Source organism: Heterodontus francisci, chromosome 17 (genome assembly GCF_036365525.1).
Source record: "Heterodontus francisci isolate sHetFra1 chromosome 17, sHetFra1.hap1, whole genome shotgun sequence".
In the NCBI taxonomy this organism is placed as follows: Eukaryota; Metazoa; Chordata; class Chondrichthyes; order Heterodontiformes; family Heterodontidae; genus Heterodontus; species Heterodontus francisci.
Window position 1 is genome coordinate 1,754,024 of NC_090387.1, and position 269,148 is coordinate 2,023,171.

The window sequence follows — 269,148 nt, forward strand, 5'->3', positions numbered from 1 at the left end:
CAGTCTCGCTGTGCTATCTCTCTCTCTCTCTCAGGCTTTCTCCTGTATACTGCCACCAGTCTCACTGTGCTGTCTCTCAGGCCCGCTCCTGTATACTGCCACCAGTCTCTGTGCTGTCTCTCAGGCCCGCTCCTGTATACTGCCGCCAGTCTCACTGTGCTCTCTCTCTCTCTCTCTCAGGCCTGCTCCTTTATACTGCCACCAGTCTCACTGTGCTCTCTCTCTGTCTCTCAGGACTGCTCCTTTATACTGCCGCCAGTCTCACTGTGCTGTCTCTCAGGCCCGCTCCTGTATACTGCCACCAGTCTCACTGTGCTGTCTCTCAGGCCCGCTCCTGTATACTGCTACCAGTCTCACTGTGCTCTCTCTCAGGCCCGCCCCTATATACTGCCGCCAGTCTCGCTGTGCTCTCTCTCAGGCCCGCTCCTGTATACTGCCACCAGTCTCTCTGTGCTCTCTCTCTCTCTGTCTCTCAGGGCTGCTCCTTTATAGTGCCGCCAGTCTCGCTGTGCTATCTCTCTCTCTCTCTCTCAGGTTTTCTCCTGTATACTGCCACCAGTCTCACTGTGCTGTCTCTCAGGCCCGCTCCGGTATACTGCCGCCAGTCTCACTGTGCTCTCTCTCTGGCCCACTCCTGTATACTGCCTCCAGTCTCGCTGTGCTCTCTCTCTCTCAGGGCCGCTCCTTATAAACTGCCACCAGTGTAATATCTACGTTTAATATCTAATTTGCCTTTCCTAATCTCTACTTTTGTGACTTTGTGTCAAATTTTGTCTGATAAATGAAAAACCTTGGGACGATTTACTGTGTTAAAGGTGCCATATAAATGCAAATTATCATTGTTGTATCCTTCTGATCTCTGTAAACTTGTAAAGCTGAAGTGCATAACCTGGGTCACATTCGTCTATTGGCTCAGTCTCGAGTCCTGCTGCAGTGTCTCACATTGTATCTGACCTGGCTTCACTCTGCTGCTGAAACCATCTGCTTGTCACCACCTGGACTCAATTTCTCCAACACACTGTTCATTCGCCTCCCATCCTCTATAAGGTGGGACTGTTTTCCTTGGAGAGGAGAAGGCTGAGAGATGATTTGATAGAGGTATTCAAAATCATCAGGGAGTCTGGATAGATTAGATAGAGAGAAACTGTTCCCACTCGTGAGAGGATCAAGAATGAGAGGGTAGAACATGAAAATAATTGTCAAAAACGCAAAAGCAACATGAAGAAATTTTTTTTCCCGTAGCAAGTGGTTAAGGTCTGGAATGCGCTGAGTGAATGTGGTGGAGGCAAGTTCAATTGAAGCATTCAAAAGAGAATTAGACTGTTGTATGAGAAGGAAGAATGTTCAGGGTTAAGGAAAGAAGGCAGAGGAATAGAACAAAGTGAAATGCTCATTAGGAGAACCGATGCAGACACGATGGGCCAAATGGCCACCTTCTGTGCTGTAATGATTCTGTGAAGGTGCAATTTGTGCGAAATCTTCTGTCCATATCCTGTTCCACATTCAGGTCTGCTCACCAGTTAGACCACATCCTCACCAAATTGCATTGACTCCCAACCTCTCAATACGTTCAATTTCAGATCATTGTCTTCAAATCTTTCTGCAGTCTCACCCGCCTGAGCTGGTAACCTCCTGGTGGCTTTTATTTTCTCTCACATTGCTCACTTCTTCCATGCAGCCTGTTTCCCTTCAGCCCCTGATTGGGAGCAGAGCATTCAGCTCTGGAAGGTTATAAATTTCCTCTGCCTTTCTGCAGCTCTCTACAGCTTCAACAAAAGACTTTCTCAAATCAATCATTTTGACCAGACTTTAGCTTACCCTTCCTAATCTTTCTCACTATGGCCCTGTGCCAGTTCATTTAGCTGTTAAATTGTTTTCCAATTTTCCTCTCTCTGAAGTGTCTTGGATTGTTCTCCATGTTAAATGTAATGAATCAATGTAAGTTGTTGTCTATTTATTTTTGTGGGGGAGCAGGAAACTTGTTTCTTTGGGAATGATCCCTGTGGGTTGCTTGACTCAGCTGCACAGTAGCAGTTCGCAGAGGGTTAATGTGCTGGCATTCGTTTGTTTTTGAGGCCGTTGGTTGACATGGGGCTGAGGGCTGCCATGTGTTGAGAGCGGGGACTCTTTCCATGGTTACTGGCTCTCAATGTCAAAATGAAGGGTAGGAACAGCTGTGCATTAACTGTTACTCATCACACTGGTGCCCTGCTCCATCTGCTTCCTCTTCACAGTTCCTCGTTACAGAGACCACACCCCAGCAGCCAGAGACTACAGTTTCTCCTGAGAAAACCACTGCAATCCTCCAAATATTTCTCTCTCCAGCCAGACAACATTAGCTGCAATACAGCTAAAAATGACAGTAAAACCCATTACAATTTAATTTTGTATTTCCATCTTTTTTTTTTAGTTCTCTGTTATATACAGAGTAAAGCTGTCTCGACACTGTCCCATCAAACACTCCCAGGACAGGTACAGCACTGGGATTGGCTGGGCAATTTGGGAAGCACTTGCTGCCTGCAATCAGGGAGAGCAGCTCCACCTGTGTTGCTGCAACTGCAACTGGAGTGGAGTAACTGGAGAGGAGACAGCAGAGTGGAGTAACTAAAGAGGTGACTGTAGAGTGGAGTAACTAAAGAGGTGACTGTAGAGTGGAGACAGCTGCATTTATTGTGGAACTTTTGCAAGACTAAGAAGACCTTCAAGTCATTTTGGAGAGGTGGGTGTTGGAGCATCGGAGAACTGAGGAGGACACAAATAACCTCCCACAAATGTTAGGGAACCAAGGGGCTAATGAGAGGGAGGAACTGAAGAAAATCGATATTAGTGAAAAAAAAGTGCTAGGGAAATTAATGGAGTTAAAGGTTGACAAATCCCCAGGGCCTGATAATCTACATCCCAGAGTACTAAAGGAAGTGGCCCTGGAAATAGTGGATGCATTGGTGGTCATCTTCCAAAATTCTATAGACTCTGGAGCAGTTCCTACAGATTGGAGGGTGGCAAATGTAACCCCACTATTTAAAAAAGGAGGGAGAGAAAAAACAGGGAATTACAGACCAGTTAGCCTTACATCAGTAGTGGGGAAAATGCTAGAGTCTGTTCTAAAGGATGTGATAGCAGAACACCCGGAAAGCATAAACGGGACTGGACAAAGTCCGTATGGGTTTACGAAAGGGAAATCATGCCTAATAAATCTACTGGAGTTTTTTGAGTATGTAACTAGTAGAGTAGATAAGGGAGAACCAGTGGATGGGGTGTATTTGGATTTTCAGAAGGCTTTTGATAAGGTCCCACATAAGAGGTTAGTGTGCAAAATTAAAGCACATGGGATTGGGGGTAATATACTGGCATGGATTGAGAATTGGTTGACAGACAGGAAACAGAGAGTAGGAATAAACGGCTCTTTTTCCAGGTGGCAGGCAGTGATTAGTGGGTACCGCAACGATCAGTGCTTGGGCCCCAGATTTTCACTGGCCAATTTACCTATCAACCTGCAAATCTTTTGGCATGTGGGAGGAAACTGGAGCACCCGGAGGAAAACCACGCCGACACAGGGAGAACTTGCAAACTCCACACAGGCAGTACCCAGAATTGAACCCGGGTCGCTGGAGCTGTGAGGCTGCGGTGCTAACCACTGCGCCACTGTGCCGCCCTAGAGTGACAGACTCTTCCACAGGCGCTGCAGATAAAATTGGTTGTTGGGGCTGTTACACATTTGGCTCTCTCCTTGCACTTCTGTCTTTTTTCCTGCCAACTGCTAAGTCTCTTCGACTCGCCACACTTTAGCCCTGCCTTTACGCCTATCCACCAGCTCTGGCGATCACTGGCAACTGACTCCCACGACTTGTGGTCAATGTCACAGGACTTCATGTCGTGTTTGCAGATGTCTTTAAAGTGGAGACATGGACGGCCGTTGGGTCTGATACCAGTGACGAGCTTGCTGTACAATGCATCCTTGGAGATCCTGCCATCTTCCATGCGGCTCACGTGGCCAAGCCATCTAAAGTGCCGCTGGCTCAGTAGGGTGTATATGCTGGGGATGTTGGCTGCCTTGAGGACTTCTGCGTTGGAAATACGGTCCTGCCACCTGATGCCAAGGATTCTCCAGAGACAGCGAAGATGGAATGAATTGAGGCGTCGCTGTTGGCTGACATACTTTGTCCAGGCCTCACTGCCATAGAGCAAGGTACTGAGGACACAGGCTTGAAACACTTGGACTTTTGTGTTCCGTGTCAGTGCGCCATTTTCCCACACTCTCTTGGCCAGTCTGGACATAGCATTGGAAGCCTTTCCCATGCGCTTGTTGATTTCTGCATCGAGAGACAGGTTACTGGTGATAGTTGAGCCTAGGTAGGTGAACTCTTGAACCACTTCCAGAGTGTGGTCGCTGATATTGATGGATGGAGCATTTCTGACGTCCTGTCCCATGATGTTCATTTTCTTGAAGCTGATGGTTAGGTCAAATTCGTTGCAGGCAGCTGCAATCCTGTCGATGAGTCTGTGCAGACACTCTTCAGTGTGAGATGTTAATGCAGCATTGTCAGCAAAGAGAAGTTCCCTGATAAGGACTTTCCGTACTTTGGTCTTCGCTCTTAGACTGGCAAGGTTGAACAACCTGCCATCTGATCTTGTGTGGAGGAAAATTCATTCTTCTGAAGACTTGAACGCATGTGAGAGCAGCAGGGAGAAGAATATCCCAAACAGTGTAGGTGCGAGAACACAGCCCTGTTTCACGCCACTCAGGATGGGAAAGGGGTCTGATGAGGTGCCGCTATGCTGAATTGTGCCTTTCATATTGTCATGGAATGAGGTGATGATACTTAACAACTTTGGTGGACATCCGATCTTTGCTAGTCGTCTGAAGAGACCACGTCTGCTGACGAGGTCAAAGGCTTTGGTGAGATCTATGAAAGCAACGTAGAGGGGCATCTGTTCGCGGCATTTCTGCTGTAGCTGGCGAAGGGAGAACAGCATGTCAATGGTGGATCTCTCTGCTCGGAAGCCACACGATGTCCCAGGGTAGACACGCTCAGCCAGCTTCTGGAGTCTGTTCAAAACAACTCGAGCAGAGGCTTTCCCCACTATGCTGAGCAGGGAGATTCCACGGTAGTTGCTGCAGTAACCTTGTTCTTATGGTGGATGATGATATTGGCATTGCGCATGTCCTGTGGTACTGCTCCCTCGTCCCAGCACAGGCAAAGCAGTTCATGGAGTGCTGAGAGTATAGCAGGCTTGGCACACTTGGTTATTTCAGGGGTAATGCCGTCCTTTCCAGGGGCTTTTCCACTGTCTAGAGAATCAAAATGAGTTCCGATTTTGTTGGCTGTTCGTCCAGCTTATCCATGACTGGCAGAGACTGGGCTACATTGAGGGCGGTATCAGTGACATAATTTTCCCTGGAGTACAGTGCTAGGTAGTGCTGCACCCAGCGGTCCATTTGCTTGCATTGTTCAGTGATCGTGTCCCCTGATTTAGATTTGAGAGGGGCGATCTTCTTGATGGTTGGCCCAAAAGCTCTCTTAATGCCATCATACATTCCTCTGATGTTTCCAGTGTCGGAGGCCAGCTGAATACGACTTTTTAGGTGTTGCCAGTAGTGATTTGCGCAGCGCCTGGCTGTTCTTTGCGCGGTGCTTCTGGCGGCTTTAAGTGCTACGGATGTTAGCTCGCTGAGGGCTTTCTTGTCGTTCAACAGTGCAATGCGCTTAGCGGCTATGACAGGCTCCAGCTCTTCAAAGTGAAATTGAAACCAGTCTGCATTCTGCTTCTCACGTTTGCCATAGGTGGTCATTGCTGAGTCATAGATGGCGCCTGGCGCCTCTGATGTGGGCCCACTTGGTCTCTGCATTTCCTGCAGGAGTGTTTTGAAGGGCTTTTCCAAGCGAATTAAGAAACTTATGTGATAGCTGTAGGTAGAAATATCTGCTCGTGTTGATGTGCGGGCGGCCCTTCGGCTTGGAGTGATGTAGCTTCTTTGGTTTGAGTCTAACTTTGCTGCACACCAGGGAGTGGTCGATGTCGCAGTCCGCACTGTGGAAGCTGCGTGTGATTTGGACACTGTTTAAGGAGGCTCGCCTTGTTACGATGAGGTCCAGCTGGTGCCATTGACGTGATCTTGGGTGCCTCCATGAAACCTGGTGACAGGGTTTAGTGTGAAGAAACGAGTTGGTGATGCAGAGGTTGTGATAGGTACACAACTCCAGCAGTCTCTGTCCATCCTCATTCATCCTTCCATTGCCATAGTGCCCGAGGCTGTAGGGCGATGAGTCATGGTCGGCCCCAACCCTGGCGTTAAAGTTCCCCAGCAGGACCAAATGTTCAGTAATAGGAATGCTACTAATGATATTATGGAGTTCCTCGTAGAACTGGTCTTTAACTTCAGGTGGGGAGCAGAGTGTTGGAGCATAGATGCTGAGTAGGTGTACCGGTCCAGAGGCGGTGAGCAGTCGGATGGACGGTATGCACTCCGAGCCATTTGAAGGTGGCTCGATAATGCTGAGCAAAGAGTTTCTGATGGCGAAGCCCACTCCATGCTGTCTTGGTTCTTCTGGATCCCTACCCTACCAGAAGAAAGTGTAGTCTTGCTCTCTTAGAGATCCGCTCGCAGGGAGGCGTGTCTCCTGAAGTGCTGCAATGTCCACATTGAGTCTACTCAGCTCGTTGTTAATGATGGTGGTCTCCCGAGAGTCGTCGATTTGTGTAAGGTCTTCCGACAGGCCAGGACACACAGTTCTGATGTTTCAGCTTGCAAAACGAAGGGCTGGTACCTTCTTTCCTTTTTTAGTCGTGCTGTTTGGTGCGGTGTTACAGTCCACTTGTCGGGCAATGACCCTGAGCTCCAAGCACCCATTGAAGCAGGTGGACTGTGGCGGGACAGAACCTTTTTGACCAGGGGCTGCCGTTTGAGGCGGGCGGTATCTGTCCAGTGAGATGTGATGACCTCTCCGACCGACAAAGGCAACCCGCAGCGCCCAATCTCTACGCCAATTGAGCTGGGGTTAAAACCCGTAACTGCTGCCTTCCATGTTGTTCGGTCGCTGTGAGGCAACTGTGGAGTGACCTCTCCATGGCGCATGCCTCGGTGGAATGTATGGAGGTTGTGAGTTGCCCAAGCGTGAAACCCCCCTCTTGGCCTTCCTGGTGAGGTCCAAAGGAGTGCAGAGCACGATGTTTGGCACCAGTATGGCTGCAGGAACTGCCGGAAACATGCCAAAGGTGACACAGGACTGTCTTAGGGGTTCCGCTCTGGATTTTCTGTTAGGGTTTACTCCCTTAGCCTTAATCTCTCCCGAAGCGGGAAGGCAGTGTGAGGAGGGGTGGGTTGGGGGGAAGGGGGTGTGAGGGAGGGGAAGGGTTTGGGGGGTGGAGGGGGTGGGGGAGGACCAATCTGTATGTAGATTAAAGTCACCCATGATTACAGTTGTACTCTTATTGCATGCGTCTCAAATTTCCTGTTTAATGCCATTCCTTACATCTCCACTACTGTTTGGGGGCCTATAGACAACACCTTGGTGTTTCTTAGCTCCACCCATACAGATTCCACATCATGATTTTCCGAGCCAATATCCTTCCTCACTATTGCATTGATTTCCTCCTTTGCTAACAACGCTACCCCACCTCCTTTCCCTTTTTGCCTGTCCTTCCTAAATATTGAATATCCCTGGTTATTCAGTTCCCATCCTTGGTCACCCTGCAGCCATGTCTCTGTAATCGCAGCTATATGATAACCTTTATATCTATTTGCGTTTTAATTCATCTACCTTATTGCGAACGCTCCGCGCATTACGACACAATGCCTTTAGACTTGTCTTTTTAACATGTAGTCACCTTAGCTTTATTTTGCACTATGGCCCTATTTGTTTCTCACCTTTGTTTTCTCTGCCTTCCACTTTTTCTTCTTACTTTTCTGCCTTTCATTTCTATCCTTGTTTCTCCCTCCTGTCTCCCTGCTCAGATTCCCATCCCCCTGCCATTTGAGTTTAAACCCTCCCTGACAGCACTAGCAAGCACCCCCCACCGAGGAAATTAGTCCCGGTCCTGTCCAGATGAAACCTGCCCAGCTTGTACTGGTCCCACCTTCCCCAGAATCGGTCCCAATGTCCCAGGAGTCTGAATCCCTCCCCCCTACCCCATTTCTCCAGCCACGTATTCATCTAATATATCCTGCTGTTTCTGCTCTCGCTGGCACATGGCACTGGTAGTAATCCTGAGATTACTATCTTTGAGGTCCTACTTTTTAATTTACGTCCTAACTCCCTATATTCACCTTTTAGGACCTCACCCCTTTTTTTAAACCTGTGTCGTTGGTACCGATATGTACCACGGCAACTGGCTGCTCGCCCTCCCCCCTCAGAATGCCCTACAGCCGCTCAGAGACTTCCTTGACCCTAGCACCAGGGAGGCAACATGCCATCCTGGAGTCTCTTTTGCGGTCATAGAAACGTCTGTCTGTTCCCTTTACGATTGAATCCCCTATCACTATAGCCTTGCCACTCTTCTTCCTCCCCTCCTGTGCAGCAGAGCCATCCGTGGTGCATGAACTTGGCTCCTGCTGCTTTCCCCTGAGCCATCTCGCCCAACAATATCCAAAGCGGTATATCTGTTTGATGGGGGGATGGCCACAAGGGACTCCTGCACTACCTGCCTTCCTCTACTCTGCCTGAGATCTGAAGTGCATTTAGGGATGGGAAATAAATGCTGGCCCTGCCAGCATTGCCCACATCTGTGAGTGAATAAACAAAAGATTACATGCTCCCACAGCTTTCTGATTCTATCCTGAAATGTTAATTCTGAGAGTATTACCAATTGAGCCAAGCTGGTCTGAGCAGCAGGATGCAGGTTAATGGCTGCAGTTTCTCTCCCCTTCAGTTCTTACTGTTTTCTGGTGAGAACAGCTAAAGTGAGGCCAGTCTGAGCACAGTGATAGAAAATCTGGGAGAGAAGATACCCCAGTTAAACCCAAGAAATAATACCCATTAGTATCAGCAGAGGGCAACAGTACATTGCATTCACACCTCTGCCTCTCAATGCAGTACTTACTGCAGTGCATAATGTGATTGGCCCATCTCCCTGTAATAATTTGAACAAAATATATGGATACGCTTGATGTATGGTCCCCTGGAAGTGATGAGGGCAAGGGGTGGGGTGTGGTCCTGAGGTGAGAGGGTCCCAGGGGCAATGACTGTTCAAGGCTGAAGCTCTGCTTCCGTACTCCAGATAATGGGACAATGTTTTGGACCGCGCAAGACCATGGGACATGTTCAAAGAAAGCATCGATAGACAGCCGTGGGCAATCCAATACTAACTTTGTATGTGTGTGTTTATTTAATAAAACAGCTCAGAATTCAAGTGCAACAAAGAGCGACACTTGTATGTTTATGCAGAGTTGCACTGGGACTGCCTGGTGTCTCTCTCAACTGCACTAAACTCATTGCTTCTTCATCCCGCACCCTGACACAAGAGCAATTGAACACTTCCCCTCAGGACTCTAGCAACTGGGATTAATCAATAGCTCCCAGTAAGCATGTCTCTGCTTTTCGGATCGATATTGCCTTCTCACCATGTCCCTCAGTCCCCTCTCTCCTGATGCTATTAATTACTGAGCTTGCTTATACTGCCCACGTGCACTTCCAGGGAAACTGTCGTGTGGGGGTAACGGGGAATGAAGCTTGGGAGTCAGGGGCGGACCTGAGGTGCAGGGTCTCGTCTCTCTACCAGCTCTTGGGTCTGGTTCTGTTTCATTCTGGTGTTTCCACTTTAGTGGTTTGGAGCTCATTTAGTAATTTGAAAGACTTCACAGGCAGTGTGTTCTGCAAGTGCTGATAATTGACCTTTTCTCCGCAGTATCACTGTTTACATGGGTGAACGTATCTGTGAAGCGCCGATACTGAAATCAGACGAGTACACATTTACTCTGCCTCGCGCACAAATCCGCCAATGCAGCCAGCAGTTCCTTCTGATAAGAAGTTCTTATGTGTTGGGTCAGGGCTATGTTGAGAACAGCCAGTGATGCCAGCCTGTAATCTCTGTCATTAAGTACCAGTGCTATTCTGACATGATGGACATTCTGAAAGTAGTCAGATAATGATGCATTCTCAGGCTGTTTGGATATTTTGTCTGTGTGTCTCTGTTGCTCAATCTTTTTCCCCTTTTTTTCTATCATTCTCTCCCTTTTTCTCTTTTGTCTCTTTCTGTCTCCCTTACTCATTTTTGCTCTCAGAACTGTTATAGCACAGAAGGAGGCCATTTGGCTTGTTAAGCCTGTGCCAGTTCTCTGCAAGAGCAATTTAGCTAGTCCCATTCTCCTGCCCCTTTCCCCATAGCCCTGTAAATTTTTCCCTTCCGGTGCTTATCCAATTCCCTTTTGAAGGCCCTGATTGCATCTGCCTCCACCACAGTCTCGGGGAGTGCATTCCAGATCCGTACCACTTGCTACTCAACAAACGTTTTTCTTCATATTGCCTTTGGTTCTTTTGTGATTCATCTTAAATCTGTGTCCTTTGGTTCTCAACCCTTCTGCCAATGGGAACAGTTTTTCCACAACCACCCTGTTCAGACCCCTCATGATTTTGAATACCTCTATCAAATCTCCTCTCAACCTTCTTTGTTCTAAGGAGAACAACGATGGGGTGAAGGGCCTGTTTCTGTGCTGTATAACTCTAACAACCCCAACTTCTACAGCCTTACCTTGTAGCTAAATTCCCTCATCCCTGGAACCATTCTGGTAAATCTCCTCTGGACACTCACATGCTTCATAAAGTGTGGTGACCAGAACTGGACACAGTACTCTAGTTGTGGCCTAACCAGAGCTTTGTAAAGGGTCAGCATAACTTCCCTGCTTTTGTACTCATTTATGAAGCTCAAGATCCCATATGCTTTGTTAATTACTCTCACAGTACGTCTTGTCACCTTCAAAGATCAATGCACATGCAACCCCAGGTCCCTCTGTCCCTGCACATTCTTTAGAACTGTGCCATTAAGTACATGTTGCATCTCCCTATCCCTTCTGCCAAAATGAATCACCTCACACTGTTCTGTATTAAATTCCGTCTGCCACTTCTCTGCCCGGTCTGCTAACCTATCTGTGTCCTGTTGCAGTTGATTGGTATCATCCTCACTGCCATATCTCCAAGTTTGGTATCATTGGCAAATTTTGAAATTTTACTCTGTATTCCAATATCCAAGTCATTTATATATGTCAAAAAAAGCAGTGGTCCTAGCACTGACCTTTGGGGAACACCACTGCCGACCACCCTCCAGTCTGAAAAATAACCATTTACCATGACTTGCTGTTTTCTGTCCTTAAGCCAATTTTTTACCCAAGCTGACTCTGACTCTCCTATTCCATGAGCCTCAATCTTGTTAACCAGCCTTTTATGTTGTACTTTGTCAAACGCTTTCTTAAAATCCATATCGACAGAATCCACCGCATTCCCATCATCAGCTATCTCTGTCACCTCAGGAAACAATTCAATTAGATTAGTCAAGCATTATTGCCATTTACAAATCTGAACTGGATCTTTAACTCAAATCTCTCTAAGTGCCTATTGATTTTTTTCCCTCTGATTATTGTTTCTAAAACCTTATCCACCACTGATGTTAAACTAACTGGCCTGTTGTTACTAGGAATAAAGGTGTCACATTTGTCACTCTCCAATCCTCTGGTACCTCCCCCCATATCCAGGGAAGATTGGAAGATCATGGCTAGCCCTTCTGCTATCTCCACCCCTTCTCCCTTCAGCAACCTGGGATGCAAACCATCCGGACCACGAGACTTATCCACTCTAAGCATAGTCAGCCTTTCCAGTACATCCTGCCTATTAATTTTCACCTCATCCATTACTTCTACCATCTCCCTTTCTACCAATATTTTATCAGCATCTTCTTCCTTAGTAATCACTGATGCAAAGTGCTTGTTCAGTACTCTAGTCTTGCCCTGCCTCTCTAAGCATATATCACTCTCTTTGTCCCTAATAAGCCCCACCCTGCCTCCTGCTACCCACTTAGTATTTACATGCCAGTAGAAGATTTTTGGGTTCCCTTTTATGTTTACTGCCATATTGTTATTTTATTCTCTCTTTGTAGTGAGGTCAGGGATAAGGTTACAAGGACGCAAGAGGGCACTGGCAAGCAAGAACCTGGTTTAAAGTGTGTCTACTTCAACGCCAGGAGCATCCGGAATAAGGTGGGTGAGCTTGCAGCATGGATTGGTACCTGGGATCTCGATGTAGTGGCCATTTCGGAGACATGGGTAGAGCAGGGGCAGGAATGGATGTTGCAGGTTCCGGGATTTAGATGTTTCAGTAAGAACAGAGAAGATGGTAAAAGAGGGGGGGGGTGTGGCATTGTTAATCAAGGAGAGTATTACAGCGACAGAAAGGACGTTTGAGGACTCGTCTACTGAGGTAGTATGGGCCGAGGTTAGAAACAGGAGAGGTGAGGTCACCCTGTTGGGAGTCTTTTATAGACCTCCAAATAGTTCCAGAGATGTAGAGGAAAGGATAGCGAAGATGATTCTCAACAGGGGCGAGAGTAACAGGGTAGTTGTTATGGGGGACTTTAACTTTCCAAATATCGACTGGAAATACTATAGTTCGAGTACTTTAGATGGGTCAGTTTTTGTCCAGTGTGTGCAGGAGGGTTTTCTGACACAGTATGTAGACAGGCCAACCAGGGGCGATGCCACATTGGATTTGGTACTGGGTAATGAACCCGGCCAGGTGTTAGATTTAGATGTAGGTGAGCACTTTGGTGATAGTGATCACAATTCGGTTAGGTTTACCTTAGCGATGGGCAGGGACAGGTATATACAGCAGGGCAAGAATTATAGCTGGGGGAAAGGAAATTATGATGCGATTAGGCAAGATTTAGGATGCGTAGGATGGGGAAGGAAACTGCAGGGGATGGGGACAATCGAAATGTGGAGCTTATTCAAGGAGCAGCTACTGCGTGTCCTTGATAAGTATGTACCTGTGAGGCAGGGAGGAAGTTGTCGAGCGAGGGAGCCGTGGTTTACGAAAGAAGTTGAAGCGCTTGTCAAGAGAAAGAAGAAGGCTTATGTTAGGATGAGACGTGAAGGCTCAGTTAGGGCGCTTGAGAGTTACAAGCTAGCCAGGAAGGATCTAAAGGGAGAGCTAAGAAGAGCAAGGAGAGGACACGAGAAGTCATTGGCGGATAGGATCAGGGAAAACCCTAAGGCTTTCTATAGGTATATCAGGAATAAAAGAATGACTAGAGTTAGATTAGGGCCAATCAAGGATAGTAGTGGGAAGTTGTGTGTGGAATCAGAGGAGGTAGGGGAAGTGTTAAATGAATATTTTGCGTCAGTATTTACAGTGGAGAAAGAAAATGTTGTCGAGGAGAATACTGAGATTCAGGCTACTAGGCTAGATGGGATTGAGGTTCACAAGGAGGAGGTGTTAGCAATTTTGCAAAGTGTGAAAATAGATAAGTCCCCTGGGTCAGATGGGATTTATCCTAGGATTCTCTGGGAAGCCAGGGAGGAGATTGCAGAGCCTTTGTCCTTGATCTTTATGTCGTCATTGTCAACAAGAATAGTGCCGGAAGACTGGAGGATAGCAAATGTTGTCCCCTTGTTCAAGAAGGGGAGTAGAGACAGCCCTGGTAATTATAGACCTGTGAGCCTTACTTCGGTTGTGGGTAAAATGTTGGAAAAGGTTATAAGAGACAGGATTTATAATCATCTTGAAAAGAATAAGTTCATTAGCGATAGTCAGCACGGTTTTGTGAAGAGTAGGTCGTGCCTCACAAACCTTATTGAGTTTTTCGAGAAGGTGACCAAACAGGTGGATGAGGGTAAAGCAGTGGATGTGGTGTATATGGATTTCAGTAAGGCGTTTGATAAGGTTCCCCATGGTAGGCTATTGCAGAAAATACGGAAGTATGGGGTTGAAGGTGATTTAGAGCTTTGGATCAGAAATTGGCTAGCTGAAAGAAGACAGAGGGTGGTGGTTGATGGCAAATGTTCATCCTGGAGTTTAGTTACTAGTGGTGTACTGCAAGGATCTGTTTTGGGGCCACTGCTGTTTGTCATTTTTATAAATGACCTGGAAGAGGGTGTAGAAGGGTGGGTTAGTAAATTTGCGGATGACACCAAGGTCGGTGGAGTTGTGGTAGTGCCGAAGGATGTTGTAGGGTTCAGAGGGACATAGATAGGCTGCAGAGCTGGGCTGAGAGATGGCAAATGGAGTTTAATGCGGGAAAGTGTGAGGTGATTCACTTTGGAAGGAGTAACAGGAATGCAGAGTACTGGGCTAATGGGAAGATTCTTGGTAGTGCAGATGAACAGAGAGATCTTGGTGTCCAGGTGCATAAATCCCTGAAGGTTGCTACCCAGGTTAATAGGGCTGTTAAGAAGGCATATGGTGTGTTAGCTTTTATTAGTAGGGGGATAGAGTTTCGGAGCCACGAGGTCATGCTGCAGCTGTACAAAACTCTGGTGAGACCGCACCTGGAGTATTGCGTGCAGTTCTGGTCACCGCATTATAGGAAGGATGTGGAAGCTATGGAAAGGGTGCAGAGGAGATTTACTAGGATGTTGCCTGGTATGGAGGGAAGGTCTTACGAGGAAAGGCTGATGGACTTGAGGTTGTTTTCGTTGGAGAGAAGGAGGAGGAGAGGTGACTTAATAGAGACATATAAGATAATCAGAGGGTTAGATAGGGTGGATAGTGAGAGTCTTTTTCCTCGGATGATGATGGCAAACACGAGGGGACATAGCTTTAAGTTGAGGGGTGATAGATATAGGACAGATGTCAGAGGTAGTTTGTTTACTCAGAGAGTAGTAGGGGCGTGGAACGCCCTGCCTGCAACAGTAGTAGACTCGCCAACTTTAAGGGCATTTAAGTGGTCATTGGATAGACATATGGATGAAAATGGAATAGTGTAGGTCAGATGGTTTCACAGGTCGGTGCAACATCGAGGGCCGAAGGGCCTGTACTGCGCTGTAATGTTCTAATTGCCAGTCTTATTTTCCTCCACTTCCCCTCGCAACATATTGTATTTGGCCTGATTCTTGCTTGAAGAATTCATCTGACATGCATCATCCACCCTCTTTCTTTTTTGTTTCTTCATATTCTCTATCTCTTTCATCAAGAAAGCCTGCACCTGAAACATCTCCTCCTGAAAGATTGTTTTGTTACAGCTTTTCCTATCAATCTTTGGTTCCATTTAACTTGGCTAGATCCCCTTTCATCCCATTGAAGTTAGCCCTCTTCCAAATTTCGAAGTTCTACTTCAGATTGTTCCTTGCTCTTCTCCATTGTTAGTCTAAACCTTATGATACAATGATCACTCTTATCGAGTGTTCCTCCACAGACACTTGGCCTACCAGATCCAGAAAAGTCTCCTTCCTAGTTGGACCAAGAACATACTGGTCAAGGAAGTTCTCCTGAACACATTTCAGAAATTCCTCCCCCTTTCCTTTTACTCTCACATTATTGAATCGATATTTGGGTAATTAAAGTTCCCCAATATCATCACTCTATTATTACACATCAGTGATTTCCCTGCAAATCTGCTCCTCTGTCTTTCTCTCACTGCTTGGATGCCTATAGATTAGACCAAGTAGTGTGATCATACCTTTCTTGCTTCTCAACTGTATGGATTCTGTCCTTGCTCCTTCAAGGGCATCCTCTCTTTCCAACACTACAATGTCGTCCCTAATCAGTACTGCCACCCCACCTCCCTTTTTCCTTCCCTATCTTTTCATAGAGTCATTGAAAGTTTACGGCACAAAAAGAGTGCACTTGGCCCATTGTGATTGTGCCGGCCGAAAAAAACCCCAGCCTAATCCCACTTTCCAGCATTTAGTTCATAGCCCTGCAGGTTACAGCACTTCAGGTGCACATCCGGGCACCTTTTAAATGAGATGAGGTTTTCTGCCTCTACCTTCAGGAAGTGAGTTCCAGACCCCCCCACTACCCTCTAGGTGAAAAAAATGTTCTTCATCTCCCCTGTAATCCTTTTACCAATCACTTTAAATCTATGCTCCCTTGTCACCGACCCCTCTGCTCAGGTAAATAGGTCCTTCACCTTCACTCTATCCAGGCCCTCACAGTTTTGTAAATTTCAATCAGATCTCCCCTCAGCTTTCTCTGTTCCAAGGAGAACAACCCCAGCCTATTCAATCTTTCCTCATAGCTACATTTTTTCAGTCCTGGCAACATCCTCATAAATCTCCTCTGTACCCTCTCTAGTGCAATTACATCCTTTCTGTAATGAGTGACCAGAACTGCACACAGTACTCAAGTTGTGGCCTAACCAATGTTTTATATCGTTCCAGCATAACCTCTCTGCTCTTATATTCTATACCTCGGCTAATAAAGGAAAGGATTCCTTTTCTGAACACTTTGTATCCTTGAATATTAAGCATCCAATCTGCACCATTTTTAAGCCATGTTTCCATTATTGCTGCTCATCATATTCCCACCCAGCTATTTGTGCTTGTAGCTCACCAACCTTATTCACCACACTTTCTTTGTTTACATACATGCATTCTAAGCCTGCATTTGTATTCCTTGTAGTCATTCTTAGTCTGCTCCTACTTAATATGGAACTCCTTCCTTCTCCAGTACTATCCAACACTCTCAATTTGTGCATTTTATTCCTATTTTCTATTTCTATATCCTGGTGCCCACCCACCTGCCAGTTTAGTTTAACTTCCTGCGAGGACTTGGGGTCCAAGCCCTGTTGAGGTGTGACCCGTCCCTTTTGAATCGGGCCCTCCTGTCCCAGAACTGGTCCCAATGCCCCAAGAGTTTAAAGCCCTTCCTCCTGCACCATGCCTCAAGCCATGCATTGATCCTCTCTATCTTCCTATTTCTACTCTTTCTATAGAATGTGGCACTGGCAGTAATCCAGAGATTACAGCCTTGGAGGCCCTACTTTTTAACTTCCTTCTGTAGTTCCTGAAAATCTGACCATAGGACCTCGGTACTTGCTCTCTCTATGTCGTTGGTACCAACGTGTACCACAAATTCTGGCTCACTCCCTTCCCCCAGCAGAATGGTCTGCGTGGTGTCCTTTATCCTGGCATCAGGGAGGCAACACATCATGTGGGAATGATGATGGTTACAGAAATGCCTATCTGCCCCCCCCGTTAACGATGGAATCTGTTAGGACGACTGCATTTCTAATCTTTGTTGTTCCCTCCTATGCCGTCCCTTGCCCATTGGTGCCATGGTCTGGACTGCACTCCTTCAAGGTGCCTTCACTCCCAGCAGTCTCCAATGCTGATTACTGGTTTGAGAGTGGAACACACCCCGAAGATTCTTGCCTCTTCCTACTCTTCTGGGTGGCCGTCCATCTATTATTCTGAGTTCTCACTGCCTGTGGGGTGATCACCTCCTAGACCGTCCGTTCCTGCAAACTCTCCTGCTCCCTGCTGTCTGCAATGACTCCAGCTACCCCTCAAGCTTGGAAATCCTGAGCTCAAGTAGCTGGAGACACTTCCTCAACATGTGGTCGCCCAAGATACATGAGTCCTGAAGTTCCCACATGGTGCTGGAATTGCAAACAGCAGGGCTTAGCTGCCCATTCAGGAGCTAAAAGATCTCTGTCCCCTCTTTTAGAATCTAGTTAGTACCTTGTTTAAACTATCAATGTTAATTAATGCTTCTAGACCTGCTCTGATCTAATACTCTTATTAATTTGTTTACTGTTATACTGACCCTGCTCATGCTGACAATACTTTTAGTTTTTTGTTATCTTGCTCCCTGACGCTCACACACTCTCCCTCACCTCGGCGCTCTCCAAACAACGAATCATTTACCCTTGTCCTGTGATGTCACTATGATTTTAGGTTGAGAAATGGTTCCATTCTCTGCTGTATAACACCATTGACCTTGCGACGGAGCAGTCTTTTCACAGTCTACTTCAGAAATGTCAAAATTTCTCTCAGATTTCACCAGTTAATTGAACACAAAATTGTCCCATGACAAGCTCAATCAGCTTTGTCCTCATATGTCTAAATGAAAAGTATTTTCAACAAAGTCAACAATTTGCATTTCTGTAACACCTTTAATGTTGTAAATGTCCCACCGTTCTGCACAGAAGCTTATTGGTCAAAATTCAAGGAGAATTTGGTCAAAGAGGTAGATTTTAAGGAGCATCTTAAAGGTAGAGAGCAAAGTAGAGAGGCGGAAAGATTTAAGGGAGTTAGTTCCAGAGTTCATGGCTTCGGCAGATGACAATAGGCTGCCAGTGGTGGAGACATGAAAATTGAGTTGTGCAAGAGGCCAGAATTGAAGGAGTGCAGAGATTTCGACGGGTTCCAGGTCATAGAGTTATACAGCACAGAAACAGGCCGTTCGGCCCACCGTGTCTGCACTGGCCATCAAGCACCTATCTATTCTAATCCCATTTTCCAGCATTTGGCCCGTAGCCTTGTATGCTTTGGCATTTCAAGTGCTCATCTGAATACTTAATGTTGTGAGGGTTCCTGCCTCTACCAGCCCCTCAGGCAGTGCATTCCAGATTCCAGCCACCCTCTGGGTGGAATTTTTTTCCCTCAAATCCCCTCTAAACCTCCTGCCCCTTACCTTAAATCTATGCCTCCTGGTTATTGACACCTCCTCTAAGGGAAAAGTTTCTTCCTATCTACCCTATCTATACCCCTCATAATTTTGTATGCCTCAATCAGGTCCCCCCTCAGCCTTCTCTGCTGTAACGTAAACAACCCTAGCCTATCCAGTCTCTCTTCATAGCTGAAATGCTCCAGCCCAGGCAACATCCTGGTGAATCTCCTCTGCACCCTCTCCAGTGCAATCACATCCTTCCTATAGTGTGGTGACCAGAACTGTAACAGTACTCCAGCTGTGGTCTAACTAGCGTTTTATACAGCTCCATCATAACCTCCCTGCTCTTATATTCTGTGCCTTGGCTAATAAAGGCAAGTATCCCATATACCTTCCTAACCACATTATCTACCTGTGCTGCTGCTTTCAGTGATCTATGGACGAGTACACCAAGGTCCCTCTGACCCGCTGTACTTCCTTGGGTCCTACTCGCAAAAACAACCCTCGACCATCGCCTCCTGCCACTAAGCCAATTTTGGATCCAATTTGCCCAATTGCCCTGGATCCCATGGGCTCTTACCTTCTTGACCAATCTTCCATGCGGGACCTTATTAAAAGCCTTACTGAAATCCATGTAGACTACATCTACTTCTTTACCCTCATCTACACACAATAGTTTCCCAACCACTGATGTTAGTATAATGCCACCTTCTCTTTTACGCCACCCTCCCCCCACCCCATCACGCCTGAAGATTATATACCCTGGAATATTGAGCTGTCAGTCCTGTCCTTCTCTCAACCATGTCTCTCTAATAGCAATAATATCATATTCCCATGTGCTAATCAACGCCCTCAATTCATCTGCCTTATTTGTAAGACTCCTTGCATTGAAATAGATGCAGTCCAACCCTGCAGTATTCGCTTGTGCCTTAACAGGTCTTTATTTGCTCTGCCTTCCAGACTGCATTAGTTTCTCTTCTATATTTGGCTGTGCAGCACCCCCTACTGTACCTCCAGTATCCTATCCCCCTGCCAAATTAGTTTAAACCCCCCCCCCACCCCCCCTCAACAACACTAGCAAACTTCCCTGCAAGGATGTTGATCCCGTTCCAGTTCAGGTGCAACCGATGTGTACAGGTGCCACCTTCATCAGAAACAGACCCAGTGATCCAGGACACCAAAGCCCTCCCTCCTGCACCATCTCTTCAGCCACGCATTCATCTGCTCTATCCTCCTATTCCTATACTCACTAGCACGTGGCACAGGGAGTAATCCAGAGATTACAACCTTCGAGGTCCTGCTTTTTAATCTGCTACCTAGCTCCCTAAATTCTTGTTGCAGGACCTCATCCCTCTTTCTATCTATGTCGTTGGTACCAATGTGTACCACGACCTCTGACTGTTGACTCTCCCCCTTCAGAATGTCCTGCAGCCGCTCCGTGACATCCTTGACCCTAGCACCAGGGAGACAACATCCTGGAGTCACGTTTGCAGCCACAGAAACGCCTGTCTGTACCCCTTATGATAGGGGATTCTATCTCTATAGCTCTCCCACTCCTTTTTCCTGCCCTCCTGTGCAGCTGAGCCACCCGTGGTGCCACAGACCTTTCAAAGATAGGGAGGGGTGAGGCCATGGAGGGATTTCAACACAAGGATGAGAATTTGAATTCTGAGGTATTGCTGGACCGAGAGCCAATGTAGGTCAGTGAGAGCTTGCGAATTGGGATATGGGCAGCAGAGTTCCTGGCTCAGTAGTAACAATGAACAAGATGGTCTTGCGACTAACTTGACCAGTGGAGATCTGACCGATCAAGAGCTTATCTTCCATTTACTTCTCCCTTTTATTTGCACTGTAAAGGGAAGTACCCTGTCTTGTGATTGACATCTGCTTTTATCTTGCTTATTTTCTCACCAATGATTTGAGGGATGAATCAAACAAGTCTTTAATTGAATTCAATCTGTTCTCCCAACCCTATTCAATAATAATCCTCCAAGACTGACAGCTTTGGTTTCTGACTGTTTGCACTGGATCTCCGCCTGGGATCCTGGGCAGGTACCCCAGCACTGACACTAGTTTCTGTCGAGAGGGAAGTTGTGGGAAACTGTTGCCGGAATTACAGGAGGGGAAGAAACGATGGGTTTGGTCACAGCTGGTTCCTGGCTGGGAAACTGCTGCCGTGCTTCAGAGCTTTATCACTCAGCACAGGCCTGCCGCTTCCCTTGTGACATAAAGTACATTTCCACCCAAAGCACACCCGTCACCTCCCTCAGCAAAAGACTTGACCAGAATCTGAGCCTTCTCTAGGCATAAACTGCTGTGGGAAGAGTGTCAGAAATGAGTTAAACAGCTGGTCCACTGAAAGGAGTGAGATTTACTCAAACTTTGGTATTGCAAATTCATTTCTTTTTGGCAGTTTTTATTTAGTTTCTGTTGTAAAATTCCTAACCTGACCCTGTAAGGACTGATAAGCCTCCTGACAGAGTAAAGGCAGGGACTGCCAACTGTATGTCACTGTATAAAGAGGCCAGGAATGATTCCACCAGCGGATGCTGAGTAACGTTTTTGGGTGAGTCCACAATGGTACACTCCATGTAGTCAGTATATACTGAATATACAAACTTTCCTATTTACTGTGAAGTTACGTGGTCATCAGGGAGAAATACCAGTGCTGGGGAGCTCCCCTTAACTTAGTGGGTAAAAGTGACACCAGAATGGTACTGAGCCTTACAGATCAGGAGGGTCCCTGGGTCAGTGCTGTTGGTTAATCCCAGCCTGAAGCAAAGAAATTGGCACCTGGATGAGTCCTGCGATGTTCCCCTGATCTTCCTGGTGGCCTAGCCTCTTGGGAACAACATACAGTTGTACACACAGTCATGCACAATCCTGCATGTTCATATGCATATACTTGCATATTCTTACACATGCAGATATTCTCACAGTCCCATGCATGCCCCCTCACTGAGATACTGTTCTGTCTCCCTTTCCGGTAGGACTTGATAACATAGAGCTGTAAATGAGGCTGAATATTTTTATGGCTAATGTCCATAATAGGATGAGGTGCAGGGATTGATCCCACGGGATTTCCCAGAATCGCCCAAGTCGCAGTATTTAGAGTCTTACAGAGTGAGTGCATGGTATCCAATTACTGTACCTGTGCCCATCCCTCTCCCACAATGACTAATCCCCCATAATGTGATACTAGAGCAGCGTACATGTACTCCCCATAGAATGGCCCTTCCTAGCTCCCCACCATCAGCCCTCTGAGTAAGTGACTGTTGTCAGCGCCCCACTAAAAGCACAACCCCAGTCAGTGCCTTTGCACTATGGATATGTTGGCCTTTATCACAGGAGGATTTGAGTACAGGAGCAAAGAAGTCTTGCTTCAGTTGTATAGAGCATTGGTGAGGCTGCACCTGGAATATTGCCTGCAGTTCAGGTCCCTTTGCCTGAGCAAGGATATACTTGCCATAGAGGGAGTGCAGTCGAGGTTCACCCGACTGATTGCTGAGATAGTGAGATTGTCCTATGAGGAGAGATTGAGGAGACTGGACCTGTATTCTCAGGAGTTTAGAAGAGTGAGCGGCGATCTCCTACAAACTTACAAAATTCTTAAAGGGATAGACAGGGTAGATGCAGAAAGGATTTTTCCCCTGGCTGTGAGGTCTAGAACCAGGGGACACAAACTCAGAATAAAGGACAAGCCATTTAGGACTGAGATGAGGAGAAACATCTTCACTCAGAGGGCGGTGAATCTTTGGAATTTTCTGCCCCAGTGGGCTGTCGAAGCTCAGTCATCAATAGATTACTAGTTGCCAATGACATCAAGCGATATGGGGATGGTGCAGGAATATGGCATTGAGGAAGACGATCAGCCATGATCTAGAATGGCAGAGCAGGCTCGAAGGGCTGAATGGCCTACTCCTGCTCCTATGTTCCTATGTTCAATCTGTGTATTGCTCCAGTAGCAAGGCATCTGAAATAAATCCTAGAATCATAGAGTTATACAGCACAGAAACTGGCCCTTCAGCCCATCATGTCGGTGCTGGCCATCAAGCACCTAACTACTCTAATCCCATTTTCCAGCACTTGGCCTGTAGCCTTGTATGCTATGGCATTTCAAGTGCTCATTTAAATACTACTTAAATGTTGTGAAGGTTCCTGCCTCTACCAGCTCTTCAGGCAGTGTTTTTCAGATTCCAACCACCCTCTGGGTGAAAATTTTTTTCCTCAAATCCCCTCTAAACCTGCTGCCCCTTACCTTAAACCTATGCCCCCTGGTTATTGACCCCTCCGCTAAGGGAAAAAGGTTCTATTTAACCTATCAATGCCCCTCATAATTTTGTATACCTCAATCAGGTCCCGCCTCAGCCTTCTCTGCTCTAAGGAAAACAACTCCAGCTTTTCAGTCTCTCTTCATAGCTGAAATGCTCCCGTCCAGGCAACATCCTGGTGAATCTCCTCTGTACCCTCTCCAGTGCAATCACATCCTTCCTATAGTGTGGTGTCCAGAACTGTACACAGTACTCCAGCTGTGGCCTAACTAGCGTTTTATACAGCTCCCTGCTGTTATATTCTATGCCTCGGCTAATAAAGGCAAGTATCCCATATGCCTTCTTAACCACCTTATCTACCCGTGCTGCTGCCTTCAGTGATCTATGGACAAGTACACCAAGGTCCCTCTGACCCTACTTCCTCGGATCCTACCATCCATTGTATATTCCCTTGCCTTGTTAGTCCTCCCAAAATGCATCACCTTACACTTCTCAGGATTAAATTCCATTTGCCATAGCTCCGCCCATCTTTCCAGCCCATCTATATCGTCCTGTAATCTAAGACTTTCCTCCTCACTATTTACGACACCAACAATTTTCGTGTCATCTGAGAACTTACTGATCATACTTCCTGTATTCACGTCTAAATCATTAATGTACACTACAAACAGCAAGGGTCTCAGCACCGATCCCTGTAGTACACCACTGGTCACCGGCTTCCACTCGCAAAAACAACCCTCGACCATTACCCTCTGCCTCCTGCCACTAAGCCAATTTTGGATCCAAATTGCCAAATTGCCCTGGATCCAATGGGCTCTTACCTTCTTAACGAATCTCCCATGCGGGACCTTATCAAAAGCCTTACTGAAGTCCATGTAGACTACATCTACTGCTTTACCCTCATCTACGCATCTAGTCACCGCCTCGAAAAATTCAATCAAGTTAGACACGATCTCCCCCTGACAAAGTCATGCTGACTATCCCTGATTAATCCCTGCCTCTCCAAGTAGAGATTAATCCTGTCCCTCAGAATTTTTTCCGATAGTTTCCCAACCACTGATGTTAGACTCACCGGCCTGTAATTACCTGGTTTATCCTTACTACCCTTCTTGAATAATGGCACCACATTCGCTGTCCTCCAATCCTCTGGCACCTCTCCTGTGGCCAGAGAAGATTTAAAAATTTGTGTCAGAGCCCCTGCTATCTCCTCCCTTGCCTCACATAACAGCCTGTGATACATCTCATCTGAGCCTGGGGATTTATCCACTTTTAAGCCCGCTAAAACAGTGTATACCTCCTCCCGTTCAATGCTAATATGTTCAAGTATATCACAATCCTGCTCCCTGATCTCTACACCTACATCGTCCTTCTCCATAGTGAACACAGATGAAAAGTAGTCATTTAAAACCTCACCTATGTCCTCCAGCTCCACACACAGATTGCCACTTTGGCCCCTAATGGGCCCTACTCTCTCCCTGGTTATCCTCTTGCCCTTAATATACTTATAAAACGCCTGAGGATGATCTTTTATCTTGCCTGCCATTGTTTTTTCATGTCCCCTCTTTGCTCTCCTAATTACTTTATTAAGTACCCCCTTACACTTTCTATACTCCTCTAGTGCCTCTGCTGTTTTCAGCCCTCTGAATCTGCCATAAGCCTCCTTTTTTTTCCTTTTCCAATCCTCTATATCCCTTGACATCCAGGGTTCCATGGGCCTGTTAGTCCTACCCTTCACCATAACGGCTACATGTTGGCTCTGAACTCTCACTATTTCCTCTTTGAATGACTCCCACTGGTCTGATGTAGACTTTCCTACAAGTAGCTGCTCCCAGTTCACTTTGGCCAGATCCTGTTTTATCATATTGAAATCGGCCTTCCCCCAATTCAGTACCTTTGTTTCTGGTCCATCTTTGTCCTTTTCCATAACTACCTTAAATCTTACAGTTATGGTCACAATCTGCGAAATGCTCCCCCACTGACACTTCTACCACTTGTCCGGCTTCATTTCCGAGGATTAGCTCCAGTACTGCCCCTTTTCTTGTAGGATTTTCTACATACTGGCTCAAAAAGCTCTCCTGTATGCATTTTTAGAATTCCGCCCCCTTTAAGCCTTTTGCACTAAGACTATCCCAGTTGATATTGGGGAAGTTGAAATCCCCTATTATTATTTTTACACCTGTCTGAGATTTGCTTACATATCTGCTCCTCTATCCCTCCCTCTTTGGAGGCATGTGGTACACCTTTTTGTTTTTAAGTTCTAGCCATATGGCCTCATTTGATGAACCTTTAGAAATCCTGCACTTTTGGAACTTTAGTTGTCATTTTAGCATTGATTCACATTCACATGGATTGGCAGAATTATTGGATATCAGGTGCTTCAGACACCTGGGGCTATTGACCCTTGGATAGGTGGGGTTTCTGCTAGGAGTATTAATCCAGACAGGCGAGGCCTCTGCTGGGAGTATTGATCCAATGACTGGGGTCTCTGCTGGGAGTATTGATCCTCAGACCGGTAAGGCTCTGTTGGGAGTATTGATCCACAGATCGGTGGGGTCTCTGCTGGGAGTATTAATCCAGACAGGCGAGGCCTCTGCTGGGAGTATTGATCTACAGACAGGTGAGGCGTCTGCTGGGAGTATTGATCCAATGACTGGGGTCTCTGCTGGGAGTATTGATCTACAGACAGGTGAAGCGTCTGCTGGGAGTAATGATCCAATGACTGGTGGGGTCTCTGCTGGGAGTATTGATCCACAGACAGGTGGGGTCTCTGCTGGGAGTATTGATCCACAGACAGGTGTGGTCTCTGCTGGGAGTATTCATCCAATGACTGGTGGGGTCTCTGCTGGGAGTATTGATCCACAGACAGGTGTGGTCTCTGCTGGGAGTATTGATCCACAGACAGGTGTGGTCTCTGCTGGGAGTATTGATCCAATGACTGGTGGGGTCTCTGCTGGGAGTATTGATCCACAGACAGGTGTGGTCTCTGCTGGGAGTATTGATCCACAGACAGGTGTGGTCTCTGCTGGGAGTATTGATCCACAGACAGGTGTGGTCTCTGCTGGGAGTATTGATCCACAGACAGGTGTGGTCTCTGCTGGGAGTATTGATCCAATGACTGGTGAGGTCTCTGCTGGGAGTATTGATCCACAGACAGGTGTGGTCTCTGCTGGGAGTATTGATCCACAGACAGGTGTGGTCTCTGCTGGGAGTATTGATCCACAGACCTGGTGAGGTCTCTGCATTAATAAGAGGTTCTACGAATATATAAAAAGGAAGAGAGTAACTAAAGTAAATATTTGCCGCTTGCAGTGTGAGACTGGGGAATTAATGAGAAACAAGGAAATAGCAGAGATTTTGAACAGGTATTTTGTATCTGTCTTCATGGGAGAAGATACTAAAAGCAACCCAAAAATAGTAGAAAATTAGGGGGCAAAAGGGAGGAACTTGGGACAATCACTATCACCAGACAAAAACTACTAGAAAACTGTTGGGACTAAAGGCTGGCTGGTCCCCTGGCCCTGATAGCCTTCATCCGAGGATCTTGAAAGAAATGGCTGCAGAGACAGTAGATGCATTGGTTGTAATCTTCCAAAATTTCTTAGATTCTGGAAAAGTCCCAGTGGATTGGAAAACGGTAAATGTAACACCTCTATTCAAGAAAGATAGAGACAGAAAGCAGGAAACTATTGGCCAGTTAGCCGAATAGCGTTGAGGTAGAAGATCAGCCATGATCTAGTTGAATGGCGAAGCAGGCTTGAGGGGCCGAATGGCCTCCTCCTGCTCCTATTTGCTATGTTCCAAACATCTGTCATTGGGAAAATGCTGGATACATTATTAATGTAGTAGTAGCAGGACATTTAGAAAATCATAATACAATCAAGCAGAGTCAACATGGTTTTATGAAAGGGAAATTGTGTTCGACAGATTTATTAGAGTTAATAAGCAGGTTAGATAAGGAACCAGTAGATATAGTGTATTTGAATTTCCAAAATGCACACGACAAGATGTTACATAAAAGATTACGAGAGGAGATAAGAATTCATGGTGTTGGGGGTTATATATGAGCATGGTTAGAGGATTGGCTAACCAACAGGAGAGAGACTCAGGATAAATGGATTATTTTCAGGTTGGCAAACTAACTAGTGGGGTGCCACAGGGATCAGTACTGGGGTCTCAACCACTTACAAACTATATGAAAAATTTGGATGAAGGGACTTGTAATCAAATTTGCTGATGATTCAAAGATAGATAGGAAAGCAAGTTGTGAGGAAGACACGGTCTGCAAAAGGATACAAATAGGTTAAGTGAGTGGGCAAAAATTTGGCAGATGGCGTATAACGTGGGAAAATGTGAGGTTATCCACTTTGGCAGGAAGAATAGAAAAACAGAAGATTATTTAACTGGAGAGAGACTGCAGAATGCTGCGGTACAGTGGGATCTGGGTGTCCTTGTACATGAATCACAAAAAGTTAGCATGCAGGAACGGCAAGTAATTAGGAAGGCAAATGCTGGCATTTATTGCAAGGGGGATGGAGTATAAAACTAGGGAAATCTTGCTACAACTGTATAGGACATTGGTGAGACCAGACCTAGAGTACTGTGTACAGTTTTGGTCTCCTTATTTAAGGAGGGATATACTTGCATTGGAAGCAGGTCAGAGAAGGTTCACTAGGCTGATTACTCGGATGAAGGGGTTTGTTTTATGAGGAAAGGTTGAGCAGGTTGGGCTTATACTCATTAGACTTTAAAAGATCGTGAGGGGGCTTGAGAGAATATTTCCCGTCTTGGACACAGTTTCAGAATAAGGGGTCTCCCATTTAAGACGGAGATGAGAAGGAATTTCTTCTCTGAGAGTCATTAATCTTTGGAATTCTCTATCCCAGAGAACAGTGGAGGCTGTGTCATTGAATATATTCAAGGCTGAGTTAGACAGATTTTTGATTTACAAGGGAGTCAAGGGAACAGGCAGGAAAGTGGAGTTGAGGCCATGATCAGGTCAGCCATGATCTTATTGAATGGTGGAGCAGGCTTGAGGGGCCGAATGGCCTACTCCCCCTATTTCTTATGCTCAGGGTATTGACCCATGGAGGTGGGATCTTTGGGAGAATTTACGTACTGCTGTGAGGTAGTAACCATTAATGACCTTTATTCTTAACCTACTTGTTTCACAGCACTTTGTTAAATCAGACAGTAGTGTAGTGGTAATGTTCATGGATTAGTCATCCAGAGGCTCAGTCTATTGCTCCAGAGACACGGATCATATCCCACCACGGCAGCTGGCGGAATTTAAAATGAATGAATTAATAAATCTGGCAGAAAAAGCTAGTCTGAGTAATGGTGACCGTGAAGCTACTGTGTTGTTGTACAAACCCATCTGGTTCACGAAAGACCTTTAGGGATGGAACTCTGCTGTTCTTACCCAGTCTGGCCTATATTTGACTCCGGACCCACAGCGATCTGTTTGACTCTTAACTGCCCTCTGAACTGGCCGAGCAAGCCACTCAGTTGTATCAAACTGTTAGAGAAATGTAAAAAAACCTGATGGACCACCCTTCATTGCCTAAGCAACGGAAATGACAAAGGCACACACTGCCCAGTCGACCCTATAGAATTCTCCTCACTAACAGCTGGGTACTTGTGACAAAATTGGGAGAGCTGTCCCACAGACGAGTCAAGCAACAGCCTGACACAGTTATACTCACTGAATCATATCTTACAGACAATGTCCCAAACGCCTCCATCACCATTCCTGGAATTGTCCTGTCTCACCAGCAGGACAGACCCACCAGTGGTACTGGGACAGAGTTGCCCGAGAGTCCTCAACTTTGTGGACCCCATGAAGGCTCATGGCATCAGGTCAACCATGGGCAAGGAAACCTCCTACTGATTACCACCTAACGATCTCCCTCAGCTGATGAATCAGTACTCCTCCATGTTGAACACCACTTGGAAGAAGCACTGAGGGTGGCAAGGGCATGGAATGTACTCTGGGTTGGGGACTTCAATGCCCATCACCAAGAGTGGCATGGTAGCACCACGACTGGCTGGCTGGCTGAGTTCGAAAGGACGTAGCTTCCAGACTGGGTCTGCGGTAAGTTGAGATTAAAAACCTATTTGACCTCGTCCTCGCCAATCTACCTGTTGCAGTTTCATCTGTCCATGATAGTACTGGTAGGAGTGACCACCACACAGTCCTTGTGAAGATGAAGTCCCATCTTCACACAGAGACTACCTTCCATTGTGTTGTGTAACAGGGCAGCGCAGTGGTTAGCACCGCAGCCTCACAGCTCCAGCGACCCGGGTTCAATTCTGGGTACTGCCTGTGTGGAGTTTGCAAGTTCTCCCTGTGTCTGTGTGGGTTTCCTCCGGGTGCTCCGGTTTCCTCCCACATGCCAAAGACTTGCAGGTTGATAGGTAAATTGGCCATTATATAAATTGCCCCTAGTATAGGTAGGTGGTAGGGAAATATAGGGACAGGTGGGGATGTGGTAGGATTATGGAATTAGTGTAGGATTAGTATAAATGGGTGGTTGATGGTCGGCACAGACTCGGTGGGCCAAAGGGCCTGTTTCAGTGCTGTATCTCTAAATAAATTTTTTTTTAAAGTACCACTGTGCAAAATGGGATAGATTCAGAACAGCTCCAGCACCTGAAAATTGGGCATCCATGAGGCACTGTGGGCCATCAGCAGCAGTACCATTGTATTCAACCACAATCTGTAACTTCATGGCCTGGCATATCCCTCACTCTACTATCACCATCAAGCCAGGGGATCAACCCTGATTCAATGAGTAGTGCAGAACAGCGTGCCAGGGGCAGCACCAGGCATACCTAAAAATGAGGTGCCAACCTGGTGAAGCTACAACACGGGACTACTTGCATGCTGAACAGTGGAAGCAGTATAGAATCATAGAAAGTTAAAGGCACAGAAAGAGGCCACTTGGCCCATCATGTCTGTGCCGGCCAAAAAGTGATCCACCCATTCTTATCCCACCTTCCAGCATTTGGTCCGTAACCCTGCAGATTACGGCACTTGAGGTGCCTATCCAGACTCCTTTTGAATGAACAAAGAACAAAGAGAACAAAGAACAGTACAGCACAGGAACAGGCCATTCGGCCCTCCAAGCCTGCGCCGATCTTGATGCCTGCCTAAACTAACACCTTCTGCACTTCCGGGGACCGTATCCCTCTATTCCCATCCTATTCATGAATTTGTCAAGATGCCTCTTAAACGTCGCTATCGTACCTGCTTCCACCACCTCCCCCGGCAGCACGTTCCAAGCACTCACCACCCTCTGTGTAAAAAACTTGCCTCGCACATCCCCTCTAAACTTTGCCCCTTGCACCTTAAACCTATGTCCCCTAGTAACTGACTCTTCCACCCTGGGAAAAAGCTTCTGACTATCCACTCTGTCCATGCCGCTCATAACTTTGTAAACCTCTATCATGTCGCCCTCCACCTCCGTCATTCCAGTGAAAACAATCTGAGTTTTTCCAACCTCTCCTCATAGCTAATGCCCTCCAGACCAGGCAACATCCTGGTAAACCTCTTCTGTACCCTCTCCAAAGCCTCCACGTCCTTCTGGTAGTGTGGCGACCAGAATTGCACGCAATATTCCAAGTGTGGCCTAACTAAGGTTCTGTACAGCTGCAACATGACTTGCCAATTTTTATACTCCATGCCCCAACCGATGAAGGCAAGCATGCCGTATGCCTTCTTGACTACCTTATCCACCTGCGTTGCCACTTTCAGTGATCTGTGGACCTGTACGCCCAGATCTCTCTGCCTGTCAATACTCCTAAGGGTTCTGCCATTTACTGAATACTTCCCACCTCCATCAGACCTTCCAAAATGCATTACCTCACATCTTTCTGGATTAAACTCCATCTGCCATTTCTCCGCCCAAGTCTGCAACCGATCTATATCCTGCTGTATCCTCTGACAATCCTCATCACTATCCGCAACTCCACCAACCTTTGTGTCGTCCGCAAACTTACTAATCAGACCACCAGCTACATTTTCCTCCAAATCATTTATATATACTACAAAGAGCAAAGGTCCCAGCACTGATCCCTGCGGAACACCACTAGTCACATCCCTCCATTCAGAAAAGCACCCTTCCACTGCTACCCTCTGTCTTCTATGACCGAGCCAGTTCTGTATCCATCTTGCCAGCTCACCTCTGATCCCATGTGACTTCACCTTTTGTACCAGTCTGCCATGAGGGACCTTGTCAAAGGCTTTATTAAAATCCATATAGACAACATCCACTGCCCTTCCTTCATCAATCATCTTTGTCACTTCCTCAAAAAACTCAATCAAATTTGTGAGACACAACCTCCCCTTCACAAAACCATGCTGCCTCTCGCTAATACGTTCGTTTGTTTCCAAATAGGAGTAAATCCTGTACCGAAGAATCCTCTCTAATAATTTCCCTACCACTGACGTAAGGCTGACCGGCCTATAATTTCCTGGATTATCCTTGCTACCCTTCTTAAACAAAGGAACAACATTGGCTATTCTCCAGTCCTCTGGGACATCACCTGTAGCCAAAGAGGATGCAAAGATTTCTGTCAAGGCCCCAGCAATTTCTTCCCTTGCCTCCCTCAGTATTCTGGGGTAGATCCCATCAGGCCCTGGGGACTTATCTACCTTAATGCTTTGCAAGACACCCAACACCACCTCCTTTTCGATAATGAGATGACTGAGACTATCTGCACTCCCTTCCCTAGGCTCATCATCCACCAAGTCCTTCTCTTTGGTGAATACTGATGCAAAGTTCTCATTTAGTACCTCGCCCATTTCCTCTGGCTCCACACTTAGATTCCCTTCTCTGTCCTTGAGTGAGCCAACCCTTTCCCTGGTTACCCTCTTGCTCTTTATATACGTATAAAAAGCCTTGAGATTTTCCTTAATCCTGTTTGCCAATGACTTTTCATGACCCCTTTTAGCCCTCCTGACGCCTTGCTTAAGTTCCTTCCTACTGTCTTTATATTCCTCAAGGGATTCGTCTGTTCCTAGCCTTCCAGCCCTTACGAATGCTTCCTTTTTCTTTTTGACGAGGCTCACAATATCCCGCGTTACGCAAGGTTCCCGAAACTTGCCAAACTTATCCTTCTTCCTCACCGGAACATGCTGGTCCTGGATTCTAATCAACTGACGTTTGAAAGACTCCCACATGTCAGATGTTGATTTACCCTCAAACAGCCGCCCCCAATCTAAATTCTTCAGTTCGTGCCTAATATTGTTATAATTAGCCTTCCCCCAATTTAGCACCTTCACCCGAGGACTACTCTTATCTTTATCCACAAGTACCTTGAAACCTATGGAATTATGTTCCTGAAATGCTCCCCTACTGAAACTTCGACCACCTGGCCGGGCTCATTCCCCAATACCAGGTCCAGTACGGCCCCATCCCCAGTTGGACTATCTACATATTGTTTCAAGAAGCCCTCCTGGATGCTCCTTACAAATTCTGCCCCATCCAAGCCCCTAGCAGTAAGTGAGTCCCAGTCAATATAGGGGAAGTTAGATTAGATTAGATTAGATTAGGGATACAGCATTGAAACAGGCCCTTCGGCCCACCGAGTCTGTGCCGAACATCAACCACCCATTTATACTAATCCTACACTAATCCCATATTCCTACCAAACATCCCCACCTGTCCCTATATTTCCCTACCACCTACCTATACTAGTGACAATTTATAATGGCCAATTTACCTGTCAACCTGCAAGTCTTTTGGCTTGTGGGAGGAAACCGGAGCACCCGGAGAAAACCCACGCAGACACAGGGAGAACTTGCAAACTCCACACAGGCAGTACCCGGAATCGAACCCGGTTCCCTGCTGTGAGGCTGCGGTGCTAACCACTGCGCCACTGTGCCGCCCACCACTATAACCCTGTTACCTTTACATCTTTCCAAAATCTGTCTACATATCTGCTCCTCTACCTCCCGCTGGCTGTTGGGAGGCCTGTAGAAAACCCCCAACATCGTGACTGCACCCTTCCTATTCCTGAGCTCCACCCATATTGCCTCGCTGCACGACCCATCCGAGGTGTCCTCCTGCAGTACAGCTGTGATATTCTCCTTAACAAGTAATGCAACTCCCCCACCCCTTTTACATCCCCCTCTATCCCCCCTGAAGCTTCTAAATCCTGGAACATTTAGCTGCCAATCTTCTCCTTCCCTCAACCACGTCTCTGTAAGAGCAACAACATCATAGTTCCAAGTACTAATCCAAGCTCTAAGTTCATCTGCCTTACCTGTTATACTTCTCGCATTGAAACAAATGCACTTCAGACCACCAGTCCCGCTGTGCTCCGCAACATCTCCCTGCGTGCTCTTCCTCTTAGTCTTACTGGCCTTATTTACTAGTTCCCCCTCATTTATTTCACTTGCTGTCCTACTGCTCTGGTTCCCACCTCCCTGCCACACTAGTTTAAACCCTCCCGAGTGACGCTAGCAAACCTCGCAGCCAGGATATTTGTGCCCCTCCAGTTTAGATGCAACCCGTCCTTCTTGTACAGGTCCCATCTGTCGCTGAAGAGATCCCAATGGTCCAGATATCTGAAACCCGCCCTCCTACACCAGCTGTTCAGCCATGTGTTTAGCTGCACTATCTTCCTATTTCTATCCTCATTGGCACATGGCACAGGGAGTAATCCCGAGATTACAACCCTAGAGGTCCTGTCTTTTAACTTTCTACCTAACTCCCTAAACTCTGCCTGCAGGACCTCGTCACTCTTCCTGCCTATGTCATTGGTACCAATGTGTACCACAACCTCTGGCTGTTCACCCTCCCCCTTCAGAATGCCCCCTGTCCGTTCAGAGACATCCTTGACCCTGGCACCAAGGAGGCAACATACCATCCTGGAGTCTCTTTCACGTCCACAGAAGCGCCTATCTGTGCCCCTGACTATAGAGTCCCCTATAACTATTGCTCTTCTGCGCTTTGTCCCTCCCTGCTGAACAACAGTGTCAGCCGTGGTGCCACTGCTCTGGCTGCTGCTGTTTTCCCCTGATAGGCCATCCCCCCCAACAGTATCCAAAACGGTATACTTGTTAGAGAGGGGGATAGCCACAGGGGATTGCTGCACTGACTGCCTGCCCCTTCTAGCTGTCACCCATCTATCTGCCTGCACCTTGGGTGTAACCACTTCTCTAAAACTCCTGTCTATGACGCTTTCTGCCACCTGCATGCTCCTAAGTGCATCCAGTTGCCGCTCCAACTGATCCATGCTGTCTGTGAGGAGCTGCAACTGGGTACACTTCCTGCAGATGTAGTCGTCCGGAACGCTGGAAGCGTCACGGACCTCCCACATCTCACAGGTGAAGCACTTTACCCCTCTAACTGACATTTGTAGCACTAATTAATAAATTAATTTAAGATAAATAAATACTTATTAAATCCTTACTAAATTGTTATAATAACTATATGGTCCCTGGTGCTCGATTCCTACTATAAATATTAAATGCTAACTAATTACAGTAATCTGCTCCCTCTGGTTTAGTTACTCTACTTATTAATTAGTTAATTAGGGTTTTAATCAATTTTTATCAATGTTTTATTTTCAAATTCAGTAAAAATTCCCTACCAGCCAATCAGGTCACAGCTTTCCTGTGACGTCACTTTCAGTTTTTTTACCAGAGGTAAGTTTTTTATATTTACCGGTCCGGAACTCTGCCGTCCGAGTCTTCTCCCAGTCAGCTGTGCTCTTTGGAAGCTCTCGGCTCCCCTCACTCTGAGGATAGGTAAGAAATGAAAGGAGCTCCTCACTCCCTCCTTACCGAACTTCCTCAGTTACCACGTCCACTGTAGCACTCTAATGCAACCCAAGTCAGCACTCCAGTGAGTTGAGGGTTTCTGCCTCAACTACTCTTTCAGACAGTGAGTTCCAGACCATCATCACCCTCTGGGTGAAAACGTTTTTCTTCATCTCCCCCTCTATTTTTTCTGCCAATCACTTTAAATCTATGGCCCCTGGTCACTGACCTCTCTGCTAAGGTGAATAGACCCTTCACCTCCACTCTATCCAGGACCCTCGAAATGTTGTACATTTCAATCAGCTTTCCCCTCAACCTTCCAAGGAAAACAACCCAAGTCGCGCATGAAATAGAGCTAAACAATCCCACACAGCAATGGAATAGAACAAAGCTTTGCAGTCCTGCCACATCCATGATGGTGGTGGACAATTAAAACAACTAATTGGAGGAAGAGGCTGCACAAGCATCCCATCCTCAATGATGGGGGAGCCCAGCACGTCAGTGCAAAAGAAAAGGCTGAAGCATCAACCCTCAAACTCAGCCGAGTGGATGATTCATTTCAGCCTCCTCCTGAGGTCCCCAGCATCACGGATGCCACCACGGATATCAAGAAATGGCTGAAGGCACTGGATACAGCAAAGACTATGGGTCTTGACAACATCCCACCTGTGGTACAGAATACTTCTGCTCCAGAATTAGCTGCATCTTCAGCCAAATGTTCCAGTACAGCTACAACACTGGCATCTACCCAACAATGTGGAAAATTACCCAGGTTATGTCCTGTCGACAAAAAGCAGAACAAATCCAATCTGGCCAGTTACTGCCCCATCAGTCTACTCTCAATCACCAGCAAAGTTTTATGCAAGGAGTCATTGGCAGTGCTATCAAGTGGCACTTAGCAATAACCTACTCACTGATACTCAGTTTGGATTCTGCCAGGGGCACTCGGCTCCAGACACATTGCAGCCTTTGTCCAAACATGGACAAAGAGCTGAAATCAAGTGGTGAGGTGAGAGTGTTTGCCCTTGATATCAAGGCAGCATTTGAGTGAGCGTTGCATCAAGGAGCCCGAACCAAATGGAAGTCAGTGGGAATTGGGGAAAACTCTCCAATGGTTGGAATCATACCGAGCACAAAGGAAAATGGTTGTGGTTGTTGGAGGACAATCATCTCAGCCACAGGACATTACTGAGGAGTTCCTCAGGGCCCTAGGCCCAACCATCTTCAGCTGCTTCATCAATGACCTTCCCTCCATTATGAGGTCAGAAGTGGGGATGTTCACTGTACAATGTTCAGTACCAGTCACAACTCCTCAGATACTGAAGCAGTCCGTGTCCATATGAAGCAAGATCTGGACAACATTCAGGCTTGGGCTGATAAGTGGCAACTAACATTTGCGCCACACATGTACTGGGCAATGACAGTCTCCAATAAGAGAGAATCTAACCATCTCTCGACATTCAATGGCATTGCCATTGCTGAATCCCCCCACTATCAACATCCTGAAGTAACCTTGACCAGGAACTCAACTGGACCAGCCATATAAATACTGTGGCTATGAGAGCAGGTCAGAGGCTGGGAATTCTTTGGCGACCAACTCACCTCCTGACTCCCAAAGCTTGTTTGCCATCTACAAGGTACAAGTCAGGAATGAGATGGAATACTCTCCACGTGTCTGGATGAGTGCAGCCTGAGTGTGACATTCATTTAGATATTTCTGTGTTATGACCGAGGCGAGAGGAGTGCACTGTTTGTTCTTGTCCCATGTCTCCACAGGTCACAACATATATTTAAATTTTCCCACTTACCAATAGGCTCAATCGTATACTCTATTTTTCCCGGAATAAAACACACCAACCAGGTTTCTTTAATAAATAACTAAATTATTGGTATATTATAAAACAAGTCTTAACCAGTAATGAAGTAAAGCATAAACACACAGATTGAAATATTACAGTTCCCTTTTTACCTTAGCCCCTCACACTCACATACATATACAGGTTAATTGGTAAAATAAAGGTATTTTGTTTTTAGAGCTCGATTACAGACAAAAAAAGGCTAAATACTGTAAAGGGCAGTAATACTAACACTTCATCCCCTGGTTGAAATGTTCGGGTTTTAGCATGCTTGTCTGCCCATTTCTTCATGTTTGTTTGGGAAGCTTTAAGGTGTTCCTGAGCCACTTTGCAGGCTCTCGTGAGCTGTTTCCAAAACACGGATACGTAATCTAGTACAGAAAATTTGTCCCTCTGTTCTGAAATTAGTTTTAGAGGACCTCTTATCTCATGCCCATAAACTATTTCGAAAGTACTAAAACTGCTGGACACATTACATGAATCCCAAGTGGCAAACAAAAGAAATGCTAGCCCTTTATCCTAGTCGTGGGGATATTCATGACAGTATGCCCTGATCATCGTTTTAAGGGTCTGATGATACCTTTCTAAAGCCCCTTGTGTCTGTGGGTGGTATGCTGAAGACTTTAACTGTGTTATACCTAAATTACCCATAACTTCTTGAAATATTTTTGACATAAAATTGGAACCTTGATCCGAATGAATCCTAATCGGTCATCCATATCTAGTGTAGAACTGAGTTAACTTCCCTATCACTACCTTAGCAGAAATTGTTCTCAAGGGAATGGCCTCTGGGAATCGAGTAGCCATATCCATGTTAGTGAGTATATATTGGTGTCCCGCTTTTGTTTTCGGTAAAGGTCCTACACAGTCTACCAACACCCTGCTAAATGGTTCCTCAAAAACTGGTATGGAAATTAGAGGTGCAGGTTTTATGGCAGGTTGCGATTTTCCCACAATCTGGCACGTATGGCATGTTTTACAAAACTGCACCATGTCCTTGGAAAGACCTGGCCAGTGAAAATGTTGACTTATACGTGATTTGGTCTTCCGGATCCCAACATGTCCCGCTGTAGGAATTTCGTGTGCTATCATTAATAGTTCCCAGCAATACTTTGGCGGTATCACTATCTGATGAACTACTGTCCATTCTTCATCCGCAGGTCTGTGAGGAGGTCTGCACTTCCTCATCAGAATCCCATTTTTAATATAGTATGCTTCTGGAACTCCTTTTGCCTCAGCTTCTGTCAGAGCTGATTGTGCCACTTTATTTAACTCTGGATCAGCTTGCTGAGCCATGATCAGAGAAGACTTATTAAACATTTCCTTCAGATTATCCAAATCCCCAAATAAAATTTCAGATATTCGACTGTCTGTGATGCCAATTTTACCTCCGACAATGGAACATGTTTAGCCATTGCTCGGGTTACTACACATGAAGGAAAAATTCCCGGAACCTTTTCCTGCAACTTTCTGTCTCTTTAACTTCACTTGATTTTTCTGTAACTATGGGAGAAGCTACTACTTTCGCTCAGGCCAAATCATTTCCCAGGAGTATGTCAACTCCGTCTACTGACAAACTTTGGACAACTCCTGCAGTTACCATTCCAGACATTAGGTCACACTCTAGATGCACCCGATACAAATGTACAGGTATATACTCCCCACCGATACCATTCACTAAAACCTTGGCATTCAGTGAGCTCTCAGGTGGAAAAGTTATGTCTTTTCCCAGCAAAAGAGTTTGGGTTGCTCCTGTCTCCCTAAGTATAACTATCGGTTTACCTGCCTCACTTGAGGAATAAAGAGTTACTTTTCCTTTTGACAAGAATTCCCTATAACTCTCAGGTATCTTGTTCACGTCCCTCATACTCACAGTGGTTTTTGTACTTGGCCTTACAGCTGCAGTCAGAGCTACAGCCTGATCTGTCGTACTCACGGTCAGGGCCCCTTCCTCCGTATTGGCTTTGTGTACCCCAATAAGTCCCATGCGTTTACCCCAAAACTTCCAGCATTCTGTACGAAGATGTCCCGCCTTATGACAGTGGTAACATTGTTTGCGGACCTCCCCTCCATCCTCAGCATCTTCCTTTCTGGCCTGAGGAGGAGATCCTGGGGCGTTTCCAGCTGTCCCTTCTTGTCCCCGGCTAATTGCCTTCCTTTCACCCTCCCATGTTCTATCCTTCTTGGGTTTCTGCGGGTGACGGACAAAGGGTTTGGGCTTATACACAAACTCAAAATCAGCAATTTCTGCTGTCTGTCTGGCTGTTGAAACCTTCTGGTTCTCTACATGGATTCTTACTAACGGAGGGAGTGAATTTTTAAATTCTTCCAGGGGAATTAGTTCCCTAAGGTTCTCATATGTGGCCTCCATCTTTAATGCCAATATCCAATGATCAAAATTAATTTGGTTTACCCTCTCAAATTCTATATAAGTCTGCCCAGACAATCTCCAGAGGTGCCAAAATTTCTGCATGTACCCTTCAGGGACTAACTCATACGCAGCGATAATAGCCTTTTTTGCCATTTCATAATCTGCAGAAGCTTCTTCAGAAAGCATGACATAACTGTGTACAGTTCTGGTCATCACACTATAGGAAGGAAGTGATTGCACTGGAGAGGGTGCAGAGGAGATTCACCAGGATGCTTTCTGGGCTGGAGTGTTTCAGCTATGAAGAGAGACTGGAAAGGATACGGTTGTTTTCCTGAGAGCAGAGAAGGCTGAGGGGGGACCTGATTGAGGTATACAAAAATTATGAGGGGCATTGAGAGGATAGATAGGAAGAAACTTTTTCCCTTAGTGGAGGGGTCAATAACCAGGGGGCATAGGTTTAACGTAAGGGGCAGGAGGTTTAGAGGGGATTTGAGGAATTCTTTTTTCACCCAGAGGGTGGTTGGAATCTGGAATACACTGCCTGAAGAGGTGGTTGAGGCAGGAACTCTCACAACATTGAAGAAGTATTTAGATGAGCACTTGAAACACCATAGCATGCAAGGCTGCGGGCCAAGTGCTGGAAAATGGGATTAGAATAGATTGGTGCTTGATGGCCGGCACAGACACGATGGGACGCAGGGCCTGTTTCTGTGCTGTTTGACTCTATGACTCTATAAATTTCATAAACTCTGCCCATAAACCTGTTTTGCATAAGCAGTGTCCAGTTTTCCTTGGCCCATCTGTTTGGCTATCTTGTCAAAAGAAATGAAAAATGCCTCTACATCCCTTTCCTCAAATGTGGGGAGGGCTTATACAAATTTAAACAGCTCTCCACTGGGTCCTGGGATGGAGTCAGATCTTTCCTCACCAGAACTTTCCTTGAAGTCAAGGCCACCCTGTTGTCTTAGTTCCAGCTTTTTAACTTTGAATTCCCTTTCTTCTCTTTCTCTTTATCTTTCTCTTTGAAATTCCAGCTCAAATTCTTTTATTGTCACTTCTTTTTCTTGTTTAAGTTTTCTCATTCCTATTTTTCTTTGTCAAGTTCAAGTTGCCTCATTTGTAACCGAAATTTGTTGAAAGGTTTGTTTTCTTCCTCTAATTTCGAATGGTGTACTATTACTTCAATTATGTCTGCTTTCCTAGCTCCTGGTTTTAACTTGACACCAACAGTTCTGCCAAATCCTTTAGTTTAACCTTGGTTAAGTGTCTCAAATCACTCAGGAATACATCCTCCCCGAAAAGTTGCAGCAACTGTTAGAGATTCCGGTGGTGTAAACTTTACTCTATTACACAAGAAACCTGGTTCTTTTTATTTTTCCTTTTTCAATTATTATTACCCGACTCACAATTGTACGTCGTCGGCGTTGGATTTATCCCGCAATGAGCCCCCAATTGTATGTTATGACCGAGGCGGGAGGGGTGCACTGTTTGTTCTAGTCCCACAGGTCATAATGTATATTTAATTTTTTCCACTTACCGATGGGGTCAATCATATACTCCATTTTTCCCAGCATAAAACACACCAACTAGGTTTCTTTATTAAATGACAATATTATTGGTTTATTATAAAATACGTCTTAACCAGTAATAAAGTGAAGCATAAACACACAGATTGAAATCTTACAGTTCATTTTTTCCTTAGCCCCTCACACTTGTATGCATACACACACACACATATACACTGGTTAACTGGAAAAATAAAGGGATTTTTGTTTTTAGAGCTCTATTACAGACAAAAAAACACTTGGGCTGAATACTTGCTCCTTCTTGAAGAAACAGTAGATGAGATATGTTGTGTTTCAAAACTGGCATATAGTCTGCCTCCGAGTACAAAGAACAAAGAAAATTACAGCACAGGAACAGGCCCTTCGGCCCTCCAAGCCTGCGCCGATCCAGATCCTCTATCTAAACATGTCGCCTATTTTCTAAGGGTCTGTATTTCTTTGCTTCCTGCCCATTCATGTATCTGTCTAGATACATCTTAAAAGACGCTATCGTGCCCGCGTCTACCACCTCCGCTGGCAACGCGTTCCAGGCACCCACCACCCTCTGCATAAAGAACTTTCCACGCATATCCCCCCTAAACTTTTCCCCTCTCACTTTGAACTCGTGATCCCTAGTAATTGAATCCCCCACTCTGGGAAAAAGTTTCTTGCTATCCACCCTGTCTATACCTCTCATGATTTTGTACACCTCAATCAGGTCCCCCCTCAACCTCCGTCTTTCTAATGAAAATAATCCTAATCTGCTCAATGTCTCTTCATAGCTAGCGCCCTCCATACCAGGCAACATCCTGGTGGCACAGTGGCGCAGTGGTTAGCACCGCAGCCTCACAGCTCCAGGGACCCGGGTTCGATTCCAGGTACTGCCTGTGTGGAGTTTGCAAGTTCTCCCTGTGTCTGCGTGGGTTTTCACCGGGTGCTCCGGTTTCCTCCCACAAGCCAAAAGACTTGCAGGTTGATAGGTAAATTGGCCATTATAAATTGTCACTAGTGTAGGTAGGTGGTAGGGAAATATAGGGACAGGTGGGGATGTTTGGTAGCAATATGGGATTAGTGTAGTATTAGTATAAACGGGTGGTTGATGTTCGGCACAGACTCGGTGGGCCGAAGGGCCTGTTTTTCTCTTTCCGCAGGCTTTTTATAGAGCTGGAACAGGCTGTGCTGAGCTGGGGTTCTATCGTACAGTTTTACTTTTTAAAACTCCAACCCTTGTTCAACAGTTCATTCCCAGCTGCAAACAATTCAAAAGTCAAACAGGAAACAGAAAGACCACCTTCTGACCTGTCACTTCTCTGCACACATCTTTCCCAGTTACCAGGGTTTCTGTTCTATTTTTAACTCAAGTCATGTGACAACCAGTAAATGATGTTGTCAAACAAGTCCTCTTGATGACCCTCTTGGAAAAAAAGCTGGTCCAAAATTTCTTCAGTTTGACAATGAATTCCTCAAAAAAATATTAAAAAAGAAGCACTTTCTTAAGTGTGTTCACATCAAAGCTTCACCTGACAGCTAGAAAAATGTCCAGCGTATTCAGCACCCAAGGCAATTGTGGGGATTGTTTGAAAGTTCCAGCCCATGATTCCTGATACTGCCCGGTTGAGGTATCATGATGTTGTATAAGTGGAAAGCAGTTGCTGTGTGCCATTTCAATTGGGAAGGCCGCATTCCCAAACCACTGCTGCCCAATCTAGCTTGCACCCTCAGAGGTTGCTGTGAGCTGGCAGAGATTGTCCTTGAACCCTACTTTGAAGCTGATTCGGGCACCTCATGTGACAGCTTCAAGTGAAAAAATTAGCTGAGATCTGATTCCAATGGGCGAGAAGCTGTCCTGGTTGATGTGGGCTGCAACATTGTAATTTCAGTGGTTGTAGTGAAATTGTGAACATTAACAAGCACAGTAATGCTACTTTATTTGTCTTTACTTGATCGTGCCAGAAATATTTGTGAACAATGGACATTAACCTCATAACGGGATGTACACATGATTGTGCAGTGAATGTGAACTGTGTAATGTGTACATCAGGCAGTGTCATGTGATGTGTGAGATACAGTGTAATGTGCAAAATGTAAATGGTGCAGTGCCGTTTAATATGTAGCAGGATTGACCACAATATGTGGAGTGCATTGCAATAAATGTAACGTGTGCAGTGCATTCTGATAGCGGAGCGTATGCAGTGTGACAGGCCAGATTTTGCTGTTGCAGCGTATTTAACTGCATCTGCCATTAGTTAAAATCGCCCCTGCATCCTTCAGCTCAAAATATTGTTGCCCACAAAGTTTCTAAAGCGAGAGCTGATATCGGCGCAGTGAAGGAAACAGGGTATCAAGGACTTCAGTGGACAGGGAATTCAATGGGTTATCTCCTTAAATCATAAGGTTTAAGGATTGGGAAATAAACAGTGGCAGGACTGAGGAGAAGGGTGACTAAAGGGGGTGAATTCAATGTCAAATCAAGTACAGAAAGAGAAAAAGAGAGGGATAGAAAGATGGAATTATGAAAGAGAAAGGAAAACAAAGAAAAAAAATCTGAATTTAAAATGACATTTTTACAATCTCCCTGAAAAACTAAAAGTCTGAAGGAATGAGAGTCCACACTTTTAATGCACAAGAACACGCGAAATAAGAGCAGGAGTAGACCATGTGGCCCATCAAGCCTGCTCCGCCATTCAGTACAATCATAGTTGATCTTAGGATTCAACTCCATTTTCCCACCCGCTTGTCATATCCCTTGATTCCCTGAGAGACCAAAATTCTGTCAGTCCTGGCCTAAATGTGTTCAACAATAGAATATCCACAACTCTGGGGTAGAGAATTCCAAAGATTCACAACCTTTTGAGTGAAGTAATTTCTCCTCATCTCACTCCTAAATGATCAGCCCCTTATCCTGTTGTACCTAATTTAACTCGGGATGGGAAGATTGACCCCTTTTCCAATTATCTCAAACTCCCAGGCACCAGACACCAGACTACAAACATATGACAAGGAGAAGTTTAGTGCGACAGTTTTATTTAGACACCAAATAAGTACAAGTCTCACTTCTTGTACAAGAAACTACCCGTCAACGCAGAGGTGATCAGTCTCTTGTCACGATTGGTTACTGAACCTCCGGACTCAGGGTCCTGCCTTGGAGAGTTGTTCCTAGGTTCCCGCCGAGGATATACTCAAGCATTAACTCTTATATGTTCTTTAAAGGCTCACTGCTCAACCCATGACTCACATGATCGTGTCTTGCATGGTCTTTAAGATAAAGCTTCAAACATTAGCTCATATAATAAAAGCAAAATACTGCGGGTGCTGGAGATCCGAACATTAGCTCATCTTTGATTAGCAAGCATTAATGGTTTAGCTGCCTAAGCAGATGTCCAGACTTGTTTGCGACACCCATTGTTTGTTCCCCTTAATCTGCTCCCCTTTATCCGCACCGTTCAACAGTCACTTATTTGTTCCCCTTTGTCTGCACCGTTCAACAGTCACGTACCCTTAACCATAAGTTTCGACATGTCCGTAAGCTTACTTCAGCAAGTTCTGCACCTATCTTAGCTGCCTTAGAGCATGCTGGGTATAAATAATACTTGACCAATTTTTCAAGGCCTACAATCCTGAGACTGTGCCCCCATGTTTTAGATTCCTCGACCAGCGGAAATAATTTCTGTGTCTCCCCTATCCATCCCCTTTAGAATCTTACTTGTTCAATGAGATCACCTCTTATTCTTCCAAACTCCAGAGAATACAGGCCCAATTTACTCAGACTCTCACCATAGAACAGCCCCCTCATTCCAGGAACCAATCTAGCGAACCTTTGCTGCACTGTTTCTAATGCAAGTATATCCTTTCTTAAATGTGGAGACCAAAACTGCATACAGTACTCAGATGTGGTCTTACCAAAACCCTGTACAATTGTAGCAAGACTTCCTTATTCCTGTACTCCAATCCCCTTGCAATAATGGCCAACATGCCATTTGCCTTCCTAATTGCTTGCTGTGCCTGCATGTTAAGTTTAGTTTAGTTTAGAGATACAGCACTGAAACAGGCCCTTCGGCCCACCGAGTCTGTGCCGACCATCAACCACCCATTTATACTAATCCTACACTAATTCCATATTCCTACCACATCCCCACCTTCCCTATATTTCCCTACCACCTACCTATACTAGGGGCAATTTATAATGGCCAATTAACCTATCAACCAGCAAGTCTTTGGCATGTGGGAGGAAACCGGAGGACCCGGAGGAAACCCACGCAGACACAGGGAGAACTTGCAAACTCCACACAGGCAGTACCCAGAATTGAACCCGGGTCGCTGGAGCTGTGAGGCTGCGGTGCTAACCACTGCGCCGCCCCTAACTTTGTGCTTTCCTTGTACAAGCACACCCAAGTCTCTTTGAACGTCAAAACTTACAAGTTTCACACCTTTTAAAAAAATATTCTGCTTTTCTATTCTTATGACCAACGTGCATAACTTCACACTCCCCTACATTCTACTCCATCTGCCATCCTGTTGCCCATCTCTTAACCTGTCTACATCTCTTTGCGTTTGTGTCCTCCCCACAGCTTACCTTTTCACCTAGCTTTGTATCATCAGCAAACTTTGATATGTTACTCTCTGTCTCTTCATCTAAGTCATTAATATAGAGTGTAAATAGCTGAGGCCCCAGCACTGATCCTTGTGGCACACCACTATTTACTGCCTGCCATTTTGAAAATGCTCCGTTTGTGCCCACTCATTGCTGCCTGTCCATTAACCAATCATCTATCCATGCTAATATATTGCCCCCAACTCCATGAGCCCTTATCTTGCCTATTAACCTTTTGGTGTGGCACCTTATCGAATGCCTTTTGGAAATCTACTCGTTCCCCTTTATCTACCCTACTAGTTACATCCTCAAAAAACTCTAATAAATTGATCAAACAGGATTTCCCTCTAGTAAAACCATGTTGACTTGTTCTAATCATACTGTGCTTTTCTAACTGCATTGTTAAAACTTCCTTAATAATAGATTCTCCCCTTATGCTTTGTTTAAGTTTAAGATTCTTGTTTGTGATTGGAGTATGTCCCTTTCAAACTTAACATGGAATTCAATGGTATTATGATCACTGTTTCCCAGTGGCTCTCTTACGATGCCATTGCTAATTAACCCTGCTTCATTACACAATACTAGATCTAAGATAGCTTTTTCCCAGTTGGCTTCACAACATATTGCTCCAAGAAACTGTCCTGAAAACATTCTACAAACTCATCTTTGAGACCACTCCTGCCAATTTCATTGCCCCAGTCTATATGAAGATTAAATTTCCCCACAATGATTACGATGCTTTTGTTACAAGCTCCAATAATTTCTTGCTTAATGCTCTGTCTAATGGTGTAACTACGGTGGGGGGGGGGGGGGGGGGGGGGGTGGCTATAAACTACTCCCGCCAGTGTTTTCTGATTCTTGCTATTCCTTTATTCCACCCATACTGATTCTACTACATGATCATCTGAGGCCACATCCTTTCTCACTAATGTAAAAGCAAAATACTGCGGATGCTGGAAATCTGAAACAAAAACAAGAAATGCTGGAATCACTCAGCAGGTCTGGCAGCATCTGTGGAAAGAGAAGCAGAGTTAACGTTTCGGGTCAGTGACCCTTCTTCGGAACACTGACCCGAAACGTTAACTCTGCTTCTCTTTCCACAGATGCTGCCAGACCTGCTGAGTGATTCCAGCATTTCTTGTTTTTCTTTCTCACTAATGCCCTTGTATCATCCTTCACAATCAGTGCTACCCCTCCGCCTTTGCTATTCAGTCTGTCTTTCCGAAATATTGTGTACCCTGGAAAAACAACAAACTCCAGAAATCGCAGTGGTGACTTCAGGCTGTGTTGTGCCTAAATTTTGGGTTGTAAATCCTTCCACGACAACATGCACTGCACTGTACAGTTTGATGGTGCCATTTCTGACAGTTTCGGAGTGAATAATGGAGTGAAACAGGATTGTGTCCTAGTCCCCCCTCTGTTTGGCATCTTCTTCTCTGTGCTCCTGACCTTTGCCTTCTCTGCAGATATGGAAGGAGTCTACTTGCACAGTAGGTCAGACAGCAAGCTCTACAATCTATCAAGGCTGAAAGCGAAGACAAAAAACAAATCACATCCTGATCAGAGAACTCCTCTACACGGATGATGCTGTGTGTAGTCACTCACACGGAAACTTAGCTACAAAGACTCATAGACTGTCTCTCCCATGCCTGTAACTTGTTCTCCTTGACTATAAGCATTAAGAAAACAGTGGTCATGGGACAAGGTGTTGCATTTCCGCCCCTGATCACACTAAATAACACCCCACTGCAAGTGGTTAGTAAATTCTGCTACCTTGGGTCCACGGTGACAGACAATCTGTCCTTTGATGTAGAGCTCGATACACACATAAGTGAAATCAGTTACCACATTTGGCCGACTTGCGAAACATGCATAGGATAACACCAAGCTGACCCTTAGGACCAAGCTGACGGTTTATAAGGTCTGAACACCTTGCTGTATGGCTGTGAAACATGTGTGACTTACAGCTACCAGGAAAAGAAGCTCAATAATTTTCATATTCACTGTCTGCGGCGTATTTTGGGTATATCTGGCAGGACAAAATAACAAATGCGGCAGTCCTCTCAAAAGCAGATCTCCCACGTGAATTGGCACTCATCAAACAGAGGTGGCTTTGATGGATTGGACACATCTGTAGGAGGGAAGACAGTCATAGTGGCGCAGTGGTTAGCACTGCAGCCTCACAGCTCCAGCGACCCGGGTTCAGTTCTGGGAACTGCCTGTGTGGAGTTTGCAAGTTCTCCCTGTGTCTGCGTGGGTTTCCTCCGGGTGCTCCGGTTTCCTCCCACAAGCCAAAAGACTTGCTGGTTGATAGGTTAATTGGCCATTATGAATTGCCACTAGTATAGGTAGGTGGTAGGGAAATATAGGGAAGGTGGGGATGTGGTAGGAATATGGAATTAGTGTAGGATTAGTATGAATGGGTGGTTGATGGTCGGCACAGACTCGGTGGGCCGAAGGGCCTGTTTCAGTGCTGTATCTCTAAACTAAACTAAACTAAACATACCCAATGATCTTCTGTATGGTGAGATATCGGGTGTCAGACGACCAGTAGGGCACCCAAAGCTCCGCTTCAGGGTTGCTTGCAAGCATGACGTGAAGGCCCTAAATGTCGACTATTGCACCTGGGAGTCACAAGCTGGCAAAAAAGGGAAATGCCGACACATCCTGTGGACTGGCGTGCAAGACCACAGTGGCCAGTCACTGTAACAGGTTGGCAACAGGCGCCAGTGCCGAAACCAGCAACTCACAGCATCACTTGGCAGCTTCACATACAGCACATGTGGCAAAACCTGCCTCTCAAGGATTGGCCTTCACAGTCATCAGCAAAGGTGCACCAAGAGAAGACACCCCACCTAAATGGATTGTTTGCTGCATGTCCATCATTTAACATAGTTGGAAGGATGACAACCAAAATAGATGGCAGCACATTACTTGCGTAAATGAAGGAGTATGCTGAATTGGAGTGGAGTTTTGTAAATGAGTGGACATATTTTGGAAGTGGTGCAAATGATTAAAGAAATTCCTGTGTAGAATGTTTCGGCATAAAATTGCTGCAAATCAGTTATCCATGAATATCTGAGGCTAGGCAGGGCGGGGGCTAGTGAAAAACGGTTCAGTTGTGACAGGACTTTGCAGGAAACCCTAGGCTCATATAATCGATATACAAAGACATGTAATAGAAGGAGAGGTTCCAATTTAGACCCAGGGAAGCAAGTCTGTAATGAATCAGAGGCTGCTTGTCTTGTACAATGGGAAGTGTTTAACAGACTCCTTTCATTAAACAGCTTGCATGGTCACAGTGATGAAGGAAGACAAGTGTGGAGACAGGACCAAAAAGTACTGAGAATCTTTCTTTATTAATGAGCACTCAAGCTTTTAACCCACGATTATAGCAGTAAAGGACTTCCTGCTTCACAGATGTCCCAAGTGCGGACACAGCTGCACTCCCTGATAAACACAGAAGTCACTACTTTCTGTCGCTTCTCTATCTCGCAATGTGGGTTTTATCAGTTTGCAACACACCAGAGACTTTCAGGAGGTGAAAACGAGAAGCAGTAACTAGTCACTTAATGTCTGCTCGATCAGATGGCGGCTGTTTCATTACTCAACTCTTGATACTGTCTTAAATCCTAAATATTTGGCCATCAACCACCAGCCCATATTGGCATCCATTTGCTCAAATCCAGTCTTAGCTAGATAATTTCCAGCAATGGCTTCTCTTCTCGCCCTACAGTGTTCTCTTTAATATTCCCCCAAGAATCAGTCTTGGTCCTATCCTCTTTCACATCTCAATGTTGCCCCTTGGTGGCGTTATTTGAATGAATTCAGCCAATTCGATTCACTACATGTGTTGTCAAGAAACGACTGAAGGCACTGGATACTACAAAGGTTATGGGCCCTGACAACATTCTGGAAATAGTACTGAAGACCTGTGCTCCAGAGCTTGCCGCGCCCCTAGCTAAGCTTTTCCAGTACAGCTACAACACTGGCATCTACCCTGCAATGTGGAAAATTGCCCAGGTATGTCCTGTACACAAAAAGCAGGACAAATCTAACCCAGCCAATTACTGCCCCATCAGTCTACTCTCGATCATCAGTAAAGTGATGGAAGGTGTCATCAACAGTGCCATCAAGCGACACTTGCTTAGCAATAACCTGCTCAGTGACGCTCAGTTTGGGTTCCGCCAGGGCCACTCAGCTCCTGACCTCATTACAGCCTTCATTCAAACATGGACAAAAGAGCTGAACTCAAGAGGTGAGGTGAGAGTGACTGCCCTTGACATCAAGGCAGCATTTGACCGAGTATGGCATCAAGGAGCCCTAGCAAAACTGGAGTCAATGGGAATCAGGGGGAAAACTCTCCGCTGGTTGGAGTCGTAACTAACACAAAGGAAGATAGCTGTGGTTGTTGGAGGTCAATCATTTCAACTCCAGGACATCACTGCAGGAGTTCCTCAGGGTAGTGTCCTAGGCCCAACCATCTTCAGCTGCTTCATCAATGACCTTCCCTCTATCATAAGGTCAGAAGTGGGGATGTTCGCTGATGACTGCACAATGTTCAGCACCATTCGTGACTCCTCAAATACTGAAGCAGTCCGTACAGAAATGCAGCAAGACCTGTGCAATATCCAGGCTTGGGCTGATAAGTGGCAAATAACATTCATGCCACACAAGTGCCAGGCAATGACCATCTCCAGATAGAGAATCTAACCATCTCCCCTTGACATTCAATGGCATTGCGATCGCTGAATCCCCCACTTCTATCCTAGGGGTTACCATTGACCAGAACCTGAACTGGAGTAGCCATATAAATACCGTGGCTACAAGAGCAGGTCAGAGGCTAGGAATCCTGCGGCGAGTAACTCAAAGCCTCCCCAAAGCCTGTCCACCATCTACAAGGCACAAGTCAGGAGTGTGATGGAATACTCTCCACTTGCCTTGATGGGTGCAGCTCCAACAACACTCAAGAAGCTCGACACCATCCAGGACAAAGCAATCTGTTTGATTGGAACCCCATTCACAAACATTCACTCCCTCCACCAGCAACGCACAGTGGCAGCAGTGTGTACCATCTACAAGATGCACTGCAACCATGCACCTTGCTACTTTGCAACCATGCTACTCAGGCAGCACCTTCCAAACCAGCAACCTCTACCAACTAGAAGGACAAGGGCAGCAAATGCATGGGAACACCACCACCTGCAAGTTCCCCTCCAAGCCACACACCATCCTGACTTGGAACTATATCATCTTTCCTTCACTGTCGCTGGGTCAAAATCCTGGAACTCCCTTCCTATCAGCACTGTAGGTGTACCTACACCACATGGATTGCAGTGGTTCAAGAAGGCAGCTCACCACCAACTGCGGATGGGCAATAAATGCTGGCCTGGCCAGCGATGCCTACATCCCATGAAGCAAATAATAAAAAAAAGACATGGGGTCAACTTCCACATGTACGCTGATGACACTCTGCTCTAACTCTCCACAGCCACTGTCACCTCGCCACTGCCTCTGCTGTTAGACAGCTTGTACGATAGCCAGTCTTGGATGAGCTGCAGTTTCCTCTCGTTAAACATTGGGAAGACCAAAGGCATTATCTTCAGTCCTTGATGCAAACTCTGTTGCCTTTGCACTGGTTCTATCCCTGCCTGGTCATTGCTTCAGATTGAAACTGTCCACAACTGTGGCATTCTATTTAACCCGAGTTAAGCATCTGGTGCCATAACTTCTTCATCACAAAGACCTTCGCTTAGCTGGTTCCAGACTCCTTCATTGCCATCCTTAGGTATGTCCTATCCCACTGGCAGGACAGACCTGCGATTGGTTTAGAGTCAGGGTGTGGCCTAGGGGTCCTCAACGTTGACTCTGGACCCCATGAAATCTCATGGCATCAGGTCAAACATGGGCAAGGAAACCTGCTGATTGCCACCTACTGCATCCCCTCAGCTGATGAATCAGTGCTCTACTGAACACTACAAGAAGCATTGAGAGCAGCAAGGGCGCAGAAGGGTGGGGAACATCAATTTCCATCATCAAGAGTGGATCTGTAGCACCACTACTGACCAAGCTGGCCGAGTCCTGAAAGACATAACTGCCAGCCTGGGCCTGGGGCAGGTGGTGAGAGAATCAACACAAGGAAAAACTTACTTGACCTTGTCCTCACCAATCTACTTGTCGTAGATGGATCTATCCATGACCACTGCACATTCCTTGTGGAGACAAAGTCATATCTTCTCAATCAGGGCACTACCACTGTTTTAAATGGGATAGATTCAGAACAGATCTAGCAGCAGAAAACTGGGCATCCATAAGGCAGTGTGGGCCATCAGCAGCAACGCTCTGTCATCTTATGGCCTGGCCAATTTTATGATCTTATGACCCGGCTAATTACTGCTCTATCAGTCTACTCTCAATCATCAGCAAAGTGATGGAAGGTGTCGTCGACAGTGCTATCAAGCGGCACTTGCTTAGCAATAATCTGCTCAGTGACGCTCAGTTTGGGTTCCGCCAGGGCCACTCAGCTCCTGAACTCATTACAGCCTTGGTTCAAACATGGACAGCAGAGCTGAACTCAAGAGGTGAGGTGAAAGTGACTGCCCTTGACATCAAGGCAGCATTTGACCGAGTATGGCATCAAGGAGCCCTAGAAAAACTGGAGTCAATGGGAATCGGGGGGAAAATTCTGAGAATGGGTACTAAATGCTGCCATTACTCTGTGTCACAGTGCAGCATTACCTTTCTTTCTGCAGGCTAAGGGTTACTCACTGTAACAGTGCAGTTAGTATTCACTCTTCAGGGCATAGTTTGCTTGATGTATTTGGCAGGAAAGTAAGAGACTTGGACTGATCAGTGTAAGGCACTTTCAATCATTGTTATCGTAAAGCAGTTCTTGTGTACCACAGGACTTGGTACATCCACCCTTTCTCCTCATCCCAAATTGCCAGAAACCTGCACTGGTTGTTGTCTTCTTCCTGAATTTCACTCTGTATCTTTATTGAAAGTGATTTTCAATAGAATGGCCTGTATTCTGACCAGTCAGATCAGTGAAGAAGAAATGCCAATGTTTAAATGTTGGTGCAACCTTAAGTCAAAGAAGCCAATTAGTAAACTTGCTATTGGTGCTGAGCGTTGCAGGTGTTAGGAAGTTAAAACCCTGCTTACTGCTTGTAGCAGTGAGGTTGCAGATGTCCGTGGAGTAGCTGTGTACACACTCACAGCTGCAAACACAAACTCCTATTAATAACTCGTACTTCCTGCTCATGCCAGCCATATGACACAAGGGGGAGGACTGTCTGACATCAGTCGCATCCCCACAGAGATTGCAGTAGCAGTTTGGGACCATATTACTCTGGCAGCCCCAGCAGATGTGAATTGAAACGGGTGAGTACGCAATCATTTATTCAATGTGTGTTTAATTTTTTTCAATCTCCCCAAGACTTAGTTTTTCTACATAACTCCTTACCCTGCCATTGTGAGTCAGTCAGGAGCATGGTGTAGTCTTCTGGCACTAGTGTCTGGGCAGTGATGGGGTTATCTGGTGAATCCTTGCATTCACACAGTGGACAGTAAGGGCTTTCTAAATCTCCTTGCCCTGGCAGAGCACGGAGATACACAAGTCACAGTGGAAGGTAAGAGCAGGTTAAGGGTCTGTGCATTTTTTGCAAGAGCCAACCAACTAGCACTGGCTTGTCATCTTCTCCCCTTACCCCAAAATAATTGTTTACTCAACACTGCAGTTAGGATAAGCACAAAAGGTGGGTTTAATGAGCGTATATAGAAATAAGGACTCATGGATTAAGACACAAGACATTTTAAATTGTGTTAAGCCAGTAAAACAGCAGTGAGAAGCCAACGAAAACAGGTTGAAAGTAATTCGTGTAAAATTCTAAAATACATTGGTGTGCAAGTCAGAGGACACTTCAGTTCCCAGAGGCCGATTGTGTGAAAAGATGACAGAGTGAATTTTAACTGAGAGAAGGTGAGAGAGGAAGTTTGGTGCTGAGAAGGAGAAAGCCTGAAGCTAGGACTAGGGCAGGTATGCAAGAAAATGAATCCCAAAGCTTGAGGGTATAGACATGGGGCCAGGAGCTGGTCTAGTCGTGTGTGTGTGTGTGATGGGGATTATCTTGGATCTGTACATTACCCTATACAATTGCACAAAGTGTCAGAGTTCAGCTGTTCAAGCATTGGGATGTTGAGCTGGGGGAACGAGCTGGTTGAGCTCCCCTAAACACTTGGACAGAACAGCATTCTGGAAGATTCATTCCCGAAAGATCACCCCACAGATAGGGTAATTGGTGAAACAGAGGGGGAACTGTGTGATTGCCCTTGGGGGAACCACCATAGGAAAACCCTTAAGAACCTGGAATCATCTGTTGGATCACTATCTTGAGAGCTGTGATGAGGACATGGGTGAAGGCACAGAGTGACACCACAACACTGGGGAGCAAGGTGTTACCCATGGGGAAAACAGAGATGTTATTCACAGGAACAGATGTGTATTAGGGGGTTTCCATAACAAGACGAATAGACTTGCTTGTTTGCAGCCATGACCAAGAGTGCATAAGCTAATGGAGCACATAGGAGGAAATTCAGATAGAATTCATGATCCATACAGCAATCAATAATGTAGGAAAGGGTGGGGTGGAGGTTTGGTAGGGGGTTAGCTTCCAGATTAGAGGCACAAACTCATGGGTATTTCAGAGTTACTCCCACTGCCTTGTGCTGAAACAGTCAGATCGAAACAGATTTGAAACATCAACTCATGATTCACTTAAATTGAACCAGTGCCAGCCTTCTTGTAGAGGGTAGATAGATAGGGGAGTAGTAGGGGAGGATTTAAACTAGTAAAGTTGGAGGGGAGATTTAACCATTCTGTTCGCAATCTTGGTGTTATATTTGACCCCGAGATGAGCTTCTGACAATATATTTGCGCCAACATTAAGACTGCCTATTTTCACCTTTGGAATACTACCCAACTTCACCCTGTCTCAGCTCATCTGCTGCTGAAACCCTCATTCATGTCTTTGTTACCTCAAGACTTGACCATTTCAACGCATTCCTGGCTGGTCACCCACATTCTAGCCTATGGAAACATGAGGTCATCCAGAACTCTGCTGCCCCATGTCTTAACTCGCACCAAGTCCTGTCCCCCGTTACTCCCGTGCTTGCTGATCTACATTGGCTCCCCGTCAAGCAACATCTTGATCTTAAAATTCTCATCCTTGTTTTCAAATCCCTCCATGGTCTCATCTCTCCCTATCTCTGTAACTTCCTCCAGCCCCACAACCCTCTGCGATATCTGCGCTCAACCAATTCTGGGGTCTTGTGCGTCCCCAATTTTAATCACTCCACAATTGGCTGCCGTGCATTCTGCTTAGGGCCTAAGTTTTGGAATTCCCTTGCTTCACCTCTCCGCCTCTCCACATCACATTCCTCCTTTAAGACACCCCTTAAAACTGACCTCTTTGACCAAGCTTTCTGGTCATCTGACCTAATAGATCCTTATGTAGCTCGGTGTCATATTTTGTTTTATAATGCTCCTGTGAAGCACCTTGGGACATTTTATAGCGTGAAAGGCACTATATAAATAAAAGCTGTTCATAAAATCTTAGAATGGTTAAAGCACAGAAGGAGGCCATTTGGCCCATCGTGTCTCTGCTGACTCTCTGTAAGAGTAACTCACCTAGTCCCACTCTCCTGCCTTTTCCCTGCAGCCATGCAGATTTTTTCTTTTCAGATAATTATCCAATTCTCTTTTGAAGGCCTCGATTGAATCTGCCTCCACCACACGGGGGAGATGGTGGCATAGTGGTAATGTCACTGGATTAGTAATAGAGAGGCCCAGGCTAACTTAATGTATCTAAGTTTGCTGATGATACAAAGCTCAGTGGAAAAGTAAGCTGCAGGGAGGATGTAGAGAGGCTGCAAAGAGATATAGACAGGTTAGGTGAGTGGGTAACAAGATGACAAATGGAGTATAATGTAGGGAAGTGTGAAGTTGTTCACTTTGGTCCTAAAAATAGAAAAACAGAATATTTTTTAAAAGATGTGAAACTGTTAAGTGTTGGTGTTCAGAGAGACTTGGGGGAACTCGTACAAGGAATGTACAAAGTTAACATGCAGATGCAGCAGGCTATTAGGAAGGCAAATGGCATGTTAGCCTTTATTGCAAGGGGATTGGAGTACAGGAATAAAGAAGTCTTACTAAAATTGTTTAGGACTTTGGTGAGACTGCACCCAGAATACTGTGTGCAGTTTTGGTCTCCATATTTAAGAAAGGATATACTTGCACTGGAGGCAGTGCAGCGAAGATTTACTAAGTTGGTCTCAGGGTTGTGAAAGGGTTGTCCAATGATGAGGCTGAGTAAATAAGGACTATATCCTCTGGAGTTTAGAAGAATGAGAGATAATTTAATTGAGACATACAAGATTCTGAAAGGGTTTGATAGGGTAGAAGCTCAGAGATTATTTCCACTGGTCAGGGAATCTAGAACACGGGGACACAGTCTCAGGATAAGGGGCCAATCATTCAGGACTGAGATGAGGAGAAATTACTTCACTCAAAGGGTTGTGAATCTTTGGAATTCTCTACCCCAGAGGGTTGTGGATTTTCTATCATTGAATATATTTAAGGCTGGGATAGATAGATTTTTGATCTCTCAGGGAATCAAGGGATATGGGGAGCGGGCAAGAAAGTGGAATTGAAGCTCAAGATCAGCCATGATCGTATTGAATGGTGGAGCAGACTCGATGGGCCATATGGTCTACTTCTACTCCTATTTCTTGTATTCTTGTGTTCTAATGCCTTGGGGACATGGGTTCAAACCCACCAGGGCAGCTGGTGGAATTTAAATTCAATTAATTAAAAATCTTGAATTGAAAGCTGCTCTCAATAATGCTGCCATGAAACTATCATTGATTGTTGTAAAAACCTATCTGGTTCACTAATGTCCTTTAGGGAAGGAAATCTGCTGTCGTTACCTGGTTTGGCCTACATGTGACTCCAGACCCACAGCAATCTGGTTGACTCTTAACTGCCCTCTGAAATGGTCTAGCAAGCCTGTCAAGGGTAATTAGGGATGGGCAACAACTGCTGGCCTTGTCAGCGATGCCCACATGCCCATGTCAGGCAGTACATGCCAGATCCTAACCACTTGCTGTGTAAAACTGTTTTCCTCATATTGGCGTTGCTTCTTTTGCTAATCACCTTAAATCGGTGTCCTCTTGTTCTGGATCTTTCTGCCAATGGGTGGGATCAGTTTCTCCCTATCTACTCTGTCCAGACCCCTCATGATTTTGAACACCTTTATCAAATCTCCTCTTAATCTTCTCTTTTCCAAGGAGAACAGCCCCAGCTTCTCCAACCTGTTCAATCAACTGAAGCTCCTCATCTCTGGAACCATTCTCGTGAATCTTTTCTGCACCCTCTCTAATGACTTAACATCCTTCCTAAATTGTGGTGCCCAGAACTGGACGATATTCCAGTTGAGGTCAAACCAGTGTCTTATACAGGTTTATTATCTCCTTGTCCTTGTACTCTATTCCCCTATTTATACAGCCCAGGATCCTGTATGCTTTATTAACTGCTTTCTTCAATGCTTTGTGCACATATACCCCCAGGTCATGCTGCTCCTTCACCTACTTTAGAATTGTATTCTTTATAGTTGTTTAGTAGTACAGAACTTGACTATTGCTGAAAATAGAGATATGTTGTTGAAGCTTTGTATCTTGTACTCATCAGGACAATTCGCAAGAATAACCAATGTAAGGGAACACAACTTATCCTGCATGAGCAGAGAGTGCTGATTGGTTGGCAAGTGAACTCTACATATATTAATACACAGGGCCCTGTTCTTTGCAGATGAAAAGAATATGTACAAACATTGCGCCAGTTTCAGCAGAACAAAATAAGTGGCAGTCATTCGCCGGTTCATTCTTCAGGGCAATGCCTTGACCAATCAGAGTCAAGCTGCCTGGTTTAAATTTCAAACAAAGGTTGACAGTTAACCGAGGTTAAACTGACTGGCCTATAGCTGCTGGCCTGTGTACAAGGGTGTAACATTTGAAATTCTCCAGTCCTCTGGCACCATCCCTGTATCTAAAGAAGATTGGAAAATTATGGCCAGTGCCTGTGTAATTTTCAATCTTGCATTCCTCAGTATCCTTGGATACATCTCATCTGGTCCTGGTGACTTATCAACTTTTAAGTACAGCCAGCCTATCTAATACCTCATCCTATCAACCTTTAGCCCATCCAGTTTCTCAACTACCTTCTCTTTTACTATGACTTTGACAGCATCTTCCTTGATAAGGACAGATGCAAAGTACTCATTTATTATCTCAGCCATGCCCCCGCCTCCATGCATAAATCCCCTTTTAGGTCCCTAATTGGCCCCGCTCCTCCTTTTACCATTCTTTTACTATTTATGGACCTATTGAAGACTTTTAGATTCCCTTTTATCTTAGCTGCCATTTTCATCTCATACTCTCTCTTTGCTTCTCTTATTTACTTTTTCACTTCCCTTCGGAACCTTCTGTATTCAGCCAGGTTCTCGGTTGTATTATCCACCTGAGATCTGTCATATGCATCATTTTTCTGTTTCTACTTGCTCTCTATCGTCATCCCGGAAGCTCTGGATCTGTTTGCCCTACCTTTCCTCTCGTGGGAATGTACCTTGACTGCACTGTTGTCATCAGACAATAAAATAGAGATCAGATTTATTTATTATTTATTTAGAGATACAGCACTGAAACAGGCCCTTCGGCCCACCGAGTCTGTGCCGACCATCAACCACCCATTTATACTTAATCCTACACTAATCCCATATTCGTACCACATCCCCTATATTCCCCAACCACCTACCTATACTAGGGACAATTTATAATGGCCAATTTACCTATCAACCTGCAAGTCTTTGGCTGTGGGAGGAAACCGGAGCACCCGGAGGAAACCCACTACAAAGGGATGCTGTGAAGGGTAGGTTTAGGTGGGTAGGTGAGAATGCTGGAAGATACTGAACTCGAGGCTATTGTGGTATTTGGGAAGTATGATGTAATAGGGATCATGAGCATTATTAATCCCCATGATGGAAAGGAGTGCAACATGCAAAAAAGGACAGACTAGACAGGAAAGGAGGCTATTGTTCTGTGTCAGGAAGGGAAAGAACCCATTGGTACAAGCTAAGCCAATGAGGTAGTCATAGATTCATAGAGCTATACAGCACAGAAACAGGCCCTTTGGCCCATCGTGTCTGTACCGACCATCAAGCACCTAGTGTTGCCAGAATTACATAGTGCGAAGGGAGCAGAGTTAATTCTAGGCATTTGTTTAAACCATTGGGTCGGAAAAAAAGATTGTGGATAGGAATATAGGATTTCAACAGTGACAATGTAAGGACCCCCAACACTATTGACACAAGGACCGTGTCATAATGACAGTGGAGGGGCTCCCATCACCAACATTCCCTCGAAGATCTTGGCTGCACAGTAATCAGGAGTGTGCTGTGCAGGGGACTAACAGGGCACACGCAAGCAGCGGTCCCTTTAAGATGTGCACATATTCTTCTGTGTGGCAATCTTAACGGGAATGCCCAAAATGGCTGCGAACAGGGAAGAGGCATTAAAGAGAACACTGCCCATCACTAACGACACAAATATAAGGACCCCCATTACTGACAACTCAGTACAAGGACCCCACCACTGAAGACGCAGTATAAGGACCCCATTGTTAATTGCATATTAATTGTGTTTAATTGTATGCAGGTGGTGGGCATTAACTGGGGATTTGCTTGAGCCCCTATAAATAGACACAGACTGAGACTGTAGTTGTTGGATTTGGAGGTGTATTCTTGCAGTGTGTAACTAAATAAATGATTACAAAATTATTAAGGTTGGCTCTAGTTCTATCCTTCACCAACTGCATTTCTGGAATATAACATCCATCACTCACACAATATGGATGAAAATGGAATAGTGTAGGTCAGATGGTTTCACAGGTCGGCGCAACATCGAGGGCCGAAGGGCCTGTACTGCGCTGTAATGTTCTAATTCTAATTCTAATACGAGGACCCATATCACTAATGACACGATATAAGGACCCCTATCACTGACGCAATATATGGGCTGCCATTATTGACACAATATGAGAACAGCCATCACTAACAACATAGTGCAGGACATCATCACTAACCATACACTATAAAGACTTCCATCATTCATAATACAATATAAGGACTCCCATTACTTCTTTGGCCTCCTTGTCTTGAGAGACAATGGATAAGCGCCTGGAGGTGGTCAGTGGTTTGTGAAGCAGCGCCTGGAATGGCTATAAAGGCCAATTCTAGAGTGACAGACTCTTCCACAGGTGCTGTAGATAAAATTGGTTGACAGGGCTGTTACACAGTTGGCTCTCTCCTTGCGCTTCTGTCTTTTTTCCTGCCAACTGCTAAGTCTCTTCGACTCGCCACACTTTAGCCCCGCCTTTATGGCTGCCCGTCAGCTCTCAAGATCGCTGGCAACTGACTCCCACGACTTGTGATCAATGTCACAGGACTTCATGTCACGTTTGCAGACGTCTTTAAAGCGGAGACAAGGACGGCCGGTGGGTCTGATACCAGTGACGAGCTCGCTGTACAATGTGTCCTTGGGGATCCTGCCAACTTCCACGCGGCTCACATGGCCAAGCTTTGTAGGGTGTATATGCTGGGGATGTTGGCCGCCTCGAGGACTTCAGTGTTGGAGATATGGTCCTGCCACCTGATGCCAAGGATTCTCCGGAGGCAGCGAAGATGGAATGAATTGAGACGTCGCTCTTGGCTGACGTACGTTGTCCAGGCCTCGCTGCCGTAGAGCAAGGTACTGAGGACACAGGCTTGATACACTTGGACTTTTGTGTTCTGTGTTAGTGCGCCATTTTCCCGCACTCTCTTGGCCAGTCTGGACATAGCAGTGGAAGCCTTTCCCGTGCGCTTGTTGATTTCTGCATCGAGAGACAGGTTACTGGTGATAGCTGAGCCTAGGTAGGTGAACTCTTGAACCACTTCCAGAGTGTGGTCGCTGATATTTATGGATGGGGCATTTGTGACGTCCTGTCCCATGATGTTCGTTTTCTTGAGGCTGATGGTTAGGCCAAATTCGTTGCAGGCAGCTGCAAACCTGTCGATGAGTTTCTGCAGCCACTCTTCAGTGTGAGATGTTAATGCAGCATCATCAGCAAAGAGGAGTTCCCTGATGAGGACTTTCCGTACTTTGGACTTCGCTCTTAGACGGGCAAGGTTGAACAACCTGCCACCTGATCTTGCGTGGAGGAAAATTCCTTCTGAAGACTTGAACGCATGTGAGAGCAGCAGGGAGAAGATCCCAAAGACTGTAGGTGCGAGAACACAGCCCTGTTTCACGCCACTCAGGATAGGAAAGGGGTCTGATGAGGCGCCGCTACGCTGAATTGTGCCTTTCATATTGTCATTGGGATCATGTTTACAAGAGGCTACAAAGGCTCTGCTGTATCCACATGGCCACATGAATAGGTGCTTCACCAATACCATCACTGCCATTCAGACTACAACACTGCTGTTGTACAACATTACTATTGGTGCAATTAAAGTTTGCTGGTGCTATCAGGCTAAGCGTCTTGAAGTGAATCGGTGGAGCTTTGGAAAATGTTTGATTTTTTAGAATATTTTAGGCTGGTGAGGTGGACTGAATAATCTTTTATGTTCTCAGGTTGTGTGCGACTACTTTTTACAGCAGTGTTGTAGTCTGAATGGCAGTGATGGTATTGGTGAAGCGCCTATTCATGTGGCCATGTGGATACAGCAGAGCCTTTGTAGTCTCTTGTAAACATGGTCCTAATGGCAAGTGCCTCGCTGACACTGATGGTGGGATGCAGCCCTTTGTTTATCCCCCAGTGTCATGCCAGGGGCAGTATCTGCAGCAACAGCACTTCTCCACTTCCCTCCCTTGGCCCAGCCACATGACATATGCAGTGCGCTGTTATCTGTGTTCCTGCTACTCAGATATCCGGAGTCTGCAAGTTGCTCCTTTCCTGCCAGCTTGCTATCTCCACTATAAGGAGGTTCCTCTTACTTGGACAGCTTGCTTTAGACATGGGAGCTGCCCTCCTATCCAAACTTGGATGGGATGTATTGGTTTCCCGGGACCACATTACCCAGTGTCCCACTGCCTCGCTGCTGGTCCAATTGTATTTACTATCTGGGCTATTTCTAGAACTATCTGTTAGCAACAACTCAGAGCCAGTAGGAAGTGTGAGAACCTGTAATTCCAGTAGTTTCTAACATAAATGGTTCAGGTTGTGGATGTAGATTTTTTAAAAATTGATTGTTCTGTTGCTTTCACTGATGGATATCTCATATCCAGAGATGGATATCTCTGCTCATGGGAGTTGCACAGTTCCTTACTGAACTGGCAAAGATCAACATAATTAATGAAGAGCAGGATGGTGGGCAGTAGACCAGAGTTCACGGTGTCTGTGTAGTTCCTTTCACCCAGTCTTGTCTCTCTTACCCCCCCCCCCCCCCACCATCACCTCCAGCCCCAACCTGCCTCAATGTTGGACCTTGTAAAACCAGGCAAGAAGCAGCATCCCTCATCCCAACATATCCCAGATGAGCACCTCTGTCACTACTTCTGTCTCACTGTATCTGTCTAAGAGGTAATGAGTTTGAGAGTTCAGCTCCCATCATTTCCAATTCCCTCTCGAAACATGAGCACCTTAACATCCCACACTCTCATTACTCAACCTAATGGATTATTTTTGCAGTCAATTAAGTGTTTTGTTATGCAGATGACAGAGTGAGTAAATATCACTGCCGTAATTAACGCCCAGAAATGCCGGCTGTATTTCCTCTCAGCTGCTCACAGCATCTGTATATTTGTTTCACCTGATACATGCGAGACATGCAGGACAAATTTTTCACCCTTGTTTAGAAATTCAATCTTCTACCTGAGCTTGTACTATTGGTGTTGATCTCCCTTCCTGACCAGTGAGATGCTGTTAGCGACACTGTTAATACTGTAATGCTGCTGAGAGAGACAGGAAGAGAGTGGCAGAGAGATGTTCAAACAATCTAAGGCATGAAACTCAGCATCAAGATCAGGCACCAGCCCAGAGGTTGGTAACTTTACTAACAAGAGCTATTTTTAAAATTTAGTCAAAAATGCAATACCTTAAGAGCCAGAATGCTGTTACTCAAATGCCAACAATAATGAAAAACAGGACTGACACATTTCAACAAAATTTTAAAATAGTTGTGAATTGAATAATACTTCCAAACAAGTACAATGGTAATAAAAGTTTATTGGTCATAAAGTCAGAAGTGGGGATATCTGCTGATGATTGTATGATGTTCTGTACCATTCACGACTCCTCAGAGACTGAAGCAGTCCATGTCGATATGCAGCAAGACCTGGATAACATTCAGGCTTGGGCTGATAAATGGCAAGTAACATTTGCGCCACACAAGTGCCAGGCAATGACGATCTCAAACAATAAAGAATCTAACCAAAATAAAAGCACAATGCTGCAGATGCTGGAAATCTGAAATAAAAACAAGAAATGCTGGAAATACTCAACAGGTCTGGCAGCATCTGTGGAAAAAGAAGCAGAGTTAACGTTTCAGGTCAGTGACCCTTCATCAGAATCTAACCATCTCCCCATGACATTCAACAGCATTACCTTTGCTGAATCCCTCACTATTACTTTTTTTGAAGAATTAACAAGGAAAGTAGATGAGGGTAGTGCAGTTGATGTGGTCTACATGGATTTTAGCAAGGCTTTTGACAAGGTGCCACATGGCGGACTGGTTAAAAAAAATAAAATCATATGGGATACAAGGAACATCCCAGTGTTAGCTGTAAGTCAGGGAATGGAAGGGAGGGAGGAACTCAAGAAAATTGCAATCAGCAGAAAAGTGGTACTGAACAAATAGTTGGAGCTGCAGGCCGGGTCCTGATGGACTTCATCCTAGGGTATTAAAAGAAGTGGCTAGTGAGATAGTTGATGCATTAGTTTTAATTTTCCAAAATTCCCTAGATTCGGGGAAGGTTCCATTAGATTGGAAAGTAGCAAATGTTACTCCTTTGTTCAAAAAGGGAGGGAGACAGAAAGCAGGAAACTACAGGCCAGTTAGCTTAACATCTGTCTTAGGGAAAATGTTAGAAGCTATTATTCAAAACGTTATAGCAGGGCATTTAGAAAAATTCAAGGTAATCAGACAAGGTCAACATGGCTTTGTGAAAGGGAAATCATGTTTAACCAATTTATTGGAGTTCTTTGAGGGAGTTACATGTGCTTTGGATAAAGGGGAACCGGTGGATGTATTGTACTTAGATTTCCAGAAGGCATTTGATACGGTGCCACATCAAAGGTTACTGCAGAAAATAAAAGCTCATGGTGTAGGGGGTAACATTATTGGCATGGATAGAAGATTGGCTAGCTAACAGGAAACAGAGAGTAGGTATTAATGGGTCATTTTCTGCTTGGCAAGATGTAACAAGTGGTGTGCCACAGGGATCAGTGCTGGGGCCTCCACTTTTTACAATTTATAAAAATGAATTAGATGAAGGGACCGAAGGTGTAGTTGCTAAATTTGCTGATGACACAAAGATAGGTAGGAAAGTAACTTGTGAAGAGGACATAAGGAGGCTACAAAGGGATATGGATAGGTTAAGTGAGTGGGCAAAGATCTGGCAAATGGAGTATAATGTGGGAAAGTGGGAAATTGTCCACTTTGGCAGGAAGAATAAAAAAGACTATCTAAATGGTGAGAGATTGCAGAGTTCTGAGATGTAAAGGGATCTGGGTGTTCTAGTGCATGAACCGCAGGTACAGCACTTAATTACGAAAGCTAATAGAATGTTATCGTTTATCGCGAGGGGAATTGAATACAAAAGTAGGGAGCAAAATACTGCGGATGCTGGAAATCTGAAACAAAAACAAGAAATGCTGGATTCACTCAGCAGGTCTGGCAGCATCTGTGGAAAGAGAAGCAGAGTTAACGTTTCGGGTCAGTGACCTGTGTTCCGAAGAAGGGTCACTGACCCGAAACGTTAACTCTGCTTCTCTTTCCACAGATGCTGCCAGACCTGCTGAGTGAATCCAGCATTTCTTGTTTTTGTTACAAAAGTAGGGAGGTTGTGCTTCAGCTATACAGAGCAAAGGTGAGACCACATCTGGAGTACTGTGTACAGTACTGGTCTCCTTATTTAAGGAAGGATATAAATGTGTTGGAGGCAGTATAGAGAAGGTTTATTAGACTAATACCTGGAATGGGCGGGCTGTCTTATGAGGAAAGATTGGACAGGCTAGGCTTGTATCCGCTGGAATTTAGAAGAGTAAGAGATGACATGATTGAAACATATAAGATCCTGAGCGGTCGTGACAGGGTGGATGTAGAAAGGATGTTTCCCCATGTGGGAGAATCCAGAACTGGGGTCACTGTTTAAAATAAGGGGTCGCCCATTTAAGACAGAGATGAGGAGAAATTCTTTCTCTCAGAGGGTCATGAGTCTTTGGAATTCTCTTCTTCAAAAGGCAGTGGAAGCAGAGTCTTTGAATATTTTTAAGGCAGAGGGAGATAGATTCTTAATAAGCAAGTGGGTGGAAGGTTATCGGGGGTAGGTGGAAATGTGGAGAAATGAATTCAGTCATGAACTTATTGAATGGCGGAGCAGGCTCGAAGGGCTGAGTTGCCTATTCCAGCTCCTAATTCATGTATTTGTATGCTCCAGGGAAATGCAGTAAGGTGGATACAAATTGGCTCAGTGGCAGGAAACAAAGGGTAATTGTTGACGGGTGTTTAAGCGACTGGAGGGCTGTTTCCAGTGGCGTTCTGCAGGGCTCTGTACTGGATCCCCTGCTTTGTGTGGCATATATTAACGATTTGGATGTAAATGTAGGGGGCATGATCAAGAAGTTTCAGACAACACAAAGATTGGCCGTGTGGTAGGCTGCAGGAAGATATTGATGGTCTGGTCACATGGGCAGAAAAGTGGCAAATGGAATTCAGCTTGGAGAACTGTGAGGTGATGCATTTGTGGAGGTCAAACAAGGCAAAGGAGTACATGATTAATGGGAAAGTACTGAGAAGTGTAGAGGAAGTGAGTGACCGTGGAGTGAATGTCCACAGATCCCTGAAGGTAGCAGGACAGGTCAATAAGGTGGTTAAGAAGGCATATGGAATCCTTTCCTTTATTAGCCGAGGTATAGAATACAAGATCAGGGAGGTTATGTTGGAACTGTATAACTCATTGGTTAGGCCACAACTTGAGTACTGTGTGCAGTTCTGGTCACCTCATTACAGAAAGGATGTAATTGCACTAGAGAGGGTACAGAGGAGATTTACGAGTCTCAGTAGGAATCTAGTACTAGGGACTATATAGTTAAGTGTATCATAATTTAGTAAGGATTTAATAAGTATTTATTTATCTTAAATTAATTTATTAATTAGTGCTAGAAATGTCAGTTAGAGGGGTGAAGTGCTTCACCTGTGAGATGTGGGAGGTCCGTGACGCTTCCAGCGTTCCGGGCGACTACATCTGCAGGAAGTGTACCCAGTTGCAGCTCCTCACAGACCGCATGGATCGGTTGGAGCAGCAACTGGATGCACTTAGGAGCATGCAGGTGGTGGAAAGCGTCATAGACAGGAGTTTTAGAGAAGTGGTTACACCCAAGGTGCAGGCAGATAGATGGGTGACAGCTAGAAGGGGCAGGCAGACAGTGCAGGAATCCCCTGTGGCTATCCCCCTCTCTAACAAGTATACCGTTTTGGATACTGTTGGGGGGGATGGCCTATCAGGGGAAAAAAGCAGCAGCCAGAGCAGTGGCACCACGGCTGGCACTGTTGTTCAGCAGGGAGGGACAAAGCGCAGAAGAGCAATAGTTATAGGGGACTCTATAGTCAGGGGCACAGATAGGAGCTTCTGTGGACGTGAAAGAGACTCCAGGATGGTATGTTGCCTCCCTGGTGCCAGGGGCAAGAATGTCTCTGAACGGACGGGGGGCATTCTGAAGGGGGAGGGTGAACAGCCAGAGGTTGTGGTACACATCGGTACCAACGACATAGGCAGGAAGAGTGACGAGGTCCTGCAGGGGGGGTTTAGGGAGTTAGGTAGTAAGTTAAAAGACAGGACCTCTAGGGTTGTAATCACGGGATTACTCCCTGTGCCACGTGCCAGTGAGGCTAGGAATAGGAAGATAGTGCAGCTAAACACGTGGCTGAACAGCTGGTGTAGAAGGGAGGGTTTCAGATATCTGGATCATTGGGATCTCTTCAGGGACAGATGGGACCTGTACAAGAAGGACGGGTTGCATCTAAACTGGAAGGGCACTAATATCCTGGCTACAAGGTTTGCTAGCGTCACTCGGGAGGGTTTAAACTAGTGTGGCAGGGGGGTGGGAACCAGAGCAGTAGGACAGCGAGTGAAATAAATGAGGAGGACATAGTAAATAAGGCCAGTAAGACTAAGAGGAAGAGTAGGCAGGGAAATGTTGCTGAGCACAGCGGGACTGGTGGTCTGAAGTGCATTTGTTTCAATGCGAGTAGAACAGGTAAGGCAGATGAACTTAGAGCTTGGATTAGTACTTGGAAATATGATGTTGTTGCTGTTACAGAGACTTGCTTGAGGGAAGGGCAGGATTGGCAGCTAAATGTTCCAGGATTTAGAAGCTTCAGGCGGGATAGAGGGGGATGTAAAAGGGGTGGGGAGTTGCATTACTGGTTAAGGAGAATATCACAGCTGTACTGCGGGAGGACACCTCAGAGGGGTCATGCAGCGAGGCAATATGGGTGGAGCTCAGGAATAGGAAGGGTGCAGTCACGATGTTGGGGATTTACTACAGGCCTCCCAACAACCAGTGGGAGGTAGAGGAGCAGATATGTAGACAGATTTTGGAAAGATGTAAAGGTAACAGGGTTGTGGTGGTGGGTGATTTTAACTTCCCCTATATTGACTGGGACTCACTTAGTGCTAGGGGTTGGATGGGGCAGAATTTGTGAGGAGCATCCAGGAGGGCTTCTTGAAACAATATGTAGATAGTCCAACTAGGGATGTGGCCATTCTGGACCTGGTATTGGGGAATGAGCCCGGCCAGGTGGTCGAAGTTTCAGGGGGGAGCATTTCGGGAACAGTGACCATAATTCCATAAGTTTTAAGGTACTTGTGGATAAGGATAAGAGTAGTCCTCGGGTGAAGGTGCTAAATTGGGGGAAGGCTAATTATAACAATATTAGGCACGAACTGAAGAATTTAGATTGGGGGCGGCTGTTTGAGGGTAAATCAACATCTGACATGTGGGAGTCTTTCAAACGTCAGTTGATTAGAATCCAGGACCAGCATGTTCCTGTGAGGAAGAAGGACAAGTTTGGCAAGTTTCGGGAAGCTTGGATAACACGGGATATTGTGAGACCCGTCAAAAAGAAAAAGGAAGCATTTGTAAGGGCTGGAAGGCTAGGAACAGACGAATCCCTTGAGGAATATAAAGACAGTAGGAAGGAGCTTAAGCAAGGAGTTAGGAGGGCTAAAAGGGGTCATGAAAAGTCATTGACAAACAGGATTGAGGAAAATCCCAAGGCTTTTTATACGTATATAAAGAGCAAAAGGGTAACCAGGGAAAGGGTTGGCCCACTCAAGGACAGAGATGGGAATCTATGCGTGGAGCCAGAGGAAATGGGCGAGGTGCTAAATGAGTACTTTGCATCAGTATTCACCAAAGAGAAGGACTTGGTGGATGATGAGCCGAGGGAAGGGAGTGGAGATAGTCTCAGTCATCTCATTATCAAAAAGGAGGAGTTGTTGGGTGTCTTGCAAAGCATTAAGGTAGATAAGTCTCCAGGGCCTGATGGGATCTACCCTAGAATACTGAGGGAGACAAGGGAAGAAATTGCTGGGGCCTTAACAGAAATCTTTGCATCCTCATTGGCCACAGGTGAGGTCCCAGAGGACTGGAGAATAGCCAATGTTGTTCCTTTGTTTAAGAAGGGTAGCAAGGATAACCCAGGAAATTATCAGCCGGTGAGCCTTACGTCAGCGGTAGGGAAATTATTAGAGAGGATTCTTCGGGACAGGATTTACTCCAATTTGGAAACAAACGAACTTATTAGCGAGAGGCAGCATGGTTTTGTGAAGGGGAGGTCGTGTCTTACTAATTTGATTGAGTTTTTTGAGGAAGTGACAAAGATGATTGATGAAGGAAGGGCAGTGGATGTTATCTATATGGACTTCAGTAAAGCCTTTGACAAGGTCCCTCATGGCAGACTGGTACAAAAGGTGAAGTCACGCGGGATCAGAGGTGAGCTGGCAAGATGGATACAGAACTGGCTCGGTCATAGAAGACAGAGGGTATCAGTGGAAGGGTGTTTTTCTGAATGGGATGTGACTTGTGGTGTTCCGCAGGGATCAGTGCTGGGACCTTTGGTCTTTGTAGTATATATAAATGATTTGGAGGAAAATGTAGCTGGTCTGATTAGTAAGTTTGCGGACGACACAAAGGTTGGTGGAGTTCCGGATAATGATGAGGATTGTCAGAGGATACAGCAGGATATAGATCGGTTGGAGACTTGGGCGGAGAAATGGCAGATGGAGTTTAATCTGGACAAATGTGAGGTAATGCATTTTGGAAGGTCTAATGCAGGTGGGAGGTATACAGTAAATGGCAGAACCCTTAGGAGTATTGACAGGCAGAGAGATCTGGGCGTACAGGTCCACATGTCACTGAAAGTGGCAACGCAGGTGGATAAGGTAGTCAAGAAGGCATACAGCATGCTTGCCTTCATCGGTCGGGGCATAGAGTATAAAAATTGGCAAGTCATGTTGCAGCTGTACAGAACCTTAGTTAGGCCACACTTAGAATATTGTGTGCAATTCTGGTCGCCACACTACCAGAAGGACGTGGAGGCTTTGGAGAGGGTACAGAAGAGGTTTACCAGGATGTTGCCTGGTCTGGAGGGCATTAGCTATGACGAGAGGTTGGAAAAACTCGGATTGTTTTCACTGGAACGACGGAGGTGGAGGGGCGACATGATAGAGGTTTACAAAGTTATGAGCGGCATGGACAGAGTGGATAGTCAGAAGCTTTTTCCCAGGGTGGAAGAGTCAGTTACTAGGGGACATAGGTTTAAGGTGAGAGGGGCAAAGTTTAGAGGGGATGTGCGAGGCAAGTTCTTTACACAGAGGGTGGTGAGTGCCTGGTCCTTGCTGCCAGGGGAGGTGGTGGAAGCAGGTACGATAGCGACGTTTAAGAGACATCTTGACAAATACATGAATAGGAAGGGAATAGAGGGATATGGGCCCCGGAAGTGCAGAAGGTGTTAGTTTAGGCAGGCATCAAGATCGGCGCAGGCTTGGTGGGCTGAATGGCCTGTTCCTGTGCTGTACTGTTCTTTGTACAAGGATGTTGCCAGGACTGAAAAATGCAGCTATGAGGAAAGATTGGATCGGCTGGGGTTGTCCTCCTTGGAACAGAGAAGGCTGAGGGGAGATCTGATTGAAATGTACAAAATTGTGAGGGGCCTGGATAGAGTGGAGATGAAGGGTCTATTCACCTTAGCAGAGAGGTCAGTAATGAGGGGGCATAGATTTAACAAAGTGATTCCTGACAATGCAGCTGGCCACTGATGTCATCAGGCTGCGCCTAGGCGCACATGCGCAGACGGGCTCCTGCTCTCTGCGCGTGCGCTGTGTTCCGACTTACCAGGACTGGTTAGCGCATGCGCCCCACGACGTCATCGCGTGACGTGTGTATCTTCGGGCAACGCGCCTGGTCGGCCTCTGTGCATGCGCTTTACGCACAGCAATGCAACACTAACCCATGTGTAAAGCTCTGCTCCCCCCACCCCCCTCGCTGCTCTCTCCGGCTTCTCCGCTCCCCCCACCCCCCTTGTCCACGGCCCGCTCACTCGCCCCCTCCGCTCGCCCCCTCACTGCTCTCTCCGGCCACTTACCCCCCCCCCCCCCCCCGTCCATGGCCGGCTCTGCTGCACTCCTGCCCCCCGGTCCTCGGCCCGCTCCGCACCCCTCACCCTCCCCCCTCCGGCCCTCGCTCCGCTCCACTCACCCCCGTCCCACTCGGCTCGCCCCCCACCAGTCGCGCCCACTCTCTCTCTCTCTCTCGCCATTGTGTGCTGCCTTGTGTTTCGGTAAGGTTGCCTTCCTGTGATTATTTGAGCAGCGCCATCTTTAGTCCTGGCAGCTGCCTGACGTCACAGACTGTGACGTTTTAGTGACAGGCTGCCTTTGTGCATGTGCCACCGCAGTGCCACCTAGTGGTAGCGTTGTCAGCAAACGTAGCCGAGATTTAAAGTGATTGGTAGAAAAATCAGAGGGGAGATGAGGAAAAACTTTTTCACCCAGAGGATGGTGGGGTTCTGGACTTCACTGCCTGAAAGGGTAGTTGAGGCACATGATGCGTTACATCTTGCCAACCAGAAAATGACCCATTTATGCCTATTCTCTGTTCCTGTTAGCTAGCCAATCTTCTGTCATTCAAAAGGAGTCTGGAGATGCACCTCAAGTGCCGTAATCTGTAGGGCTACAGACCAAATGCTGGAAGGTGGGATTAGAATCGGTGGATCGTTTTTCGGCTGGCACAGACACGATGGGCCAAGTGGCCTCTTTCTGTGCCTTAAACTTTCTATGATTCTATCAACATCATGGGGGTTACCATTGACCAGAAACTGAACTGGAACAGCCACATAAATACTGAGGCGACAAGAGCAGGTCAGAGGCTGGGAAGTCTGCAGCAAGTAACTCATCTCCTGACTCCCCAAAGCCTGTCCACCATCTACAAGGCATAAGTCAGGAGTGTGATGGAATACTCTCCACTTGCCTGGATGACTGCAGCACCAACAACACTCAGGAATCTTGACACCATCCAGGACAAAGCAGACTACCTTAAACATTCACTCCTTCCAGTACTGATGCAAATTGGCAGAAGTGTGTACCATCTACAAGATGCACTGCAGCTACTCACTACACCTCCTTCAACAGCACCTTCCAAACCCATGATCGCCTCCACCTAGAAGGACAAGGACAGCAGACACGTGGGAACACCACTATCTGGCAAGTTCCCCTCCAAGCCACACGCCATCCTGACTTGGAACTATATCGCTCTTCCTTCACTGTTGCTGGGTCAAAATCCTGGAACAGAATCACAGAATAATACCATGCAGAAGAAGCCCTTTGGCCCATCAAGTCTGCAACGTTGCATTAAAACACCTGACCTGTCTACTTAATCCCATTTGCCAGCACTTGGCCCATAGCCTTGAATGTTATGACATGCCAAGTGCTCATCCAGGTACTTTTTAAAGGATGTGAGGCAACCCACCTCTACCACCCTCCCAGGCAGGGCATTCCAGACCATCACCACCCTCTGGGTAAAAACGTTCTTCCTCAAATTCCCCTTAAACTTCCTGCCCCTCACCTTAAACTTGTGTCCCCTCGTAACTGACCCTTCAACTAAGGGGAACAGCTGCTCCCTATCCACCCTGTCCATGCCCCTCATACTCTTGTACACCTCGATCAGGTCACCCCCTCAGTCTTCTCTGCTCCAGTGAAAACAACCCAAGCCTATCCAATCTCTCTTCATAGCTTAAATGTTCCATCTCAGGCAACATCCTGGTGAATTGCCTCGGCACTCCCTCCAGTGCAATCACATCCTTCCTATAATGTGGTGACCAGAATTGCACACAGTACTCCAGCTGTGGCCTTCCCAAAGTTCTGTACAACTTCAACATGACCTCCCTGCTTTTGTAATCTATGCCTCGATTGATAAAGGCAAGTGTCCCATATGCCTTTTTCACCACCCTATTAACCTGCCCTTCTGCCTTCAGAGATCTATGGACAAACACACCATGGTCCCTTTGTTCCTCGGAACTTCCCAGTGTCAGGCCATTCATTGAATACTTCCATGTCACATTACTCCTTCCAAAGTGTATCACCTCACACTTTTCAGCGTTAAATTCCATCTGTCACTTTTCTGCCTATTTGACCATTCCGTCTATATCTTCCTGTAACCCAAGACACTCCACCTCACTGTTAACCACTCGGCCAATCTTTGTGTCATCCGCGAACTTACTGATCCTACCCCCCACATAGTCATCTCTGTCGTTTATATAAATGACAAACAATAGGGGACCCAGCACAGATCCCTGTGGTACACCACTGGACACTGGCTTCCAGTCACTAAAACAGCCGTCTGTCATCATTCTCTGTCTCCTACAGCTAAGCCAATTTTGAATCCACCTTATCAAGTTACCTTGTATCCCATGTGCATTTGTTTTCTTGATAAGTCTCCCATGTGGGACCTTGTCAAAGGCTTTGCTGAAATCCATATAAACTACATCAACTGCACTCCCCTCATCTACACACCTGGTCACATGCTCAAAAAATTCAATCAAATTTGTTAGGCATGACCTCCCTCTGACAAAGCCATGCTGACTATTCCTAATCAAATTTAGCCTCTTCAAGTGGTGATTGATTCTCTCCTTCAGAATTTTCTCCAATAGTTTCCCGACCACTGACGTGAGACTCACTGGTCTGTAGTTCCCTGGCTTATCACTACAACCTTTCTTAAATAGTGGGACCACATTAGCTTTTCTCCAGTCCTCTGGCACCTCCCGCGTGGCCAGAGAGGAATTAAAAATTAGGGTCAGAGCCCCTGCAATCTCCATCCTCGTCTCCCACAGCATCCTGGGACACAAATCGTCCGGACCTGGAGATTTGTCCACTTTTAAGCCTTCCAAAACCTCCAATACCTTGTCACTCCCTATGACAATTTGCTCAAGAACCTCACAGTCTCTCTCTGAGTTCCATATCTACATCCTCATTCTCTTGGGTGAAGACAGATGTGAAGTATTCGTTCAGCACCCTACCAGTGTCCTCTGGCTCCACCCACAGATTTCCCCCTTGGTCCCTAATGGGTCCTACTCTTTCCCTGGTTATCCTCTTCCCATTGATATACTTATAGAATATCTTGGGATTTTCCCTACTTTTACCAGCCAGAGCTTTCTCATATCCCCTCTTTGCTCTCCTAATTGCTTTATTAAGCTCCATCCTACACTTTCTGTACTCCACTAATGCTTCCGTTGATTTGCTCTCCTTGTATTTGCTAAAAGCCTCTCTTTTCCTCCTCATCGTACCCTGAATGTTTCGGGTCATCCATGGTTCTCTGGGCTTGTTGCTCCTACCTATTATCCTAGAGGGAACATGTTGGGCCTGTACCCTCTCCATTTCCTTTTTGAATGCCCCCCACTGCTCTTCTGTAGATTTCCCGACAAGTAACTATTTCCAGTCTACCTTGGCCAGATCCTGCCTTATTTTACTAAAATTCACTCTCCCCCAATCCAAAACCTTTTTTTGCAACTTGTCTATTTCTTTCTCCATAACAAGATTAAATTGTACCATGTTGTGGTCACTATCACCAAAATGCACCCCCACCAACACATCAACCACCTGTCCAGCTTCATTCCCCAGAATTAGGTCCAGCACTGCACCCTCCCTTGTTGGATCCTCTACAAATTGAGCTAAAAAGATCTCCTGTATACATTTTAAGAACTCCACTCCATCTAAGCCCTTAACACGATGACTATCCCAGTTAATGTTGGGAAAGTTGAAATCACCTAATATAATTACCCTATTATTATTTTTACACACCTCTGTGAATTGCGCACATATTTGCTCCTCAGTTTCCCGCTGACTATCTGACGGTCTATAATGAACACCTGGCTGTCCCTTTTTTATTCCTAAACTCGACCTATAAAGCTTCATTTGATGCCCCCTCCAAGATATCATCTCTCCTTACTGCAGTAACTGACTCCTTAACTAATATTGCAATGCCCCCTCCTCTTTTACCCCTTCCTCTGTCTCGCCTGAAGATTCTATATCCCGGGATATTGAGCTGCCAATCCTGTCCCTCCCTCAACCATGTCTCCATGATGGCTACTATATCACAATTCCACGTGTCAATCCTTGCCCTTAACTCATCCGTTTTACAACTCACTCCCTAACTGCACTCTGGATGTACCTGCACCAGATGGACTGCAGAAGTTCAAGAAGGCAGCTCACCACCACCTTCTCAAGGGCAATTAGGGATGGGCAATAAATGCTGGCCCTGCCAGTGACACCCACATCCCATGAAACAACTCAATAAATACATTTAAACCCCATAAATTAAACATAAATTGACAGACAAATTGTATTCAATATATATGTTACAAATTACACATTAACTATCAGATACAACAAAGATAGATCTCTGGGATTTACTGGGCACTCCACTCAGCATTTATGGCACCAATTACAACCACAAAGTTCTTCAAAGCTCTGAACATCCTCAGGTAGATCTCCAGCTCCTTTCTTCCAAGGTACGGCCACCAATTCTCATCTGACAACATGAGTTCCGAAGAAGGGTCACTGACCCAAAACGTTAACTCTGCTTCTCTTTCCACAGATGCTGCCAGACCTGCTGAGTGGTTCCAGCATTTCTTGTTTTTATTTCAGATTTCCAGCATCCATAGTATTTTGCTTTTATTACTCATCTGACAACAGTTCCCTTCGGCCTGAACTCCATGTGTTTGGTCTTCACCACAACCGCTCACTTCTCCAGAGCCACCTCAGCTCTGCTCACAGTCTTGATGGCATGGATCCACCAGTATTACCTTTATCCGATCCTTTCAATTCCAGCCCTGTGCACTTTATGGCTGTGCCTGGTTTAATCAATTCCCTTAACTAACAGTAAACATCTGCAGCAACTTGTATTTGCCTATGGCCAGTTCCTGGATCCAGCCTCCGCTTTCTTCTGCCTGCCTGCACTTCACCTCTGTGTGATCAGGACTTGGATGGTTCTGTCTTTTAATCTGGTTCCAACCAGTTTCTGATTCTCCAGAAACCTGATGTTTTAGTTTCAGTTTCAGTTCGGGTCTGCCTCCAAAAAAACAAGCTTTGAAACTAGGGTCTGTGCACCTAACAGAATATTCGACAAGTCATCTGCTCAGACAACAACTCGCACACACTCCTCCACTGGTCCTGCAAACTGCGGATTACATCACAAATGTTAGAGTTGGAGTCTGAGGCTGGTGATGTGTTCAGTCAGGAATGCTCTTTGTCCCAGCTTATTTTACAATTACACACCCACTGGAGCTGAATCGGCAGTCCATTATTTTTCCACGCTCTTAATTTCTGCCTAATTTTTAACACATGAAGGAGAAATATGAGGTAATCTGGGAGGGAGGTGTTGGTGGGGCCTGTGTTTCTATGAGTATTGAGAGGAACTGCAAGTCCTGGTCTTTGTGTGTTGCCTTGTTACTTCTCAGTCAGCAGGGGCAGGACAGCAGCATTGAACTGCTGCAACTTTGTGAAGCAGCAATAGAGAGAGGCTGCGCTTGACATCGGAGGCTTGATGCCAGAGATCTACCATTAACCTGCTCCTGCCTGCAATGGTTTCAGATACCAATTGGAAAATGACAGCAAATGCTGACAAGTTTGTGTGTTCGGTGCCCCCTCCCCAATAAATGCTTTATCCTCATCTTTGTCAGCTCAAAAACAATTTTGAGGGAAGAAAATGCGATTCACACTATCTGAAGAATTATTTATGTCTTTTCAGATGCAATTACCCCAGTCGTTTGTAGCTGCGTTAAACATTGGGGCAAGCCTGTTCCTCCAGGCCCCTGTAAGTGAGCAGGGTGCTGGCACAGGTTAGTGACTAACTCCTGTAACTGGATAGGTGCTGCTGTATGTGTCTTTGGGTGCATGTGTGTGTGTACTGTTACGAGGGTTTCCATTTTTTGTTAAAACTTGAGAATCTATATTTTTAAAACTGAAAAGGGATTCCATGAATGTTGGAATCTTGAAGAAGCTGAACTTTGGGTGTTTTTCTTAAAAGAAGTTACCAGAAGGTTTGGAGTCTATGTAAACAAGTTTTACTGGAAGGCACATATTTGCAAAGAACCCAGGAGGGGGTTGTGTTCTAACCTGAAGGGACAGATGTTTACAAGGAAATGACAGACCATGATTTATAGCTATCACAGGATTGCTGCTAAACAGTTTTAGTTTCATTTGAACTGTTAAAAAGTCAGTTGGTTTGGCTACAAATAAGTAGTTGGAGTTTTCTTATTGACCTGCCAGGAGAACAGAAGCAAATCCAGACAGCTGATGTCTTTCTCTCTTTGAAGAATCCCTGTATCTTGAAAAGCAAATCCTGTGTCGTGTGTTTCCTGTTGCCTCCTGTATTTGAAGAAATCCTGCACGTTTGCAGAAACCTCACATCTTTGAAGGAACTTTGCATCGAATGTGTGAGATTTGAAATCTTTGTTGCTGCACACCTGATGTGCGACCCATGTGAAGCCTTCTGTGCTGAATCTCTTTGAAAGTCTACCCAAACGGACCATCAACATCGCCCGCAAAGAACAGTTCTCGGACGATTCCTAGTGGCAGCCACCTATTCACTTTTGGGACACCTCGCCAAAACAAAGGACTTCCTTCCATACCTTCTTTTAAGCCTAAGTGCTTTTTTTAATTCCTTTTATTTCTTTGTAACAGCTGGAAACAAAAATCCCTTTTTTTCCAGTTAACCGGTTTTGTATGTGTGTGTGTGCTTGAGGACTAAGAGAAAATAAGGGGCTTTCATATTTCAATTTGTACGTATGTTTACTTCATTATTGGTTAAGACTTGGTTTATAATAGGTAATTTTTGTTGTTTATTAAAGAAACCTGGTTAGTGTGCTTTATTCTGCAGAAAAGTAGAGTACCTGATTGTTTTGGTAAGCGGGAAAATTTAAATGTATAGAGTCATAGAGATATACAGCACAGAAACAGGCCCTTTAGCACATCGTGTCTGTGCCGGCCATCAAGCACCAATCTGTTCTAATCCCATTTTTCAGCACTTGGCCCGTAGCCTTGTATGCTATGGCATTTCAAGTGCTCATCTAAATATTGTGAAGGTTCCTGTCTCTACCACCTCTTCAGGTAGTGTGTTCCAGATTCCAACCACCCTCTGGGTGAAAAAAAATTTCCTCAAATCCCCTCTAAACCAGGAGGTTTACCCTAAATCTATGCCCCCGGTTATTGACCCCTCCGCTAAGGGAAAAGTCTCTTCCTATCTACCCTATCTATGCCCCTCATAATCTTGTACACCTCAATCGGGTCCCCCCTCAGCCTCTCTGCTCTAAGGAGAACAACCCTAGCCTATCCAGTTTCTCTTCATAGCTGAAATGCTCCAGCCCAGGCAACATCCTGGTGAATCTCCTCTGCACCCTCTCCAGTACAATCACATCCTTCCTACAGTGTGGTGTCCAGAACTGTACACAGTACTCCAGCTGTGGCCGAACTAGCGTTTTATACAGCTCCATCATAACCTCCCTGCTCTTATATTCTATGCCTCAGCTAATAAAGGCAAGTATCCCATATGCCCTCCTAACCACCTTATCTACCTGTGCTGCTGCCTTCAGTGATCTATGGACAAATACACCAAGGTCCCTCTGACCCTCTGTACTTCCTAGGGTCCTACCATCCATTGTATATTCCCTTGCCTTGTTAGTCCTCCCAAAATGCATCACCTCACACTTTTCAGGATTAAGTTCCATTTGCCACTGCTCTGCCCATCTTTCCAGCCCATCTATATTGTTCTGTATTCTAAGGCTTTCCTCCTCACTATTTACGACACCACCAATTTTCGTGTCATCTGCGAACTTACTGATCATACCTCCTATATTCACGTCTAAATCATTAATGTACGCTACAAACAGCAAGAGTCCCAGCACTGATCCCTGCGGTACACCACTGATACTGAAGCAGTCCGTGTAGAAATGCAGCAAGACCTGGACAATATCCAGGCTTGGGCTGATAAGTGGCAAGTAACATTCGCGCCACACAAGTGCCAGGCAATGACCATCTCCAACAAGAGAGAATCTAACCATCTCCCCTTGACATTCAACAGCATTACTATCGCTGAATCCCCCACTGTCAACATCCTAGGGGCTACCATTGACCAGAAACTGAACTGGAGTAGCCAGATAAATGTCGTGGCTACAAGAGCAGGTCAGAGGCTAGGAATCCTGAGGCGAGTAACTCACCTCCTGACTCCCCAAAACCTGTCCACCATCTCCAAGGCACAAGTCAGCAGTGTGATGGAATACTCTCCCCTTGCCTGGATGGGTGCAGCTCCAACAACACTCAAGAAGCTCGACACCATCCAGGACAAAGCAGCCTGCTTGATTGGCACCCCATCTACAAACATTCACTGCCTCCACCACCGATGCACAGTGGCAGCAGTGTGTACCATCTACAAGATGCACTGCAGCAATGTACCAAGGCTCCTTAGACAGCACCTTCCAAATCCGCAACCTCTACCAACTAGAAGGACAAGGGCAGCAAATACATGGGAACACCACCACCTGCAAGTTCCCCTCCAAGTCACACATCATCCTGACCTGGAACTATATCGCCGTTCCTTCACTGTCGCTGGGTCAAAATCCTGGAACTCCCTTCCTAACAGCACTGTGGGTATACCTACCCCAAATGGACTGCAGCGGTTCAAGAAGGCAGCTCACTGCCACCTTGTCAAGGGCAATTAGGGATGGGCAATAAATGCTGGCCTGGCCAGTGATGCCCACATCCCATGAATGAATTAAAAAAACACTGGTCCCAGCTTCCAATCGCAAAAACAACCCTTGACCATTACCCTCTGCCTCCTGCCACTAAGCCAATTTTGGATCCAATTTGCCAATTTACCCTGGATCCCATGGGCTCATACCTTCCTAACCAATCTCCCATGCGGGACCTTATCAAAAGCCTTACTGAAGTCCATGTAGACTACATCAACTGCTTTACACTCCTTCACACATCTCGTCACCTCCTCAAAAAATTCATACAAGTTTGTTAGACATTTAAGAAGTATTTAGATGAGCACTTGAAACGCCATCGCATACAAGGCTACAGGCCAAGTGCTGGAAAATGGGATCAGAATAATTAGGTGCTTGATGGCCAGCATGGACACGATGGGCCGAAGGGCCTGTTTCTGTGCTGCATAACTCTATGACATGGGGAACAGGGATGGGATAGTGTCGAGCAGATTGTAAATCCTGTACAATATTCTGTAACTCTGGATTTGGAGAGGTGAGGAAGAGTAGAGAGCAGAGCCAGAATTAATCTGACGCAAACAATCCCATGCAATTGGAGACTCATGAAACCATTTTGGCCAAAGCAGTTTGCTGAGCTGCGGGTGGAAAGTCAGCAGTCGCTGAGTGTTTGTACAGAGCAGTGTGTAAAACAGTCCCATACTCACAGGGTGAAGGAGCACTGAAACACACTATTGACAATATATACTAATGATAGAGATGAGAGAATTGAATGTAACATATCCAAGTTTGTAGATGACACAAAGCTGGGTGGGAGTGTGAGCTGTGAGGAGGATGCAGAGAAGCTCCAGTGTGATTTGGACAGGTTGAGTGAGTGGGCAAATACATGGCAGATGCAGTATAATGTGGATAAATGTGAGGTTATCCACTTTGGTGGTAAAAACAGAAAGGCAGATTATCTGAACTGCGATAGATTGGGAAAGGGGGAGGTGCAGCGAGACCTGGGTGTCCTTGTGCACCAGTCGATGAAAGTAAGCATGCAGGTTCAACAGGTGGTAAAAAAGGCAAATGGTATGTTTTCCTTCATAGCGAGAGGATTCAAGTACAGGAGCAGGGATGTCTTGCTGCAATTATACAAGGCCTTGGTGAGACCACAACTGGAGTATTGTGTGCAGTTTTGGTCTCCTTATCTGAGGAAGAATGTTCTTGCTATGGCGGGAGTGCAGCGAAGGTTCACCAGACTGATTCCTGGGATGGCAGGACTGACGTATGAGGAGAGATTGGGTCAATTAGGCTTGTATTTGCTAGAGTTTAGAAGAATGAGAGAGGATCTCATAGAAACCTACAAAATTCTAACAGGACTGGACAGACTCGATGCAGGAAGGATGTTCCCAATGGCGGGGGAGTCCAGGACCAGGGGGTCACAATCTAAGGATAAGGGGTAAGCCATTTAGGACTGAGATGAGGAGGGATTTCTTCACCCAATGAGTGGTGAACCTGTGGAATTCTCTACCACAGAAAGCAGTTGAAGCCAAATCACTAAATATATTCAAGAAAGAGTTAGATATAGTTCTTTGGGCTAAAGGGATCAAGGGATACGGGGAGAAAGCAGGAACAGGGTACTGATTTTGGCGATCAGCCATGATTGTATTGAACGGCGGTGCAGGCTCGAAGGGCCGAATGGCCTACTCCTGCTCCTATTTTCTATGTTTCTACATCAGCCTCCTCCGCCTCATCACATGCGTCAAACAGTCATGTTGGTGTTTGGACAGAATATGGTGAAGTGCTCTGTAAGGGTCAGAGCTTCTTTTGGTATGTGGGTGCTGTACAGGAACAATGTAGAAAATGTGTGGCCTAGGGGGTGTTTTAAGGGAGCATGGTGCAAAAACTAATGATCCTGTGGATGCTGTGTGATTGTGGGCGCTGTGGGTGGATGGGTGGAGTGAGCACAGTGGGTTCAGTCTGTGGGCGCAGTGGGTGCACTGTGGGCGCAGTGGGTGGGCTCAGTGGGTGCAGTGTGTGGGAGCATTGTCTGGGTGACGTGGGCGCAGTGTGTGGGTGGAGTGTTTGGGTGCACTGAGCACAGTGTGTGGGAGCAGTGGGCAGAGTGTGTGGGTATGGTGGGCACAGTGGGTACAGTAGGCACAATGTGTGAGTGCAGTGTGTGGGTGCAGTGTGTGGGCGCAGTGTGGGTGCAGTGTGTACAGTGTGTGGATGCAGTGAGTACAGTGTTTGGGCGCAGTGTGGGTGCAGTGGGTACAGTGTTTGGGCGCAGTGTCTGGGCTCGGTAGGCGTAGTGTGTGGGTGCAGTGGGCACAGTATGTGGGCAGAGTGTGTGGCTGCAGTGGGCACAGTGTGTGGGTGCTGTGGGCGCAGTGGGCGGGTGCAGTGGGCGCAGTATGTGGGTGGAGTGTGTGGCTGCAGTGGGCACAGTGTGTGGGTGCTGGTGGGTGCAGTGTGTGGGCTCAGTGGGTCCAGTGTATGGGTGCAGTGTGTGGGCGCAGTAGGTGCAGTGTGTGGGTGCAGTGGGTGCAGTATGTGGGCTCAGGTGCAGTGTGCGGGTGCAGTGGGTCCAGTGTGTGGGCTCAGTGGATGCAGTCTTTGGGTGCAGTGGGTGGGCTCAGTGGGCACAGTATGTGGGCGGAGTGTGTGGGTGCATTGGGTGCAGTGTGTGGGTGCAGTCAGTGGGCCTAATGAGCACAGTGTGTGGGTGATGTACGTGCAGTGTGTGGACTCAGTGGACGCAGTGTTTGGGTCCAGTGTATGGGCTCAGAGTGTGGGCACAGCGTGTGGGTGCAGTGTGTGGACTCAGTGGGTGCTGTGTTTGGGCGCAGTGGGTGCAATGTGTGGGCTTGGTGGGTGCAGTGTTTGGGTGAAGTGTGTGGGCTAAATGGGTGCCGTGTATGGGCGCAATATGTGAGCTCAGTGGATGCAGTGTGTGGGCGCAGTGTGTGGGTGCAGTGCGTGGCTGCAGTCTGCGGGCGCAGTGGGTGCAGTGTGTGGGCACAGTGTTTGGGCTCAGTGGGTGCGCAGTGGGTGCAGTGTGGGTCAGTGGGCGCAGTGTGTGGGTGCAGTGTGTGGACTCAGTGGGTGCTGTGTTTGGGCACATTGGGTGCAATGTGTGGGCTTGGTGGGTGCAGTGTTTGGTTGCAGTGTGTGGGCTCAATGGGTGCAGTGTGTGGGTGCAGTGGATGCAGTATGTGGGTGCAGTGTGTGGGCGCAGTGGGCGCAATGGATGCAGTGTGTGGGTGCAGTGTGTGGGCGCAGTGGGTGCAATGGGTGCAGTGTGTGGGCGCAGTGGGTGGGCGCAGTGGGCGCAATGGGTGCAGTGTGTGGGCACAGTGGGTGCATTGTGTGGGCGCAGTGTGGGGTGCAGTGGGTGATCCCAGTGGGTGCAGTGTATGAGTGCAATGGGTGCAGTGTGTGGGCGGAGTGTGGGCGTAGTGTGTGGGTTCAGTGTGTGGGTGCAGTGTCTGGGCTCAGTGGATGCAGTGTGTGGGCGCAGTGGGTGCAGTGTGTGGGCGCGGTTTGTGGGCTCATTGGGGGCAGTGTGTGGGCACAGTGGGTTCAGTGGGTGCAGTGTGTGGGTGCAGTGTGTGGGCACAGTGGGTGCATTGTGTGGGCGTAGTGGGTGAACCCAGTGGGTGCAGTGTATGAGTGCAGTGGGTGCAGTATGTGGGTGCAGTGGGCACTGTGTGTGGGTGCAATGTGTGGGCGCAGTGGGTGGGCACAGTGGGTTCCCCGCATTCCTCACCCTCTCCTAGCGTTCCCTCCCCCCCCCCCCAGTGTTCCCTCCCGTCCACCCCCAGCGTTCTCTCACCTCCAGCATTCATTCCCCTCCCCCCCACGTTCCCTCCCTCCTCTGCCCCCCACAGCTTTCCCTCCCCTTCCCTCCAGCATTCTTTCACCTCCCCTGCGTTCCTTCCCCTCCCCCCCAGCGTTCCTTCCCCTGCCCCCGCATTCCTTCCCCTACCCCCGGATTCCCTCCCTTCTGCCGCCGACTGTTCCCTCCCTCCTCCTCCTCCCCCACCATTCCCTCCCTCCTCCTACCCCAGCATTTCCTCCCTCCTCCTACCCCAGCATTTCCTCCCTCCTCCTCCTCCCCCAGTGTTCCCTCCCTCCCCTCATAGCTTTCCCTCTGCTCTCTCCCAGCATTCCCTCATCAAAATTTAGGAGAATGATGGTGTGAGGGGGAGCTATATACAGAAAGAGAGAACAAGTGAGAGTGATAGTGTGAGAGAGCCATGCTTCAAGTTGCCTTGTTTGGTTTGAGATGTGTAATCTGTGCAAACACTCGGTGGAGGAGGATGAGTGATGGGTCCAGATGCCGGTCCAGTTGGTCCGAATCGTCAAGCTGTAGCAGCAGTTCCAGCCTGCAGTGAGAGGAACAAGGCACCAGGTGCATACAGTGGAGACGCTGCCCTCTGGCTCTTTACCTTATCCCCTGCTTTCTCCTGCTCGCTTTATTTGTGGAAATTCTCTTTATTCCGGGAGGGAGATCACCCTGTGAACCCTGGCGATGTGCTCTGTGTGGTCGGAATGGCAATTTTTTGGGGGCAGTCCACGTTCCTGACAGCTTCGCTGAGATACCCCCTCAGCTGCTCTCCACAAGTGCTGGTGGCATCATCTCAGTTGCCTGAATGCTACAGTTTGTAACTCGATGGGACCTAAACCTGTGAAAGCTATTAGTAGACACGCAGCTGGGGGGTTGCAGATCAGAGAGGGTGATTCCTCATGGTGACTGTCTGTTGAAAACTGTGAGCAGGATCCAGGATAAAGTGATCTGAGGCCACCTCTCTGCAGCAGTTCTCTGTGTTTAATACTGGGGGCTACAACTGGATTTCTTCCTGTTTTTTCAGCATTTGCTGCCAATGATCGACTTTCAAATTGGAATCTTCTAAAGGGGAAATCTGCAAGGTGAGTGGAAGCTGTTGTTTATCCACAGCCTCCATTAAATGGAAAGTGGTTGAACGCACCTGTACTTAGCCTATGATCCAGCTGTTTGCAGGCATAGTCTGTGACATGAGTACAGCAGGAAACACTATCAGGGTCAATTGCAAATTTGGTTTTTTTGTTTGCACTGGAGTGCTGACTTGGGTTGTATTAGAGTGCGACAGTGGAAGTTTGGTAACTGAGGTTAATTAAGGGTTAATTTTTATCTTAAATCTAATCTGTCTTTTATTTAGCAGAGTAACTTAACAGTTGCTGTTAGGGTTGGAGAAGGTGAGTTTTAGACCAGCTTTAAACAGGGTTCACTCAGGCTCTGCTTGCAGCTGCACCTTGTTAATTAGAGAATTGGCTGAAACCAGTTTTCAGGGGGCTAGAGTGAGTCAGTATAAAAGTGAGCCATCTGACAGTGCTGTCTTTGTTTGCACTGAAGTGCAGACTTGGGTTGCATTAGAGTGCTACAGTGGAGGTTTGGTAACTGAGGAAGTTCGGTAAGGAGGGAGCGAGGAGCTCCTTTCATTTCCCACATGTCCTCAGAGTGAGGGGAGCCAAGAGCTTCCAAAGAGCACAGCTGACTGGGAGAAGACTCGGAGGGCGGAGTTCCCGACCGGTAAGGATAAAAAACTTACCTCTGGTAAAAAAAAACTGAAAGTGACGTCACAGGAAAGCTGTGACCTGATTGGCTGGTAGGGAATTTTTTTTACTGAACTTGAAAGTAAAACATTGATAAAAATTGATTAAAACCCTAATTAATTAATAAGTAGAGTAACTAAACCAGAGGGAGGAGATTACTGTATTTCGTTAGCATTTAATATTTATACTAGGAATCTAGTACTAGGGACCATAAAGTTAATTATAACAATTTAGTAAGGATTTAATAAGTATTTATTTATTTTAAATTAATTTATTAATTAGTGATAGAAATGTCAGTTCGAGGGGTGAAGTGCTTCACCTGTGAGATGTGGGAGGTCCGTGACGCTTCCAGCGTTCCGGACGACTACATCTGCAGGAAGTGTACCCAGTTGCAGCTCCTCACAGACCACATGGATCGGTTGGAGCGGCAACTGGATGCGCTTAGGAGCACGCAGGTGGCAGAAAGTGTCATAGACAGGAGTTTTAGAGAAGTGGTTACATCCAAGGTGCAGGCAGATAGATGGATGACCGCTAGAAGGGGCAGGAAGTCAGTGCAGGAATCCCCTGTGGCTATCCCCCTCTCTAACAAGTATACCGTTTTGGATACTGTTGGGGGGGATGGCCGATCAGGGGAAAACAGCAGCAGCCAGAGTAGTGGCACCACGGCTGGCACTGTTGTTCAGCAGGGAGGGACAAAGCGCAGAAGAGCAATAGTTATAGGGGACTCCAGGATGGTATGTTGCCTCCCTGGTGCCAGGGTCAAGGATGTCTCTGAACGGACAGGGGGCATTCTGAAGGGGGAGGGTGAACAGCCAGAGGTTGTGGTACACATTGGTACCAACGACATAGGCAGGAAGAGTGATGAGGTCCTGCAGGGGGAGTTTAGGGAGTTAGGTAGAAAGTTAAAAGACAGGACCTGTAGGGTGGTGGTCTGAGGTGCATTTGTTTTAATGCAAGAAGTGTAGTAGGTAAGGCAGATGAACTTAGGGCTTGGATTAGTACCTGGGAGTATGATGTTATTGCTATAACTGAGACTTGGTTGAGGGAAGGGCATGATTGGCAACTAAATATCCCAGGATATCGATGCTTCAGGCGGGATAGAGAGGGAGGTAAAAGGGGTGGAGGAGTTGCATTACTGGTCAAAGAGGATATCACAGCTGTGCTGAAGGAAGGCACTATGGAGGACTCGAGCTGTGAGGCAATATGGGCAGAACTCAGAAATAGGAAGGGTGCGGTAACAATGTTGGGGCTGTACTACAGGCCTCCAAACAGCGAGCGTGAGATAGAGGTACAAATATGTAAACAGATTATGGAAAGATGTAGGAGCAACAGGGTGGTGGTGATAGGAGATTTTAATTTTCCCAACATTGACTGGGATTCACTTAGTGTTAGAGGTCTAGATGGAGCAGAATTTGTAAGGAGCATCCAGGAGGGTTTTCTAGAGCAGTATGTAAATAGTCCAACTCGGGAAGGGGCCATACTGGACCTGGTGTTGGGGAATGAGCCCGGCCAGGTGGTTGAAGTTTCAGTAGGGGACTACTTTGGGAACAGTGATCACAATTCCGTAAGCTTTAAAATACTCATGGACAAAGACGAGAGTGGTCCTAAAGGAAGGGTGCTAAATTGGGGGAAGAGAACTATACCAAAATTCGGCAGGAGCTGGGGAATGTAGATTGGGAGCAGCTGTTTGAAGGTAAATCCACATGTGATATTTGGGAGGCTTTTAAAGAGAGGTTGATTAGCGTGCAGGAGAGACATGTTCCTGTGAAAATGAGGGATAGAAATGGCAAGATTAGGGAACCATGGATGACAGGTGAAATTGTGAGACTAGCTAAGAGGAAAAAGGAAGCATACATAAGGTCTAGGCGGCTGAAGAAAGACGAAGCTTTGAAAGAATATCGGGAATGTAGGACCAATCTGAAACGAGGAATTAAGAGGGCTAAAGGGGTCATGAAATATCTTTAGCAAACAGGGTTAAGGAAAATCCCAAAGCCTTTTATTCATATATAAGGAGCAAGAGGGTAACTAGAGAAAGGATTGGCCCACTCAAGGACAAAGGAGGAAAGTTATGCGTGGAGTCAGAGAAAATGGGTGAGATTCTAAACGAGTACTTTGCATCGGTATTCACCGAGGAGAGGGACATGACGGATGTTGAGGTTAGTAACAGATGTTTGATTACTCTAGGTCAAGTCGGCATAAGGAGGGAGGAAGTGTTGGGTATTCTAAAAGGCATTAAGGTGGACAAGTCCCCAGGTCTGGATGGGATCTATCCCAGGTTACTGTGGGAAGCGAGAGAGGAAATAGTTGGGGCCTTAACAGATATCTTTGCAGCATCCTTAAACACGGGTGAGGTCCCGGAGGACTGGAGAATTGCTAATGTTGTCCCCTTGTTTAAGAAGGGTAGCAGGGATAATCCAGGTAATTATAGACTGGTGAGCCTGACGTCAGTAGTAGGGAAGCTGCTGGAGAAGATACTGAGGGATAGGATCTATTCCCATTTGGAAGAAAATGGGCTTATCAGTGATAGGCAACATGGTTTTGTGCAGGGAAGGTCATGTCTTACCAACTTAATAGAATTCTTTGACGAAGTGACAAAATTGATTGATGAGGGAAGGGCTGGAGATGTCATATACATGGACTTCAGTAAGGCGTTTGATAAGGTTCCCCATGGTAGGCTGATGGAGAAAGTGAAGGCGCATGGGGTCCAAGGTGTACTAGCTAGATGGATAAAGAACTGGCTGGGCAACAGGAGACAGAGAGTAGCAGTGGAAGGGAGTTTCTCAAAATGGAGACGTGTGACCAGTGGTGTTCCACAGGGATCCGTGCTGGGACCACTGTTGTTTGTGATATACATAAATGATTTGGAGGAAAGTATAGGTGGTCTGATTAGCAAGTTTGCAGACGACACTAAGATTGGTGGAGTAGCAGATACTGAAGGGGACTGTCAGAGAATACAGCAGAATATAGATAGACTGGAGAGTTGGGCAGAGAAATGGCAGATGGAGCTCAATCAGGGCAAATGCGAGGTGATGCATTTTGGAAGATCCAATTCAAGAGTGAACTATACAGTAAATGGAAAAGTCCTGGGGAAAATTGATGTACAGAGAGATTTGGTTGTTCAGGTCCATTGTTCCCTGAAGGTGGCAACGCAGGTCAATAGAGTGGTCAAGAAGGCATACGGCATGCTTTCCTTCATCGGACGGGGTATTGAGTACAAGAGTTGGCAGGTCATGTTACAGTTGTATAGGACTTTGGTTCGGCCACATTTGGAATACTGCGTGCAGTTCTGGTCGCCACATTACCAAAAGGATGTGGATGCTTTGGAGAGGGTGCAGAGGAGGTTCACCAGGATGTTGCCTGGTATGGAGGGCGCTAGCTATGAAGAGACGTTGAGCAGATTAGGATTATTATCATTAGAAAGATGGAGGTTGAGGGGGTACCTGATTGAGGTGTACAAAATCATGAGAGGTATAGACAGGTTGGATAGCAAGAAGCTTTTTCCCAGAGTGGGGGATTCAATTACTAGGGATCACGAGTTCAAAGTGAAAGGGGAAAGGTTTAGGGGGGATATGCGTGGAAAGTTCTTTACGCAGAGGGTGGTGGGTGCCTGGAACGTGTTGCCAGCGGAGGTGGTAGACGCGGGCACGATAGCGTCTTTTAAGATGTATCTAGACAGATACATGAATGGGCAGGAAGCGAAGAGATACAGACCCTTAGAAAATAAGCGTCATGTTTAGATAGAGGATCTGGATCGGCGCAGGCTTGGAGGGCCGAAGGGCCTGTTCCTGTGCTGTAATTTTCTTTGTTCTTTTCTTTGTTATAATCTCGGGATTACGCCATGTGCCAGTGAGGCTAGAATAGGAAGATAGTGCAGCTAAACATGTGGCTGAACAGCTGGTGTAGAAGGGAGGGTTTCATATATCTGGATCATTGGGATCTCTTCAGGGACAGATGGGACCTGTACAAGAAGGACGGGTTGCATCTAAACTGGAGAGGCACAAATGTCCTGGCTGCGAGGTTTGCCAGCGTCACTCGGGAGGGTTTAAACTAGCGTGGCAGGGGGGTGGGAACCAGAGCAGTAGGACAGCAAGTGAAATAAATGAGGGGGAACTAGTAAATAAGGCCAGTAAGACTAAGAGGAAGAGCAGGCAGGGAGATGCTGCGGACCACAGCGGGACTGGTGGTCTGAAGTGCATTTGTTTCAATGCGAGAAGTATAACAGGTAAGGCAGATGAATTTAGAGCTTGGATTAGTACTTGGAACTATGATGTTGTTGCTCTTACAGAGACTTGGTTGAGGGAAGGACAGGATTGGCAGCTAAATGTTCCAGGATTTAGAAGCTTCAGGCGGGATAGAGGGGGATGTAAAAGGGGTGGGGGAGTTGCATTACTGGTTAAGGAGAATATCACAGCTGTACTGCGGGAGGACACCTCGAAGGGGTCGTGCAGCGAAGCAATATGGGTGGAGCTCAGGAATAGGAAGGGTGCAGACACGATGTTGGGGGTTTTCTACAGGCCTCCCAACAGCCAGCGGATATGTAGACAGATTTTGGAAAGATGTAAAGGTAACAGGGTTGTGGTGGTGGGTGATTTTAACTTCCCCTATATTGACTGGGACTCACTTAGTGCTACGGGTTTGGATGGGGCAGAATTTGTAAGGAGCATCCAGGAGGGCCTCTTGAAACAATACGTAGATAGTCCAACTAGGGATGGGACCGTACTGGACCTGGTATTGGGGAATGAGCCCGGCCAGGTGGTCGAAGTTTCAGTAGGGGAGCATTTCGGGAGCAGTGACCATAATTCCATATGTTTTAAGGTACTTGTGGATAAGGATAAGAGTAGTCCTCGGGTGAAGGTGCTAAATTGGGGGAAGGCTAATTATAACAATATTAGGCAGGAACTGAAGAATTTAGATTGGGGGCGGCTGTTTGAGGGTAAATCAGCATCTGATTTTTCAGGTTTTTTTCAGGTTGTTTTTCTTCAGGTTTGCACTTGCTGCTGTTCAATATTCAGTGTATTCACACCTAATCTGTACTAATGCTTTGTCTTTCAACACACCATTAACATATTGTTTGCCTTTGCTCCGTGACCTTTTGGTCAGCTATGTGGCCTGGTCCAATCTGCACCTTCTCCTTTGTTATCTCTTGCACCACCCCCACCTCACTTGTTTATAATCTGTGACTTTTCTAATATTTGTCAGTTCCGAAGTAGGGTCACTGACCCGAAACGTTAACTCTGCTTCTCTTTCCACAGATGCTGCCAGACCTGCTGAGTGATTCCAGCATTTCTTGTTTTTGTTTCTGATATGTGGGAGTTGATTAGAATCCAGGACCAGCATGTTCTTGTGAGAAAGAAGGATAAGTTTGGCAAGTTTCGGGAACCTTGGATAACGCGGGATATTGTGTGCCTAGTCAAAAAGAAAAAGGAAGCATTTGTAAGGGCTGGAAGGCTAGGAACAGACGAATCCCTTGAGGAAAATAAAGACAGTAGGAAGGAACTTTAGCAAGGAGTCAGGAAGGCTAAAAGGGGTCATGAAAATTCATTGGCAAACAGGATTAAGGAAAATCTCAAGGCTTTTTATGCGTATATAAAGAGCAAGAGGGTAACCATGGAAAGGGTTGGCCCACTCAAGGACAGAGAAGGGAATCTATGTGTGGAGCCAGAGGAAATGGGCGAGGTACTAAATGAGTACTTTGCATCAGTATTCACCAAAGAGAAGGACTTGGTGGATGATGAGCCTTGGGAAGGGAGTGTAGATAGTCTCAGTCATCTCATAATCAAAAAGGAGGTGGTGTTGGGTGTCTTGCAAAGCATTAAGGTAGATAAGTCCCCAGGGCCTGATGGGATCTACCCCAGAATACTGAGGGAGGCAAGGGAAGAAATTGCTGGGGCCTTGACAGAAATCTTTGCATCCTCATTGGCTACCGTTGAGGTCCCAGAGGACTGGAGAATAGCCAGTGTTGTTCCTTTGTTTAAGAAGGGTAGCAAGGATAATCCAGGAAATTATAGGCCGGTGAACCTTACGTCAGTGGTAGGGGAATTATTAGAGAGGATTCTTCGGGACAGGATTTACTCCCATTTGGAAACAAATGGACTTATTAGCAAGAGGCAGCATGGTTTTGTGAAGGGGAGGTCGTGTCTCACTAATTTGATTGAGCTTTTTGAGGAAGTGACAAAGATGATTGATGAAGGAAGGGCAGTGGATTTTATCTATATGGACTTCAGTAAAGCCTTTGACAAGGTCCCTCATGGCAGACTGGTACAAAAGGTGAAGTCACATGGGATCAGAGGTGAGCTGGCAAGATGGATACAGAACTGGCTCGGTCACAGAAGACAGAGGGTAGCAGTGGAAGGGTGCTTTTCTGAATGGAGGGATGTGACTAGTGGTGTTCCGCAGGGATCAGTGCTGGGACCTTTGCTGTTTGTAGTATATATAAATGATTTGGAGGAAAATGTAGCTGGTCTGATTAGTAAGTTTGCGGACGACACAAAGGTTGGTGGAGTTGCGGATAATGATGAGGATTGTCAGAGGATACAGCAGGATATAGATCGGTTGGAGACTTGGGCGGAGAAATGGCAGATGGAGTTTAATCCGGACAAATGTGAGGTAATGCATTTTGGAAGGTCTAATGCAGGTGGGAGGTATACAGTAAATGGCAGAACCCTTAGGAGTATTGACAGGCAGAGAGATCTGGGCGTACAGGTCCACAGGTCACTGAAAGTGGCAACGCAGGTGGATAAGGTAGTCAAGAAGGCATACGGCATGCTTGCCTTCATCGGTCGGGGCATAGAGTATAAAAATTGGCAAGTCATTCTGCAGCTGTCCAGAACTTTTGTTCGGCCACACTTAGAATATTGTGTGCAATTCTGGTCGCCACACTACCAGTAGGACGTGGAGGCTTTGGAGAGGGTACAGAAGAGGTTTACCAGGATGTTGCCTGGTCTGGAGGGCATTAGCTATGAGGAGAGGTTGGATAAACTCGGATTGTTTTCACTGGAACGACGGAGGTGGAGGGGCGACATGATAGAGGTTTACAAAGTTATAAGCGGCATGGACAGAGTGGATAGTCAGAAGCTTTTTCCCAGGGTGGAAGAGTCAGTTACTAGGGGAGATAGGTTTAAGGTGACAGGGGCAAAGTTTAGAGGGGATGTGCGAGGCAAGTTCTTTACACAGAGGGTGGTGAGTGCCTGGAACCTGCTGCCGGGGGAGGTGGTGGAAGCAGATACGATAGCGACGTTTAAGAGACATCTTGACAAATACATGAATAGGATGGGAATAGAGGGATATGGGCCCCGGAAGTGCAGAAGGTGTGAGTTTAGGCAGGCATCAAGATCAGCGCAGGCTTGGAGGGCCGAATGGCCTGTTCCTGTGCTGTACTGTTCTTTGTTCTTTGGTGAACAGACTAAATGTGTAAGGTTGCAGTTACATAACGACTAACCTGCCAGACAAGCTGAACTCAGGCTGCAACTGTCTAGCACTTTGGGCGATGCAGGGTGTCACTGGCTGTTCTGAACACGCTGTTTGGTGCAGCTTACAGCTAGCCACTGCCTAGTACCTCTTGATTTGTGAAGCTAGACTGTGACAGCCAGCAGTCGATTCAATCATAGTGGACATCACAGGCAAACCTAACCTCACCCTCGCCCAATCCCCACAGGCATGTACGTTTCTCTAGTAGAATAGATGGATGGGGACGACGGATGAGAGTGAAGTCCTGCAGAGTCTGTTGTGGTCTTTAGTCTAACATAGAATTGGATTTGCTGCTTTAATCCATAATAATAATAATAAACAATTTTAGTCAATCCATGCTGTTTTTATTTGTCAGTTTAAAAGTTGCATCTGTTAATGGGTTTATTTGGTGGGTGGTGTGTTTAGTTTTCGGTGCCATTTTCGACTGGGACGGAGGGGAGGAGCGGAAAATAAACCCAAATTTGTCAACATGTTTCACGTGGATGCTCGCTACAATTTTTACAACTCTTCACTGTAGTTTGTGGAACCTTGCTGTGCATAAAACGGTCGCCTCTTGATTGCACAGAACTGCACCAGTTAATTAATTAAATGCGAGATGCTTTGGGACATTCAAAAGACACGCAAGTGCTGACTAGAAGCAAATCTTTTTGTGTCTTTAGGGAGAGTCATTAACAGTGTAAACTACAGGGGATTAATGGCCTTTTCTTGTTACATATATTGTCATAGAGTTATACAGCACAGAAACAGGCCTTTCAGCCCACCGTATCCACGCTGGCCATCAAGCACCTATCTATTCTAATCCTAAGGAGAAGGTACTGACTGGCCAGCTGAGTGCAAAAGCTGTAGAATTACTTCAGAGTAATGCGTTAAACTGATGCAGGTGAAAAATGTTGTTTTGGTGAAATGGTTGCTAACTGCAGTTTTAAAATTGCAATTTTTAAAAACCAATTCTGTTAATCGCATTCATTTAAACTTTGAGACATGTGAGCATTGTCCACGTGGGGTGCGTTTTTAGTGTCATTTCAAACTCAATGTTTTTACTCATGCATATCTTTTTATGTCGCTTTTACCAGGGTCAGAAGTTCTGATCCTGTTAAAGTCTTTGCTAAAGGAATAACCAGAAATCCTGTATTTAAAGAATTTTTGTTGCAATATACTAATTTCACGGCAAATGTTTTGTGGGTCTCTGCTAGTAGAATCCTATTCTGCAGCACAGAAGGAGACTCATCACACTTGTATGTCTCTCTAAAATAGCTACTACATATCCCTTCCCTTTCCCCATTCAACATGTCTATTCTGTTTTCCACAAAATGTACTACTTCCTGTTTGTCTGGATCAAACTGTACACAACTTCAGAGTCCTGTTCAATCCCGAGATGAACTTCTGACTCTATATCCTCTCCAACAAATACCACCCATATCCATGGACTGCTCTATTTTGGGTAGTGTCGTCGTTGTGGTTGCACCTATCCTGGCAAGTGGTGAATATTCTATCCCACTCCTTTAGATGCAGAGGTTAAGGAGTTAGGTGGTGAACTACTTTTCACAGAATGCAGTTTGATATGGTTATGCCAGGAATCCAGGGGATATCTGAATTAATCAGGGTTTAATAATATCACCCTGCCTCAGCCCATCAGCCACTGAATCCCTCAATTTTGCCTTTGTCACCTCCAAACTCAACCATTCGAATGCTCTCCTGGCTGGTCGTCCATTCTCCACTCTCCATAACCTTCATTCAAAACTATGCTGACCATATCCTAACTTGCAACAAGTCCCATTCTCCATCACTCCTGCACTCACATTGACACCTGGTACACCAACACCTCAAATATAAAACTTTCATCGGTGTGTTTACAATCCTTCATGACATATACATAAATGCAAGTTGTTCTTGAAATGCATCTCCTACTCCATTAGCCTGTCTGCACCTTTCTGCAATCTACTGTCTTTCCCCTCACAGACTTAGCTCAGTGGGTAGCACTGTCATCAGCGTCACAAGGTCTTGAGTTCAAGTTCCACTCCAGACTTGATCACATAATGCAGGCTGACACTCCAGTGCAGTACTGAGGGCGTGCTGCACTGTTGGTGATGACGTCTTAGTGCATGAATCGCAAAAGGTTAGTATGCAGGTACAGCAAGTAATTAGGAAAGCTAATAGTATGTGATTGTTTATTGCTAGGGGAATTGAATAAAAAGGGAGGTTATGCTTCAGTTATACAGGGCATTGGTGAGACCACATCTGGAGTACTGTGTACAGTACTGGTCTCCTTATTTAAGGAAGGTTGTAAATGCTTTGGAAGCAGTTCAGAGAAGATTTGTTAGACTAATGGGCGGGTTGTCTTATGTGCAAAGGTGGGACAGGCTCGGCTTGTTTCCAGTTCCAGTACAGCTGTAACACTGGCATCTACCTGGCAATGTGAAAAATTGCCCAGGTATGTCCTGTACACAAAAACAAGACAAGTCCAACCTGGCCAATTACTGCCCCATCAGTCTACTCTCAATCATCAGTTAGGTGATGGAAGGTGTCAACAGTGCTATCAAGTGGCACTTGCTTAGCAATAACCTGTTCATTCAAAACTATGCTGACCATATCCTATAATATGAATGAAGTTTGGGTTCCACCAGGGACACTCAGCTCCTGACCTTGTTACAGTTTTGGTTCAAACATGGATAAAAGAGCTGAACTCAAGAGGTGAGGTGAGAGTGACTGCCCTTGACATCAAGGCAGCATTTGACTGAGTATGGCATCAAGGAGCCCTCGCAAAACTGAAGTAAGTGGGAATCAGAGAGAAAACTCTCCTCTGGTTGGAGTCGTACCTAGCGCATAGGAAGATGGTTGTGGTTGTTGGAGGTGAATAATCTCAGTCCCAAGACATCACTGCAGGAGTTCCTCAGGGTAGTGTCCTAGGCCAACTATCTTCAGCTGCTTCATCAATGACCTTCCATCAATCATAAGGTCAGAAGTGGGGATGTTCGCTGATGATTGCACAATGTTCAGCACCATTCGTGACTCCTCAGATACTGAAGCAGTCCGTGTAGAAATGCAGCAAGACCTGGACAATATCCAGGCTTGGGCTGATAAGTGGCAAGTAACATTCGCGCCACACAAGTGCCAGGCAATGACCATCTCCAACAAGAGAGAATATAACCATCTCCCCTTGACATTCAATGGCATTACGGTCGCTGAATCCCCCACTGTCAACATCCTGGAATAACATTGACCAGAAACTGAACTGGAGTAGCCATATAAATACCGTGGCTACAAGAGCAGGTCAGAGGCTCAGAATTCTGCGGCGTGTAACTCACCACCTGACTCCCCAAAGCCTGTCCACCATCTACAAGGCACAGGTCAGGAGTGTGATAGAATACTTTGTACTTGCCTGGATGGGTGCAGCTCCAACAACACTAAGGAAGCTCGACACATCCAGGACAAAGCAACCCGCTTGATTGGCACCCCATCTACAATCATTCACTCCCTCCACCACCGACGCACACTGGCAGCAGTGTGTATCATCTACAAGATGCACTGCAGCAACGCACCAAGGCTCCTTAGACAGCACTTTCCAAACCCGCGGCCCCTACCACCTCGAAGGACAAGGGCAGCAGATGCATGGGAACACCATCAAGTTCCCATCAAAGTCACACACCATCCTGACTTGGAATATCGAGGGGCTGAGGGGCCTATTCCTGCTCCTAATTTGTATGGTTGTGTGTCTTTCAGGTGAGATATTAAACCGAGACTCTGTCTACTGTCTCAGCTGGACATAGAAGATCTCGTGACACTATCTGATCATTAACTTATTGCTGTTTGTGGGAGCTTGCTGTGTGGAAATTGGCTCCAGTTTTTCCATAACAAGATTGACCATACTTCAATTGCTCTAAAGCGCTTTGGGATGTTCTGAGATTGTGCAAGGTGCTATAGAAGTGCAGGTTCTTTCCTATGCACCTTAATTTGGTGTCCAAAAATATTCCCCAGAACAAGACAGTTCCAGTTCTGGAGTTATTTTGAATGTGTGTTTGGGATGTAGGTGACACTGATTTTTATTGTCTCTCCCTACGCTGATCAACTGGGTAGTGGTGGACCTTCACCGTGGGCCACTGTGCATTTTGTGGTGAAGATGCTTCCACAACTATTTTGGGTAGGAAATTCCAGAATAGTGATCTGGCACTGAAGAAGGAGTGGCAGTGATGTATGTGACTTGGACAGGGACTTGGAGGTGACTGTATTCCCATGATATCATTGTGCTTAATTTTCAGAATGGCAGAGGTTAGGAGTTACTCCATTGCATCTGCTGGATTGCAGCCACAGTGTGCTTGACGTGGAGGGAGGGTATTAATGAAGTGGGGTGCTCGGTCCTGGATGGCGATGGCTTTGCTGTTACACCTATCCAGACAAGTGGTGAATATTCTATCCCACTCCTTTAGATGGAGAGGCTTTGGTTGGTCAATGGAAATGAGTTCCTGACTGGGCAGTGTGTACACGGTCAGTGGGAATGAGTCCCTGACTGGGCAGTGTGTACACGGTCAATGGGAATGAGTCCCTGACTGGGCAGTGTGTACACGGTCAATGGGAATGAGTCCCTGACTGGGCAGTGTGTACACGGTCAGTGGGAATGAGTCCCTGACTGGGCAGTGTGTACACGGTCAGTGGGAATGAGTCCCTGACTGGGCAGTGTGTACACGGTCAGTGGGAATGAGTTCCTGACTGGGCAGTGTGTACACGGTCAGTGGGAATGAGTCCCTGACTGGGCAGTGTGTACACGGTCAGTGGGAATGAGTCCCTGACTGGGCAGTGTGTACACGGTCAATGGGAATGAGTCCCTGACTGGGCAGTGTGTACACGGTCAATGGGAATGAGTCCCTGACTGGGCAGTGTGTACACGGTCAGTGGGAATGAGTTCCTGACTGGGCAGTGTGTACACGGTCAATGGGAATGAGTCCCTGACTGGGCAGTGTGTACACGGTCAGTGGGAATGAGTCCCTGACTGGGCAGTGTGTACACGGTCAGTGGGAATGAGTCCCTGACTGGGCAGTGTGTACACGGTCAATGGGAATGAGTTCCTGACTGGGCAGTGTGTACACGGTCAGTGGGAATGAGTTCCTGACTGGGCAGTGTGTACACGGTCAGTGGGAATGAGTCCCTGACTGGGCAGTGTGTACACGGTCAGTGGGAATGAGTCCCTGACTGGGCAGTGTGTACACGGTCAGTGGGAATGAGTCCCTGACTGGGCAGTGTGTACACGGTCAATGGGAATGAGTCCCTGACTGGGCAGTGTGTACACGGTCAATGGGAATGAGTTCCTGACTGGGCAGTGTGTACACGGTCAGTGGGAATGAGTCCCTGACTGGGCAGTGTGTACACGGTCAGTGGGAATGAGTTCCTGACTGGGCAGTGTGTACACGGTCAGTGGGAATGAGTCCCTGACTGGGCAGTGTGTACACGGTCAGTGGGAATGAGTCCCTGACTGGGCAGTGTGTACACGGTCAGTGGGAATGAGTCCCTGACTGGGCAGTGTGTACACGGTCAATGGGAATGAGTCCCTGACTGGGCAGTGTGTACACGGTCAGTGGGAATGAGTCCCTGACTGGGCAGTGTGTACACAGTCTGTGGGAATGAGTCCCTGACTGGGCAGTGTGTACACAGTCTGTGGGAAGATGTGGTGATGATGGGGAAAGCAGCATTTCTTGTACTTGATTATTTTAGTGTGTGCTTTCTGCCTTCCTCCCCTTCCCCTCTCTCCTCCCTCAGCCCCTCTGCCAGTTTGCTTCTCTCTCCCTCTTCCCCTCCATCTTGGTGTATTAGATCATTCTATAAATGATTGATGAGAGCAACGTTCAGTGTGCCATGTTCTTGTTCCCACAGGCAGTGCTGGAACAAAACTTGGAACAATGCCAGATTCGCCGGCTGATGCTCGAGTTCAGTCTCGATCGAACCCCCCAACGATGCCGCCGCCACCTCCCACCATTACACAAGGACCCGCTCGAAATGCTTCCTTTACTTCGGCAAGCAGTGAGTAAGACCCATGATTATTGGATCTGCCCAAAATGCAAACAATGTGTGCCTGTACACTATCCGACCCACACCAGCATCACAGGGCTTTATTTGAATCCATTCTTAAATCTATTTCAACCCATTGAGAATAAGTTCTATAATTTGCAGGGATAAACAAATCAGGCCGCAGATGGAGAACTGATGGGAAAAGCATCCTGTGCCCCTGTGCTTGATGTTGCTCCTGGGCTCCTGAACTTACTATTCTGGCGCTCTGTAATTTATTTTTATTCAATCATGAGATGTGGGCATTGCTGGCAAAACCAACATTTATTGCCCATCCCAAATTGCCCTTGAGAAGGTGGTGAGCCATTGCCTTGAACCATTGCAGTCCAAGTGGTGTAAGTACACCCACAGTGCTGATAGGAAGGAAGTTCCAGGATTTTGGTGGTGTTCCCATGCATCTGCTGCCCTTGTCCTTCTTTGTGGTAGAGCTCGTGAGTTTAGGTGGTTCTATTGAGGAAACCTTGGCAAGTTACTGTAGTGCATCTTGTAGATGGTACACACTGCTGCCGCTGTGCGTCGGTGGTGGAGGGAGTGAATGTTTGTGGATGGGGTGCCAGTCAAGCGGGCTGCTTTATCCTAGATGGTGTCGAGCTTCTTACAGTCATAGAGTCATACAGCATAGAAACAGGCCCTTCGGCCCAGCGCGTCCATGCCGACCATAATGCCTATCGATACTAATCCCACCTCCCTGCATTAATTCCATATCCTTCGATGCCTTGCTCATTCAAGTACCTGTCCAGATGCCTCTTAAATGTTGCTACTGTTCCTGCCTCCACCACCTCCTCAGGCAGCTCATTCCAGATACCCACAATTCTTTGTGTGAAAAATTTACCCCTTTGATCCCCTTTAAACCTCCTCCCTCTCACCTTAAACCCCTCTAGTTTTAGTCACCCCTACCATGGGAAACAGACTCTGGCTATCTACCCTATCTATGCCTCTCATAATTTTATATACCTCTATCATGTCCCCTCTCAGCCTCCTTCGCTCCAGGGAAAACAGACCTAGCCTATCCAATCTCTCTTTATAACTCAAGCCCTCCAAACCAGGCAACATCCTTGTGGATCATTTCTGCACCCTCTCTAGCTTAATCACATCTTTCCTGTAGTGCGGCGACCAGAACTGCACACAGTATGCCAAATGCAGCCTAACCAATGTTGTGTACAACTGTAACATGACGTCCCAACTCTTGTATTCAGTGCCTCGGCTGATGAAGACAAGCATGCCATACGCCTTCTTCACCACCCTGTCTACCTGTGTTGCCACTTTCAGGGAACTATGTACTTGCACCTCAAGGTCTCTCTGCTCAACAACACTCCCCAGGGCCCTGCCATTCACTGTATATGTCCTGCTCTGGTTTCTTCTTTGGCCTCCTTATCTCGAGAGACAATGGGTAAGCGCCTGGAGGTGTTCAGTGGTGTGTGGAGCAGCGCCTGGAGTGGCTATAAAGGCCAATTCTAGAGTGACAGGCTCTTCCACAGGTGCTGCAGAAAACTTTTTTTGTCGGGGCTGTTGCACAGTTGGCTCTCCCCTTGCACTTTTGTCTTTTTTCCTGCCAACTGCTAAGTCTCTTCGACTCGCCGCACTTTAGCCTCGCCTTTATGGCTGCCCGCCAGCTCTGGCGAACGCTGGCAACTGACTCCCACGACTTGTGATCAATGTCACAGGACTTCATGTCGCGTTTGCAGACGTCTTTAAAGCGGAGACATGGACAGTCGGTGGGTCTGATACCAGTGGCGAGCTTGCTGTACATGTGTCTTTGGGGATCCTGCCAACTTCCATGCGGCTCACATGGCCAAGCCATCTCAAGTGCCGCTGGTTTAACTTCCCAAAATGCATCACTTCACACTTGTCTGTGTTAAATTTCATTTGCCACTCCCTTGCCCACTTTCCAAGTTGATCTGTATCCTGTTGTAACCTTAGACAACCTTCTTCACTGTCCACTATACCACCAATTTTGGTGTCATCTGCAAACTTACTAATTATGCCCCTTACATTCACATCCAGGTCATTAATATATATGACAAACAACAGAGGGTTCAGCACCGATCCCTGCGGCACACCACTGGTCACCGGCCTCCAATCTGAAAAACAACCCTCCACTACCACCCTCTGCCTCCTATCACCAAGCCAATTTTGTATCCAATTTGCTAGCTCACCCTACATCCCATATGTTCGAACCTTCTGAACCAGCCTACCATGCGGGACCTTGTCAAAGGCCTTGCTAAAGTCCATGTAGACAACGTCCATCGCCCTGCCCTCGTCAATCCTCTTGGTCACCTCTTCAAAAAACTCAATCAAATTCGTGAAACATGATTTCCCACACACAAAGCCATGCTGACTATCCCTAATCAGACCATGCCTTTCCAGATGCATATAAATCCTGTCTCTCAGAATCCCTTCCAATAACTTTCCCACCACTGATGTAAGGCTCACTGGCCTGTAGTTCCCTGGCTTATCCCTGCTGCCCTTCTTAAATAAAGGCACAACATTAGCTATCCTCCAGTCTTCCGGTACCTCACCCGTGGCTAACGATGATACAAAAATCTCTGCCAGGGCCCCAGCAATCTCCTCCCTTGCTTCCCATAGCATCCTAGGATACACCTGGTCAGGCCCTGGGGATTTATCCACCTTAATGCACTTCAAATACTCCAACACCTCCTCCTTTGTAATGTTGATATGCTCCAGGATATCGGTGTTCCCTCCCTTGACCTCACTAGCTTCCATGACCTTCTCCACGGTAAATACAGACAAGAAATATTCATTTAAGACCTCTCCCATTTCCTGTGGCTCCACACATAGATTACCACACTGATCCTTAAGGGGACCTACTCTCTCCCTAGCTATCCTTTTACTCTTAATATACTTATCGAATCTTTTCGGATTCTCCTTTATCTTATCTGCCAGGGAAATCTCATGGCCCCTTTTCGCCCTCCTAATTTCCTTCTTAAGTGTACTCCTACATCCCCTATACTCCTCGAGGGACTCGCTCGATCCCAGCTGCCTATACCTGACATATGCCTCCTTCTTTGTCCTGACCAGACCCTCAATATCCCTCATCAACCAAGGTTCCTTAAACTTGCCAGCCTTGCCCTTCCATCTAACAGGAACATGCCTGCCCTGAGCTCTTCCTATCTCCCTTTTAAAAGCCTCCCACTTGCCAGATGTCCCTTACCTGTAAACAGCCTCTCCCATTCAACTTTTGAGAGTTCCTGTCTGATGCCATCGAAATTAGCCTTCCCCCAATTTAGGACTTCAACCTGAGGACCAGTCCTATCCTTTTCCATAACGGTCTTGAAGCTAATAGAGTTATGGTCACTGGTCCCAAAGTGCTCCCCCACTGACACATCAACCACCTGCCCATCCTCATTTCCTAAGAGGAGGTCAAGTGTAGCCCCTTCTCTAGTAGGGCCATCCACATACTGCTTCAGAAAACTATCCTGGATACACTGAACAAATTCTTCCCCATCTGATCCCTTCGCACTAAGGCAGTCCCAGTCAATAAGTTAAAATCACCTACTATTACAACCCTGTAATTCCTACACCTATCTGTGATTTCCCTACAAATTTACTCCTCCACTTCCCTCTGACTATTGGGGGGCCTATAGTATAATCCCATCAAAGTGATCACCCCTTTCTTATTTCTAAGTTCTACCCATATGGCCTCGCTGGACATTCCCCCCGGGATATCCTCTCTAAGTACTGCCGTGATGTCCTCCCTAATCAACAGTGCCACTCCCCCTCCTCTCTTACCTCCACCTCTGTCACGCCGGAAAGATCGGTACCCCAGAACTTTGAGCTGCCAGTCCTGCCCATCCCTCAACCACGTTTCCGTAATAGCTATAATATCACAATCCCATGTACCGATCCATGCTCTGAGTTCATCACCCTTACCTGTAAGGCTTCTTGCTTTAAAGTAAATGCAGTTTAGCCTACCAGACCTTCCACGCTCCCTGTCCTGCCCCTGCCCGGCCTGCCTACTGGACTTGCTTGTTTTAACCTCTACATTTGCCTCAACTATCTCATCGGAGAGACTACTACTTTGGGTCCCACCTGCAAGACTAGTTTAAACCCTCCCAAGTAGTACTAGCAAACCTCCCCGCAAGGATATTGGTCCCCCTCCAGTTTAGATGCAACCCGTCCTTCTTGTACAGGTCACCTCTGCACCAGAAGAGATCCCAATGATCCAAGTAGCTGAAGCCCTCCCGCCAACACCAGCTCTTCAGCCACGCATTCACTTGCCCAATCCTCCTATTCCTACCCTCACTAGCACGTGGCACAGGGAGTAATCCTGAGATTACAACCTTAGAGGTCCTGCTTTTTAACCTTCTGCCTAACTCCCTATATTCACTTTGCAGGACCTCATCTCTCTTCCTGCCTATGTCGTTAGTATCAATATGGACCACAACCTGTGGCTGTTCACCCTCCCCTTTCAGAATGTCCTGCAGCCGCTCCGAGACATCCTTGACCCTGGTACCAGGGAGGCAACATACCATCCTGGAGTCTCGTTTGTGGCCACAGGAACACCTATCTGCACCCCTTACGATAGAATCCCCTATCACTGTAGTTCTTCCAACCTTTTTCATCCCCTGCTGTGCAGCAGAGCCCTCCGTGGTGCCACAAACTTGGCAGTTGCTGCTTTCCTCTGGGAGGTCATTTTCCACCCCCCCCCCCCCCGCCCCCCAACAGTATCCAAAGCAGTATATCTGTTTGAGAGGGGGATGGCCACAGGGGACTCCTGCACTACCTGCCGATGCCTACTACTCCGTCTGGTGGTCACCCATCTCTTTTCTGCCTGTGCAGCCATTACCTGCGGTGCGACCACCTCACTAAACGTGCTATCCACGACTTCCTCAGCATTGCGCAGGAATCCACCTGCAGCTCCAGCTCCGTAATGCGGGTAGTCAGTAGCTGCAGATGGATACACTTCCTGCACGCATAGTCGTCGGGGACACTGGAAGCGTCCCTGATTTCCCACATAGCGCAGGAGGAGCATATCACGGGACTGAGCTCTCCTGCCGTGACTTACCCTTAGATTAATTAGTTACTCCCTTAATTAAAAAATACTAATTATACTAGGGGCAATTGTTCTAACCACTTCAATCTAAAATTCCTAAAAAAAAAAAACACTTTCGTAGTACTCACCTTATCACCAGAGATTTTTTTTCCGACAAAAAAAACAACTTTCCCCTTATTTTTTTTAAGATATTCTAACAGCTGCTACTCACCAACCAATCAACTTGCAGCTCTCCTCTGACGTCACTGTTTGCCTTTTTTTTTCAAAACTTCTTGAGTGTTGTTCGAGCCGCACTCATCCAGGCAAGTGGAGAGTATTCCATCACACTCTTGACTTGTGCCTTGTAGATGGTGGACAGGCTTTGGGGAGACAGGAGGTGAGTTACTCACCTCAGAATTCCCAGCCTCTGACCTGCTCTTGCCACAGTATTTATATGACTACTTCAGTTCAGTTTCTGGTCAATGGTAACCCCCAGGATGTTGATAGTGGGGGATTCAATGATGGTAATGCCGTTGAATGTCAAGGGGAGATAGTTAGATTCTCTCTTGTTGGAGATAGCCATTGCCTTGCACTTGTGTGGCGCGAATTCACTGGGCTATGGAAAGAACAGGTGAGTGGGACTAATTGTTTACCTCTTTCAAAGAACTGGCACAGGCACGATGACCAAATGGCCTCTTACTGTGCTGTATGATTCTGGAGGGGGTAGCAGCAGCATAAGATAGAGAGAAGTTATTGTGAGGAGGGAGACAAATAATGCTGAGGCATAATTCCAAGTGATATTGCTAATTTGAGACTGGAACATGAGCAGGATTGTAATCGGGGGCACCTGTTCTCTATGTGAAAGTGTTGCTGTTTATAGCAAGGCTTTAGCTCACTGCTGAAATGCTGCAGGCTTACCCAGCAGTGGGAAGAGGAGGCTTTCATGGGAATGATGGTGAAAGAACTCCTAGAAGTTCCCTATGAGGTACACCTCATGTGAGCACTTTAGGACATTATAATATATTAAAGGCACGATGTAAATGAAAGTTTTTGTTGCAGTTACAGCGAATCGTTGGGGAAAGCAAGGTGCTGGAGTCTGCTGAAGCAAATTCTCCCAAGCCTTCCCCTTCCATTTAAATATACGTCTCAGTTGCTGCAGGATCTAATCTTCCACAAGTGCTTTGTAGTTAAAAGGGGCAAAGGAAGCTTTGGGTGAGGACATATTCGGAATTTACACCCAGTATTTACAGGGGGTCCCCAGGAGTGTGTTGGTAATTACAGGGGGTCCCCAGGATTGTGTTGGTAATTACAGGGGGTCCCCAGCAGTGTGTCAGTAATTACAGGGGATCCCAGGAGTGTGTCAGTAATTACAGGGGGTCCCCAGGAGTGTGTCAGTAATTACAGGGGATCCCCAGCAGTGTGTCAGTAATTACAGGGGATCCCAGGAGTGTGTCAGTAATTACAGGGGATCCCCAGGATTGTGTTGGTAATTACAGGGGATCCCCAGCAGTGTGTCAGTAATTACAGGGGATCCCCAGCAGTGTGTCAGTAATTACAGGGGGTCCCCAGGAGTGTGTCAGTAATTACAGGGGATCCCCAGCAGTGTGTCAGTAATTACAGGGGATCCCAGGAGTGTGTCAGTAATTACAGCGGGTCCCCAGGAGTGTGTCAGTAATTACAGCGGGTCCCCAGGAGTGTGTCAGTAATTACAGCGGGTCCCCAGGAGTGTGTCAGTAATTACAGGGGATCCCCAGCAGTGTGTCAGTAATTACAGGGGATCCCAGGAGTGTGTCAGTAATTACAGGGGATCCCCAGGATTGTGTTGGTAATTACAGGGGATCCCCAGCAGTGTGTCAGTAATTACAGGGGATCCCCAGCAGTGTGTCAGTAATTACAGGGGATCCCAGGAGTGTGTCAGTAATTACAGGGGTCCCCGGGAGTGTGTTGGTAATTACAGGGGATCCCCAGCAGTGTGTCAGTAATTACAGGGGATCCCAGGAGTGTGTCAGTAATTACAGGGGATCCCCAGGATTGTGTTGGTAATTACTGGGGATCCCAGGAGTGTGTCAGTAATTACTGGGGATCCCAGGAGTGTGTCAGTAATTACTGGGGATCCCAGGAGTGTGTCAGTAATTACTGGGGATCCCAGGAGTGTGTCAGTAATTACAGGGGATCCCCAGGAGTGTGTCAGTAATTACAGGGGATCCCCAGGAGTGTGTCAGTAATTACAGGGGATCCCCAGGAGTGTGTCAGTAATTACAGGGGATCCCCAGGATTGTGTTGGTAATTACAGGGGGTCCCCGGGAGTGCGTCAGTAATTACAGGGGATCCCCAGCAGTGTGTCAGTAATTACAGGGGATCCCAGGAGTGTTTCATTAATTACAGGGGATCCCCAGGAGTGTGTCAATAATTATAGGGGGTCTCCAGGAGTGTGTCAGTAATTACAGGGGATCCCCGGGAGCGTGTCAGTAATTACAGGGGGTTTCCGGGAGTGTATTGGTATTTACAAGGGGTCCCCAGGAGTGTGTCAATAATCATAGGCGATCCCCAGGAGTGTGTCAGTAATTACAGGGCATCCCCGGGAGCGTGTCAGTAATTACAGGGGGTCTCCGGGAGTGTGTTGGTAATTACAAGGGGTCCCCGGAAGTGTGTCAATAATCATAGGGGGTCCCCGGGAGTGTGTCAGTAATTACAGGGGATTGCCAGGAGTATGTCTGTAATTATAGGGGTCCTCAGAAGTGTGTCAGTAATTACAGGGTTTCCCTGGGAGTGTTTCAGTAATTTTAGGGGGTCCCCGGGACTGTGTCAGTAATTACAGGGGATCCCCAGGAGTGTGTCAGTAATTACAGGGGATCCCCAGGATTGTGTCAGTAATTACAGGGCATCCCCGGGAGTGTGTCAGTAATTACAGGGGGTTTCCGGGAGTGTGTCGGTATTTACAAGGGGTCCCCAAGAGTGTGTCAGTAATTACAGGGGATCCCCAGCAGTGTGTCAATAATCATAGGGGATCCCCAGGAGTGTGTCAGTAATTACAGGGCATCCCCGGGAGTGTGTCAGTAATTACAGGGGATCCCCAGCAGTGTGTCAGTAATTACAGGGGATCCCAGGAGTGTGTCAGTAATTACAGGGGATCCCCAGGAGTGTGTCAATAATTACAGGGGGTCTCCGGGAGTGTGTCAGTAATTACAGGGCATCCCCGGGAGTGTGTCAGTAATTACAGGGGGTTTCCGGGAGTGTGTCGGTATTTACAAGGGGTCCCCAAGAGTGTGTCAGTAATTACAGGGGATTGCCAGCAGTATGTCTGTAATTATAGGGGGTCCTCAGAAGTGTGTCAGTAATTACAGGGTTTCCCTGGGAGTGTTTCAGTAATTTTAGGGGGTCCCCGGGACTGTGTCAGTAATTACAGGGTTTCTCCAGGAGTGTTTCAGTAATTACAGGGGGTCCCTGAGACTGTGTCAGTAAATACAGGGGCTCCCCAGGAGTGTGTCAGTATTTACAGTGGGTCCCCGGGAGTGTGTCAGTAATTACAGGGGATCCCCGGGACTGTGTCAGTATTTACAGGGGATCCCTGGGACTGTGTCAGTATTTACAGGGGATCCCTGGGACTGTCAGTATTTACAGGGGATCCCTGGGACTGTGTCAGTATTTACAGGGGATCTCCGGGAGTGTCAGTATTTACAGGAGGGTCCCTTGAGGGGCTCAAGACCTACTCCTGTTCCTCATCTGTAACAACCATTCACAGCAACGAGAGTCCTCGAATACATCATTAGTGTAACAATGTGATGTCATCAGTATCAGGGTGTGAAGTCATCAGTATCAGGGTGTGATGTCTTCAGTGTTGGGGTGTGACATCATCAGTGTCAGGGTGAATGGTTGGCGTACCACCAGGCATTCCCAGACTCATCCTGAGCTGACACTAAGCCTAGCTCTTTATGTTTCTCTTCACAGTGATGAATGGGAACAGTCAATCGTCGACTGCAATCAGAGGAGCTCCATCCACCCCCAACGGGGTCAGCAATGGTCCCATCACCTCAGCCACCGCATCTCTCACCAATCAGCAGTTGCCTTCCACCTGTGGAACCAGACAACTCTGCAAACTGAAGCGCTTCTTGAGCACACTGCAGCAGTTCGCCAATGATATATCCCCAGAGATCGGCGAGCGTGTGAGGAGCTTGGTTTTGGGATTGGTGGTAGGTAGTTCCCCGGTCTATTTGAATGATCCTCTGCAGATCTTCAGCTAATTGGGCCCTTCCTTAATTCTCTGAGGGCAGCAGTGACACAGACCCAGTGATAACTGGAATACTGGAATCAGTTCCTGCTTTACTCATGATTTATTGAAACTGAAGAATTATTCCAGGCAGCTTGTACAGGTCTGCATTGTGGAACTGGTTCCGTAATGTCATTTAGGGAAGGAAACCTGCAGCACTTCTCAGTCTGGGCCTATATGTGACTCCAGTCTCACAATAATATGATTGATTCTTAACAGGCCTCTAGTTAAGCTTTGCAAGCCACCCAGTTATACTAAACTGCTACTGGTTCAAGAAGTTGACAAATGATCTTGACCCCTCCACTATCTCGAAATTATCAGACTGCTTATCTGATGTCCAGTACTGGATGAGCAGAAATTTCCTCCAACTCAATATTGGGAAGACTGAAGCCATTGTCTTTGGCCCCTCTACAAGCTCCCTTTCCTAGTTACCAACTCCATCTCTCTTCCTGGAAATTGTCTGAGGTGGAACCAGACTGTTTGCAACTTTGATGTTGTATTTGACCCTGAGATGAGCTTCCAAACACATACCAGTGCCATCGCTAAGACTGTCTATTTCCATCTGCATAGCATTGCCTTATTCCGCCCCGCTTCATCTACAGAAATCCTTGTCCTTGCTTTCGTTATCTCTGGGCTTAACTATTCCAATGCCGGCCTCCCATCTCCTACCCTCCATAAATTGGAGGTCATCCAAAACTCTCTGCTGGCCATGTCCTTACTCATACCAAGTCCCATTCGCCCATCACCCCTGTGTTCGCTGGCCTACATAGGCTCCCGGTTAAACAACACATCGATTTTAAAATTCTCATCCTTATTTTCAAATCTCTCCATGGACTCACCCCTTCCTATCTCTCTAACCTCCTTCAGCCACACAACCCTCCAAGATCACAGTGCTCCTCCATTTCTGGCCTCTTGATTTTCATCCTATAGCTGCCTTGTCATTTTGTTTCTCAGTGCCTGGCTATGTTTGGTATCTTCACATGTTAGAATGATTGTGCGTTGTTGGTGTAGTGCATCAGTGTGCGGCCGCTTTTGGTGATCTGGGCTGATCACGTTATTTTTGTGTGTTGCAGAATTCCACTCGGACCATTGAGGAGTTTCATTCAAAGCTGCAGGAGGCAACCAACTTCCCCCTGAGACCTTTCGTCATTCCTTTCCTGAAGGTAGGAGCAGCATTACTCAGAAAGCTGCCTCACTGTATCCTCTTTCCTAGGTAAGGCGCTGGTCTCAAAGTATGATCTTTGTAAAGGAATTCTAGTCTTGGGAGCATCAGAATTCTGAGTTCAAGCTGACGAGTATAAGTCATAAAGGTGAAGTTTAGATTTATACTGAATCCCTGCTTTCTCCTTCTCTAGCACTCACTTTCTCTTCTCCTCACCCCACCCTCGCTTTCTCCTCCCCCTACCTGACCCCTACTTTAAGATAAGAAATAGGAGCTGGACTAGGCCATTTAGCTCTTCAAGACTGCTCCGCCATTCAATAAGATCATGGCTGATCTACCTCACCTCCATTTTCCTGCACTATCCCCATATCCTCTAGTTCCCTTAGTACCAAAACAGCAATCGACCTCTCTTGAACATACTCAATGACTGAGCATCCACAGATCTTTTGAGTCAAGAATTTCAAGCTTTTCCCACTCTCTCCTGTCCCCCACTTTCTCTCTCCCAGTCTCCCGCTTTCTCAATCCCAGACACCAGCTCTCTCTCTCCCGGTCCCTCCGCTCTCTCTCTCCCTGTCCCCCGTTGTCTCTCTCTCAGTGCCCTGCTGCCTGTCTCCTGTCTCCCGCTTCCCACTCTGTATTCATGGTTGAGCTGAATATTGCACGGCATCTGATTCCCGTGTGGTAATGCATTAAAATTCCAGTGTCTGCCTGCATTTATTTTTATTTTATTTTTATTTTATTTAGAGATACAGCACTGAAACAGGCCCTTCAGCCCACCGAGTCTGTGCCGACCATCAACCACCCATTTATACTAATCCTACACTAATTCCATATTCCTACCACATCCCCACCTGCCCCTATATTTTCCCTACCACCTACCTATACTAGGGGCAATTTACAATGGCCAATTAACCTATCAACCTGCAAGTCTTTGGCATGTGGGAGGAAACCGGAGCACCCGGAGGAAACCCACGCAGACACAGGGAGAACTTGCATACTCCGCACAGGCAGTACCCAGAATTGAACCCGGGTCGCTGGAGCTGTGAGGCTGCGGTGCTAACCACTGCGCCACTGTGCCGTCCATTTCCTGTCATATCTTACAATTATAAATTCCTGTTCATTTCTAGATGGAAACTGCCTTTGCAAATCTACCATCCCATAATTAGGTACTCTGCCCAATGGTAGCGCTGCGGTGCCATCACTGATAGGAGGATATAACTACAACGTGACAAGTTTACATAGATAGGCTGAATATAGAAGGTTCAGAGGGGAAGTGAAAAAGCAAACAAGAGAAGCAAAGAGAGAGTATGAAAAGAGACTGGCAGTTAGCATTAAAAGAAATCCCAAATCCCTATTTATTTATATAAATAGTAAAAGGGTGGTAAAACGAGGAGTAGGGCCGATTAGGAATCAGAAAGGGGATTTACACATGGAGGCAGAGGGCATAGCTGAGGTATTAAATGAATACTTTGCATCTGTTTTTACCAAGGAAGAAGATGCAACACAAGCAATGTTGAAAGAGGAGGTAATTCAGACACTACAAGGGTTTAAAATTGATCAGGATTATCAGATTATTAGTAGCAGATAAGATGTCTTTATTTAAAGTGGATAAAGCACCAGGGCCGGATGAAATGCATCCAAGGATACTGAGGGAAGTGAGGGTAGAAATCGCAGAGGCACTGGCCATAATTTATCAGTCTTCCTTAAACTCTGGGGTGGTGCCAGAGGACTGGAGAATTGCAAACGTTAGAAGTGGTGAAGGCAGGAACCCTCACAACATTTAAGAAGTATTTGGAAGTATTTAGATGACCACTTGAAATGCCATAGCATACAGGACTACGGGCCAAGTGCAGGAATATGGGATTAGAATAGTTGGGTGCTGTATGGCCAGCACAGACACGATGGGCCGAAGGGCCTGTTTCTGTGCTGTATAACTCTATGACTTGTTCAAAAACGATAAGTTTAGCAATTACAGGCCAGTCAGTTTAACTTCAGTGGTGGGGAAACTTCTAGAAAAAAAATTCAGGACAAAATCAGTAGTCACATGGGCAAAAGTGAGTTAATTAAGGAAAGCCAGCGTGGATTTCTTAAGGGAAAATCATGTTTAACTAACTTGCTGGAGTTTTTTGAGGAGGTATCAAAGTGTTGATGAGGGCAATGCTGTTGATGTGGTGTACATGAACTTTCAAAAGGTGTTTGATACAGTGCCACACGACAGACTTGTGAGCAAACTTGTAGCTCATGAAATAAAAGGGATGTTAGCAACACGGATATGAAATTGGCTGAATGACAGGAAATAAAGAGTAGTGGTTAATGGATGTTTTTCGGGCTGGAGGAAGGTTTGTAGTGGAGTTCCCCAGGGATCGGTGTTGGGACCCTTGCTTTTCCTGATGTATATTAATGACCTAGACCTTGGTGTACAGGGCACAATTTCAAAGTTTGCAGATGATACAAAACTTGAAAGCATTGTGAACTGTGAGGAGGATAGTGTCGAACTTCAAAAGGATACAGACAAGTTGGTGGAATGGACAGACGGGTGGCAGATGAAGTTCAATGCAGAGAAATGTGAAGTGATTCATTTTGGTAGGAAGAACATGGAAAGACAATATAAAATAAAGGATACAATTCTAAAAGGGGTGCAGGAGCAGAGGGACCTGGGTGTATATGTGCATAAGTCATTGAAGGTGGCAGGACAGGTTGAGAGAGCGGTTAATAAAGCATACAGTATCCTGGGCTTTATTAATAGGGGCATAGATTACAAGAGCAAGGAAGTTATGTTGAACTTAAGACACTAGTTCGGCTTCAGCTGGAGTACTCCATTCTGTTCTGCGCCCCGCACTTTAGGAAAGATGTGAGGGCATTGGAGGGAGTACAGAAAAGATTCATAAGAATGGTTCCAGGGATGAGGAATTTCAGTTATGAAGATAGATTGGAGAAGATGGGACTGTTTTCCTTGGAGAAGAGAAGGCTGAGAGGTGATTTGACAGAGGTATTCAAAATCATGAGGGGTCTGGACAGAGTAAACAGAGAGAAACTGTTCCCACTCGTGAAAGGATCGAGAACGAGAGGGCAAAGATTTAAAGTAATGGGTAAGAGAAGCAAAAGTGACATGAGGAAAAACTTTTTCACACAGCGAGTGGTTAAGGTCTGGAATGCGCTGCCTGAGAACGTGGTGGAGGCAGATTCAATTGAAGCATTCAAAAGGGAATTAGACAGTTATATGAAAAGGAAGACTGTGCAGGGTTATGGGGAGAAGGCAGGGGAATGGTACTGAGTGAATTACTCTTTCAGAGAGCCGGTGTAGACACGATGGGCCGAATAGCCTCCTTCTGCACTGTTACAATTCTGTGATAGTTTCTATTCAGAATGTTGGCTAGGGAGTTATGGTAGAAACCTGGAGGGCATGCACAAGTGTATGATTCACACCCTCAAGTGAGATTTTTCTGTGTAGGATAGTGGATGTGGAACATCACCTTCAGAGAAGGTTACTTGACACCTTGAAAAGAAACAGAATCAATATCTGTTGCAAAAATAGATTGAGGGTGAGTGAGCATTTAACGGCACGATTGGATAATTCAGGGCTTGTTGGCGAAGGAAAAGCTGGACATGGGTGGGTGGTGAGAAAGTCTTTGATGAGCTGGGACTGATGGGCCAAAATGGCTTTTTCTCACTCTGGACTTTGTTTTAATTCTGTTTAATTTCAGGCCAATCTACCACTGTTACAACGGGAACTTCTCTACTGTGCTGGGCTAGCAAAGCAAACACCAGCTCAGTACTTGGCCCAGCACGAACAGTTGCTTCTCGATGCCAATAGCACCTCGTCCATTGACTCCTCGGAAATCCTGCTGGAAGTGAATGAAAATGCTAAACGAAGGACCCCTGACAGGTGGGTGTGGCATCACCTAATTGAGGCCTTGACCATTCTCCAGCCACTGCACCTTCCATTCAGTCATCTCCTAGGGCAGAGCTGAAAGCTGGTGCTTGCAGACTGTCCAGCAGTATTACACTGTCACGCCATGTACGTTGTTAGCTGTACCTCTGCGTTTTTATAGGCCCATTGTGTAATGCCCTTTGTTGAGTTAGGTTCAATCACAGACATTCGGACACCTTGCAATTTAAGTAAATAGAAACTTGATTTCTGACAATACGCGATTAAACATTCAGCGAGATGACAGGACCAGGAGGAGGCCATTTGACTGCCCCTCCAGCCTGTTCCGCCTTTTAATTCAATTGTGAATGATCTGTACCTTAACTACTTCTACCGCTTTAGTTCAATATCCCGTAAAAACCCTCACCCAACAAAAATCTATCAACCCCAGTTTTGAAATTTAACCTGCACCCTCAACAGCTTTTTTGGAAAGAGAGTTCCCGTTTTCCACTACCCTTTGTGTGAAGAAGTGCTTCCTGAACTCATGCCTGGAATGTAGGCCATAGGAACAGGAGTAGGCCATTCAGTCCTTCGAGCCTGCTCTGCTATTCAGTAAGATCATGGCTGATCTGGTTGTGGTCTCAACTCCACTTTACTGTCTGCCCCCAATAACCCTTGACTCCCTTGTCTATCACAAATCTGTGTAACTCAGCCTTGAAAAAATTCAATGACACAGCCTCCACTGCTCTCTGGGGAAGCATATTCCACAGACTAACAACCCTCTGAGAGAAGAAATTTCTCCTCATCTCCAACTTTAAAAGGGAGACCTCATTCTTAAACTGTGTCCCCTAGTTCTAGTTTCCCCTGCAAGAGGAAACATCCACTCTATCAAGTCCCCTCAGAATCTTATATGTTTCAATAAGATCACCTCTCATTTTCTGTGAACTCCACTGGGTATAGGCCCAACCGCTTCAGCCTTTCTTCATAAGATAACCTCTTCATCCCCGGAATTAGTCGAGTGAACCTTCTCTGAACTGCTTCTAACGCAATTATATCCTTTTTCAAATAAGGAGACCAAAACTGTACACAGCACTCCAGATGTGGTCTCACCAAGGTCCTGTACAGCTGCAGTAAACCTTCCCTACTTTTATAATAACAAGAAATGCTGGAAATACTCAGCAGGTCTGGCAGCATCTGTGGAGCGAGAAGGAGAGTTAGCGTTTCAGATCAGTGACCCTTCTTCAGAGTATTTCCAGAATTTCTTGTTTTTATTTCAGATTTCCAGCATCTGCAGTATTTTGCTTTTATTTCCCTACTTTTGTACTCGATTCCCCTTGCAATAAACACCAACATTCCATTTGCCTTCCTAATCACTTGCTGTACCTGCATACTAACCTTTTGTGATCCATATACCAAGACACCCAGATCCCTCTGTACCGTAGAGTTCTGCAATCTATCTCTATTTAAATAATATACAGCTTTTCTATTCTTCCTGTCAAAGTGGACAAGTTCACATTCCATCTGCCAAATTTTTGCCCACTCACTTAACCTATTTAAATCCCTTTGTAGACGCTTCACATCCTCTTGACAACTTACTTTCCTTCCTATGTTGGTGTCATCAGCAAATTTAGTTACCGTACATTCGGTCCCTTCATCCAAGTCATTAATATAGATTGTAAATAATTGAGGCCCCAGCACTGATCCCTGTGGCAGTCCACTAGTAATGACTTGCCAACCCAAAAAAGACCCATTTATCCCGATTCTCTGTTTCCTGTTAGCTAACCAGTCATTTATCCGTGCTAATGTGTTAACCCTGACACCATGTGCTCTTATCTTGTGTAGTGTTACGACCAAGGCGGGAGGAGTGCGCTTTTAATTCTAGTCCCACGTCTCCACAGGTCACAACATATATTTACATTTTCCCACTTACTGATCCAGTCAACCATATACTCTATTTTTCCCAGAATAAAACACACCAACCGGGTTTCTTTAAAAAAACAACATTATCAGTTTATTATTAAATGCATCTTAACCAATAATGAAGTAAAACATACAGACATGAATTGAAATATTAAAGCCCCTTATTTATCTTAGCCCCTCACACACACATGCATACCCCGGTTAACCGGAAAAAATAAAAGGCATTTTTGTTTATAGCACTGTTACGAAGCAAACAAAAAAAACCACTTAGGTGGCATACTTGTCCTTGGTTTTGGTTTGGCATCCCAAATGCGTATAGACGGCTGTCACTGAGATCTTCCTAGAACTGTTCTTTCCAGGCGATGTTGAAGATCAGTTTAGGTAGGCTTTCCAAGAAATGCAGCTAAAGAGGCTTCAGATAGGTCTTACAGCAGAAATGTGACAACAAGGTTTCAGTTCCCACACACTTGATATGCAGGGTTTCTTCAAATACAGTTGGAACTAGGAAACTGACACACTGGAAATGCAAGATTTCTTTTCAAGGGAGGGAGATGAGCTGGGTCTTCCTTGGCAGGCAAAAAACAACTGTTTGTCACAATTCAAAGTGAAACTAAAAACATTCCAGAGGTCAAGCCTACTGAACTCTATAAATCTTGGCCTGTCACTTCTTTGTAAACATCTCCCAAATCAAAAACAACCCCTGCTGGGTGATTATCCACAGACTTCCAGTTAGACTTGTTTACAAGCCAAGTCCAGGAACCTTCTGGTGACTTAAAAAAAAAACACAATGTTCAGCATCTCTTCAAGATTCCAGATGAATCAATGTCCCTAATTCAACTATAAGTCCTTAAGACATATTGTACAAAAAAAAAGAAGCATTCTTGTAACACCTCCACCCTTGGAGAAATGAGAAGCTATTTTTAAATGCGTTTCATTACCAAATGTAAAAAACAGAAGATGAAACATTTTAAAATACATTTTCGCACTCATCCCCATTCACTCTTTCCCTGTAGTTAATACAATTTTGCTTTGTACCATCTTCACACTCATATTAACTCCATAAAAAGTTAGATCACGATAAAGCATCTGCAATAACATTATTTTTGCCAGCAATGTGGATATTCTTTAAGTGATAGTGCTGTAATAGTAAACTCCATTGGAACAGCCTGGCATTCTGGTATTTAAATTTTTCCACAAAGTTTTATCACCAAATCAGTCGGCTGCAGCCTTCCAGACAGAGCCCCGCAGTTGGTCCAAGTGGTCCTTCCAAGTGTCACTGTCGACAAGCACATCATCAAGGTAAACCACACAATTAGGAATAAAAGCAAAATACTGCAGATGCTGGAAATCTGAAATAAAAGCTGGAAATACTCAGCAGGTCTAGTAGCATCTTTGGAGAGTGAAGCAGAGTTAATGTTTCAGGTCAGTGACCCTTCATCAGAACTGGCAAATGTCAGAAATGTAATAGGTTTTAAGCAAATAAAGCGGGGGTGGGGCAAGAGATAACAAAGGACAAGGTGTTGACAGGATAGAGGGTCACAGAGAATAACTGACCAGAAAGTCATGGAGCAAAGACAAACAGTATGTTAATAGTGTGCTGAAAGAGAGGGTGCAGAGGAGATTCACCAGGATGTTGCCTGGGCTGGAGCATTTCAGCTATCAAGAGAGACTGAAAAGGCTGGGGTTGTTTTCCTTCAAGCAGAGAAGGCTGAGGGGAGACATGATTGAGGTATACAAAATTATGAGGGGCATTGATAGATTAGATAGGAAGAAACTTTTTCCCTTAGTGGAGGGGTCACTAATCAGGGGGCATAGATTTAAGGTAAGGTGCAGGAGGTTTAGAGGGGATTTGAGGAAAAAAAATTTCACCCAGAGGGTGTTTGGAATCTGGAACACACTGCCTGAAGAGGTGGTAGAGGCAGGAACACTCACAACATTTAAGAAGTATTTAGATGAGCACTTGAAACGCCATAGCAGACAAGGCTGCAGGCCAAGTGGTGAAAAATGGGATTAGAATAGTTAGGTGCTTGATGGCCGGCACAGACACAATGGGTCGAAGGGCCTGTTTCTGTGCTGTATAACTCTATGACAAAGCGTTAGTGCAGAGAGGATGTTAATAGACAGAAAAATGAATAGGCCTGGCCCAAAGCACAAAGAACAGTAGGTAGGCACATGGTAAAAAAATGAATGATGAAACAAACTAAAATAAAGTAAACAAATAAAAATACATTATAAAAAAGAAAAAAATAACTCAAAATAAAAAGGGGGGCCCGTCATGCTCTGGAAATTATTGAACTCAATGTTCAGTCCAGTAGGCTGTAGTGTGCCTAATCAGTAAATGAGATGCTGTTCCTCGAGCTTGTGTTGATGTTCACTGGAACACTGCAGCAATCCCAGGACGGAGATGTGAGCATGAGAGCAGGGGAGTGTGTTGAAATGGCAAGCAACCAGAAGCTCGGGGTCATGCTTTCAGACTGAGTGGAGGTGTTCCGCAAAGCAGTCACCCAATCTGCGTTTTGTCTCCCCAGTGTAGAAGAGACCACATTGTGAGCAGCGAATACAGTATACTAAATTGAAAGAAGTACAAATAAATCGCTGCTTCACCTGAAAGGAGTGTTTGGGGCTGGGATAGTGAGGAGAGAGGAGGTAAATGGACAGGTATTACACCTGCGATTGCATGGGAAGGGGATGAGGTGGTGGGGATAATGGAGTGGACCAGGGTGTCACGGAGGGAATGATCCCTTCGGAATGCTGACTGGGAAAATGCGTTTGGTAGTGGCATCATGCTGGACGTGGCGGAATGGCGGAGGATGATCCTTTGGATGTGGAGGCTGATGGGGTGAAAAGTGAGGACAAGGGGAACCCTGTTCTGGGAGGGAGGGGTGAGGGCAAAGGTGCGGGAAATGGGCCGGACACGGTTGAGGGCCCTGTCAACCACAGTGGGAGGGAATCCTCGTTTGAGGAAAAAGGAAGACATATCGGAAGCACTGTCATGGAAGGTTGCATCATCAGAGCAGATGCGTTGGAGATGGAGAAACTGGGAGAATGGAATGGAGTCCTTACAGGAGGCAGGGTGTGAAGAAGTGTAGTTGAGGTAGCTGTGGGAGTCGGTGGGCTTATAATGGATATTAGTAGACAGCCTATCCCCAGAGATGGAGACAGAGAAATCGAGGAAGGGAAGGGAAGTGTCGGAGATGGACCATGTGAAGGTGAGAGAAGGATGGAAATTGGAAGCAAAGTTGATAAAAATTTTCCAGTTTGGGGCGGGAGCAGGAAGTGGCACCGATACAGTCATCAATGTACTGGAAAAAGAGTTGGGGGAGGGGGCCTGAGTAGGACTGGAACAATGAATGTTGAACATATCCCACAAAAAGACAGGCATAACTGGGACCCATGTGGGTCCCCATAGTAACACCTTTTACTTGAAGAAATTGAGTGGAGTTGAAGAGAAGTTGTTCAATATGAGAACAAGTTCAGCCAGGCGGAGGAGGGTGGCGGTGGATGGGGATTGGTTGGGCCTCTGTTCAAGGAAGAAGTGGAGAGCCCTCAGACCGTCCTGGTGGGGGATGGAGGTGTAGAGAGACAATAGAGAAACACAGTTAGGAACACTGGCTACCACTTGGTTCACTCGTCTCTGAAAAGTGGCTGAGGCATCATCTAGCCTGTAAGAAGGATGCTTTCAGGGCCTTTTCCCAAACTGATGTTGTTTGAGTTTTCTGACAACTGTAAACATTTTTTATTTAAAGATGTCTTTCCATTAATCTTTACATTCCAAATGCCTTCTTGTGAGGTGTGGTGTTACTTCTGTAGGCTTCATTGCTTCCTGTGATAAAATTTGTAATTTGTGGCCATTCATCACTGCAATAAATGCAAATTCTGTATTTTTCTGTAGTGGTTTGACACAACTGAGTGTCTTGCTAGGCCATTTGAGAGGACAATTAAGAGTCAAATACATTGCTGTGAGGCTGGAGTTATATGTAGGCCAGACCAGGTAAGGACGGTAGATTTCCTTCCCTAAAGAACATGAGTGAACCAGATGGGTATTTACGAGAATCCAGTAGTTTCACAATTATCATAACTGAGACTAGGTTTTTACTCCAAATTTATTAAAGAATTGAATTTAAATTTCTCCAGCTGCCGTGGTGGGATTTGAACTCATGTTTCCAGAGCAAGAGTCCAGTCATCTGAATTACTTGCCTGGTAACATTACCGTTACGCTACCATCACCATGTAACTCTCTTCATATTTTCAGTTGTTAATTTGTTTCTTGCTATTGGTGTCAACACTGCTAATGGCTTCAGCTGAGGTACTTGCAATGGCAGTATGAGATTGTTTAAAATACTTTTCTATTTTTAAGTAATTTACTCTCGCTATCATTATTCATGAAGCGACTGAGCACTGTGAAGTCCTGGCCAAGAGCTTCCCATGGAAGGCTTATCTTTCTTCCCTTTACAGTTGACCAGATGCTATTGATGCCGCTTATTTTGCAGATCCCCAGTATCGTGGGGACCTTAGTTTGAGAACCACTGGTTCTGTGCAACCTGTTCTCACAATTTAACCCATAAGCATTGTTGAATGATATCCAGATGCATGATTTCTGCTGTTAATTCATGGCTTCATTACCTCAAAGCTTGTCTTCTGCAGTGCTCTAAATTCCCAGTCTCAACCCATCATAACCTCAACACATGCAAAACATTGCAGTCCATGTTCTCACCCATGCTCCCATCACCCACCTGTGCTCAGTCCCGTACTCCCATCTTCACCCAGACTCCGTCCCAGGCAAGTATCAGCTGATCAGAGTCAGCTTGGATTTGTGAAGAGCAAGTGCTGTCTGACTAATCTGGTTGAATTTTTGGAGGACGTCACTAGTTCATGGTAGATATGGGAGTGACTATGGATGTTCTCTATATGGACTTCCAGAGCCATTTAAGATTCCACACGAGCTTATTAGCAAAAAATAAACTTTGTGATAGGTTAGTATGTCCTTTGGAGGCAGGAAGTAGAGAGTGAGAATAGAGAGATCGTTCTCTGATTGAGGTAAGAAGTGGTAATCCCCAGGAATCTGTACTGGGGACTCAGCTTTTCATCATATTTATAAATGATTTGTGAAGGAATAGCGAGTTGTATATCTAAGTTTGCAAATGACACTAAGTTAGGAGGGATCGTAAGTAATGTAGATAGGAGCAGCAAGTTACAAAGGCAGGTGGATAAAGTGAGTGGGCAAAGCTGTAACAGATGGAATTCACAGTGCGGTGGCCATTTACACAGGGTCACCTCATGAGTAAATTTAACTTTTCCAAAAAAAACTTTGGAAACTAGTGATGAGACTCTGGGTTCTCAAGTTGACGCTAGACTTTGTCTCTGCTTCCTTTGCAGGACCAAAGAGAACGGGTTAGCTCATGACCCACTACAAGCAGAACACCTCAGTAAAAGGCCGTGCACACTCAACCGTGGGCAATGTTTCAGTCCCAGCAATGGGCTCAACCACCAACCCAATGGACTGCCACACCAGGCATCACCACAACCACAGCACTACCGGCTAGACGACATGGCACTGGCCCATCACTACAGAGACACTTACAGGCACCCAGAACACAGGGACCTCAGGGATCGTCACCAGCCTGCAGGTCAGTTCATTAATCTAATACCCACCAGTCGGTCAGTGACTACCCACACACCGACACCAGACTGTCGGTCAGTGACTGCCCACACTCCGACAACAGCCTGTCGGTCAGTGACTGCCCACACTCCGACGCCAGCCTGTCGGTCAGTGACTGCCCACACTCCGACGCCAGCCTGTCGGTCAGTGACTGCCCACACTCCGACGCCAGCCTGTCGGTCAGTGACTGCCCACACTCCGACGCCAGCCTGTCGGTCAGTGACTGCCCACACTCCGACGCCAGCCTGTCGGTCAGTGACTGCCCACGCTCCGACGCCAGCCTGTCGGTCAGTGACTGCCCACGCTCCGACGCCAGCCTGTCGGTCAGTGACTGCCCACGCTCCGACGCCAGCCTGTCGGTCAGTGACTGCCCACACTCCGACGCCAGCCTGTCGGTCAGTGACTGCCCACACTCCGACGCCAGCCTGTCGGTCAGTGACTGCCCACACTCCGACGCCAGCCTGTCGGTCAGTGACTGCCCACACTCCGACGCCAGCCTGTCGGTCAGTGACTGCCCACACTCCGACGCCAGCCTGTCGGTCAGTGACTGCCCACACTCCGACGCCAGCCTGTCGGTCAGTGACTGCCCACACTCCGACGCCAGCCTGTCGGTCAGTGACAGTCCACACTCCCCAACACCAGCCTGTCGGTCAGTGACTACCCACACTCCCCAACACCAGCCTGTCGGTCAGTGACTACCCACGCTCCGACACCAGCCTGTCGGTCAGTGACTGCCCACACTCCGAGACCAGACTGTTGGTCAGTGACTGCACACACTCCAACACCAACCTGCCGGTCAGTGACTGCCCACACTCCGTCACCAGCCTCTCAGTCGGTGACTGCCCACACTCCGACACCAGCCTGTCAGTCGGTGACTGCCCACACTCCGTCACCAGTCCCTCAGTCTGTTCTCTAGCCACCGACTCTAGCCCTCTTTGTGACCACTTATCAGGCTGAACCAAACTGTGCACAACGTCGATGCCCTATTTGACCCTGAGCTGTGCTTAGAACTCCTCTACATTACAAATTGGCCACACATTACAATACCAGTCTGTTGGTCACTAACTGCCCACATTCTGGTATCAGGCTAGATGTGGGTATAGACAGAATACCTGGAGTTACAGAATCTGAACTTTGTCTATGGTAGTTACCATGTCTGATCTCAGTTTGTGGTGTACCAGTCTGGGCTACGTTTTATGATCACGTGCTGATTTTGGTATTTTTTGTCATTCCAGCTCCAGGAATACACGGAACCCGACAGGAAGAAGTCATTGATCATCGCTTAACGGATAGGGAGTGGGCAGAGGAATGGAAGCACCTGGATAATGTAGGTTTGGGGAGTTGACACGTACTGTGGGGTTAAGGATCATGTGACAGCTTGTGGTGGGCATGCTGCACAATGAGCAGAAGCAGAGAGCTGGTTGTTTTAACTGCTTTTATTTTCCTCACCATCTCTCCTGAAGGAGCTGATTCAGGCTGAGAATGGTTTCATGGGCACTGGGTATGGTGTCATGGATGCTGGCTGACCTCTGGCACCTCACTCAAATGCTCCTTCTAAAGATATGAGCCTAGACCGTGACAATGAAGATGTTGCATCCGTAATCAACCCTGTTAATAACCAGCTGTACCTCACAACCTCTCTCAACCACTGCACTGTCTCTGATTTGTCAGACTGCTTGTCTGGGATCCAGTTATGCATGAGGCAATTTCTTACAAGCTAGAGAGGGTGCAGAAAAGATTCACAAGGATGTTGCCTGGTTTGGAGGGCTTGAGTTACAAAGAGAGATTGGATAGGCTGGGTCTGTTTTCCCTGGAGCGAAGGAAGCTGAGAGGGGACATGATAGAAGTATATAAAATTATGAGAGGCATAGACAGGGTAGATAGCCAGAGTCTATCCGTGAGGCGCAGGAGCATGTGGATAGCACATTTAGGGAGGTGGTTGGTCACACCACAGGTTAGGACTTACTTGGGAGCAGAACGGAGCGGCGGCTGGCGGACCTGCGTGGAAGCTGATCCGGAGTGGCGGCAGACTCCGTGTGTCTCAGCGCGCGCTGAGACTCGAAAAATAGGAAAAAAAACTTAGTGACATTACAGGAATTCTGCATGGTGATTGGTTGGGTAAGTAACAGCTGTTAGTGCATTTAAATTGCTTAAAAAAGGCGAAAGTTTTTTTTGAAAAAAAATCCTCAAGTGATAAGGTTGAGGTTCATGGAGAAGACTCGGAGGGCGGAGTTCCAGACCGGTAAGAATAAAAAACTTACCTCTGGTAAAAAAAAACTGAAAAGTGACGTCACAGGAAAGCTGTGACCTGATTGGCTGGTAGGGAATTTGTACTGAATTTGAAAATAAAACATTGATAAAAATTGATTAAAACACTAATTAACTAATTAATAAGTAGAGTAACTAAACCAGAGGGAGGAAATTACTGTATTTAGATAGCATTTAATATTTATAGTAGGAATCTAGCACCAGGGACCACATCGTTAATTATAACAATTTAGTAAGGATTTATTAAGTATTTCTTTTTATTTATTAAATAGTGCTAGAAATGTCAGTTAGAGGGGTGAAGTGCTTCACCTGTGAGATGTGGGAGGTCCGTGACGCTTCCAGCGTTCCGGACGACTACATCTGCAGGAAGTGTACCCAGTTGCAGCTCCTCACAGACCGCATGGATCGGTTGGAGCGGCAACTGGATGCACTTAGGAGCATGCAGGTGGCGGAAAGCGTCATAGACAGGAGTTTTAGAGAAGTGGTTACATCCAAGGTGCAGGCAGATAGATGGGTGACCGCTAGAAGGGGCAGACAGTCAGTGCAGGAATCCCCTGTGGCTATCCCCCTCTCTAACAAGTATACCGTTTTGGATACTGTTGGGGGGCATGGCCTATCAGGGGAAAACAGCAGCAGCCAGAGCAGTGGCACCACGGCTGGCACTGTTGTTCAGCAGGGAGGGACAAATCGCAGAAGAGCAATAGTTATAGGGGACTCTATTGTCAGGGGCACAGATAGGCGCTTCTGCGGACGTGAAAAAGACTCCAGGATGGTATGTTGCCTCCCTGGTGCCAGGGTCAAGGATGTCTCTGAACGGACAGGGGGCATTCTGAAGGGGGAGGGTGAACAGCCAGAGGTTGTGGTACACATCGGTACCAACGACATAGGCAGGAAGAGTGACGAGGTCCTGCAGGGGGAGTTTAGGGAGTTAGGTAGAAAGTTAAGAGACAGGACCTCAGGGTTGTAATCTCAGGATTACTCCCTGTGCCACGTGCCAGTGAGGCTAGAAATAGGAAGATAGTGCAGCTAAACACGTGGCTGAACAGCTGGTGTAGAAGGGAGGGTTTCAGATATCTGGACCATTGGGATCTCTTCAGGGACAGATGGGACCTGTACAAGAAGGATGGGTTGTATCTAAACTGGAGGAGCACAAATATCCTGGCTGCGAGGTTTGCTAGCATCACTCGGGAGGGTTTAAACTAGTGTGGCAGGGGGGTGGGAACCAGAGCAGTAGGACAGCAAGTGAAATAAATGAGGGGGAACTAGTAAATAAGGCCAGTAGGACTAAGAGGAAGAGCAGGGCAGGGAGATGTTGCGGAGCACAGCGGGACTGGTGGTCTGAAGTGCATTTGTTTCAATGCGAGAAGTATAACAGGTAAGGCAGATGAACTTAGAGCTTGGATTAGTACTTGGAACTATGATGTTGTTGCTATTACAGAGACTTGGTTGAGGGAAGGACAGGATTGGCAGCTAAATGTTCCAGGATTTAGAAGCTTCAGGCGGGATAGAGGGAGATGTAAAAGGGGTGGGGAGTTGCATTACTGGTTAAGGAGAATATCACAGCTGTACTGCGGGAGGACACCTCAGAGGGGTCATGCAGCGAGGCAATATGGGTGGAGCTCAGGAATAGGAAGGGTGCAGTCACGACGTTGGGGGTTTACTACAGGCCTCCCAGCGGGAGGTAGAGGAGCAGATATGTAGACAGATTTTGGAAAGATGTAAAGGTAACAGGGTTGTAGTGGTGGGTGATTTTAACTTCCCCTATATTGACTGGGACTCACTTAGTGCTAGGGGCTTTAATGGGGCAGAATTTGTAAGGAGCATCCAGGAAGGCATCTTGAAACAATACGTAGATAGTCCAACTAGGGATGGGGCCGTACTGGACCTGGTATTGCGGAATGAGCCCGGCCAGGTGGTCGAAGTTTCAGTAGGGGAGCATTTCGGGAACAGTGACCATAATTCCATAAGTTTTAAGATACTTGTGGATAAGGATAAGAGTAGTCCTCGGGTGAAGGTGCTAAATTGGGGGAAGGCTAATTATAACAATATTAGGCAGGAACTGAAGAATTTAGATTGGGGGCGGCTGTTTGAGGGTAAATCAACATCTGACATGTGGGAGTCTTTCAAACGCCAGCTGATTAGAATCCAGGACCAGCATGTTCCTGTGAGGAAGAAGGATAAGTTTGGCAAGTTTCGGGAATCTTGGATATCGCGGGATATTGTGAGACCCGTCAAAAAGAAAAAGGAAGCATTCGTAAGGGCTGGAAGGCTAGGAACAGACGAATCCCTTGAGGAATATAAAGACAGTAGGAAGGAACTTAAGCAAGGAGTTAGGAGGGCTAAAAGGGGTCATGAAAAGTCATTGGTAAACAGGATTAAGGAAAATCCCAGGGCTTTTTATACGTATATAAAGAACAAGAGGGTAACCAGGGAAAGGGTTGGCCCACTCAAGGACAGAGAAGGGAATCTATGTGTGGAGCCAGAGGAAATGGGCGAGGTATTAAATGAGTACTTTGCATCAGTATTCACCAAGGAGAAGGACTTGGTGGATGATGAGCTAGGGAAGTCTCAGTCATCTCATTATCAAAAAGGAGAAGGTGTTGGGTGTCTTGCAAAGCATTAAGGTAGATAAGTCCCCAGGGCCTGATGGGATCTACCCCAGAATACTGAGGGAGGCAAGGGAGGAAATTGCTGGGGCCTTGACAGAAATCTTTGCATCCTCATTGGCCACAGTTGAGGTCCCAGAGGACTGGAGAATAGCCAATGTTGTTCCTTTGTTTAAGAAGGGTAGCAAGGATAATCCAGGAAATTATAGGCCGGTGAGCCTTAAGTCAGTGGTAGGGAAATTATTAGAGAGGATTCTTCGAGACAGTATTTACTCCTATTTGGAAACAAATGGACTTATTAGCAAGAGGCAGCATGGTTTTGTGAAGGGGAGGTTGTGTCTCACTAATTTGATTGAGTTTTTTGAGGAAGTGACTAAGATGATTGATGAAGGAAGGGCAGTGGATGTTATCTGTATGGACTTCAGTAAAGCCTTTGACAAGGTCCCTCATGGCAAACTGGTACAAAAGGTGAAGTCACACGGGATCAGAGGTGAGCTGGCAAGAGCCGTTGTTGTTGATCTTTATGTCGTCATTGTCAACAGGAGTAGTGCCGGAGGACTGGAGGATAGCACATGTTGTCCCCTTGTTCAAGAAGGGGAGTAGAGACAGCCCTGGTAATTATAGACCTGTGAGCCTTACTTCGGTTGTGGGTAAAATGTTGGAAAGGGTTACAAGAGATAGGATTTATAATCATCTTGAAAAGAATAAGTTCATTTGCGATAGTCAGCACGGTTTTGTGAAAGGTAGGTCGTGCCTCACAAACCTTATTGAGTTTTTCGAGAAGGTGACCAAACAGGTGGATGAGGGTAAAGCCGTGGATGTGGTGTATATGGATTTCAGTAAGGCGTTTGATAAGGTTCCCCACGGTAGGCTATTGCAGAAAATACGGAAGTATGGGGTTGAAGGTGATTTAGAGCTTTGGATCAGAAATTGGCTAGCTGAAAGAAGACAGAGGGTGGTGGTTGATGGCAAATGTTCATCCTGGAGTTTAGTTACTAGTGGTGTACCGCAAGGTTCTGTTTTGGGGCCACTGCTGTTTGTCATTTTTATAAATGACCTGGATGAGGGTGTAGAAGGGTGGGTTAGTAAATTTGCGGATGACACGAAGGTCGGTGGAGTTGTGGATAGTGTCGAAGGGTGTTGTAGGGTACAGAGGGACATAGATAGGCTGCAGAGCTGGGCTGAGAGATGGCAAATGGAGTTTAATGCGGAGAAGTGTGAGGTGATTCACTTTGGAAGGAGTAACAGCAATGCAGAGTACTGGGCTAATGGGAAGATTCTTGGTAGTGTAGATGAGCAGAGAGATCTTGGTGTCCAGGTACATAAATCCCTGAAAGTTGCTACCCAGGTTAATAGGGCTGTTAAGAAGGGATATGGTGTGTTAGCTTTTATTAGTAGGGGGATCGAGTTTCGGAGCCACGAGGTCATGATGCAGCTGTACAAAACTCTGGTGAGGTCGCACCTTGAGTATTGCGTGCAGTTCTGGTCACCGCATTATAGGAAGGATGTGGAAGCTTTGGAAAGGGTGCAGAGGAGATTTACTAGGATGTTGCCTGGTATGGAAGGAAGGTCTTACGAGGAAAGGCTGAGGGACTTGGGGTTGTTTTCGTTAGAGAGAAGGAGGAGGAGAGGTGACTTAATAGAGACATACAAGATAATCAGAGGGTTAGATAGGGTGGATAGTGAGAGTCTTTTTCCTCGGATGATGATGGCAAACACGAGGGGACATAGCTTTAAGTTGAGGGGTGAAAGATATAGGACAGATGTCAGAGGTAGTTTCTTTACGCAGAGAGTAGTAGGGGCGTGGAACGCCCTGCCTGCAACAGTAGTAGACTCGCCAACTTTAAGGGCATTTAAGTGGTCATTGGATAGACATATGGATGAAAATGGAATAGTGTAGGTCAGATGGTCGGCGCAACATCGAGGGCCGAAGGGCCTGTACTGCGCTGTAATGTTCTAATCTAATCTAATAATGGATACAGAACTGGCTCGGTCATAGAAGACAGAGAGGGTAGCAGTGGAAGGGTGCTTTTCTGAATGGAGGGCTGTGGCTAGTGGTGTTCCGCAGGGATCAGTGCTGGGACCTTTGCTCTTTGTAGTATATATAAATGATTTGGAGGAAAATGTAGCTGGTTTGATTAGTAAGTTTGCGGACGACACAAAGGTTGGTGGAGTTGCGGATAGTGATGAGGATTGTCAGAGGATACAGCAGGATATAGATCGGTTGGAAACTTGGGCGGAGAAATGGCAAATGGAGTTTAATCCAGACAAATGTGAGGTAATGCATTTTGGAAGATCTAATGCAGGTGGGAAGTATACAGTAAATGACAGAACCCTTAGGAGTATTGACAGGCAGAGAGATCTGGGCGTACAGGTCCACAGGTCACTGAAAGTGGCAACGCAGGTGGATAAGGTAGTCAAGAAGGCATACGGCATGCTTGCCTTCATCGTTCGGGGCATAGAGTATAAAAATTGGCAAGTCTTGCTGCAGCTGTACAGAACTTTAGTTAGGTCACACTTAGAATATTGCGTGCAATTCTGGTCGCCACACTACCAGAAGGACGTGGAGGCTTTGGAGAGGGTACAGAAGAGGTTTACCAGGATGTTGCCTGGTCTGTAGGGCATTAGCTATGAGGAGAGGTTGGATAAACTCGGATTGTTTTCACTGGAACGACGGAGGTGGAGGGGCGACATGATAGAGGTTTACAAAGTTATAAGCGGCATGGACAGAGTGGATAGTCAGAAGCTTTTTCCCAGGGTGGAAGAGTCAGTTACTAGGGGACATAGGTTTAAGGTGACAGGGGCAAAGTTTAGAGGGGATGTGCGAGGCAAGTTCTTTACACAGAGGGTGGTGAGTGCCTGGAACTTGCTGCCGGGGGAGGTGGTGGAAGCAGGTACCCTAGAGACGTTTAAGAGGCATCTTGACAAATTCATGAATAGGATGGGAATAGAGGGATACGGTCCCCGGAAGTGCAGAAGGTTTTAGTTTAGGCAGGCATCAAGATCGTCGTAGGCTTGGAGGGCCGAATGGCCTGTTCCTGTGCTGTACTGTTCTTTGTTCTTTGATAAGGTGAGTAGTACGACTTAAATTAGAGTAATTTATGAAGGACTTTCAATTGTTCTGGGTAGTGTTTGGAGTAGAACAAGACCTCTAGTGTAATTAGTACTTTTGACAGGGAGTAACTAAATTGATCTAAAGGTAAGTCATGGCAGGAGAGCTCAGCCCGGTGGTCTGCTCCTCCTGCGCTTTGTTGGAAATCAGGATGCTTCCAGTGTCCCTGATGACCATGTGTGTAGGAAGTGTATCCATCTGCATCTACTGACTACCCGCATTATGGAGCTAGAACTGCGGGTGTATTCACTGTGGAGCATCCGCGATGCTGAGGACGTCGTGGATAGCATGTTTAGTGAGGTGGTCACACTGCAGGTAATTGCAGTATAGGCAGAAAAGGGATGGGTGACCACCTGATGGAGTAGTAGGTGCAGGCAGGTAGTGCAGGAGTGCCCTGTGGCCATCCCCTCTCAAACAGATATACCGCTTTTGATACTGTTGGGGGGGATGAACTCCCAGGGGAAAGCAGCAACAGCCAGGTCCATGGCACCAAGGATGGCTCTGCTGCACAGCAGGGGAGAAAAAGAAGAGGAAGAGCTATAGTGATAGGGGATTCTATCGTAAGGGGTACATATAGGCGTTTCTGTGGCCGCAAACGTGACTCCAGGATGGTATGTTGCCTCCCTGCTGCTAGGGTCAAGGATGTCACAGAGCGGCTGCATGACATTCTGAAGGGGGAGGGTGAGCAGCCAGAGGTCGTGGTCCATATTGGTACCAATGACATAGGTAGAAAAAGGGATGAGGTCCTGCAACAAGAATTTAGGGAGCTAGGTAGCAGATTAAAAAGCAGGACCTCGAAGGTTGTAATCTCTGGATTACTCCTGGTGCCACGTGGTAGTGAGTTTAGAAATAGGAGGATAGAGCAGATGAATGCATGGCTGAGGAGATGGTGCAAGAGGGAGGGCTTTAGTTTCCTGGATCACTGGGTCTGTTTCTGGCAAAGGTGGGACCTGTTGGACGGGTTGCACCTGAACCGGAATGGGACAAGCATCCTTGCTGGGAGATTTGCTAGTCCTGTTGGGGGGGGGTTAAACTAATTTGTCAGGGGGATGGGATACAGAGTGGAGGTACAGCAGGAGGTAATATAGAATAGAAAGTGAGTCTGCCTGGAAGGCAGCGCAAATATAGACCTGGTAAGGCACAAGGGAAAAATGCAAGGTTGGATTGCATCAAGATCGGTGCAGGCTTGGAGGGCCGAATGGCCTGTTCCTGTGCTGTACTGTTCTTTGTTCTTTGTTCTTATTTCCATGCAAGGAGTCTTACTAGTAAGGCAGATGAATTGAGGGTGTTGATTAGCACATGGGATTATGATATTATTGCTATCACAGAGACATGGTTGAGGGAGGGGCAGGACTGGCAACTTAATATTCCAGGATATAGCATCTTCAGGCGCGACAGGGGAGGGGATAAAAGAGGAGGTGGCATTGCACTGTTGATCAAGGAGTCAATTACTGCAGTAAGGAGGGATGACATCTTAGAAGGTTCCTCAAATTAGGCCATTTAGGTAGAACTTAAAAACAAAAAGGGGGCAATCACTTGGCTGGGAGTGTACTACAGGCCTCCAAACAGTCAGGAAGAGATAGAGGAGCAGATATGTAGGCAAATCTCTGAGAAGTGTAAAAATAATAGGGTAATAATAGTAGGTGATTTCAACTTCCCCAATAGTAACTGGGATAATCTTAGTGCAAAAGGCTTAAAAGGGGCAGAATTCTTAAAATGCATCCAGGAGAGCTTTTGAGCCAGTATGTAGAAAGTCCTGTTAACGTTTCGGGTCAGAGACCCTTCTTCGGTTCTGACCAGAAACGTTAACTCTGCTTCTCTTTCCACAGATGCTGCCAGACCTGCTGAGTGGTTCCAGTATTTCTTGTTTTTATTTCAGATTTCCAGCATCTGTAGTATTTTGCTTTTATATTATTATGTAGAAAGTCCTACAAGGGAAGGGGCAGTACTGGACCTAATCCTAGGGAATGAAGCCAGTCAAGTGTTAGACGTGTCAGTGGGGGAGCATTTCGGGGATAGTGACCATAACTCTGTAAGATTTAAGGTAGATATGGAAAAGGACAAAGATGGACCAGAAATAAAGGTACTGAATTGGGGGAAGGCCGATTTCAATTTGATAAACAGGATCTGGCCAAAGTGGACTGGGAGCAGCTACTTGTAGGAAAGTCTACATCACATCAGTGGGAGGCATTCAAAGAGGAAATAGTGTGAGAATTCAGAGCCAACATGTTCCCGTTAAGGTGAAGGGTAGGACTAACGGGCCCAGGGAACCCTGGATGACAAGGGATATAGAGGATTGGATCAGGAAAAAAAAGGAGGCTTACAGCAGATACCAAGCGCTGAAAACAGCGGAGGCGCTAGAGGAGTATAGAAAGTGTAGGGTGGCACTTAAAGTAATTAGGAGAGCGAAGAGAGGACATGAAAAAAAAACTGGCGGGCAAGATAAAGGAAAATCCCAAGGTGTTTTATGAGTATATTCAGGGTAAGAGGATAACCAGGGAAAGAGTAAGGCCCATTAGGGACCAAAGTGGCAATCAGTGTGTGGAGCCAGAGGATATAGGTGAGGTTTTAAATGATTACTTTTCATCGCTGTTCACTATGGAGAAGGCCGATATAGGTGTAGAGATCAGGGAGAGGGATTGTGATATATTTGAACAAATTAGCATTTAAAGGGAGGAAATATTAACTGTTTTAGCGGGTTTAAAAGTGGATAAATCCCCAGGCCCAGATGAGATGCATCCCAGGCTGTTATGTGAGGCAAGGGAGGAGATAGCAGGGGCTTTGACACAAATTTTGAAATCCTCTCTGGCCACAGGAGAGGTATCAGAGGACTGGAAGACAGTGAATTTGGTGCCATTATTCAAGAAGGGTAGCAGGGATAAACCAGGTAATTACAGTCCGGTGAGTCTAACATCAGTGGTTGGGAAAATATTGGAAAAAATTCTGAGGGACAGGATTAATCTCCACTTGGAGAAGCAGGGATTAATCAGTGATAGTCAGCATGGCTTTGTCAGGGGGAGATCGTGTCTAACAAACTTGATTGAATTTCTCGAGGAGGTGACGAGATGTGTCGATGAGGGTAAAGCAGTAGATGTATTATACATGGATTTCAGTAAGGCTTTTGATAAGGTCCCACATGGGAGATTAGTTAAGAAAGTCAGAGCCCATGGGATCCAGGGCAATTTGGCAAATTGGATCCAAAATTGGCTCAGTGGCAGGAGGCAGAGGGTGATGGTCGAGGGCTGATTTTGCGATTGGAAGCCTGTGACCAGTGGTGTACCACAGGGATCGGTGCTGTGACCCTTGCTGTTTGTAGTGTACATTAATGATTTAGACGTGAATATAGGAGGTATGATCAGTAAGTTCGCAGATGACACGAAAATTGGTGGTGTTGTAAATATTGAGGAGGAAATCCTTAGATTACAGGGAGATACGGATTGGTTGCTAAGATGGGCGGAGCTGTGGAAAATGGAATTTAATCCTGAAAAGTGTGAGGTAATACATTTTGGGAGGACTAACAAGGCAAGGGAATATACAATGGGTGATAGGACCCTAGGAAGTACCGAAGGTTAGAAGGACCTTGGTGTACATGTCCATAGATCACTGAAGGCAGCAGCACAGGTAGATAAGGTGGATAGGAAGGCATATGGGATACTTGCCTTTATTAGCCGAGGCATAGAATATAAGAGCAGGGAGGTTATGATGGAGCTATATAAAATGCTAGTTAGGCCACAGCTGGAGTACTGTGTACAGTTCTGATCACCACACTGTAGGAAGGATGTGATTGCACTGGAGAGAGTGCAGAGGAGATTCACCAGGATGTTGCCTGGGCTGGAGCATTTCAGCTATTAAGAGAGACTGAAAAGGCTAGGGTTGTTTTCCTTAGAGCAGAGAAGGCAGAGGGGGGACATGTTTGAGATGTACAAGATTATGAGGGGCATTGATAGGTTAGATAGGAAGAAACTTTTTCCCTTAGCGGAGGTGTCAATAACCAGGGGGCATAGATTTAGGGTAAGGGGCAGGAGGTTTAGAGGGGATTTGAGGAATCTGGAACGCACTGCCTGAAGATGTGGTAGAGGCAGAAACCCTCACAACATTTAAGAAGTATTTAGATGAGCACTTGAAATGCCATAGCATACAGGCTACGGGCCAAGTGCAGGAATATGGGATTAGAATAGTTGGGTGCTGTATGGCCAACACAGACACGATGGGCCAAAGGGCCTGTTTCTTGCTGTATAACTCTATGACTCGATGACTCTATGTTCGGAGCATGCAGGCAGATAGGGAATTGGTGACCACCAGGCAGTCTAAGAACCAGGCAGGTAGTGCAGGAGTTGCCTGATATGATCTCACTCGCTATTTGGTTCTCCGTTTTGGATACTGATGAGGGTGATGGTTCCTCAGAGGAGTGCAGTCAGAGCCAACTTTGTGGCACCACAGTTGGCTCAGCTGCACAGGAGAGGAGGAAGCGGAGTGGAAGAGCTGTAGTGATAGGGGATTCGTTAGTTAGGGGAACAGACAGGCATTTCTGCAGCAGTAAACATGACTCCAGGATGGTGTGTTGTCGCCCTGGTGTCAAGGTCAAGGATGTCACGGAGAGGCTGCAGGACATTCTTCTGGGGGAGGGTAAACAGCCAGAGGTCGTGGTCCATATTGGTACCAATGACATTGGTAGGAAGAGGGAGAGGTCCTGAAAGCAGATTTTATGGAGCTAGGAAGGGGATTAAAAAGCAGGACCTCAAAAGCAGTACTCTCAGGATTACTCCCAGTCCCACGTGCAAGTGAGCATAAGAATAGAAGAATTGAGCGATTGAACACGTGGCTGGAGAACTGGTGTAGGAGGGAGGGCATCAGATTTCTGACATATTGGGACTGGTTCTGGGGCAGGTGGGACCTGTACAAGATGGACGGATTGCATCTTAGCAGGACTGGGTTGATTATGCTAACAGGGAGATTTGCTAGTGCTGTTGGGGAGGGTTTAAACTAAATTGTCAGGGAGATGGGAACCTGAGAGGGAGCTCAAATTGGAGGGAAGCAAAACTGGTAACTTGTCAGGGGTGTGGGAACCAGGAACAAGTATCAGAGAGGAATACCAAGGAGCACAGAATACCGGGGGAGATAGATAGCACTCGAGTAGGGAATATTACGTAATTAGGTGGGGTCAGAGTAATGGAGAAAGTAATAAAGTCTGAACCAGGGTTAATGTGCATGTATGTGAATGCACAAAGTGTGGTTAATAAGATGGTGAGGTACAAGCGCAGATTGCCCTGTGGAAATACGGTGTTGCGGCTATAACAGAGACCTGGCTCAAAGAAGGTCAGGACTAGGTGTTAAATATTCCTGGATACAAGGTGTTCCGGAAAGATAGGAAAGGGAAAAAAGGGGGAGGAGTGGCAGTATTGATTAAGGAGAGCATTGCAGTGCTGGAGAAAAAGGATGTCACAGAGGGGTCGAGGACAGAATCAATTTGGCTAGACAGTATGTTTCTAGTCCAATGAGAAAGGAGGCACTGCTAGACCTGGTTCTTGGGAATGAGGTGGACAAGTGGATCAAGTATCAGTAGGAGAGCATTTAGGGGATAGTGATCATTGTATCATAAGGTTTAGGCTGACTACAGAAAAGAACATAGAGCAATCCAGGGTAAGATTAATTAACTGGGGAAAGGCCAAGTTCAATGGGGTAAGAATGGAGCTGGGGCGAATAAATTGGAGTTAAAAGCTGGCAGGAAAACCAGTAGCTGAACAATGGGCTACCTTCAAAGAGGAGCTAGTTCGGGCACAGTCAAGGTATGTTCCCTCGAAGGGGAAAAGTAGAGCAAACAACTCCAGAGCTCCCTAGATGACAAAAGATGTGGAGATTAATTTAAAGAAGAAAAACAAAAGAAATACAAGAAATAGGAGCAGAAATAGACCATATGGCCCATCGAGACTGCTTTCCATTTGTCAGATGCCAGGTAGAAAATACGATTAAGAACCAGGCTGAATATAGAAGGTCCAGAGGGGAAGTGAAGAAGCAAAGAGAGAGCATGAAAAGAGACTGGCAACTAGCAATAACGGAAATCCCAAAGTTTTCTATAGGCATATAAATAGTAAAAGGATGGTAAAAGGAGGAGTGGGGTTGATTAGGGACCAGAAAGTGGATTTACACATGGAAGCAGAGGGCATAGCTGAGGTATTAAATGAATACTTTGCATCTGTCTTTACCAAGGAAGAAAATGCAACCCAGGCAATGTTGAAAGAGGAGATAAGTCAGACACTAGAGGGGTTTAAATTTGATAAAGAGAAAGTATTAGATAGGCTCTCTGAACTTAAAGTGGATAAAGCACCAGGGCCAGATGAGATGCATCCAAGGATACTGAGGGAAGTGAAGGTGGAAATAGCAAAGGCACTGAACATAGTTTTTCAGTCTTCCATAGACTCTGGGGTTGTGCCAGAGAACTGGAGAATTGCAAATGTTATACCCTTGTTCAAAAAAGGGTGTACAGATAAGTCCAGCAACTACAGACCAGTCAGTTTAACTTCGGTGGTGGGAAAACTTCTAGAAAAAATAATTTGGGACAAAATCAATAGTCACGTGGTCAAAAGTGGGTTAATTAAGGAAAGCCAGCATGGATTTCTTAAGGGAAAATCATGTTTAACTAACTTGCTGAAGTTTTTTGAGGATGTAACAGAGTGTGGATGAGAACAATGCGATTGATGTGCTGTACGTGGACTTTCAAAAGGCGTTTGATACTGTGCCACACAAGAGACTTGTGAGCAAAGATATAGCTCGTGGAATACAAGGGACAGTAGCAACATGGATACAAAATTGGCTAAGTGACAGGAAACAAAGAGTAACATAGAAACATAGAAAATAGGAGCAGGAGTAGGCCATTCGGCCCTTCGAGCCTGCTCCACCATTCATTATGATCATGGCCGATCATCCAACTCAGTAACCAGTTCCCGCTTTCCCCCCATATTCTTTGATCCCTTTCACCACAAGAGCTATATCTAACTCCTTCTTGAAAACATACAATGTTTTGGCCTCAACTGCTTTCTGTGGCAGCGAATTCCACAGGCTCACCACTCTCTGGGTGAAGAAATTTCTCCTCATCTCAATCCTGAAAGGTTTACCCTGTATCCTTAGACTACGACCCCTGGTTCTGGACTGCCCCACCATCGGGAACATCCTTCCTGCATCTATCCTGTCAAGTCCTGTTAGAATTTTATAGGTTTCTATGAGATCCCCCTCACTCTTCTGAACTCCAGCGAATATAATTCCAGCCGACTCAATCTCTCCTCATACGTCCGTCCCGCCATCCCAGGAATCAGTCTGGTAAACCTTCGCTGCATTCCCTCCATAGCAAGAACATCCTTCGTCAGATAAGGAGACCAAAACTCCACACAATATTCCAGGTGTGGCCTCACCAAGGCCCTGTATGATTGCAGCAAGACATCCCTGCTCCTGTACTTCAGTCCTCTGGCTATGAAGGCCTACATATCATTTGCCTTTTTTACCACCTGTTGCACCTGCATGCTTACCTTCAACGACTGGTGTACGAGAACACCCAGGTCTCGTTGCTTATTCCCCTCTCTGAGTTTATAGCCATTCAGATAATAATCTGCCTTCCTATTTTTGCTACCAAAGTGGATAACCTCACATTTATCCACATTATACTGCATCTGCCATGCATTTGCCCACTCACTCAACCTGTCCAAATCACCCTGAAGCCTCTCTGCATCCTCCTCACAACTTACCCTCCCACCCAGTTTTGTGTGTTCTGCAAATTTGGAGATATTACATTTAGTTCCCTCATCTAAATCATTCATATATATTGTGAATAGCTGGGGTCCGAGCACCGATCCCTGCGGTACCCCACTAGTCACTGCCTGCCATTCGGAAAAAGACCCGTTTATTCCTACTCTTTGTTTCCTGTCTGCCAACCAATTTTCTATCCATCGCAATACACTATCCCCAATCCCATGCGCTTTAATTTTACACGCTAATCTCTTATGTGGGACTTTGTCGAAAGCCTTCTGAAAGTCCAAATAAACCACATCCACTGGCTCCCCCTCATCAACTCTACTAGTTACATCCTCGAAGAATTCTAGTAGATTTGTCAAGCATGATTTCCCTTTCGTAAATCCATGCTGACTCTGCCCGATTCTATCACTGTTCTCTAAGTGCTCTGCTATAAAATCTTTGATAATGGACTCTAGAATTTTCCCCCGTACCGACGTCAGGCTGACTGGTCTATAATTCCCTGCGTTTTCTCTACCTCCCTTTTTAAATAGTGGGGTTACATTAGCTACCCTCCAATCTGTAGGACCTGTTCCAGAGTCTATACAATCTTGGAAGATGACCACCAATGCATCCACTATTTCTAGGGCCAACTCCTTAAGTACTCTGGGATGTCGATTATCAGGCCCTGGGGATTTATCGGCCTTCAATCCCATCAATTTCCCCAACACCGTTTCTCTATTCAGACTGATTTCTTTCAGTTCCTCCCTCTCACTAAACCCTGTGTTCCCCAACATTTCTGGTATGATATTTCTGTCCTTTGTGAAGACAGAACCAAAGTATGCATTTAGTTGGTCAGCCATTTCTTTGTTCCCCATAATGCAGGCAGGTGGGATTAGTATAGATAGACATTATGGCATGGACGCGGTTGGCTGAAGGGCCTGTTTCTATACTGTACGACTCTGACTCTATGACTCTATGATAATAAATTCCCCTGTTTCTGACTGTAAGGGATCTACATTTGTCTTCACCAATCTTTTTCTCTTCACATACCTATAGAAACTTTTACAGTCAATTTTTATGTTCCCCGCAAGCTTACTCTCGTACTCTATTTTCCCCTTCTTAATCAATCCCTTGGTCATCCTTTGCTGAATTCTAAACTGCTCCCAATCCTCAGGTCTGTTGTTTTGTTCTGGTGAATATGTATGCCTCTTCCTTGGATCTAATGCTATCTCGGATTTCCCTTGTAAGCCATGGTTTGGCTACCTTTCCCGTTTTACTTTTGTGCCAGACAGGAATAAACAATTGTTGCAGTTCATCTATGCACTCTTTGAATATTTGCCATTGCCTATCCACTGTCATCCCTTGAAGTAACGTTTCCCAATCCACCATAGCCAACTCGCCCCTCACCCCTTCGTTGTTTCCTATATTAAGATTCAGGACCCTTGTCTCAGAATCAACTACGTCACTCTCCATCTTGATGAAGAATTCTATCATATTATGGTCACTCGTCCCCAAGGGGTCTCGCACCACTAGATTGTCAATTATTCCTCTCTCATTACACAATACCCAGTCTAGGATGGCCTGTTCTCTAGTTGGTTCCTCAACGTATTGGTCCAGAAAACCATCCCGTATACACTCCATGAAATCCTACTCTACGGTATTGTGATTAATTTGATTTGCCCAATCTATATGCAGATTAACATCACCCATAATTACAGATGTTCCTTTGTTGCATGCTTCTCTAATTTCTTGTTTAATGCCATTCCCAACATCACCACTACAGTTGGGGGTCTATATACAATCCCCACTAATGTTTTTTGTCCCTTAGTGTTTCTCAGCTCTACCCATACAGATTCCACATTGTCAGAGCTAATATCCTTCCTCACTATTGTGTTAATTTCCTCTTTAACCAGCAATGCATCTCCACCGCTTTTTGCTTTTTGTCTGTCCTTCCTAAATATTGAATATCCCTGGATGTTCATTTCCCATCCCTGGTCACCTTGCAGCCATGTGTCCGTAATCCCGACTATATCATACCCGTTTACATCTATTTGCGCCATTAATTCATCCACTTTATTGCGAATGCTCCGCGCGTTAAGGCACAAAGCCTTAAGGCTTGTCTTTTTAACATTACTTGTCCCCTTCCCACTATTTTTCACTGTGTCCCTGTTTGATTCTGGCCCTTTATTTCTCTGCCCATCACTTTTCTTATTCCCCTTACTGTCTTTTGTTCTTGTCTTTGATTCCCCCCTCCTCTGACTCCTTGCAAAGGTTCCCATCCCCCTGCCATTTTAGTTTAAACCCTCCCCAATCACTCCTGCAAATACTCCCCCTAGGACATCAGTCCCAGTCCTGCCTAGGTATAACCCATCAAGTTTGTACTGGTCCCACCTCCCCCAGAACCAGTCCCAATGTCCCAGGAATCTAAAACCCTCCCCCTCACACCATCTTTTCAGCCACGTATTCATCCGATATATCCTGCTATTTCTACTGTGACTAGGACGTGCCACTGGTAGTAATCCTGAGATCACTATCTTTGAGGTCCTACTTTTCAACTTACTTCCTAGCTCCCTATATTCTGCTTTTAGGACCTCATCCTTTTTTTTACCTGTGTCGTTTGTACCAATATGTACCGCGACCACTGGCTGTTCACCCTCCCCCTTCAGAATGTCCTGTAACCGCTCTGAGACATCCTTGACCCTAGCACCAGGGAGGCAACATACCATCCTGGAGTCTCGTTTGTGGCCACAGAAACGTCTATCTACTCCCCTTACAATTGAATCCCCTATAACTATTGCATTCCCACACTTTTTACTCCTCTCCGTGCAGCAGAGCCAACCGTGGTGCAACAAATTGGGCTGTTGCTGCTTTCCCCTGAGAGGCCATTCCCCCAAACAGTATGCAAAGCAGTATATCTGTTTTGCAGGGGAATAGCCACAGGAGATTCCTGCACTGCCTGCCTAGTCCTCTTGCTCTGCCTGGTGGTCACCCATTCCCTTCCTGCCTGTGGAGTCTGAGCCTGCGGTGTGATTAATGGAGTGGTGTAGTGGTTAACGGATGTTTTTCGGGCTGGAGGAAGGTTTGTCGTGGAGTTACCAGGGATCAATGTTGCTTTTCCTGATATATGTTAATGACCTAGACCTTGGTGTACAGGGCACAATTTCAAAGTTTGCATGTAATATGAAATTTGGAAGCATTGTGAACTGTGAGGAGGATTGTGTAGAACTGCAAAAGGACATAGACAAGTTGGTGGAATGGACAGACAGGTGGCAGATGAAGTTCAATGCGGAGAAATGTGAAGTGATTCATTTTGGTAGGAAGAACATGGAGACACAATATAGAATAAAGTTCAGCCTCAGCTGGAGTATTGCATCCAGTTCTGCGCACCACACTTCAGGAAAGATGTGAGGGCATTGGAGAGAGTAGAGAAAAGATTCATGAGAATGGTTCCAGGGATGAGGAATTTCAGTTATGGAGATAGATTGGAGAAGATGGGACTGTTTTCCTTGGAGAAGAGAAGGCTGAGAGGTGATTTGATAGAGGTATTCAAAATCATGAGGGGTCTGGACAGAGTAGATAGAGAGAAACTGTTCCCACTCATGAAAGGATCGAGAACGAGAGGGCACAGATTTAAAGTATTTGGTAAGAGAATCAAAAGTGACATGAGGAAAAACTTTATCAAACAGCGAGTGGTTAAGGTCTGGAATGCACTGCCTGAGAACGTGGTGGAGGCAGGTTCAATTGAAGCATTCAAAAGGAAATTAGACGTTATATGAAAAGAAAGAATGTGCAGGGTTATCGAACAAGAACAAAGAAAATTACAGCACAGGAACAGGCCCTTCGGCCCTCCAAGTCTGCGCCGATCCAGATCCTCTATCTAAATATGTTGCCTATTTTCTAAGGGTCTGTATCTTTTTGCTTCCTGCCCATTCATGTATCTGTCTAGATACATCTTAAAAGACGCTATCGTGCCCGCGTCTACCACCTCCGCTGGCAACGCGTTCCAGGCACCCACCACCCTCTGCGTAAAGAACTTTCCACGCATATCCCCCCCTAAACTTTTCCCTTCTCACTTTGAACTCGTGACCCCTAGTAATTGAATCCCCCACTCTGGGGAAAAAGCTTCTTGCTATCCACCTTGTCTATACCTCTCATGATTTTGTACACCTCAATCAGGTCCCCCCTCAACCTCCGTCTTTCTAATGAAAATAATCCTAATTTGCTCAACCTCTCTTCATAGCTAGCGCCCTCCATACCAGGCAACATCCTGGTGAACCTCCTCTGCACCCTCTCCAAAGCATCTACATCCTTTTGGTAATGTGGCAACCAGAACTGCACGCAGTATTCCAAATGTGGCCGAACCAAAGTCTTATACAACTGTAACATGACCTGCCAGCCCTTGTACTCAATACCCCGTCCGATGAAGGAAACTATGCCGTATGCCTTCTTGACCACTCTATTGACCTGCGTTGCCACCTTCAGGGAACAATGGACCTGAACACCCAAATCTCTCTGTACATCAATTTTCCCCAGGACTTTTCCATTTACTGTATCGTTCACTCTTGAATGGGGAGAAGGCAGGGGAACGGAACTGAGTGAATTGCTCTTCCAGTGAGCCAGTGTGGACACAATGGGCCAAATGGCCTCCTTCTGCACTGTAACGATTCTGTGATTCTGAATATCACCTGTCTCCACCCTCCTCATCCCGTCAGATGCTGAAACCCTCATTCATGCCATACCTCCACTCAACTATTCCAATGCTCTTTGAGCTCCATTGCATTACAGAACATTACACTGTACTGTATTACATTATACTGTCCTGCATTGCACTGTTATCCTGTATTACATTACACTGCACTGTAATCAAACACACTACACTACTGCACTGTGCTGTGTTCTGTATTAAGCACCATACCTTGATAGTATACTGCACTATGTCCAGCTCATCCATGACTGGTAGAGACTGGGCTGCATTGAGGGTAGTCTCAGTGACAGCATTCTCCCTGGAGTACAGTTCTAGGTAGTGCTCAACCCAGCGGTCCATCTGTTTGCGTTGGTCAGTGATTATGTCCCCCGATTTAGATTTGAGGGGGGCGATCTTCTTGATGGTTGGCCCAAGAGCTCTCTTCATGCCATCATACATTCCTCTGGTGTTTCCGGTGTCTGAGGCCAGCTGAATATGACTGCATAGGTGTTGCCAGTAGTCGTTTGCGCAGCGCCTGGCTGTTCTTTGTGCAGTGCTTCTGGCTGCTTTAAGTGCTGCGGATGTTAAATCGCTGGGGGCTTTCTTGTAGTTCAACAGTGCAATGCGCTTAGCGGCTATGACAGGTTCCAGCTCTTCATTATGAGATTGAAACCAGTCTGCATTTCTCTTCGCACTTTTGCCGTAGGTGGTCAAAGCTGACTCATAGATGGCGTCTCTGATGTGGGCCCACTTGGTCTCAGCATCCCCTGTGGGAATGTTTTGAAGGGCTGTTACAAGTAAATTTAGAAATTTTTGTAACAGCTGTGGGTGAGAAATTCTGCTCGTGATGATGCGCGGGTGGCCCTTCTGCTTGGAATGATGCAACTTCTTTGGTCTGCATCTAACCTTGCTGCACACCAGGGAGTGGTCGGTGTCGCAGTCCGCACTGTGGAAGCTGCGTGTGATTTGAACACTGTTTAAGGCGGCTCGCCTTGTGACAATGAGGTCCAGCTGGTGCCAACGACGTGATCTACCTCTACCAGTCATGGATGAGCTGGACATACAGCCAACCAAATCGGAACTCAGTGATGCCATTGATTCTCTAGCCAGCGGAAAAGCCCCTGGGAAGGACAGCATTACCCCTGAAATAATCAAGAGTGCCAAGCCTGCTATACTCTCAGCACTACATGAACTGCTTTGCCTGTGCTGGGACGAGGGAGCAGTACCACAGGACATGCGCGATGCCAATATCATCACCCTCTATAAAAACAAAGGTGACCGCGGTGACTGCAACAACTACCATGGAATCTCCCTGCTCAGCATAGTGGGGAAAGTCTTTGCTCGAGTCGCTCTGAACAGGCTCCAGAAGCTGGCCGAGCGCGTCTACCCTGAGGCACAGTGTGGCTTTCGTGCAGAGAGATCGACCGTTGACATGCTGTTCTCCCTTCGTCAGATACAGGAGAACAACAGATGCCCCTCTACATTGCTTTCATTGATCTCACCAAAGCCTTTGACCTCGTCAGCAGACGTGGTCTCTTCAGACTACTAGAAAAGATCGGATGTCCACCAAAGCTACTAAGTATCATCACCTTATTCCATGACAATATGAAAGGCACAATTCAACATGGTGGCTCCTCATCAGAGCCCTTTCCTATCCTGAGTGGCGTGAAACAGGGCTGTGTTCTCGCACCCACACTTTTTGGGATTTTCTTCTCCCTGCTGCTTTCACATGCGTTCAAGTCCTCTGAAGAAGGAATTTTCCTCCACACAAGATCAGGGGGCAGGTTGTTCAACCTTGCCCGTCTAAGAGTGAAGTCCAAAGTACGGAAAGTCCTCATCAGGGAACTCCTCTTTGCTGACGATGCTGCTTTAACATCTCACACTGAAGAGTGCCTGCAGAGTCTCACCGACAGGTTTGCAGCTGCCTGCAATGAATTTGGCCTAACCATCAGCCTCAAGAAAACGAACATCATGGGGCAGGACGTCAGAAATGCTCCATCCATCAATATTGGCGACCACGCTCTGGAAGTGGTTCAAGAGTTCACCTACCTAGGCTCAACTATCACCAGTAACCTGTCTCGAGATGCAGAAATCAACAAGCGCATGGGTAAGGCTTCCACTGCTATGTCCAGACTGGCCAAGAGAATGTGGGAAAATGGCGCACTGACACGGAACACAAAAGTCCGAGTGTATCAGGCCTGTGTCCTCAGTACCTTGCTCTATGGCAGCGAGGCCTGGACAACGTATGCCAGCCAAGAGCGACGTCTCAATTCATTCCATCTTCGCTGCCTCCGGAGAATACTTGGCATCAGGTGGCAGGACCGTATCTCCAACACAGAAGTCCTCGAGGCGGCCAACATCCCCAGCTTGTACACACTACTGAGTCAGCGGCGCTTGAGATGGCTTGGCCATGTGATTTACATGGAAGATGGCAGGATCCCCAAAGACACATTGTACAGCGAGCTCGCCACTGGTATCAGACCCACCGGCCGTCCACGTCTCCGCTTTAAAGACGTCTGCAAACGCGACATGAAATCCTGTGACATTGATCACAAGTCATGGGAGTCAGTTGCCAGCGTTCGCCAGAGCTGGCGGGCAGCCATAAAGACAGCGCTAAAATGTGGCGAGTCGAAGAGACTTAGTAGTTGGCAGGAAAAAAGACAGAGGCGCAAGGGGGGAGCCAACTGTGTAACAGCCCCGACAAACAAATTTCTCTGCAGCACCTGTGGAAGAGCCTGTCACTCTAGAATTGGCCTTTATAGCCACTCCAGGCGCTGCTTCACAAACCACTGACCACCTCCAGGCGCGTATCCATTGTCTCTCGAGATAAGGAGGCCCAAAAGAAAAGAAATACTGCACTATAATGCAAGATATTGCACCGGAGTGCATTACAGTAAAGCACATTGCACTGTACTCAACAGATTAATTAGTCTTTCATCATATTGCTATTTGTGGGACTTTGTTGTGAACATATTAGCAGCTCTGTTATCCATATAACAGTGTTTACACTTCAGAATAATTCCTTGGTGCTTTGTGATATGCTGAGGACATGAAAGTGCTGTATGAACACAGGGTTTGTTTTGTTATACTGCCATCCTCCTGCTGCTCAGCCTCTATCTGCCTTTCCCCTCAGCTCCTGAACTGTATAATGGATATGGTGGAGAAAACTCGGCGCTCACTGACTGTACTGCGGCGTTGCCAGGAAGCTGACCGGGAAGAACTTCATCACTGGAACCATTGCTATAGTGATGTTGATGATATGAGAAAAGGTGGGAACTGCATGCAGCCTCTTCAGAACTCCTCCAGCCTAGAAGGCCCCCAACTAGTTCCTGGTCCGTGTGCAGTAATGTCCTGTCGACCAGGACTGAAATCTCTGTCACAATCACAACTCTATAAGATTCTCCCTTTGCAGTTGATTTTGTACAGTAATGTAAAGTGAACTTTACATTGATGCAGAAAATCAGATGGGGTTTGAACTCCAATATCTATTTCTAAATTATGTGTCCGAGGTGGAAAAAGCAAATGTTTATTTTCACTCACATGATCACTGTCCCTGCCTCTTAGTGAATCGCTCCCTCACAGTCTTTGCTCTCCCTGCCTCACTTTTCCCTTCCCTCTATCCCTCTCTTCATCGTGCCTTTCCCTCCCTACCATTCCCCAGTGCAAGCCAGCGCCTGTGGATCCTGTATCCCAGTGAAAAGCAGCGTCTGTGGATCCTGTATCCCAGTGAAAAGCAGCGTCTGTGGATCCTGTATCCCAGTGAAAAGCAGCGTCTGTGGATCCTGTATCCCAGTGAAAAGCAGAGTCTGTGGATCCTGTATCCCAGTGAAAAGCAGCCCCTGTGGATCCTGTATCCCAGTGAAAGGCAGCCCCTGTGGATCCTGTATCCCAGTGAAAAGCAGCCCCTGTGGATCCTGTATCCCAGTGAAAAGCAGCCCCTGTGGATCCTGTATCCCAGTGAAAAGCAGTGTCTGTGGATCCTGTATCCCAGTGAAAAGCAGCGCCTGTGGATCCTGTATCCCAGTGAAAAGCAGCGCCTGTGGATCCTGTATCCCAGTGAAAAGCAGCCCCTGTGGATCCTGTATCCCAGTGAAAAGCAGCCCCTGTGGATCCTGTATCCCAGTGAAAAACAGCCCCTGTGGATCCTGTATCCCAGTGAAAAGCAGCGTCTGTGGATCCTGTATCCCAGTGAAAAGCAGCGCCTGTGGATCCTGTATCCCAGTGAAAAGCAGCACCTGTGGATCCTGTATCCCAGTGAAAAGCAGCGCCTGTGGATCCTGTATCCCAGTGAAAAGCAGCCCCTGTGGATCCTGTATCCCAGTGAAAAGCAGCGCCTGTGGATCCTGTATCCCAGTGAAAAGCAGCGCCTGTGGATCCTGTATCCCAGTGAAAAGCAGCACCTGTGGATCCTGTATCCCAGTGAAAAGCAGCCCCTGTGGATCCTGTATCCCAGTGAAAAGCAACGCCTGTGGATCCTGTATCCCAGTGAAAAGCAGCCCCTGTGGATCCTGTATCCCAGTGAAAAGCAGCCCCTGTGGATCCTGTATCCCAGTGAAAAGCAGCGCCTGTGGATCCTGTATCCCAGTGAAAAGCAGCCCCTGTGGATCCTGTATCCCAGTGAAAAGCAGCCCCTGTGGATCCTGTATCCCAGTGAAAAGCAGCCCCTGTGGATCCTGTATCCCAGTGAAAAGCAGCCCCTGTGGATCCTGTATCCCAGTGAAAAGCAGCCCCTGTGGATCCTGTATCCCAGTGAAAAGCAGCCCCTGTGGATCCTGTATCCCAGTGAAAAGCAGCGCCTGTGGATCCTGTATCCCAGTGAAAAGCAGCCCCTGTGGATCCTGTATCCCAGTGAAAGGCAGCCCCTGTGGATCCTGTATCCCAGTGAAAAGCAACGGCAGTGGATCCCATATTCCTGTGAGAAGCAGCGCCCTAATCAGGCTGCTCTGAACTCCCAATCCCCATTCTATCCTCTGTCACCATCACTCAGTGGTTCAACCCTCCCCGTCCCATTCAAGCTGCTCCCACCCTCTGTACACACTGCTCCCCAGCTCAGCCCTGATCTAATTGATGGCAGAACAGGTACAAAGGGCTAATGGCTCTTGTCCCAATCTTCCACATCGTCAATCGCATTGCCCCAAACTCTCCTACCACTGCCCACAGAATGGCCACCCAAATAGAGATAGAAATATTCTAAAACTGCCTGGAGTGAAAGCTTTGAACAAAACACTGAAGGACATGGACCAAAGAGAGTTTGTATGTGTAGAATATGCCTTTGCGATTCATGGGCTGGTTACATTGCAGCTCTGTGGCACTAATGAACCTTGGGACACCCTCAGTAGTGCCTGTTTGACCCTGACCTTGGTGCTTTGCAGGGGTCTGAACTTGTGCTGGTGGACTGGATACAGCAAAGTCTGTGGGCCCTGACAACATTCCGGCTGTAGTACTGAAGACGTCTGCTTCAGAACTAGATTCATCCCTAGCCAAGCTGTTCCAGTACAGCTACAACACTGGCTCTACCTGACAATGTGGAAAATTGCCCAGGTATGTCCTGTCCACAAAAAGCAGGACAAATCCATTCGGCCATTACAGTCCCATCAGTCTACTCTCAATCATCAGAAAAGTGATGAAAGGTATCGTTGACAGCGCTATCAAGCAGCACTTACTCATCAATAACCTGCTCACCGATGCTCAATTTGGGTTCTGCCAGGGTCATTCAGCTCCAGACTGCATTACAGTCTTGGTCCACACATGGACAAAAGAGCTGAATTCCAGAGGTGAGATGAGAGTGACTGCCCTTGACATCAAGGAGCCCTGGCAAAATTGAAGTCAATGGGAATCAAGGGAAAAACTGTCCACTGCTTGGAGTCATACCTAGTGCAAAGGAAGATGGTTGTGGTTATTGGAGGCCAATCATCTCAACCCCAGGACATTGCTGAGGAGTTCCTCAGGGTAGTTTCCTAGGTCCAGCCATCTTCAGCTGCTTCATCAATGACCTTCCTTCCAACATAAAGTCAGAAGTGGGGATGTTCGCTTATGATTGCAGTGCTCAGCACCATTCAAAACTTCTCAGTTACTGAAGCAGTCTGTGTCCACATGCAGCAAGACCTGGACAACATTCAGGCTTGGACTGTTAAGTAGCAAGGAACATTCATGCCACACAAGTGGCAGGCAGTGACCATCTCCAACAAGAGAGAATCTGATCATCTCCCCTTGACATTCAATGGCATTACCATCGCTGAATCTCCCACTATCAACATCCTGGGGGTTACCATTGACTAGAAACTTAACTGGACCAGTCATATAAATACTACGGTCACAAGAGCAGGTCAGAGGCTGGGAATTCTGTGGTGAGTAACTCACCTCCTGACTCCCAAAAGACTGTCCACCATCTACAAGACACAAGTTAGGAATGTGATGGAATACTCTCCACTTGCCTGGATGAGTGCAGCTCCAACAACACTCAAGAAGCTCAACAACGTCCAGGAGAAAGCAGGCCGCTTGATTGGCACCCCATCCACAACCTTCAACATTCACTTCCTCCACCACTGACGCAGAGTGGCAGCAGTGTGTACCATCTACAAGATACACTGCAGCAACTCGCTGCGGCTCCTTCAACAGCACCTTCCAAACCTGCGACCTCTACCACCTAGAAGGACAAGGGCAGCAGATGCATGGGAACATCACCACCTGCAAGTTCCCCTCCAAGTCACAAACCATCCTGACTTGGAACTATATCGCCGTTCCTTCACTGTCGCTGGGTCAAAATCCTGGAACTCCCTTCCTAATTGCACTGTTGGTGTGCCAACTATCCCTACATCCCAACAATGGACAAAAATGTGGTGTTGAGAATGGCATATGTGCAGCTGCCACTAAAGGGTTTTTGTTTTGTGTTTTCAGAAATACATGGAGAGATGCTGCGGAGACCAGCACAGGGATACACACGGGAGGAGATCTGGAAAAAAGCTGGTAGGTTGCACTACAGTTAATTTGTAAACGTGGACCCCAACCCCCACCCTCCCTCAGGATGAGGTGTCTGACCCTCCACTCTGCCATTGAGTGCCCTATGTTTAAAGGGAGCTATCTCACCCACTGCTACTCAGTGAATGGGCTTCTTGGCCCTTACATTAAAGGGTAACAGGATGCTGTGGTAGTGAGGCAGGCAGTCCTAGAGAGAATTAAATGAAATTGAAAGAAATAGAGGTGCATTTCTATAGTGCCTTTCATGTCCTCAGAATTCTTCACAGCCAATGAAGTACTTTATGAAATGTAGTCACTGAGTATGAGAAGATACTGGCAGCTAACATAAAAGGGAATCTAGAGCCTTCTACAGGCATATAATTATTGAAAGGGTAATAAGAGGAGGGGTGGGGCCAATGATGGATGCATGGAGGGAGTGGGTATGGCTGAGCTACTAAATGCACACCTTGCATGTCTTTACCAAGAAAGAGGAGGTCATTGAGACACTAGATGAGCTGAAAATTGATAAATAGGAGGTACTGGAAAGGCTGGCAGTACTTAAAGTTGATAATTCACGAGGACCGGATGAGATGCATCTGAGGATACTGAGGGAAATAAGGGTAGAAATTGCAGAGGCACTGGCCATAATCTTCCAATCCTCCTTATATACAGGGGTGCTGCCAGAGGACTCTAGAATTGAAAATGTTACACCCTTGTTCAAAAACGGATGTAAAGATAAACCCAGCAACTACAGGCCAGTCAGTTTAACCTTGGTGGTAGGAAAGCTTTTAGAAATGATAATCCAGGACAACAATAGCAAATCTTTGGACAAATGTATATTGATTAAGGAAAACCAGCATGGATTTGTTCAAGGCAAATCATGATTAACTAACTTGATTGAGTTTTTTTGATGAAGTAACAGAGGGTTGATGAGGGTAATGTGGATGATGTGGTGTACATGGACTTCCAAAAGGCATTTGATAAAGTGCTTGTCAGCAAAGATGATGCCCATGAAATAAAAGGGACAGTGACAGCATGGATGCAAAGTTGGCCGAGTGACAGGAAACAGTCGTTTTTTTATTATTTCATGGGATGTGAGCATTGCCGGCAAGGCCAGCATTTGTCGCCCATCCTTAATTGCCCTTGAGAAGGTGGTGGTGAGCTGCCTTCTTGAACCCCTGCAGTCCATGTGGGGTAGTAATCCCACAGTCTGTTCGGGAGGGAGTTCCAGAATTTTGACCCAGCGACAGTGAAAGAACAGAGATGAAGTTCCAAGTCAGGATGGTATGTTTCTTGGAGGGGAATTTGCAGATAGTGATGCTCCCACGTGTCTGCAGTCCTTGTTCTTCTAGATGGTAGAGGCTGCGGGTTTGGAATGTGTTGTTGAAGGAACCTCAGCGAGTTGCTGCAGTGCACATCGGTCAGCACCTCTGACAGTGTAGGACTCCCTTAGTACTACACTGGAATGTCGGCCGAGATTTTTGTGCTCAAGATTCTGGAGTGCTTACAGTGAGTTAGAGATGTGGCATTCAGCATCACATCATTGGCCCCACTGAACAACATGCTCAACCTGGGGTATGAAATACAATGAACTGGCAGCTCAGATGGTTTGCAGTCCAGCCTGATTCATACCATCGTATAGCAGTAATGATGGCAGTCTACAGCAGAGTAGGTTTGAGGAGCTGAATCACTCATCTTTACTGATCTTGGAGGCTTCCTGTACTGGACCTTCACGCTGCTGATTCTTGGCACGTGAGGAAAGCCTTCAAAATGATCTAATTAGTTAAGGGGAATGGGAATAGTACTCAGGAGATTCTAAATATCAGCCTGAGTATCTGGCTACAATGACACTGGGTCTCTGGGTTTCACAATGACAATGTTTCAGATCCTGCCTGAAATGCAGCACTGACCACCCTGTGCAAGTCTCTAAAACCAAACCCGAGTAAAGCTCCAGACATACTCTGATATCTTTTTATCTTCCCCTTTGTCCCTCCCTCCAGAAGAGGCGGTGAATGAAGTAAAGCGACAGGCCATGATGGAGCTAAAGAAAGCCGTATTGGAGGCGGAGTACAAGGCCCACGAGATGATCACAGCTGAACGAGCGAAGATGGAGCGTGCACTGACTGATGCAAAGCGGCAGGTTTCTGAGGACATGCGGTCCACCATCAACAAACAGGAGGACTCCGGTGAGGTGAGAGCCTGGCTCCTATCTCCAGAGTAGGAGGAGGGACAGAGGGGCAAATTAATTTCATGGTTTTAGATGAAAACTTTCCTTTCCTTTCTTTGGTGAATCTTTGTGCTCCTTAATTTCATTTCAATGGAACATTCCACTTGGGTGGGACCTCAGGTTAGATACAGAGTAAAGATCCCTGTACAGTGTCCCCCCCAAAAAAAGAAAAATGGGGTTAGATACACTTCTGAGACCGGGGGGCACCGCAGGGACTGGAGTGCATAATTGACGCCGAGTATGGCATTTTAATTTGAGTTTTGTGTTATTTTTTAATAATGTTATTTGATAAAATGTATATAAGGGGGCCTGAGGAATAAAGGCCCCCTTGACATAAAATACATAAAAGGGGCCTGGGGTATAAATGCCTCCAAAAAAAAAAAGAGGAAAAGAAAATGGGGTTAGATACAGAGTAAAGCTCCCTCTACACTGTCCCCATCAAACACTCCCAGGACAGGTACAGCACAGGGTTAGATACAGAGTAAAGCTCCCTCTACACTGTCCCCATCAAACACTCCCAGGACAGGTACAGCACGGGGTTAGATACAGAGGGCCTGAGGAATAAAGGCCCCCTCGACATAAAATATATAAAAGTGGCCTGGGGAATAAAGGCCACCTTGGGAAAAAAAATGAGGGTTAGATACAGAGTAAAGCTCCCTCTACACGGTCCCATCAAATACCCCCAGGACAGGTACAGCATTGGGTTAGATACTGAGTAAAGCTCCCTCTACTTTAGGGTTGTCCAAACTTTTCGCATGAGGGGCCATATTACAATTTTTGTCTTATGTGGAGGGTCGATGAAACAATTTAGGAAAGATAAAGGTATTAAATACTTACTATTAATCAGAGCAACAACAAACGTGCATTTTTGTGAAGAAGTTTTAAATGAGAAGATTAATTTATTGACTTACTTGCTCATCACTATGTTGGACATTGATTTAGTGAGATACCTGGCATTTTTCTTGCAAAAGTAGTTAATGTTTGCCCACACACTTGTTGTAGTGATGCGGAGTATTCCAGATAGATGTCCATCTGTCAGTAGTGATCATGATCACTCTCCCTCCCTCTCTGTCTGTCTCTCTCTCCCTGTTTTGGTGTCTCCCTCCCTCTCTGTGTGTCTCCCCCTCTGTGTGTTTCCCCTGCCCTGTATTCCCCCCCCCCCCCCCCGTGTTCCCCACTGTGTTTCTCCCCCCCCCCCATGTTTCTCCCCCCCATGTTCCTCCCACTGTGCTCTCCACCGTGTTCATCCCCCCTCCGTATTCCTACCCCGTGATGCCCCCGTCCTCCAGCCCCGTGTCCCCCCACCGAACCGTGTCCCTCCCTCCGTGCCCGCCTCCTCCCCCGTGTGTCTCCCCCACCATGCTCTCCACTGTGTTCACCCCCCCCGGTTCTCCCCTGTGTTCCCTCCCCGTGCTCCCCCCGTATTCCTCCCCTGTGATCCTCCCCCATCCCCCCCCCCATGGTCCCCCCCATGTTCCCCGTCGGCTCCTCCTGCCCCCCCGCGTGTCCCCCCCCCCCCCCACCCATCCCGGTGGGCGGCACAGTGGCGCAGTGTTAGCACCGCAGCCTCACAGCTCCAGCGACCCAGGTTCAGTTCTGGGTACTGCCTGTGCGGAGTTTGCAAGTTCTCCCTGTGTCTGTGTGGGTTTCCTCCGAGTGCTCCGGTTTCCTCCCACAGCCAAAGACTTGCAGGTTGATAGGTAAATTGGCCATTGTAAATTGTCCCTAGTGTAGGTAGGTGGTAGGAGAATGGTGGGGATATGGTAGGGAATATGGGGTTAATGCAGGATTAGTATAAATGGGTGGTTGTTGGTCGGCACAGACTCGGTGGGCCAAAGGGCCTGTTTCAGTGCTGTATGACTCTATGACTCCTCCCACGCCCCCCCCCCCCCGCTCCACCCCGTGTCCTCTTCCCTCCCCCCCCCGGGTTCCCACCCCATGTTCCACCCCCCCGTGTTCCTCCATCTCTGTGCGCCCTCCCCCCACCTCTCTGTGCGCCCTCCCCCCCCAACCTCTCTGTGCGCCCCCCCCCACTGTGCATCCCCTCATTTGGTGCTTACGTCCCCTCTGTGCATCCCCCCCCACCCCATGTGTCGCTCCCCCCAAGCATCCCCCCCGTGTGTCACCCCAATTCTCTATGCGGCTCCCCACTATGCATCCCCCTCCCTTTGGTGCGTACGTCCCCTCTGTACATCCCCACCTCGCTGTGCGTCTCTCCACCCACCCTCCCCCCCAGCCCCCGTGCATTGCACCCCTCTCTGTGCTTCACCGCCCAATGCGTCACCCCCCTTCTCTATGCAGACCCCTCTGTGCGTCTCCCCCTCCACCTCTTTGCATCCTCCCCTTTGTGTCCACCAATCTCTGTGCGTCCCCGTCATCCGTTCCCCCCACCCTCTGGGCGTCCCCCTATCTCTGCCTTTCTGTGCGCCCCCCCCCCCCCCGCACTGTGTGTCCCACCCTCTCTGTGCGCCCCCCCTTCTGTGCACCCCCCTTGCACCCCTCCGCTCTGTGCGTCCCCCATATAACAGGCTTGTCAGCAAAATTAAAGCCCATGGAATAAAAGGGAAAGTGGCCGTATGGGTACAAAGTTGGCTGAGTGGCAGAAAACAGAGAGTAGTGGTGAATGGTTGTTTTTTTGGACTGGAGGAAGGTATACAATGAGGTTCCCCAGGGGTCGGTACTAGGACCACAGCTTTTCTTAATTCATATTAATGTCCTAGCTTGGGTGTGCAAAGCACAATTTCAAAATTTGCAGATGAAAGATACTTGGAACTATTGTGAACTGTGAGGAGGATAGTGATAAACTTCAAAAGGACACAGACAGGCTGGTGGAATGGATGGACACGTGGCAAATGAATTGTAATGCAGAGAAGTGTGAAGTGATACAAACTGGCATAGGGTAAATAAGATTAGAGAGATAAATGCGTGGCTCAAAGATTGGTTTGGGAGAAATGGGTTAGATTCATGGGACACTGGCACCAGTACTGGAGAAAGAGAGAGCTGTTCCGTTGGGATGGGCTTTACTTGAACCATGCTGGGACCAGTGTCCTGGCGAATCGTATAACTAGGGTTGTAGAAAAGGCTTTAAACTAAATAGCGGGGGGAGGGTTCAATTGAAGGGAAGTTTAAAAAGTCAAAAAGTAACGAGAGAGCAGAGCTACAGGATAGTGAAGGGGTATACATTAATCAGAGTGTGACAGGTAGGGACAGAGAATACAAGCATAAGAGTACAGCAGAAATTTGAACCAGAGTAGGTAAAAATGGTAACAAGTCAAAGCTTAAGGCTCTTTATCTGAATGCACGTAGCATTTCTAACAAGATAGATGAGCTGACGGCACAAATAGAAATAAATGAGTATGATTTGATAGCCATCACAAAGACAGGGTTGCAGGATCACCAGGACTGCAACGTTCAAGGATATTCGATGTTCTGGAAGAATAGGCAGAAAGGAAAAGGAGGTGGGGTAGCTTTGTTAATAAAGGAAGAGATCAGTGCAGTTGTGAGTAATGATATAGGTGTAATAGATCGTGATGTAGAATCAGTTTGGGTGCAAATAAGGAATACAAGGGGAAGAAATCACAGGTGGGAGTGCTCTTTAGGCCCCTGAGGAGTTGCCTCTCTGTAGGACAAAATATTAATCAGGAAATAATGGAGGCGTGTAAGAAGGACATTACAATTATCATGGGTGATTTTAATCTGCATATAGACTGGACAAATCAAATTGGCAAGGGTAACATGGAAGACGAATTTGTAGAGTGCATCAGGGATTGTTACTTAGAACAATACATTGCAGAACCTACCCGGGAACAGGCTATTTTAGATTTGGTATTGTGTAATGAGGTAGGATTAATAAGAGATCTTGTAATTAAGGATCCTGTAGCGGGAAGCGATCATAACATGGTAGAATCTCAAATTCAGTTTGAGGGTGAGCAACTCGGGTCTCAAACCAGTGTCTTCAACTTAAACTTTGTGGGGATGTGGTAGGAATGTAGGATTAGTATAAATGGGTGGTTGATGGTCGGCACAGACTCGGTGGGCCGAAGGGCCTGTTTCAGTGCTGGATAACTAAACTAAACTTAAACAAGGACAATTACAGAGGTATGAGAAAAGAGTGGTCAAAAGCAGGCTAGGAAAATAGACTACAGGGGGAAGTCAATAGATGAGCAGTGGCAGACTTTTAAGCAGATATTTCATCAGCAAACATTTATTCCTGTCAGAAGGAAGGACTCGATGAGAACGATGAACCACCTGTGGATAACAAAGGAAGTTAAGAAGAGTATCAAATCAAAAACAAAGGCGTATAAAGTGGCAAAAGCTAGAGGTAGGCCAGAGGATTGGGAATTTTTTAGAAATAGCAGATGACTAAAAAACCAATAGAGAGAAAATTGATTGAGAGTAAATTGGCAAGAAATATAAAAACAGACAGTAAGAGTGTCTACAGGTATATAAAAAGGAAGAGAGTAGCTAAAGTAAGTGTGGGACCCTTAGAGAATGAGACTGGGGAATTAATAACAGGGAACAAGGAAATGGCAGATAATTTAAACCAATATTTTGCATCAGTCTTCACGGTGGAGCACACTATAAACATCCCAACAATAATAGATGAGCAAGGTGTAAATGGGAGGGAGGAACTTGTAACAATCTCTATCACGAGGGAAAAGGTGCTGGACAAACTGGGACTAAAGGCAGACAAATCACCAGGACCAGATGGCCTGCATCCAAGGGTTTTAAAACAAGTGGCTGCAGAGATAGTAGAGGCATTGGTCAAAATATACCAAAACTCACCGGATTCCGGTAGGGGACCAGCGGATTGGAAAACCGCTAATGTGACACCCCTATTCAAGAAAGGAAGGAGACAGAAAGCAGGAAACTACAGACTAGTTAGCTTAACATCTGTCATTGGGAAAATGCTAGAGTCCATTATTAAAGAAGAAATAGCAGGACATTTAGTAAAACATAATGCAATCAGAGTCAACATGGTTTTATGAAAGGGAAATCATGTTTGACAAATTTATTAAGAGTTCTTTGTGGATACAACAAGCAGAGTTGATAAAGGGGAACCGGTAGATGTTGTGTATTTGGATTTTCAGATGGCATTCGATAAGGTGCCACATAAAAGGTTATTGCACAAAATAGGAGCTCAGGGTATTGGGGGTAATGTGTTGGCATGGATTGAGGATTGTCTAACACACAGAAGACAGAGAGTCGGGATTAACGGTTCTTTTTCAGATTGGAAAGCTGTAACTAGTGGGATGCCACAAGGATCAGTCCAAGGCCTCAACTATTAATTTGTATTAATGACTTGGAAGAAGGGACAGAGTGTAGTGCATCCAAATTTGCTGCTGATACAAAAAGGCATGTTGTGATGAGGACAAGAATCTGCAAAGGGATATAGATAGGTTAAGTGAGTGAGCAAAAACTTGGCAGATGGAGTTTAATGTGGGAAAGTGTGAGGTCATCCACTTTGGTAGGAAGAATAAAAAGGCAGATTATTATTTAGATAAAGACTATAAAATACTGCAGTACAGAGGGATCTGGGTGTTCTTGTCCATGAAACACAAAAGGTTAGCATGCAGGTGCAGCAAGTAATTAGGAAGGCAAATGGAATTTTGGCCTTTATTGCTAGGGGGTTAGAGTTTAAAAATAGGGAAGTCTTGTTACAACTGTCCAGGGGGTTGGTGAGGCCACACCTGGAGTACTGCATACAGTTTTGGTCCCCGTATTTAAGGAAGGATATACTAGCATTGGAGGCAGTTCAGAAAAGGTTCACTAGGCTGATTCCTGGGATGAAAGGAGTTGTCTCGTCAAGATTGGCTAGACAGGCTAGGCCTATATTCATTGGAGTTTAGAAGAATGAGAGGTAATCTTATTGAAACATATATGATTTTAAGGGGGCTTGACAGGGTAGATGTTGAGAATATGCTTCCACTGGTGGGGGAATCTCAAACTAGGGGGATGGGAACCTAAATTGTAGTTCCAGTGTGCAGGATGTTGAGAGTAGTGAGGTCAGGGATAAGGTTATAAGGACACAAGAGGGCACTGGCAAGCAAGAGCTTGGTTTAAAATGTGTCTACTTCAATGCCAGGAGCATCCGGAATAAGGTGGGTGAGCTTGCAGCATGGATTGGTACCTGGGATCTCGATGTTGTGGCCATTTCAGAGACATGGGTAGAGCAGGGACAGGAATGATGTTGCGGGTTCCGGGATTTAGATGTTTCACTAAGAACAGAGAAGATGGTAAAAGAGGGGGGGGTGTGGCATTGTTAATCAAGGAAAGTATTACAGCGGCAGAAAGGACGTTTGAGGACTCGTCTACTGAGGTAGTCTGGGCCGAGGTTAGAAACAGGAGAGGAGAGGTCACCCTGTTGGGAGTTTTCTATAGACCTCCAAATAGTTCCAGAGATGTAGAGGAAAGGATAGCAAAGATGATTCTTGACAGGAGCGAGAGTAACAGGGTAGTAGTTATGGGGGACTTTAACTTTCCAAATATTGACTGGAAATACTATAGTTCGAGTACTTTAGATGGGTCTGTTTTTGTCCAGTGTGTGCAGGAGGGTTTTCTGACACAGTATGTAGACAGGCCAACCAGGGACGATGCCACATTGGATTTGGTACTGGGTAATGAACCCGGCCAGGTGTTAGATTTAGATAAAAGCAAAATATTGCGGATGCTGGAAATCTGAAACAAAAACAAGAAACGCTGGATTCACTCAGCAGGTCTGGCAGCATCTGTGGAAAGAGAAGCAGAGTTAACGTTTCGGGTCAGTGACCCGAAACGTTAACTCTGCTTCTCTTTCCACAGATGCTGCCAGACCTGCTGAGTGAATCCAGCATTTCTTGTTTTTGTGTTAGATTTAGAAGTTGGTGAGCACTTTGGTAATAGTGATCACAATTCGGTTAGGTTCACCTTAGCGAAGGGCAGGGACAGGCATATACAGCAGGGCAAGAATTATAGCTGGGGGAAAGGAAATTATGATGCGATTAGGCAAGATTTAGGATGCGTAGGATGGGGAAGGAAACTGCAGGGGATGGGCACAATCGAAATGTGGAGCTTATTCAAGGAGCAGCTACTGTGTGTCCTTGATAAGTATGTACCTGTCAGGCAGGGAGCAAGTTATCGAGCGAGGGAGCCGTGGTTTACTAAAGAAGTTGAAGAGCTTGTCAAGAGGAAGAAGAAGGCTTATGTTAGGATGAGACGTGAAGGCTCAGTTAGGGCGCTTGAGAGTTACAAGCTAGCCAGGAAGGATCTAAAGGGAGAGATAAGAAGAGCAAGGAGAGGACACGAGAAGTCATTGGCAGATAGGATCAAAGAAAACCCTAAGGCTTTCTATAGGTATATCAGGAATAAAAGAATGACTAGAGATAGGTTAGGGCCAATCAAGGATAGTAGTGGGAAGTTGTGTGTGGAATCGGAGGAGATAGGGGAAGTGTTAAATGAATATTTTTCGTCAGTATTTACAGTGGAGAAAGAAAATGTTGTCGAGGAGAATACTGAGATACAGACTACTAGGCTAGATGGGATTGAGGTTCACAAGGAGGAGGTGTTAGCAATTTTGGAAAGTGTGAAAATAGATAAGTCCCCTGGGCCAGATGGGATTTATGCTGGGATTCTCTGGGAAGCCAGGGAGGAGATTGCAGAGCCTTTGTCCTCGATTTTTATGTCGTCATTGTCGACAGGAATAGTGCCGGAAGACTGGAGGATAGCAAATGTTGTCCCCTTGTTCAAGAAGGGGAGTAGAGACAGCCCTGGTAATTATAGACCTGTGAGCCTTACTTCGGTTGTGGGAAAAATGTTGGAAAAGGTTATAAGAGATAGGATTTATAATCATCTTGAAAAGAATAAGTTCATTAGAGATAGTCAGCACGGTTTTGTGAAGGGTAGGTCGTGCCTCACAAACCTTATTGAGTTTTTCGAGAAGGTGACCAAACAGGTGGATGAGGGTAAAGCCGTGGATGTGGTCTATATGGATTTCAGTAAGGCGTTTGATAAAGTTCCCCACGGTAGGCTATTGCAGAAAATACAGAAGTATGGGATTGAAGGTGAATTAGTGCTTTGGATCAGAAATTGGCTTGCTGAAAGAAGACAGAGGGTGGTGGTTGATGGTAAATGTTCATCCTGGAGTATAGTTTCTAGTGGTGTACCGCAAGGATCTGTTTTGGGGCCACTGCTGTTTGTCATTTTTATAAATGACCTGGATGAGGGTGTAGAAGGGTGGGTTAGTAAATTTGCAGATGACACTAAGGTCGGTGGAGTTGTGGATAGTGCCGAAGGATGTTTTAGGTTACAGAGGGTCATAGATAGGCTGCAGAGCTGGGCTGAGAGATGGCAAATGGAGTTTAATGCGGAAAAGTGTGAGGTGATTCACTTCGGAAGGAGTAACAGGATTGCAGAATACTGGGCTAATGGGAAGATTCTTGGTAGTGTAGATTAGCAGAGAGATCTTGGTGTCCAGGTACATAAATCCCTGAAAGTTGCCACCCAGGTTAATAGAGCTGTTAAGAAGGCATATGGTGTGTTAGCTTTTATTAGTAGGGGGATCGAGTTTCGAAGCCACGAGGTCATGCTGCAGCTGTACAGAACTCTGGTGCGGCCGCACCTGGAGTATTGCGTGCAGTTCTGGTCACCGCATTATAGGAAGGATGTGGAAGCTTTGGAAAAGGTGCAGAGGAGATTTACTAGGATGTTGCCTGGTATGGAGGGAAGGTCTTACGAGGAAAGGCTGAGGGACTTGAGGTTGTTTTCGTTAGAGAGAAGGAGGAGAAGAGGTGACTTAATAGAGACATATAAGATAATCAGAGGGTTAGATAGGGTGGATAGTGAGAGCCTTTTTCCTCGGATGGTGATGGCAAACACGAGGGGACATAGCTTCAAGTTGAGGGGTGATAGATATAGGACAGATGTCAGAGGTAGTTTCTTTACACAGAGAGTAGTAGGGGCGTGGAACGCCCTGCCTGCAACAGTAGTAGACTCGCCAACTTTAAGGGCATTTAAGTGGTCATTGGATAGACATATGGATGAAAATGGAATAGTGTAGGTCAGATGGTTTCACAGGTCGGCGCAACATCGAGGGCTGAAGGGCCTGTACTGCGCTGTAATGTTCTATGTTCTATGTTCTATAATTACAGAATAAGGGGGCACACATTTAAAACTGAGATGCAAAGGAATTTCTTCTCTCACAGGGTGGTGAATCTCTGGAATTCTCTGCCTCAGAGTTGTGGAGGTTAGGTCACTAAATGTATTTAAGGAGGAGGTAGACAGATTTTTGAAATCTCGGGCAGTCGAGGGGTATGCGGAGCAGGCCCGAAGGAGGAGTTGAGGCCTGGGACAGATCAGCCATGATCTTATTGAATGGCAGGGCAGACTTGAGGGGCTGAATGGCCGACTCCTGCTCCTACTTGTGTTGTGGTGGGAAGAATGAGGAAAGACAATATAGAGAATAAAGGATACAATTCTAAAGCAGATGTAAGAGCAGAGGGACCTGGGGGTATATGTGCACAAATTATTAAAGGAGACAAGGCAGGTTGAGAAAGTGGTTAATCAGGCATTTGATATCCTAGACTTTATAAGTAGAGCATAGAGTACAAAAACAAGGAAGTTATGGTGAACCTTTATAAAACGCTGGATGGCCTCAACTGGAGTATTGTGTCCAGTTCTGGGCACCGTATTTTAGAAAGGATGTGAAGGCATCAGGGAGGGTGCAGAAAAGATTTGTGAAAATGGTTCCAGGGATGAGGGATGTCAGTTACATGGATAGATTGGAGAAGATGGGGCTGTTCTCTTTAAAGAGAAGATTAAGAGGAGATTTGATAGAGGTGTTCAAAATCATGAAGTGTAGCTCGGGAGAAACATCCCTTTGGCGGAAGGATCGAGAACTAGAGACAACCAGTTAAGATGAACAGCAAAAGAACCAATGACGAGATGAGAAGAAATGTTTTTACGCAGTGAATGGTTAGGATCTGGAATGCACTGCATGAGAGTGCGGTGCAGCAGATTCAAACCTGTATTTCAAAAGGGAATTGCATAATTACCTGAAGAGATAAAGGTTTTCAGGGATATGGGGAAAAGGTGAAGGAGTGGGACTCGGTGAGTTGCTCTTGCTGTGAGTTGGCACATACACGATGGGCTGAATTGCCGCCTCCTCTGCTGTAACCATTCTATGATTCTATCCACTGTCCCTTCAAACACTCCCAAGACAGGTACAGCACGGGGTTAGATACAGAGTAAAGCTCCCTCTACACTGTCCCCCATCAAACACTCCCAGGACAGGTACAGCACGGGGATTAGATACAGAGTAAAGCTCCCTCTACACTGTCCCTTCAAACAATCCCAGGACAGCTACAGCACGGGGTTAGATACAGAGTAAAGCTCCCTCTACACTGTCCCCATCAAACACTCCCAGGGCAGGTGCAACACACTCTCACCCAGTGAATTGGTCACTCCCTTGTCTGGTGGCCGGTCACTCTCGCGTCCAGTATTTTTTATCCAGACACTCCCTTTGCTTTATTACCCATCCTGCTTATTATTATTGACTGCATGATTATTTCTGGCAGAAAATTGATGTTATCGATTCATACTGCAGTGCTCCATGTCTGAATCCCTCCAGTCAGCTTTCTGCCCCTGCCACAGTACTGAAACGACTCTTATCAAAGTCACAAATGATATCCTCTGTGACTATGACAAAGGTAAACTTTCTCTTCTTGTCCTTCTCGACCTGTCTTCAGCCTTTGACACGGTTGACCACACCATCCTCCTCCAATAACTCTCCACTGTCATCCAGTTGGGTGGGATTAGTTCGCCTGGTTTCATGCTTACTATCCTGTCGTAGCCTGCAATGGCTTCTCTTCCCGTGCTCGCCACCATTACCTCTGGTGTTCCCCAAGGTACTATCTTTGGTCCCGTCCTATTTCTTATCCCCATGCTGTCCCTCAGCAACATCATCCAAAATTACAGCATCAAGTTTCCACAAGTACGCTAACAACACTATCTCTACCTCACCACCGCCTCTTTTGGCTCCTTCACTGTCACTAAATTATCAGTGCTTATCCAACATTCAGTACTGGATGAGCAGAAATTTCCTCCAATAATATTGGGAAGGCAAAAACCATTATCTTTGGTCCTGCCACAAGCTCTATTCCCCAGCACACTCCCTGACGACTGTCTGAGGCTAAACCAGACTGTTGCCAATATTGGTACCATATTTGGTCCTGAGATAAGCTTCCAACCACATATCTGCACCACTGCTAAGATCCACCTCCATGATATTGCCTGACTCCACCCCACTTCAGCTCATCTGTTGCGAAGCCCTCGCTCATGCCTTTGTTACCTCTAGTTTTGAGTATTCCAACACACTCCTGGCCTGTCTCCCACATTGTACGCTCTGTAAACTTGAGGCTATTCAATACTCTGCTGTGTGTCCCCTAACTCATCCCAGGTCCCATTCACCCATCACCCCTGTGCTTGCTGACCTACATTGGCTCCTGGTCAAGCAATGCCTTGATTTAAAAATTCTCATCCTTGTTTTCAAATCCCTCTGTGGCCTCGCCCCTCCCTATCTCTAACCTCCTCCAGCCCTACAACGCTCTGAAATACCTGCCTCCTCCAATTCTGCCTTCTTGAATTATCCGTATTTTAATCACTACACCATTAGCAACCGTGCCTTCAGTTGTCTGCATTCAAGCTCTGGAATTCCCTCTCAAACCTCTTCAACTCTCTCCCTCTTTCCTCCCTTAAGATACTCATTAAAACCTACCTCTTTGACCAAGATTTTGGTCAACTGTCTTAATATCTTACATGGCTGGGTGTCAAATTGTGCTTGATAATGCCCCTGTGAAAGGCTTTGGGATGTTTTACTAGATTATTGATACCAGTTAAGTCCAAATTGTTGGAGTTGTTGAAAATACCTATTGGTTTGAGGTAGATGACAACAAAGCTGATCAACTTTGTTTTGGGACATGTTACTATGTTAAAGGCACGATATAAATGCAAATTGTTGTAGTGCAGCAGGAGGCCATTTGACCCATCATGCCTGTGCTTGCTCTTTGAAAGAGCTAGCCAATTAATCCCACTTCTTTGCTCTTTCATCACAGTCAGCTTCCATATTTGGTAGCTGAGTTTGTATTTGGGTATCCTGAGGCTGTCAGCCTATTGCAAATTGGGAAGGTTTAAAAGTTTTATATGTCCTTTAATTTCCTCAATTTATCCTTCTCCATGCATCATGTTTTAGGTGGACTAGATGCTAAATTAACTGAGGCCGGGGATGAAGGTCCTAAAATTGCTCTAAGGGAGTGGGGAAAGTCAGCTTGGTTTCTCACTTTGAGCTAGTGACTCCTGCTGGAAAGTGCACATGTGGACTTCTATTTATGCCTCCCATGGTTTGATACCCTGCTGACATGTGGAAAGGAGGCATCCAGGGATTATTAGGGTCAGCAGCAGTTATCAGGGTGGGGTATTTCAGGAGCTCAGGGGTAAGGCTAACCAGGGATGGCTTTCAGAGTTGAGCATCAGAAGAGTGGAAGGACATGGGATCTCCCAGGAGAGACGACAAGGGCATCATGGCAGGGACATGGTATCAATGGCATGGAGAGAACTGACCCCTTTTATTGACAAGTTTAGCCACTTTATTTGCTTTTCTGTGTTTCCTTTCTCTCAAGGCCTCCCGCGTCCACACAGCCTCCTGGAGCTGGGAAGGCGAGGCGGACGGGCCTACAGACATATCCACCATTGCCAGTGCCATTCCGTGTTCGTCTGACAGGAGGCGCACTCCCTGTGGGGCCAGGCAGATGGCTTCAGTTGCTTCTCCCTCGGAGGTGAGATGCTTCACTCCTTGAAAATCATCCCATGCATCGTGGTCGGTTCAGAACTGACTCAGTATACCTGTAGATGCCTGATAAATCACTCTGAAATCATGGAGCCTGTACTGATCAATGGCTTTAGTAATGCCCCAAATTGTGAGAGAGACTGTGGGTCAGTAACATCCCACAGTGTGAGTGAGAGACAGTGACCGACCGACCCACCTACCCACCATCTGTGAGAGAGAGTGACTGTGAGTCAGTAACATTCCAGAGTCTTCGAGAGAGAGAGAGAGTGACTGTGGGTCAGGAACATTCCAGAGTCTTAAAGGGAGAGATAGAGAGAGAGAGACTGTGGGTCAGTAACATTCCAGAGTCTTAAAGGGAGAGAGAGTAAGACACGGTGGGTCAGTAACATTCCAGAGTCTTAAAGGGAGAGAGAGAGAGAGAGTGACTGTGGGTCAGTAACATTCCAGAGTCAGAGAGAGAGAGACACACACACACACACACTGTGGGTCAGTAACATTTCAGAGTCTTATAGAGAGCGAGAGAGAGAGAAAGGGAGAGTGACTGTGGGTCAGCAACATTCCAGAGTCTGAGAGAGAGAGACTGTGGGTCAGTAACATTCCAGAGTCTTAGAGAGAGAGAGAGAGAGTGACTGTGGGTCAGTAACATTCCAGAGTCAGAGAGAGAGAGACACACACACACACACACTGTGGGTCAGTAACATTTCAGAGTCTTATAGAGAGCGAGAGAGAGAGAAAGGGAGAGTGACTGTGGGTCAGCAACATTCCAGAGTCTTAGAGAGAGAGAGGGAGAGTGACTGTGGGTCAGTAACATTCCAGACTCAGAGAGAGAGAGAGACACACACACACACACACTGTGGATCAGTAACATTTCAGAGACTTAAAGCGAGAGAGAGAGAGAGAGTGAAAGGAAGAGAGACTGTGGTTCAGTAACATTCCAGAGTCCGAGAGAGAGAAAGACACACACACACACTGTGGGTCAGTAACATTCCAGAGTCTTAAAGGGAGAGAGAGTAAGACACGGTGGGTCAGTATCATTCCAGAGTCTTCGAGAGAGAGAGAGAGTGACTGTGGGTCAGTAACATTCCAGAGTCTTCGAGAGAGAGAGAGAGTGACTGTGGGTCAGTAACATTCCAGAGTCTTAAAGGGAGAGAGAGAGAGAGAGAGAGAGAGAGAGTGACTGTGGGTCAGTAACATCCCAGAGTCTTAAAGGGAGAGAGAGAGAGAGTGACTGTGGGTCAGTAACATCCCAGAGTCTTAAAGGGAGAGATGGAGAGAGAGAGTGACTGTGGGTCAATAACATCCCAGAGTCTTAAAGGGAGAGAGGGAGAGAGAGAGTGACTGTGGGTCAGTAACATTCCAGAGTCTGAGAGCAAGAGAGAGAGAGAGAGACTGTGGGTCAGTAACATTCCAGAGTCTTAGAGAGAGAGAGAGAGGGAGAGTGACTGTGGGTCAGCAACATTCCAGAGTCTTAGAGAGAGAGAGAGAGAGAGTGACTGTGGGTCAGTAACATTCCAGAGTCTTAGAGAGAGAGAGAGTGACTGACTGTGGGTCAGCAACATTCCAGAGTCTGAGAGAGAGAGAGAGAGAGAGAGAGAGTGACTGTGGGTCAGTAGCATCCCAGAACCTTAAAGGGAGAGAGAGTGAGTGAGAGAGTGACTGTGGGTCAGTAACATTCCAGAGAGAGAGAGAGAGAGAGAGAGAGAGAGTGACTGTGGGTCAGCAACATTCAAGAGTCTGAGAGAGAGGGAGAGAGACTGTGGGTCAGTAACATTCCAGAGTCTTGGAGAGGGAGAGAGAGAGAGAGAGAGTGACTGTGGGTCAGTAACATTCCAGAGTCTGAGAGAGAGAGTGAGACTGTGGGTCAGCAACATTCAAGAGTCTTGGAGAGAGAGAGAGAGAGTGACTGTGGGTCAGTAACATTCCAGAGTCTGAGAGAGAGAGTGAGACTGTGGGTCAGCAACATTCAAGAGTCTGAGAGAGAGGGAGAGAGAGAGAGAGAGTGACTGTGGGTCTGCAACATTCCAGAGTCTTAGAGAGAGAGAGTGAGTGACTGTGGGTCAGTAACATTCCAGAGTCTCAGAGAGAGAGAGAGAGAGTGACTGACTGTGGGTCAGCAACATTCAAGAGTCTGAGAGAGAGGGAGAGAGAGACACTGTGGGTCAGCAACATTCCAGAGTCTGAGAGCGAGAGAGAGAGAGAGAAAGAGAGAGAGTGACTGTGGGTCAGTAGCATCCCAGAATCTTAAAGGGAGAGAGAGAGAGTGAGAGAGTGACTGTGGGTCAGCAACATTCAAGAGTCTGAGAGAGAGAGAGAGAGAGTGACTGTGGGTCAGCAACATTCCAGAGTTTTAGAGAGAGAGAGTGACTGTGGGTCAGCAACATTCAAGAGTCTGAGAGAGAGAGAGAGAGAGAGAGTGACTGTGGGTCAGCAACATTCCAGAGTCTTAAAGGGAGAGAGAGAGAGTGACTGTGGGTCAGGAACATTCCTGAGTCTTAAAGGGAGAGAGAGAGAGTGACTGTGGATCAGTAACATTCCAGAGTCTTAGAGAGAGAGAGAGTGACTGTGGGTCAGTAACATTCCAGAGTCAGAGAGAGAGAGACACACACACACACACACTGTGGGTCAGTAACATTTCAGAGTCTTATAGAGAGCGAGAGAGAGAGAAAGGGAGAGTGACTGTGGGTCAGCAACATTCCAGAGTCTTAGAGAGAGAGAGGGAGAGTGACTGTGGGTCAGTAACATTCCAGACTCAGAGAGAGAGAGAGACACACACACACACACACTGTGGATCAGTAACATTTCAGAGACTTAAAGCGAGAGAGAGAGAGAGAGTGAAAGGAAGAGAGACTGTGGTTCAGTAACATTCCAGAGTCCGAGAGAGAGAAAGACACACACACACACTGTGGGTCAGTAACATTCCAGAGTCTTAAAGGGAGAGAGAGTAAGACACGGTGGGTCAGTATCATTCCAGAGTCTTCGAGAGAGAGAGAGAGTGACTGTGGGTCAGTAACATTCCAGAGTCTTCGAGAGAGAGAGAGAGTGACTGTGGGTCAGTAACATTCCAGAGTCTTAAAGGGAGAGAGAGAGAGAGAGAGAGAGAGAGAGTGACTGTGGGTCAGTAACATCCCAGAGTCTTAAAGGGAGAGAGAGAGAGAGTGACTGTGGGTCAGTAACATCCCAGAGTCTTAAAGGGAGAGATGGAGAGAGAGAGTGACTGTGGGTCAATAACATCCCAGAGTCTTAAAGGGAGAGAGGGAGAGAGAGAGTGACTGTGGGTCAGTAACATTCCAGAGTCTGAGAGCAAGAGAGAGAGAGAGAGACTGTGGGTCAGTAACATTCCAGAGTCTTAGAGAGAGAGAGAGAGGGAGAGTGACTGTGGGTCAGCAACATTCCAGAGTCTTAGAGAGAGAGAGAGAGAGAGAGAGTGACTGTGGGTCAGTAACATTCCAGAGTCTTAGAGAGAGAGAGAGTGACTGACTGTGGGTCAGCAACATTCCAGAGTCTGAGAGAGAGAGAGAGAGAGAGTGACTGTGGGTCAGTAGCATCCCAGAACCTTAAAGGGAGAGAGAGTGAGTGAGAGAGTGACTGTGGGTCAGTAACATTCCAGAGAGAGAGAGAGAGAGAGAGTGACTGTGGGTCAGCAACATTCAAGAGTCTGAGAGAGAGGGAGAGAGACTGTGGGTCAGTAACATTCCAGAGTCTTGGAGAGGGAGAGAGAGAGAGAGAGAGTGACTGTGGGTCAGTAACATTCCAGAGTCTGAGAGAGAGAGTGAGACTGTGGGTCAGCAACATTCAAGAGTCTTGGAGAGAGAGAGAGAGAGTGACTGTGGGTCAGTAACATTCCAGAGTCTGAGAGAGAGAGTGAGACTGTGGGTCAGCAACATTCAAGAGTCTGAGAGAGAGGGAGAGAGAGAGAGAGAGTGACTGTGGGTCTGCAACATTCCAGAGTCTTAGAGAGAGAGAGAGAGAGAGAGAGTGAGTGACTGTGGGTCAGTAACATTCCAGAGTCTCAGAGAGAGAGAGAGAGAGTGACTGACTGTGGGTCAGCAACATTCAAGAGTCTGAGAGAGAGGGAGAGAGAGACACTGTGGGTCAGCAACATTCCAGAGTCTGAGAGCGAGAGAGAGAGAGAGAGTGAGAGAGTGACTGTGGGTCAGCAACATTCAAGAGTCTGAGAGAGAGAGAGAGAGAGTGACTGTGGGTCAGCAACATTCCAGAGTTTTAGAGAGAGAGAGTGACTGTGGGTCAGCAACATTCAAGAGTCTGAGAGAGAGAGAGAGAGAGTGACTGTGGGTCAGTAACATTCCAGAGTCTGAGAGAGAGAGAGAGAGAGACTGTGGGTCAGCAACATTCAAGAGTCTGAGAGAGAGGGAGAGAGACTGTGGGTCAGTAACATTCCAGAGTCTTAGAGAGAGAGAGAGAGAGAGAGTGACTGTGGGTCAGCAACATTCCAGAGTCTTAAAGGGAGAGAGAGAGAGTGACTGTGGGTCAGGAACATCCCTGAGTCTTAAAGGGAGACAGAGAGAGTGACTGTGGATCAGTAACATTCCAGAGTCTTAGAGAGAGAGAGAGTGACTGTGGGTCAGTAGCATTCCAGAGTCTGAGATAGAGAGAGAGAGAGAGTGACTGTGGGTCAGTAACATTCCAGAGTCAGAGAGAGAGAGAGAGAGAGAGAGACTGTGGGTCAGCAACATTCAAGAGTCTGAGAGAGAGGGAGAGAGACTGTGGGTCAGTAACATTCCAGAATCTTGGAGAGAGAGAGAGAGAGAGAGAGAGTGACTGTGGGTCAGTAAGATTCCAGAGTCTGAGAGAGAGAGAGAGTGACTGTGGGTCAGTAACATTCCAGAGTCTGAGAGAGAGAGAGAGAGTGACTGTGGGTCAGTAACATTCCAGAGTCTGAGAGAGAGAGAGAGTGACTGTGGGTCAGTAACATTCCAGAGTCTTAGAGAGAGAGAGAGAGTGACTGTGGGTCAGTAACATTCCAGCGTCTGAGAGAGAGAGAGAGAGACTGTGGGTCAGTAGCATCCCAGAATCTTAAAGGGAGAGAGAGAGAGAGAGAGAGTGACTGTGGGTCAGTAACATTCCAGAGTCTGAGAGAGAGAGAGAGAGAGACAGTGACTGACTGTGGGTCAGCAACATTCAAGAGTCTGAGAGAGAGAGAGAGAGAGAAAGAGACTGTGGGTCAGTAACATTCCAGAGTCTTAGAGAGAGAGAGGGAAAGACTGTGGGTCAGTAACATTCCAGAGTCAGAGAGAGAGAGAGAGAGAGAGAGAAAGGGAGAGAGACTGTGGGTCAGTAACATTCCAGAGACAAAGGGAGAGAGAGAGAGAGAGAGAGAGTGACTGTGGGTCAGTAACCTTCCAGAGTCAGAGACACACACACACACACACACACACACACACACACACACACACACACACACACACACACACACACACACACTGGGTCAGTAACATTCCAGAGAGAGAGAGACTGTGGGTCAGTAACATTCCAGAGTCTTCGAGACAGAGAGTGAGTGACTGTGGGTCAGTTACATTCCAGAGTCTGAAAGGGAGAGATAGAGAGAGAGAGACTGTGGGTCAGTAACATTCCAGAGTCTTAGAGAGAGAGAGAGAGAGAGTGACTGTGGGTCAGTAACATCCCAGAGTCTTAAAGGGAGAGAGAGAGAGAGTGACTGTGGGTCAGTAACATCCCAGAGTCTTAAAGGGAGAGAGGGAGAGAGAGAGTGACTGTGGGTCAGTAACATCCCAGAGTCTTAAAGGGAGAGAGAGAGAGAGTGACTGTGGGTCAGTAACATCCCAGAGTCTTAAAGGGAGGGAGGGAGAGAGAGAGTGACTGTGGGTCAATAACATCCCAGAGTCTTAAAGGGAGAGAGGGAGAGAGAGAGTGACTGTGGGTCAGTAACATTCCAGAGTCTTAGAGAGAGAGAGGGAGAGTGACTGTGGGTCAGTAACATTCCAGAGTCTCAGAGAGAGAGAGAGAGAGAGAGTGAGACTGTGGGTCAGTAACATTCCAGAGTTTTGGAGAGAGAGTGAGTGACTGTGGGTCAGTAACATTCCAGAGTCTGAGAGAGAGAGTGAGTGACTGTGGGTCAGTAACATTTCAGAGTCTGAGAGAGAGAGTGAGACTGTGGGTCAGTAACATTCCAGAGTCTGAGAGAGAGTGAGACTGTGGGTCAGTAACATTCCAGAGTCTGAGAGAGAGTGAGACTGTGGGTCAGTAACATTCCAGAGTCTGAGAGAGAGAGAGAGTGACTGTGGGTCAGTAACATTTCAGAGTCTCAGAGAGAGAGAGAGAGAGAGAGTGAGACTGTGGGTCAGTAACATTCCAGAGTTTTGGAGAGAGAGTGAGTGACTGTGGGTCAGTAACATTCCAGAGTCTGAGAGAGAGAGTGAGTGACTGTGGGTCAGTAACATTTCAGAGTCTGAGAGAGAGAGTGAGACTGTGGGTCAGTAACATTCCAGAGTCTGAGAGAGAGTGAGACTGTGGGTCAGTAACATTCCAGAGTCTTAGAGAGAGAGAGGGAGAGTGACTGTGGGTCAGTAACATTCCAGAGTCTTAGAGAGGGAGAGTGACTGTGGGTCAGCAACATTCCAGAGTCTTAGAGAGAGAGAGGGAGAGTGACTGTGGGTCAGTAACATTCCAGAGTCTTAGAGAGGGAGAGTGACTGTGGGTCAGTAACATTCCAGAGTCTTAGAGAGGGAGAGTGACTGTGGGTCAGCAACATTCCAGAGTCTGAGAGAGAGAGAGAGAGAGGGAGAGTGACTGTGGGTCAGTAACATTCCAGAGTCTGAGAGAGAGTGAGACTGTGGGTCAGTAACATTCCAGAGTCTGAGAGAGAGAGTGAGTGACTGTGGGTCAGTAACATTTCAGAGTCTCAGAGAGAGAGAGAGAGAGAGAGTGAGACTGTGGGTCAGTAACATTCCAGAGTCTGAGAGAGAGAGTGACTGTGGGTCAGTAACATTCCATAGTCTTAGAGAGAGAGTGAGTGACTGTGGGTCAGTAACATTCCAGAGTCTTAGAGAGAGAGTGAGTGACTGTGGGTCAGTAACATTCCAGAGTCTGAGAGAGAGAGTGAGACTGTGGGTCAGTAACATTCCAGAGTCTGAGAGAGAGTGAGACTGTGGGTCAGTAACATTCCAGAGTCTGAGAGAGAGAGTGAGTGACTGTGGGTCAGTAACATTTCAGAGTCTGAGAGAGAGAGTGAGACTGTGGGTCAGTAACATTCCAGAGTCTGAGAGAGAGTGAGACTGTGGGTCAGTAACATTCCAGAGTCTGAGAGAGAGAGTGAGTGACTGTGGGTCAGTAACATTTCAGAGTCTCAGAGAGAGAGAGAGAGAGAGAGTGAGACTGTGGCTCCGTAACATTCCAGAGTCTGAGAGAGAGAGAGAGAGTGACTGTGGGTCAGTAACATTCCAGAGTCTTAGAGAGAGAGAGAGAGAGAGAGAGAGAGAGTGACTGTGGGTCAGTAACATTCCAGAGTCTGAGAGAGAGAGTGAGACTGTGGGTCAGCAACATTCCAGAGTCTTAGAGGGAGAGAGAGAGACTGTGTGTCAGTAACATTCCAAAGTCTTAGAGAGAGAGAGAGTGAGACTGTGGGTCAGCAACATTCCAGAGTCTGAAAGGGAGAGAGAGAGAGAGAGTGACTGTGGGTCAGTAACATTCCAGAGTCTCAGAGAGAGAGAGAGAGAGGCAGAGAGAGTGACTGTGGGTCAGTAACATCCCAGAGTCGTAAAGGGAGAGAGAGAGAGAGTGACTGTGGGTCAGTAACATTCCAGAGTCTTAGAGAGGGAGAGTGACTGTGGGTCAGCAACATTCCAGAGTCTTAGAGAGAGAGAGGGAGAGTGACTGTGGGTCAGTAACATTCCAGAGTCTTAGAGAGAGAGAGAGGGAGAGTGACTGTGGGTCAGTAACATTCCAGAGTCTTAGAGAGGGAGAGTGACTGTGGGTCAGCAACATTCCAGAGTCTTAGAGAGGGAAAGTGACTGTGGGTCAGCAACATTCCAGAGTCTTAGAGAGAGAGAGAGAGATAAGAGAGTGACTGTGGGTCAGTAACATTCCAGAGTCTTAGAGAGAGAGAGTGACTGTGGGTCAGTAACATTCCAGAGTCTTTGAGAGAGAGAGAGAGAGAGAGAGAGAGTGACTGTGGGTCAGTAACATTCCAGAGTCTTAGAGAGAGAGAGTGACTGTGGGTCAGTAACATTCCAGATGTCTTAGATAGAGAGAGAGAGAGTGACTGTGGGTCAGTAACATTCCAGAGTCTTAGAGAGAGAGAGTGACTGTGGGTCAGTAACATTCCAGAGTCTGAGAGAGAGAGTGAGTGACTGTGGGTCAGTAAAATTCCAGAGTCTCAGAGAGAGAGAGAGAGAGAGAGAGTGACTGTGGGTCAGTAACATTCCAGAGTCTTAGAGAGAGAGTGAGTGACTGTGGGTCAGTAACATTCCAGAGTCTGAGAGAGAGAGTGAGACTGTGGGTCAGTAACATTCCAGAGTCTGAGAGAGAGAGTGAGTGACTGTGGGTCAGTAACATTCCAGAGTCTGAGAGAGAGTGAGACTGTGGGTCAGTAACATTCCAGAGTCTGAGAGAGAGAGTGAGTGACTGTGGGTCAGTAACATTTCAGAGTCTCAGAGAGAGAGAGAGAGAGAGCGTGAGACTGTGGGTCAGTAACATTCCAGAGTTTTGGAGAGAGAGTGAGTGACTGTGGGTCAGTAACATTCCAGAGTCTGAGAGAGAGAGTGAGTGACTGTGGCTCCGTAACATTCCAGAGTCTGAGAGAGAGAGAGAGAGAGAGAGTGACTGTGGGTCAGTAACATTCCAGAGTCTTAGAGAGAGAGAGAGAGAGTGACTGTGGGTCAGTAACATTCCAGAGTCTGAGAGAGAGAGTGAGTGACAGTGGCTCCGTAACATTCCAGAGTCTGAGAGAGAGAGAGAGAGAGAGAGTGACTGTGGGTCAGTAACATTCCAGAGTCTGAGAGAGAGAGTGAGACTGTGGGTCAGCAACATTCCAGAGTCTGAAAGGGAGAGATAGAGAGAGAGAGACTGTGGGTCAGTAACATTCCAGAGTCTTAGAGAGAGAGAGAGAGAGAGAGAGTGACTGTGGGTCAGTAACATTCCAGAGTCTCAGAGAGAGAGAGAGAGAGAGACAGAGAGAGTGACTGTGGGTCAGTAACATCCCAGAGTCTTAAAGGGAGAGAGAGAGAGAGTGACTGTGGGTCAGTAACATCCCAGAGTCTTAAAGGGAGAGAGGGAGAGAGAGAGTGACTGTGGGTCAATAACATCCCAGAGTCTTAAAGGGAGAGAGGGAGAGAGAGAGTGACTGTGGGTCAGTAACATTGCAGAGTCTTAAAGGGAGAGAGAGAGAGTGACTGTGGGTCAGTAACATCCCAGAGTCTTAAAGGGAGAGAGAGAGAGAGTGACTGTGGGTCAGTAACATCCCAGAGTCTTAAAGGGAGAGAGGGAGAGAGAGAGTGACTGTGGGTCAATAACATCCCAGAGTCTTAAAGGGAGAGAGGGAGAGAGAGAGTGACTGTGGGTCAGTAACATTCCAGAGTCTTAGAGAGGGAGAGTGACTGTGGGTCAGCAACATTCCAGAGTCTTAGAGAGAGAGAGAGTGACTGTGGGTCAGTAACATTCCAGAGTCTTAGAGAGGGAGAGTGACTGTGGGTCAGCAACATTCCAGAGTCTGAGAGAGAGAGAGAGAGAGTGACTGTGGGTCAGTAACATTCCAGAGTCTTAGAGAGGGAGAGTGACTGTGGGTCAGCAACATTCCAGAGTCTTAGAGAGAGAGAGAGAGATAAGAGAGTGACTGTGGGTCAGAAACATTCCAGAGTCTTAGAGAGAGAGAGTGACTGTGGGTCAGTAACATTCCAGAGTCTTAGAGAGAGAGAGTGACTGTGGGTCAGTAACATTCCAGAGTCTCAGAGAGAGAGAGAGAGAGTGACTGTGGGTCAGTAACATTCCAGAGTCTTAGAGAGAGAGAGAGACTGTGGGTCAGTAACATTCCAGAGTCTTAGAGAGAGAGTGAGTGACTGTGGGTCAGTAACATTCCAGAGTCTGAGAGAGAGAGTGAGACTGTGGGTCAGTAACATTCCAGAGTCTGAGAGAGAGAGTGAGACTGTGGGTCAGTAACATTCCAGAGTCTGAGAGAGAGTGAGACTGTGGGTCAGTAACATTCCAGAGTCTGAGAGAGAGAGTGACTGTGGGTCAGTAACATTCCAGAGTCTTTGAGAGAGAGAGAGAGAGAGAGAGAGTGACTGTGGGTCAGTAACATTCCAGAGTCTTAGAGAGAGAGAGTGACTGTGGGTCAGTAACATTCCAGATGTCTTAGATAGAGAGAGAGAGAGTGACTGTGGGTCAGTAACATTCCAGAGTCTTAGAGAGAGAGAGTGACTGTGGGTCAGTAACATTCCAGATGTCTTAGATAGAGAGAGAGAGAGTGACTGTGGGTCAGTAACATTCCAGAGTCTTAGAGAGAGAGAGTGACTGTGGGTCAGTAACATTCCAGAGTCTGAGAGAGAGAGTGAGTGACTGTGGGTCAGTAAAATTCCAGAGTCTCAGAGAGAGAGAGAGAGAGAGAGTGACTGTGGGTCAGTAACATTCCAGAGTCTTAGAGAGAGAGTGAGTGACTGTGGGTCAGTAACATTCCAGAGTCTGAGAGAGAGAGTGAGACTGTGGGTCAGTAACATTCCAGAGTCTGAGAGAGAGAGTGAGACTGTGGGTCAGTAACATTCCAGAGTCTTAGAGAGAGAGAGAGAGAGAGTGAGAGAGTGACTGTGGGTCAGTAACATTCCAGAGTCTTAGAGAGAGAGTGAGTGACTGTGGGTCAGTAACATTCCAGAGTCTGAGAGAGAGAGTGAGACTGTGGGTCAGTAACATTCCAGAGAGAGAGAGAGAGAGAGAGTGACTGTGGGTCAGCAACATTCAAGAGTCTGAGAGAGAGGGAGAGAGACTGTGGGTCAGCAACATTCCAGAGTCTGAGAGAGAGAGAGAGAGACTGTGGGTCAGTAACATTCCAGAGTCTTGGAGAGAGAGAGAGAGAGAGAGTGACTGTGGGTCAGCAACATTCCAGAGTCTGAGAGAGAGAGAGAGAGAGAGAGAGACTGTGGGTCAGTAGCATCCCAGAATCTTAAAGGGAGAGAGAGAGAGAGACTGTGGGTCAGTAACATTCCAGAGTCTGAGAGAGGGAGCGAGAGAGTGAATGTGGGTCGATAGCATTCCAGAGTCTTAGAGAGAGAGTGAGTGACTGTGGGTCAGTAACATTCCAGAGTCTTAAAGGGAGAGAGAGAGTGACTGTGGGTCAGTAACATTCCAAAGTCTTAGAGAGAGAGTGAGTGACTGTGGGTCAGTAACATTCCAGAGTCTTAAAGGGAGAGAGAGGGAGAGTGACTGTGGGTCAGTAGCATCCCAGAGTCTGAAAGGGAGAGAGGGAGAGAGAGAGTGACTGTGGGTCAGTAGCATCCCAGAATCTTAAAGGGAGAGAGAGAGAGAGTGACTGTGGGTCAGTAACATCCCAGAGTCTTAAAGGGAGAGAGAGAGAGAGTGACTGTGGGCCAGTAACATTCCAGAGTCTTAGAGAGAGAGAGAGTGACTGTGGGTCAATAACATCCCAGAGTCTTAAAGGGAGAGAGGGAGAGAGAGAGTGACTGTGGGTCAGTAGCATCCTAGAATCTTAAAGGGAGAGAGAGAGAGAGTGACTGTGGGTCAGTAACATCCCAGAGTCTTAAAGGGAGAGAGGGAGAGAGAGACTGACTGTGGGTCTGTAGCATCCCAGAATCTTAAAGGGAGAGAGAGAGAGAGTGACTGTGGGTCAGTAACATCCCAGAGTCTTAAAGGGAGAGAGAGAGAGAGTGACTGTGGGTCAATAACATCCCAGAGTCTTAAAGGGAGAGAGGGAGAGAGAGAGTGACTGTGGGTCAGTAACATTCCAGAATCTTAAAGGGAGAGAGAGAGAGAGTGACTGTGGGTCAATAACATCCCAGAGTCTTAAAGGGAGAGAGAGAGAGTGACTGTGGGTCAGTAACATCCCAGAGTCTTAAAGGGAGAGAGAGAGAGTGACTGTGGGTCAGTAACATCCCAGAGTCTTAAAGGGAGAGAGGGAGATAGAGAGAGAGTGACTGTGGGTCAGTAGCATCCCAGAATCTTAAAGCGAGAGAGACAGAGTGACTGTGGGTCAGTGACATCCCAGAGTCTTAAAGGGAGAGAGAGAGAGAGTGACTGTGGGTCAGTAACATCCCAGAGTCTTAAAGGGAGAGAGAGAGAGAGTGACTGTGGGTCAATAACATCCCAGAGTCTTAAAGGGAGAGAGGGAGAGAGAGAGTGACCGTGGGTCAGTAGCATCCTAGAATCTTAAAGGGAGAGAGAGAGAGAGTGACTGTGGGTCAGTAACATCCCAGAGTCTTAAAGGGAGAGAGGGAGAGAGAGACTGACTGTGGGTCTGTAGCATCCCAGAATCTTAAAGGGAGAGAGAGAGAGAGTGACTGTGGGTCAGTAACATCCCAGAGTCTTAAAGGGAGAGAGAGAGAGAGTGACTGTGGGTCAATAACATCCCAGAGTCTTAAAGGGAGAGAGGGAGAGAGAGAGTGACTGTGGGTCAGTAACATTCCAGAATCTTAAAGGGAGAGAGAGAGAGAGTGACTGTGGGTCAATAACATCCCAGAGTCTTAAAGGGAGAGAGAGAGAGTGACTGTGGGTCAGTAACATCCCAGAGTCTTAAAGGGAGAGAGAGAGAGTGACTGTGGGTCAGTAACATCCCAGAGTCTTAAAGGGAGAGAGGGAGATAGAGAGAGAGTGACTGTGGGTCAGTAGCATCCCAGAATCTTAAAGCGAGAGAGACAGAGTGACTGTGGGTCAGTGACATCCCAGAGTCTTAAAGGGAGAGAGAGAGAGAGTGACTGTGGGTCAGTAACATCCCAGAGTCTTAAAGGGAGAGAGAGAGAGAGTGACTGTGGGTCAATAACATCCCAGAGTCTTAAAGGGAGAGAGGGAGAGAGAGAGTGACCGTGGGTCAGTAGCATCCCAGAATCTTAAAGGGAGAGAGAGAGAGAGTGACTGTGGGTCAGTAGCATCCCAGAATCTTAAAGGGAGAGAGAGAGAGTGACTGTGGGTCAGTAACATCCCAGAGTCTTAAAGGGAGAGAGAGAGAGTGACTGTGGGTCAGTAACATCCCAGAGTCTTAAAGGGAGAGAGGGAGATAGAGAGAGAGTGACTGTGGGTCAGTAGCATCCCAGAATCTTAAAGCGAGAGAGAGAGAGAGTGACTGTGGGTCAGTAACATCCCAGAGTCTTAAAGGGAGAGAGAGAGAGAGTGACTGTGGGTCAGTAGCATCCCAGAATCTTAAAGCGAGAGAGAGAGAGTGACTGTGTGTCAGTAACATCCCAGAGTCTTAAAGGGGGAGAGAGAGAGTGACTGTGGGTCAGTAACATCCCAGAGTCTTAAAGGGAGAGAGAGAGAGAGAGAGAGAGAGTGACTGTGGGTCAGTAACATCCCAGAGTCTTAAAGGGAGAGAGAGAGGGAGAGAGAGAGTGACTGTGGGTCAGTAACATCCCAGAGTCTTAGAGGGAGAGAGAGAATGACTGTGGGTCAGTAACATCCCACAGTGTGAGAGACACTATTATCCGACAGTTCTGATTAAAGGTCACAGACCTGAAACGTTAACTCTGTTTCTCTCTCCACAGATGCTGTCAGATTTTCTGAGTTTTTCCAGCACTTCTGTTTTCGTTTAGGAAATCATGATGTTGGGGGTAATATATTAGCATGCACCAACAGGGAACAGAGTGTCAGAATAAATGGGTCATTTTCAGGATGACAAACTGTAGCTAATGGAGTGCCACAGGGATCATTGCTGGGGCCTCAATTCTTAATGATTTGGATGAAGGGACCGACTGTATTCTAGCCAAATTTGCTGACGATACAAAGATAGATAGGAAAGCAAGTTCTGAGGCGGATACACAGAATCTGCAAAAGGATATAGGTAGGTTGAGTGAGTGGGCAAAAATTTGGCAAATGGAGGAGTATGTGGGAAAATGTGAGGTCCACTTTAGCAGGAAGAATAGAAAAGTAGAATATTATTTACATGGAGAGAGACTACAGAATGCTGCAGATAAAGGGAACTGGATGTCCTTGTACATGAATCAGAAACAGGTATGGCATGAAATTAGGAAGGCAAATGGAATGCTGTTCTTTATTGCAAGGGAGATGGAGTATAAAAGTAAGGAAGTCTTGCTACAACTGTACAGGGCATTGGTGAGACCATACCTAGAATACTGTGTACAGTTTTGAGCACCTTATTAAGGAGGGACATACTTGCTTTGGAAGCAGTTTAGAGAAGGTTCATAAGTACATCTTTTGGGCCTCCTTATCTCGAGAGACAATGGATACGCGCCTGGAGGTGGTCAGTGGTTTGTGAAGCAGCGCCTGGAGTGGCTATAAAGGCCAATTCTGGAGTAACAGGCTCTTCCACAGGTGCTGCAGAGAAATTTGTTTGTTGGGGCTGTTGCACAGTTGGCTCTCCCCTTGCGCCTCTGTCTTTTTTCCTGCCAACTACTAAGTCTCTTCGACTCGCCACAATTTAGCCCTGTCTTTATGGCTGCCCGCCAGCTCTGGCGAATGCTGGCAACTGACTCCCACGACTTGTGATCAATGTCACACGATTTCATGTCGCGTTTGCAGACGTCTTTATAACGGAGACATGGACGGCCGGTGGGTCTGATACCAGTGGCGAGCTCGCTGTACAATGTGTCTTTGGGGATCCTGCCATCTTCCATGCGGCTCACATGGCCAAGCCATCTCAAGCGCCGCTGACTCAGTAGTGTGTATAAGCTGGGGATGTTGGCCGCTTCAAGGACTTCTGTGTTGGAGATATAGTCCTGCCACCTGATGCCAAGTATTCTCCGAAGGCAGCGAAGATGGAATGAATTGAGACGTCGCTCTTGGCTGGCATACGTTGTCCAGGCCTCGCTGCCGTAGAGCAAGGTACTGAGGACACAGGCCTGATACACTCGGACTTTTGTGTTCCGTGTCAGTGCGCCATTTTCCCACACTCTCTTGGCCAGTCTGAACATAGCAGTGGAAGCCTTACCCATGCGCTTGTTGATTTCTGCATCTAGAGACAGGTTACTGGTGATAGTTGAGCCTAGGTAGGTGAACTCTTGAACCACTTCCAGAGCGTGGTCGCCAATATTGATGGATGGAGCATTTCTGTCAGAAATGCTCCATAAGTACATACGAACATACATATGCACTAGGAGCAGGAGTAGGCTATTCGGCCCCTCAAGCCTGCTCCACCATTCTATAAGATCATGGCTGATCTGTTTGTGGAGACAACTCCACTATCCTGCCGACCCCCAATACCCTTTGACTCCCTTGTTTGTCAAGAATCTTTCTACCTCTGCCTCCAAAACATTTCGTTACTCTGCCTCCACTACTCTCCGGGGAAGAGAGTTCCACAGACTCACGACCCTCTGAGAAAAATATTTCACCTCATATCTGCCTTAAATGGGAGATCCCTTATGTTTAAACTGTGCCCCCTAGTTTTAGTCTCTCCCAAAAGGGAAAACATTCTTTCAACATCCATCCTATCAAATCCCCTCAGGATTTTATACATTTCAATAAGATCACCTCTCATCCTTTTAAACTCCAATGAATACAGACCCAATCTGTCCAACCTTTCCTCATAAGATAACCGTCTCATCCCAGGAATCAGTCAAATGAACCTTCTCTGAACTGCTTCCAATACAATTATATTCTTTCTTAAGTAAGGAGACCAAAACTGTACACAAGACTCTAGATGTGGTCTCACCAATGCCCTGTACAATTGCAGCAAAACATCTTACTTTTATATTCCATTCTCCTTGTAATAAACGACAACATTGCATTTTCCTTCTTAATCACTTGCTATACCTGCGCACTAACCTTTTTTGTTTTGTGTACTAGGACACCCAGATCCCTCTGTATCTCAGAGGTCTGCAATCTCTCTCCATTTAATAATATATGCTTTTCTATTTTTCTGGCCAAAGTGGATAATTTCACACTTTCCCACATTATATCCATAGGAATTGAGGGCTAAAAGGGGTCATGAAATATCTTTAGCAAACAGGGTTAAGGAAAATCCCAAAGCCTTTTATTCATATATAAGGAGCAAGAGGGTAACTAGAGACAGGATTAGCCCACTCAAGGACATAGGAGGAAAATTATGCGTGGAGTCAGAGAAAATGGGTGAGATTCTAAACGAGTACTTTGCATCGGTATTCACCGAGGAGAGGGACATGACGGATGTTGAGGTTAGGGATAGATGTTTGATTTCTCTAGGTCAAGTCGGCATAAGGAGGGAGGAAGTGTTGGGTATTCTAAAAGGCATTAAGGTGGACAAGTCCCCAGGTCCGGATGGGATCTATCCCAGGTTACTGAGGGAAGCGGGAGAGGAAATAGCTGGGGCCTTAACAGATATCTTTGCAGCATCCTTAAACACGGGTGAGGTCCCGGAGGACTGGAGAATTGCTAATGTTGTCCCCTTGTTTAAGAAGGGTAGCAGGGATAATCCAGGTAATTATAGACCGGTGAGCCTGACTTCAGTGGTAGGGAAGCTGCTGGAGAAGATCCTGAGGGATAGGACCTATTCCCATTTGGAAGAAAATGGGCTTATCAGTGATAGGCAACATGGTTTTGTGCAGGGAAGGTCATGTCTTACCAACTTAATAGAATTCTTTGAGGAAGTGACAAAGTTGATTGATGAGGGAAGGGCTGTAGATGTCACATACATGGACTTCAGTAAGGCGTTTGATAAGGTTCCCCATGGTAGGCTGATGGAGAAAGTGAAGTCGCATGGGGTCCAGGGTGTACTAGCTAGATGGATAAAGAACTGGCTGGGCAACAGGAGACAGAGAGTAGCAGTGGAAGGGAGTTTCTCAAAATGGAGACGTGTGACCAGTGGTGTTCCACAGGGATCCGTGCTGGGACCACTGTTGTTTGTGATATACATAAATGATTTGGAGGAAAGTATAGGTGGTCTGATTAGCAAGTTTGCAGACGACACTAAGATTGGTGGAGTAGCAGATAGTGAAGGGGACTGTCAGAGAATACAGCAGAATATAGATAGATTGGAGAGTTGGGCAGAGAAATGGCAGATGGAGTTCAATCCGGGTAAATGCGAGGTGATGCATTTTGGAAGGTCCAATTCAAGAGTGAACTATACAATAAATGGAAAAGTCCGGCACAGTGGCGCAGTGGTTAGCACCGCAGCCTCACAGCTCCAGGGACCCGGGTTCGATTCCGGGTACTGCCTGTGTGGAGTTTGCAAGTTCTCCCTGTGTCTGCGTGGGTTTTCTCCGGGTGCTCCGGTTTCCTCCCACAAGCCAAAAGACTTGCAGGTTGATAGGTAAATTGGCCATTATAAATTGTCACTAGTATAGGTAGGTGGTAGGCAAATATAGGGACAGGTGGGGATGTTTGGTAGGAATATGGGATTAGTGTAGGATTAGTATAAATGGGTGGTTGATGTTCGGCACAGACTCGGTGGGCCGAAGGGCCTGTTTCAGTGCTGTATCTCTAATCTAATCTAATCCTGGGGAAAATTGATGTACAGAGAGATTTGGGTGTTCAGGTCCATTGTTCCCTGAAGGTGGCAACGCAGGTAAATGGAGTGGTCAAGAAGGCATACGGCATGCTTTCCTTCATCGGACGGGGTATTGAGTACAAGGGTTGTCAGTTCATGTTACAGTTGTATAAGACTTTGGTTCGGCCACATTTGGAATACTGCATGCAGTTCTGGTCGCCACATTACCAAAAGGATGTAGATGCTTTGGAGAGGGTGCAGAGGAGGTTCACCAGGATGTTGCCTGGTATGGAGGGCGCTAGCTATGAAGAGAGGTTGAGTAGATTAGGATTATTTTCATTAGAAAGACGGAGGTTGAGGGGGGACCTGATTGAGGTGTACAAAATCATGAGAGGTATAGACAGGGTGGATAGCAAGAAGCTTTTTCCCAGAGTGGGGGATTCAATTACTAGGGGTCACGAGTTCAAAGTGAGAGGGGAAAAGTTTAGGGGGGATATGCGTGGAAAGTTCTTTACGCAGAGGGTGGTGGGTGCCTGGAACGCGTTGCCAGCGGAGGTGGTAGACGCGGGCACGATAGCGTCTTTTCAGATGTATCTAGACAGATACATGAATGGGCAGGAAGCAAAGAGATACAGACCCTTAGAAAGTAGGCGACAGGTTTAGATAGAAGATCTGGATCGGCGCAGGCTTGGAGGGCCGAAGGGCCTGTTCCTGTGCTGTAATTTTCTTTGTTCTTTGCCAAATCTTTGCCCACTCATTTAACCTATCTGTATCCCTTTGCAGACTCCTTATGTCCTCTTCACAACTTACTCTCCTGCCTAATAATGAAAGGTCACAGACCTGAAACAGTTAACTATGCTTCTTTCTCCACAGATCCTGCCTGACCTGCTGAGTATTTCCAGCACTTTCTGTTTTTATTTCAGATTTCCAGCATCTGCATTATGTTGCTTTTATTTTACTCCCCTACCTATCTCTGTGTAATCAGCAAATTTAGCAACTATACCTTCAGTCCCTTCATCCATGTCATCGATATAGATTGTAAATAGTTGAGGCCCCAGCACTGAGCCCTGTGGCACTCCACGAGTTATAGCTTGCCAAACTGAAAATGGCCCATTTATGCCTACTCTCTGTTTCTTGTTAGCTAGCCAATCCTCTCGCACTAATATGTTACCCCCTATACCATGGGTCCTTATTTTGTTTAGTAACCTTGATGTGGCACCTTGTCAAATGCCTTCTGGAAATCCAAGTACACCACATCCACAGGTTCCCCTTTATTCACATTGCTTGTTACTTCCTCAAAGAAATCTCATAAATTAGACAAACACGATTTCCCTTTCACAAAACCACGTTGACTCTGCCTGATTGCATTGAGATTTTCTAAATGAACTGTGATAACCTCCTTAATAATAGATTCCAGCATTTTCCTCATGCATGTATCAAGCCTGTAGTTTCCTGCTTTCTGTCTTCCTCCTTTCTTGAATAGTGAAGTTACATTCGCTATCATCCAATCTTTCCAGAATCTAGGGAATTTTGGAATATTGAAACCAATATATCCACTATCTCAACAGCCATTTCTTCTAAGACCCTAGGATGAAATCCATCAGGGCAGCACAGTGGCGCAGTGGTTAGCACCACAGCCTCACAGCTCCAGGGACCCGGGTTCAGTTCTGGGTACTGCCTGTGCGGAGTTTGCAAGTTCTCCCTGTGACCACGTGGGTTTCTGCCGGGTGCTACGGTTTCCTCCCACAGCCAAAGACTTGCAGGTTGATAGGTAAATTGGCCATTATAAATTGTCCCTCGTGTAGGTAGGTGGTAGGAGAATGGTGGGGATGTGGTAGGGAATATGGGATTAATGTAGGATTAGGATAAATGGGTGGTTGATGGTCGGCACAGACTCGGCGGGCCGAAGGGCCCGTTTCAGTGCTGTATCTCTAAATAAATAAAAAGATAAATAAAAGTAAGGACCTGGGGACTTGTCAGCTTTCAGTTCTAATAATTTTCTCAGTGCCCTTTCCCTGGTGATGGTAATTGTTTTAAGTTCCTCCCATCCCTTTCAACTCTTTATTTTTTATTTATTTTTTTATTTGGAGATACAGCACTGAAACAGGCCCTTCGGCCCACCGAGTCTGTGCCGACCAACAACCACCCATTTATACTAATCCTACACTAATTCCATATTCCTACCACATCCCCACCTGTCCCTATATTTTCCCTACCACCTACCTATACTAGGGGCAATTTATAATGGCCAATTTACCTATCAACCTGCAAGTCTTTGGCATGTGGGAGGAAACCGGAGCACCTGGAGGAAACCCACGCAGACACAGGGAAAACTTGCAAACTCCACACAGGCAGTACCCAGAATTGAACCCGGGTCGCTGGAGCTGTGAGGCTGCGGTGCTAACCACTGCGCCACTGTGCTGCCCTTGATTCACAGGAATTTCTGGGATGTTATTTGTATCCTCTACAGTGAAGACAGATGCAAAAAATCTGTTCAATTCCTCCGCCATTTCCTTATTTTCCATTATTAATTCCCCAGACACACTGTCCAGAGGACCAACACTCGGTTTACTGACTATTTTCCTTTTTAAATACCTGTAGAAACTCTTACTATCCGTTTTTATATTTCTAGCTAGCTTTCTAATTTCTCTCTCATTCTTTTAGTCATTCTTTGCTATTTTTAATATTCTGTCCAATCTTCTGACCTGTCACTATTCTTTGCTGAATTGTATGCTTTTTCTTTCAATTTGATACTATCTTTAAATTCCTTCGTTAGTCATGGATGCTGCATCCTTCCCCAAGAGTCTTCCTTTCCCACTGAAATGTATCTTTGCTGAATGTTATGAAATATCTCCTTAAATGTCTGCCACTACATCTCTATTGACCTATCCCTTAACCTAATTTCCCAGTTACTTTAGCCACCTCTCTCTTCAAATCCTCATAATTACCCTTATTTAAGTTTAAAACACTCGTCTTAGATCCACTTTTCTCACTCTCAAACTGAATGCGAAATTCAATCATGTTATGATCACTGCTACCTAGGGGCGCCTTTACGATGAGGTCATTAATTAATCCTGTCTCGTTACACATTACCAGATCTAGAGTAACCTGCTCTCTGGTTGGCTCTAGAATGTGCTGATTTAAGAAACTGTCCCGAAAACAATCCATGAACTCATCCTCCAGGCTACCTTTGTCAATCTGATTCATCCAATCTATCTGTAGATTAAAATCACCCATGATTATTGCGTATCTTTCTCACAAGCCCCCATTATTTCTTCCTACATACCCCGTCCTACAGTGTGGTTACTGTTAGGGCGCCTATAAACAACTCTCACAAGTGACTTCCTACTTTATTATTTCTTATCTCTAACTAAACTGATTCTACATCTTGATTTTTAGAACTAAGGCCACCTCTCTCTATTGTACTAATGTCACCCTTAATTAACAGAGCTCCCCCTCCACCTTTTCCTAGTTTCCTGTCCTTCTTAAATGGCATGTACCCTTGAATATTCAGGTCCCAGTTTTTGTCATCTTGCAGCCATGTCTCTGTAAAGGCTATCAGATCATACATGTTTATTTCTATTTGAGCTATGAATGCTTTGCGCATTCAAATACAGAACCTTTAGTTCTGTCTTTTTACTATTTATGCAACCTCTAGCCTTGGCTGCTTGCACACTCTTAACTTTGTACATTCTGTCCCTTTCTACCAAGCTCTGATTATTATTTCCCTTATTGCTACTTTGCTCTCTTGCCATGTCCCCTCACTTTAATTTATTACATCTTCTCTCACTTGATCCCTCACCCCCACTATTTAGTTTAAAGCCCTCTCTACCACCCTAGTTATATGATTCGCCAGAACACTGGTCCCAGCACGGTTCAGGTGAAGACTGTCCCAACGGTACAGCTCCCACTTTCCCCAGTAATGGTTCCAGTGCCCCATGAGTTGAAACTCATTTCTCCCACATAAATCTTTGAGCCACATATTAAACTCTCTAATCTTATCTACCCCACTCCAATTTGCATGTGGCTCAGGTAATAATCCAGAGATTATTACTTTTGAGTTCATAAAGAGTAAGAGATTGTCATAAAAACCCATCTGGTCCACTAATGTCCTTTAGGGAAGGAAATCTGCCATCCTTACCTGGTCTGGCCTACATGTTACTCCAGACCCACAGCAATGTGGTTGACTCTTAACTGCCCTCTGACATGGCCTAGCAAGACACTCAGTTGCCAAGGGTAATTGGGGCTGGGCAACAAATGCTGGCCTTGCCAGTGAGGACAACATCCCATGAAAGAATAAAAAAAGAATAACTAAGGAACGAGTAGTGCCTAATAGGGACCAAAAAGGCAACCTTTGTGTGGAGGCAGAGGATGTGGGTCAAGTTTTTCATGAATACTTTGTGGCTGCTTCACAAAAGAGGGGGTTGATAATGATGTCGTAGTTAAGGAAGAGGAGTGTGAAATATTGGATGGAATACATGTTGTAAAAGAGGAAGAATTAAAGGGTTTGACTTTGTCTTTGAAAGTCGATAAATCGCCAGGCCCAGATGAAATAAATCCCAGGTTGTTAGAAGTAGCAAGGGAGGAAATTGCAGAGGCTCTGACCATCATATTTCAATCCTCCCTGGCTACAGGAGAGGCACCAAAGGTGTGAAGGATTGCCAATGTTGTACCATTGTTTAAAAAGGGAGGAAGGGTTAATCTGAGTAATTATAGGCCAGTTAGATTAACTTTGGTTGTGGGCAAATTATTGGAATCAGTTCTGAGGGACAGTATAAACCTTCATTTAGAAAAGCATAGATTAATCAAGGAAAGTCAGCAAGGATTTGTTAAGAGAAGGTCATGTCTGACTAACTTGATTGAATTTTTTGAGCAGGTGACAAGTAGGGTTGATGACAGCAGTGCGGTGGATGTGGTCTACATGAATTTTAACAAGACTTTTGACAAGGTCCCACATGGCAGACTGGACAAAAAAGTAAATGTCCTTGGGATCAAATGGAGAGTGGCAAATTGGATCCAAAATTGGCAGGAAGCAAAGTGTAATATGGTTGACGGGTGTTTTTGTGACTGGGAGGCTATTACCATTGGGTTCCGCAGGGCTCAGTGCTTGGTCTCTTGCTTTTCGTAGTTTATATTAATGATTTAGACTGAAATGTAGGGGGCATGATAAAGAAATATGCAGATATTACAAAAATTGGCCATGTGGTCGAGAGCGATGAGGAAAACTTTAGACTGCAGGAAGATACAGATGGGCTGGTCAGTTGGGCAGAACAGTGAAAAATGGAATTCAATCCAGAGAAGAGTGAGGTAATGCATTTAGAGAAGTGCAACAAGGCAAATGAATACAAAAGAAATGGGAGGATACTGAGTAGTGTGGAGGAACAGAGGGACCTTGCAGTGTATGTCTACAGATCCTTAAAGGTAACAGGACAGGTTGATAAGGTGGTTAAGAAGGCATATTGCATTCTTTCCTTTCTTAGCTGGGGCATAGAATATAAGAGCAGGGAGCTTATGCCGGAACTGTATACAACACGAGTTAGACCACAGCTGGAGTACTACGTACAGATCTAGTCACCACATTACAGAAAATATGTGATTGCACTGGAGAGGGTACAGAAGAGATTGACAAGGATGTTGCCAGTACTGGAAAATTTTAGCTATGAGAAAAGATTGTATAGGACTGGGTTGTTTTCCTTGTAACAGAGGAGGCTATGGGTGACTTAACTGAGGGGCCTAGATAGAGGAAATAGGGGCAACCTATTTACTTCAGCAGAGGGGTCAAAAACCAGGGGAGCATAGATTTAAAGTAATTGGTAGAAGGATTAGAGGGCAGGTAAGGAAACATTTTTTCACCTGGAGGGTGGTAGGGACCTGGAACATTCTGCCTGAAAGGGTGGTCGAGGCAGAAACTCTCACCACATTTAAAAAGTACTTGGAATCTACTTGAAGAGCCAAGACCTGCAGGGCTACAGATCTAGTGGACATGGGTAGAAGATGGGGGAGTGGTACTGAGGGAATTGCTCTTTCAGTGAGCCAGTGAGGACACGATGGGCCGAATGGCCTCCTTCTGCACTGTAATGATCCTGTGATGATGGGCTGAGTGACCTCCTCTGTATCTTAAATTTTCCATGATTTGTGAGGTGTGAGTCTTCACCTCTAAAGCCCTCGTCAACTGTATTGTACAGGAACTGAAAATAATGCTAGTGGGGCTGAAAAGTGCGATAGTGAGTGACAGAGACATAATAAAGAGGCAAGTGTGTCTCGGGTGAGTTGTTGCCGAGGCCTCATATGCCCTCTCGGGTGGAGGTAAAAGATTAGATAAAGATATTTCACATGAAGGGAGATGGAAACTGAGTGTTTCCTGTGATTAAGGGGTCTAGAATTGGAGGATATCAGATTAAATGCAAGCAATTTACATCAAAGAACAGGGTTATGAGGCTGTGGAACTCACTACCAACGTTGGTGATTGAAGCAGACCATTTTGACATTGAATTATCGGTTAGAGAATGGGTGGAAGGACAAGAGAGCAAAGGAATATTGGAGCAGGACAGGCCAAGGGATTAGGATACTTCTCGTGGAGGATGAACAGCAGTCCTGATCTGTTGGCCAAATGTCCTGTTTGTGTATTGTCATTTCTATGTAATTCCATATGTTATGGTAAAAGGAGAGAAGAGTATAAGAAATAGGAGCTGGAATATTCCATATGGCCCCTCAAACCTGCCTTGTCACTCAAGATCATGATTGATCTTCGACATCAGCTCCAATTTCTCGCCCGACCCATATCCCTCGTTTCCCTTCGTGCCCAAAAATCTGTCGATCTCAGACTTGAATGCACTCAACGACTGAGCATCGACAGCTCTCTGGGGTAGAGAATTGCAAGAATTCACAACAGTCTGAGTGAAGAAATTTCTCCTCATCTCAGTCCTAAATGGCCGACCGCTTATCCTGAGACTGTGAACCCACCCCCCCTCCCCCCGCCCACTCTCCAGCCAAGGGAAACAGGCTCTCAGCATCTACCCTGTCAAGTTCTCTAAGACTTTTAAACATTTCAATGAGATCATCTTTCATTCTTCGAAACTGCAGAGAATATAAGCCAATTTCACTCAGATTCTTCTCATGGGACAGCCCTCTCATCCCAGGAATCAATCTAGTGAACCTTTGTTGCATCGCCTTTAAGGTAAGTATATCCTTCCTTGGGTATAGAGACCAAAACTGTACACAGTACTCCAGGTGTGGTCTCACCATTGTTCAAAGTTGCACAAGGACTTGAGAAACACCCTTTATAGTTGCATACGACTTCCTTAATCTTATACTCCAGCCCCCTTGCAATAAAGGCCAATATACCATTGCTGATTGTTTGCTGTACCTGCAGGTTAACATTCTCTGACTCATGTCCAAGGACACCCAAAACCCCCTAATTGCCAACATTTACAATCTTCCACCTTTTCAAAAAAAAGTTGGATAATTTTACATATCCCCATGTTACACACCAGCTGTCACCTAATTGACCAAACACGCAGCCTTTGCAGCGTCTTTACGTCCTTTTCACAGGTTACTTTCTCATCTGGCTTTGTCTCTCCAGCATACCCGGATACATTTCACTGAGTTCCCTCATCTAAGTCATTAATATAGATTGTAATTCCTGTTCATTAACCAATCCTTGATCCATAACAATATATTACCCCCAATCCCAGCTATTTACAGTCTATATTAATGACTTAGATGAGGGAACTCAGTGTAATGTATCCGGGTTTGCTGGAGAGACAAAGCTAGATGAGAAAGTAACCTGTGAAGAGGACACAAAGATGCTGCAAAGGCTGAGTGTTACTGCACAAGATAAGGGCTGATTGTGTTGGGGGTGATATATTATCATGGATAGAGGATTGGCTAACTAACAGGAAACAGAGGCGGGATAAAATGGGTCATTTTCAAGTTGGCAAACTGTAACTAGTGGAGTGCCCCAGGGATCAGTGCTGGGTCTCAACTATTTACAATCTATATTAATGACTTGGATGAAGGGACTGATTGTAGCTAACTTTGCAGATGATACAAAGATAGGTAGGAAAACAAGTTGTGAGGAGGACATAAAGTATCTGCAAAGAGACCTGGATAGGTTACGTGAGCGGTCAAAAATTTGGCAAATGGAGTATAATGTGGGAAAATGTGAGCTTGGCAGGAAGAATAGAAAAGCAGAATATTATTTACATGGAGAGAGAATGCAGAATGCTGCAGTACAGAGGGATCTGGATGTTCTCGTACATGAATCACAAAAAGTTAGCATGCAGGTACAGCAAATAATTGGGAAGGCAAATGGAATGTTGGAATTTATTGCAAGGGAGATGGAGTATAAAAGCAGTCCATTAACACCCTCTCTGTACTAATGCTTTGTCTTTTACACCATTAACATATTGTTTGCCTTCGCTCCATGATCTTCTGATCAGTTATTCTCTGTGACCTTGTCCTATCAATACCTTCTCTTTTGTTATCTCTTGCCCCATCCCCGCTTTACTTGCTTAAAATCTTTTATATTTCTTATATCTGCCAGTTCTGAAGAAGGGTCACTGACCTGAAATGTTAACTCTGCTTCTCTCTTCACAGTTGCTGCCAGTTTGCTGAGCTTTTCCAGTACTTTTCTGTTTTTATTTTATAAAAGTAGGGAAGTCTTGCTGCAACTATACGGGGCATTGGTGAGACCGCATCTAGAGTACTGCGTACAGTTTTGGATTTTTACTTAAGGGGGGATATATTTGCATTGGAAGTAGTTCCTGATTCCTGGTTTGAAGGGGTTGTCTTAAGAGGAAAGGTGGGGCCTGTATTCATTGGCGTTTAGATCTTGGTGATCTTATTGAAATATGTAAGATTCTGAGGGGGCTTGACGGGGAATATGAACATATGAATTAGGAGCAGGAGTAGGCCACTCGGCCCCTCAAGCCTGCTCTGCTATTCAACGAGGTCATAGCTGATCTGATTGCAACCTCAACTCCACTTTCCTGCCTACCCGTCAGTAACCTTGTACCCCCTTTCTTATCAAGAATCTATCTACCTCTGCCTTAAAAATTTTCAAAGGCTGCTTTCACCGCCTTTTGAGGATCATAGGAAATAGGAGCAGGAGTAGGCCATTCAGCCCATCAAGACTGCTCCGCCATTCAAACAGATCATAGCTGATCATCTACCTCTACGCCATTTTTCCCCACTAAACCTCCCGCCCCTCACCTTAAACTTGTGACCCCTCGTAACTGACCCTTCAACTAAGGGGAACAGCTGCTCCCCTATCCACCCTGTCCATGCCCCTCATAATCTTGTACACCTCGATCAGGTCACCCCTCAGTCTTCTCTGCTCCAGCGAAAACAACCCAAGCCTATCCAACCTCTCTTTCATAGCTTAAATATTCCATCCCAGGCAACATCCTGGTGAATCGCCTCTGCACCCCCTCCAGTGCAATCACATCCTTCCTATAATGTGGCGACCAGAATTGCACACAGTACTCCAGCTGTGGCCTTACCAAAGTTCTGTACAACTCCAACATGACCTCCCTGCTTTTGTAATCTGTGCCTCGATTGATAAAGGCAAGTGTCCCATATGCCTTTTTCACCACCCTATTAACCTGCCCTTCTGCCTTCAGAGATCTATGGACAAACACACCATGGTCCCTTTGTTCCTCGGGTCTTCCCAGTGTCAGGCCATTCATTGAATACTTCCGTGTCACATTACTCCTTCCAAAGTGTATCACCTCACACTTTTCAGCGTTAAATTCCATCTGCCACTTTTCTGCCCATTTAACCATCCCGTCTATATCTTCCTGTAACCTAAGACACTCCACCTCACTGTTAACCACTCGGTCAATCTTTGTGTCATCCGCGAACTTACTGATCCTACCCCCCACATAGTCATCTATGTCGTTTATATAAATGACAAACAATAGGGGACCCAGCACAGATCCCTGTGGTACACCACTGGACACTGGCTTCCAGTCACTAAAACATCCGTCTGTCATCACTGTCTCCTACAGCTAAGCCAATTTTGAATCCACATTATCAATTTACCTTGTATCTCCTGTGCATTTGCTTTCTTGATAAGTCTCCCATGTGGGACCTTGTCAAGGGCTTTGCTGAAATCCATGTAAACTACATCAACTGCACTACCCTCATCTACACACCTGGTCACATGCTCAAAAAATTCAATCAAATTTGTTAGGCATGACCTCCTTCTGACAAAGCCATGCTGACTATTCCTAATCAAATTTTGCCTCTCCAGGTGGAGATAGATTCTCTCCTTCAGAATTTTCTCCAATAGTTTCCCTACCACTGACGTGAGACACACTGGTCTGTAGTTCCCTGGCTTAGCTCTACAACCTTTCTTAAATCATGGGACCACGTTAGCTGTTCTCCAGTCCTCTGGCACCTCCCCCGTGGCCAGAGAGGAATTAAAAATTTGGGTCAGAGCCCCTGCAATCTCCACCCTCGCCTCCCACAGCATCCTGGGACACAAATCGTCTGGACCTGGAGATTTGTCCACTTTTAAGCCTTCCAAAACCTCCAATACCTTGTCACTCCCTATGACAATTTGCTCAAGAACCTCACAGTCTCTCTCTCTGAGTTCCATATCTACATCCTCATTCTCTTGGGTGAAGACAGATGTGAAGTATTCGTTCAACACCCTACCAATGTACTCTGGCTCCACCCACAGATTTCCCCCTTGGTCCCTAATGGGTCCTACTCTTTCCCTGGTTATCCTCTTCCCATTGATATACTTATAGAATATCTTGGAATTTTCCCTACTTTTACCAGCCAGAGGTTTCTCAGATCCCTCTTTGCTCTCCTAATTGCTTTCTTAAGCTCCATCCTACACTTTCTGTACTCCACTAATGCTTCTGTTGATTTGCTGTCCTTGTATTAGCTAAAAGCCTCTCTTTTCCTTCTCATCGTACCCTGAATCATATAATGATCATTCTCTCCCAGAGAATCCTTTACTATATAATTACTAATGAGCTCTTCATTACACAGTGCTAAATCTTAAATAGCCAGTTCCCATCCCAGGATGGGAATGTGTCAGAGCAAGGTAGTAAAGTGTGTGGGACAATTTAGAGGGAACTTTACTCTGTATCTAACCCCTTTTTTTTTTTATTTCCACACACACAGGGTGGGAGAGGTTTGGAACTGTCATTCACAAATGCCAATCAATGCTGGACCAATTGTTAATTTTAAACTGAAGACTGATGAGATTTTATTAAGAGATATGGGACAAAGGCACGTGTATAAGAGTTGGATCACCGATCAGCCATGATCTCATTGACTCATCTCATCTTTTGCACCTGCCCTGGGAGTGTTTGATGGGGACAGTGTAGAGGGAGCTTTACTCTGTATCTAACCCCTTTTTTTTGTTCGATGGGGACAGTGTAGAGGGAGCTTTACTCTGTATCTAACTCCCCCGTTTTTTTTTTTCTCTGTATCTAAGGCCTTTTTTTTTTAAAGGTGGCCTTTAAACTCCAGGCCCCTTCTATATATTTCATGTCGAAGGGGCCTTTATTCCTCAGGCCCCCTCTATATACATATTTTTAAAATAACTTTATTAAAAACAGAAATAAACAAAAACTCAAATTAAAATGCCATTCTCGGCGTCGACAATGCACTCCAGTCCCTGCGGTGCCCACCGGTCGTGGAAGGCCTCAAGCGTACCGGTGGACACCACATGCTCCTTCTCCAGGGACACCTGGGCGCGAACGTAACCGCGGAAGAGGGGCAGGCAATCTGGGAGGACGGAACCCCCGACGGCCCGCAACCTGGACCTGTGAATTGCCACCTTGGCCAGGCCCAGGAGCAGACCGACGGGGAGATCCTCCTCCCGGCCCACGCCCCTCTGCACCAGGTGCCCAAAGATCAGGAGCGTGGGACTGAAGTGCAGCCAGAATTTGAGGAGCAGCCCCTTCAGATACTCAAAGAGGGGCTGCAACCTCGCACACTCCATATAAACGTGGAACGTCCGAGAGGCGGCTCGAGTTGTGCGGGACCGGATCCCGAGGAGGGTTTCGGGGCCTGGGTCCGATGAGCAGTTCCGGCCGAACGGGGATTAGGTTGGCCGGGAGAGCTCCGGTTTCCCGAGCCGTCTCGCCACAAACAGTGAGAGGTGCCCCGGGGGCTTCGGCTACTCCTCCGTCCGCCGGACCGTCCCCGGAGCCAGCTGCCCGGACAGTCGAGGCGCTCTCCGCCGGCAGGGGAGCGCCCTGACTGGAGGCGACCATGTTCCAGACTCGGAATAGATCCCGATAAAAGACAGGCAACTCCCTCAGAGAGGCGCAGCTAACGGACTCCGCCGGGAGCTGCATGTCGTCTTGAAGGCAGAGACACTGGCGGAAAAAATACGTCGCCAGCACACACATCTGGGAGGACGCTCAACGTACAGGTATCTCTGCAGGGTCCGAAGGCGGAGAGTCGCAGCCTGGGTGCGGACGCACACCAGCAACTGGCCGCCCTCCTCGATCGGGAGACTCAGGACCGCGGCAGAGACCCAGTGTTTCCTCTTGCCCCAGAAGAAATCGACGAGTTTCTTCTGGATCTTGGTGGCGAATGCAGGGGTTGGGGCCAAAGCGACCAACGGGTACCACAGCATTGAGGCCACCAGTTGGTTTATGACCAGCGCTCGGCCCCTGTAGGAAAGCACTCTGAGCAGTCCTGTCCAACACCCCAGCCGAGTGGTGACTTTTGCCTCCAACTCCTGCCAGTTTGCCGGCCAGGCTTCCTCAGCGGGGCTAAGGTGGGCTCCCAGATAGAGGAGCTGCGTGGTGCTCCACGCAAAAGGTGTCAACTCCTCCGGCGGGGAATCCACCCGCCACTGACCCACCAGGAGACTGGAACATTTCTCCCAATAGATCTTTGCAGAGGACGCGGCAGAAAAGGTCTGCTGGCAGTCGCGCATCCTCCGCAAGTCAACGGGTTCTGTGACCACGAGGAGCACGTCATCGGCGTAAGCCGAGAGGACGACCCGCATGGCCGGCTCGCACAGAGCCAATCCTGTCAACCTCCCGCGAAGCAGGCACAGGAACGGCTCCACGCAGATGGTATACAATTGGCCGGACATGGGGCATCCCTGACGCACTCCTCTCCCAAAGCGATGGGGCGCCGTCAAGGACCCATTAACCTTGACTAGACACTCTACAGCGGCATATAAAAGTCAGACCCAGGCCACAAAATGCGGCCCGAGTCCGAAAGCGCGCAGAGTCCCGAAAAGGTATTCGTGATCCACCTTGTCGAACGCCTTCTCCTGATCGAGGGAGAGAAAGGCTGACCAGTCCTCTGGGAAAGATGGATCAGGTCCCGGACCAGGTGGATGTTGTCCTGGATGGACTGGCCCGGGACCATGTAGGACTGGTTGGGGTGGATCATGGCCAGCACGGAGCCCAGGCGGGTAGACATAGCCCGGGCAAAGATCTTGTAATCCGTGTTGAGGAGGGAGACCGGACGCCAGTTTTTAAGCAGGCGGAGATCGCCCCTCTTCGGCAGAAGGACGATGACCGCCCTACTCCGCAAGAGGGGCATCTCCCCGGTCACCAGGGTTCCCCCAGGACCCGCGCGTAATCGTCCCCCAGGGCATCCCAGAACGCCCTGAGGAACTCCACGGTCAACCCGTCCAGCCCCAGGGATTTGCGCATCGAGAGCTGGTGGAGGGCGCCGGTCATCTCCGCCAATGTGAGCGGAGCCTCCAATCCTTCGGCGCCCTCCGGGCTGACCTGCGGCAGGTCCTCCCACAAAACTCTGTGCACGTCCTCGCCGGACGGATCCGGAGAGAACAACGCATTGTAATAAGTACGGACCAGGAGGCCCATTCCCTCCGGATCCGTGATGGAGGATCCGTTGTCGGCCAGCAGCTCAACGAGCTGCTTACGGACCCCCTGCCATTTTTCCAGCGAGTAGAAGAAGGGTGAGGCGCGGTCCAAATCTTCCAGGATCTGGATCCGCGACCTCACGTACGCGCCTCAGGACCCTATGAGCTGCAGGACCCTCAGCGCGCCCTTCTCTTTATATGCATGCCACAGGGCCGGTTCCGCGACGGCATGTCTGAGGCGGGACTCCAAGTCAAGAAACTCCTTCTCTTGGCGCCCGATCTCGGCTTCCCGCCTCTTGATCGACCCCTTCGCGTACTCCTGACAGAAGACACGGATGTGAGTCTTGCCCACATCCCACCACAGCCTCAAGGAGGGGAAGTCCCTTTGCTCCCTTCTGAAGTCGGCCCAGAATCGACGGAACGAGTCCCGGAATCACTCGTCCAGCAGCCGGTTGTTAAAGTGCCAGTACGCGGACCCCGCCCGTGTGCGGAGTAGAGTGCACTCCGCCCACACCAGGTGGTGGTCCGAGCACGGCACCAGCCGCATGGAGGCCGCCGAGACGCAGGAGACGTACGCCTGCAAAAAGTAGAGGCGGTCGATTCGGGACCCTCCTCCTCCAGACCTCCACGTGAAGGCACTGGAGTCGGGATGGAGATTCCGCCAGACGTCCACCAAGTTGCGGGAGCTGATCAGTCCCCTCAACTTCTCCACCGACGCTTGGCCGCGCTGGGGACCGGAGCGATCCCCCACCTCGAGGGTGCAGTTAAAATCCCCCCCCCGAGGATGATGCACTCGCCGCTATTGATGGAGCTCAAGAGAGCGGACACTTCTTCAAAGAAGCGCGCTTGCAACGCGCCGGGCCTGGGCGCGTACACGTTCACAAGGTGGAACGGCGAGGTGGAGCAAGCGGCCCGGCACAAGCTTCTTGACTCCCAAGATCTCCGGCTGAAAAGTCGGGGCCAACAAGATAGCCACCCCACTAGAACAGGGGTGAGGTGACTCATGTAGACCCCACCCTGCCACTCCAGGAGCCAGGTGGCTTTGTCTCCCGGAAAGGTGTAGGTTTCCTGCAGAAAGCTCACCACGTATCTCCCTTCCCTGAGGACTGAAAGATTGTGAAATCTGCGGTGAGACCCCCTGCTGCCGTTGATGTTGAGGCTGGCTATGGTTATCTTCATGTCAAAGGTACTTAAAACCCGTCACCAACACCTCACTGTGAGGTGGGAGCGGAAGTGTACCTGGACCTCCACTCCCCCAGCAACCCATTAAATTGGCACATCTCAACCAGTTTCACGCCCGCGCCCTTGCCCGCTTTCTTGAGGGCAGCACCGACGGACTGGATGATCAGCGCCAGACTCGACCAACGGCCAAGGGCAAGCTGAACTTTATTGCGGCAACCGCGAAGAAATCCCGGCGTTCTGCCATGGGGATGAAAGGAGACACGGTGGGAGGCACGAGGGACTCCACCTCACTGGTGATGGAATCAAGGTCGTCCTCCGTGCCCCGCACCGAATCCCCATCCTCCTCCGAGTCATCGCCGCCAGCAGCCGACACACCCACCACACACGGCCGCGTCAGCTGTTCCCGCCTCCGTCACGATCCCACCCCTAGGATCAATGGCGGAAGAGTTCTCTCTGGGTTCTGGAATGGAACTGGCAACTGTGGGCGCCAGCGATTCAGGACCCCCCTCCAGCTCCGTCCCCAGCCCAATCAGCGGTCCAGGGGAGATGGAAGTGCCCGACTCCGCAAATCCAGCCAGAGCCGGGATCGGAGGTGGAGAGAGGAGGCCATCTCCCGTCCCGTCAGCACCCACAGGACCAGCAGACAGGAAATTACACATTTTGGCCTCTGGGTTGGGTACATCCGGTGTGGCAGCGTCAAGGAGGGCGGACCCTCACAGGTCTCTCTCTCACCCAGGACACCCGACCCATCGGCCAAAGGAATGATTTCTCCCGTGGGGTCCTCAGATTCCCCTACCAAAGGCGGGCCCCCCACCTCAGGAATTGACAAGATCACGGGCATCTCCCCCACCTCCGTTCCGAGGGGTGGAGGGCTCCTGCCCAGGGCTCGAGGCCCTGATCGTGCTGGTGGCAGGGGGAGCCTGAGGACCCACGCCAGGAGATAGACCCTGTGGTTCGGGGCCTTCTTCAGAGGAGGGACGTCTCCTCTTATTTTGGGAGGGGCGCGGAGGCTCAGAGACCACCATGTCATCAGGGGCCTCTGCCTCCGCACCCATCTTTTGCCTGTTTACCCTGGGCCTGAGCCCAGCCCTGGGGCAGGTGGATTCCCCGGGAGCGGGCCTTGGGCTGAGCTCAGGCTCGGGTTGCGTCACGGTGTCCAGGGGACACACCTCTCAGTTTATTTTTCCTCCGCGCCTTCCTTCCATTTGGACGGTCACCCCCCTCCCCGCTGGAGGCTGTGAAAATCACAACCTCCGGTACCGACTGAATGGTATCTGGTGGAGGTGTAGGGGGGGTGGGAGGAGGTGCAGCGGCGCCACCCTGGGCTGCCGAGGTGGAGTTGGCAGCCAGGAGGTTGGGGCAGTTCTTACGAACATGCCCCACCCCCTTGCAGACATGGCACCATGCCCCGTCCAAGGTCCAAAAGACACAGTAGGCCGTCCCCTGGAACTCTCCATTGAAGTGGCCCTCTGTCACCTCCTCCCGCGCCAGCTGCATGAATAACTGGCGGCAGAAGGAGTACACATGCCAGAGGCTGTTCTCCCGAAGACCGAGCGGGACTGGGATGAGCCCCGTCTTTACCTCCCCCAGATGGTGCAGGTGGGGAAGGAGGAGCTCACCAGGAATGAAGGACGGGACATTTGACAAAATGATTCGTTGTGCGGTGGCCTCCAGGGGGTCCACTGGCAGAAAAGTCCCGCCCACGGTGAGCCCCTTGTTCAGAGCCAGGGACACCGCCCGCTCGGTCCTCAGGAAAAACACTGCCTTCCCGTACATTTTAGAGGCTGCAACAATGGCCGAAGGGCCGACAACCTCGGCCATTGCCTTAACACATGCCTCTATCGTCATGTTCGGATGGACGTAGCTCTTGACCCCATGCTTTGATGTTATTAGTGCAAACGGTGATGGGGCAACAACTGCAGTAGCCGCAGCAGCATACGTGCAAGGACGCCCCACCACGTTGCCATGGGGTCGCAGAGCCACATCCACCCTTAAGAAATAAACTAACAACAGTTTTTAAACTAAAGCAATATAATGGGAGGGGTGGGGATAGAGGAGAATAGGGGTGCAAAGGACAAGGAGAGGAGAGGACAGACAGCTGAGTGATGGGAGTGTGAGAAACGTAGCCCACTTAATAATAATTTACACCAAGTCAAACTCTGAAGAAGTAAGTTTATTTAACGTTCTTGCAAGATCGGGTGTCCTACAAGCAGGCACACCGATCAACATATTCAGTTCATGTTTATACAATACAAATCCATTTGTCCACGCCTTTATTTTACATTATTGGTTATAACGTATTATGACACTAACCTATCCTATGGTTGCTACAGTCTCCTCCTCTGTTTACTTCTCCCCCTACTCTAACTTTCTAGCCCCTAACTCTTGTTTTTGTTTTACCTTATTTGGCTCTCCATTATGTGTTTTAACTTGCAGCTGTCAGCCTTTATCTTCGTGGGGCAGTTTCTTATTCACTACATCCTTTGTTCTAACTCTTGCTGTTTCTCTGTTATCTGCCTAAGCACAATTTTTAAGTGATGTACTGTCCCAAGGTCTGTACTTACATACCCTTATCAATTCTCTTTGTCAGTGATGTACTGTCTTAAGGTCTCCACATACCCTTATCAATTCTCTTTTTCAGTGATTTCATTATGTTATGCACAAATGACTTCTTGGTAACTTTCCACAAGCTGTAGAAACAACATTTCAGTATTTCTTATTCTCACAATTCCCCCTTTTCTTTTACTTAATCCTTGTTGTTTTCTACATACTGCGGAGGGTTCTCATATGTCCTCTCAAATCCTCTGAGCATTATTTCAGCCGCCTTTTCAATGTCTGTATTTCCGTTGATACTATCCACTTTGTCATTACCTAACAGGTATATACTTTCTTCCTGGCCTCTTTGTATTGACATCTGCTTCGTCAAAGCTGTCTCAATCAATCGCTGTGTCAGCCCTCTTACACAACGAATAATACAACACCCGATGGCTATTAGTATTCCGACAACCATGATCAGGGAGGTAAAAACCGAGATTATCATGCCTTTCCATTTTCCAAACCAGGATTCAAGCCACCCCGTCAGGGAAGTGTCTGCTCCTGAATTTTCAGCCATCTCTTCTGCTAAAGTTGTTAACCCTTGCAGTGCTCGGGTGATTGAACCATCGGGTGCTGTGTTATTTGGGATAAATGTGCAACATTTCCCTCCTAACATTATACACACACCTCCTTTTTCTGCTAAGATCATATCTAGAGCCAGTCGATTTTCCCAAGCCATTCTACTTGTGGCATCTAATTGTTCAGCTATACCTTTTACCGCATCTCTAGTATAATTTATAAATCTTTGTTGGTTGTAATAAATATAATTTATCCAATCTACATTTTTGTTAATAGTGACCCACCAAAACAAAGACTCGAAACCGGCGGTTATTTGGTTTCGGGCCTTGAATTCATCAGGTACCCCTCTTGGGACCCCTATGAAATCCATGTATACCTGGTCGTCAAAAGAGTTCGCTATCACTTCCCTTTTACCCCTTTCCCTCGTTATTATCTCTTGTTTCTCAAATGCCAAGGTGAATGGTATTGCCAATTGAACAATTGCGCACGTCCCCTTCCACTGGGAGGGTAGGGTCTGTCTCAGGATTTTTCCTCCGCAATACCACCATAAATCCGCTCTGGGAACATTCAATGATGAGTAGTTCCCTCCCCTGACTCTTCCAGTTACGTCCTCAGTCTCTATGCATGACTTCAACTCTCCCATATTTCTGGTTAGCTCCGCACCGTGTCGACGTACGCATGATGTGTGATTCACACTGGTGGCTAAAAATGAAGGGGGAGTCCTTGAATCTTCTTTCTCTAGGGGAGGGAACATTATTGACAAGGATATGCAAGTTTGAATACCCCAAGCCGTCTTATCCTGATATCGGGCGAACATGCATTCCATGCCCTTTCGGTCACGCTCCCACCCCAGCGGGAAAGGTACTACTTGAGCTATCGGTCTACCAGATGCACAAGCATAGCAATTGTTTTTGTTCAAACTTTTTACAGGTAATTTTATCCATTCTACCCAGGCATTTGTGTCCTCGTAACCGGTTTCTATCTCAATTGTCTTTCTCAGGTCCTTTACCTCTATTATTTTTACTATGTTAGGATCGTTATGAGAGGTCCCTTTTAGTTTGTTAGATGGTTTACCAGTCTTATCTATTGTTACCTGAAAACAACATTTTAATTCACCTTTCTTTTTCCCTTCTCTAACTGTTACTCCAAACACCTTGTTGTCTAATTGGAAGTGGGTAATACAAAAACATCCAACCCATTTTATTTCCTGGCTACTTTTGAAAAGAAAGAGAGAAGGCACACAATATTACAGACAGTATTTCCGCGCTCGCGCCGTTATATTAAAAAAAAAGTTCGTTACTCATAGTCTTTTTAGCTTTATTTTCAATGGTTCTTCTGTTAATTCGGTTGTCCAAGTTCCTTCCTCGGCCGGGGGTTGTACCGGCCCCTTGATTCTTGTGTAGTGGGTCCAACCTCTTTCTGCCGTTCTTCTGGCTGTTTCAGTAGTTAGGAGAGTCTGGTATGGTCTTTCCCAGTTCAGTTGTAGTTTAGTCTCTTTCCACGATTTCACCAGAACCCAATCTCCTGGTTGGATCTTGTGTACTGCAAATTCGAGAGGTGGTGTCTGTGTTAACAGGCCTTGCTTCCTGAGGAATGACAATGAGGAAGACAACGCCAGTATATAGTTCTTTAGAAACGAATCTTTAGTTTCTAAGGTTGGCATCTTGCCCCTGGTTCCCATATCGGGTAATCCGAATAGCATTTCATAGGGGGACAGTCCCACATCTTTTCTAGGGGCTGTCCGAATTCTGAGTATCGCTATAGGTGAACATTTTGTCCAGGGTAACCTTGTTTCAAGTATCAGTTTGGACAGGTGTTTCTTTAAGGTCTGATTCATTCTTTCCACCCGCCCTGAAGAGGGAGGGTACCAAGGGGTATGGAAGTCCCATTGGATTCCCAATCCCCTAACTATTTCTTGTAATAGCTTCGAGGTAAAATGACTTCCTTGGTCTGAAGTGCTGTGGCTGCCACAGCTTACACACACTCTGGCCATCCCTTTTAGCTATTTCATTGTGGTTTCTGCCACTTAAAATCAAAGCTCAGCAAAGCTACTATTCCTAACTTTGCTATATTTCCCATTAAGCATTGTACCATGCCTAAAAGCAAATATAAAAAAACTCAGCAACTGCTGAATCAGAAGGGTAGGCTGAGCCACCCTCTAACAAGGGGGTGTGTATTAGCCTGGTCGTTATGTTTTTCATTCTAACTTTGTCATGTCTGGGTGATAAGAAGAGTGCTGTTGGAGTACAATGTCTCTCTCTCTCTCTCTCTCTCTCGCTGTACCAGCTGCAAGGCCAAGTTGCCTCTGCAGCCCTGAAGTTATGAAGTCATTTCTGATAAGCTGTCCCTCCCTACAGCACTGAAGCTAGCTTGTTAGCAGGACATGACTGATTAATTGTTTCAGGGTAGGCTGAGCCACCCTCTAACAAGGGGGCGTGTATTAGCCTGGTCGGTATGTTTTTCATTCTAACTTTCCCCTAGGATTGTCATGTCTGGGTGATAAGAAGAGTGCTGTTGGAGTACAATGTCTCTCTCTCTCTCTCGCTGTACCAGCTGCAAGGCCAAGTTGCCTCTGCAGCCCTGAAGTTATGAAGTCAGCTAGCTTGTTAGCAATACATGACTGATTAATTGTTTCATCTTAAATGTTCCCATGTAATTCTGTTCTTAAAAATTCTAAAATCTAAATTCTGTTCTCACAGTCCCCCCTTTGATTCTTCAAAACATTTTTAAAAATCAATCCCTTGATCCCACCTAGGTGCCTTTAATGGTCTCTATTTGTCCAGAAACAGCCTTCAACACCCAGAGGGGTCGCACTCAATATGTCGCCTGCTTGTGCCATAAGAGGGGCCTGCGGTAACTCTGTAAAGGCATACGTTTTGCAGGGGCTTCAACTACTTGTTTACAACAATGCCTTTTACTATCAGATTTCTAAGGTCTTTCATCTGGCCCCTATGGCCGACGTTATTGTTCTGCCACTGCGGGTCTTGATTAGGGTATTTTTGTTCGGCTGGTTCGTTTCCCCCTACCCCGGGAGGGTTTTCTCTTTCCCAAATTTTCAGGGGTCTTCTACGAGGACTTTCATTTCCTTTTTAAACACTCTTACCTCTCCTGACGTTAATGGTGCACTAACAAATCCAATTTCATTATTTCCTATTGGTACCTCTCTCAAGGGCATCATTGTCTTAGGAGACTCTCTGTCTCTATCGTCGTCGTTATCGTCGGGTTTAGGGGTGGTCCTTCTTGCTGTCCTTAGATCATATTTGGGTCTTTTTCTCCTTGGTTTTTGACTCTAAATCCCAATACTCCAACATCCGTCCCAATGGACTTTCTGGAGGGATGTTGCCGGCAGACTTTCCTTGTCTCCCATCGTCTTCCTTTTTAGACGATTTATTTCCCATGGTTAACTGAAGGGTCTTATACCCGGCAGTATTCACCTCCTAACTGAAGGGTCTTGTACCCTACGGTATTCACCTCCTAGCTGAAGGGTCTTATACCATACAGTACTCACCTCCTAGCTGAAGGGTCTTGTACCCTACGGTATTCACCTCCTAGCTGAAGGGTCTTATACCCTACGGTACTCACCTCCTAGCTGAAGGGTCTTATACTGCCCCACAGTATTCACCTCCTAACTGAAGGGTCTTGTACCCTACGGTACTCACCTCCTAGCTGAAGGGTCTTATACTGCAGTACTGAGAAGGTCTTATCCTACAGTTAACCAGTATTCACCTCCTAACTGAAGGGTCTTATACCTTACGGTATTCACCTCCTAGCTGAAGGGTCTTGTACCCTATGGTATTCACCTCCTAGCTGAAGGGTCTTATACCTTACGGTATTCACCTCCTAACTGAAGGGTCTTATACCATACAGTACTCACCTCCTAGCTGAAGGGTCTTATACTGCAGGACTGTAAAATTCACTCCTCAAGGACTTTTAGTACTTAGAAGGTCTTATCCCACAGTTAACCAGTATTCACCTCCTAACTGAAGGGTCTTATACCTTACGGTATTCACCTCCTAGCTGAAGGGTCTTATACTGCCCCACAATATTCACCTCCTAACTGAAGGGTCTTGTACCATACAGTACTCACCTCCTAGCTGAAGAGTCTTATACTGCCCCACAATATTCACCTCCTAACTGAAGGGTCTTGTACCATACAGTACTCACCTCCTAGCTGAAGAGTCTTATACTGCCCCACAGTATTCACCTCCTAACTGAAGGGTCTTGTACCCTACGGTATTCACCTCCTAGCTGAAGGGTCTTATACTGCAGGACTGTAAAATTCACTCCTCAAGGACTTTTGGTACTTAGAAGGTCTTATCCTACAGTTAACCATAAGTCACCAAGATAATACTTAAAAGTCATTTTTCTTACCTTGGTCCGTGCACGGAGTTGCCTGACTTCACGTGTGTACCTGCCGCACTAAATACTCGTTCAGAGTGACTTCCCTAGGATCATTTTCAGTCGATTACTCGGGTCCGCTACCAACGACAGAAACGAGACCGTTTTTAAATTAACGGGACGCGTCTTCTCGTCTGTCGTCGGCCGCGGTCCCGGCAATGATGAAGAGATCCCGGACAAGCCCCCAATTGTGAGAAACGTAGCCCACTTAATAATAATTTACACCAAGTCAAACTCTGAAGAAGTAGGTTTATTTAACGGTCTTGCAAGATCGGGTGTCCTACAAGCAGGCACACCGATCAACATATTCAGTTCATGTTTATACAATACAAATCCATTTGTCCACGCCTTTATTTTACATTATTGGTTATAACGTATTATGACACTAACCTATCCTATGGTTGCTACAGTCTCCTCCTCTGTTTACTTCTCCCCCTACTCTAACTTTCTAGCCCCTAACTCTTGTTTTTGTTTTACCTTATTTGGCTCTCCATTATGTGTTTTAACTTGCAGCTGTCAGCCTTTATCTTCGTGGGGCAGTTTCTTATTCACTACATCCTTTGTTCTAACTCTTGCTGTTTCTCTGTTATCTGCCTAAGCACAATTTTTAAGTGATGTACTGTCCCAAGGTCTGTACTTACATACCCTTATCAATTCTCTTTGTCAGTGCTGTACTGTCTTAAGGTCTCCACATACCCTTATCAGTTCTCTTTTTCAGTGATTTCATTATGTTGTGCACAAATGACTTCTTGGTAACTTTCCACAAGCTGTAGAAACAACATTTCAGTATTTCTTATTCTCACAGGAGGGAGAGATGAGCTGCGAGGATGTTGCTATGGTTCAGTGGTTGGAGCACCTTACTTCAGAGTTCACAGTCCTGTCTTCCAGTTAGGGGAGGGTTCTTCGCCCAGGTCGGTTGGAGCCGCCTGGTTCTCTCCTTTCCCACTGTTCTGTGAAGACTTTCTTCAGCCGGGCAGCTCCAGCCGTCCCGAGCCACACAGTTTGGTGAGGGAGCCCCTTTGTTCAGGTTGAAAGATAAATACAGAGGCTGTCAATAGAATTTGGCAGCCCCACCCCTGGAGATTCTGGTGCTTCCTCCCTCCCCCAACAGTCCAAACAACAAACAGTTCTCTGGTGCTCCAACACCCACCTCTCTAAAATTACTTGCAGTTCTCCTTTGTCCTTGTAAAAAAAATGCAACAGTTCCACAGTTAAGTTGTAAATACAGCTCTCTCCTCTGCAGTTCCAGCTCCCACAGCTTGCTCAGGTGCAGCTGGTTCGACTAATCGCACACAGGAAGTGCTCCAAATTGCCCAGCCAACCCTGTTTTTAAAAAAAATAACTTTATTTAAAACCAGATAAATCAACAAAAAACTCAAATTAAAATGCAATTTTCGGCGTCAATGATGCACTCCAGTTCCTGCGGTGCCCACCGGTCGCGGAAGGCCCCAAGCTTACCGGCAGACACCGCATACTCCTTCTCCAGGGATACCCGGGCGCGAACGTAACCGCAGAAGAGGGGCAGGCAATCGGGGAGGACGGACCCCCCGACGGCCCGCAGCCTGGACCTGTGAATTGCCACCTTGGCCAGGCCCAGGAGCAGACCGACGAGGAGATCCTCCTCCCGGCCCATGCCCCTCCGCACCGGGTGCCCAAAGATCAGGAGAGTGGGACTGAAGTGCAGCCAGAATTTGAGGAGCAGCCCCTTCAAATACAAAAAAGAAGGGTTCCGAAGAAGGGTCACTGACCCGAAACGTTAACTCTGCTTCTCTTTCCACAGATGCTGCCAGACCTGCTGAGTGGTTCCAGCATTTCTTGTTTTTGTTCCTGTACTGTACCTGTTTGGGAGTGTTTGATGGGAAAGATAAGTTTCTATTTGTTCGTACAGAACTACTTCACCAATAGTTAAAATAATGTTCTTGGAACATACCCAGTGTTGGGTGTCTGTGCCGGTGACGGTTGGAACTTGTGTCTTTCAGAGCTGTTGGAATTGCGGTCGGAAGGCGAATGAAACCTGCAGTGGTTGCAACACGGCGCGTTACTGCGGCTCCTTCTGTCAGCACAAGGACTGGGAGAAACATCACCATGTCTGTGAGCAGAATGCCCAGGGTCTGCAATCAACCAGCGCCGCCACCAACTCCCCCTCCATCAGCTCCAGCAGCCTCAGCTCTGCCACCAACTCCCCCTCCATCAGCTCCAGCAGACTCAGCGCTGCCACCAACTCCCCCTCCATCAGCTCCAGCAGACTCAGCGCTGCCACCAACTCCCCCTCCATCAGCACCAGCAGCCTCAGCTCTGCCACCAACTCCCCCTCCATCAGCTCCAGCAGACTCAGCTCTGCCACCAACTCCCCCTCCATCAGCTCCAGCAGACTCAGCGCTGCCACCAACTCCCCCTCCATCAGCACCAGCAGCCAGGTCCAGTCAGATGCCGTTGCCAGTAGGAGTGGGGCCACAAGCCCCGGAGCCACTGGATCTGCAACTGCCTCTCACTCTGTCTCTTCTCCCACGCCAGTCCCTGTCGAAACTGTCGCTCACTAACTTACAATGCAACGTCTGAGCTACCTGAAGACTAAATTGAATTTTGACCTCTGAATGACCTCGTGTCACTTGTTAATCCTCTAAGTTTCTGTAACCTTATTCGACCCAGATAAGACAAAGAAATCCATCTGCTTTTTTATTCATTTTTTTGAACATTTACCAAACGTTCCCTCTTCTGCAGCGCCACAGCTTTTGAAGGTTACCTGAGATTTATCTCTGGGCCATTGTCTGTGATGCTATTCGGAGGATTGTAAATACAGTGCAGAAGCTACTTGAAGTTCAGCAAGATCTTGCACTCATTTAAATTGAGGGAAACTTTGACTGTGGAAAAGACTGTGCTGCTTTAAAAATTCCAGAAATAAGCACACGGACACACTCTCCTGGGCACTCGTACACTTGCTCCTGGGCACTCGGACACTCTCTCCTGGGCACACGGACACACTCTCCTGGGCACTCGGACACTCTCTCCTGGGCACACGGACACACTCTCCTGGGCACTCGGACACTCTCTCCTGGGCACACGGACGCTCTCTCCTGGGCAATCGGACACAATCTCCCGGGCACTCGGACACTCTCTCCCTGGCAATCGGACACTCTCTCCCGGGCACTCGGACACACTCTCCCTGGCACTCGGACACTCTCTCCCGGGCACTCGGACACAATCTCCCGGGCACTCGGACACAATCTCCCTGGCACTCGGACACTCTCTCCCTGGCACTCGGACACTCTCTCCCTGGCACTCGGACACTCTCTCCTGGGCACTCGGACACACTCTCTTGGGCACACGGACGCTCTCTCCTGGGCACTCGGACACACTCTCCTGGGCACTCGGACACAATCTCCCGGGCACTCGGACACTCTCTCCCTGGCACTTGGACGCTCTCTCCCGGGCACTCGGACACACTCTCCCGAGCACTCGGACGCTCTCTCCTGGGCAATCAGACACAATCTCCCGGGCACTCGGACACTCTCTCCCTGGCACTCGGACACTCTCTGCTGGGCACTCGGACACACTCTCCTGGGCACTCGGACGCTCTCTCCTGGGCACTCGGACACTCTCTCCCGGGCACTCGGACGCTCTCTCCCGGGCACACGGACGCTCTCTCCCGGGCACTCGGACACTCTCTCCCTGGCACTCGGACACTCTCTCCTGGGCACTCGGACGCGGGCACTCGAACACACTCTCCTGGGTAATCGGACACTCTCCCGGGCACTCGGACACTCTCTCCCGGGCACTCGGACACTCTCTCCCGGGCACACGGACGCTCTCTCCCGGGCACTCGGACACTCTCTCCCTGGCACACGGACGCTCTCTCCCGGGCACTCGGACACTCTCTCCCGGGCACTCGGATGTGGGCACTCGGACGCTGTCTCCCGGGCACATGGACGCGGGCACTCGGACACACTCTCCTGGGCAATCGGGCACTCTCTCCCGGGCACACAGACACACTCTCCCGGGCACTTGGACGCGGGCACTCGGATGCTCTCGCCCAGGTGCTCAGATGCACTCTCCCAGGCACATGGGCACGCAGATTCAGACACTCAGCCTGGTGCACATTCCATGACAACAACGTGCACGCCCTGGAATGTCACTCTTCCATGCTCGAACATACATACCCATCGCAAAAGCACTCCCCTTCGAACACCGGCATTCAGACACACCTGCTCACACTCAAGACATAAGTACTCACACACACACACACACACACGTTCACATTCACACACACACACACACACGTGTTCACATTCACACACACGTGTTCACACACACACGCATGCTTTCTCTCACACACTCACACGTGTTCACACTCACATGTTCACACACACACATGCGTGTTTCCCCTCTCACACACACACACACGTGTTCACACTCACACAGGAAGGAGCACACTACGTACTGCCTTGCGAGTCAGCCAAGAAGATACCAGATGCACCTCGGCTCCAAAGTAAACCCAAATAAACAGCCTGTCCAAACCTGTGTTGCACTGCCATAATCACTGGTGAAAGAGGAGCAGCAAGTTGCAGCTCACCAAGCACTGTGTGGAGCCCCTCGGCCATGGTGCCCCCTTACCATACAAGCACCAGCCTACAATAGACACATTTCCAAACCGGCCAGGACTCATATTGTTTGTGGATTTCCAGAAGTGACAAGTTTTACCTGCAGTTGTCAAATACCCTAAAGAGATAGTGTTACAGTAGAGCCAGTGAGAGCCAGCGTGTGTGAAGGATTCACTCTCAGCAACCTCACTGCTCTTAATATAATGATGAGAAAAGTGAGCAGCACCTACTAACTAAGGAAAGATGTCATTTTTTTGCTTTGTGCAGAAAGGAACAGAAAGATGTCAATAAATGTGACAATTGTTTAATTTGTAACATCTTTTCAAGTATGAATGAAGTTTTGACTTGCTGCACTTCTTCGATTCTCTACCTCCCTTCAATCCTCTCTCTCTCCCCCTCTCGCTCCCTCTCTCTCCCCTGCGTACTCTTGCTCTCTCTCCCCCCTCCCTCCATCTCTCTCTCTCTCTTCCCCCTCTCTCTTTCCCACACCCTGTCCTTCTCTCTCCCTCCCCCTCAATTCACTCTCTCTCCCTCTCTCTCATTCCCCCACTCTCTGTCTCTCTCTCACTCTCTTTGTGGTGCAGGTCACCCTAAGAACAGTACTAATGTACAGATACTCCTTGTTCTTATGTATTCATGAGCTCCTCTGTGTTTTTGAAACTTGTGAAAAAAATTTTCCTGACTGAATTTTTAGGAGACAAAAAAATAAAAAAATCTTCCCGCCCCACTTCCTCCTCCCCTCCCCTCTCCTTGTGCCCCATTCTGGCCATCCCGTCCTCCTCACTCCTCCCCTCCTCCTCGCCACCCCCCCCCACCCCATCCCGTCCTCCTCACCTTCTCTTCCTCCTCGCCTTCCGAAATTACCGAGTGAAGGCCTCAGCGAGGGAATGGACCGAGTGCAGGACCTCAGCGAGGGGATTTTACTGAGTGGTGGGCCTCAGCGAGGGGAATTTAACAAGTGCAGGGCCTCAGCAAGGGGGATGGACCGAGTGGAGGGCCTCAGGGAGGGGGATGAACCGAGTGGAGGGCCTCAGCGAGGGGAATTTACCGAGTGCAGTTCCTCAGCGAGGGGGATGGACCGAGTGCAGGACCTCAACAAGGGGAATTTACTGAGTGGAGGACCTCAGCGAGGCGAATTTACTGAGTGGAGGGCCTCAGCGAGGGGAATTTACCGAGTGCAGGGCCTCAGCGAGGGGAATTTACCGAGTGGAGGGCCTCAGTGAGGGGAATTTACCAAGTGGAGGGCCTCAGCGAGGGAATGGACCAAATGGAGGGCCTCAGCGAGAGGAAGTTACTGAGTACAGGGCCTCAGCGAGGGGAATTTACCGAGTGGAGGGCCTCAGCGAGGGAATGGACCAAGTGGAGGGCCTCAGCGAGGGTGATGGACCGAGTGGAGGGCCTCATCTAAGGCAATATACCGTGCAGGGCCTCAGCGAGGGGAATTTACCGAGTGAAGGGCCTCAGCGAAGGGAATTTACCGAGTACAGGGCCTCAGTGAGGGGAATGGACCGAGTGGAGGGCCTCAGCGAGGGGGATGAACCGAGTGGAGGGCCTCAGCGAGGGGAATTTACCGAGTGAAGGGCCTCAGCGAGGGGAATTTACCGAGTGCAGGGCCTCAGTGAGGGGAATGGACCGAGTGGAGGGCCTCAGCGAGGGGGATGAACCGAGTGCAGTTCCTCAGCGAGGGGGATGGACTGAGTGGAGGGCCTCAGCGAGAGGAAGTTACTGAGTACAGGGCCTCAGTGAGGGGAATTTACCGAGTGGAGGGCCTCAGCGAGGGAATGGACCAAGTGGAGGGCCTCAGCGTTGGTGATGGACCGTGGAGGGCCTCATCTAAGGGAATATACCGAGTGGAGGGCCTCAGCGAGGGGGATGAACCGAGTGCAGTTCCTCAGCGAGGGGGATGGACCGAGTGGAGGGCCTCAGCGAGAGGAAGTTACTGAGTACAGGGCCTCAGTGAGGGGAATTTACCGAGTGGAGGGCCTCAGCGAGAGAATGGACCGAGTGCAGGGCCTCAGCGAGGGAATGGACCGAGTGGAGGGCCTCAGCGAGAGGAAGTTACTGAGTACAAGGCCTCAGTGAGGGGAATTTACCGAGTGGAGGGCCTCAGCGAGGGAATGGACCGAGTGCAGGGCCTCAGCGAGGGAATGGACCGAGTGGAGGGCCTCAGCGAGGGGAATTTACCGAGTGCAGAGCCTCAGCGAGGGGAATTTACTGAGTGCAGGGCCTCAGCGAGGGAATGGACCGAGTGGAGGGCCTCAGCGAGGGGAATTTACCGAGTGCAGGGCCTCATCGAGGGAATGGACCGAGTGGAGGGCCTTAGCGAGGGGAATGGACCGAGTGGAGGGCCTCAGCGAGGAGAATGGACCGAGTGCAGGGCCTCAGCGAGGGGAATGGACCGAGTGGAGGGCCTCAGCGAGGAGAATGGACCGAGTGCAGGGCCTCAGCGAGTTGGATGGACCGAGTGCGTGAAATTCGAGCTATTTTGAGTAATTTTTTTCACTAAACTTAGTTGTTGAGAAACTGGATGAATTTAGTTGGGGCAAATAAGGAAAATGAATGGAAACTACTGGAAATACTGAGCAGGTCTGTGGAGAGGATAGAGGAGGTAACCTTTCATGAGAACCCAGTGCTGTACACATGCAAAATTCACTTGTGTGTTTTCTCCTGCTGAGTGTCTGCAGCTCACCCTCTTTTATTGAACAGACATCTATAATGTGGCAGAGACAAGTCTGCAGTACTGCGGATGCTGGAAATCTGAAATAAAAACAAAGAAATGCTGTGGAGAGAGAAGCAGAGTTAAAGTTTCATCTTATAGAGGCCTGCTTTGGGTCAGGAAAAAAAACTCAACCTGACCATCCCTTTATTTACCTTCCTGACACCAAACCTGCAGCATGTGTGATGACGTCATTGTGATGTCACTCGCTCACTGCGCAGACTCCGTTTCGTCCCGGTCTCCCAGCTCAGGTAAGTTTTAAAAATTTCAATATTTACCAGCGGAGAACTTACCGTGTGTGTCTGGCATGACCAGACCCTAGCCCGAAAGCTGGACCCGGAAGAATGACCCGACACATGTTGTCAGGTCCCGTCGAGTTCGGGTGGGGTAGTGGGCCTCGAGCTGAGTATTTGCAGAGTTTCTTGTTTTTGTTATCTGCAGTACTGAGTCTGTCTGCATTATGTTATAATTCATTTTCCCCATTGGTGAAGCTCAGACAATACATGGGCAATGTCTGGAAGGTTTTGTTGGTGTAATGATTGAGTTACTGTTTTCTCTTGGGAATGTCAGCACCCAGGGCAGCAATGATTCTGACTTCACTATTCTTCAAGTCTCAAACCTGATGCGGTGGTAAAGAGGCGGAGGCAGCACAAAGTGATTGAGAGGTCCTGTCTGGAGGCTTCTGATCAGTAACTCAGTTTGGAGTAGCAGCTGAATGAGAGCCCGTCACCTTGTATCATTTACAAACTCTGTTTGGATGATGGCCTTGTAACCATTCACATACCCCCACTGCACCACACTCAGTGGGTAATTGGTCACATCCCTCCCACCCCAGTGGGTAATTGGTCACTCCACCCCCCCACCCCGCCCCAGTGGGGAATTAGTCACTCCCCCCAGTCGGTAATTATTCACCCTCCCCCATGTGGGTAATTGTTCACTCTCCCCCATCTGGTTAATGGGTCACTCTTTCCACCCCCCGGTGGGTAATTGGTCACTCACAACCCAGTGGATAACTGTTCACTCTCCCCCCAGTGGATAATTGGTCACTCACCACCCAGTGGATAATTGGTCACTCTCCCCCCAGTGGATAATTGGTCACTCACCACCCAGTGGATAACAGTTCACTCTCCCCCCAGTGGATAACTGTTCACTCTCCCCCCAGTGGATAATTGGTCACTCACCACCCAGTGGATAACAGTTCACTCTCCCCCCCAGTGGATAATTAGTCACTCATCACCCAGTGGATAATTGTTCACTCTCCCCCCAGTGGGTAATTGTTCACTCTCTCCCCAGTGGATAACAGTTCACTCTCCCCCCAGTGGATAATTGGTCACTCACCACCCAGTGGATAACTGTTCACTCTCCCCCCAGTGGATAATTGGTCACTCACCACCCAGTGGATAATTGTTCACTCTCTCCCCAGTGGATAATTGTTCACTCTTCCCCCCGTGGGTAATTGTTCACTCTCCCCGCAGTGGGTAATTGGTCACTCTCCCCCCCCCCCCCCAGTGGATAATTGTTCACTCTCCCCCCAATGGATAATTGTTCACTCTCCCCCCAGGGCATAATTGTTCACTCTCCCCCCAGTGGGTAATTGTTCACTCTCCCCGCAATGGATAATTGTTCACTCTCCCCCCAGGGCATAATTGTTCACTCTCCCCCCAATGGATAATTGTTCACTCTCCCCCCAGGGCATAATTGTTCACTCTCCCCCCAGGGCATAATTGTTCACTCTCTCCCCAGTGGGTAATTGTTCACTCTCCCCGCAATGGATAATTGTTCACTCTCCCCCCAGGGCATAATTGTTCACTCTCCCCGCAATGGATAATTGTTCACTCTCCCCCCAGGGCATAATTGTTCACTCTCCCCCCCGGGCATAATTGTTCACTCTCCCCCCAGTGGATAACTGTTCACTCTCCCCCCAGTGGGTAATTGTTCACTCTTCCCCCCGTGGGTAATTATTCACTCTCCCCCCAGTGGGTAATTATTCACTCTCCCCCCAGTGGGTAATTGGTCTCTCTCCCCCCCCCCCACCCCAGTGGATAATTGTTCACTCTCCCCCCAGTGGGTAATTGTTCACTCTCCCCCCCAGGCATAATTGTTCACTCTCCCCCCAGTGGATAATTGGTCACTCTCCCCCAGTGGATAATTGTTCACTCTCTCCCCAGTGGGTAAATGGTCACTCTCCCCCCTGTGGGTAATTGTTCACTCTCTCCCCAGTGGGTAATTGGTCACTCTCCCCCAGTGGATAATTGTTCACTCTCTCCCCAGTGGGTAATTGGTCACTCTCCCCCCAGTGGGTAATTGTTCACTCTCTCCCCAGTGGGTAATTGGTCACTCTCCCCCAGTGGATAATTGTTCACTCTCCCCCCAGTGGGTAATTGTTCACTCTCTCCCCAGTGGGTAATTGTTCACTCTCCCCCCAGTGGAAAGTTGGTCACTCTCCCCCAATGGGTAATTGGTCACTCTCCCCCAATGGGTAATTGGTCACTCTCCCCAAATGGATAATTGTTCACTCCCCTAAGTGGGTAATTATTCACTCTTCCCCATGTGGGTAATTGGTCACTCTCCCCCCAGTGGAAAGTGGGTCACTCTCCCCCAATGGGTAATTGGTCACTCTCCCCCCAGTGGAAAGTTGGTCACTCTCCCCCAATGGGTAATTGGTCACTCTCCCCAAATGGATAATTGTTCACTCCCCTAAGTGGGTAATTATTCACTCTCCCCCAGTGGAAAGTTGGTCACTCTCCCCCAATGGGTAATTGGTCACTCTCCCCCCAGTGGATAATTGGTCACTCTCCCCCCTGTGGAAAGTTGGTCACTCTCCCCCAATGGGTAATTGGTCACTCTCCCCCCTGTGGGTAATTGTTCACTCTCTCCCCAGTGGATAATTGTTCACTCTCTCCCCAGTGGGTAATTGTTCACTCTCCCCCCAGTGGGTAATTGTTCACTCTCTTCCCAGTGGGTAATTGTTCACTCTCCCCCCAGTGGGTAATTGTTCACTCTCTCCCCAGTGGGTAATTGGTCACTCTCCCCCAGTGGATAATTGTTCACTCTCCCCCCAGTGGGTAATTGTTCACTCTCCCCCCAGTGGATAATTGTTCACTCTCCCCCCAGTGGGTAATTGGTCACTCTCCCCCAGTGGGTAATTGGTCACTCTCCCCCAGTGGATAATTGTTCACTCTCCCCCCAGTGGGTAATTGTTCACTCTCCCCCCAGTGGGGAATTGTTCACTCTCCCCCCAGTGGGTAATTGGTCACTCTCCCCCAGTGGATAATTGTTCGCTTTCCACCCAGTGGATAATAGTTCACTCTCTCCCCAGTGGGTAAATGGTCACTCTCCCCCCAGTGGGTAATTGGTCACTCTCCCCCGAAGTGGGGATTTGTTCACTCTCTCCCCAGTGGATAACTGTTCACTCTCTCCCCAGTGGGTAATTGGTCACTCTCCCCCCAGTGGGTAATTGTTCACTCTCTCCCCAGTGGGTAATTGTTCACTCTCTCCCCAGTGGGTAATTGGTCACTCTCCCCCCAGTGGGTAATTGTTCACTCTCCCCGCAGTGGGTAATTGGTCACTCTCCCCCCCCCCCCCCCCCCCCAGTGGATAATTGTTCACTCTCCCCCCAATGGATAATTGTTCACTCTCCCCCCAGGGCATAATTGTTCACTCTCCCCCCAGTGGGTAATTGTTCACTCTCCCCGCAATGGATAATTGTTCACTCTCCCCCCAGGGCATAATTGTTCACTCTCCCCCCAATGGATAATTGTTCACTCTCCCCCCAGGGCATAATTGTTCACTCTCCCCCCAGGGCATAATTGTTCACTCTCTCCCCAGTGGGTAATTGTTCACTCTCCCCGCAATGGATAATTGTTCACTCTCCCCCCAGGGCATAATTGTTCACTCTCCCCGCAATGGATAATTGTTCACTCTCCCCCCAGGGCATAATTGTTCACTCTCCCCCCCGGGCATAATTGTTCACTCTCCCCCCAGTGGATAACTGTTCACTCTCCCCCCAGTGGGTAATTGTTCACTCTTCCCCCCGTGGGTAATTATTCACTCTCCCCCCAGTGGGTAATTATTCACTCTCCCCCCAGTGGGTAATTGGTCTCTCTCCCCCCCCCCCCCCCAGTGGATAATTGTTCACTCTCCCCCCAGTGGGTAATTGTTCACTCTCCCCCCCAGGCATAATTGTTCACTCTCCCCCCAGTGGATAATTGGTCACTCTCCCCCAGTGGATAATTGTTCACTCTCTCCCCAGTGGGTAAATGGTCACTCTCCCCCCTGTGGGTAATTGTTCACTCTCTCCCCAGTGGGTAATTGGTCACTCTCCCCCAGTGGATAATTGTTCACTCTCTCCCCAGTGGGTAATTGGTCACTCTCCCCCCAGTGGGTAATTGTTCACTCTCTCCCCAGTGGGTAATTGGTCACTCTCCCCCAGTGGATAATTGTTCACTCTCCCCCCAGTGGGTAATTGTTCACTCTCTCCCCAGTGGGTAATTGTTCACTCTCCCCCCAGTGGAAAGTTGGTCACTCTCCCCCAATGGGTAATTGGTCACTCTCCCCCAATGGGTAATTGGTCACTCTCCCCAAATGGATAATTGTTCACTCCCCTAAGTGGGTAATTATTCACTCTTCCCCATGTGGGTAATTGGTCACTCTCCCCCCAGTGGAAAGTTGGTCACTCTCCCCCAATGGGTAATTGGTCACTCTCCCCCCAGTGGAAAGTTGGTCACTCTCCCCCAATGGGTAATTGGTCACTCTCCCCAAATGGATAATTGTTCACTCCCCTAAGTGGGTAATTATTCACTCTCCCCCAGTGGAAAGTTGGTCACTCTCCCCCAATGGGTAATTGGTCACTCTCCCCCCAGTGGATAATTGGTCACTCTCCCCCCTGTGGAAAGTTGGTCACTCTCCCCCAATGGGTAATTGGTCACTCTCCCCCCTGTGGGTAATTGTTCACTCTCTCCCCAGTGGATAATTGTTCACTCTCTCCCCAGTGGGTAATTGTTCACTCTCCCCCCAGTGGGTAATTGTTCACTCTCTTCCCAGTGGGTAATTGTTCACTCTCCCCCCAGTGGGTAATTGTTCACTCTCTCCCCAGTGGGTAATTGGTCACTCTCCCCCAGTGGATAATTGTTCACTCTCCCCCCAGTGGGTAATTGTTCACTCTCCCCCCAGTGGATAATTGTTCACTCTCCCCCCAGTGGGTAATTGGTCACTTTCCCCCAGTGGGTAATTGGTCACTCTCCCCCAGTGGATAATTGTTCACTCTCCCCCCAGTGGGTAATTGTTCACTCTCCCCCCAGTGGGGAATTGTTCACTCTCCCCCCAGTGGGTAATTGGTCACTCTCCCCCAGTGGATAATTGTTCGCTTTCCACCCAGTGGATAATAGTTCACTCTCTCCCCAGTGGGTAAATGGTCACTCTCCCCCCTGTGGGTAATTGTTCACTCTCTCCCCAGTGGGTAATTGGTCACTCTCCCCCAGTGGATAATTGTTCACTCTCTCCCCAGTGGGTAATTGGTCACTCTCCCCCCAGTGGGTAATTGTTCACTCTCTCCCCAGTGGGTAATTGGTCACTCTCCCCCAGTGGATAATTGTTCACTCTCCCCCCAGTGGGTAATTGTTCACTCTCTCCCCAGTGGGTAATTGTTCACTCTCCCCCCAGTGGAAAGTTGGTCACTCTCCCCCAATGGGTAATTGGTCACTCTCCCCCAATGGGTAATTGGTCACTCTCCCCAAATGGATAATTGTTCACTCCCCTAAGTGGGTAATTATTCACTCTTCCCCATGTGGGTAATTGGTCACTCTCCCCCCAGTGGAAAGTTGGTCACTCTCCCCCAATGGGTAATTGGTCACTCTCCCCCCAGTGGAAAGTTGGTCACTCTCCCCCAATGGGTAATTGGTCACTCTCCCCAAATGGATAATTGTTCACTCCCCTAAGTGGGTAATTATTCACTCTCCCCCAGTGGAAAGTTGGTCACTCTCCCCCAATGGGTAATTGGTCACTCTCCCCCCAGTGGATAATTGGTCACTCTCCCCCCTGTGGAAAGTTGGTCACTCTCCCCCAATGGGTAATTGGTCACTCTCCCCCCCTGTGGGTAATTGTTCACTCTCTCCCCAGTGGATAATTGTTCACTCTCTCCCCAGTGGGTAATTGTTCACTCTCCCCCCAGTGGGTAATTGTTCACTCTCTTCCCAGTGGGTAATTGTTCACTCTCCCCCCAGTGGGTAATTGTTCACTCTCTCCCCAGTGGGTAATTGGTCACTCTCCCCCAGTGGATAATTGTTCACTCTCCCCCCAGTGGGTAATTGTTCACTCTCCCCCCAGTGGATAATTGTTCACTCTCCCCCCAGTGGGTAATTGGTCACTTTCCCCCAGTGGGTAATTGATCACTCTCCCCCAGTGGATAATTGTTCACTCTCCCCCCAGTGGGTAATTGTTCACTCTCCCCCCAGTGGGGAATTGTTCACTCTCCCCCCAGTGGGTAATTGGTCACTCTCCCCCAGTGGATAATTGTTCGCTTTCCACCCAGTGGATAATAGTTCACTCTCTCCCCAGTGGGTAAATGGTCACTCTCCCCCCAGTGGGTAATTGGTCACTCTCCCCCGAAGTGGGGATTTGTTCACTCTCTCCCCAGTGGATAACTGTTCACTCTCTCCCCAGTGGGTAATTGGTCACTCTCCCCCCAGTGGGTAATTGTTCACTCTCTCCCCAGTGGGTAATTGTTCACTCTCTCCCCAGTGGGTAATTGGTCACTCTCCCCCCAGTGGGTAATTGTTCACTCTCTCCCCAGTGGGTAATTGTTCACTCTCCCCCCAGTGGGTAATTGTTCACTCTCTCCCCAGTGGGTAATTGTTCACTATCCCCCCAGTGGAAAGTTGGTCACTCTCCCCCAATGGGTAATTGGTCACTCTCCCCCAATGGGTAATTGGTCACTCTCCCCAAATGGATAATTGTTCACTCCCCGAAGTGGGTAATTATTCACTCTCCCCCATGTGGGTAATTGGTCACTCTCCCCCCAGTGGAAAGTTGGTCACTCTCCCCCAATGGGTAATTGGTCACTCTCCCCCCAGTGGAAAGTTGGTCACTCTCCCCCAATGGGTAATTGGTCACTCTCCCCAAATGGATAATTGTTCACTCCCCTAAGTGGGTAATTATTCACTCTCCCCCAGTGGAAAGTTGGTCACTCTCCCCCAATGGGTAATTGGTCACTCTCCCCCCAGTGGATAATTGGTCACTCTCCCCCCTGTGGAAAGTTGGTCACTCTCCCCCAATGGGTAATTGGTCACTCTCCCCCCAGTGGATAATTGGTCACTCTCCCCCCTGTGGGTAATTGGTCACTCTCCCCCAGTGGATAATTGTTCACTCTCTCCCCAGTGGGTAATTGTTCACTCTCTCCCCAGTGGGTAATTGTTCACTCTCCCCCCAGTGGATAATTGTTCACTCTCCCCCCAGTGGGTAATTGGTCACTCTCCCCCAGTGGATAATTGTTCACTCTCCCCCCAGTGGGTAATTGTTCACTCTCCCCCCAGTGGGTAATTGGTCACTCTCCCCCAGTGGATAATTGTTCACTCTCCCCCCAGTGGGTAATTGTTCACTCTCTCCCCAGTGGGTAATTGGTCACTCTCCCCCCAGTGGGTAATTGTTCACTCTCTCCCCAGTGGGTAATTGGTCACTCTCCCCCAGTGGATAATTGTTCACTCTCCCCCCAGTGGGTAATTGTTCACTCTCTCCCCAGTGGGTAATTGGTCACTCTCCCCCCAGTGGGTAATTGTTCACTCTCTCCCCAGTGGGTAATTGGTCACACTCCCCCAGTGGACAATTGTTCACTCTCCCCCCAGTGGGTAATTGTTCACTCTCCCCCCAGTGGGGAATTGTTCACTCTCCCCCCAGTGGGTAATTGGTCACTCTCCCCCAGTGGGTAATTGGTCACTCTCCCCCAGTGGATAATTGTTCACTCTCCCCCCAGTGGGTAATTGTTCACTCTCCCCCCAGTGGGGAATTGTTCACTCTCCCCCCAGTGGGTAATTGGTCACTCTCCCCCAGTGGATAATTGTTCGCTTTCCACCCAGTGGATAATAGTTCACTCTCTCCCCAGTGGGTAAATGGTCACTCTTCCCCCAGTGGGTAATTGGTCACTCTCCCCCGAAGTGGGGAATTGTTCACTCTCTCCCCAGTGGATAACTGTTCACTCTCTCCCCAGTGGGTAATTGGTCACTCTCCCCCCAGTGGGTAATTGTTCACTCTCTCCCCAGTGGGTAATTGGTCACTCTCCCCCAGTGGATAATTGTTCGCTTTTCACCCAGTGGATAATAGTTCACTCTCCCCCAGTGGATAATTGTTCACTCTCTCCCCAGTGGGTAATTGGTCACTCTCCCCCCAGTGGGTAATTGGTCACTCTCCCCCAGTGGATAATTGTTCACTCTCCCCCCAGTGGGTAATTGTTCACTCTCTCCCCAGTGGGTAATTGTTCACTCTCTCCCCAGTGGGTAATTGGTCACTCTCCCCCAGTGGATAATTGTTCACTCTCCCCCCAGTGGGTAATTGTTCACTCTCTCCCCAGTGGGTAATTGTTCACTCTCCCCCCAGTGGGTAATTGTTCACTCTCTCCCCAGTGGATAATTGTTCACTCTCCCCCCAATGGATAATTGTTCACTCTCCCCCCCGGGCATAATTGTTCACTCTCCCCCCAGTGGATAATTGGTCACTCACCACCCAGTGGATAACTGTTCACTCTCCCCCCAGTGGATAATTGTTCACTCTCCCCCCCGGGCATAATTGTTCACTCTCCCCCCCCCCCCCCAGTGGATAATTGGTCACTCACCACCCAGTGGATAATTGTTCACTCTCCCCCCAGTGGGTAATTGTTCACTCTTCCCCCCGTGGGTAATTATTCACTCTCCCCCCAGTGGGTAATTATTCACTCTCCCCCCAGTGGGTAATTGGTCACTCTCCCCCCCCCCCAGTGGATAATTGTTCACTCTCCCCCCAGTGGGTAATTGTTCACTCTTCCCCCAGTGGGTAATTGTTCACTCTCCCCCCAGTGGATAACTGTTCACTCTCTCCCCAGTGGGTAATTGGTCACTCTCCCCCCAATGGATAATTGTTCACTCTCCCCCCAGTGGATAACTGTTCACTCTCTCCCCAGTGGGTAATTGGTCACTCTCCCCCGCCCCCCCCCCCAGTGGATAATTGTTCACTCTCCCCCCAGGGCATAATTGTTCACTCTCCCCCCAATGGATAATTGTTCACTCTCCCCCCAGGGCATAATTGTTCACTCTCCCCCCAGTGGATAACTGTTCACTCTCCCCCCAGGGCATAATTGTTCACTCTCTCCCCAGTGGGTAATTGTTCACTCTCCCCGCAGTCGATAATTGGTCACTCTCCCCCCAGTGGATAATTGTTCACTCTCCCCCCAGTGGGTAATTGTTCACTCTCCCCGCAGTCGATAATTGGTCACTCTCCCCCCAGTGGGTAATTGTTCACTCTCCCCCCAGTGGGTAATTGTTCACTCTCCCCCCAGTGGGTAATTGGTCACTCTCCCCCCAGGGCATAATTGGTCACTCTCCACCCAGTGGATAATAGGTCACTCTCCCTGCTGTGGGTAATTGATTCACTCTCCCCCAAGTGGGTAATTGTTCCCTCTCTCCTATGTGGGTAATTGGTCACTCTCCCCCCAGTGGATAGTTGGTCAATCTCCACCCCCAGTGGACAATTGGTCACTCTCCCCCCTGTGGGTAATTGTTCACTCTCTCCCCAGTGGACAATTGGTCACTCTCCCCCCTGTGGGTAATTGTTCACTCTCTCCCCAGTGGGTAATTGGTCACTCTCCCCCAGTGGATAATTGTTCACTCTCTCCCCAGTGGGTAAATGGTCACTCTCCCCCCAGTGGGTAATTGGTCACTCTCCCCCCAGTGGGTAATTGTTCACTCTCTCCCCAGTGGGTAATTGGTCACTCTCCCCCAGTGGATAATTGTTCACTCTCCCCCCAGTGGGTAATTGTTCACTCTCTCCCCAGTGGGTAATTGTTCACTCTCCCCCCAGTGGAAAGTTGGTCACTCTCCCCCAATGGGTAATTGGTCACTCTCCCCCAATGGGTAATTGGTCACTCTCCCCAAATGGATAATTGTTCACTCCCCTAAGTGGGTAATTATTCACTCTCCCCCATGTGGGTAATTGGTCACTCTCCCCCCAGTGGAAAGTTGGTCACTCTCCCCCAATGGGTAATTGGTCACTCTCCCCCCAGTGGAAAGTTGGTCACTCTCCCCCAATGGGTAATTGGTCACTCTCCCCAAATGGATAATTGTTCACTCCCCTAAGTGGGTAATTATTCACTCTCCCCCAGTGGAAAGTTGGTCACTCTCCCCCAATGGGTAATTGGTCACTCTCCCCCCAGTGGATAATTGGTCACTCTCCCCCCTGTGGAAAGTTGGTCACTCTCCCCCAATGGGTAATTGGTCACTCTCCCCGCTGTGGGTAATTGGTCACTCTCCCCCAGTGGATAATTGTTCACTCTCTCCCCAGTGGGTAATTGTTCACTCTCTCCCCAGTGGGTAATTGTTCACTCTCCCCCCAGTGGATAATTGTTCACTCTCCCCCCAGTGGGTAATTGGTCACTCTCCCCCAGTGGATAATTGTTCACTCTCCCCCCAGTGGGTAATTGTTCACTCTCCCCCCAGTGGGTAATTGGTCACTCTCCCCCAGTGGATAATTGTTAACTCTCCCCCCAGTGGGTAATTGTTCACTCTCTCCCCAGTGGGTAATTGGTCACTCTCCCCCCAGTGGGTAATTGTTCACTCTCTCCCCAGTGGGTAATTGGTCACTCTCCCCCAGTGGATAATTGTTCACTCTCCCCCCAGTGGGTAATTGTTCACTCTCTTCCCAGTGGGTAATTGTTCACTCTCCCCCCAGTGGGTAATTGTTCACTCTCTCCCCAGTGGGTAATTGGTCACTCTCCCCCAGTGGATAATTGTTCACTCTCCCCCCAGTGGGTAATTGTTCACTCTCCCCCCAGTGGATAATTGTTCACTCTCCCCCCAGTGGGTAATTGGTCACTCTCCCCCAGTGGGTAATTGGTCACTCTCCCCCAGTGGATAATTGTTCACTCTCCCCCCAGTGGGTAATTGTTCACTCTCCCCCCAGTGGGGAATTGTTCACTCTCCCCCCAGTGGGTAATTGGTCACTCTCCCCCAGTGGATAATTGTTCGCTTTCCACCCAGTGGATAATAGTTCACTCTCTCCCCAGTGGGTAAATGGTCACTCTCCCCCCAGTGGGTAATTGGTCACTCTCCCCCGAAGTGGGGATTTGTTCACTCTCTCCCCAGTGGATAACTGTTCACTCTCTCCCCAGTGGGTAATTGGTCACTCTCCCCACAGTGGGTAATTGTTCACTCTCTCCCCAGTGGGTAATTGTTCACTCTCTCCCCAGTGGGTAATTGTTCACTCTCTCCCCAGTGGGTAATTGTTCACTCTCCCCCCAGTGGAAAGTTGGTCACTCTCCCCCAATGGGTAATTGGTCACTCTCCCCCAATGGGTAATTGGTCACTCTCCCCAAATGGATAATTGTTCACTCCCCGAAGTGGGTAATTATTCACTCTCCCCCATGTGGGTAATTGGTCACTCTCCCCCCAGTGGAAAGTTGGTCACTCTCCCCCAATGGGTAATTGGTCACTCTCCCCCCAGTGGAAAGTTGGTCACTCTCCCCCAATGGGTAATTGGTCACTCTCCCCAAATGGATAATTGTTCACTCCCCTAAGTGGGTAATTATTCACTCTCCCCCAGTGGAAAGTTGGTCACTCTCCCCCAATGGGTAATTGGTCACTCTCCCCCCAGTGGATAATTGGTCACTCTCCCCCCTGTGGAAAGTTGGTCACTCTCCCCCAATGGGTAATTGGTCACTCTCCCCCCAGTGGATAATTGGTCACTCTCCCCCCTGTGGGTAATTGGTCACTCTCCCCCAGTGGATAATTGTTCACTCTCTCCCCAGTGGGTAATTGTTCACTCTCTCCCCAGTGGGTAATTGTTCACTCTCCCCCCAGTGGATAATTGTTCACTCTCCCCCCAGTGGGTAATTGGTCACTCTCCCCCAGTGGATAATTGTTCAATCTCCCCCCAGTGGGTAATTGTTCACTCTCCCCCCAGTGGGTAATTGGTCACTCTCCCCCAGTGGATAATTGTTCACTCTCCCCCCAGTGGGTAATTGTTCACTCTCTCCCCAGTGGGTAATTGGTCACTCTCCCCCCAGTGGGTAATTGTTCACTCTCTCCCCAGTGGGTAATTGGTCACTCTCCCCCAGTGGATAATTGTTCACTCTCCCCCCAGTGGGTAATTGTTCACTCTCCCCCCAGTGGGGAATTGTTCACTCTCCCCCCAGTGGGTAATTGGTCACTCTCCCCCAGTGGGTAATTGGTCACTCTCCCCCAGTGGATAATTGTTCACTCTCCCCCCAGTGGGTAATTGTTCACTCTCCCCCCAGTGGGGAATTGTTCACTCTCCCCCCAGTGGGTAATTGGTCACTCTCCCCCAGTGGATAATTGTTCGCTTTCCACCCAGTGGATAATAGTTCACTCTCTCCCCAGTGGGTAAATGGTCACTCTTCCCCCAGTGGGTAATTGGTCACTCTCCCCCGAAGTGGGGAATTGTTCACTCTCTCCCCAGTGGATAACTGTTCACTCTCTCCCCAGTGGGTAATTGGTCACTCTCCCCCCAGTGGGTAATTGTTCACTCTCTCCCCAGTGGGTAATTGGTCACTCTCCCCCAGTGGATAATTGTTCGCTTTCCACCCAGTGGATAATAGTTCACTCTCCCCCAGTGGATAATTGTTCACTCTCTCCCCAGTGGGTAATTGGTCACTCTCCCCCCAGTGGGTAATTGGTCACTCTCCCCCAGTGGATAATTGTTCACTCTCCCCCCAGTGGGTAATTGTTCACTCTCTCCCCAGTGGGTAATTGTTCACTCTCTCCCCAGTGGGTAATTGGTCACTCTCCCCCCAGTGGGTAATTGGTCACTCTCCCCCAGTGGATAATTGTTCACTCTCCCCCCAGTGGGTAATTGTTCACTCTCTCCCCAGTGGGTAATTGTTCACTCTCCCCCCATTGGGTAATTGTTCACTCTCTCCCCAGTGGGTAATTGGTCACTCTCTCCCCAGTGGATAATTGTTCACTCTCCCCCCAGTGGGTAATTGTTCACTCTCTCCCCAGTGGGTAATTGTTCACTCTCTCCCCAGTGGATAATTGTTCACTCTCTCCCCAGTGGGTAAATGGTCACTCTCCCCCCAGTGGGTAATTGGTCACTCTCCCCCAGTGGATAATTGTTCACTCTCTCCCCAGTGGGTAATTGGTCACTCTCCCCCCAGTGGGTAATTGGTCACTCTCCCCCCAGTGGGTAATTGGTCACTCTCCCCCAGTGGATAATTGTTCACTCTCTCCCCAGTGGGTAAATGGTCACTCTCCCCCCAGTGGGTAATTGGTCACTCTCCCCCAGTGGGTAATTGTTCACTCTCCCCCAGTGGATAATTGTTCACTCTCCCCCGAAGTGGGGAATTGTTCACTCTCCCCCAGTGGATAATTGTTCACTCTCTCCCCAGTGGGTAATTGGTCACTCTCTCCCCAGTGGGTAATTGGTCACTCTCCCCCAGTGGATAATTGTTCACTCTCCCCCCAGTGGGTAATTGTTCACTCTCTCCCCAGTGGGTAATTGTTCACTCTCTCCCCAGTGGGTAATTGTTCACTCTCCCCCCAGTGGGTAATTGTTCACTCTCTCCCCAGTGGGTAATTGGTCACTCTCTCCCCAGTGGGTAATTGGTCACTCTCCCCCAGTGGATAATTGTTCACTCTCCCCCAGTGGATAATTGTTCGCTTTCCACCCAGTGGATAATAGTTCACTCTCTCCCCAGTGGGTAAATGGTCACTCTCCCCCCAGTGGGTAATTGGTCACTCTCCCCCAGTGGATAATTGTTCACTCTCCCCCGAAGTGGGGAATTGTTCACTCTCCCCCAGTGGATAATTGTTCGCTTTCCACCCAGTGGATAATAGTTCACTCTCCCCCAGTGGATAATTGTTCACTCTCTCCCCAGTGGGTAATTGGTCACTCTCCCCCCAGTGGGTAATTGGTCACTCTCCCCCAGTGGATAATTGTTCACTCTCCCCCCAGTGGGTAATTGTTCACTCTCTCCCCAGTGGGTAATTGTTCACTCTCTCCCCAGTGGGTAATTGGTCACTCTCCCCCCAGTGGGTAATTGGTCACTCTCCCCCAGTGGATAATTGTTCACTCTCCCCCCAGTGGGTAATTGTTCACTCTCTCCCCAGTGGGTAATTGTTCACTCTCCCCCAGTGGGTAATTGTTCACTCTCTCCCCAGTGGGTAATTGGTCACTCTCTCCCAGTGGGTAATTGGTCACTCTCTCCCCAGTGGGTAATTGTTCACTCTCTCCCCAGTGGGTAATTGGTCACTCTCCCCCCCAGTGGGTAATTGTTCACTCTCCCCCCAGTGGGTAATTGTTCACTCTCCCCCCAGTGGGTAATTGTTCACTCTCTCCCCAGTGGGTAATTGGTCACTCTCCCCCAGTGGATAATTGTTCACTCTCCCCCCAGTGGGTAATTGTTCACTCTCTCCCCAGTGGATAATTGGTCACTCTCCCCCCCAGTGGGTAATTGTTCACTCTCCCCCCAGTGGAAAGTTGGTCACTCTCCCCCAATGGGTAATTGGTCACTCTCCCCAAATGGATAATTGTTCACTCCCCTAAGTGGGTAATTGGTCACTCTCCCCCATGTGGGTAATTGGTCACTCTCCCCACAGTGGACAATTGGTCACTCCCCCCCAAGTTGTTAATTGTTCGCTCTCCCCCATGTGGGTAATTGGTCACTCTCCCCCCAATGGGTAACAGTTCACTCTCCCCCTACTTGATAATTGTTCACTCTTCCCCAAATGGATAATTGTTCACTCCCCTAAGTGGGTAATTATTCACTCTCCCCCATGTGGGTAATTGGTCACTCTCCCCCCAGTGGAAAGTTGGTCACTCTCCCCCAATGGGTAATTGGTCACTCTCCCCCAATGGGTAATTGGTCACTCTCCCCCATGTGGGTAATTGGTCACTCTCCCCCCAGTGGAAAGTTGGTCACTCTCCCCCAGTGGGTAATTGGTCACACTCCCCCAATGGATAATTGGTCACACTCCCCCAAGTGGGTAATTGTTCACTTTCCCCCCAGTGGATAATTGGTCACTCTCCCCCAATGGATAAATGGTCACTCTCCCCCAATGGATAATTGGTCACACTCCCCCATGTGGGTAATTGGTCACTCTCCCCCCAGTGTATAGTTGGTCACTCTCCCCCAATGGGTAATTGGTCACTCTCCCCCCAATGGGTATTCGGTCACTAACCCCCCAGTGGACAATTGGTCACTCTGCCCCAAGTGGGTAATTGTTCACTCTCCCCCAGTGGGTAATGGTTCACTCTCCCCCCAGTGGATAATTAGTCACTCTCCCCCCAGAGGACAATTGATCACTCTCCCCCAGTGGGTAATTGGTCACTCTTCCCCAAATGGGTAATTGTTCACTTTCCCCCCAGTGGATAATTGGTCACTCTCCCCCAATGGATAAATGGTCACACTCTCCCAAGTGGGTAATTATTCACTCTCCCCCATGTGGGTAATAGGTCACTCTTCCCCCAGTGGATAGTTGGTCACTCTCCCCCAATGGGTAATTGGTCACTCTCCCCCATGTGGATAATTGGTCACTCTCCCCCCAGTGGGTAATTGGTCACTCTCCCCCCAGTGGATGGTTGGTCACTCTCCCCCAATGGGTAATTGGTCACTCTCCCCCCAGTGGGTAATTGTTCACTCTCCCCCATGTGGATAATTGGTCACTCTCCCCCCAGTGGGTAATTGGTCACTCTCCCCCCACTGTACAATTGGTCACTCTCCACCAAGAGGGTAATTGTTCATTCTCCCCCCAGTGGGTAACAGTTCACTCTCCTCCCAGTGGATAGTTGTTCACTCTCCCCCAAGTGGGTAAGAGTTCACTCCCCCCAGTGGATAATTGGTCACAACCCCCCCAAATGGGTAATTGGTCACAACCCCCCCAAATGGATAATTGTTCACTCCCCCCAGTGGGAAATTGGTCATTATACGCCAAATGTGTAATTTGTCACTCTCCCCCAAATGGGTAATTGGTCACTCTCCCCCCAGGGCATAATTGGTCACTCTCCCCCTTATGGGTAATTGTTCAATCTCCCCCCAGAGGATAATTGGTCACTCTCCTTGCAGTGGGTAATTCTTCAATCTCCCCCCAGAGGATAATTGGTCACTCTCCTTGCAGTGTGTAATTGTGCACTCTTCCCCCAGTGGGTAATTGTTCACTCTCCCCCCAGTGGGTAATTGGTCACTCTCCGCCCAGTGGGTAATTGTTCACTCTCCCCCCAGTGGGTAATTGGTCACTCTCCCCCCAGTGGGTAATTGGTCACTCTCCCCCCAGTGGGTAATTGGTCACTCTCCATGCAGTGGATAATTGGTCACTCTCCCCCAAGTGGATAATTGGTCACTCTCCCCCTACTTGATATTTGGTCACTCTCCCCCAAGTGGGAATAGATCACTCCCCCCACTGGATAAATGGTCACACTCCCCCAAGTGGGTAATTATTCACTCTCCCCCATGTGGGTAATTGGTCACTCTCCCCCTAGTGGACAGTTAGTCACTCTCCCCCAATGGGTAATTGGTCACTCTCCCCCCAATGGGTATTCGGTCACTTTCCCCTCAGTGAACAATTGGTCACTCTCCCCCCTGTGGGTAATTGTTCGCTTTCCACCCAGTGGATAATAGTTCACTCTCTCCCCAGTGGGTAAATGGTCACTCTCCCCCCAGTGGGTAATTGGTCACTCTCCCCACAGTGGGTAATTGTTCAGTCTCCCCCTACTTGATAATTGTTCACTCTTCCCCAAATGGATAATTGTTCACTCCCCTAAGTGGGTAATTATTCACTCTCCCCCATGTGGGTAATTGGTCACTCTCCCCCCAGTGGAAAGTTGGTCACTCTCCCCCAATGGGTAATTGGTCACTCTCCCCCAATGGGTAATTGGTCACTCTCCCCATAGTGGGTAATTGTTCACTCTCCCCGCAGTGGATAATTAGTCACTCTCCCCCAGTGGGTAATTGGTCACACTCCCCCAATGGATAATTGGTCACACTCCCCCAAGTGGGTAATTGTTCACTTTCCCCCCAGTGGATAATTGGTCACTCTACCCCCAATGGATAAATGGTCACTCTCCCCCAATGGATAATTGGTCACACTCCCCCATGTGGGTAATTGGTCACTCTCCCCCCAGTGTATAGTTGGTCACTCTCCCCCAATGGGTAATTGGTCACTCTCCCCCCAATGGGTATTCGGTCACTAACCCCCCAGTGGACAATTGGTCACTCTGCCCCAAGTGGGTAATTGTTCACTCTCCCCCAGTGGGTAATGGTTCACTCTCCCCCCAGTGGATAATTAGTCACTCTCCCCCCAGAGGACAATTGATCACTCTCCCCCAGTGGGTAATTGGTCACTCTCCCCCAAATGGGTAATTGTTCACTTTCCCCCCAGTGGATAATTGGTCACTCTCCCCCAATGGATAAATGGTCACACTCTCCCAAGTGGGTAATTATTCACTCTCCCCCATGTGGGTAATAGGTCACTCTCCCCCCAGTGGATAGTTGGTCACTCTCCCCCAATGGGTAATTGGTCACTCTCCCCCATGTGGATAATTGGTCACTCTCCCCCCAGTGGGTAATTGGTCACTCTCCCCCCAGTGGATGGTTGGTCACTCTCCCCCAATGGGTAATTGGTCATCTCCCCCCAGTGGACAATTGGTCACTCTCCCCCCAGTGGGTAATTGTTCACTCTCCCCCATGTGGATAATTGGTCACTCTCCCCCCAGTGGGTAATTGGTCACTCTCCCCCCACTGTACAATTGGTCACTCTCCACCAAGAGGGTAATTGTTCATTCTCCCCCCAGTGGGTAACAGTTCACTCTCCTCCCAGTGGATAGTTGTTCACTCTCCCCCAAGTGGGTAAGAGTTCACTCCCCCCAGTGGATAATTGGTCACAACCCCCCCAAATGGGTAATTGGTCACAACCCCCCCAAATGGATAATTGTTCACTCTCCCCCATGTGGGTAATTGGTCACTCTCCCCCCAGTGGAAAGTTGGTCACTCTCCCCCAATGGGTAATTGGTCACTCTCCCCCAATGGGTAATTGGTCACTCTCCCCACAGTGGGTAATTGTTCACTCTCCCCGCAGTGGATAATTAGTCACTCTCCCCCAGTGGGTAATTGGTCACACTCCCCCAATGGATAATTGGTCACACTCCCCCAAGTGGGTAATTGTTCACTTTCCCCCCAGTGGATAATTGGTCACTCTACCCCCAATGGATAAATGGTCACTCTCCCCCAATGGATAATTGGTCACACTCCCCCATGTGGGTAATTGGTCACTCTCCCCCCAGTGTATAGTTGGTCACTCTCCCCCAATGGGTAATTGGTCACTCTCCCCCCAATGGGTATTCGGTCACTAACCCCCCAGTGGACAATTGGTCACTCTGCCCCAAGTGGGTAATTGTTCACTCTCCCCCAGTGGGTAATGGTTCACTCTCCCCCCAGTGGATAATTAGTCACTCTCCCCCCAGAGGACAATTGATCACTCTCCCCCAGTGGGTAATTGGTCACTCTCCCCCAAATGGGTAATTGTTCACTTTCCCCCCAGTGGATAATTGGTCACTCTCCCCCAATGGATAAATGGTCACACTCTCCCAAGTGGGTAATTATTCACTCTCCCCCATGTGGGTAATAGGTCACTCTCCCCCCAGTGGATAGTTGGTCACTCTCCCCCAATGGGTAATTGGTCACTCTCCCCCATGTGGATAATTGGTCACTCTCCCCCCAGTGGGTAATTGGTCACTCTCCCCCCAGTGGATGGTTGGTCACTCTCCCCCAATGGGTAATTGGTCATCTCCCCCCAGTGGACAATTGGTCACTCTCCCCCCAGTGGGTAATTGTTCACTCTCCCCCATGTGGATAATTGGTCACTCTCCCCCCAGTGGGTAATTGGTCACTCTCCCCCCACTGTACAATTGGTCACTCTCCACCAAGAGGGTAATTGTTCATTCTCCCCCCAGTGGGTAACAGTTCACTCTCCTCCCAGTGGATAGTTGTTCACTCTCCCCCAAGTGGGTAAGAGTTCACTCCCCCCAGTGGATAATTGGTCACAACCCCCCCAAATGGGTAATTGGTCACAACCCCCCCAAATGGATAATTGTTCACTCCCCCCAGTGGGAAATTGGTCATTATACGCCAAATGTGTAATTTGTCACTCTCCCCCAAATGGGTAATTGGTCACTCTCCCCCCAGGGCATAATTGGTCACTCTCCCCCTTATGGGTAATTGTTCAATCTCCCCCCAGTGGATAATTGGTCACTCTCCGCCCAGTGGGTAATTGTTCACTCTCCCCCCAGTGGGTAATTGGTCACTCTCCCCCCAGTGGGTAATTGGTCACTCTCCATGCAGTGGATAATTGGTCACTCTCCCCCAAGTGGATAATTGGTCACTCTCCCCCTACTTGATATTTGGTCACTCTCCCCCAAGTGGGAATAGATCACTCCCCCCACTGGATAAATGGTCACACTCCCCCAAGTGGGTAATTGTTCACTCTCCCCCCAGTGGATAATTGGTCACTCACCACCCAGTGGATAACTGTTCACTCTCCCCCCAGTGGATAATTGTTCACTCTCCCATCAGTGGATAATTGGTCACTCACCACCCAGTGGATAACTGTTCACTCTCCCCCCAGTGGATAATTGGTCACTCTCCCCCCAGTGGGTAATTGGTCACTCACCACCCAGTGGATAATTGGTCACTCACCACCCAGTGGATAATTGGTCACTCTCCCCCCAGTGGGTAATTGGTCACTCACCACCCAGTGGATAATTGGTCACTCTCCCCCCAGTGGATAATTGGTCACTCTCCACCCAGTGGATAATTGGTCACTCACCACCCAGTGGATAACTGTTCACTCTCCCCCCAGTGAATAATTGGTCACTCTCCCCCCAGTGGGTAATTGGTCACTCACCACCCAGTGGATAATTGGTCACTCTCCCCCCAGTGGGTAATTGGTCACTCACCACCCAGTGGATAATTGGTCACTCTCCCCCCAGTGGATAATTGGTCACTCTCCACCCAGTGGATAATTGGTCACTCACCACCCAGTGGATAACTGTTCACTCTCCCCCCAGTGGATAATTGGTCACTCTCCCCCCAGTGGGTAATTGTTCACTCTCCCCCCAGTGGATAATTGTTCACTCTCCCCCCAGTGGGTAATTGTTCACTCTCCCCCCAGTGGATAATTGTTCACTCACCCCCCAGTGGATAATTGTTTACTCTCTCCCCAGTGGGTAATTGTTCACTCTCCCCCCAGTGGATAATTATTCACTCTCTCCCCAGTGGGTAATTGTTCACTCTCCCCCCAGTGGGTAATTGTTCACTCTCCCCCCAGTGGATAATTATTCACTCTCCCCCCAGTGGGTAATTGTTCACTCTCTCCCCAGTGGATAATTGTTTACTCTCCCCCCAGTGGGTAATTGTTTACTCTCCCCCCAGTGGATAATTATTCACTCTCCCCCCAGTGGATAATTGGTCACTCTCCCCCCAGTGGGTAATTGGTCACTCTCCCCCCAGTGGGTAATTTGTCACTCTCTCCCCAGTGGGTAATTGTTCACTCTCCCCCCAGTGGGTAATTGTTTACTCTCTCCCCAGTGGGTAATTGGTCACTCTCCCCCCAGGGCATAATTGGTCACTCTCCCCCTTGTGGGGAATTGTTCACTCTCACCCCAGTGGGTAATTGTTCACTCTCCCCCCAGTGGGTAATTGTTCACTCTCCCCCCAGTGGATAATTGTTCACTCTCCCCCCAGTGGGTAATTATTCACTCTCCCCCATGTGGGTAATTATTCACTCCCCCCCCCCAGTGGGTAATTATTCACTCTTCCCCCAGTGGGTAATTATTCCCTCTCCCCCATGTGGGTAATTGGTCACTCTCCCCCCAGTGGGTAATTATTCACTCTCCCCCCAGTGGGTAATTGTTCACTCTCCCCCCAGTGGGTAATTGTTCACTCTCCCCCAGTGGATAATTGTTCACTCTCCCCCAGTGGGTAATTGTTCACTCTCCCCCCAGTGGATAATTGTTCACTCTCCCCCCAGTGGATAATTGTTCACTCTCCCCCCAGTGGATAATTATTCACTCTCCCCCAGTGGGTAATTGTTCACTCTCCCCCCAGTGGGTAATTGTTCACTCCCCCCCCCCAGTGGGTAATTATTCACTCTCCCCCCAGTGGGTAATTATTCACTCTCCCCCATGTGGGTAATTGGTCACTCTCCCCCCAGTGGATAATTGGTCACTCTCCCCCCAGTGGATAATTGGTCACTCTCCACCCAGTGGATAATTGGTCACTCACCACCCAGTGGATAACTGTTCACTCTCCCCCCAGTGGATAATTGGTCACTCTCCCCCCAGTGGGAAATTGGTCACTCACCACCCAGTGGATAATTGGTCACTCTCCCCCCAGTGGGTAATTGTTCACTCTCCCCCCAGTGGATAATTGTTCACTCACCCCCCAGTGGGTAATTGTTCACTCTCCCCCCAGTGGATAATTGTTCACTCACCCCCCAGTGGATAATTGTTTACTCTCTCCCCAGTGGGTAATTGTTCACTCTCCCCCCAGTGGATAATTATTCACTCTCTCCCCAGTGGGTAATTGTTCACTCTCCCCCCAGTGGGTAATTGTTCACTCTCCCCCCAGTGGATAATTATTCACTCTCCCCCCAGTGGGTAATTGTTCACTCTCTCCCCAGTGGATAATTGTTTACTCTCCCCCCAGTGGGTAATTGTTTACTCTCCCCCCAGTGGATAATTATTCACTCTCCCCCCAGTGGATAATTGGTCACTCTCCCCCCAGTGGGTAATTGGTCACTCTCCCCCCAGTGGGTAATTGGTCACTCTCTCCCCAGTGGGTAATTGTTCACTCTCCCCCCAGTGGGTAATTGTTTACTCTCTCCCCAGTGGGTAATTGGTCACTCTCCCCCCAGGGCATAATTGGTCACTCTCCCCCTTGTGGGGAATTGTTCACTCTCACCCCAGTGGGTAATTGTTCACTCTCCCCCCAGTGGGTAATTGTTCACTCTCCCCCCAGTGGATAATTGTTCACTCTCCCCCCAGTGGGTAATTATTCACTCTCCCCCCAGTGGGTAATTATTCACTCTCCCCCATGTGGGTAATTATTCACTCCCCCCCCCCCCCAGTGGGTAATTATTCACTCTTCCCCCAGTGGGTAATTATTCACTCTCCCCCATGTGGGTAATTGGTCACTCTCCCCCCAGTGGGTAATTATTCACTCTCCCCCCAGTGGGTAATTGTTCACTCTCCCCCCAGTGGGTATTTGTTCACTCTCCCCCAGTGGATAATTGTTCACTCTCCCCCAGTGGGTAATTGTTCACTCTCCCCCCAGTGGATAATTGTTCACTCTCCCCCCAGTGGATAATTATTCACTCTCCCCCAGTGGGTAATTGTTCACTCTCCCCCCAGTGGGTAATTGTTCACTCCCCCCCCCAGTGGGTAATTATTCACTCTCCCCCCAGTGGGTAATTATTCACTCTCCCCCATGTGGGTAATTGGTCACTCTCCCCCCAGTGGGTAATTATTCACTCTCCCCCCAGTGGATAATTGTTCACTCTCCCCCCAGTGGATAATTGTTCACTCTCCCCCCAGTGGGTAATTATTCACTCTCCCCCAGTGGGTAATTGTTCACTCTCCCCCAGTGGGTAATTGTTCACTCTCCCCCCAGTGGATAATTGTTTACTCTCCCCCCAGTGGGTAATTGTTCACTCTCCCCCCAGTGGATAATTGTTTACTCTCCCCCCAGTGGGTAATTGTTCACTCTCCCCCCAGTGGGTAATTGTTCACTCTCCCCCCAGTGGATAATTGTTTACTCTCCCCCCAGTGGGTAATTGGTCACTCTCTCCCCCAGTGGGTAATTGTTTACTCTCCCCGCAGTCGATGATTGGTCACTCTCCCCCCAGTGGGTAATTGTTCACTCTCCCCCCAGTGGGTAATTGTTCACTCTCCCCCCAGTGGGTAATTGGTCACTCTCTCCCCCAGTGGGTAATTGGTCACTCTCCCCCCAGTGGGTAATTGGTCACTCTCTCCCCCAGTGGGTAATTGTTCACTCTCCCCCCAGTGGGTAATTGTTTACTCTCTCCCCAGTGGGTAATTGGTCACTCTCCCCCCAGGGCATAATTGGTCACTCTCCCCCTTGTGGGGAATTGTTCACTCTCCCCCCAGTGGGTAATTGGTCACTCTCTCCCCCAGTGGGTAATTGGTCACTCTCCCCCCAGTGGGTAATTGTTCACTCTCCCCCCAGTGGGTAATTGTTTACTCTCTCCCCAGTGGGTAATTGGTCACTCTCCCCCCAGGGCATAATTGGTCACTCTCCCCCTTGTGGGGAATTGTTCACTCTCCCCCCAGTGGGTAATTGTTCACTCTCTCCCCAGTGGGTAATTGTTCACTCTCCCCCCAGTGGGTAATTGTTCACTCTCCCCCCAGTGGATAATTATTCACTCTCCCCCCAGTGGGTAATTGTTCACTCTCTCCCCAGTGGGTAATTGGTCACTCTCCCCCCAGGGCATAATTGGTCACTCTCCCCCTTGTGGGGAATTGTTCACTCTCACCCCAGTGGGTAATTGGTCACTCTCACCCCAGTGGGTAATTGGTCACTCTCCCCCCAGTGGGCAATTGGTCACTCTCTCCCCAGTGGGTAATTGTTCACTCTCCCCCCAGTGGGTAATTGGTCACTCTCCCCCCAGTGGGTAATTGGTCACTCTCTCCCCAGTGGGTAATTGTTTACTCTCTCCCCAGTGGGTAATTGGTCACTCTCACCCCAGTGGGTAATTGGTCACTCTCCCCCCAGGGCATAAATGGTCACTCTCCCCCCAGTGGGTAATTGTTCACTCCCCCCCCAGTGGATAATTGGTCACTCTCCCCCGAAGTGGATAATTGTTCACTCTCCACCCAGTGGATAATTGTTCACTCTCCCCCTGTGGGTAATTGATTCACTCTCCCCAGTGGGTAATTGATTCACTCTCCCCCCAGTGAATAATTAGTCACTCTCCCCCCCAGTGGACAATTGATCAATCTCCTCCAGTGGGTAATTGTTCACTTTCCCCCCAGTGGATAATTGGTCACTCTCCCCCAATGGATAATTGGTCATCTCCCCCAAGTGGGTAATTGTTCCCTCTCCCCCATGTGGGTAATTGATCCCTCTCCCCCCAGTGGATAGTTGGTCACTCTCCCCCAATGGGTAATTGGTCACTCTCCCACCACTGTACAATTGGTCACTCTCCGCCAAGAGGGTAATTGTTCACTCTCCCCACAGTGGATAATTGTTCACTCTCCCCCTGTGGGTAATTGATTCACTCTCCCCAGTGGGTAATTGATTCACTCTCCCCCCAGTGAATAATTAGTCACTCTCCCCCCCAGTGGACAATTGATCAATCTCCTCCAGTGGGTAATTGTTCACTTTCCCCCCAGTGGATAATTGGTCACTCTCCCCCAATGGATAATTGGTCATCTCCCCCAAGTGGGTAATTGTTCCCTCTCCCCCATGTGGGTAATTGATCCCTCTCCCCCCAGTGGATAGTTGGTCACTCTCCCCCAATGGGTAATTGGTCACTCTCCCACCACTGTACAATTGGTCACTCTCCGCCAAGAGGGTAATTGTTCACTCTCCCCACAGTGGATAATTGGTCACTCTCCCCACAGTGGGTAATTGTTCAGTCTCCCCCTACTTGATAATTGTTCACTCTTCCCCCGGTGGATAATTGGTCACTCCCCTAAGTGGGTAATTATTCACTCTCCCCCATGTGGGTAATTGGTCACTCTCCCCCCAATGGGTATTCGGTCACTATCTCCCCAGTGGACAATTGGTCACTCTCCCCCAAGTGGGTAATTGTTCACTCTCCCCCTAGTGGACAATTGATCACTCTCCCCCATGTGGGTAATTGGTCACTCTCCCCCCAATGGGTATTCGGTCACTATCTCCCCAGTGGACAATTGGTCACTCTCCCCCAATGGGTAATTGTTCACTTTCCCCCCAGTGGATAATTGGTCACTCTACCCCCAATGGATAAATGGTCACTCTCCCCCGGTGGATAATTGGTCACACTCCCCCAAGTGGGTAATTGTTCACTCTCCCACCAGTGGATAGTTGGTCACTCTCCCCCAGTGGGTAATTGGTCACTCTCCCCCAAATGGGTAATTGTTCACTTTCCCCCCAGTGGATAATTGGTCACTCTGCCCCAAGTGGGTAATTGTTCACTCTCCCCCAGTGGGTAATGGTTCACTCTCCCCCCAGTGGATAATTAGTCACTCTCCCCCCAGAGGACAATTGATCACTCTCCCCCAGTGGGTAATTGGTCACTCTCCCCCAAATGGGTAATTGTTCACTTTCCCCCCAGTGGATAATTGGTCACTCTACCCTCAATGGATAAATGGTCCCTCTCCCCCAATGGATAAATGGTCACACTCCCCCCAGTGGATAATTGGTCACTCTCCCCCATGTGGATAATTGGTCACTCTCCCCCCAGTGGGTAATTGGTCACTCTCCCCCCAGTGGACAATTGGTCACTCTCCCCCATGTGGATAATTGGTCACTCTCCCCCCAGTGGGTAATTGGTCACTCTCCCCCCAGTGGGTAATTGGTCACTCTCCCCCCAGTGGACAATTGGTCACTCTCCCCCCAGTGGATAAGAGTTCACTCTCCCCAAAGTGGACAATTGTTCACTCTCCACCCAGTGGACAGTTAGTCACTCTCCCCCAATGGGTATTCGGTCACTATCCCCCCAGTGAACAATAGGTCACTCTCCCCACAGTGGATAATTAGACACTCTCCCCCCAGTGGACAATTGATCACTCTCCCCCAGTGGGTAATTGGTCACTCTCCCCACAGTGGATAATTAGACACTCTCCCCCCAGTGGATAATTGGTCACTCTCCCCCCATTGGGTAATTGGTCACTCTCTCCCCAGTGGGTATTTGGTCACTCTCCCCCCATTGGGTAATTGGTCACTCTCTCCCCAGTGGGTATTTGTTCACTCTCCCCCCATTGGGTAATTGGTCACTCTCTCCCCAGTGGGTATTTGGTCACTCTCCCCCCATTGGGTAATTGGTCACTCTCTCCTCCAGTGGGTAATTGTTCACTCTCTCTCCAGTGGATAATTGGTCACTCTCTCCCCAGTGGGTAATTGGTCACTCACCACCCAGTGGATAACTGTTCACTCTCCCCCCAGTGGATAATTGGTCACTCTCCCCCCAGTGGGTAATTGGTCACTCTCCCCCCAGTGGATAATTGGTCACTCTCCCCCCAGTGGATAATTGGTCACTCCCCCCCAAGTTGTTAATTGTTCGCTCTCCCCCATGTGGGTAATTGGTCACTCTCCCCCCAATGGGTAACAGTTCACTCTCCCCCTACTTGATAATTGTTCACTCTTCCCCAAATGGATAATTGTTCACTCCCCTAAGTGGGTAATTATTCACTCTCCCCCATGTGGGTAATTGGTCACTCTCCCCCCAGTGGAAAGTTGGTCACTCTCCCCCAATGGGTAATTGGTCACTCTCCCCCAATGGGTAATTGGTCACTCTCCCCCATGTGGGTAATTGGTCACTCTCCCCCCAGTGGAAAGTTGGTCACTCTCCCCCAGTGGGTAATTGGTCACACTCCCCCAATGGATAATTGGTCACACTCCCCCAAGTGGGTAATTGTTCACTTTCCCCCCAGTGGATAATTGGTCACTCTCCCCCAATGGATAAATGGTCACTCTCCCCCAATGGATAATTGGTCACACTCCCCCATGTGGGTAATTGGTCACTCTCCCCCCAGTGTATAGTTGGTCACTCTCCCCCAATGGGTAATTGGTCACTCTCCCCCCAATGGGTATTCGGTCACTAACCCCCCAGTGGACAATTGGTCACTCTGCCCCAAGTGGGTAATTGTTCACTCTCCCCCAGTGGGTAATGGTTCACTCTCCCCCCAGTGGATAATTAGTCACTCTCCCCCCAGAGGACAATTGATCACTCTCCCCCAGTGGGTAATTGGTCACTCTTCCCCAAATGGGTAATTGTTCACTTTCCCCCCAGTGGATAATTGGTCACTCTCCCCCAATGGATAAATGGTCACACTCTCCCAAGTGGGTAATTATTCACTCTCCCCCATGTGGGTAATAGGTCACTCTTCCCCCAGTGGATAGTTGGTCACTCTCCCCCAATGGGTAATTGGTCACTCTCCCCCATGTGGATAATTGGTCACTCTCCCCCCAGTGGGTAATTGGTCACTCTCCCCCCAGTGGATGGTTGGTCACTCTCCCCCAATGGGTAATTGGTCACTCTCCCCCCAGTGGGTAATTGTTCACTCTCCCCCATGTGGATAATTGGTCACTCTCCCCCCAGTGGGTAATTGGTCACTCTCCCCCCACTGTACAATTGGTCACTCTCCACCAAGAGGGTAATTGTTCATTCTCCCCCCAGTGGGTAACAGTTCACTCTCCTCCCAGTGGATAGTTGTTCACTCTCCCCCAAGTGGGTAAGAGTTCACTCCCCCCAGTGGATAATTGGTCACAACCCCCCCAAATGGGTAATTGGTCACAACCCCCCCAAATGGATAATTGTTCACTCCCCCCAGTGGGAAATTGGTCATTATACGCCAAATGTGTAATTTGTCACTCTCCCCCAAATGGGTAATTGGTCACTCTCCCCCCAGGGCATAATTGGTCACTCTCCCCCTTATGGGTAATTGTTCAATCTCCCCCCAGAGGATAATTGGTCACTCTCCTTGCAGTGGGTAATTCTTCAATCTCCCCCCAGAGGATAATTGGTCACTCTCCTTGCAGTGTGTAATTGTGCACTCTTCCCCCAGTGGGTAATTGTTCACTCTCCCCCCAGTGGGTAATTGGTCACTCTCCGCCCAGTGGGTAATTGTTCACTCTCCCCCCAGTGGGTAATTGGTCACTCTCCCCCCAGTGGGTAATTGGTCACTCTCCCCCCAGTGGGTAATTGGTCACTCTCCATGCAGTGGATAATTGGTCACTCTCCCCCAAGTGGATAATTGGTCACTCTCCCCCTACTTGATATTTGGTCACTCTCCCCCAAGTGGGAATAGATCACTCCCCCCACTGGATAAATGGTCACACTCCCCCAAGTGGGTAATTATTCACTCTCCCCCATGTGGGTAATTGGTCACTCTCCCCCTAGTGGACAGTTAGTCACTCTCCCCCAATGGGTAATTGGTCACTCTCCCCCCAATGGGTATTCGGTCACTTTCCCCTCAGTGAACAATTGGTCACTCTCCCCCCTGTGGGTAATTGTTCGCTTTCCACCCAGTGGATAATAGTTCACTCTCTCCCCAGTGGGTAAATGGTCACTCTCCCCCCAGTGGGTAATTGGTCACTCTCCCCACAGTGGGTAATTGTTCAGTCTCCCCCTACTTGATAATTGTTCACTCTTCCCCAAATGGATAATTGTTCACTCCCCTAAGTGGGTAATTATTCACTCTCCCCCATGTGGGTAATTGGTCACTCTCCCCCCAGTGGAAAGTTGGTCACTCTCCCCCAATGGGTAATTGGTCACTCTCCCCCAATGGGTAATTGGTCACTCTCCCCACAGTGGGTAATTGTTCACTCTCCCCGCAGTGGATAATTAGTCACTCTCCCCCAGTGGGTAATTGGTCACACTCCCCCAATGGATAATTGGTCACACTCCCCCAAGTGGGTAATTGTTCACTTTCCCCCCAGTGGATAATTGGTCACTCTACCCCCAATGGATAAATGGTCACTCTCCCCCAATGGATAATTGGTCACACTCCCCCATGTGGGTAATTGGTCACTCTCCCCCCAGTGTATAGTTGGTCACTCTCCCCCAATGGGTAATTGGTCACTCTCCCCCCAATGGGTATTCGGTCACTAACCCCCCAGTGGACAATTGGTCACTCTCCCCCCAGTGGAAAGTTGGTCACTCTCCCCCAATGGGTAATTGGTCACTCTCCCCCAATGGGTAATTGGTCACTCTCCCCCCAGAGGACAATTGTTCACTCTCCCCGCAGTGGATAATTAGTCACTCTCCCCCAGTGGGTAATTGGTCACACTCCCCCAATGGATAATTGGTCACACTCCCCCAAGTGGGTAATTGTTCACTTTCCCCCCAGTGGATAATTGGTCACTCTACCCCCAATGGATAAATGGTCACTCTCCCCCAATGGATAATTGGTCACACTCCCCCATGTGGGTAATTGGTCACTCTCCCCCCAGTGTATAGTTGGTCACTCTCCCCCAATGGGTAATTGGTCACTCTCCCCCCAATGGGTATTCGGTCACTAACCCCCCAGTGGACAATTGGTCACTCTGCCCCAAGTGGGTAATTGTTCACTCTCCCCCAGTGGGTAATGGTTCACTCTCCCCCCAGTGGATAATTAGTCACTCTCCCCCCAGAGGACAATTGATCACTCTCCCCCAGTGGGTAATTGGTCACTCTCCCCCAAATGGGTAATTGTTCACTTTCCCCCCAGTGGATAATTGGTCACTCTCCCCCAATGGATAAATGGTCACACTCTCCCAAGTGGGTAATTATTCACTCTCCCCCATGTGGGTAATAGGTCACTCTCCCCCCAGTGGATAGTTGGTCACTCTCCCCCAATGGGTAATTGGTCACTCTCCCCCATGTGGATAATTGGTCACTCTCCCCCCAGTGGGTAATTGGTCACTCTCCCCCCAGTGGATGGTTGGTCACTCTCCCCCAATGGGTAATTGGTCATCTCCCCCCAGTGGACAATTGGTCACTCTCCCCCCAGTGGGTAATTGTTCACTCTCCCCCATGTGGATAATTGGTCACTCTCCCCCCAGTGGGTAATTGGTCACTCTCCCCCCACTGTACAATTGGTCACTCTCCACCAAGAGGGTAATTGTTCATTCTCCCCCCAGTGGGTAACAGTTCACTCTCCTCCCAGTGGATAGTTGTTCACTCTCCCCCAAGTGGGTAAGAGTTCACTCCCCCCAGTGGATAATTGGTCACAACCCCCCCAAATGGGTAATTGGTCACAACCCCCCCAAATGGATAATTGTTCACTCTCCCCCATGTGGGTAATTGGTCACTCTCCCCCCAGTGGAAAGTTGGTCACTCTCCCCCAATGGGTAATTGGTCACTCTCCCCCAATGGGTAATTGGTCACTCTCCCCACAGTGGGTAATTGTTCACTCTCCCCGCAGTGGATAATTAGTCACTCTCCCCCAGTGGGTAATTGGTCACACTCCCCCAATGGATAATTGGTCACACTCCCCCAAGTGGGTAATTGTTCACTTTCCCCCCAGTGGATAATTGGTCACTCTACCCCCAATGGATAAATGGTCACTCTCCCCCAATGGATAATTGGTCACACTCCCCCATGTGGGTAATTGGTCACTCTCCCCCCAGTGTATAGTTGGTCACTCTCCCCCAATGGGTAATTGGTCACTCTCCCCCCAATGGGTATTCGGTCACTAACCCCCCAGTGGACAATTGGTCACTCTGCCCCAAGTGGGTAATTGTTCACTCTCCCCCAGTGGGTAATGGTTCACTCTCCCCCCAGTGGATAATTAGTCACTCTCCCCCCAGAGGACAATTGATCACTCTCCCCCAGTGGGTAATTGGTCACTCTCCCCCAAATGGGTAATTGTTCACTTTCCCCCCAGTGGATAATTGGTCACTCTCCCCCAATGGATAAATGGTCACACTCTCCCAAGTGGGTAATTATTCACTCTCCCCCATGTGGGTAATAGGTCACTCTCCCCCCAGTGGATAGTTGGTCACTCTCCCCCAATGGGTAATTGGTCACTCTCCCCCATGTGGATAATTGGTCACTCTCCCCCCAGTGGGTAATTGGTCACTCTCCCCCCAGTGGATGGTTGGTCACTCTCCCCCAATGGGTAATTGGTCATCTCCCCCCAGTGGACAATTGGTCACTCTCCCCCCAGTGGGTAATTGTTCACTCTCCCCCATGTGGATAATTGGTCACTCTCCCCCCAGTGGGTAATTGGTCACTCTCCCCCCACTGTACAATTGGTCACTCTCCACCAAGAGGGTAATTGTTCATTCTCCCCCCAGTGGGTAACAGTTCACTCTCCTCCCAGTGGATAGTTGTTCACTCTCCCCCAAGTGGGTAAGAGTTCACTCCCCCCAGTGGATAATTGGTCACAACCCCCCCCAAATGGGTAATTGGTCACAACCCCCCCAAATGGATAATTGTTCACTCCCCCCAGTGGGAAATTGGTCATTATACGCCAAATGTGTAATTTGTCACTCTCCCCCAAATGGGTAATTGGTCACTCTCCCCCCAGGGCATAATTGGTCACTCTCCCCCTTATGGGTAATTGTTCAATCTCCCCCCAGTGGATAATTGGTCACTCTCCGCCCAGTGGGTAATTGTTCACTCTCCCCCCAGTGGGTAATTGGTCACTCTCCCCCCAGTGGGTAATTGGTCACTCTCCATGCAGTGGATAATTGGTCACTCTCCCCCAAGTGGATAATTGGTCACTCTCCCCCTACTTGATATTTGGTCACTCTCCCCCAAGTGGGAATAGATCACTCCCCCCACTGGATAAATGGTCACACTCCCCCAAGTGGGTAATTGTTCACTCTCCCCCCAGTGGATAATTGGTCACTCACCACCCAGTGGATAACTGTTCACTCTCCCCCCAGTGGATAATTGTTCACTCTCCCCCCAGTGGATAATTGGTCACTCACCACCCAGTGGATAACTGTTCACTCTCCCCCCAGTGGATAATTGGTCACTCTCCCCCCAGTGGGTAATTGGTCACTCACCACCCAGTGGATAATTGGTCACTCACCACCCAGTGGATAATTGGTCACTCTCCCCCCAGTGGGTAATTGGTCACTCACCACCCAGTGGATAATTGGTCACTCTCCCCCCAGTGGATAATTGGTCACTCTCCACCCAGTGGATAATTGGTCACTCACCACCCAGTGGATAACTGTTCACTCTCCCCCCAGTGAATAATTGGTCACTCTCCCCCCAGTGGGTAATTGGTCACTCACCACCCAGTGGATAATTGGTCACTCTCCCCCCAGTGGGTAATTGGTCACTCACCACCCAGTGGATAATTGGTCACTCTCCCCCCAGTGGATAATTGGTCACTCTCCACCCAGTGGATAATTGGTCACTCACCACCCAGTGGATAACTGTTCACTCTCCCCCCAGTGGATAATTGGTCACTCTCCCCCCAGTGGGTAATTGTTCACTCTCCCCCCAGTGGATAATTGTTCACTCTCCCCCCAGTGGGTAATTGTTCACTCTCCCCCCAGTGGATAATTGTTCACTCACCCCCCAGTGGATAATTGTTTACTCTCTCCCCAGTGGGTAATTGTTCACTCTCCCCCCAGTGGATAATTATTCACTCTCTCCCCAGTGGGTAATTGTTCACTCTCCCCCCAGTGGGTAATTGTTCACTCTCCCCCCAGTGGATAATTATTCACTCTCCCCCCAGTGGGTAATTGTTCACTCTCTCCCCAGTGGATAATTGTTTACTCTCCCCCCAGTGGGTAATTGTTTACTCTCCCCCCAGTGGATAATTATTCACTCTCCCCCCAGTGGATAATTGGTCACTCTCCCCCCAGTGGGTAATTGGTCACTCTCCCCCCAGTGGGTAATTTGTCACTCTCTCCCCAGTGGGTAATTGTTCACTCTCCCCCCAGTGGGTAATTGTTTACTCTCTCCCCAGTGGGTAATTGGTCACTCTCCCCCCAGGGCATAATTGGTCACTCTCCCCCTTGTGGGGAATTGTTCACTCTCACCCCAGTGGGTAATTGTTCACTCTCCCCCCAGTGGATAATTGTTCACTCTCCCCCCAGTGGGTAATTATTCACTCTCCCCCATGTGGGTAATTATTCACTCCCCCCCCCCCCAGTGGGTAATTATTCACTCTTCCCCCAGTGGGTAATTATTCCCTCTCCCCCATGTGGGTAATTGGTCACTCTCCCCCCAGTGGGTAATTATTCACTCTCCCCCCAGTGGGTAATTGTTCACTCTCCCCCCAGTGGGTAATTGTTCACTCTCCCCCAGTGGATAATTGTTCACTCTCCCCCAGTGGGTAATTGTTCACTCTCCCCCCAGTGGATAATTGTTCACTCTCCCCCCAGTGGATAATTGTTCACTCTCCCCCCAGTGGATAATTATTCACTCTCCCCCAGTGGGTAATTGTTCACTCTCCCCCCAGTGGGTAATTGTTCACTCCCCCCCCCCCAGTGGGTAATTATTCACTCTCCCCCCAGTGGGTAATTATTCACTCTCCCCCATGTGGGTAATTGGTCACTCTCCCCCCAGTGGATAATTGGTCACTCTCCCCCCAGTGGATAATTGGTCACTCTCCACCCAGTGGATAATTGGTCACTCACCACCCAGTGGATAACTGTTCACTCTCCCCCCAGTGGATAATTGGTCACTCTCCCCCCAGTGGGTAATTGGTCACTCACCACCCAGTGGATAATTGGTCACTCTCCCCCCAGTGGGTAATTGTTCACTCTCCCCCCAGTGGATAATTGTTCACTCACCCCCCAGTGGGTAATTGTTCACTCTCCCCCCAGTGGATAATTGTTCACTCACCCCCCAGTGGATAATTGTTTACTCTCTCCCCAGTGGGTAATTGTTCACTCTCCCCCCAGTGGATAATTATTCACTCTCTCCCCAGTGGGTAATTGTTCACTCTCCCCCCAGTGGGTAATTGTTCACTCTCCCCCCAGTGGATAATTATTCACTCTCCCCCCAGTGGGTAATTGTTCACTCTCTCCCCAGTGGATAATTGTTTACTCTCCCCCCAGTGGGTAATTGTTTACTCTCCCCCCAGTGGATAATTATTCACTCTCCCCCCAGTGGATAATTGGTCACTCTCCCCCCAGTGGGTAATTGGTCACTCTCCCCCCAGTGGGTAATTGGTCACTCTCTCCCCAGTGGGTAATTGTTCACTCTCCCCCCAGTGGGTAATTGTTTACTCTCTCCCCAGTGGGTAATTGGTCACTCTCCCCCCAGGGCATAATTGGTCACTCTCCCCCTTGTGGGGAATTGTTCACTCTCACCCCAGTGGGTAATTGTTCACTCTCCCCCCAGTGGGTAATTGTTCACTCTCCCCCCAGTGGATAATTGTTCACTCTCCCCCCAGTGGGTAATTATTCACTCTCCCCCCAGTGGGTAATTATTCACTCTCCCCCATGTGGGTAATTATTCACTCCCCCCCCCCCCCAGTGGGTAATTATTCACTCTTCCCCCAGTGGGTAATTATTCACTCTCCCCCATGTGGGTAATTGGTCACTCTCCCCCCAGTGGGTAATTATTCACTCTCCCCCCAGTGGGTAATTGTTCACTCTCCCCCCAGTGGGTATTTGTTCACTCTCCCCCAGTGGATAATTGTTCACTCTCCCCCAGTGGGTAATTGTTCACTCTCCCCCCAGTGGATAATTGTTCACTCTCCCCCCAGTGGATAATTATTCACTCTCCCCCAGTGGGTAATTGTTCACTCTCCCCCCAGTGGGTAATTGTTCACTCCCCCCCCCAGTGGGTAATTATTCACTCTCCCCCCAGTGGGTAATTATTCACTCTCCCCCATGTGGGTAATTGGTCACTCTCCCCCCAGTGGGTAATTATTCACTCTCCCCCCAGTGGATAATTGTTCACTCTCCCCCCAGTGGATAATTGTTCACTCTCCCCCCAGTGGGTAATTATTCACTCTCCCCCAGTGGGTAATTGTTCACTCTCCCCCAGTGGGTAATTGTTCACTCTCCCCCCAGTGGATAATTGTTTACTCTCCCCCCAGTGGGTAATTGTTCACTCTCCCCCCAGTGGATAATTGTTTACTCTCCCCCCAGTGGGTAATTGTTCACTCTCCCCCCAGTGGGTAATTGTTCACTCTCCCCCCAGTGGATAATTGTTTACTCTCCCCCCAGTGGGTAATTGGTCACTCTCTCCCCCAGTGGGTAATTGTTTACTCTCCCCGCAGTCGATGATTGGTCACTCTCCCCCCAGTGGGTAATTGTTCACTCTCCCCCCAGTGGGTAATTGTTCACTCTCCCCCCAGTGGGTAATTGGTCACTCTCTCCCCCAGTGGGTAATTGGTCACTCTCCCCCCAGTGGGTAATTGGTCACTCTCTCCCCCAGTGGGTAATTGTTCACTCTCCCCCCAGTGGGTAATTGTTTACCCTCTCCCCAGTGGGTAATTGGTCACTCTCCCCCCAGGGCATAATTGGTCACTCTCCCCCTTGTGGGGAATTGTTCACTCTCCCCCCAGTGGGTAATTGGTCACTCTCTCCCCCAGTGGGTAATTGGTCACTCTCCCCCCAGTGGATAATTGTTCACTCTCCCCCCAGTGGGTAATTGTTTACTCTCTCCCCAGTGGGTAATTGGTCACTCTCCCCCCAGGGCATAATTGGTCACTCTCCCCCTTGTGGGGAATTGTTCACTCTCCCCCCAGTGGGTAATTGTTCACTCTCTCCCCAGTGGGTAATTGTTCACTCTCCCCCCAGTGGGTAATTGTTCACTCTCCCCCCAGTGGATAATTATTCACTCTCCCCCCAGTGGGTAATTGTTCACTCTCTCCCCAGTGGGTAATTGGTCACTCTCCCCCCAGGGCATAATTGGTCACTCTCCCCCTTGTGGGGAATTGTTCACTCTCACCCCAGTGGGTAATTGGTCACTCTCACCCCAGTGGGTAATTGGTCACTCTCCCCCCAGTGGGCAATTGGTCACTCTCTCCCCAGTGGGTAATTGTTCACTCTCCCCCCAGTGGGTAATTGGTCACTCTCCCCCCAGTGGGTAATTGGTCACTCTCTCCCCAGTGGGTAATTGTTTACTCTCTCCCCAGTGGGTAATTGGTCACTCTCACCCCAGTGGGTAATTGGTCACTCTCCCCCCAGGGCATAAATGGTCACTCTCCCCCCAGTGGGTAATTGTTCACTCCCCCCCCAGTGGATAATTGGTCACTCTCCCCCGAAGTGGATAATTGTTCACTCTCCACCCAGTGGATAATTGTTCACTCTCCCCCTGTGGGTAATTGATTCACTCTCCCCCCAGTGAATAATTAGTCACTCTCCCCCCCAGTGGACAATTGATCAATCTCCTCCAGTGGGTAATTGTTCACTTTCCCCCCAGTGGATAATTGGTCACTCTCCCCCAATGGATAATTGGTCATCTCCCCCAAGTGGGTAATTGTTCCCTCTCCCCCATGTGGGTAATTGATCCCTCTCCCCCCAGTGGATAGTTGGTCACTCTCCCCCAATGGGTAATTGGTCACTCTCCCACCACTGTACAATTGGTCACTCTCCGCCAAGAGGGTAATTGTTCACTCTCCCCACAGTGGATAATTGTTCACTCTCCCCCTGTGGGTAATTGATTCACTCTCCCCAGTGGGTAATTGATTCACTCTCCCCCCAGTGAATAATTAGTCACTCTCCCCCCCAGTGGACAATTGATCAATCTCCTCCAGTGGGTAATTGTTCACTTTCCCCCCAGTGGATAATTGGTCACTCTCCCCCAATGGATAATTGGTCATCTCCCCCAAGTGGGTAATTGTTCCCTCTCCCCCATGTGGGTAATTGATCCCTCTCCCCCCAGTGGATAGTTGGTCACTCTCCCCCAATGGGTAATTGGTCACTCTCCCACCACTGTACAATTGGTCACTCTCCGCCAAGAGGGTAATTGTTCACTCTCCCCACAGTGGATAATTGGTCACTCTCCCCACAGTGGGTAATTGTTCAGTCTCCCCCTACTTGATAATTGTTCACTCTTCCCCCGGTGGATAATTGGTCACTCCCCTAAGTGGGTAATTATTCACTCTCCCCCATGTGGGTAATTGGTCACTCTCCCCCCAATGGGTATTCGGTCACTATCTCCCCAGTGGACAATTGGTCACTCTCCCCCAAGTGGGTAATTGTTCACTCTCCCCCTAGTGGACAATTGATCACTCTCCCCCATGTGGGTAATTGGTCACTCTCCCCCCAATGGGTATTCGGTCACTATCTCCCCAGTGGACAATTGGTCACTCTCCCCCAATGGGTAATTGTTCACTTTCCCCCCAGTGGATAATTGGTCACTCTACCCCCAATGGATAAATGGTCACTCTCCCCCGGTGGATAATTGGTCACACTCCCCCAAGTGGGTAATTGTTCACTCTCCCACCAGTGGATAGTTGGTCACTCTCCCCCAGTGGGTAATTGGTCACTCTCCCCCAAATGGGTAATTGTTCACTTTCCCCCCAGTGGATAATTGGTCACTCTGCCCCAAGTGGGTAATTGTTCACTCTCCCCCAGTGGGTAATGGTTCACTCTCCCCCCAGTGGATAATTAGTCACTCTCCCCCCAGAGGACAATTGATCACTCTCCCCCAGTGGGTAATTGGTCACTCTCCCCCAAATGGGTAATTGTTCACTTTCCCCCCAGTGGATAATTGGTCACTCTACCCTCAATGGATAAATGGTCCCTCTCCCCCAATGGATAAATGGTCACACTCCCCCCAGTGGATAATTGGTCACTCTCCCCCATGTGGATAATTGGTCACTCTCCCCCCAGTGGGTAATTGGTCACTCTCCCCCCAGTGGACAATTGGTCACTCTCCCCCATGTGGATAATTGGTCACTCTCCCCCCAGTGGGTAATTGGTCACTCTCCCCCCAGTGGGTAATTGGTCACTCTCCCCCCAGTGGACAATTGGTCACTCTCCCCCCAGTGGATAAGAGTTCACTCTCCCCAAAGTGGACAATTGTTCACTCTCCACCCAGTGGACAGTTAGTCACTCTCCCCCAATGGGTATTCGGTCACTATCCCCCCAGTGAACAATAGGTCACTCTCCCCACAGTGGATAATTAGACACTCTCCCCCCAGTGGACAATTGATCACTCTCCCCCAGTGGGTAATTGGTCACTCTCCCCACAGTGGATAATTAGACACTCTCCCCCCAGTGGATAATTGGTCACTCTCCCCCCATTGGGTAATTGGTCACTCTCTCCCCAGTGGGTATTTGGTCACTCTCCCCCCATTGGGTAATTGGTCACTCTCTCCCCAGTGGGTATTTGTTCACTCTCCCCCCATTGGGTAATTGGTCACTCTCTCCCCAGTGGGTATTTGGTCACTCTCCCCCCATTGGGTAATTGGTCACTCTCTCCTCCAGTGGGTAATTGTTCACTCTCTCTCCAGTGGATAATTGGTCACTCTCTCCCCAGTGGGTAATTGGTCACTCACCACCCAGTGGATAACTGTTCACTCTCCCCCCAGTGGATAATTGGTCACTCTCCCCCCAGTGGGTAATTGGTCACTCTCCCCCCAGTGGATAATTGGTCACTCTCCCCCCAGTGGATAATTGGTCACTCCCCCCCAAGTTGTTAATTGTTCGCTCTCCCCCATGTGGGTAATTGGTCACTCTCCCCCCAATGGGTAACAGTTCACTCTCCCCCTACTTGATAATTGTTCACTCTTCCCCAAATGGATAATTGTTCACTCCCCTAAGTGGGTAATTATTCACTCTCCCCCATGTGGGTAATTGGTCACTCTCCCCCCAGTGGAAAGTTGGTCACTCTCCCCCAATGGGTAATTGGTCACTCTCCCCCAATGGGTAATTGGTCACTCTCCCCCATGTGGGTAATTGGTCACTCTCCCCCCAGTGGAAAGTTGGTCACTCTCCCCCAGTGGGTAATTGGTCACACTCCCCCAATGGATAATTGGTCACACTCCCCCAAGTGGGTAATTGTTCACTTTCCCCCCAGTGGATAATTGGTCACTCTCCCCCAATGGATAAATGGTCACTCTCCCCCAATGGATAATTGGTCACACTCCCCCATGTGGGTAATTGGTCACTCTCCCCCCAGTGTATAGTTGGTCACTCTCCCCCAATGGGTAATTGGTCACTCTCCCCCCAATGGGTATTCGGTCACTAACCCCCCAGTGGACAATTGGTCACTCTGCCCCAAGTGGGTAATTGTTCACTCTCCCCCAGTGGGTAATGGTTCACTCTCCCCCCAGTGGATAATTAGTCACTCTCCCCCCAGAGGACAATTGATCACTCTCCCCCAGTGGGTAATTGGTCACTCTTCCCCAAATGGGTAATTGTTCACTTTCCCCCCAGTGGATAATTGGTCACTCTCCCCCAATGGATAAATGGTCACACTCTCCCAAGTGGGTAATTATTCACTCTCCCCCATGTGGGTAATAGGTCACTCTTCCCCCAGTGGATAGTTGGTCACTCTCCCCCAATGGGTAATTGGTCACTCTCCCCCATGTGGATAATTGGTCACTCTCCCCCCAGTGGGTAATTGGTCACTCTCCCCCCAGTGGATGGTTGGTCACTCTCCCCCAATGGGTAATTGGTCACTCTCCCCCCAGTGGGTAATTGTTCACTCTCCCCCATGTGGATAATTGGTCACTCTCCCCCCAGTGGGTAATTGGTCACTCTCCCCCCACTGTACAATTGGTCACTCTCCACCAAGAGGGTAATTGTTCATTCTCCCCCCAGTGGGTAACAGTTCACTCTCCTCCCAGTGGATAGTTGTTCACTCTCCCCCAAGTGGGTAAGAGTTCACTCCCCCCAGTGGATAATTGGTCACAACCCCCCCAAATGGGTAATTGGTCACAACCCCCCCAAATGGATAATTGTTCACTCCCCCCAGTGGGAAATTGGTCATTATACGCCAAATGTGTAATTTGTCACTCTCCCCCAAATGGGTAATTGGTCACTCTCCCCCCAGGGCATAATTGGTCACTCTCCCCCTTATGGGTAATTGTTCAATCTCCCCCCAGAGGATAATTGGTCACTCTCCTTGCAGTGGGTAATTCTTCAATCTCCCCCCAGAGGATAATTGGTCACTCTCCTTGCAGTGTGTAATTGTGCACTCTTCCCCCAGTGGGTAATTGTTCACTCTCCCCCCAGTGGGTAATTGGTCACTCTCCGCCCAGTGGGTAATTGTTCACTCTCCCCCCAGTGGGTAATTGGTCACTCTCCCCCCAGTGGGTAATTGGTCACTCTCCCCCCAGTGGGTAATTGGTCACTCTCCATGCAGTGGATAATTGGTCACTCTCCCCCAAGTGGATAATTGGTCACTCTCCCCCTACTTGATATTTGGTCACTCTCCCCCAAGTGGGAATAGATCACTCCCCCCACTGGATAAATGGTCACACTCCCCCAAGTGGGTAATTATTCACTCTCCCCCATGTGGGTAATTGGTCACTCTCCCCCTAGTGGACAGTTAGTCACTCTCCCCCAATGGGTAATTGGTCACTCTCCCCCCAATGGGTATTCGGTCACTTTCCCCTCAGTGAACAATTGGTCACTCTCCCCCCTGTGGGTAATTGTTCGCTTTCCACCCAGTGGATAATAGTTCACTCTCTCCCCAGTGGGTAAATGGTCACTCTCCCCCCAGTGGGTAATTGGTCACTCTCCCCACAGTGGGTAATTGTTCAGTCTCCCCCTACTTGATAATTGTTCACTCTTCCCCAAATGGATAATTGTTCACTCCCCTAAGTGGGTAATTATTCACTCTCCCCCATGTGGGTAATTGGTCACTCTCCCCCCAGTGGAAAGTTGGTCACTCTCCCCCAATGGGTAATTGGTCACTCTCCCCCAATGGGTAATTGGTCACTCTCCCCACAGTGGGTAATTGTTCACTCTCCCCGCAGTGGATAATTAGTCACTCTCCCCCAGTGGGTAATTGGTCACACTCCCCCAATGGATAATTGGTCACACTCCCCCAAGTGGGTAATTGTTCACTTTCCCCCCAGTGGATAATTGGTCACTCTACCCCCAATGGATAAATGGTCACTCTCCCCCAATGGATAATTGGTCACACTCCCCCATGTGGGTAATTGGTCACTCTCCCCCCAGTGTATAGTTGGTCACTCTCCCCCAATGGGTAATTGGTCACTCTCCCCCCAATGGGTATTCGGTCACTAACCCCCCAGTGGACAATTGGTCACTCTCCCCCCAGTGGAAAGTTGGTCACTCTCCCCCAATGGGTAATTGGTCACTCTCCCCCAATGGGTAATTGGTCACTCTCCCCCCAGAGGACAATTGTTCACTCTCCCCGCAGTGGATAATTAGTCACTCTCCCCCAGTGGGTAATTGGTCACACTCCCCCAATGGATAATTGGTCACACTCCCCCAAGTGGGTAATTGTTCACTTTCCCCCCAGTGGATAATTGGTCACTCTACCCCCAATGGATAAATGGTCACTCTCCCCCAATGGATAATTGGTCACACTCCCCCATGTGGGTAATTGGTCACTCTCCCCCCAGTGTATAGTTGGTCACTCTCCCCCAATGGGTAATTGGTCACTCTCCCCCCAATGGGTATTCGGTCACTAACCCCCCAGTGGACAATTGGTCACTCTGCCCCAAGTGGGTAATTGTTCACTCTCCCCCAGTGGGTAATGGTTCACTCTCCCCCCAGTGGATAATTAGTCACTCTCCCCCCAGAGGACAATTGATCACTCTCCCCCAGTGGGTAATTGGTCACTCTCCCCCAAATGGGTAATTGTTCACTTTCCCCCCAGTGGATAATTGGTCACTCTCCCCCAATGGATAAATGGTCACACTCTCCCAAGTGGGTAATTATTCACTCTCCCCCATGTGGGTAATAGGTCACTCTCCCCCCAGTGGATAGTTGGTCACTCTCCCCCAATGGGTAATTGGTCACTCTCCCCCATGTGGATAATTGGTCACTCTCCCCCCAGTGGGTAATTGGTCACTCTCCCCCCAGTGGATGGTTGGTCACTCTCCCCCAATGGGTAATTGGTCATCTCCCCCCAGTGGACAATTGGTCACTCTCCCCCCAGTGGGTAATTGTTCACTCTCCCCCATGTGGATAATTGGTCACTCTCCCCCCAGTGGGTAATTGGTCACTCTCCCCCCACTGTACAATTGGTCACTCTCCACCAAGAGGGTAATTGTTCATTCTCCCCCCAGTGGGTAACAGTTCACTCTCCTCCCAGTGGATAGTTGTTCACTCTCCCCCAAGTGGGTAAGAGTTCACTCCCCCCAGTGGATAATTGGTCACAACCCCCCCAAATGGGTAATTGGTCACAACCCCCCCAAATGGATAATTGTTCACTCTCCCCCATGTGGGTAATTGGTCACTCTCCCCCCAGTGGAAAGTTGGTCACTCTCCCCCAATGGGTAATTGGTCACTCTCCCCCAATGGGTAATTGGTCACTCTCCCCACAGTGGGTAATTGTTCACTCTCCCCGCAGTGGATAATTAGTCACTCTCCCCCAGTGGGTAATTGGTCACACTCCCCCAATGGATAATTGGTCACACTCCCCCAAGTGGGTAATTGTTCACTTTCCCCCCAGTGGATAATTGGTCACTCTACCCCCAATGGATAAATGGTCACTCTCCCCCAATGGATAATTGGTCACACTCCCCCATGTGGGTAATTGGTCACTCTCCCCCCAGTGTATAGTTGGTCACTCTCCCCCAATGGGTAATTGGTCACTCTCCCCCCAATGGGTATTCGGTCACTAACCCCCCAGTGGACAATTGGTCACTCTGCCCCAAGTGGGTAATTGTTCACTCTCCCCCAGTGGGTAATGGTTCACTCTCCCCCCAGTGGATAATTAGTCACTCTCCCCCCAGAGGACAATTGATCACTCTCCCCCAGTGGGTAATTGGTCACTCTCCCCCAAATGGGTAATTGTTCACTTTCCCCCCAGTGGATAATTGGTCACTCTCCCCCAATGGATAAATGGTCACACTCTCCCAAGTGGGTAATTATTCACTCTCCCCCATGTGGGTAATAGGTCACTCTCCCCCCAGTGGATAGTTGGTCACTCTCCCCCAATGGGTAATTGGTCACTCTCCCCCATGTGGATAATTGGTCACTCTCCCCCCAGTGGGTAATTGGTCACTCTCCCCCCAGTGGATGGTTGGTCACTCTCCCCCAATGGGTAATTGGTCATCTCCCCCCAGTGGACAATTGGTCACTCTCCCCCCAGTGGGTAATTGTTCACTCTCCCCCATGTGGATAATTGGTCACTCTCCCCCCAGTGGGTAATTGGTCACTCTCCCCCCACTGTACAATTGGTCACTCTCCACCAAGAGGGTAATTGTTCATTCTCCCCCCAGTGGGTAACAGTTCACTCTCCTCCCAGTGGATAGTTGTTCACTCTCCCCCAAGTGGGTAAGAGTTCACTCCCCCCAGTGGATAATTGGTCACAACCCCCCCAAATGGGTAATTGGTCACAACCCCCCCAAATGGATAATTGTTCACTCCCCCCAGTGGGAAATTGGTCATTATACGCCAAATGTGTAATTTGTCACTCTCCCCCAAATGGGTAATTGGTCACTCTCCCCCCAGGGCATAATTGGTCACTCTCCCCCTTATGGGTAATTGTTCAATCTCCCCCCAGTGGATAATTGGTCACTCTCCGCCCAGTGGGTAATTGTTCACTCTCCCCCCAGTGGGTAATTGGTCACTCTCCCCCCAGTGGGTAATTGGTCACTCTCCATGCAGTGGATAATTGGTCACTCTCCCCCAAGTGGATAATTGGTCACTCTCCCCCTACTTGATATTTGGTCACTCTCCCCCAAGTGGGAATAGATCACTCCCCCCACTGGATAAATGGTCACACTCCCCCAAGTGGGTAATTGTTCACTCTCCCCCCAGTGGATAATTGGTCACTCACCACCCAGTGGATAACTGTTCACTCTCCCCCCAGTGGATAATTGTTCACTCTCCCCCCAGTGGATAATTGGTCACTCACCACCCAGTGGATAACTGTTCACTCTCCCCCCAGTGGATAATTGGTCACTCTCCCCCCAGTGGGTAATTGGTCACTCACCACCCAGTGGATAATTGGTCACTCACCACCCAGTGGATAATTGGTCACTCTCCCCCCAGTGGGTAATTGGTCACTCACCACCCAGTGGATAATTGGTCACTCTCCCCCCAGTGGATAATTGGTCACTCTCCACCCAGTGGATAATTGGTCACTCACCACCCAGTGGATAACTGTTCACTCTCCCCCCAGTGAATAATTGGTCACTCTCCCCCCAGTGGGTAATTGGTCACTCACCACCCAGTGGATAATTGGTCACTCTCCCCCCAGTGGGTAATTGGTCACTCACCACCCAGTGGATAATTGGTCACTCTCCCCCCAGTGGATAATTGGTCACTCTCCACCCAGTGGATAATTGGTCACTCACCACCCAGTGGATAACTGTTCACTCTCCCCCCAGTGGATAATTGGTCACTCTCCCCCCAGTGGGTAATTGTTCACTCTCCCCCCAGTGGATAATTGTTCACTCTCCCCCCAGTGGGTAATTGTTCACTCTCCCCCCAGTGGATAATTGTTCACTCACCCCCCAGTGGATAATTGTTTACTCTCTCCCCAGTGGGTAATTGTTCACTCCCCCCCCCCAGTGGGTAATTATTCACTCTCCCCCCAGTGGGTAATTATTCACTCTCCCCCATGTGGGTAATTGGTCACTCTCCCCCCAGTGGGTAATTATTCACTCTCCCCCCAGTGGATAATTGTTCACTCTCCCCCCAGTGGATAATTGTTCACTCTCCCCCCAGTGGGTAATTATTCACTCTCCCCCAGTGGGTAATTGTTCACTCTCCCCCAGTGGGTAATTGTTCACTCTCCCCCCAGTGGATAATTGTTTACTCTCCCCCCAGTGGGTAATTGTTCACTCTCCCCCCAGTGGATAATTGTTTACTCTCCCCCCAGTGGGTAATTGTTCACTCTCCCCCCAGTGGGTAATTGTTCACTCTCCCCCCAGTGGATAATTGTTTACTCTCCCCCCAGTGGGTAATTGGTCACTCTCTCCCCCAGTGGGTAATTGTTTACTCTCCCCGCAGTCGATGATTGGTCACTCTCCCCCCAGTGGGTAATTGTTCACTCTCCCCCCAGTGGGTAATTGTTCACTCTCCCCCCAGTGGGTAATTGGTCACTCTCTCCCCCAGTGGGTAATTGGTCACTCTCCCCCCAGTGGGTAATTGGTCACTCTCTCCCCCAGTGGGTAATTGTTCACTCTCCCCCCAGTGGGTAATTGTTTACTCTCTCCCCAGTGGGTAATTGGTCACTCTCCCCCCAGGGCATAATTGGTCACTCTCCCCCTTGTGGGGAATTGTTCACTCTCCCCCCAGTGGGTAATTGGTCACTCTCTCCCCCAGTGGGTAATTGGTCACTCTCCCCCCAGTGGGTAATTGTTCACTCTCCCCCCAGTGGGTAATTGTTTACTCTCTCCCCAGTGGGTAATTGGTCACTCTCCCCCCAGGGCATAATTGGTCACTCTCCCCCTTGTGGGGAATTGTTCACTCTCCCCCCAGTGGGTAATTGTTCACTCTCTCCCCAGTGGGTAATTGTTCACTCTCCCCCCAGTGGGTAATTGTTCACTCTCCCCCCAGTGGATAATTATTCACTCTCCCCCCAGTGGGTAATTGTTCACTCTCTCCCCAGTGGGTAATTGGTCACTCTCCCCCCAGGGCATAATTGGTCACTCTCCCCCTTGTGGGGAATTGTTCACTCTCACCCCAGTGGGTAATTGGTCACTCTCACCCCAGTGGGTAATTGGTCACTCTCCCCCCAGTGGGCAATTGGTCACTCTCTCCCCAGTGGGTAATTGTTCACTCTCCCCCCAGTGGGTAATTGGTCACTCTCCCCCCAGTGGGTAATTGGTCACTCTCTCCCCAGTGGGTAATTGTTTACTCTCTCCCCAGTGGGTAATTGGTCACTCTCACCCCAGTGGGTAATTGGTCACTCTCCCCCCAGGGCATAAATGGTCACTCTCCCCCCAGTGGGTAATTGTTCACTCCCCCCCCCAGTGGATAATTGGTCACTCTCCCCCGAAGTGGATAATTGTTCACTCTCCACCCAGTGGATAATTGTTCACTCTCCCCCTGTGGGTAATTGATTCACTCTCCCCAGTGGGTAATTGATTCACTCTCCCCCCAGTGAATAATTAGTCACTCTCCCCCCCAGTGGACAATTGATCAATCTCCTCCAGTGGGTAATTGTTCACTTTCCCCCCAGTGGATAATTGGTCACTCTCCCCCAATGGATAATTGGTCATCTCCCCCAAGTGGGTAATTGTTCCCTCTCCCCCATGTGGGTAATTGATCCCTCTCCCCCCAGTGGATAGTTGGTCACTCTCCCCCAATGGGTAATTGGTCACTCTCCCACCACTGTACAATTGGTCACTCTCCGCCAAGAGGGTAATTGTTCACTCTCCCCACAGTGGATAATTGTTCACTCTCCCCCTGTGGGTAATTGATTCACTCTCCCCAGTGGGTAATTGATTCACTCTCCCCCCAGTGAATAATTAGTCACTCTCCCCCCCAGTGGACAATTGATCAATCTCCTCCAGTGGGTAATTGTTCACTTTCCCCCCAGTGGATAATTGGTCACTCTCCCCCAATGGATAATTGGTCATCTCCCCCAAGTGGGTAATTGTTCCCTCTCCCCCATGTGGGTAATTGATCCCTCTCCCCCCAGTGGATAGTTGGTCACTCTCCCCCAATGGGTAATTGGTCACTCTCCCACCACTGTACAATTGGTCACTCTCCGCCAAGAGGGTAATTGTTCACTCTCCCCACAGTGGATAATTGGTCACTCTCCCCACAGTGGGTAATTGTTCAGTCTCCCCCTACTTGATAATTGTTCACTCTTCCCCCGGTGGATAATTGGTCACTCCCCTAAGTGGGTAATTATTCACTCTCCCCCATGTGGGTAATTGGTCACTCTCCCCCCAATGGGTATTCGGTCACTATCTCCCCAGTGGACAATTGGTCACTCTCCCCCAAGTGGGTAATTGTTCACTCTCCCCCTAGTGGACAATTGATCACTCTCCCCCATGTGGGTAATTGGTCACTCTCCCCCCAATGGGTATTCGGTCACTATCTCCCCAGTGGACAATTGGTCACTCTCCCCCAATGGGTAATTGTTCACTTTCCCCCCAGTGGATAATTGGTCACTCTACCCCCAATGGATAAATGGTCACTCTCCCCCGGTGGATAATTGGTCACACTCCCCCAAGTGGGTAATTGTTCACTCTCCCACCAGTGGATAGTTGGTCACTCTCCCCCAGTGGGTAATTGGTCACTCTCCCCCAAATGGGTAATTGTTCACTTTCCCCCCAGTGGATAATTGGTCACTCTGCCCCAAGTGGGTAATTGTTCACTCTCCCCCAGTGGGTAATGGTTCACTCTCCCCCCAGTGGATAATTAGTCACTCTCCCCCCAGAGGACAATTGATCACTCTCCCCCAGTGGGTAATTGGTCACTCTCCCCCAAATGGGTAATTGTTCACTTTCCCCCCAGTGGATAATTGGTCACTCTACCCTCAATGGATAAATGGTCCCTCTCCCCCAATGGATAAATGGTCACACTCCCCCCAGTGGATAATTGGTCACTCTCCCCCATGTGGATAATTGGTCACTCTCCCCCCAGTGGGTAATTGGTCACTCTCCCCCCAGTGGACAATTGGTCACTCTCCCCCATGTGGATAATTGGTCACTCTCCCCCCAGTGGGTAATTGGTCACTCTCCCCCCAGTGGGTAATTGGTCACTCTCCCCCCAGTGGACAATTGGTCACTCTCCCCCCAGTGGATAAGAGTTCACTCTCCCCAAAGTGGACAATTGTTCACTCTCCACCCAGTGGACAGTTAGTCACTCTCCCCCAATGGGTATTCGGTCACTATCCCCCCAGTGAACAATAGGTCACTCTCCCCACAGTGGATAATTAGACACTCTCCCCCCAGTGGACAATTGATCACTCTCCCCCAGTGGGTAATTGGTCACTCTCCCCACAGTGGATAATTAGACACTCTCCCCCCAGTGGATAATTGGTCACTCTCCCCCCATTGGGTAATTGGTCACTCTCTCCCCAGTGGGTATTTGGTCACTCTCCCCCCATTGGGTAATTGGTCACTCTCTCCCCAGTGGGTATTTGTTCACTCTCCCCCCATTGGGTAATTGGTCACTCTCTCCCCAGTGGGTATTTGGTCACTCTCCCCCCATTGGGTAATTGGTCACTCTCTCCTCCAGTGGGTAATTGTTCACTCTCTCTCCAGTGGATAATTGGTCACTCTCTCCCCAGTGGGTAATTGGTCACTCACCACCCAGTGGATAACTGTTCACTCTCCCCCCAGTGGATAATTGGTCACTCTCCCCCCAGTGGGTAATTGGTCACTCTCCCCCCAGTGGATAATTGGTCACTCTCCCCCCAGTGGATAATTGGTCACTCCCCCCCAAGTTGTTAATTGTTCGCTCTCCCCCATGTGGGTAATTGGTCACTCTCCCCCCAATGGGTAACAGTTCACTCTCCCCCTACTTGATAATTGTTCACTCTTCCCCAAATGGATAATTGTTCACTCCCCTAAGTGGGTAATTATTCACTCTCCCCCATGTGGGTAATTGGTCACTCTCCCCCCAGTGGAAAGTTGGTCACTCTCCCCCAATGGGTAATTGGTCACTCTCCCCCAATGGGTAATTGGTCACTCTCCCCCATGTGGGTAATTGGTCACTCTCCCCCCAGTGGAAAGTTGGTCACTCTCCCCCAGTGGGTAATTGGTCACACTCCCCCAATGGATAATTGGTCACACTCCCCCAAGTGGGTAATTGTTCACTTTCCCCCCAGTGGATAATTGGTCACTCTCCCCCAATGGATAAATGGTCACTCTCCCCCAATGGATAATTGGTCACACTCCCCCATGTGGGTAATTGGTCACTCTCCCCCCAGTGTATAGTTGGTCACTCTCCCCCAATGGGTAATTGGTCACTCTCCCCCCAATGGGTATTCGGTCACTAACCCCCCAGTGGACAATTGGTCACTCTGCCCCAAGTGGGTAATTGTTCACTCTCCCCCAGTGGGTAATGGTTCACTCTCCCCCCAGTGGATAATTAGTCACTCTCCCCCCAGAGGACAATTGATCACTCTCCCCCAGTGGGTAATTGGTCACTCTTCCCCAAATGGGTAATTGTTCACTTTCCCCCCAGTGGATAATTGGTCACTCTCCCCCAATGGATAAATGGTCACACTCTCCCAAGTGGGTAATTATTCACTCTCCCCCATGTGGGTAATAGGTCACTCTTCCCCCAGTGGATAGTTGGTCACTCTCCCCCAATGGGTAATTGGTCACTCTCCCCCATGTGGATAATTGGTCACTCTCCCCCCAGTGGGTAATTGGTCACTCTCCCCCCAGTGGATGGTTGGTCACTCTCCCCCAATGGGTAATTGGTCACTCTCCCCCCAGTGGGTAATTGTTCACTCTCCCCCATGTGGATAATTGGTCACTCTCCCCCCAGTGGGTAATTGGTCACTCTCCCCCCACTGTACAATTGGTCACTCTCCACCAAGAGGGTAATTGTTCATTCTCCCCCCAGTGGGTAACAGTTCACTCTCCTCCCAGTGGATAGTTGTTCACTCTCCCCCAAGTGGGTAAGAGTTCACTCCCCCCAGTGGATAATTGGTCACAACCCCCCCAAATGGGTAATTGGTCACAACCCCCCCAAATGGATAATTGTTCACTCCCCCCAGTGGGAAATTGGTCATTATACGCCAAATGTGTAATTTGTCACTCTCCCCCAAATGGGTAATTGGTCACTCTCCCCCCAGGGCATAATTGGTCACTCTCCCCCTTATGGGTAATTGTTCAATCTCCCCCCAGAGGATAATTGGTCACTCTCCTTGCAGTGGGTAATTCTTCAATCTCCCCCCAGAGGATAATTGGTCACTCTCCTTGCAGTGTGTAATTGTGCACTCTTCCCCCAGTGGGTAATTGTTCACTCTCCCCCCAGTGGGTAATTGGTCACTCTCCGCCCAGTGGGTAATTGTTCACTCTCCCCCCAGTGGGTAATTGGTCACTCTCCCCCCAGTGGGTAATTGGTCACTCTCCCCCCAGTGGGTAATTGGTCACTCTCCATGCAGTGGATAATTGGTCACTCTCCCCCAAGTGGATAATTGGTCACTCTCCCCCTACTTGATATTTGGTCACTCTCCCCCAAGTGGGAATAGATCACTCCCCCCACTGGATAAATGGTCACACTCCCCCAAGTGGGTAATTATTCACTCTCCCCCATGTGGGTAATTGGTCACTCTCCCCCTAGTGGACAGTTAGTCACTCTCCCCCAATGGGTAATTGGTCACTCTCCCCCCAATGGGTATTCGGTCACTTTCCCCTCAGTGAACAATTGGTCACTCTCCCCCCTGTGGGTAATTGTTCGCTTTCCACCCAGTGGATAATAGTTCACTCTCTCCCCAGTGGGTAAATGGTCACTCTCCCCCCAGTGGGTAATTGGTCACTCTCCCCACAGTGGGTAATTGTTCAGTCTCCCCCTACTTGATAATTGTTCACTCTTCCCCAAATGGATAATTGTTCACTCCCCTAAGTGGGTAATTATTCACTCTCCCCCATGTGGGTAATTGGTCACTCTCCCCCCAGTGGAAAGTTGGTCACTCTCCCCCAATGGGTAATTGGTCACTCTCCCCCAATGGGTAATTGGTCACTCTCCCCACAGTGGGTAATTGTTCACTCTCCCCGCAGTGGATAATTAGTCACTCTCCCCCAGTGGGTAATTGGTCACACTCCCCCAATGGATAATTGGTCACACTCCCCCAAGTGGGTAATTGTTCACTTTCCCCCCAGTGGATAATTGGTCACTCTACCCCCAATGGATAAATGGTCACTCTCCCCCAATGGATAATTGGTCACACTCCCCCATGTGGGTAATTGGTCACTCTCCCCCCAGTGTATAGTTGGTCACTCTCCCCCAATGGGTAATTGGTCACTCTCCCCCCAATGGGTATTCGGTCACTAACCCCCCAGTGGACAATTGGTCACTCTCCCCCCAGTGGAAAGTTGGTCACTCTCCCCCAATGGGTAATTGGTCACTCTCCCCCAATGGGTAATTGGTCACTCTCCCCCCAGAGGACAATTGTTCACTCTCCCCGCAGTGGATAATTAGTCACTCTCCCCCAGTGGGTAATTGGTCACACTCCCCCAATGGATAATTGGTCACACTCCCCCAAGTGGGTAATTGTTCACTTTCCCCCCAGTGGATAATTGGTCACTCTACCCCCAATGGATAAATGGTCACTCTCCCCCAATGGATAATTGGTCACACTCCCCCATGTGGGTAATTGGTCACTCTCCCCCCAGTGTATAGTTGGTCACTCTCCCCCAATGGGTAATTGGTCACTCTCCCCCCAATGGGTATTCGGTCACTAACCCCCCAGTGGACAATTGGTCACTCTGCCCCAAGTGGGTAATTGTTCACTCTCCCCCAGTGGGTAATGGTTCACTCTCCCCCCAGTGGATAATTAGTCACTCTCCCCCCAGAGGACAATTGATCACTCTCCCCCAGTGGGTAATTGGTCACTCTCCCCCAAATGGGTAATTGTTCACTTTCCCCCCAGTGGATAATTGGTCACTCTCCCCCAATGGATAAATGGTCACACTCTCCCAAGTGGGTAATTATTCACTCTCCCCCATGTGGGTAATAGGTCACTCTCCCCCCAGTGGATAGTTGGTCACTCTCCCCCAATGGGTAATTGGTCACTCTCCCCCATGTGGATAATTGGTCACTCTCCCCCCAGTGGGTAATTGGTCACTCTCCCCCCAGTGGATGGTTGGTCACTCTCCCCCAATGGGTAATTGGTCATCTCCCCCCAGTGGACAATTGGTCACTCTCCCCCCAGTGGGTAATTGTTCACTCTCCCCCATGTGGATAATTGGTCACTCTCCCCCCAGTGGGTAATTGGTCACTCTCCCCCCACTGTACAATTGGTCACTCTCCACCAAGAGGGTAATTGTTCATTCTCCCCCCAGTGGGTAACAGTTCACTCTCCTCCCAGTGGATAGTTGTTCACTCTCCCCCAAGTGGGTAAGAGTTCACTCCCCCCAGTGGATAATTGGTCACAACCCCCCCAAATGGGTAATTGGTCACAACCCCCCCAAATGGATAATTGTTCACTCTCCCCCATGTGGGTAATTGGTCACTCTCCCCCCAGTGGAAAGTTGGTCACTCTCCCCCAATGGGTAATTGGTCACTCTCCCCCAATGGGTAATTGGTCACTCTCCCCACAGTGGGTAATTGTTCACTCTCCCCGCAGTGGATAATTAGTCACTCTCCCCCAGTGGGTAATTGGTCACACTCCCCCAATGGATAATTGGTCACACTCCCCCAAGTGGGTAATTGTTCACTTTCCCCCCAGTGGATAATTGGTCACTCTACCCCCAATGGATAAATGGTCACTCTCCCCCAATGGATAATTGGTCACACTCCCCCATGTGGGTAATTGGTCACTCTCCCCCCAGTGTATAGTTGGTCACTCTCCCCCAATGGGTAATTGGTCACTCTCCCCCCAATGGGTATTCGGTCACTAACCCCCCAGTGGACAATTGGTCACTCTGCCCCAAGTGGGTAATTGTTCACTCTCCCCCAGTGGGTAATGGTTCACTCTCCCCCCAGTGGATAATTAGTCACTCTCCCCCCAGAGGACAATTGATCACTCTCCCCCAGTGGGTAATTGGTCACTCTCCCCCAAATGGGTAATTGTTCACTTTCCCCCCAGTGGATAATTGGTCACTCTCCCCCAATGGATAAATGGTCACACTCTCCCAAGTGGGTAATTATTCACTCTCCCCCATGTGGGTAATAGGTCACTCTCCCCCCAGTGGATAGTTGGTCACTCTCCCCCAATGGGTAATTGGTCACTCTCCCCCATGTGGATAATTGGTCACTCTCCCCCCAGTGGGTAATTGGTCACTCTCCCCCCAGTGGATGGTTGGTCACTCTCCCCCAATGGGTAATTGGTCATCTCCCCCCAGTGGACAATTGGTCACTCTCCCCCCAGTGGGTAATTGTTCACTCTCCCCCATGTGGATAATTGGTCACTCTCCCCCCAGTGGGTAATTGGTCACTCTCCCCCCACTGTACAATTGGTCACTCTCCACCAAGAGGGTAATTGTTCATTCTCCCCCCAGTGGGTAACAGTTCACTCTCCTCCCAGTGGATAGTTGTTCACTCTCCCCCAAGTGGGTAAGAGTTCACTCCCCCCAGTGGATAATTGGTCACAACCCCCCCCAAATGGGTAATTGGTCACAACCCCCCCAAATGGATAATTGTTCACTCCCCCCAGTGGGAAATTGGTCATTATACGCCAAATGTGTAATTTGTCACTCTCCCCCAAATGGGTAATTGGTCACTCTCCCCCCAGGGCATAATTGGTCACTCTCCCCCTTATGGGTAATTGTTCAATCTCCCCCCAGTGGATAATTGGTCACTCTCCGCCCAGTGGGTAATTGTTCACTCTCCCCCCAGTGGGTAATTGGTCACTCTCCCCCCAGTGGGTAATTGGTCACTCTCCATGCAGTGGATAATTGGTCACTCTCCCCCAAGTGGATAATTGGTCACTCTCCCCCTACTTGATATTTGGTCACTCTCCCCCAAGTGGGAATAGATCACTCCCCCCACTGGATAAATGGTCACACTCCCCCAAGTGGGTAATTGTTCACTCTCCCCCCAGTGGATAATTGGTCACTCACCACCCAGTGGATAACTGTTCACTCTCCCCCCAGTGGATAATTGTTCACTCTCCCCCCAGTGGATAATTGGTCACTCACCACCCAGTGGATAACTGTTCACTCTCCCCCCAGTGGATAATTGGTCACTCTCCCCCCAGTGGGTAATTGGTCACTCACCACCCAGTGGATAATTGGTCACTCACCACCCAGTGGATAATTGGTCACTCTCCCCCCAGTGGGTAATTGGTCACTCACCACCCAGTGGATAATTGGTCACTCTCCCCCCAGTGGATAATTGGTCACTCTCCACCCAGTGGATAATTGGTCACTCACCACCCAGTGGATAACTGTTCACTCTCCCCCCAGTGAATAATTGGTCACTCTCCCCCCAGTGGGTAATTGGTCACTCACCACCCAGTGGATAATTGGTCACTCTCCCCCCAGTGGGTAATTGGTCACTCACCACCCAGTGGATAATTGGTCACTCTCCCCCCAGTGGATAATTGGTCACTCTCCACCCAGTGGATAATTGGTCACTCACCACCCAGTGGATAACTGTTCACTCTCCCCCCAGTGGATAATTGGTCACTCTCCCCCCAGTGGGTAATTGTTCACTCTCCCCCCAGTGGATAATTGTTCACTCTCCCCCCAGTGGGTAATTGTTCACTCTCCCCCCAGTGGATAATTGTTCACTCACCCCCCAGTGGATAATTGTTTACTCTCTCCCCAGTGGGTAATTGTTCACTCTCCCCCCAGTGGATAATTATTCACTCTCTCCCCAGTGGGTAATTGTTCACTCTCCCCCCAGTGGGTAATTGTTCACTCTCCCCCCAGTGGATAATTATTCACTCTCCCCCCAGTGGGTAATTGTTCACTCTCTCCCCAGTGGATAATTGTTTACTCTCCCCCCAGTGGGTAATTGTTTACTCTCCCCCCAGTGGATAATTATTCACTCTCCCCCCAGTGGATAATTGGTCACTCTCCCCCCAGTGGGTAATTGGTCACTCTCCCCCCAGTGGGTAATTTGTCACTCTCTCCCCAGTGGGTAATTGTTCACTCTCCCCCCAGTGGGTAATTGTTTACTCTCTCCCCAGTGGGTAATTGGTCACTCTCCCCCCAGGGCATAATTGGTCACTCTCCCCCTTGTGGGGAATTGTTCACTCTCACCCCAGTGGGTAATTGTTCACTCTCCCCCCAGTGGATAATTGTTCACTCTCCCCCCAGTGGGTAATTATTCACTCTCCCCCATGTGGGTAATTATTCACTCCCCCCCCCCCCAGTGGGTAATTATTCACTCTTCCCCCAGTGGGTAATTATTCCCTCTCCCCCATGTGGGTAATTGGTCACTCTCCCCCCAGTGGGTAATTATTCACTCTCCCCCCAGTGGGTAATTGTTCACTCTCCCCCCAGTGGGTAATTGTTCACTCTCCCCCAGTGGATAATTGTTCACTCTCCCCCAGTGGGTAATTGTTCACTCTCCCCCCAGTGGATAATTGTTCACTCTCCCCCCAGTGGATAATTGTTCACTCTCCCCCCAGTGGATAATTATTCACTCTCCCCCAGTGGGTAATTGTTCACTCTCCCCGCAGTGGGTAATTGTTCACTCCCCCCCCCCCCAGTGGGTAATTATTCACTCTCCCCCCAGTGGGTAATTATTCACTCTCCCCCATGTGGGTAATTGGTCACTCTCCCCCCAGTGGATAATTGGTCACTCTCCCCCCAGTGGATAATTGGTCACTCTCCACCCAGTGGATAATTGGTCACTCACCACCCAGTGGATAACTGTTCACTCTCCCCCCAGTGGATAATTGGTCACTCTCCCCCCAGTGGGTAATTGGTCACTCTCCGCCCAGTGGGTAATTGTTCACTCTCCCCCCAGTGGGTAATTGGTCACTCTCCCCCCAGTGGGTAATTGGTCACTCTCCCCCCAGTGGGTAATTGGTCACTCTCCATGCAGTGGATAATTGGTCACTCTCCCCCAAGTGGATAATTGGTCACTCTCCCCCTACTTGATATTTGGTCACTCTCCCCCAAGTGGGAATAGATCACTCCCCCCACTGGATAAATGGTCACACTCCCCCAAGTGGGTAATTATTCACTCTCCCCCATGTGGGTAATTGGTCACTCTCCCCCTAGTGGACAGTTAGTCACTCTCCCCCAATGGGTAATTGGTCACTCTCCCCCCAATGGGTATTCGGTCACTTTCCCCTCAGTGAACAATTGGTCACTCTCCCCCCTGTGGGTAATTGTTCGCTTTCCACCCAGTGGATAATAGTTCACTCTCTCCCCAGTGGGTAAATGGTCACTCTCCCCCCAGTGGGTAATTGGTCACTCTCCCCACAGTGGGTAATTGTTCAGTCTCCCCCTACTTGATAATTGTTCACTCTTCCCCAAATGGATAATTGTTCACTCCCCTAAGTGGGTAATTATTCACTCTCCCCCATGTGGGTAATTGGTCACTCTCCCCCCAGTGGAAAGTTGGTCACTCTCCCCCAATGGGTAATTGGTCACTCTCCCCCAATGGGTAATTGGTCACTCTCCCCACAGTGGGTAATTGTTCACTCTCCCCGCAGTGGATAATTAGTCACTCTCCCCCAGTGGGTAATTGGTCACACTCCCCCAATGGATAATTGGTCACACTCCCCCAAGTGGGTAATTGTTCACTTTCCCCCCAGTGGATAATTGGTCACTCTACCCCCAATGGATAAATGGTCACTCTCCCCCAATGGATAATTGGTCACACTCCCCCATGTGGGTAATTGGTCACTCTCCCCCCAGTGTATAGTTGGTCACTCTCCCCCAATGGGTAATTGGTCACTCTCCCCCCAATGGGTATTCGGTCACTAACCCCCCAGTGGACAATTGGTCACTCTCCCCCCAGTGGAAAGTTGGTCACTCTCCCCCAATGGGTAATTGGTCACTCTCCCCCAATGGGTAATTGGTCACTCTCCCCCCAGAGGACAATTGTTCACTCTCCCCGCAGTGGATAATTAGTCACTCTCCCCCAGTGGGTAATTGGTCACACTCCCCCAATGGATAATTGGTCACACTCCCCCAAGTGGGTAATTGTTCACTTTCCCCCCAGTGGATAATTGGTCACTCTACCCCCAATGGATAAATGGTCACTCTCCCCCAATGGATAATTGGTCACACTCCCCCATGTGGGTAATTGGTCACTCTCCCCCCAGTGTATAGTTGGTCACTCTCCCCCAATGGGTAATTGGTCACTCTCCCCCCAATGGGTATTCGGTCACTAACCCCCCAGTGGACAATTGGTCACTCTGCCCCAAGTGGGTAATTGTTCACTCTCCCCCAGTGGGTAATGGTTCACTCTCCCCCCAGTGGATAATTAGTCACTCTCCCCCCAGAGGACAATTGATCACTCTCCCCCAGTGGGTAATTGGTCACTCTCCCCCAAATGGGTAATTGTTCACTTTCCCCCCAGTGGATAATTGGTCACTCTCCCCCAATGGATAAATGGTCACACTCTCCCAAGTGGGTAATTATTCACTCTCCCCCATGTGGGTAATAGGTCACTCTCCCCCCAGTGGATAGTTGGTCACTCTCCCCCAATGGGTAATTGGTCACTCTCCCCCATGTGGATAATTGGTCACTCTCCCCCCAGTGGGTAATTGGTCACTCTCCCCCCAGTGGATGGTTGGTCACTCTCCCCCAATGGGTAATTGGTCATCTCCCCCCAGTGGACAATTGGTCACTCTCCCCCCAGTGGGTAATTGTTCACTCTCCCCCATGTGGATAATTGGTCACTCTCCCCCCAGTGGGTAATTGGTCACTCTCCCCCCACTGTACAATTGGTCACTCTCCACCAAGAGGGTAATTGTTCATTCTCCCCCCAGTGGGTAACAGTTCACTCTCCTCCCAGTGGATAGTTGTTCACTCTCCCCCAAGTGGGTAAGAGTTCACTCCCCCCAGTGGATAATTGGTCACAACCCCCCCAAATGGGTAATTGGTCACAACCCCCCCAAATGGATAATTGTTCACTCTCCCCCATGTGGGTAATTGGTCACTCTCCCCCCAGTGGAAAGTTGGTCACTCTCCCCCAATGGGTAATTGGTCACTCTCCCCCAATGGGTAATTGGTCACTCTCCCCACAGTGGGTAATTGTTCACTCTCCCCGCAGTGGATAATTAGTCACTCTCCCCCAGTGGGTAATTGGTCACACTCCCCCAATGGATAATTGGTCACACTCCCCCAAGTGGGTAATTGTTCACTTTCCCCCCAGTGGATAATTGGTCACTCTACCCCCAATGGATAAATGGTCACTCTCCCCCAATGGATAATTGGTCACACTCCCCCATGTGGGTAATTGGTCACTCTCCCCCCAGTGTATAGTTGGTCACTCTCCCCCAATGGGTAATTGGTCACTCTCCCCCCAATGGGTATTCGGTCACTAACCCCCCAGTGGACAATTGGTCACTCTGCCCCAAGTGGGTAATTGTTCACTCTCCCCCAGTGGGTAATGGTTCACTCTCCCCCCAGTGGATAATTAGTCACTCTCCCCCCAGAGGACAATTGATCACTCTCCCCCAGTGGGTAATTGGTCACTCTCCCCCAAATGGGTAATTGTTCACTTTCCCCCCAGTGGATAATTGGTCACTCTCCCCCAATGGATAAATGGTCACACTCTCCCAAGTGGGTAATTATTCACTCTCCCCCATGTGGGTAATAGGTCACTCTCCCCCCAGTGGATAGTTGGTCACTCTCCCCCAATGGGTAATTGGTCACTCTCCCCCATGTGGATAATTGGTCACTCTCCCCCCAGTGGGTAATTGGTCACTCTCCCCCCAGTGGATGGTTGGTCACTCTCCCCCAATGGGTAATTGGTCATCTCCCCCCAGTGGACAATTGGTCACTCTCCCCCCAGTGGGTAATTGTTCACTCTCCCCCATGTGGATAATTGGTCACTCTCCCCCCAGTGGGTAATTGGTCACTCTCCCCCCACTGTACAATTGGTCACTCTCCACCAAGAGGGTAATTGTTCATTCTCCCCCCAGTGGGTAACAGTTCACTCTCCTCCCAGTGGATAGTTGTTCACTCTCCCCCAAGTGGGTAAGAGTTCACTCCCCCCAGTGGATAATTGGTCACAACCCCCCCCAAATGGGTAATTGGTCACAACCCCCCCAAATGGATAATTGTTCACTCCCCCCAGTGGGAAATTGGTCATTATACGCCAAATGTGTAATTTGTCACTCTCCCCCAAATGGGTAATTGGTCACTCTCCCCCCAGGGCATAATTGGTCACTCTCCCCCTTATGGGTAATTGTTCAATCTCCCCCCAGTGGATAATTGGTCACTCTCCGCCCAGTGGGTAATTGTTCACTCTCCCCCCAGTGGGTAATTGGTCACTCTCCCCCCAGTGGGTAATTGGTCACTCTCCATGCAGTGGATAATTGGTCACTCTCCCCCAAGTGGATAATTGGTCACTCTCCCCCTACTTGATATTTGGTCACTCTCCCCCAAGTGGGAATAGATCACTCCCCCCACTGGATAAATGGTCACACTCCCCCAAGTGGGTAATTGTTCACTCTCCCCCCAGTGGATAATTGGTCACTCACCACCCAGTGGATAACTGTTCACTCTCCCCCCAGTGGATAATTGTTCACTCTCCCCCCAGTGGATAATTGGTCACTCACCACCCAGTGGATAACTGTTCACTCTCCCCCCAGTGGATAATTGGTCACTCTCCCCCCAGTGGGTAATTGGTCACTCACCACCCAGTGGATAATTGGTCACTCACCACCCAGTGGATAATTGGTCACTCTCCCCCCAGTGGGTAATTGGTCACTCACCACCCAGTGGATAATTGGTCACTCTCCCCCCAGTGGATAATTGGTCACTCTCCACCCAGTGGATAATTGGTCACTCACCACCCAGTGGATAACTGTTCACTCTCCCCCCAGTGAATAATTGGTCACTCTCCCCCCAGTGGGTAATTGGTCACTCACCACCCAGTGGATAATTGGTCACTCTCCCCCCAGTGGGTAATTGGTCACTCACCACCCAGTGGATAATTGGTCACTCTCCCCCCAGTGGATAATTGGTCACTCTCCACCCAGTGGATAATTGGTCACTCACCACCCAGTGGATAACTGTTCACTCTCCCCCCAGTGGATAATTGGTCACTCTCCCCCCAGTGGGTAATTGTTCACTCTCCCCCCAGTGGATAATTGTTCACTCTCCCCCCAGTGGGTAATTGTTCACTCTCCCCCCAGTGGATAATTGTTCACTCACCCCCCAGTGGATAATTGTTTACTCTCTCCCCAGTGGG

General features: G+C 48.0%; 2 protein-coding genes across 25 annotated transcripts; one reads left to right on the forward strand and one right to left on the reverse strand.

The window, feature by feature from the left end:
* Positions 1-12,088: 12,088 nt before the first annotated feature.
* cbfa2t3 (CBFA2/RUNX1 partner transcriptional co-repressor 3) lies at positions 12,089-206,951 on the forward strand. Of its 24 annotated transcripts, none has more exons than XM_068048969.1 (15): positions 12,089-12,184; positions 83,386-83,443; positions 89,359-89,475; positions 97,440-97,582; positions 106,569-106,810; positions 107,961-108,050; positions 111,754-111,935; positions 119,214-119,464; positions 120,732-120,823; positions 143,022-143,157; positions 146,786-146,854; positions 148,846-149,036; positions 159,623-159,754; positions 161,723-161,878; positions 203,930-206,951. In XM_068048969.1, the coding sequence occupies exons 3-15, from the start codon at positions 89,411-89,413 to the stop codon at positions 204,488-204,490; spliced, it is 2,310 nt and encodes a 769-aa protein (XP_067905070.1). In that variant the 5' UTR covers positions 12,089-12,184; positions 83,386-83,443; positions 89,359-89,410; the 3' UTR covers positions 204,491-206,951. The 24 variants fall into 24 exon arrangements, with proteins under 24 accessions (XP_067905070.1, XP_067905065.1, XP_067905067.1 ...); XM_068048964.1 differs by lacking the exons at positions 83,386-83,443; positions 89,359-89,475 and adding exons at positions 56,683-56,754; positions 75,556-75,646 and having other exon boundaries at positions 97,436-97,582; positions 203,930-206,950; XM_068048967.1 differs by lacking the exons at positions 12,089-12,184; positions 83,386-83,443; positions 89,359-89,475 and adding exons at positions 52,159-52,319; positions 56,683-56,705; positions 75,556-75,646 and having other exon boundaries at positions 97,436-97,582; positions 203,930-206,950.
* On the reverse strand, positions 196,629-198,789 carry LOC137378671 (uncharacterized; the record flags this gene model as incomplete). Its single annotated transcript, XM_068048988.1, has 1 exon — positions 196,629-198,789. A coding segment is annotated over one exon (1,605 nt), but the record flags the coding sequence as incomplete, so codon positions are not given.
* Positions 206,952-269,148: the final 62,197 nt, after the last annotated feature.

Coding starts and splice junctions, on each gene's coding strand:
- cbfa2t3 (XM_068048964.1), top strand. CDS start 75,556: ATGCAATTACCCCAGTCGTTTGTAGCTGCGTTAAACATTGGGGCAAGC. Junction 108,051..111,753: donor TCGTCATTCCTTTCCTGAAG/GTAGGAGCAGCA, acceptor GTTTAATTTCAG/GCCAATCTACCACTGTTACA. Junction 120,824..143,021: donor AATGGAAGCACCTGGATAAT/GTAGGTTTGGGG, acceptor CTTTCCCCTCAG/CTCCTGAACTGTATAATGGA.